Source organism: Abramis brama, assembly GCF_963993115.1.
Source record: "Abramis brama genome assembly, chromosome: 7".
Classification (NCBI taxonomy): domain Eukaryota; kingdom Metazoa; phylum Chordata; class Actinopteri; order Cypriniformes; family Leuciscidae; genus Abramis; species Abramis brama.
In genome coordinates this window covers 9,063,963-9,316,012 of record NC_139969.1, presented here as the reverse complement: position 1 = coordinate 9,316,012, position 252,050 = coordinate 9,063,963, and the positions used below count along the sequence as shown (strand labels likewise).

The window sequence follows — 252,050 nt, the reverse complement described above, 5'->3', positions numbered from 1 at the left end:
CATATTAGTAAAATAAACAATAAATCACTGTTATTCATCTGAGGTGAGTTCATTTCTATATGTTGTACATGTGTGGCTGTCACTTCAAGAAAAAGCAAATGATTTGGATAATAAAAAAAGAAACGCATGGTTCATGATCGACCCATCATAATTCACATGTTTAGGCATTTTTGTATGCACTCCGAATTATTGGTTTGATTCAAAACTAAATATTTGCATGTTTTGAAGTTTCAGTATAACTTAAATTTGTGAGTAGTTTCCCCTCAAAGGCCATTCACTCAGAATGAGTTTTCGCAGTTAAAAACTGTGATTTTTGTGTTTTGCAATGTTTACATCTTCACTTGTAGTGTTGTTGATTCACATTATTTCTAGACTATTGTGCAGAAATGCTTCATTGCCTAAAAAGGAACTTTCACAAAAGCCCAAATTTCACAGTTTTTTATCCCTGGCACAAAATGATCAGCTAACATAATTTCTCTAATCATTTCATCAGCACATGGGAAAGTGTGAACCAGTGAAATTACTCATTCTGACAGGATTAAAAGAGCAGACTGATTGGTATAAAAAGGAGGGAAGAAGTTCTTCCAATCACTGTGTTCTTGTGTTAGCAATAGTTACCTCCAAAAAAAGACTTAAATGAGCTCAAATGCAAGGAAATTCCTGCAAAGAATATTGCACCTGACAGAGCCATTATACCAGATCATCAAGAACTTCAAGGAGAGAGGTTCAACTGCAGTGATTGTGGCTTCGGGACATCCCAGAGTGTCCAGGAAGCGCCAGGACCATCTAATCCTGAGGATTCAGCTGCAGAATTGTGTCACCAGTGCCCAGCATGCTCAACATTGGCAGCAAGTTGGTCAAGTGAGGCCAAGACTTTGGACAACGGCCTCTGCAAAAGTTCCACGTTGTGTCTGCGTCCTTATTACCCTTGTTAATTTGCAATAAGGACCTGCTGACAGGACATATCCCTAACAGATCATTCAGTGTAGAGTATTTTTTACATGCTGGTCATTGTTTTAAAGTAAATTCCTCTTTCATAAAACAAGGATGTTTTATGAAAATGCTGACAACAGCTGTCCAGTTTGGACCTGTCACCCTGGAGGTCATGATCAGCCTCACTTATTGCAGCAATCTAACATCTGGGGAAAGAATAATGGCTAAAGATTCTGTTTCAAGGCCACAAGTTGTTGTCCATGTGCCCTTTTTGACATTAAAAACAAGAGACATAGACAACAGAAACACAGACTACTGCTGCTGAATGTTGGGATTTCACAATCCCCAGTGTTCAATAATAATGTAATAAAAAAGAGGAAATAAAATTGAAAGGTTATGGCTTTTAGCCTGTTTGCAAATATGAGGACTTTGGCAGTTCTCAATGCCCCAAGTTCAGGGAGAAGAGTTAATCATCAGTCCCAACTTCTGTATAGCCTACAAGCCTGTTTCAGAGGCCAATAAAACCAACAGGGGAATACAGTAGTACAAGTCTGTAGCTCTGAAACTTGTGCTCAGCTTTATTGTAAGACCAGACATTCAGTAAAGCTTTCTAGAATGGGTTTTTACAGTTCACAAGATGTCAAATATACTATGTTGGTCCGTTACAGCTTGTTCCAGCGCAAACCCTCTTTTGGCATTAAAAAAAAAAAGATTACTGTCAAGATTTACTAAAGATGCAAAGTGAAAAAAAAAGTAATGCACAGGCGTGGACACCTTATTGCATATGCATTATTTTTTGTGACTGACCTTATTGCATAGAGATGCATATGAGTTTCCCTTTTAGATGCAATGTATGGGAGGAGAGTTAAATAAATCATGCAACATTATTTATTAAATTAGGTTTGTTGTAGTCAATTTACTGTAAAAAGTTGAATTTACTTCTGATTCCCTCAAATTTCTCAAGTAAATTAGCTAATCGTTTTTGAGTTGATTGAACTAACTAGAACTTCGTATGGTAACTTGTGTATGTGTAAAGGTTACCAGAAAACTGAAGTGTTGGTAACTCAGTTTGAAACTCAAACAAAACAATTATCTTAACAAATCTGCTTGTTCACATTTTAAGAAAGATGTGTGGAAACTAATTGCCTCAAATTTCTCAAGTAAGTTGTACTTAAAACTTTAGTTGTGAATACAAAGACAGACAACAGATTGTTGGCACAACATTAGGACATTAATTTTTTCAATATAACAATGTTACTTCAAGTCATTATTTTTAAGGCATCCTATCAAATCAACAGTTTAACACAGTAAGAAAAATTGCACATACTGCACTCAGGTAATAAACACACAATTCAATGTCCCTTTTCTGACCTCTTGTAAATCTAGATTTGCTTGGCCACACAAAAAGAAACGGTACAAACAATTAAGCAAATAAGTAGTTATTTAGCAGGCTGGGGGGGGGGGGGGGGCATGTATGAATACATGTTAATATTATTCCTATTTAATAATACATTACAATTAAACATATGAAAAAATGTGAAGTTTAAACTAAAGTGGGTTTTATTTATTTTTTGTGTAAGTGTAAATCTAGTTTAAAATAATTGTCATTCATTAAATGTTATTTATGATGATCTTCTGCAAAATCATTGCTAATGCATTATATACTGATTTATATTTTGCACTATTCCTAGTAGCTAAAAGCTCATGGCTTGAATGTCATCTGAACATGAGTGTTAAATGAGCTGAAAGACTGTTACCTCCTGCACAGCATGGCCCAGAAGCTCTTCACTCTGCATTGCTTTCCTGAGGAGGTCGACAACATTAGTACTTCACCAAATCAGAGCCAAAGATTTACATCTCAATGTCAACCAGCAACACTTTCTTAACATAAAGAATTTCAACAGTGTTTCTCAGAAATCGCTTACTGCACCTTTAAGGGACATGGTTCTTGAAAAAATATGAGATGGGAAGAAAAAATAAATGTCAAAGCTTTTGCATTCTTGATGTGTTCAAGAAAAAGCATTGATTTTTCCACCAATCTAATATTTTTTTTCATTGCCATGTCTCTCTGTACTATAGAGTGTAGGCAGAGTGCTTACCGGTGTATCCTGCGTAGAAGAGTAAGCGTGAAGTGAGCGCTGAGATCCGGCTGGTAGGTGGAGGGAATTACGACATACTCGCCCGGGTGAAGATGGCAAAACACACTGACCTCCTGGGAGTGGGCATGAGGTACACAACTAACCACAGGACACATGGAACCAGGGGTTAACAGGGAGCCAGAACCGGCAGGTACCTGGACACCAAAGGCATACCAAAAAAAGGAATTACTATTAAATGTTAGACACCTACACCTTACTAATACTAAATTACTATATCATTACTAAAACAATTATGATTAGAACTGAACACTTTTAGCACAATAAACACACTTTCGTATCATAAATGCCTTAAAACTTATTAGAAATGAATAATATCTGACCTTATAAATATGAAAGCCGATGGCATGGAGAGCATTCTCTGGCCTGTTTTGGTGAAGAGTGACCCTTACGTTGTTACCTCCAGGGTCATAGGTCACAGTAAGGGGTATACGGGGGTTTTGTCCATGTGTGGCGAAGTTGTAAAGCAGTAAAACCAACAGTCCAAGAGCCATGAGAGCTGACGGTTTCCCACTCGCCCTCTGAACAGTGCTGAAGAGGAGGAGGAGTTGATTTCATCACACTGGAGAGAAAAACACAGACATTTTAAACCAATAAGATGGCTTTATTGCATCAAATCGCATATGTAGATGCAGTGTGAATATGACCACTAATAATTGGTGTAATTATACAGTATATTTACACAGTACTGTTCAAAAGTTTGGGGTCTGTAAGATTTTTTAAAAGAAATAAAACATTTTATTCAGCAAGGATGCATTAAATTGATCAAAAGAAACAGTAAAGACATTTATATTGTTACAAAATACTTCTATTTCAAATAAATGTTGTTCTTTAAAATAAATGCTGTTCATAAATGTTTCTTTAACACCAAATCAGAATATTAGAATGATTTCTGAAGGATCATGTGACACTGAAGACTGGAGTAATGATGATGAAAATTCAGCTTTGCATCGCAGGAATAAATCACATTCTATAATCTATTAAAATAGAAAACACAAAACAGTGATTTAAAATTGTAATAATACTTCATATTTTTTTTACAGCATTTCTGATGAAAAAAAAAAAAGCAACCTCGGTGACCATAAGAGACTTCTAAATAAAATAAATAAATAATAATAATAAATAAATAAATAAATAAATAAGAGACTTCAGATAAAAAAAAATCTTACTGACACCAAACTTTTGAACTGTACAAGGAGTTCAATCCAGTGTGTCTTTGAGCAGTGACCTGAGAGAGGTAGAGCAGGAAGAGTGAACTCTCAAGAGGAAGCGGCCCTCGGCTCCCTGCAGGAAGGTACTGGGCACCAGCAGGTAAAAACCAGGATTCAGGTGAGTGTCTACAACCACTTCCCGATCATACGCGTGTGTGTGTGACATAAGCGGAGGCTTGTTCAGTGTCCGCACCAGGTTAAAGTGTTTCTTCTCCACCTAAAACATATTATATATCACATATGACATAGTGTAATATGTTAAATCACTCAAAAAAAGATTGTTTTGTGATTCTCTAACCTTCCACACATGTATTGCAATGGCCTGGAGGTGTGGATGCTGCTGAGTGCCGCCCTCTGCTGGCGGTTCAGGACGTCCGTACTGAAGCAAAGACAGCAACACTTCTCCTCTCTCACACACTTTCAACCAGAACTTAGGGTTGCTGATGAAAGTGCTGTTGTTACGGCAACCGCCTGCAGAGTGACCTTTGACCCAGCGACCTCCAATCTGGTGGCTGTGGGTTAGAAAGCTTCCTACATGAACGGAAATATAGTACCACATTAATATAAATATTAAATAAATGTCTACCTTTATTCTTTTTAAACCTTCAAATGATTCACTAGATATATCATTTATAAGACAGCAATGGTCTGGTGATGTAAATGCTCTCAAGAACGTATAGCCAATACCTGTGTAGATGCTTTGGAGGTGTCCAGCAACACTGATGGGATAGCCCACCGTGACCTCATCAAATTCCTGCTGGAATTCTGTCACGTCCATCCAGAATTCCCCCTCTGCTGTGCGGCGCAGTAAAGCCTGAGCGCAGGAGGCCTCCAGAGAAGCCCATCCTGATCCGCTGTCGAGAGAGACCGACAGAACCCGTCAGACAGAAGCAGCCTTTCCAATATCGCCAACATATGTGTATGATCGTTCCAAACAAATGACCACCAATATGTTTGAAAAAAACATAGTAGGTTTTCTAGAGACAATCTAAGTAAATACTTTTTATAATTTAACAACTCTAAAATTATTTCAGACCCGATTATTCATTAACCACTAATTTCAAAGAAATAGTGTTTAAAAAAATAACATTTTAGTGGAAAAATATGGTTAATCCTCACTTTGTTCTTCAATAATATCATAGTTTTGATTAGGTCAGGTTGCATTCAGTCTAATCACAAAAGTTTAAATAGGTCAATGCATCCGAAGCTCAAATAGGCACAACATATGATCATTATTGCTCTCCATTGGACATCAATGACTTTCGGCCTGTCCCTGTCAATGACCCACACAGCACTGCAGTTACTAATAAAAGTAAAATAAATGCACATTTCGATGAAGAACTTTATCATCTTGTTAGTTAAGTATGTTAAATCAATCCACACAGATATGAGATATTTACAATTATAATAACAAATCTATTTATAACACATATAAGGTATTTAGCACACAAAATCAACGTAAAAATGGACTAGTATGTGATCATTCAGCATTTTTTCCCTCCACACCTCTTCCTCCACACCCCGGCCCAGCTCCTCCTCCCCCAGGGGTTTCTTATCCTGATCAGCTCCACTTGTTCGCCTGTAGTCGTTGTCACATTTGTCCACTCCACCACACTCATGGCGTGGAACTGGCCAAGCTCTGGGACACCTGCAGAGAGACAGAGAACACACCCATTACTAGAGCTAATTCTGTACATCATACCTGACTGAACTGGGCAAAAAGAGACTCATTACTACATTATACCTCCTTATAATACATCTTATAATGTACCTGGCTTGCAGATCATTTTTTCCATTGTTATTGCATAAATGAATACTGCAATATTTCTCACCTCTTTTCTCATTGAAAAACAGCAAGGCATGCTATCAAAAATACTTCTATGTGAAACTTCTATAAGGAAGAAACACCTTCCTCTAAATATTTCCTGCGGTATTTTGTGAAAGATTTTCTGCCAATTGTAAAATTGCCAGCAAAAAATTCAAGGTATGAATTAGGAACATTGTAAAATCTGTAAACTATTAACTATTGCTGCTATAGTCTACAATCACTCCCAAATAGTGCTGTTATCGGTAAGTAAAACCATTAAAAAACTTGTTTTGTTAATTGAAATAAAATAAACTATTTAAAAAAAAAGAATAAAATGTTGCCTTGGCAACTAACTGAAATAAAATAAGCTTAAGTTTAATTACTAAAATTTAAGATTTTTTTTAAAAGAATAAAAATGACAAAAACACAAAACAAAATTACTAAAACTTAAACCAACATTAAAATGAAAACTGAAAATATAAAAATACAAACTAATTCAAAATATTTATAATACTGTAATTACATATTACAGTAATAATACTAAAACAACACTGCCTGACTGTGTCAAACAACAGTTACTTGTTTGTCACGTTAAGTCACATTTATTTATATAGTGCATATCAAAGCACATAATATCATGTATATCAAAGCAGCTTCACGATAATAAACAGGAAAATTACAATGTTAATGTTGCAAAATTAATCAATTATATATATATATATAAAATCATTTATTAAATTAATTAAATTTCAGCTGCAAAGAATCTCTACAGAAGGCAATAGCATCATTATTCAGCTCAATTTAGTTCAATGTTGTTTCAGGTCAGTTCAATAACTGTCAGTTGCAAGTTAGTGTCAACATCCAGCTCAATTGAACCCTTCGCTAAGCCACGCCCAAAAACCGCCACAGGCCAATCGTGGCTTAGCAACCGTAACTAGGCGCGGGAGGTCTGGCAAGCTTTCGAACGAGAGGGAAACATGCCGCGTTGTGCGTATGGATTGTGCAAATCTGATACCCGGTATCCTAAAAGTTTGGACAGGGTGGTGGATTTTGTTCCCTTCCCGAAACCTAAAACCCAAGGGGAGAAATGCCGGGCGTCATCTTCATTTATATAGCGCTTTTAACATTGTAGATTGTTCCAAAGCAGGTTTACATTGATAATAGGAAATTAAAAGTAAAGTGTTTTGGCTTTATAGCAGCTCTAGAATAAAGTTATTGTCCAGCTCGTGGATCAAGCAGTGAGATTAAAGGCAAGACGGAGGCTCACTGACATAATTTAACGTTACTTAAAAATATATTTCAGCATTTTGTTAATCGACGGCCAAACTAGTAACGTTACCCCAATCCGATCGCGACTCTCACGGTGTTAGTTCTAGTAAAAGTAAAAGGTAGTTAGTAAAAGGAGGGAACATCAGGGGGCTTGCCGGAGATCTCCAAGGAAAAGTTTGGTATGCAAACTTAATCAGTTCATAACAGTAGTCACTATGTGACCCACGACGTGTGAGCAGTAACGTTAGCCTGGCGCACTACAAATATAAGCGGGAGAATGTTATCATTGCAAAGTGGTCAGGCTAATGTCTTGTGTTTATTCCACGATACATATGGATAAGCTGTTTGATTTATAAATATTAGAATATTTTCACATTTCATTTACCCTGCTGTGCATGCACAAAGCTGTTCCTCAATTTGTGTGTTTCCCATTTGAATGGTCAGCGTATGAGGCGGCTGCTGCTTGCGCTGGGACCTAAAGTTATAGACTTTAGCTTCAATTTTGATGAAATTATTCTCTAATCGTTTGCATATTATGTCGTGGATATAGCCCTCGAATGCATACTGCAGTCTTGCTCTCTCATATTTTCACCTGTCTGCCAAAAATGACTAATTATCTCCTTAGGAATGTCTGAAACCAGTGCATACATACTGTAATAGACGTGCCAGGCGCAAAAGCTTGACAGGCGTAGCAACAGTAACTAAGGAGGGCGGGGCTTAGCGAAGGGTCAATTAAATTCAGATTCAGTGGTTACTTTTCTGTCTCACCTGTGGAGGCGCTGTGAACACAGCAGCTGATGGCACATCGCTCCTTCAGCTCCAGTGAGAGTTGAGATAGACTCGTCCCGTTAGTGGTGTGTTGAATCTGGGTGTCGTTGGACTGTTGTGATGACTCGGCCCCTTTTAGACTCCATTGTACCACAATGGTTCCGCTCAGATCCACCACTGCCTCACATACTTGGCCTGCCCACAAACGCTCATATGAACCATGTAGCCTAGTATGAACAACAGTTGCCAACACTTATTATGATTTGGTCTAAGTTCAAACATCAAATCAAAATGATATTTTATACTTCACAGACATCTTTGTACCAGCACATACTTGGCATATGCTTTCTCCAAAAGTGCTACCCAGAATGCCCTAGGGCTCTGGCATCGTGAGAAGCAGAGAGTGTCATTGATACAGGGCAGCCGGTCATCCACTCGTACCTCTATCCAGTGCCCGTTCCGCCAGAACCGAAACTGGAACTCACCGTGATAAGCACAGTCACCCCACAAAGGCTGTTCCGGTGGAAATACCTGATAACAAACACAAACACACATAAAAATACACCTAGAGCACATTCAGTTGAAGTTTGTGGATGAAACTGTGAAAGAAACAACCCTCAGCAGTGTTGTCATAATGTTTTAGAATAAGTTTAATGTGTGAAATATGATGGAAGTTACATGCGATGTAACACACTGGCTTGGAATATTTAAACTTGGATTATTTGTTTGTGTTCTGTGGAGAAGACATGGATGAGTTGGTGTATATAAAATAACTGAATAATAGAGTGCAACAGTGCCCATCCACTTCTTTTAGCAGCCATGGTTTCGTAAGTATATTTTCCATTCATTTTTCTCATAAGGATTTAAATAAAAGTCTCAGTTAAAGAGTTAAAAGCCATGAACCAAACCAGCCAGCTAAGAGGTGAATCCCATGAAGCAAATGACATAATTGCATAAAAAATTATGGATAAATATAAAACTATCGATTTAAAGATGTTGATAATATAAAAAAAGCAATATATTTTATGTTTAATGCACAATATCCATATATATACACGTACAAGAATATTTAAGTAGTTTCAGAGGGAGACTCTTTTACTTAATTCACAGTGCTTCATGGGAGTGGGTGGATCTTTTGGTGTGATTTGCTTGGTGTGATTCTCTGATTGGAGAATCATGGCTAATCGTGCAAATACATTTGTTCCTCATGCCAGAAATAGCACGAGCACTTGAAGTACGTCAGAAATAAAACAGGGCATCAGATTACTGTCAAGAATTTGCCGACCCCTATTTGATTTTGTTGCGTCACTCGCGATTTATGTAGACGCGGTGTAATGTAGTTTTTCTTCAGGAATTCCACTGTTAAACACAATTATTTTAAAAAATAAGTTGAAATAATGCTGGCTGATTGCTTCAACAAAAGCATATACCATAATTTAACAACCTCATAGGTTGTATAACGTTTATAAGTTATCATTAAATATCAATTCCTCTATGGAGAAATCAGAGAAAATTAATGGGAATTTTAACTCTCCGACTCTTGCACTCTCTTATGTCTCACACATTAAACCTGACAGTGTTCACCTTGTTCAGAAGATGCTGGTTCTTGAGTAACATGGAGCAGGCACAGAGCAACCAGCAGTCTCCCAGAATGCCTTGCTTTGGGTGGGCCTGCACAGGGTCATCGGGGAAGAGTTGAGGCTGCTTGCAGATGTCCTGGGAAATATGCAAAGAAAGCCAGATTCTGACAGTTTGTATTGTTATAGACCCAGTGAATTCACTTAAGGAGTGCAGCATTTTTTCCATATGCAGTATTTCCTGCATATTTTCCAATAAAATGTTTGGGACATATCAAAGGGCTCATCTCCCTTCTTTATTCTTTATTAAATGCATGCAATCTGCTACAGTATATGCTAAATTGAATTGTGTCAATATTTAGGAGTACTATAGCACAGTACCCTTATGAAAAAGAAGTTTATTCAAGTGTGCTATTAGTTTACTTCTTTTAAACTAAAAATAAGAAATAATACTTTCAGTCTACTTTTTATGTACTTCTCAGAAATATACTTAAAATTGTACTTAAGTATATTTGATTTACTGACAGAAAGGTTTAAGTATATTTGGCCTTGTACTCAATCTTTTGATTGAGATATACTTATAAGTATAATTAAGTATTCTAAGTATACTTAGTATAAAAATGCTATTTTCTCAGCTTTATGTTTAAAATGTTTTTTTTAATCAAACGTACCCACATTCAAGTGTTGATAAAAAAAGAATGCATGAAGCGTTAAAGTACAGTTAAAGGTATATTTCAAGTATAAAAAATTTACAATGGGAACATAGTGGTATACTTAGAGTAAAAATAGAATTTATATAATTAGTAAACTATAAGTATGATGCTATGTTCACTTAAAGAAAACTTAAAAGAATACTTGCAGTATAAAACTACTAAACTACAGTTTAGCTACAAGTATTTGACTAGTAAACTATCAGTAATACATATAAGTTCTCTAGTAGTATAGTTGCAGTACAAAAGAAAAACTTCTTGTAAACTAGTTGTGTACTCAAGTTTACTAATGTTACACTTCTTAAAGTATACTTTTATATACAAAAAAGAACAATTTAGTCCCAAGTAGTATTGAAACAGTACACTAACAAGTATACTTCTAGTACATTGATATTAGTATACTATCTACATAAAGTATACTTTAAAATATACTTAAACTTTACTTAAGTATACTAAATAAAATAAACTTGAAGTATTGTTTGTAAGTCTTAAAGCTAACCCACTAAAAGCCACAAAACTTTCATTCTGATGTCAAGGAGTATTTAAAATTGAGATAGACACCAAACTAAATGAAAATCAGTTACTATATGTGTTCCTTCATGTGTGCTCATTTGAAATGCGTCTGTTTGCTATTATAATATCACGGGTGTGAAAGAGTGACTATAGAATGTTACCTGTGGGCGGAGCCATGTGACATCACCCAACAATTTGTAGAGAGGCGTGGTGTAATCACAGAAGACTGAGGAATCATCAGCTGGAAAGTCCGGGTCCACAAACATTGCATGGTGCTCAGTCTCTGTCTCCATGGCAACCAGAGCAGCTTCACTTCTGATAGACGAAAGGCCAGAAGTAACAATCACACCTGTGATAAATTTGAACATGATTTGAGTTTTAAGACTAAACGTCTTCTAAAAGACTCTGTCAGTAAGAACATTATCATAGCTTCATTGCCTTTGCTCGTTCCTGCACATATGTGTTAGTCAAAGCAATATATCAAAACAAGACATTAACCTGAAAACTAATTTGTCCTGGTGAATGTTTTCCAGTTTAAAGTTTAAGCTAACGTTATATACAGTGGCGTTAAAGGCGGCTTTTAATAGGAATTTTGGCTCTTCAACACCGTTTTAGTGACAAACATGTTCAGATATCAAGCATTGATCATATATCATCCAGAAGTACCGTCATGTCAGCTGAGGTGATAACCCGTTAGACATGCTGCTGGCGGTTTTGAATGAGGATGAGGATGACACGATAGAGGCAAAGAAAAGCATATAAAATTAAATTAAATCAACCTTGAAATCGCATGCCATCACACTGAGGTAGCTGAAACACACTCAATAGGTTCAAAGAAACAAAAACACCGCACCTGAACTGAACACCAAGGCGATTCATCCCATAACCGGAAGGACGCGCGTGCCGTGGACAGCGCTGTCATGATCCGGGGCGGAGGCGGGAGCTGGAGCAGGCGCGCCCCCAGCGGAGCTCCTCAGAACAGCTTTTACAGTTAAATCGCACTGGTGCTACAAATGACTTTGCTTTGATTTAGGTTTTTTTTTTTTTTTTTGTATTTTAGCATTCTTATACGACTTATATTTCGTGGTAAAAAACAACAACAACAACAACAAAACATATATTGACAGCCTATTAGGCTAATATGAGATAATAAACAAAACAGTAAAAGAAAACAATTATTTTTGATAATATATGATGAATCGAAGTAAGTATATGTAAAATGTATATAATGAATAGGAATTATCAATAGCGGAGTTTTCTCTTTTAAAGAAATACCCCTCAGCAAATGTGCAGCTGCGCCCCGGTTGTGTTACGTCCTACTACGATGTAATTGTTTTTTTATTTTATATTTTTGAATGTCATGTCATGTGTGTCAGTCCACTAGGTGGCAGTAGTGGTCGTTTTTCTGTCTCCAGCCTTGCACTCAGAAATTAAATGACCTGGCTCGAGACAGTAAAAGCATACAGCTTGTCTCCCTTTGGTTTAGCAAAAGGCTTACAACCACTAGCAACCGGCATGTCATTCTTGTTAACATGAGACAAAGTTTTAGACATGTCTCTTTCCCTAGTCTCTTCTCCAAAATACCTAGTTTTTCCTAGTCTGACGTGGTGAAGAAAACTTTTGTGTGTCAACACAAATTCATCAGAGATAACTGCCTGATCCAGCAGAAAAGTTCATACTGTATGTTCGGAGTACTGCAGATTTAACAATGTCATAGTCTAAAGACTGCTCAATGGGCAAAGCTGTGGAAACTTCCTGAGCCTTCCCAACTAAACTGCATTGCAGTCAGTGGCAGATTAAGACTCTTTGGTGCCCCTGGGCACTGACACCTAGAATGAAATGAAATTGAATTGAAATTAAATGTGCGTGCTCACGCAGTGTGAATCTGGTGGTAGATTGCGCGTCCACAAAACTATGATTGCAGTAACAAGCCATATAACTGTGGCCACTTCAGTTTAGCAGCCACTCATTCAAATGTAGTGAAATAGGAGTCAACTTCACTCTCACAGAATTTTGGGACTAACACAATGTGTTTACTCACATCAAAGCATAAGTGTGAATCTGACATTGAATGAGCAGGACTTTTAAGAGCTCTAAATCACGGCAATGGAACAGGCTTAACCTGCATTTGCTGAGCCTGCAAATCAATAACATCACGATCAGCTTACTTCTATAGCCTGAAGCCGGATTCTTTGAGCCTCACTCTTGTTGCCTGATTAATAGCTCTAATTCATTTAGTTTAAGTGCCATCATAGGATCATCACAAGATTCAAGACTTATGGAGTCAGGAAGAAGCTCCTGATTTACAGTTTTCCCAGCAACCTCTGGTACTTCTTCAGTCTCCTCCTTAGACTCATCTTATCTCAAATTCAAGGCACTGATGTTTGCCTACAAAACAACCACTGGCTCTGCAACCCTAAGTGCCATTCAGAAGCTTGCGTTCTGCAAGTAAACAGCGCCTTGTGGTACCATCCCAAAGAGGCACAAAATCACTTTCACACACCTTTACCTTGACTATTCCAAGCTGGTGGAATGACCTCTAACTCAACCCAAGTCTTTACCCATTTTCAAGAATCTACCAAAGACTCTTTCGCCAAACTTTGACTCAATAATACTAACACTTATAGACATATATAATTACTTTAAATCATTCTTCATGTAAAAGCAGCAGTACTTCTAATGCATATACTTTATTGGCAACAAGAACTTGTTTTTGCTATTTGCCTTTGCTTCCGTAGATCTCTGCATGGTCTACTGCGAGATGGGAGAGTTGTTCGACTTGACAGCTTTTTCACTTGTCCCCTTGACTGCAAGTATGTAGAGCATGCTAGCTTCTCTCTTCTACATTTAAGGAGAGGTGTTTGGTCTCAAGCCAGCCTGCTACCTAGTATTTACAGTGTACATTCAGTGTAGAAGATTTTTACATGCTCAATGAAAAAGGAACTTCCTCTTTCATAAAAATTAGGTATTATTTTAGATATTTTTTTTTAAAATGCTGACCACAGCTGCTACATTAACTTTGCTTGCAGATTCACCAGTGAAAAATAATAATAATGTAATAAAACAGAGGAAATAAAATAAGAGGTTAAAATATCAGCAAGTGGCTTTGAGGAAACCACGAACATTCCCGCTAGTATACTAAAATAATATGACTATATAGTCCTCATGGCAGTCCTTTGCAAAAAAACAATGACTTCAGCCTTTTCAGAGGCCTCTAATGTCAACAGTGAAATATAGTACAAGTCACTCTGAAGTCAATGTCAGTGTCAGTGCTTTGTCTCAAGATGCTCACCAGTAATCTTTTTATTTTATTTTTTTATTCTTAACCAACATCATGCGAATGTTCATTAAACATTAAACTGATCACAGAGTGTGGGGTATGAAGTGTTGGCACCCACTGACAGAAATATAAATCAGCGCCTATGGCAGGCCCGGGGTGGGTAATCGGGAGAATTCCCGGTGGGCCGCTTCACTTTTGGGCCGGTCGAGGAATTTTTTTTTTTACATTTGTCACGTTAGTTACATTAGGCTACACACGTTCCGCATTCTGACACCGCAGCGCGCAGCCTCTGCATGGGTTGTACCGGGTTGTACCATGAGAGGGAGTTCTCCCCTCCCTTCGCCTCCCATAGAGTTGGTTGGGTCCATAGCCCGTCTTTTCCAAAATGTTTTCTCAGATAGGCTACCGCGCGGCACCGCCGGCGCCTACCGATAGCTGGGCCGGCCCTACCGTAACAGTACGCGTCAGGGAGGATGGATGGGAGGAAGAGGCCAGGAGGGGCTGAAAAAGCCAGGTTGAAAAAAGAAAGGCATTGGAGGAGGATGCTGCCAAATGTGCCAAGCTTACAGATTTATTTTCAAGAGGACAAACACAAGTTGAAGTGGCAACAGGTAAAGAGAGATAGGTCTAGTAATGATTAGCATTAGCAACGTAATTATTCGGCTAATAGCCTACTGCTGTATCGTTGTCAACCTATTCACAAGCAAAATATAACATTTAATTAAAATATTAGCCTTTTTGTATCACCCAATACATGGCGATTCATAGATATATATACTTTGCAAATATTATGCATTTTAATATTGATGATAACAAAACGTCTCAGGTTACGACTGTAACCCTAGTTCCCTGAGAAGGGAACGAAACGATGCGTCAATGACGCTTTGGGAACGCTCCTGCGTGATTGCGTCTGAAGCACCTATGTCAACTAGTCCAATGGCGAGAGTGGGCGTCGCGGGCGGGTGACGTGACGACCAGGAAAGGATAAAGGACATCCGGTTTAGAACCGTGCTAGCTTCGAAAAGGGCCGAAGCAAGTCGATCACAGGGATGTAGGAAGTATGGCAAAGTGACGCATCGTCTCGTTCCCTTCTCAGGGAACTAGGGTTACAGTCGTAACCTGAGACGTTCCCATTCGAGGGAACTCGCGAAGCGTCAATGACGCTTTGGGAACGAGAATGCCCAACACGCCATACGAACCAGAACCTGTCTGTGTGAATACTGCACAACTAAGACAAGAGCACTTGAGAACCTGGGGAAGAGCCTAGGTCGAAGTTGCAAAACCTTACGAATGTGAGTGGAGAGGACCAGCCTGCCGCATACCACATCCTACATGGATATAAAATAAGGCTTCTAAGCCGCCATACTCCTGTCCTGGTCTAAAAGCACCACGGAGGAGACAACCAAAGGTGAAGGGTCACCCCTCCCACTTAAAACCGAAGGTCCCTCCTGACTGGAATCTCCAAGGGAGAGCCATCGATGAGAGACAACGGGTCTGAGAACCAGTCAGCCCGGCCAGTACGGTTCTACTAGTAGTAGACTTATTCCGTCCCGGCGGACCTTCTCCAGAACTCCTGGGAGCAGAGTAATCGGGGAAAGATGTACAGACGTAGCCTCGGCCATGTCCATACCACAACGTCCAACCCCAAGGGAGCTGGGTGTGTGAGGGAGAACCAAAGTGGACCGTGCGTCGTATCCTGAGATGTGAACAGATCCACTTGTGCCTGGCCATAAACCCCCCAAATGTGCTCCACCACCTCGGTGTGGAGCCTCCATTCCCCGGGCCTCAGCCCCTGCCTCAACAGGATGTTTACTCCTATATATTTATGTAAGAGACCACTGATGTGTTGTCTGTACGGACAAGCACATGATGGTCACTCAGGACTGGGAGGAATGTCTCAACGCATTGACGACTGCCATCATCTCCAGGCAATTTATGTGCCAAAAAGATGATGACTCCTCCACAGGCCCTGGGATGAGCGGCCTCCCATTACCGCTCCCCAGCCTGTGAGGGAAGCATCTGTCGAGATAGCAACTCGATGGCAAAGAGCTCCCAACACCGGAACCTGGGAAAGGAACCAGTATTTCCTCCATATAACCAAGGCGCGGAGACACCGCTGCGTGATCTTGATCGTATGAAGTGGGTTTCCCCTCGGGGAGAACCCTCTGGTTTTGAGCCACCACTGCAAGGGTCTCATGTACAGTAGGCCAAAGGGTAACACAATGGACCTGCTGCCATGAGGCCCAACAGTTTCTCGAACTGTTTCACAGTGCGTGACTGCTCATGTGGGATAGGAACCAGTATTTCCTCATATAACCAAGGCGCGGAGAAACTGCCGCGTGATCTTGATCATACTAAGTGGGTTTCCCCTCGGGGAGAACCCTCTGGTTCTGAGCCACCACTGCAAGAGTCTCATGTACAGTAGGCCAAAGGGTATCACATTGGACGCTGCTGCCATGAGGCCCAACAGTTTCTCGAACTGTTTCACAGTGCGTGGCTGGCCTAGCTTCAACTCTTTTGTGGCTGTGAGGATATCAGCTACACGAACGTGCAAAGTATGGCTCGCATCATGACTGAATCCCATACCACACCAAGGAAAGTGGTTCTCTGTAGTGGAGAAAGCACACTCTTCTTGGCATTGAGTCTCACCCCAATTTCTTCATCTGAGCGAGGACGACATCTCGATGCCGAACTGCTAACTGCTCTGATTCCGCCAGAATCAGTCAGTCATCGATGTAGTTCAGAATGCATAGCCCTGCAGCCTGCTGGGGCCAGAGCTGCATCTACGCACTTCGTGAACGTGCAGGGTGATAGAGTTAGACCGAATGGAAGCACCCGATAATGGTATCCTTTGCCCCCAAAAGAAAACCTCAGGAACTTCCTTTGTTGAGGGAGGATGGAAGTAAGCGCCTTTTAAATCTATTGTGACAATCCAGTCCTCGGATCTGATAAGAGTCACGATCTGTTTGAGTGTGAGCATATTGAACTTGAGTTTCATGACTGCACGATACAACAGACGAAGATCTAAAATGGGAACGCAAACCCCATCCTTTTTCGGAACAATAAAGTAGCAGCTGTAAAACCCTGATTCTCTGTCGGGCGAGTACACCTGCTCTATAGCTCCCTTCGCTAATAGAGACTTTACTTCTTGCTCCATTACCAGAGACTGCTCGGGATGTACTAACGCGAGTAGCACCCCGTTGTAACGAGGTGGAGGAGAACAAAACTGGATTCTGTAACCTCTCTCTATTATCTGCAGGACCCATGGAGATATATTCAGGAGATTCTTCCACTCTGTCAGAAAATCTACTAAGGGTACCAGTCTCTCGAGACTGGCCTCTGGTGTTATTGTAACAGCCACTTCGGTGACCTGAAGCATCCTGGCAGGAAACAACCGAACTGACTCTTTTTGAACCCCCCTCAGAGGGTGCGAGTTTGACACAGTGTCGTGGTGACACTGAGCCATGTGCTTGCTGGAGGCCGCTGCGCCCCGAGGCACCAAGGGTGGCGGGGTTGGCAGAATGGTCTCCTGAGGGCACCGAGGTGGGGCGGGCACCGTATACTGAGGTGTACACCGCTCCACCCCGGTCGGGGTTGCCCTCAGAGGTCTGACACCAGTGGCATCAGGACCTTGGCTGAAAACCTTTTTCACAGAAAAACAGTCCTCAGATCCATCTTCTGCTTTAAAGGCTTCTGTTGAGAATGCCATTCCGGTCCCCAATCTTTCTGAGGGGGAGCACAGGAAATTACACTCTGCCCGTACAATGAGTTTGTTAATGGCTAGGGCTGCTCCGCCCAGCAGTTACAAAGTTATAAACTCCAAACTCATTGTACACAGGAGATTGAGATGTAGAATCTTCAATTCCCTTAACTCGATGCTCAGCACATCCATCTCCTTGGAGGTGGACAGCTGTAGCACCAAATTATACCATTTAATTACTCAAAATTAAATGTAGTAAAAGATCAACCAGACAAGTTAACACAGTCTGGATGAATTACTGAACATATACATGAATCTAACTAATGAAAGTCAGATAAGCAAATTTTAAATGCAGCCCACTTATTTAATTCCTCAGAATCAAACAGCAAAAAATCAACCAGACAATTTAATATAGTCTGGATGAAAGGCTGAATATAAATTTATATATATAGGCTTATATATAAAAAATAGTTTCAACATGCAATAAAAGAATCATAAATTCATAGCTTGCAATACACTATGTATCTCTCTTAATAAATGCATTGCATTTGCATAACCACTGGATTCTTATTGCAGTCTTTTTTTAAATAAACAGTTGCATGGGGAAACTCCCGATAGTGCTACACACGTCGGTAATTTTCATGAATGAACGTAGCCCGTCCACTATTATTCTTAATGCAGACCACGTAATCTACGCGCTGCCTCAGCACACGCGAGATCCGAGCCAAAGAATCTTTATTGACTTTCTTCCCTTGAGAAGAAAGCCATCAGGAGCAGAGCTAAACTCTCGATAGTGCAAATGTTACACGTCGGGAATTTATGAAAGAACACTGTCAGCCCCCTTTTACTAGAGCTGACCGTGCATGCTCCACTCCCAAACAAACAACACATGAATCGCGTGTCCCCACTCGTAATGAAGCGAGTGCAGGGAGAAACACACGATCCAAAGCTGTTTGCTCCCCATACTCCTGTCTAGATATATGCTTGTGGTTGTGGACTGCATCGATGCTCAACACATCTACCTCCTCAGAGATAGACTGCTGAAACACCGGGCTCTCTAACCATTAAGTCTCTTGATTTCAAACCTGGTTTTAATCAAAGCATTCTGTCCACCATAAAGAAGGCAATGGAGACAGGAGATCCGATTGTGTTGCCGTCTCACGAAGAAGCATGTTTATCTCCCTCCTTTAACCGCCATGAGAGTAAAGTTAGCTACACAGGTCTTGAGTCACTCAGTTGCTGTAGGAATCAAGACACTGGCACAGATAAAGCAACTCAAAGGTCAACCACAGAGAAACTACATGGCCGCTGCCAAATTCTGCGAGAAATTTGATGGCCTCTTTGACTGCTTCAACTCCCAGCGCCTCAAGGATTCTCGCAAGCTTAAATCTGCCCTCTCTGTTGTATCCGCACATTTTCCATTCTTTGATCAATGTATGGAGTGGCTCCCCCGTCTGATGCTTATTGGTGCTCCCCCCGGAACCAAGCAGCTCCCATGTGTGGAAGGATGGCAACATAACATCTTGTGCCTCAAAATGCTCTGGAGGGATATCCGTGAACGTCATCAGGTGTCTTACCTGTTGACCAATCGGCTGAATCAAGACTGCCTTGAAAATGCGTACTCATCCATTAGAGGTAAATAACATCAATGTTGTACTCAATATATACTATATATCAGTGTATTGTATTCACCTTGCCTTGCACATTATTTACTTGTAATTAGGGATGTTCTAAAAAAACCCAAAAAAAACCAACAACACTTATTAAGATTTAAGTGTATTCAGTAAAATATATATATATATATAATGCTCTCAGTACCAAATTTAATTTACAATGTTGGTATTAGTTTAAATTGGGGCACACTTTTTTAAAAACACTTAGGAATTTTAAATTGTTGTAATTGTAATAAAAAGTTGTAATTGTAATTACTGTATTTAGCATGGTGGTGTGTATGTTTGTTTCAGCGGTAATCGTGACAATCCTGATTCTGTCCAGTTTGAATGTGAATATCGGGCCGTGGCCACAGGACTGATGTTCAACAACTCTGAGCAAGATCTTGACACCTTCCTACTGCAGTTCAGTGCATATGCCTCCCAGGAGAGTCCCCAGGTCATCAGTGACACAGAGATGGTTCTGAAAGAACATGACTACAGTAGAGTGGCTGCAGATAGTGGGGTGGCTGAGAGAGGCCCCCCTTCAATACACATGTGTTATCCCCACCAAACAAAACCATGCTATGGAGACCATGGTAAGTAATGTTTTTTTTTACTTTGTATATTAACATTGCTAATTAACTATTAATGTTTGCTTATATTTTATTATACATAAAGAAGATACGATGAATTACACTGAGGTCAGGGAGAGAGAGGTTCCCTTGATCAATGAATCAGAGAGGCCAGAGAGAATGCTCAACCAGGACAAGCCGTCTACCTCTAGTAATGCTCAGGATCTCAAAATTCAAGGAAAGGGCTCAGCCAGGACCAGCTATCTCCAAGAACATGAGGTCTTGGCAACTCAGAATCAGAACTGGTTTATGAAAAAAAATTCGCTTTGGTTAACAAAACTAGATGTAGGGGAAAACAACTTATGTAATATGCACACTTATATCAGTAGATTTGGCTAATATTGTTATCGTTTTTGTTCTTAGAGCAGCAATGCTGTCCTGGAGCTTGACGACCCTCCTGAAGATGTCCTGGACGTACTGAGCAACACACCAATGTCATCAGTGCCTGCCTTTCAACACAATGAAAATGTGCTGGTGTACATGGCTGGTTACATTGGCAGTAAGGTGGTGGGAAAATTTGGTGACTGTAATGAATGTCCACTTTTCACTACAGCTGTTTCCACTATCCCTGATTTGAGGTACACTTTTTTGAAAGAAAAACAATACACTGACCTCACTTTGGGGGAGAAAGGCCTAAAAGTGCCCAGCACTGAACTGGTAGATTTCATCATAGCCCTGGAGTCAAACTTTAGGAGAAAAATCAGGTCAGTCATCCACACAGTTGGTCTGGGAAGGAAGCTACAGTGAGGAAAATAAGTATTTGAACACCCTGCTATTTTGCAAGTTCTCCCACTTAGAAATCATGGAGGGGTCTGAAATTGTCATCGTAGGTGCATGTCCACTGTGAGAGACATAATCTAAAAAAAAAAATAGAAATATAAAAAAAAAAAAAAAATAGAAATCACAATGTATGATTTTTTAACTATTTATTTGTATGATACAGCTGCAAATAAGTATTTGAACACCTGAGAAAATCAATGTTAATATTTGGTACAGTAGCCTTTGTTTGCAATTACAGAGGTCAAACGTTTCCTGTAGCTTTTCACCAGGTTTGCACACACTGCAGGAGGGATTTTGGCCCACTCCTCCACACAGATCTTCTCTAGATCAGTCAGGTTTCTGGGCTGTCGCTGAGAAACACGGAGTTTGAGCTCCCTCCAAAGATTCTCTATTGGGTTTAGGTCTGGAGACTGGCTAGGCCACGCCAGAACCTTGATATGCTTCTTACAGAGCCACTCCTTGGTTATCCTGGCTGTGTGCTTCGGGTCATTGTCATGTTGGAAGACCCAGCCTCGACCCATCTTCAATGCTCTAACTGAGGGAAGGAGGTTGTTCCCCAAAATCTCGCAATACATGGCCCCGGTCATCCTCTCCTTAATACAGTGCAGTCGCCCTGTCCCATGTGCAGAAAAACACCCCCAAAGCATGATGCTACTGTAACGGGTCCCGGCCAGGGGTCCGCTAGCAGATGTATATTGATACTCCTGGTCGAAGTGCTCTGGAAATGTTGGAAATATAACAAAGTTATAAGAGACGCGGGACAACTGTTGCTCTCTTTCCATTCAACCGGAATATATCTCTTTTATTAACAACTTCATTTCAACTTTATATCTGCATTCAAGAATTATTACTGTTATCTTTTGTTGCTCTGTATTGAAACACAGGTAATATCCACAATTGGATAACATGAAGTCACATTCTCTTCAAAAGTACATTTCCACATAAATGTATCTTCACATATTTCCACAACATTCACTTATCACAGTTTTATCTTACCGTAAACACATTTTTTCTCTAACCATATTCTCTGGTATCTATCATTAACCAAGTATTTCTGTATTCATTATACCTTTTGTAAGTGTTCACTTAATGTAACAGACTAAATCCCATTTGCAGTTAAATTAAATTGTATTTACATTACATGAGTACAAACTTCAATATTAAACATATTTGTCTCATAACTTTTACACTTAATTCCTATGAACCGAAATAAAATGATAGTCTAATATTACCACGTGCGTTTAATACTACCACGTGCGTTTCACCCATAGCTACATCTGTAAACTGCTATTTATTTATCTGTAAACATCATTTATTACCAGTAATGCATAGTCTTCCACACACAGTTACTTTACACATACACAGTAATAAACTCAGAAATATCCCTGAGCAGTTAGGAACAGATAAAAGAAAACATTAGTGCGAGCGTCGGCCGCCATTTCCTCTCAACTTCACAACGTTATCATTGAACTTGACTATTTACACACTTAGTATAACTGTAGCTTATTAAACACACATCACTGGGGATTCATATTAGCTTATAACTCTTTGCAAGTCATATAAAAGATGTACAACAAACCTGGAAATGTTGGAAATATAACAAAGTTATAAGAGACGAGGGACAACTGTTGCTCTCTTTCCATTCAACCGGAATATGAGCTTCTCTTCCTCCGCGCCTCGCTAAAGGTCCCAGAGTGACGTGGCTGAAAGGTACTGCCACCTTGTGTCTGTTCTGTGAAACAGCATGTCATAGCGCGCTTCTGTGCATTCTCTCAACAGTATTTAATTTGTAATAAAATAAAAGAAAACAAAAAGATAATAATCTCAACAAAACCTAGTTTTGTGAGTGTCACATCCACCCCGACAAACAAAAATGGCTCCCGACATTTTCCCATGAAAACAAAACAAAAACTCATACTCTGTTTGGTTTCTAGTAAACTTGTGTAGTGACGGGCATGTAATATGTGTAAGGCATGTACATATGAGGTGTATAAGCAGTAGGTACAATGAACTGGCTATGCAGATGTGGCATGAAAGGTAGGGGGGGGTGAGGTAGACTGTGAGGAAATGGACTCTACATGGGTTTGTAAGGAAGGTTGGCCCAGTGACTCATAAGTGAATATTGGTTTAGGTCTTTTCTCTCTAACTGACCTCCTAACTTCTCCACGTGTCTCTCTTTCAGGCCAAGTCATAGTAGAGGGAGGACTCGGTCTTTCCACCTGTACTTGCTCATGTCCATTTGTCTCATCTTCTTCAAGCTGAGATAGGTAAGTATCTTCAAGATGTTTACTCGTCTGTGTTTCGTCCACTACTTCCACTTCCCTGTCCCCTGCATTCAGTTCATCCTCTTCAGGCTGCGGTGGGTAAGTATCATCAGATGGTTCGCTTGTCTGTGATTCTTTTCCCACGACTCCTATTCCTCTAGCCTCCGACTGTTGTTCTTCTACTTCGGGAAGGTGTACCTCTCGCCCCTCGGGTAAGTACGTGTCCATCGATACAGTTTTCCTCGTAGGTAATGTGCTTGAACAGTCTTTACGAATCATTGTCTGTTTCTTTGGAGTCTGATCAGGTGCTTTTGCAGGAGATAACTTTGACATTGGACTTTCCTCTCTCCTTGAGATCACTGATCTGTTATGTCCAGCTTGATCACTTTCCATCCTGACTACAGGTGTTCTCAGCCAATAACCTCCTGTCCACTCATCCTCATCATCAGTGTCTGATATTCCATCCTCGTCAGCAGAGTTCACCCTCTGTTGAGGCTGCTTTTGTCTCTGATGGGGGGTTACAACAGAGTCAGCTGGCTGTACTGGGTTCTCAACTGGCAAGTCATTCACTAACAGCAGCAAGTTTCTGTGCATGGTTCTGTTCTTTGTATTTGAGTCTCCCTCAGGATGAATGACATACACCGGATTGTCTGAGATTTGCTCCTTCACCACATAGATCCTCTTCTCCCAGTATGAGCGTAGCTTGCCGGGTCCACCTCGCTCACCCATGTTTCGAACCAGTACTCGATCTCCTGGTTTAAGGACCACGCCCCTCACCTTTTGATCATAGTAGGACTTGTTCTTTGCACTTGATGACAAGCTGGCTTTGTTTGCAATCTTATACGCTTCCGTCATCCTTTTTGACCATTTCTCTACATATCCTTTGTGTGTCACTGATTCGTTGTTTCCCAATAATCCAAACAAGAGATCCACGGGGAGACGGGGGTGTTGGCCATACAGCAGGTAATGAGGTGAGTATCCGGTGGACTCGTGGCGAGTACAGTTATATGCATGTATCATTTGTGGCAAATGTTCTTTCCACCTCTCCTTTTCTCTGTCTGTCAATGTCCGTAACATTTGCAGCAGTGTACGGTTGAACCTCTCAGCAGGGTTACACTGTGGGTGGTATGGAGATGTTCGTGAGTGTCCGACCCCTGACAGCCTTCCAAGAGTGCGAAACAGATTGTTCTCGAACTCACGTCCTTGATCATGGTGGAGACGATTTGGATAACCCAGACGAGGTATGTAGTCGTTGTATATCCGTTCAGCTGCAGTTTGTCCTGATTTATTTTTGGTGGGGTAAGCCTGAGCAAATCTGGTAAAATGGTCTATTACTACCAGAATGTACTCATAGCCTCCTTTGCTTTTCTCCAGGTGTAGGTAGTCTATGCAAACCAAATCAAGAGGGGAAGCAGAAGTCAGGCTACCCATTGGCGCACGCACATGTGTGGTGGGTTTCTTTTGCTTTATACAACTGCATTTCCTGGTGACATACTCCTCTATACACCTTTTCATGTGTGGCCAATAGAAACGTTCTCTGGCAAGATGGAGCACACGTTCAGTGCCAACGTGTCCCAGGTTGTCATGGAGATGCTTTAGGGCAACTGACCGGTACTTGGTGGGTAGGACTAACTGTTTTCTCTCTGGTGTTTGGCGGTACAAGACTCCATTCTCCAATTGTAGTTGACTCCACTCATGAAGGAGCTTGCGAGTGAGCCCACTCACTGACCTTCTGACCTCGTCAGTAAGAACCTTATTTGCCTCTTTCAGTCTCATTATTTCCCCTATTTCAGGGTCCTCTCGTTGGGCTTTTGCCAGCTCTTCGTGGCTTATTTCGGGCAAATGTGAATGAGGCTGTGGTATCACATCAGCAGAGGAGGTGTAAAGTGCAGCGATCCACGCTACATCTTTCTTCTGGGCTGCTCTACCCCCTTCCCAAGTCGCATGCAGCACCTCCTGAGACAGCTCCTCCGTGCATGTAGCTACATAGTTGTCAATATCGAGTGGGATGCGTGAGAGCGTGTCGGCATCTATATTGTTTTTCCCAGGTCTGTATTTAATATTGAAGTGGAACTCTGACAATTCTCCAACCCAGCGATGTCCAACTGCATTGAGTTTCGCAGTGCTCATGACATAAGTGAGTGGATTATTATCAGTGTAGATGGTGAAATGTGGAGCATAGAAGAGATAGTCTCTAAATTTCTCACACACTGCCCACTTCAGAGCAAGGAACTCGAGTTTTCCGCTGTGGAGCCGGTAATTCTTCTCCGCCGGTGTCAGAGTTCGTGACCCATATCCGATGACTCGCATCTTCCCATCTTGTCGTTGATAGAGGATTGCACCGAGTCCTTTCTCCGATGCATCCGTGTGTAAGACGAATGGTTCCTCGAAGTTAGGGTATGCAAGTACTGGAGGTTTGGTCAGGAACGATAGTAGGAACGATAGTAACTCAGGAAGCCGAGAACCCGTTGGAGGTCACCAACTGTTTGGGGTGTTTTGGTTTTTAAAGCCATCACTGCCTCGAGGTCTTTAGGGTCAATTCGAACTCCCTCAGCCGATATCAAGCGTCCAACATAGCGAACCTCCTTCTGGAACATTTCGCACTTCTCTGCTCGTAGCTTCACTCCATGATGCTGCAGCGCTCTGAGGACTTTGCGGATCACCTCCACATGGTCACTGAAAGATCTAGAGTAGCACAGAAGATCATCCAGGTACGGGATGCAGCACTCATCTCTCAGAGAGCCTAACATTTCCTCCATGCTCCTTTGAAACGCTGCAGGTGCGTTAGATAGTCCAAACGGAATCCTTACCCATTCGTAAAGACCCCAGGGGGTGATGAAGGCCGTGAGATGACGTGACCCTTCTGCCATGAACCCCTGGTGGTAAGCTTTACCTTGGTCCAGTATGCTGAACATGGAATATCCTCCTAGCGTGTCTATCAAATCCCGTATTCGTGGCAGCGGATGTCTGTCGGGTACGGTCTTTTGATTCAGAAGACGATAGTCTATGCAAAGACGAAGTGTGCCGTCTTTCTTCCGTACACACACCACTGGTGCAGAATAGGCAGACTTAGATTTCACTATCCAACCCTTCACAAGAAGATCTTGAATGTATTCTTTCACTTCTTTAAACAAAGGTTTGGGAATGGATGTGTATACTCTTTGCACCGGAATATCGTCGTTGAGATTGATCACCATCTGTAGGTTTGGGATACAACCAAGGTCATTTCCGTCTCTTGCAAAGGCGTTTGACTCCTCATGAAGCATCTTCCTAGCAGCCTCTTGCTGTTCTTCCTCCAGATGGTCAAGGCTTACAGGTGGGTCCCACAGTGGTGAGTCTGAGTTGCTGTCTTGAGTGGTGGTGACCTGACTGATAGTCGCTGCAGGCTGTGACCTGTCCAGGATATCTGCCTCCACCACATTTTCAACACGCTGCAGGATCCCTAAAGCTGTTTTACGTGGTATCATGATGTCATGATTGGTGTTATTACCAATTGGGATGGTGACATAGGGCTTTGTCGGGTTCTGGATTTCAAACAGACCTGGCCCTGTATCCCACTGTCCAGACGGTAGACTGTCTTCATCTGTCTCAAACAACACTTATCGGGTAGAGGCATCCATGTTTGACGGAACCCGACACCTCACCCACAACACTTGACCAGCAGGGAGAACTATCTCCTTGGCACCTGTTCTTAAGCGTCCTTGTCGTGTGACTGGCTTTGCTGTCTGAATAAAGTTGACAAGAGCTTCAGCTGTCTCTTTGGGAACAGATATGGCGTTGCTAAGCAAGTTAGCGAGTATTGGCACTAGTCTCTCTGGTTTGCCACAAATGAGTACTTCCAACACGTTAAAGCCAATCAATGGTTTATCCATGGGGTAGCTGCTAATGAGGAATGGAACACTGATGGACAGGTTGGGGTCCAAGTTCCCTGGCAAGTTTATTGTAATAGCTACCCATCCATCATATGGAATGATACTGCCATTTGCCGCAATAACTTTCAGCTCCTCCTCTCCCAAGATCTCAGAGACTGAGTGGATACTGAGGTCAGGTAGGTACTCTTCTTTCCAGGCACGACTGACTATACTGACTTGTGACCCAGAGTCGAGCAAAGAAGTGACTGCTAAACCATTTAGATAGCTCTGAACTAGGGCCTTTTTGCCAATCAGACCAGCAACTGCTCTAGCTTTAGCTATACGTGGTGACTGGGGAGGGACCTGACATACTTGGCTACACTGACTTAATGGACTTGTCGTTACTGGGGTTGAGGGTGAAGAACGGTGCGACTTGTCATTACCGACCTCACTTTCTGGTTGGGACTTGCTTCCCGACTCGGCCACTAGATGTCCCTCTCCAGTGCCCGATTGAAGTTTCCCTGCTTCCTTGGTCGTTTGAAACAGCCCGCTGCACGGTGTCCTTCTTCCCCACATGTGAAACAGTGTTTACAGTCTTGTTTGTCTTGTTCCACGCAGCTTGGACAACCATAAGGTTTCCCCCATTTTGTTTGTGCCCTATTCTGCTTATACTGACGCCCATGATGAGTCGATTGTTGTTGGTTTTGTTTTTGCATGGCTTCAACCAGCTTAGTGAGTTCCTCTACTTTGGTCGTGAGATCTTTCAGAGGATCTGGCTTTGTTTGATTTGGTTTGGACGCAGCACTCTCTGACTTTGTGCTAGTTGTCTTCACCACCTCCGACCCAAGCTGTGTACTGTGTACATTGGTTACGGTTTGTCGGCGTGAAGGACCCAGTCTTTTCATTCTCTCACTTTCCTCACTAGTGATTTTCATCACATGACGCAGAATCATATCGTCAGTGATCTCTCTGTTTGCCAACAACGGTTTGAGTTCTCTGCGTATGTCGGTGTGCTTGTGCCCAAAGCCTTGGTACACTGTATGTAGGAAAACATCTTGCACTGTAGCTGTAGTGTACTTGATGTCAGTATCAGCTAATCTTGATGTCAATAGAACACGTTGTTTTAGACCGATCACACGATAAAGGAACTGTTGTGGTGTCTCGTTCTCGTCTTGTTTCGTGCACATCAACTCTTGAAATAACTCTGTGCTGTTTTTTTCTCTTAAGTGAGTTTGAAGAAACCCCTTGAGTTCAGTCACTGTCATGTCATCTTTGTTTATCAACATTTCTTTGAATATGCCTAGTTTCATGATTCTCAGCACACCACGAACAATCTCTGAATCGGGGAATCCTTCTTTGATTCCATCATCAATTTGTCTACAGACATTATTGTAGCTGATGTCTGAAGATTGGTCACCGATCTGTCCGCCTTGCACTTTGAACTCTCTCCGAGGCAGGTAGCTGAGTTCCCTTAAGGACACCATCCCCTCACGCGCCGACTGAGAGGCAAGTTCACTCGGTGGTTTTCTGTCTGGCTGTTGAAGAGGGCCTGAGGATTGGGTTAAGTGTGCCTGTGGCGATACAGCATTTGTTAGTAAGCACTGCATGAGTTTCTTGCTAACCTCTTCATAGCTAGCTAGCACTTTAAGTAACTCAGTGTTAGCTGTGTCAGGTGTATTTAACATTGCTGGTGCTATTGGGCCTGAATCTAGTTCAGCAATATCACTAGGTGACGCAGCCCTAGCTACATTGAATGTGTGGTGGCTCTGTTTGTGAGTGTCTGTGGTGTTTTCAGGGGCTGTTTGGGTAATGACTGAACCTTCAATGAAATCAACACGGTCATCAAGCTTACCCCAACCCTGCTCAGTATGTAACTCAGAATCACCTTTTACATTTGACATCGACACATCATCATCACGACATTTCACCACATCGTCAATAGCGTCTTTCAATATCAACAACTGAACCATTCCCTCGTCCTCTGTGTCAAGTAACTGCTTACTGTACATGAACGAGTTGATGTAATCGTAACATCCTTCCTCGTCTCCCTCCACAAGCTCTGACTGGTCCTCGCTCGACACTGGCTCCACCGCTCTGGCGACCTGAAGAAGCTCTCCAGCTGACAGGGTGAGTAAGCTTTTCCTAATGTCCCACACTAGGCTCTTCCTCCCACCACTCGACATAATGGCTCCTTGTCTCCCTCACGGCTGGCAAAACACAATTCGGCGATGATGCAGTCAGCTCCGGATCGTAGACCTCCACTCGTTCGCAGTTCCACGGCTGGACAGGGTTAATCACTGGTTAGCGTTGTCATCATTCGGCTCCCGCTCCGCTAGGTGGCGCCGAAAAATCCCGGACGAGCCCCCAAGAATCTGTAACGGGTCCCGGCCAGGGGTCCGCTAGCAGATGTATATTGATACTCCTGGTCGAAGTGCTCTGGAAATGTTGGAAATATAACAAAGTTATAAGAGACGCGGGACAACTGTTGCTCTCTTTCCATTCAACCGGAATATATCTCTTTTATTAACAACTTCATTTCAACTTTATATCTGCATTCAAGAATTATTACTGTTATCTTTTGTTGCTCTGTATTGAAACACAGGTAATATCCACAATTGGATAACATGAAGTCACATTCTCTTCAAAAGTACATTTCCACATAAATGTATCTTCACATATTTCCACAACATTCACTTATCACAGTTTTATCTTACCGTAAACACATTTTTTCCCTAACCATATTCTCTGGTATCTATCATTAACCAAGTATTTCTGTATTCATTATACCTTTTGTAAGTGTTCACTTAATGTAACAGACTAAATCCCATTTGCAGTTAAATTAAATTGTATTTACATTACATGAGTACAAACTTCAATATTAAACATATTTGTCTCATAACTTTTACACTTAATTCCTATGAACCGAAATAAAATGATAGTCTAATATTACCACGTGCGTTTAATACTACCACGTGCGTTTCACCCATAGCTACATCTGTAAACTGCTATTTATTTATCTGTAAACATCATTTATTACCAGTAATGCATAGTCTTCCACACACAGTTACTTTACACATACACAGTAATAAACTCAGAAATATCCCTGAGCAGTTAGGAACAGATAAAAGAAAACATTAGTGCGAGCGTCGGCCGCCATTTCCTCTCAACTTCACAACGTTATCATTGAACTTGACTATTTACACACTTAGTATAACTGTAGCTTATTAAACACACATCACTGGGGATTCATATTAGCTTATAACTCTTTGCAAGTCATATAAAAGATGTACAACAAACCTGGAAATGTTGGAAATATAACAAAGTTATAAGAGACGCGGGACAACTGTTGCTCTCTTTCCATTCAACCGGAATATGAGCTTCTCTTCCTCCGCGCCTCGCTAAAGGTCCCAGAGTGACGTGGCTGAAAGGTACTGCCACCTTGTGTCTGTTCTGTGAAACAGCATGTCATAGCACGCTTCTGTGCATTCTCTCAACAGTATTTAATTTGTAATAAAATAAAAGAAAACAAAAAGATAATAATCTCAACAAAACCTAGTTTTGTGAGTGTCACACTACCACCCCCATGCTTCACAGTAGGGATTGGTGTTCTTGGGATGGTACTCATCATTCTTCTTCCTCCAAACACGTTTAGTGGAATTATGACCAAAAAGTTCTATTTTGGTCTCATCTGACCACATGACTTTCTCCCATGACTCCTCTGGATCATCCAAATGGTCATTGGCAAACTTAAGACGGGCCTTGACATGTGCTGGTTTAAGCAGGGGAACCTTCCGTGCCATGCATGATTTCAAACCATGACGTCTTAGTGTATTACCAACAGTAACCTTGGAAACGGTGGTCCCAGCTCTTTTCAGGTCATTGACCAGCTCCTCCCGTGGCTGATTTCTCACCTTTCTTAGGATCATTGAGACCCCACGAGGTGAGATCTTGCATGGAGCCCCAGTCCGAGGGAGATTGACAGTCATGTTTAGCTTCTTCCATTTTTAATGATTGCTCCAACAGTGGACCTTTTTTCATCAAGCTGCTTGGCAATTTCCCCGTAGCCCTTTCCAGCCTTGTGGAGGTGTACAATTTTGTCTCTAGTGTCTTTGGACAGCTCTTTGGTCTTGGCCATGTTAGTAGTTGGATTCTTACTGATTGTATGGGGTGGACAGGTGTCTTTATGCAGCTAACGACCTCAAACAGGTGCATCTAATTTAGGATAATAAATAAGTGGAGGTGGACATTTTAAAGGCAGACTAACAGGTCTTTGAGGGTCAGAATTCTAGCTGATAGGTGTTCAAATACTTATTTGCAGCTGTATCATACAAATAAATAGTTAAAAAATCATATATTGTGATTTCTGGATTTTTTTATTTAGATTATGTCTCTCACAGTGGACATGCACCTACGATGACAATTTCAGACCCCTCCATGATTTCCAAGTGGGAGAACTTGCAAAATAGCAGGGTGTTCAAATACTTATTTTCCTCACTGTATTTAATAGCGCCATGGAGGTGTACAACAGTGAGTGCAGGGAAGTTGTGTGTGACAAGGAAAAGTGCAAAAACACTCTTGCATACATGATGAAGCTATTTAATAGAGTCAGAATCCATCATATATTACGGACCCAAAATCGACAACTCTCACAGCCCAAACAGAAGTGCAACAGAAATTTTTTAAAGCTAAGTCATCTGTAAATCTGTACATTAACTCTCTCTTTCTGTATCAAATGTAACATGTGTTGTACAAAGTTTTTATCAGTCAAGATTAATTAAATTATAATAAAACTAAAGACTAAAACATATAGAATAGCTAATATACTTCCATTGTCATTCTATTTGTAGTAAATGTGTGCACTTTACTTGCACGATGTTTGATTTGTGTGTAATGCAGGCAGAAATGATGTGGTGATACTTACCATCACCAATTTTATTAGTTAATTTTGTGATGATCTTCTATTACTATTAAATATTCTCTCTTGACTAATGTGTTGTCCCTTTCACCTACTCACTGTTCATTGTGTTTTTGGCTTTTTTAAGGAATTTGTCAATCATTTCATGAGGAACATGGGTGTTGGTAAAATTGTGCTGTGTATGAAAATGGGAGTTATCCCCAAAAGTTATTGGGGTAAATAAGTAGCCCATTTGACAGCTTCATGCTCTATGACGAAATTGTTTAATTATAAACCGATCCGTAAGCATTATTTTGTTGTACATTATTCAACATGCCGTTTTAGTTTAGGCTATAGCAGACATCCCAACATGCAAAAGGTCATTTCATGGAGGTATCCCCCCCACCCTCTGTAAAGTAAAAGAATGTGTCTTTTACTTTCGTTTTAGTTTCGACACTCTACCTCTGCCATGGCGCTCCTGTTTCTAGATACAGTTAACTGATTAATTAGGTTGGGGAGAAGAGATAAAATCCCGCCCACAATGACAATTGATTGGTTGACTTACCGAAACAGGCCAATCAGGATGCTCTCTATCTTACATGCGCTTGTTGAGGCACACACGCACACTAGCACACACACTCAAGGTCTCTCGCTCCCTCAGCCTTTCTGCCGTGTGCTCTACACGGTTTGGAGCTCTAGATTCTGGGAAATTTTAGCTAATTTGCGGGCATCAGGGAGCCGCTATCAATATGCGGGAGACTCCCGGAACTTCCGGGAGACTTGGGATGTCTGCTATAGAGATATTAAAAACTAGAAACTACTATTTAATTCCCTCAACCGCTTTTGAATTGGAACCGGTATCATTCAATTCTATGACAGCTGTGTTGCGTTCAGTCCAAGATGGCGGAGCTGCAGCTCGCGCATGGGTGCGTTTGTTGCTATGGAACGTTCTATTGAGTTTCGCCTCTTGGTACTTCTATACTCTTTGCTTGCATTAGACTAGTCTATGAGCAAATTTTAGACTAGTCTAACACTATAGACCAGTCTAAAATAGCTTTGTGAAACCGGCCCCGTGTGTATCCCCACTCGTAAAGAAAGAGGGCAGGGAGAAACGCACGATCTAAGGTTGTTTGTTCGCCATAATGTTTGTGACTGATATAGTGACAGACAACAATAAATATGACCAAGGGTGTAACTTTGGTTTGAGAAGTGGGGGGGACACAAAATGGGGGAACATTTTTTCGATGTGTATTTTAAATAATTAAGTATATTTTAAATAATTGTTTAATAGCATTTATGAATGAAGGCCTGTACATTAATATAGCTACCGATGTCTCGATGAAAATTATTTTTTCCCCCAAATTTTAAACATTTATTAGGCTTCAAAAATATAGGCTAACAACTTAATTTAAGTCAACTTTAAACAATCCTCACTTAAACCCAAAATAAATGTGATATTTACCCAGGGCCGGATTAACAATTTCCTGTGCCCTGGGCATCAAGACTCAAGGCCCCCCATAGTTAGAAAATTTGGATTTCTTTGACCTACATATGTGTAATTTAGGACTTTTGAAGGCCAAAAAATTATAAGAAATAGGCTATTTAAAACCTTGTCATTAGATTATTTGTCAATACCTGCTCTCTCCTCATCTTCATATTTCTTATTCTCTCAGTATTCTTATCCTGGCCTATTTCTTCCCCTCCTAAAGCTGAACTTTGACTGATAGTCTTTTAATTTCCGTCTGTGTCAGTGACGAAAGTAAACATAGGCTCAACTGATATTTATACATTTTATGAATCATTTTCTTAGACAAGTTAATTTACTCAAGGCTACCTGTAGCCTAAGTCAGTATTGCCATTAGGAACCTTCTGCAAGCTTTGGAATTTGAAAACGTCTGTTTTTAAATGTTAAAAGTAATTTTAAATAATAGAAATTATAGGCTACGTTTAACGCAGTTGGTGGAATTGGCAGACGTTCCCTTAAGCATCGTGCGCTGTGGAAACGCGTCAAAGCATTCTCAGGTATAATTATGCAGCATTAGGCTAATGCACGAATGATTTTGAATTAATATTTTCATCATGTCGATATACAATGGTCACATAATGTTAAAACTAATCTTGCTATTGATATCTTTGTTAGACTACCGACCCTGTAGAACAAATGTCCTGCTAATATCGAACCTAAAACGAACTTTAGCCTACTGCACTCAACCAGCCGGAGTGCATTTCACGAATTAGTAATCGCTGGCGTTCAGCGGGGAGGGAGGAAAGACTTTGTCTGCGTGAACCTGTGTAGATGCACCTTATGCAGTGAAGACTGTAAAGTGTTTGATAACTTTATTAAATTTCTGTGTATTTCCTACCTGTCAGGGCCCCTTAGATGTCATGTGCCCCTGGGCAAGTGACCAGTTGCCCTAATGGTTAATGTATTTACCTGTGCCTTTCCTGTCTTAACAGGTACGAAATATACAGAAATTGAATAAGGTTATCAAATAGTCCGCACTGCATAAATTATAAATTACATATAGATTAATCCTTAATGATTTTCTCTGTTCCCTTTGTTCTTTGGTTAACTTTACTGACAGAGATAATTAGTGGCTGCTGTCCCTTTAAGATCTGCCGCTGACAGGATCTCACGCATTTAATTTTCTCATTTACTCTTTTTTATATAGATTTATAAAGATTTTATTTAACTCATTTAAGACTGTTCTTGTGAGGATAGCCTACTCGACAAAACGGGCATTTTGGCATAAATGTGTGTGTTATTGTTCGATTCTGGCGCGCTGTCTGTGCGTCGTGTGCGTGTGTGTGCGTCAGGAGCGCTCCCTGCTCATTAGAACTTTCATTGAGCTATTTTTAGAGTGTGGACGAGACGTTCCTGGACGCTGCAGCTCACATCGGCCCAGGCTTTCTTTGTCCTGCTCCTCCGTGGCGATGACGGTGTGCGAGAAAAAAAGAAAGAAAAAAAAAAATCATAACGAATTGGAAAGTGGGGGGGACACAAACGGGGTTTTGAAAAGTGGCAGGATCCCCTAGGAATTACGCCCGTGGACCTACATATGTGTAATTTAGGACTTTTGAAGGCCAAAAAATTATAAGAAATAGGCTATTTAAAACCTTGTCATTAGATTATTTGTCAATACCTGCTCTCTCCTCATCTTCATATTTCTTATTCTCTCAGTATTCTTATCCTGGCCTATTTCTTCCCCTCCTAAAGCTGAACTTTGACTGATAGTCTTTTCATTTCCATCTGTGTCAGTGACGAAAGTAAACATGCTCAACTGATATTTATACATTTTATGAATCATTTTCTTAGACAAGTTAATTTACTCAAGGCTACCTGTAGCCTAAGTCAGTATTGCCATTAGGAACCTTCTGCAAGCTTTGGAATTTGAAAACGTCTGTTTTTAAATGTTAAAAGTAATTTTAAATAATAGAAATTATAGGCTACGTTTAACGCAGTTGGTGGAATTGGCAGACGTTCCCTTAAGCATCGTGCGCTGTGGAAACGCGTCAAAGCATTCTCAGGTATAATTATGCAGCATTAATGCACGAATGATTTTGAATTAATATTTTCATCATGTCGATATACAATGGTCACATAATGTTAAAACTAATCTTGCTATTGATATCTTTGTTAGACTACCGACCCTGTAGAACAAATGTCCTGCTAATATCGAACCTAAAACGAACTTTAGCCTACTGCACTCAACCAGCCGGAGTGCATTTCACGAATTAGTAATCGCTGGCGTTCAGCGGGGAGGGAGGAAAGACTTTGTCTGCGTGAACCTGTGTAGATGCACCTTATGCAGTGAAGACTGTAAAGTGTTTGATAACTTTAGTAAATTTCTGTGTATTTCCTACCTGTCAGGGCCCCTTAGATGTCTTGTGCCCCTGGGCAAGTGACCAGTTGCCCTAATGGTTAATGTATTTACCTGTGCCTTTCCTGTCTTAACAGGTACGAAATATACAGAAATTGAATAAGGTTATCAAATAGTCATAACGAATTGGAAAGTGGGGGGGGACATGTCCCCCCTGTCCCCATAGGAAATTACGCCCGTGAATATGACACACAGTATAACACAGAGCGCTTGCTGAGGCACAGAAGCTGGCGTGGTTCTAAACCGGATGTGCTTTATCCTTTCCTGGTCGTCACGTCACCCGCCCGCGACGCCCACTCTCGCCATTGGACTAGTTGACATAGGTGCTTCAGACCAGGCGGGAAGGAAGTCGACCGGAAGTTGAAGTCAGCCGGGTGCCGACATCTTGTAGCAGAACTTCACTTGCGTTAGCATCCCATTGACTCCCATTCATTTTGGCGTCACTTTGACAGCGAATTACTTTACATCTGAGGCGTTTGAAGACTCCATTTGTCCATTATTTATTTCTAAAGAAACACGACAATGTATAAAATGCTCCATTACCTTGTAGCTTATGTTATGGCCCAGTAGAAGCAGTTTTTGTAAAAGTAGGCTAACGATTGCGTCATAACCACGCGACTCTCTGTCGCACACTAGAGAGATTACCGTATAGACGGGAGGAGAAGCTCGCGGGCAATCGGGGGGACGTGGAGGCAAAATGACAATATAATTAATCAGAATACCTAGCAAAAGTTTCTCCTGCTCCAAGCTTATGGACAGCTCCTACTCACACTCTCCGTCTCTGCAAGATTCGGAAGGGAATGATTCAGATTTCTCTTGGCACAGCTACTAGAAGACAGACGGGTTGCTCACGTGGTCCGTGTAACGCTTTGCTCGGTTTGAGTCTGCGCGTCAGGAAAGGAAGTGCTAAGAAATCGCTGAAAATGGGCTTCACTTGTCTCAATTGAGTTCCAATGGGGTCGCTGTGTCCATTTCTTTTACTGTCTATGCTTCAGACGCAATCACGCAGGAGCGTTCCCAATGCGTCATTTACGCATCGCGAGTTCCCTCGAAAGGGAACCCAAGCTATGAAAAAAATTGCACTGTTGATCACACTAGTCCACTTGAATTTTTCACCAGGAAATTTGTTTTGAAAAACTTTTATTTTGTACAAGATGGCACATAGTCACCTTTGTGGTGTTCCCGGTAAAAAATGACCAGCCTACAAAAAATAGCTTATAAATCTCTCATTATACTATATTATCACCCAATATTGGATTCAATCTTTTTGTCAACTTGTTTTCTTTCAATTAGGCCTAGTTTTATATTTCTATTTGCATCTGATTAATCATAGGCCTCATTAATCTGAGAGTAGGTATCACGTTTTTTAATTAAAAAAGCATTATTTTTGAATATTTTTGAATACAAATAGGCTAAATCTGTAAACATTAGTTCAATATGCCTCTTTGTGGAAGAGTGAGATACATTTCAAATGCTTTCTTTCTTTCTTTTTTTCTTTCTTTCTGCTTTTGTTAATTTATCAACCTATCCTTGTGGAATAGTGGAATATTTTTTGTTAACTTCTAAGCTTAAGTGAATTATTATTTAACCTTTACATTATTTGTTGAACCATGGTATTAATACAATAGTAAGAGCTGAACTGTTGCTTCATTTATCCAGTTTGGAAAAAGTGCTAATTTGGAATTCCACCATGGAAAAAGTGGGTCGGTCTTGGGCCTGAAACTCCCGGGCTGAAAAGTGGCCCCACTCCGGCCCTGGCCTATGGTGACGATGAGTACAACTGAGGGACACACCCCGTACTGTCTGTAAAGTACAGCCCCCTCTATATAAATAAACACCCGAGATGTGTAAGATGCAGAGGCTCTTCGACTGAGGACCTTCACTCTGAGGTAGGATGAGTTTAAATTGAAGTCTGTTGAATATAAATGTCTTCAAAGAGTTTAAATAGATTCATATTATAAAGTATAATATAAAATGCATTACATTATACATTGCATTATTACATTTAATATTTACATTTAAGTTATTAGACTTTATATTGCCAATGATAGGATCAGGATCAGGTGCTTTTAACATTTACAATGAACAAAGTTAAATGTTATGCGTGTAATTTCTTTGACAATAAAATATTTTCTCCTTTCCCATCTTAATGTGGATATAACTGTAAGCAGATTTCCCCAAAAAGTGTACACTAAGTGGCTCTGTGGCACTGTCAAAACATTACTGTATTTTTTGATGATTCTCCAAACTGTCGTTCCACAGAAACGCTACACCTCTAAGAACCTTCATAAAAACGTAATATTGTAATAAAGTTCTTTATTTTTAATATTGTTTAGTAAGCATTAAAATAGCAGAAAATCTTCCTGTTCAGTTTTTTTTTAAACGTTAATATTAAAATCTTAAATTCTATATAAAAATTGCCATTTTTATATAGAAAATCATTAAATTGCCTATGCTTATGTCACAATTGTATTTACAGCTTATATGTTTGATTTACAATGTTTTGTTTTTGATTAAGATTTTGCCATGGGTGCCATGAGACTCTGCTTCCTGCTCTTCTGCCTCTTCTTGGCGAGCGTCTCTTCTGTGAAAAAACTTAGCAATATCGATGACTTGAATAACATTGACTATGGCAAGTCTGCTCCACGTCATGGACTCCAATTATTGTTCTGGTTTGCTCAAAAAGTCCTGAATGTTGATCAGAACAACATTCTCATCCTTGAATCAAATTTTGATCCTCATAGAGGCGACTTTGGATTCCATCGGTATTTAAATAAAAAGTGCATTCTCCCCTCATTGAGCTCTTCGCAGAATTACTATACGGTTGGCAATTTAAAACCTCCTGGAGCCAAAGCATTGCCAGCCTATGTGGGGAAATATTACAGAAACACCAACGTGCCACAAAGAAACATGGACAGGCTCATTGTCTCTATGGAACAAAACAGGCCACAAAGGATACACGGAGTGTTTATTACATCACATAACCTTCACAAGAATGACTTTAATCCTTCTGACACTTATGAGATCGATCCTGCACTGATCTTGCAGATCGGAGACCCTCATAACTGCACTCTGGATCAGAACAATAATTATGGTATTTACACAATACCACGTAATACACAAGACAAAATATATGACAGACTTAATACGTTTTTGACAGAGACAGGATATAGCAGCACTGACTGTACACACAGTCATTCCAGCCGCAGAAAGAAACGCTCATCCTATTTGCAATGTAAGACATATGAGGGGATTAAACTAGAGATGAAGGCAACTACACAAGGTTACTCAAAACTCATTTGGGAGATCCCTGCTAAAATGAAAAATAATTCCAAACATGTACACATTGAAATTTGCCAAAACACTTATTCCAGTGATACTAATGACGTTGATACACATGTCAGGAAAAAGTTTAATATTTATGAATCATCTGGGGATTTAGATACTGATGTCTATTTGAAAGCTGGTCTCCAACCACGACTGCGACTGCGACTGCAACCTTTTGAGTTTCATTTTACTAATTCATACATTTGGTATGGACCAGAGTTTGATGGAGCTAATGGAGTGATCCCCACTAGAATAAAGGGATTTGATGCTAGTCTGCAGCTCTACGCTGGAGACGGCAAAGCCTGTGCTCGACTCTACATCAAAAAAACCTTCAGTAACTGGGAGGATGTTCTCGCCAACTCATGGGTGGGGTTCTACAAAAGCTCACAAGATAAAAATGATGACTATTACACATATCAGTATGCTGTGAAATTTTCAAAGACCAAAAAAAACGATATCACACACAATTATGACATTTACCAGTATGATTCCAGTTTGGCTATCGCTCCTGGAGTTCAAATCCGTTTTCTGCTGGATAAAAAATATAATAAGGTTTTAGCACAAACTGCACCCTGGGAGGGTGTTGAAGAAGTGACAATATTACCATCAGATTGTGGTAAACAGAATCCTGGTCTTCAGCCTGAACCCTCATCAAATGGTCCAGAATTCTTTTATGGACCAGAGTTTGACGAAGCTGGTCTGCAGCTCTTCACTATGGATGGTAAAGCTTGTGCTCGGCTTTACATCAAGAAGACCTTCACAGACTGGAAAGAAACGTTCTACAACTCATGGGTGGGGTTTTACACTAGTTCGAAAAATAAGAATGATGACTATTACACATATCACTATGTTGTGAAATTTGAAAAGATTGAGGATGATAATGAGAACTATGATATTTATCAGCACAAATCCAAATTAGACATTGCGCCTGGAGTACAGATCCGTTTCATGATAGACAAAAGTGCTGATGAAGCATCAGTGGAAACTGAGCCCTGGAAGAGTGGTTAATGAAGTATGAAAAGCTTTAAAGTATATGATAATTCAACGTGATCTCATGAGAATACGTGTGTATTTGGATAATTTCACATTAACAGTAAAAAAAAAAAATCATTTTTACTTTGACTTTAGTGAGACTGTATGTATTACATTTGTAATCTACTATAATTGCTGTACTACATGTCCTGATAAGAATGATAATTAACACATTGTTCTAACATAAAGCACTGTTAATCACAGATCTCGCTTATCTTAATTTGTTAACACATCTTGAAAAAAAATTTATGCAGTTGTTTTTTACAGCTTCTATTAAGATGCATCTTATGAAAATGAGTGAGTCTGTGTCCTTTTTTGATATTTCACTGGACAGAACAAGCAAATAACCAAAAGTGAAAAACCATATGCTATTTTCTCAGCAGTGGTTTGAAAAAATAAAGTTCAAATTTATATCTATTTATTTATTGTGAATTCTGTCTTTCAACATTTTGGGAAATGTTGTCACGTGCGTTTTATAACGGTGATAAATTACTAAAACATTTTAGGCAAATTGTGGAGCGAGCAGGGCACTTGCGTGCTATTAATTATGTAGCCGTTTGGAACGCACTTGGTGAAGGGAGCAATGAAAGACCGGCCTAATTTCCTCATTATCTTCACCTGGGATGTTCCCATGACCATAGATATCATATAATAAAGGCTAGATGTCTTACGGTGGAGTCACTTCCGGCATCACCAGCGGCCAACTTACCACAGGGAAGCTGTGAATTAAGGCAGTGGTTCTCATCTCCAGTCCTCGGGACCCGCTGCTCTGCACATTTTGCATGTCTCTCTTATCTGACACACTCAGTTCAGTTCATGGAGTCTCTCTTAACGAGCTGATGATCTGATTCAGGTGTGTTAAATAAGGGAGACATACAAAATGTGCAGAGCAGCGGGTCCCGAGGACTGGAGTTGAGAACCACTGAATTAAGGTGAGTGATCAGCACACACACAAATCCTCTTATCTCGCTGAAATCTTGACGGATTTACAAACGGTTTGGTTTCTTACAAACGTTATTAACATGGCTATAATTATTTCATATGGAAGTTCATTGTTATAATTATTCATATGTATGCAGTGCAATAACTACATCTCTGACGTTTATAACAAACCAAACCGTTTGAAAATCGGTTGAAAATTGAGCAAGTTATTTAAAAGTACATGCACCATGTTACGAGTGAGCGAGCACCCTGTGGTAAGATGGCCGCCGTGTGCGGACGTCGACCTCCATTGGCCAGCAGCGACCACGAGACATCTAGCCTTTATTATATGATATCTATGCCCATGACAACGCAGCATGTCCACCAGCTGATAGCTGTTCTTACACAGCAATTTCTTATTATTACCGTTAACATAACTTTTGCAAATAAATATACATTTAAAATAAAACGTTTTTTAAACATGGGTTACGTGTGTGTGCGAGTGTATTTCTCTGCTCTCAACTTTAAAACTTGCCATCTTGTCTTTTGGACACCGCATTACCTAACACATCTCTTACCTTATTTAAACAACATGACAAAAATTTGTGAAATATCATGAACAAAAAAAAACAAACTGTAATTGCTCTGTTTGTAAGTGAACTCGAACTCTCCGCCATCTAGCTTTAAAATGAATCATTACCAGGTCAAATAATTGTGAAATAATGATTATGTTAAAACACAACCAACACCATCAGATCACCTTTTCTATTTGTTCATCTGGCTGTTATAACTCGGGTACAGTAGACAAATAAAATCTAAAGTTAATGATTTAAGGGTCGAGAGCCCAACTAAAACAAACACTGATCACCATAATGGTGACTTTTAACGGTTTTCTCCTTCAGTGATTCTGCTTGTTAACATCAGGTGTCTTCAATGTTAGCAATACAAAATAAAGAGTTCTTAATTCATCTTTCACGTCTGTCTGTTATTCAGATATTTTTGTTTAAAACAATTTTGTTGTAAATTTTACTCATTTTAAATCGTTTACTTTTAAGGAATTAATTTGATTAATTATTACTCAATTGTAATTTGTTAAATTTAATTAATAATATTGCTTGTAATCTGTTGCCACAGTTTTATTGAGTAGATATAGCATTTTCATTTTTACAGTGTAATCACATTTGACTGGGGGGGAAGTCATGCCCTAATGGTTAGAGAGTCAGACTGGTAACCCATGAAAATGGCTGCCACAGCTCCGTATGTGTGTCCATGGTTTGCAGTGTGTGTGTGTGTGTGTGTGTGTGTGTGTTCACTACTTACTGCTCAATGTGTGTGCACTAACTTAGATGGGTTAAATGCAGAGGACAAATTCCAAGTATGGGTTACCATACTTGGCCTTCACATGTCCCTTTCACATTTCACATAATCATTTAATGGACTAGAGCCAAAAAAATTATTCTGACCAGAATACAGAGGTTTGATGCAAGTCTGCAGATTTAAACTATAGACAGGAAAGTAAAAAAAAACAAAAACAAAACAAAAAACAAAACAGTATCTACTAGTTGCTATACTTTTCATTGTAATAATTTGAATAATATATAATTTTAATGGTAACTGCATACTGTGATTTCAGAGTGAACATGATCAGGAAAAGACTGTTAGATAGCAGCATTTTACTGTAGAATCTCAATGATTGTCTGTTTACATTAATCACTTATATTTGCACAGATGAACTGTAAAAGTATAATAATGCCCACATTTCGATTCAGTACCAAATTATCACCCCCTTGTTGAAGTCTACTTGATTGCCTAATCCTAACCCCACACCTAATCTTTAACATAACCATGCTGGGGAACCATGTCATTTTTCGGCACCACACCAGCCCTGTGCCCACTGTGGCCTGAATGAATAATATGGTTGCTATGTGATGCGATAAGCTCATGACAAGAGAATTGCAAAACTCCCCCCTACTTAATGTAAAAGGAGGATGCATTGGATTAATTACTGCTAAAGTTAAAGACTTTACTGTCATTATAATGCTGTGCAAAACAACAACATTCTGTCCGTATAAAAAAGATACATAAGATAAAACAATTAGTACAGTAAAAAGTAGGGATGCAGGATATTTCTGCCACCATATCGGTATCGGCCGATATATGATCATTTTTAATGTTATCGTCATCGGACCGATACGAAAATTTGGCATATAGTTTAAAGCCTTTAGCTGAGACACTTCAGATGCGCACTGTTTGCCATGATGGTTTTGAATTGCTTGAAATATAATTGAAATCACTTCAAAAAAGGAAAATAGAGTTTAGTGCAACATGTGCAGCGCAAGTCTGTTATAGACTACATAAAATGACACTGAGAACATTATGATTGTGTGCTTGGGACATGGCTTTTAATAGTGAGACTTATGTTTTTGCAATCAGGCTCTCACAATGTACACTGTAATGAATTGCTGTAAAAATTACAGCATTATTTTACAGCAGCTGGCTGTTTTCTAATAATACAGCATATTGCTGTAAACTGCAATGCATTCTGGGGTCGCTAGGCGGTTTAATTAAAAATACAGAATATTGCTGTAAATTTCAAATCTTCAGAGGCTTTATATATATATATAAAAACTTATTTTTACTTAAATTTAGAGCTTTTAAATATAAAGAATTATCGGTATCGGCCAAATTTTCATATCAGTGCATCCCTAGTAAAAAGCAACAGGCTGTTTAATTTGCAGTGCAATTACAAATATAATTTATAGATGGGAAACCAGTCAGGAAGTTCAATAGTTGCTATTTTCGAGCAAAAAAAGCTATTTTTCAGTCTTGTACTACGAGAGTAATTGTCCTGTATCTCCTACCAGAAGGAGGGAGATTAAAGAGGTAGTGTGCAGGGTGAGTGGGATGATGATCTCAAATCAATTTGGAGGTTCTGCTCTGACATGAGTTACATTGGTAACTGTGTGCCAATGATATTTTGTGCCATTTTGGTAACTAGTTGCACAGCCCTCTGTACAACTACCGTACCAGGATGTGATGCAATATGTCAGTTCACTCTCCACTGCACATCGATAAAAGTTCTGAGGCAATCTTATTTTCTTTAATCTTCTCAGAAAATAAAGACGTTGTTGTGCTTTTCCAATGACAGTTGAGGTGTGTGTAGTCCAAGAAAAAATCCTCTGTGATGTTCAACCCCAATCATTTAAAACGGGGAACTCTCTCCACAGCCACTCCGTTTATTTCTCTCTCTCTTTTTTCTTGGTATTAAGAATGAGATTATTGTTGGAGCACCAGGCTGTCAGATTTTGTAGTTCGTGCCTATGCATACTCATCATTGTTCATTATAAAGCCAATATCATCTACAAATTTTGTTTGTTACATGGGCAGGTAGACCGTCATGAGTGAAGAGTGCACATAGCAGGGGACTCAACACACATCCACCAGTATTCAGGGTAAGACCTGAAGAAGTGAATTTTCCTAGTCATTCTGGGAACGGTTGGTTAAAAAGTCCAAAGTAATTACTACTAAGCTGGACATTGATGCTATTGCAAGCACCAAACAAATTTTCAATGATTCATTTTGGGCTGCTGGCAAGTGGACACATACTGCCACCTACTGTCTACTTTGTGTCCCTTCCAAACATTCACGTGTAACCCATAAAGTTTAAACATATTTCTATCTTGCCCAGGTGTACTGCTGTAAAGATTTATTTAGAGTGTTGAAATCCCAGAGCAACTTTGTGAGCATATTGTGAAAATACTTCAAACTAAGTCAACCTTATTATAAATATTGCAGATGAAACAATAGCAGACAAAACAAAAAGACACATTGTTGCTGTCAAAACAACTTATTTATTAATTAATTATAAAAATAAATTGTAATCAATGTGTTTCATGTTACTGATGATTTGTTCAATTTAAGGCAACTTTAGACCGATTTGATGGTGTCCACGTTATGCTGACTTCATTTTTTTCTCCCTGCGAGAAACAAAATAAAACTGTTAAGAGAGGCTTCTCAAGATTTAACTTCAGCTCATTTACCAGTACATCAAAAAAGACAAAAAAAAATAAATAAAAAAAAATAATTCATTTGCACATTACAAAACCTTGAACTGGGTCAGGACTACGTTTGCCAGTTTAGTCATATTCACAGCTAAGGTTACATTTTGTGCTCACTACCATTCAATAGATACACTGTTTTTAAGAAACATAAATGTAAGTGTGTGTAATGCTGAACTCACTGGATATGTGCGATTGCTTTCTGAACCCATAGATCATCAGGGTTAGCACAGATCAGTCTGTCCTTTACCGTAGTAAAACTGCAGGAAAGAGAATGTTCTAGATTAAGTATCACAGATTGTTCTTTCACATTGTTATGTAAGAACATTAATATCAGAGACATGTAATTTTAAGACAGAACCAGCATTGTTACTCACATGACAGCCTCTATGTTGCAGGTCGTGGTAACGCCCTGTCGAGTGAAGTCTTGCAGCCGGTGAACAGGTAAAGGATGCGGTGAATACTTGGTACAGCACCTCATCGGACCTTAACACAAGACACACTCTCAGTTCATGTGGTATCATGATACCTCACTAACTAACCTGTCCCACAGGTTTATTCAAAGATTCATTAATCCACATTAATCCACTTTCCTGGTAAACTTGGCATTGTATATTATGAATATTGTTGGCTCTGTGACATATTGCTTATGTTACCCTATTCAAAGTCACTTTGGGTAAAAACATCTGTTTAGGCAAGGTGAATAGGATAAAAAAAACTAATAGTTATCTAATTAAATATGCACTAATTTGCATACATTTCTAGAACAAAAATCTGAACGTTGGATTAAGTCAAAATTCTTGTTTCATTTTTTTTTTTATATATTAGAGTCAAAGGTTTTTACAGAGGGGATTTTGGATATCTCTATTTATCATCACTCCACAAATCAGAAAATGCCAACAGCCAATAAAATGTTGTATAAAATCAGGAAAATTATATATGAACAAACCCCTCAGTGAAAAAAACCTTTAGAATATAGATAAGAATAAAACGGCCTTTAAAGATATGTACTGTAATTGAAATCTACAGACGCAAATAGATAAAGTGCTCTAAAAGATACAGTTAGAAGTGTATTTTGGATATTTTCTTTCCACAAGTCTGAAAAAAAAACTTTATGAAAAGCCAAAAAAGCCAAAATCTCAAAATTGATGCATGCAGTGTCTCGTCTTAAACCCATAAATGTAAATTTTAAATGAACTATAAAATAATGCCTTTGAATCTGTATATGCACAGTAACATATTTGTGAAACCCATTTAACAATGCTAGAACCAATGGCATCTTGGAGTCATATGAAAAAGGCCAAAGATGATTATTTTGAGGAAAAGAATTCTTGTTAAGTATTCTTTAATATTTCTAATTTTTTGTTCCACAGGAAACCCCCCGGTGTAAATAACGACTGAATTTAATTTCTTAGGTCATGCAACTGCAAAAACAGAACCATATCAAGCCAGTGATGCTCTGATGAGTTAGAGATGTTAAATTGTTTTGCCTATTCAATTCACCACTGACTTAAGATGTAAATTCATCACAAATCAATTGCAATAGCCCTGATTGTCAAGCATGGCAGTGTCTCAGCTCTGGTAAAAGTGTTCGTCGTAAATGTGTAAAATATATATAAAAATGCATATGGCTACATTTCAAGAACAGCCTTGTGAATTCAAAGCCCTGAAAAAACACTTGAAATGGAAGAGAATGTCTGATAGAAGTCAGTTTTACTTACTGCTTTGACTCAAAGTGACCCAGAAACACAGCAGCAGCAGCAGCGTCGATGACGTCAGGACCAGTCTGCTCATCATGGGAGGGAAACAAGACGCTTATTGGTGAAAAATTAAATAAAAAGTGATCAAAAGTATTTGAAAGTGTTAGTTAGTGGATAGTAGCAGCAATGTTGAGGATGGTGATGATGAAGGGCACCCCCAAAATCAACATTATATAGCTGTTCATGAGGGGAATTTGAAGACCACATCATTGGGGGTGGAAGACGGGGAAAATTACGGTGTTAAATATTAGTAGGTCGGCTACATTTATATGCCATAAAGTGGGATCTTCCATCCCTCTAAATATATCAATTTGTGACATAATCACTGTCCTTTTTTTCTTTCTTTCTTTTTTAAAGTAATCTTTTCTTTCTATTCTAAAGTAATCATTGTGTCATCAACGAAATTGCCAATAGACACTAAACATGATTAGAGCTGGTATATAATCAATTGAATGTATATTGAAGTATAATCATCATAGTCACTCTGACTGCTACAAATATAAAAAAAAAAGGCAGTTGCCTCATTTTAATATTGAACATTTGAAATACTATTTTAAGAATAGACTTTCTTTATTATAATACTTTAAATAACTGGAAATTTAAAAAGTTAGATTAGTTAAAATAGGTAAACATGTAGATGGACTTTTCCCCCCAACATGTCGATTTTAGGTAAAAATTGTAAATGCTTACATTTTTTTAAACATCAAAAAGATCAAAGACCAATGATAAAACGTAATTATACAGTACAAAAATTTAACAGATGTACAGCTCATGATGTATATAAATGTTTATTTAGCGCAAAAAAAGTAACCAAATTAAAATTGTGCAAAAAACTAAATACATACGTTCAGTGGAAATTAGAGCAATATTTTTTTAATTCAATTCTGATTATTTTAAATCGTTTATACTTGGCCTGTAGAAAGACAGCACTTTAAAAATATATGATGTACTGTTTTTATTTGTAATGATATATATTTTTATATATACTAATAAAATAAACAAATATGGTAACACTTTATTTAACGTGTCCTTGTTATACATGTTACATTTTTATTACCATCTATAGTAATAACTATAAATTAGGCATAATCACATGCAACTTACCCTAAACCAACCCTTATTCCTAACTCGAACCCTATAAGGTAACACTTTATTTTACAGTGTCCTTGTTACATAATGTTACATGTTACCATAGTAATAAAAGTAAATTATGCATAATTACATGCAACTAACCCTCAGCCAAATCCTAATTCTACCATAACCATTAATTTTAAGGTGTAATTGTTACAGTGTAGTTATACATTTAATACAGAGTAATTTTAAGCAACTACATGTACTTACTATATCTCAGAAAAAAAGGTACAAAAGCTGTCTCTGGGACGGTACCCTTCAAAAGGGTTCTTATGTACCATTTAGGTACTAATATGTACACTTTTGGTACCAATATGTAGGCCTACCTTTGAGGGACTAATATGCACTCTTTAGGTACAAAGGTGTACCTTTTCAAAAAGGTACCGCCACAGTGACAGCTTTTGACCTTTTTTCTGAGAGCGTATAGTACATGTAGTTGCTTAAAGTTACTCAGTACTTAAATGTATAATTACACTGTAACAATTACACCTTAAAATTAAGTGTAACCGTACATAATTACTATTACTCAGTATTTAAATGTCTATGGGGATGTAATGGGGACACATTCAATTCCTTCCCAATATATTCTAAACAAAGTCATGCAAATGTTCATTAAACATTAAACGGGGAACACACCAAAGAATCATTAGCTCAGTTTTTCATGAATTATTCTCTATTTCAATTGAAACTTTTTGAGGAAGGAAACAGTCATTCTTTGATGGCAGCTGAGTTACTCGAGTTAAAATTTCCAAGATCAAATGAGACTTTCAAGATCAAATGAGGTCATGCTTTATATTAGGTGTCTTTAACTACTAAAATATGTACTTGCATAAAAAAAAAATGTTTGATGCTATTGAGGTGAGATAAGGGTAAGGTTAGGGCCAGGTTTCATGGTGTGGTTTAAGGGTGGGTTAAGGGGTTGGTGTATTGCAGGGTTATTATCTTTAACCAAAACTAAACCCACCTGATTAAACCAGAAATAAAATAAATATAAATATTAGTTAAATTTAACTAAATTTAGAAAATTAGAAATGTTGCCTTAGCAATAAACTGAAAGAAGTTTAAGTTGAAGCACTAAAATTATTAGCTGGAAATAAAAATAAAAAACTAAAACTGAAACTGAAATAAAAATAAATTAAACCTAAATAGCAATATTTAAAAATCAAAAACAACAAAAAATTACAAAAGCAATGAACAAAAGTACTCAAATTTAAACTAAAATTAACATGAGAGCTAAAAATAAAAAAATAAAAGCCATTTCAAAATATTAATAAAACTATAATAAAACTAAAATAAAAACTCAAATAACACTGGTGTAGGGTCAACAATGCAATTATTGATGTATAAAAAAAAAATACAGATGTAATTAATTATAATGCTTATAAAAATATAAGCACAATGTAAAAACATGGACCTATACAATAAGTGCGTTGGATCAATTGATTAATTTAAATCTTAGTATCTAAAGACACTTAATATATGTGTGAACCAAAACAATATAAATAACACATATAATTTAAACATTTAGACTAACATTGAGTGGTAACATTGAGTCCAGGAAATCTAACACTCATCACATTCTCTTATCGCAGCTTTAGATCGGTTCACAGCGAATGATGAGAAGAAACAGTAGGATCCAATGATCTAACTAATTTTTCAAACACTCCCGTTTTATAACATCAAAAGTGTCTTTCATAGAAATTAAAGTTGAAATGTCAAGCAGCATGACACTTCTCTAAACCTGGAGGTGTAAATAAAAGAATCTAAGAATGTTTTAGTAAAACCACTACGGAGAGCAATGCTTTTAAGTGACATTAAAATTGTTGTTTAAAGTCGTGCATCAAGATGTTTGCGGGTTTGAAGGGAAGTGATTCATTGCTAAAGGAGCACTGTAAGGCTTTTTTCTCACTCTTATGACCTATTTCACTTTCTGATTTTAGGACATGAGTTACATAAAACATTATGACCTAGAAAAAACATGAAAGTCAGCAACACCCGCAGAAACCACATGTTTAGCATGTGGAAATGAGGACGCCGCTCAATGTACGTAGTTCAGAACGATCCATATGTGTGTATGTGTGTGGTTTTATCTAGTTATATCATCATAAGACACAATACAATCATAAATCCATAATGCATTCACTCTATAAGCAAAAGGTTAAGGTTTGAGTCCCTGTCCTGGTGGACATTCCCAGCTGCTAAAAGGTTCTTTGTTTCAAAAGTCCCAGGTCAAAGGGACCGTGACACTCTTTAGCCAATCATTATCGCTCCATCTGAACTGGCGTTTCCAAGCGGTTTGACGGTATGTAAAATATTCCATGAGCTGCTGCGTCTTTGAGAACAAATACAAATGTTGGTCAATAACACTTTAAACAGTAAAAATGTTTTAATTCAGGGGACTTTTTACCACAAGTTACATAAATGCGTGGTAGCCAAGTTAAAAATTCGAATTTATCGACTTAATTAAAACTTTTAAATGGCAAACATTATTTATGTTGACATAATAAAGTTGATGATTACATTAACTTAACATTGTAAGTAATTTAAACTCAAAATTCTGCATTAATTGATGAAAAAACTAAACAAGTTGCAGTAGTCCTAACTTAATAAAACTTTAGAGTCTTGATAACTTTAGAAATTGGACAGTTCCCAGCAAAAAAGAAAGAAAAAAAAAGTGTAAATTCATTTGTTTTTTAGTGAAAAAGTGTGTGTGTGTGTGGGGTGGGGGGGGGGCTTCACTCGTAATATGCAGTATGAAGCAGTAGGGTTCTTGACTCAGTTTTAAAGAACTCTTTATGCCAAAAAGGATCTATATAAGTCTCAAATTATTGTATAATAGTTGTACTTTAATGTTCAGTGGCTATTTCAATTTTTTTTCTAGTGATAAAGTTTACAAGCTGTTAATTCATAAAACTAAAAAAAAAAAAAAAATTATAATTAAAACAAATTATTTATTTAAAACTAAATCCATGATGGGCACCCCTAAAAGGTTGTATGAAGCACCTGACAGAACCTTCTTCTATATACAACCTTTTCTTCTAAGAGTGTATAAATACCAGCTTCATTTCTAAATATTATTATGAATTTCATTAACTCTCATCGGGGCAAGAACAATTCAATAGCCCCACAAAGGGCATTCTTTAAAATGCACAACTTAGGGGCAACAACTGGAAATCAGATCGTAATGTGTGGTCATCAGTACAAAGAATAGTCCTAAGCCTTCCTAAAAATAAATAACTAAAAAATTATTTCCCCCACCACTTTTACAAGGTTACTTAATCAATAACAAGTGCCATAACTGTAAAAAGTGCTAACATGCTATTTAACTTGATTTAACCCATATAACTACTCATTTTGTAGGTATAAGTGAATGTATTTGGGTATAATATTGTAGTAGACTGAGTGCAATTCTATCCGGTCCAGTTGTTACTGCTAGGGGTGTATATGCTTGTGTTGTGTGGGAATTACCCGTTGCTATAGAATGTTCTGTCCCGTTGGATCGTCAGGTCATGCTGGTGTAGTCCTGTAAAAGCTGTCCGACCCTCCTGCATTACTCTCTCTTGTGTGTTTTTTTATATCAAGTTACCACAAATATATGAATACATATTTGCTTTACAGTATATTCATCAGACTGATGAATATGGAGAGCTGATTAAGAATACTATGGAAGTCAATGGGGTCCATCAACTGTTTGGTTACCGAAATTCTTCAAAATGTCTTTTGTGTTCAGCAGAAGAAAGAATGATGATGTAAATGATGACTTTTTTTTATTTTTGGTTGAACTATCCCTTTAATGCAAGTAAAAATGACAAAATTGTGATAGATTTCCAAAAGAAAACATCAAATTGTCACTGTAAATATTCAAGGGGTGGATATTGAAATTGTGGATTCTAAAAACTTTTGGAATCTACTTAAACAATAAGCTGGACTGTTGTGATCACATGATTTACTTATATAAAGAGGGTCAGAGCCATATGCATTTGCTGAGTCGACTGAGATCGTTTGGTGTGTGCCAGACTTTTAAAGACTTTTTATGAGACTGTGGTATCATCTGTTCTTTTTAACACTGTGTAGTATGTTGGGGTGGGGGGATTTCTGAGAGGGTACGGGAAAAAAAAAGACTTCACAAACTGATTAGGAGGGCTAGTTCAGTGCTGGGGTGCCCACTGCCTTCTGCAGATGAAACTGGGCAAAAAAGGATGGTAAGGAAGCTGTCCTCCATTATTTCATAATCCCCCCCCCCTCTATGAAACCGTGTGGGATATGTGTAGCCCGTTGCTCAAAAGTGAGATATAGTAAGTCTTTCCGTTCATCTGCTGTAAGACTGTTTAATTAAAGTGATTTGCTGTACCATAGTGTTTGATTGGTTTAAATGTGTGTTAAAAAAGTTGATTCAGCAATATTAAATAATATTAATATTGCAATATCAAAAAATAAATAAATAAATAAATAAAAATAATTGGTTGATTCAGCAATATTAAATAATATGTTTGACTTGAATAAAAGAACTTGTGGAATTTTTTTTACCACAATACAAAAGAAAGAAAAAATATATTCAATGAATTGTTGATAAAAGTCATTGTTAAGATTTAAGAAGTCATTTTGCATACCGCCAAAGCGCTAAATGCCACACACCCTTTAGGGTGTTTTCATTCATTTACTATTACATCAATCTATTTATGCAACAACACCCTAGACAAAAGTAGACATTCAGGTTTATTTTAGGCAGATATCTGGTCCTGGATTTTTGCCTTTGTTCCAGTGACCTTACATTTTTTAACTAAAGGCATCTCGGAGTTTCCACCATTATTAATTTACCAGGAGGAAACCATTCAAATATGTTGGTGGCTCACTCTCTCTTTCAGGAAGTAAACTAAAAAAACCTCTGTTATTTCCCACAGGCCATTTTTTCCTCTGTGTTCTTCCTTGTTGCACCTGTTTGACTGACAGGCCAGATAAGCTTGCATTGTGGTTACATTCTATTAGTTTTTTTGTTTGTATTTTTTCTACATCTGTATACGTAGGCACGGAAAACCCTGTCGGTAGTTTCCATGTCCGACCTATAAAGGCAGCACGCGCTCTTGCCCCATTTCACATCTGACTCTTGCTTTGAGGATCTCACACAAACACACACACACACAGACACAGAGACGATGACTCGGGTTTCAGCTAGCGTGCTCGTGCTGATGGTTGTGGCTCTCAGTGTGCTCTGTACAGATGCCTCACCTTTGTGTAAGTACATCTTTCTTTCCTTTTTTCCATTAGTGGATTCATAATCAAGCTATTTGCACAGTCATAGATACATTTTTTAATTTTTACTCCTTTACTGGAATAAGCCTTTTGTTTTTTATTGACAATGACGTGGTAAATGTTTAAAAATAATTTTTGTAATTTTTAAAAATGTTTTTGTAATTATTATTATTATTTAAAAACTCAGTAGGTGTTAACATGCTCGTATTGTTGTGTTTACAGCGTGTTGCAGAAAGTACACCAAAGGAATGATAAAAATGACATATATCAAAGGATATTCCATTCAGACCATCACAAGATACTGCCACATTGATGCTGTAATGTAAGTATAAAATGCATACTATTCATAGTGGATTATTCATTAAATGACTGATTCCTAAGGAAAAAAGAAAACTAAAAGATGCTTCCTCACCCCACAGATTCCACACAAACGGAGGCAGGAACATTTGCACAGACCCCTCCAAAGGCTGGGTGATGGAAATCATCCGTAAACTGAGGTAAACTTGCAGATTTGTGATTGCTGTGGATACATAAGCACAAATGAACACAAATTAATTGAACAACATTGAATTGAAGCTAATAATTCTGTCATTTATTTTCTGATTTTAGGGAAAAAGTGCAAGCAATCAACAAAAAACATTCAAGAGTCTAATTTGACCACATCTGAAGCTAAACGGATGTTACTACAAGAATAATTCTTCATGGAGGAGGATCTATTTTTCTTTATGAAATCTGCATACTCTGCATATTTGTATATGCATGTTATTTTATACTATTTGCTTGCTTGTTTAATTCAATGCATTAAAAATATTTTTTTAAGTAAATTGAAAACTTGTGTTTTGTATTTAATTGCGGTTCTTGACGCTCAAACTTAATACAATTTTACAAAAATGAATAATAATAATATTAATAATTTTAACTAGATAGCCTACATATATGAGTTTTAGAACAACATCAGTATAATAAAATGGCGGTTCTTGTAGCTAAACTTAAACAATTAAACTCTACAAAAAAATAATAACAATAATTTTAATAATTTTAACTAGATACATATATGAGTTTCAGGACAATAGCAGTCAAATAAATGCACATTAGAAGATGTAAGACATGGTGTTTTCAAACTTGAATTTGAATAGTTTACATATGACACAGACAAAGTGCACCCTATGAAAAAAGTATACTTTATTGTATTTGAAATATATTCCCTTTTTCAATAGTACATTGCAAATATTAAATAAGTATATTAGCATCATGCTTTTACCTATTTTAACAATACAACTTTTAACACACTTTAAAATAATTGTACTTTAGTATATTTTTTTCAAAAATATATTTTAGAAAAATATGCTTGAAGTAAAAATTAAAATTAAATCTACTTTACTTAAAAATATATTTTAGGGATGTTTTTTGAAAAATCTTTGTAACAATGCATTGAAAGTATACTTTCAAAATACATTAGTATACACTAGTTTATTGTACAAAGTATAGCTTTGTTTATCAATGTGCATTTGTTATTGAAGACAAAGTATGCAATTTGTAGTATTTGAATAAGTCAAAGGTATTACTGAGCAAATACTTTTTACTCAAATATAATACACTTATGGTATATTTCTTGTTTCGAAGACACTCATAAATTTGTAATGTACTTCTTAATAAAGCACACTTTAATATCACTAATCAAGCATGTAATTAGTCCCTACACAGGCATATAGGCCTACTTAAAGTATACTTGAAGTTGTTCCAATTTAGTACACTAAAGTACACTAAATACACTTAAAAGTTATGCTTTACTACAGTTTAATTACAACTAAAATATACTTAGTACAAAATGAGTTGTTCCAAAATAGCACCTTCAAGTTAAAGCCACACCGTGTAACTTTTCAACCTTCATAATATATTTCCATGACCCTTGTGATGGTACATCGACTTACAATAGGTTGAATGACACGTCTGCCATAGCCTGACGGGGTCTGTATCGCTTTTACTGGCACTATGTAACTTCGGGGTTCGGGTAGTAACCAGAGCACAAAAAGAACTACAAAATTCGACTGCTTTACGGCATACGTCACTTCCCCCACCACTTCCTCAAATTCGGACGTGAGCGTTTATATACTGTCTGACGTGAGATGCCAACCAGCGTTTGTTTTCGGCTTTCGTGCGTATGTTTTTGTCATGGGGGCTGTTGTGTTTAGACCTGACCACTTCATGCGTTTTCTCAGATCGGATAGCTCTCCGATCGTGAAAAAAACAGGTGTAAATGCCCTCCGAAACGCATTCAAGACGCTCAAACCACTTCAGGAGGAGGTCTGAGACGCATTCCAGACGAAACTGAACAAGTGTAAATGCATCTGGTTGTTTAAACCACATATGTAAATTGTACTCCTCCCAAAAATGCTAAAAAATAAATAATAAAAAAAACGTGTGAGAGCGTGTTATAGGCTATATGTTATTGCCAGATATGACGACGCGCTGGAACACGCATCACCGCAGATGAGAAGCTGAGCATCAGATCATCAAGCCAACGTGCAAACTATCGCAAATCAAAGTGAAAGTAAGTCGCAGATGCTTAACACACAATCATCATCATCATTAAAAGTAAAGAAACAAAATGATCTTACCAGGGCTGTTGCTGCTGCTCTCTCTTATTGCGGTCTTTGATTTTGAAATTTTAGCTGATGATCAATAAAATGCAGCTCATATCTGTTGCTTTCGGTGACGTGCACTCCATTAAATCTGCATATAGCGCGAGAATTGAAGATCGGATTTAAATCCGTTTCGCAAAAACGAATTGTATTCAAAAATGTATTCACGACAGTGCAAGACTCTAGGGGTCGCTGTTTGACAAAAACACAATTTCTCCACAGTGTCCCTTTAACTCATCATTAACACACTTGAAGCATACTGAATTAGTCTGGCTGCAATACTTAGAATTTTTTTTTTCTTTCACCAGGGCATATTGAAAGTGCAGATGAATTTATGAATTTATGGAATTAATTTGAATAATGTGCTGTGACTGGACAGAGAACGAGAGCATGAACGAGATTATAGAAAGTTGATTAAAGGCTTAGGTGAAAATTTCCACATACTGCACGTGCACATGCTTCAGCTCTGGGAAATAACCTTAATGATTGGCTATGATCATCAAGAGGAAGCGCTGGAATGCAGAACAACTTCTCTCGGGTTAAAACAAACAAACCTAGAACGATAATCTGTCAAGTGAATGCTTACAGTTACACGCATTGCATTGTTCTTCTCTTGCGTGACGAACTTTACACACAGGCATACAAAGAAAAAGAAATAATAATCAGACCGAAGATCCACATGGTGTCGCCCTACTCTATAAAATAAAACATTTTGATTTAAAATGGTCCTAAACCAGCGATTGTAGCCTCTCATCGTCAGATAATCAACAATAACAACAGATCTATTAATAAACTCAGTTGTTAATTCAATCTTCTATCAGACCTGCAGTGTTTATGAGGCATTTTCCTTTCTTTCTCATGTGACAGTATGAGAAACTAACAGATAGATACAAGGTGCTCATAATAAATGACAGTAAATGAGCGAATCGAATCTTTAAAAATATATATATTATAATCTTATTTATCTGATTATGAAGTGGAAGTTTAACAAATTTAGCCTTCTGTAAATATAAAATCCCAGTAAATGAGAACGAGGAAGAAAGACAGTTCGCTGCAAACTTCATTGTTGACCGGAGTGAGAGTAAATCAGGCTACAGTTTATCACATACTGATAAGATATAGGTCTATGTGAAGAAATACACGAGAAAACATAAACTAAAGAGACAGACTAAACTCAAAAATGAAAATTCTGTCATCATTTAGGCTACTCACCCTCGCGATGATCTAAACTCGTATGATTTAAAAGCAGATTAAGTAGGCCTATTTGAAGATTACACTGAATGGGTACGGAAATATAGCTTAATTTAAGATGCATATTCTATGAAAGGATATTTCCAACTTTACTAGATTAACACTTTGATGTTGAAGCTGAATATGGAAACCTCACACAGCCAAAACGTCACTGATTTTAACCGAATATCCTTCTGAATATCGGGGAAAAAACTATGAAAATCTTTTTATTTTCCACTTTTTCATGTGCAGTGTTGGGGTAAGCATTACAAGTAACGTGAGGTACGTAATCAGATTACTTTTTTTCAAGTAACAAGTGATGAATTACTTTTAAATTTACAACAAAATACCGGAGTTACTTTTTCAAATAAATTACTCAAGTTATTTTGTTTTCCCATTTATTGACTGACAGCTCTCTTGTCTCCATGTTGAGAGAAATCAGGAGTAAGTTCAGAGGTGTTGTGTGTAATGTGTGAACATGATGGATGATGGTTATTGTAGTTGTAGACTAAATGTGAACTTGCATTTACTCATTTCACATGCAGAAAAAGAGATTCAGTATTCCTCAAAATGAAACTCAATACGCAAACCTGCAATAATTAAATAACACAAATATAGCCTAGCCTACTTTATGTTTTTTTTTAATCTCACTTTATTAACCAATGTCTTTGCTAATTATATTCAATGATTCAGTTCAACCATACCAATAAGCAAAAATGACTTTAGTTAAACATCACAATTGTGTGTTTTATTTTATTTTTTATTTTATTATTTTTATTGCTGACATTCTTCTGCAATCCAGAATGGCTGCACAGCTGAAAGGTTTGTTTGAGCTGCGCCCTCTACTGTACAGACGTGAATTTACATTTTTCCTTAAGCCTGAGGCTTAATAATTTCACTTTTATATATAGGCTACAACAGTATATGTATGCTACATACATAACACTAAAATCTAAAATTCAACTTTTGCTATTAAAATTGAATAGCACTCTATTTACTCTTTTTATGGACCATTTTTCTATTTCAGAGCTATTTCTATTTCAATTAAAGGGAATTATTCATAATTGGCTGCTTCTAGAGAATTTTGCCCCCAAAAGTACATCACACACACACACACATTTCCTGCAGCTGAGTTGTTTAATTACCAGCGATGCTCTCATGACTGGCGATGACATCATTGCCTCGGTCCTCTCTGCACGGCTGCACACACAGAGGACTTCCTGCTGAATAATGGAGAAACACACACACATTCCAAAACACCCACACACACAAACAGGAACACGGCAACAAAACAGCTCCTCTGCCCAGCTCTAATCTTTCCTTTTATGCAACAGTGAACAGCAAACTTTCCCCGGCACATGAACTCATACACGTATGTAATTGCTGTCCATTAGCCAAAACTCTTTTAGAGCTAAGCATTCATATATGATTGACATTTCAGAGTTTCAGAGTTCACATCTTGGTTCATGCAATGTGAATAAAGCATATATGGGATAAGCCCATCGATATGTCAAACCCTCATCCTATTAAAATAAGAAATAAAGAAAACTGCACGCATCAAGCCATTTATTGGGGCCCTTAAAAATACACTACTGAGAATAACTCAGACAGACAATGTCATTCTGCATTACTTTTGATTATTACATTTACAGCTCCAGGCAAGGAGGTGAGATCCCGGCGCTGCGGATCTGTGTTCAAACAGAGCTGTGCAAGAAACGGACTCCTTTAGGGCTCGAAAACAACCATAAAACCGCAATTGCTGGGTTTATTGAACTCATGACAACAGTTATTTATTACAGTATAGGTTCCTATACATCTTTATCTTTATAGCATTGAAGATCATGCAATAACAACCAATTCTGAGAGTCAATTCACAGGGAATTACTTGGTTCACTCAGCTTACAAGGTTTAAGAATTTGCTCTTGAAAATTTATTCAAGTAGGGAAAATTGCTGGATCAACATCCTTTGCTGATCCTGAAAGGTAAATCAATCACGGAGTTTAAATTATAGGGGTAGAGCTCAGATTGTGGCCTGAAACAACATTAATTTCAACCAGTAGCCTATATACCATACAATACCATAGTACTCATGGTTTTGAATATTCATCATATTCACATGGTATATACATTGACATAACTCTTTGTTAAGCCATTGATTAAGGATCTTATTTTATATATAGTATATATAGGCCTGTAAGGAAAAATTGATGAAGGGCCATTAAATTATTATAAACAGAGTGGCTGTTACACCTCGGGTGTGCATTAGTTTTTAAAATAATTCAACGGCCAGGAGTCAAACAGAGAAAGGACCTTTGAAATAACTTAAATAATTTGGCACAGTGGAACTGTAATGTGGTTAAGGTTAGGAACTACTTTAGCTGTGCGTTTCCTGGAAAATAATTGCATTCAACAGCCCTGTGGTATACATAAACAATATATGTTAAGCTTATTGCAGTGCTTCATGACAGTGAGCAGTTCTTTTGGCACAATTTGCTTGTTTCGATTAATAGGTGGAGATTTCTTCAAAGAATCATGTACTTTTCACCAGGAATTCCACTGTTAAACAGGACTGTTTTAAACAGAAGTTCAAATAATGCAGGCTGATGGCTTCAACAAAAAGCATATTAACAACCTCGTAGCTCATAGTAGGTCTGTCTTTAAAGGTTTATAAGTTATTACTCAAAATCAGTTCCCCTATGGAGAAAATGAATGGATTTTGTCGCTCCCTGCTGTTAAAGCACCGGTTTTAAAAAGAGCATCTTCTCCATAACAACAAACACTCAAAACCAGGACAGAGACACAATGCACCACTGAGATTTTATTATGCAGACATTTTATTCAGATAATGTTCCGCTGAGAACATGGAGGAATGAAAGCTAGTCAAAGAAAGCAACAGAAAACAGACAGGATTAGACAATGACTGTGTTGTTGTGTTTCAGTATCTGGAGATTTTAAGATTAAAGCTGTTTTCCTTTGATGTCTGTGACAGAGTCGCGCAGTCTCACGCTACATATGTACATAGACTAAAAAGTTGCACAAACACAAACTCACACCTCACACACTTGCAAGTGCACACAAAACAGACACACATCTGACAGAGAGGACACAGTATTCAGCAGCAGGTGCCATTTTAGGCTCATTTCAGGCTGCAGTGAACACAGTATATAATTTGGGGACAAAACAGCCAAATGAGAAGAACATCTGAATGATTACACATTCATCCTCCATTTCCTTCTACCCGCTACACACACACACACACACATATATATACACAACCACCAATTACAGTAGATGCAGGAGGAAGCAGTCAGCGCGGCTGCTTCTATTTGCGTCTTCCTTGAAGAACTCCAGATCCGTGAGGATGAGAGCGGGAGAAGAAAGGAACAGAAAAGCTGATCTCCGCTGTACTGGCACAGAGTGTGATGTACGCTGGCATGACAGGCAGGAATCTGGGCCATAGTTACATTCATTGTTCAGAGAGCTGTTACAAAACTAAACCCACCGACAGCAATGAATGTTGATTATGACCTTTGAAGATTATGCATCTATAGAGGTGGGCGTGTCCAAGTGAGGTCAGTTGGGCTGAAGAGGGGCGTGGCCTCAGGGCACAGTCAACGGTCGATGGTTTTCCGTTGTCAAAAACTCACCGACAGCGTTGAATGTTCAACAAGACCAGCAAGAGTGTGAGAAAGACCAAAATATGTTACCCAAACCTTGTCACGTGGACTTCCGTGTCCTCCAGAACCTTCAAGAAGAACTTTCTCCACGCCGAGCCGAGCACCTGCTGGAAGACAAAATGAGAATATGAGTGAAGAATTCAAAATAAGAAAAACTATTAGCACAATTTGATTAGGAAGACAGAGACATTAAAAAAAAAGTCATGAATAATTGTTGCCACCTGGATGCATCGATTGGATTGGATTGGATTGAATTAACAATAAAATAAAGTTGTTATATATTTAGGGTCAGTAAGATTTTTTATTACAACTTCTATTTAGCAAGGATGCATTAAATTGATCAAAAGTGACAGTAGACATGTATAATGTTACAAATTATTTCAAAAGAATGGTGTTCTTTTGAACTTCCTATTCATCAAAGAATCCTGAAAAAAATGTATCATGGTTTCCACAAAAATATTAAGCAGCACAACTGTTTTTAACATTAAAAACAATTAGACATGTTACTTTAGCACCAAAGCAGCATATTAAAATGATTTCTGAAAAATCATGTGACTGAAGACTGGAGCAATGATGCTGAAAATTCAGCTTTGCATCTCAGAAAAAGTTATTTTAAATGGTAATAATATTTTACACTATTACAGTTATTACAGCTTGTTTATTTTTCTTTTTTTCTTTTGCAGCCTGTGTGAACAACCCTAATAAAAGCTGTGTCTAATAAAAGCTCAAAAGAAGAAAATGGAATAAATAAATAAAAAGAATAGAATACTAAACAGAACAAAATTCCATCATATTTGCATGGCACTAAAATCCTAATAAAACTCTGGATGAACTACTGTTGAAGAACCTTCCTACACATAACCAAAATCTATGGGGAAAATGCTCTGCAAGTCAAATCAAATCTCATCATAAAAGAATAAAAAGTGATGTCGCTGCAGATAGTATTTCTTATAATTTCAGTAATTTTGTAATTAAAAAAAAGAAAGAAATGCCCGTTGACCTCTCACACACACATTCTTTCTTCTCAGACAAAAGATCGAGATCTGATTTGTCCCAAAACCAAACTTTTCACCCGAATCGCTCTACCATTTCAAACACAATGCATGATGAATTCACCTCTTCAGATGACCATGGGGGGTGAAAGGGTTTCCTATGGCAACAGCAGTATGAGGGAGGGATGTGATAATCCAGGGGGATTGTGGGTGTACGGGGGTCTCCTGTGAATCCAGACACTCAGCATTACATTTTCACGAGACAGAACACAGACTTCACACACAGTACCCAAAATGAAATAGTATTAGGTAGTCCGGTTTATCCTGTGTCACCAAAACCATGTTCTGCTGGTGTTCTCATATCAGTTTGGAGGATTCTGTCACACTTCTGCAATCTTTGGATTTTATCAGATATATATCAGGAATTTTGTATGAACTACATATATGTGATCACTGTATAATCAGTTAAGTAAAACATATGCAACACCTGCCATTAAAGTAGGCTAGTCTATACATTTATCGCTCAGACTGTTAATTTCTCAGTCTCAGTCTTCAAAGCTGGAAATAACATGGTCAGTGTAAATGATTTGCATACATTTGATGTTCACGTAGGCGGAAAAAATGATAGAATTATAGTATATTTAGAATTTAACACTGAACCCATATTAATCATTGAGCACCAATAAGAGCAACTGATAATAACTGAGCAATAAATCAGCATATCAGAATAATTTCTGAAGGATCATGTGACACTGAAGAATTAATGATGCTAAAAATGCAGCTTTGCCATCGCAGGAATACATTACATTTTAAAATTGTAACATAGAAAGCAGTTATTTTAGATGTTTAGATATATTTTACAATATTACTATTTTTGTCTGTATTTCTGATCAAATAAATGCAGCCTTGGTGAACATTTTTTTTTAAAACATTACAAATCTTAATTATTTCCAATCTTTTGACCAGTAGTGTACTGTCCTTTAAAATACACACTCACTCCAAACTCACCCTTAGTCCCACAGCAGTCTGTCCTATAGCGTATATCAAGAACACCAGAGCCTGTGGTGTAGCTTTCATTCCTTATTTGTCCCAACAGTACTTAGGGTGGTCCGAAGTGGTCCAACTTCACAAACCGAGAGAGAGAAAGAGCGTGCCTTCCTATATATACACACGCATGTATCTAATATACACCCCGTAATGGCTTTCAGACATGGTGGTCTGATCTTAACGTGGACTGTGGATGTGGCCTTTTTCAGCGCGTCTCCTTGTGGTCTTCCACAGAATTTGGGGGGGAAGTGGGGGGTTGGGAGGGGGCCCCGTTTTAGCTCTTAAAATACCCTGGATCAAGCCGTGGTCGAGCAGCTCGTCTATCAGCGCTGATTACAAGTCGCTGGTGCTGCGGACAGGAGGCAATCAGGAACACGTTCACCCCTGATGTGTCTGCAAAACGCTTCCGTCCTCTGCAGCCACCTGTGGTTTCCACCGATGTGGACGTGTCTTTACCGTGAGAGAGGAAAGGTAGATGATGTCCAAGGATTTCCTTTTTGCTATACAAAATATGACTTCATGCCAGAGCTGAAGACTAACTATTTAAAGCAGCAATGCTAGGTGCTCAATGTTTAGTAGCGGGACATCAGTTCAACTGTTTTCAAAACACTTAAAGGAATAATTCACATCAAAATGAAAATTCTGTCATCATTTGCTCACCTTCAAGTTGTTTCAAACCTGTATGAATTTCTTTCTTCTGCTGAACACAAAAGAAGATATTTTGAAGAATGTCTGTAACCAAACAGTTGATATGTACCACAATGACTTCCATAGAAGAAGAAGAAAAAAAAAAAAAACTATGGAAGTAAATGGGGTACATATCAACTGTTTGGTTACCGACATTCTTTTACAATACCAATTTTTTTTAATAACGACCACTACTCTATATATTTACATTTTGCATCATTACTACAGCCTTCATTACACAAGATCCTTCAGAAATCATTCTAATATGCTGATTTTGGTGCTCAAGAAACATTTCATATTATTATTATTGTTGATAATTAATAATATAATATAATTGATAATTGATCATATAATATTGTTGATATTAAACATGTACAGTAGCCTATGTATTTTGATGAATGGAAAGTTCAGAACATCATTTGTTCCAAATAGAGATCCTTTGTAACATGATAAATGTCTTTCTTTGCTGTCACTTTTGATCAATGTGTATTAATATCTTTCAAAATATAATAATAATAATAATCTTACTGACCCCAATCTTTTGAATGGTATTGTACCTGACGGTTTAAGGGGGTTCCCGGAGCGTTTAACCACAAGTGTGTCAGGTAGACAGTAAATGTGTCACAGGCATTTAACCTTCAGGAAAACAGTTCAAGTGCTCAGGGCTAGTTCACCATCTCTGAAGCTTGTTTTAATTTGAGGCACAAAAAGGTAAACCCCAGTTTAACCTTTGACCTTAAACCTTTAGGAATGCAGCACCGAGTCGCTGGTTGCATTGTTCCAATAACCCCCCAAAGGAAAGAGTGTGTATGAACGCATTAGTGTGCACGTCTACAAGAGGCATTTAGAGTGCTGTCAGGCTTTGAGTGAGAGTTTGTCTCTGTTATCAGCCTGAAGGCTTTCTACGGGTTACCTGCTACAGACCTGAACTCAAAGACCGTCTGGAACTGTGACTCTCCCCCCAACACACACACACACACACCCAAACACTGATTTACACGCACGCACACAGATGTTTTCTACACTGCAGACAAAAGGATGTTTGTCAGACATGCCTATGCACAATGTTTCCTATTGTAAAAAACAGTAACTGGACAACCCATTCAATCTCTGGCAAATCACCACGCAGACACTCACTTCCCTGTTAATCACCACAGAGTTCATTCAAAACCTCACACAGCAACACAGAGAGATGAAAGAAAGACAGTGAGAGGAAGACATCACATGAGTTTTAAACTTGCTGTCAAACGATATATATCACCAAGGTCGATATATATATCGGTTGATATTTGGCATTTTTTAATTATCAGCCTTGACCGATAAGTTTTTCTATTTGGTAGCTGTGTCAGAAGCAGGACTTCTATTTTTTTTTAATAGTATGTAGGACTTTTATTTTGAAAGCACTGAGAATTCCAGAGCCTGAATGTCCGAGCTCCCATTTTCTGTCTTCATAAATTTACTGCCTTTGTTAAGCAAAAAAGTAAATGGTATACGAAAACTATTATAAGGTTATCTTTTTATTCATATTTTTAACTCTTTCTCTATTTGTGAAAAACACTATAAATGGATTACAGAATCGAAATGACAGAATCAAGAACTTTCAATCTAAAATATAAATGTTTTTTTAATTAATTTTTTATATTAATTTTCAAATTATTTATTTCAAATTGAGTAAATATTATGTAAAATAATGTATCAAATCACATCTATCGGCTTTATATTGACCATCGGCCACCCTGCTCTAAGATATTGTCATCTGCGATAAAAAAAATTGTTTGGGGACATAACTAAACTAAATTGAAGTATACTTTGGGCTTAAATCTCCACAATCAATCAAACTTCCCCATCTTAAAGCCAGCAACCAATCAAAAAACCAAAACCAATGGATCAAGGTTTGGCTGGTTAATATGGGCATGTTTGTCTCTGCTGGTAAATGCCAGAACTACATCATTCTGTTTTTTTCCATTCTGTTTTTTTCCATGAATGGGCTTTCAAAAGAAGCACTGTAATCTTCTATAATATTTAAATAAATATTTCAGTAAGTAATTGTAAAGGTTTAAATAGTGTAATATGAATTGGCCATGAGCAACAATGGCAGAATTCGAATCACATGCACTACAGTTCAAAGGTTGGTAGTATTTTTTATGTTTTTGAAGTGTCTTCTGCTCACCAATGCTGAATTTATTTAATCAAAATTACAGTAAAAACTGTAATATTGTAAAATAAAATAAAAATGTAATTTATTCCTGTGATTCAATTTTCAGCATTATTAGTCTTCAGTGTTGCATAATCCTTCAGAAATCATACTAATGCTGATTTGGTGCTGAAAAAGTAAACAGTTGTGCTGCTTAATATTGTGATGCATTTGTTCAGGATTCTTTAAAGAACTTGAAAGGTCAAAAGAACAGATTTAAAAAAAAAAACAGAAATCTTTTGTAAAATTATAAAATGTCTTTTTGTCACGTTTGATGGATTTAATGCATCCTTGCTGCATCCTTTGAAAAAATTAATCTTACTGACCCCAATCTTTTGAGCAGTAATGTACGCCAGTAGGGGTTACGCACCAGATGAGAAACTCCCATTAGGATGAATTCAAGTATCACACAGTAGCTCTTCTTGAATAAAACAACGAAACAAACAGCCCTACAACCACTCAAAACCTCAAACCAGCTCAACAATTCCACTATAAATCCAGCTACCAATCTGGAAGCACCAATTAAACAGCCCCACCTTAAAACATAAATCAATCAAACAGCTCAAACTGTTCTCCTTAAAACACATCCAAATGTTGCCCCTTCCTTTCACCCTGAATGCCCCTTTTTCTAAAGCCTGTAGGAGTGGCGAGATTCCAGAGTACAGTGAGACTGTTTACAGCAGACAGACATAAAGCTTTCACCCTGCCTCCCTCACATCGCGGCAACTACATTAAAAGGACATAAATCTGTGGGAGTGGACATGCAAGAATGTGCATGAGCGTATTAAAGAAAATAAACCTGATGTCAGTCAGAGAAACCAAAGCCCTGCAGATGTGATGATGTCTCTGTGTGTGTTGAAAGAACAACTTTTACCTTGCTTTTTTGGTCAAGAATGGTTTTCATCGTTCCCTCTTCTCTCATTTTTGATTCACGGTTTATTAGAGGCTGTTCCACAGACGTCACTTGCACATGGAAAGCCATTGTGCAGTCGTTTTTAAATAAATGCACGGATGTATGGAGCCCTTATATGCGACATAGCCTAATTTTTCTTGGAACGCACAAACTGCAATAAATCCCTTATATGAAGGGCTGGGAGCCAAAACCCAAACAATCATTTACATAAAATATATCTACAGCATGTCAGGTTTTGGAAAGTCCATCATTTTGCTGTTTTTCTTATTCAACACTGTAGTATTTTATCCTCACAGCTTACTTGGAGGTCCGATGAGGACAAGATGTGCGTGTGTTGTAGTTCTTGAAGGCCGACAGTTTATTTCTGTTCCTGCGTCGCGACGCATTTTTGCCAACTCAGCGAAAACCCTGCAGCTTCTTGGAGACAGAGCGTGGGTGAGAGGGAGCGCAAACCCACAGTCAAAACTTCAACAGCTCCTACCGTCCAACACAGCCTCTGAAAAACACAAAAAGTCACACACTTACATGATCACGCTCGAACTTCTTGGCCCCCGAGCAGCTGAAACAGTAAAAAGAATATCACATGGCTTCCCCGCCACACAATACGGTCATAAAAGAGAAAGTGCACAGCTATGGTTGGCTGAAACAAAAGGACGGGGACAGACCGTCGGGCACCAGAGCCACATCCACAAAAGATGAAAACCCTGGATTACAGAGTACTGCAGAAAACCATATGACTGATACAAAACAGCCTGGACTTATTCAGCAACCTCGTAAAACATACACTCATAATTAGGGCTGTGCATAATGCATCTTGATGTTTTTCAAATCTATATATAGATAAAAATATTATCAGTAAATTTATATATTTTGTTATTTATTAAACTAAAGGACGAAAAAAAGAAAGGCCCGTTTTTCACACAGCTGTTAACTAATTAGAAGCAATATACTTTATTGTTTTTATTTATATCTGGTTTATATTTTATCGTATTTATTGCATCATTTTCATACTATGAAATTTTATATATTTTATATATTCTATATTTTATTATGGTCTTATTATTTTTAATATAAACATTTTATGTTGCGAAGTTTCATTTTAATATTAGTTTAAGTTTTAGTAATTTTCTTTGTTCTTTTTATTATTATTATTTAGCTTTAAATAATTTTCTTTTAGTCATTTTAGGACTTTAACTTCAGTTTTATCAGGGAATTTAAAAAAAAATAAGTTTCAGTAAACAATAAAAAAACTGAAATATTTTTTACAAAAACAATTCAATATATGAAAAATGTGGGCACTTCTATGAAAATCTTTTATTCACTGATTAATTTGCAATTGCAATACACTATCACTGCATGCATTTGCATTAGTCACTGAAAAAGACAGTTTGAACTAATTCACAGAGATGAATCAAACTCTCCAACTCAATACCATGCTGTATTTGTTACTAAAGTTTAAACATAATTTATATAATTTTGATTTTATATCATCAGCAAAATCATTGTAAATATATTGTGTAGCCCTAATTATCTTACTCTAAGATGATGCTTATTTACACCATTTAATACACATAAAATTGCAAAAAAAGTATGAATATTAGAAAGATGTCTTAAAGCTTGAGAAACAAACGGGTTGTTCACATTACATGCATTCTAGTACTACAAACAGAGGGAACTGGAACTGAACAAAAAGCACATTAGGTTTGTAAGCTTATCCAGCAAATTAACTGATTTATAAGCATTACTTATATAGGAACTATATAATGACTGTCATCAATGGTATGCATTCACCATAAGTCTCTCTGTAAAACTTAAATATTTAATATTCAATATACAAATCTCATGACAGGACACAAGTGATCTTTCCAGAAGGTAAAGTGGAAGCAGGGCTGTTTCAAAAACATCACAAAGGTTGCGTCTCAATCAGCTCCCTTGTTTAGTATTCAGGGCACTGATCAGGGAGTCGGCCATTTTAAGGGCTGTCTCAATCATGTAAAATGAATGTCAGAAAATGATCAGTTCTGCTGTTATTCATAAATACCAGTAATGACAATAGCCTGGTTTCCATTACAGATTTGCACAAAACTTTTGTAATATTTTCTAAATGTCGATAAAAAACGATTGTGAAATGAAGCCGTTTCCATTAACCGATGTTATGCGACTAAACATAATTTTTTCCTCTCGTGATAAGCCATTCCAAAAATCATGGCAACAGATGTTGGTAGGTTTACGTATATCACAGCCACTGCGCTAGGCATTATTTTTAATGGAAGGAGACGTAGGCGTGTTATCCAAGCATTAATGGCAAGGAAAGTCCTTTACTTGGGAGTGGCCAGGAATGAGGTGTTTCTGGGTGTTTCTCCCTCATATCTGCTTTGTGGTCTTGATAAATTGTGGCATTTCTTTGAAGTGTAGAATGTATTCCCGTAATTCTTTTGTCTTTTACGAGTTTAATAAAGAACTCTGTCTCGTCTTCTGTCCAAACATACTGTGCTATCTCCAAAGAATGATCAACTTTTCCGTACATCAGGTGACCCTTAAATGCGATTTGTGCGAAATAGTCCTTTTTCAAATTGCCTGAAAAAAACACCCCACACACGAGCATAAAAACTTTTTCACAATATATGTGAGTTTCCATTGGGAAATGGAAACGCAGCTCTTGTTTAATGAGGACGTTGTCATGTCACCATCTGGGTCCCAATGTGTAGCAGGGACCGTACAGGGAATTTGAGTACACATACTGATTCACAACCTAGGGAACTAGGGAGCTGATTGAGACGCACCCTATGACAAATGGCAACCTCACACACTGGTCAAACAATCACATGTCTTGCTGACAGGAAGTGAAGAACTACAGGGATGTATGTGGCAACACAAAGAGCTTTAATCTTCCTTACAAAAGAAGGAAGCATGGTGTGTGATTTACAAGCCAACTCTATCGCACGAGGATTCAACGAATCACAGCAGAGATCCTTGAGTGTAACGAAGCCCGTTTAAGTTTAACAACACTACACTCTTTATTTCCTCTGCTTCTGTTCTTCTCCCACTTCACCTCTTTTCTCTCTTCTCAACGCCTCTGCAGGAAGTGCACACTCAAGTTTATTTTTGAATCGGACAAAAGGAATGCATGCCATTTCCTGTTCATGCCGTCTCCATATGGACATATGAAGAAATGCACAGGTCTAATAGAATGGTTTTTCCACGATTCAAGAGTCAGGCTGCCATTATAAGCTCCAATATTAGCTCATCAGACTCCAAACATAAAACAATAAGGGCTTCTTTTCCACTCTGGCAAACACTGACATTCAGACATCCAATATAAAACAGTCCAAAATAAAAAAGTATGAAGTTTTGGCCTTTTCAGATATGGGAGAATGCAAACTATAATAGTATCCATGAACAATGGCACACAAATTAATTGTCTTCTTTCAGCAAAACACTCAAAAACAGAAGCAAAATCATTTGTGAGCCAAGTACTAGTTCAAAAGTAACATTTTCTGTATTCTTTGACTACTGGCAATGATTCTGACCCAAACGGTCCCAAAATGGTCCTGTGCCACCCTAAGCTCGCCCTGTCCCAAATGCCACCTGGTCAAGAAGAACACTCTTAGAAGAAAAGGTTCTATATAGAACCTTCAAGGGTTCTGTCAGGCTCTTATACATATATACAAACTTTTAGGGGTTTCCATCATGGGACAATTTAATGGATTTAGTTTTAATCCATTTAGTATTAATTATTTTTTAATCCTGATCAAATTTTATGAATTAAGTAGCTTGTAAACATACTTTATCACTAGAACAAATTCAAATAACCCATTAAACATGAAAGTATTATAAAATCATGTAAGACATTTCTCTTTATATAGAACCTTTTCGGCATAAAGGGTTCTTTAAAATTGAGTTAAGAACCTTAGGGTATAGAATAAAATATAGAATATATTGAATCTATTTTTTATATATAATATATTGAATGACATGCCACACGACACGTATAGACTGTATAGACTGCATGTACACATCAAGTGCGAAATTTGGGTTCTATAAAAACCTCAGTATTCTGGCCTAACTGTAAACACAAGGCGATCAGATTGGACCATTTAAAGGACTGTTCACACCAAAAATTATAACTATAACAATAACTATATTATCATCCACATCAAGAGACAAAAAATGTCTATTCTAAGCACACTGCAGTTTTGTTGTCTGCCGCTTTAAATGCCCGAGCTTTTTAAAGTGAGGTGGATTCTGATTGGCTGTCAACGCTTTTATCATCAGCTGGAAATGCTAAAATAGATATTGAAAGAGATATGAAAGAGATATTAGGCAATGATACGAGCAACAACATCGTTTTTCTGTCATGATTGTTATAGCTGTGGTGTGGACTTCCCTATTCTCATAGAATGATATTGATTATTTAAAGTTATTGTTATCATTATAGTTATCGTCCTCCTTGGTGTGAATGGCCCTTTAGGCAGAGACTACGGAAATTCAAAAAATAATTAGTCATGTTAAGAGAATCAAACCATTTTTGCATCCTCACAAACCTACAGAAATGCACCCAAAAGTTTGGGCACACTCTAGTGACTCAAAATTTAAGTCATTATGTAGTTTTTCGTACTAAAAGCAGCATCTGCTTTGGCATCTGCTGAAACAAACCAAATTGGTGGCTTCCACTGTAGACAAATTGAGAAGTCTATAAAAAGAGCATGCTTTAATGAGGAAAAAATAAGAAATAATAAAAAGAAAATCCTCTGTATGCCAAAACCTCTGTTTGAACTGAGACCAATTCAGAACCGTATATCAGGTTTTATGTGGTCATGTGACATCAATCCTAACACTAACTCTATATGATACACTACAAGTGAAATGACATTCCCATCAGGGTTTTGCATTGGAACAGACTGGTTCTGTTTATGTGGAAAAATTGTTAAATATGTTTTCTCTTTACTACATTCTTTACTACAAAAAATAAGTAAAATATATATATATATTGGCAAACCATCACACCACCACAATCATTAACATAAAAAACCAATGTATCTAAATATTCAGTTCCGTCATTTCATCTCCAAGCTGATTAAATGAACAAAACAGCCTCTTTTTCTTTCTCCTTGACTTAATCAAAATGAATTAAACTCTCAAACAGTCCTCGCTCATTTTTCACACAGAGAGGGGTAACAAGTAAAAAAAAAAAGGGAGAGAAAGAAGAGGAAAATGAAATAAGAGAAATGAACGGCTCATTGCTTGTGCATCCTACAGCAGTGGGGTCCCACACTGCGCCCAGTGGGGTTTACAGCATTATGGGTAATGAAAGGGGAAAAAAACTAAATGATCTAATGGTTTAGACTAGCTGGGTGGTTGTCTTTTGGAAGTGAGAAAAAAAGAGGAATAGTCACTTTCTGTTTATGCCATAGACACTCAGTAGAACATAGTGTTCTTTCTTTAACTGTACTGTATGTGTGTGTGTGTTGGGTCTTCAAAAGGTTCCAACTTATTGAGTCTACAGATCGCAGATTACAGCCAACAATACAGAGGTTTCATGCAAACAGATAAAAACAGCAAAAATTGTGGTTTCATTTTTTGCCATTTGAATGTTTTTTTTATCTTGCATTTCTTTGGTGGCATTTATGTTTTTTCTTAATTTCTTAATCAGAGGTGTTCTCTTGGGAAACTGCTGTTTAAGATGTTTGTGGTTAAATCCTCAGTCATAAACACGTGGCACATTCTACAGTCAGCACCTTCAGAAAATTTTCTCAAGACAGCTTTTAGTTTCCAATGGAAATAGGAAGTTAAAATCCACTTCATATACTGTTCTTCAATTCAAATTGTAAGGAAAATGTAGTGTGTAAATGCAAAGTCCATATCAAAAATGGTCCCCTCAATTTCACATTATTTCATCACAATTATGACATAACTATCAAACGAGCTGTTTTCACCAGTCAAATGAATGTCTATATTTGAATGACTGATTTAGGTTGTTTTTGAGACAATTCTTTAGAGCTAATTTGTGAATGCTCACTTACAAACGCCTACAATTTCCAAACTATATAGAATATATAAAGTATCTCAGTATCTCCACATGATAAAGCAGAATGTCATTTGTCACTAGAAGTGCTGCTGAATTTTTAACACACCGGTTAAAAAAAACTGTGAATGGAAGCCAAAATGAGGACTTTAACAGCTGACAACCTTTAATATTCCCTAGAAATGCAGTAACTACACCAACACTGAATCTGAGCAGATTGGCTCAGTCTTTTTGATTAACTTTGATATCACTTTTCACGCTCAGATTTCTCTTAATTTTATCACTAGAAGTGTCACTGAATTTTCAACACTACATAACATCAAACATTAAAAAAAACTGACAACCTTTAAATTGCCCTAGAAAAAAAAAAAAAAAAAAAATGCAGTAACTACATCAACAAAACAGTGGAACTGAGCAGATTGGCTCATTTTTTGATTGACTTTGATTTGATATCAATTTTCAAAAATATTTCTCTAAGCATAGTCGAACCAAGCCCATCTGTTACAGTCAATCATAGTTTAAGAGACTTGTTTTCAGTCATAATTAAATTGGCAAAACGTGTAGTTAGTTTTTTTCCTTTGTAGGGCAGTAAAAATGCAGTGTTTTTCCATTCTCAAACTACTGTTATATTTAATTCAGACGCTAAAGCCCTAAACACACCCAGCTCTCTCTAAGTCACCAAAGGCTGCACGTTGGGTTAGGGTGCGTTCCACTCAAATTCCAAAATGACTACTTTAATGCCAATTGAAACCGCTGTATGTATTTCCTACGCCACTAGTGGCACTAAATGGAACGAGGGTTTCCATGCAGGACAGTTTCCCCTCATTTTCCATTGTTCGACCAAACAGATTGTCCCACCCCAAACTCGTGCCATTGGCTGAGCCAATGCTGCTACTCAAAAACAAAAGCACAAAGACACAAGCTATTTAGAGTTTTCGTGGAAATGTTTGCAAACAGCTTACTTGGTAATCTCTGCATATTAAGCAGGGATAAGATATGGTATTTTAACACTGAAAGAAGAAAATTACAGTTTTATCCTCAAACTCATTTAAAAGAAAAAATACATTAAGTATAAAATCACACACTATGACTGAGCAGCAGGTAGGCTAGTGGAAATTGTACATACAATCTCATATTTTAACTGTATGTAAATGTCACTACAGCCGAAACCATGCCGTTTCAGTGCAGTTTTTTCCCAACCAACCGCAGTCATGCTCCAGGGAGTCTGAGCTTGTGTTGTAAGTTTTCAGCGAAGAGTAGAAAGATCGTTAGAATAAATCATTCGCTACGTTGAGGGTTGTTGGTGATGCAGATGCACTTACGCTCTACATTGCCCCACACCACCCAAATGCTCCAGATGGGGACAAAGTTTATGCAGATTGGCTCATTAACCTCACTGTGCTGATCTCTCCACAGTAATGGCACACACAGCATGATGGGGCTTCAATAATCCATCTCAACATCCTCTCCACACAACAGATTACAGTGTGGATGCCACAAACCCTGGCCCTGGAAATAACGATGGTTCAAGATGGAGTCTACATATGCGAGCGCACATGCTCAAGCGCACCCAGAAAAAGTGTTAGAACAAAAAAAAAGAAAAAGAAGGAGTCTTAGCAGCTGGTGTCACATTCCCCCTGAGGTGTTTCCGTTAATTTTAGTTCCTCAGACAGAATGGATGAACATCTCTTTGAAGTGTGGCCCATTCTGGGATATTTCTTTCAAAGCACCACAACCACACATGGAGGTACATTGTCTGTATGTGTGTGTGTTTGCGGGTTTTGTTGAGACTTGGAATGGGCGTGGCTTCCCTCAAGACACCCCTAACATTCTCCGGATTTTAGAGCTGCCTTGACATCTGTACTGTACGTCTGAAAATGATTGTTGAATGGTGACTGCTTTTCACTGTTTGCAATGAATGCCCACATTTATGCCGCCGAACGACACACACCCTTTGAACAAAACCTCGTCTTTCAGTTTTCACTTGAAAAGCAGTCACTGTGCTTACCTTCTGCAAGGGTTCTTTGATTTCTGGGAGATTTATAAAAAAGCTCTGCTCAAACTATTGACTTTATAATATTGTTAGTAATAGTAATCTTTCAGATTTCAGATGGTAGTGTTGCAAGGCTGAATTTTCAACAACCATTACTCCTGTCTTTATGTCACAATCCTTCATTCTAATATGCTGATTTGGTGCTCAAGAAACATTTCTTATTTTAATCTTGAAAAGAATTCAGCAGCTTAATTTTTTTTGTGTGGAAACCGTGATACATTTTTTCTGGCTTCTTTGATTAATGGAAAGTTCAAAAGAAAAGGATTTATTTAAAATAAAAATCTTTTGTAACATTATAAGTGTCTTTACTGTCGTTTTTTATCCATTTTATACATCTTGCTGAAAAAACAACAATGTTCTGCACCCAAATTTTTGAATGGTGTTGTTTGTGTTTGAGATGTTTTATCATGTCTTGTTTGAGCTTCCAAATCTACTATTCCACAATTATGTAGCCAGTTTCAAAGAAAAATTAAGACATGTAGCTCAACACAAAGCATGTAGGAGCCACTTAACATAGAAATAACAGAAAAATATGCCACCCATATTTTCACTTGAGATGAAGAGAGCAAGAGATCGTAGCGACATTGGCAGACCTGGTATATGATGAAGTCTGAGGATGATATAATGCCAAATGAATTGAACATGTTTCATCAATCACATTATATAAATACTGAGAAGACATGAAATTCAGAGCAGATATGAAGAGTTCAGATGCAAAAGCCTCTAAGTGCCATCTGAAATTTTCTTCTAGAATGATCATTTTTATCAAGCTCGTTTATTTAAGTTCAGTTATTTCACTTAAATGCCAATTAATAGGTAATTTTCATTGCCATTTAAGTGAAATTACTGAACTTAAATATACGAGCTTCATAAAAATGATCATTCTAGAAGAAAATTTCAGATGGCACTTAGAGGCTTTTGCATCTGAACTCTTCATATCCAGGCCGTACATTATGTTAGGGTTTGTTAAAAACGAACAAACTCACAAATTCGAACAAATTACATCTAACAAGCTCTAAAAAAAATGTAAATGGTGTCTTATATTTTAAACACGTTTCTTTCAATGCATTTGACATAAAACATTAAACCAAATGGGTTTCTCTCAGAACTGCCTTTACTTTGCAGAAATATTTTTGCAGTTAAACAGAAAAAATAGCTTTGAAACAATTTTCACTCAGAAATCGAGTAAATTTAACAAAGAATTACAAAGAAACGGCAAGGATTAAAAATTTTGAAGTAAAAAATAATAATTTTCTTGTAAAACATGCTCCAATACTGTCGAAAAATCTTTTTTTACGATGTACTTTTAGCTTCTGAAATTCCAATGTGATTTTAAATAGTATATCTATTGTTTTCTTATTTGAAAAAAACTAATTGTGAAATGTTGTGTGTTTGAGCTGTGTTATTTAAAATTAATAAATTTAAACAGTTGCGCTTGACATTTTGTTGTCTAATGCAATGACATTCATACAATCATTAAATGTTCAAATATTTTCTTAGGCCCATGTATCTTACCCAGCAGATATACCTGGCATTAAAAATATCTGGATTTGAGTGTCTTATTTTGTGCGTGTGCCCTTTTAAAATTCTTTCTGTCTGTTTGGGCCTGCTTGCTTGTGAGTGAGAGAAAGAGAAAGAGAGAGACAGTGGAAGAGAGGAGGGGGTGTTCTCTCCAGACGCCGTTGCTGTTGATCATTATGTCTGTGTTCAGGTGTCTTTGAGGGTGGCAGTAGGTGGAGATAACCCGGGAGACAGACAAAGAAGGTAGAGTGTATATGTGTGTGTGTGTTGGGGGGGGTGGGGGGTTACTTTCCGGTACAGATATAATCACAGCCTGTAATATATTTAACAGTCGTCTCTCTCTCGGTCTGTTGCGGCTTTCCGTGACCTTACTTTATCTCACTGCAGACCAGAACGGCAACAAACAGATTTCATATATTGCAATTAGACACATCTGGATCCTGTCAGAAACACCAGACAGATTTCAGAGATCAGCTGTGTACTTCTATTTCCAGTGTACTTCTGTCTGAACTGGGCTTGTATACTTTTTCTTTTAAACAGTGACTTGTCTACACAAAATACATAAACTGCTGTAGTTAATAAGTACCATTTACTGTACTGCATAACAGAAAAAAGTGCAGAGAACAATGAAACTGAAACCCAGATTAAAGGTAATTATGCACATTTAACTTGTCACTAAGCCAAGTTTATCTTCAGCCCACATACACGCATCAGTTTACCAATTTAATCTAATGATGCAGCGGTGATAATGAGAGTTTGGACGCTGAGATAATAACTCACACCAGTCTGTGTACCGACAACGGAAAGCAGTCAAACACAAGAGGTGAAATCCAGGTGATCTGGATCAAGACGTTTAGAAAACTAGAAATATCATGTCTGAGCAGATGGGGAAGGTTGCAACACTTTCCAATTTACTTCTAGCTACAAAGATTGCACGAAATGTGGCAGTGCATTTGTTTCCCATTTTATTTGCAGTTTTCAGTCGAAATGCTTCCTATACACTTTTTCAATTCTTTATACAAGTCAGTTTCGTTGCCACAATAAATGAATGCACATAATTTAAAATATCATTCAATTGGTATTGCAGCCCACTCTGGTAGTGGTATAGACTGTAACAATAGCACTCTTTGTATATGACATTAATAGTTACACATATTGTAGATTTTGAAACTACTTTAATTTGTTTCAGACAGATTCAGGAATATTATATAAAAAAAATGAGATACATAGTGCAAAATATATATCAGCTTTAAACCCCCAGTGAACTGCATGGATTATTATTCACAAAAGAAAAAAAGAAAAAGAAAAATTTATTTTTACTTCAATACAAATCATCATTTATTTCCTATATTTTTTTAAATGAGATTATTGCAATAAAATGTAAATATTCCAGTAGTGTTGGTGCAAATAAATATATATAAAAAACAATAAAATATGAAGAGAATGATTAAATATAATGGGTAAGGGTCAAGAATAACCACCCATAGAGGTTAAAAGTGGCTTTTAATAAAGAAATTTGCATCTGTGTAGCTATATCTTGTTTCAGCATTATATAAACAGAAGCTTCTGATTTATATGTAACTTATATATAAATGTAGTAATTTATTCTGATAAATACCCTAAATCAAATACATAAAACATCTGAATAAATAGCAATATATTTTTTAAAAGTCTTGCAGAAATTGCTCAATCAAACTGCAGATAAAGCACTTTTATGAATAAGTTATTGGTGACACAGTTCCTATTTCATGCGCAGCTGCCACCTACAGCTTTTACCCTTAATTCATGACCAATATCTTCAACTTTTGCATTGTGAGAGCAAAGTGAAGGTTTACATACCTCCTTTAAAATCTTAAGAAGACGTGAAGGAAGACATTCCACGTAAGGAGCATTTGTATCGCTTCAGAAATGTCCTCGGATCCTCCAGCTGGTTGGATCTGCGCCGGTCAGTCACCGCTGAATCGCTGTAGTTCCACTCGCACTCTGAATGATTCCACAAATGGGGCGGGGCTTTGTGTCACATGACAGACTACAAAACATTTGATTGGCCACTGTGATGTAGGTTGACACAATGCTGTTGCTTGTGATTGGTTGAGTGTGAAGCTATTTGACGTTGAGCTCGATATGTGTTAAGAATTTGGTGAAGGGGGGCGAATAAGTGTGGGTGGGTGGGGTCCTTCAGAAAAAAAAAGAAAGAAGCAAGGCCCATATTTTCTGCGAGTCTGTCAGTGTCGAGATTTCCAGCTTAAAGATGCTTAAAACGTATACTGACCATGAAAGGAATGTATTCAAAGAAAAATGTGAGAGAAAAAGATTTTACAATATTTGAAATAAAATACAAATATATTTTTGTGAAAGAATATTCATATACATTTTTTTTATTGTATCTTATAAATGTTAGACAACTAGTTCCCGGATCAACATACTGAAGAATTGTAGAGCAATCACATTTTACACTTAATTTGATCTCTGAACGCTTTGCAATGTGTGTTTTTAGTGTGCTTACAATAGCTGTGTTACTTGATTTGCTCTTTTCTCTACCTGTAGACTTCCTGTTTACCCCACAAACCACAAATCTGAATGAATTTGCTTGGCTTACAGAAGAGAAAGAGTATTGCTGTTGGGACACTTTTAAACAGACACATTTGCATTCCTTTTGGTAAGGGCAAGCAGAAGGAATTCATTAAAGCATCCTTAAACAGTTCCATTGAGGTATGTTTTTGACCATCATCTGGAACAGATTCGATTTTAATTGACAATTAGTTCCCCGAGATCTATAAAACAACAAATGAGAAAAAAAAAAACATTAGTCTTACAGTGCTTCTTCTCTCCTCTGTGCTGTTTCTGCTGAACCACAGAGCTCTATGACACATTTCAGTGAATTATTTACAAAAGACAAACTCAAAATAGGATTCAGTCCTCCTTATTTGAGCAATGAGCATCACTCCTCAAAGCTATCGGGCCAAATAGATTGTAAAACAGCTGTAAAAATTGAAATCTGTAAAAATGACAGTCATCATCATTTACTCACCATCACGTTGTTTCCAACCATATGATTTTCTTCCTTCCGTGAAGACAAAAGGGAGTTAGAAGACTGGAGTCACTTTGAACACTTTTATGGGTAATTGCTTAGAGCATTTTTCAGAATATAACCTTTTGTGTTTCATAGTAGAAAGTCGTATAGGACCGGAATGACATGAGGGTGCGTAAATGATAATTTGGGTGTGTGTTTCAAACTAAGGGGCCATTATGACACCATTTTCAACTAAAAACAGAAAACTTACAGTATGTGTTTTGGCCGTTCAGTTACACGACAACCGCATTTTTGAAATAGATACCATTATCATCTCTGTATAAACAACAAAAATGCAAATTAGTGACAACGATGACATCATGCGTATGCGTATCACGTTGTCGTGTACCCTAATTCTTTAAAGGTAAACGTTTACAAGACAACTACTAAAAATGGAAAAGTTGTCAAAATGATCCCTGTTCACACGGATCCATGAAAACGATTAAAAACGCTGTATTATGCACCAGGCCAGTAGATGGCGATGTCATTTTGTAAAGAAAAACTGCACCAACTGAACACGTAATTTTCAGTATCGTTTTCAAAAACTTGCACTTTGAGTCTCGTTTTCAAAAGTTAATTTTTTCAGGCCTCCAAAACACCATTGTTGTGTAAATGAACGGCCAAACGCATAAAAATGTTTGAAAACACTGTGGTGTAAGCGGCCCCTTAATATAGGCTAAAAAGACAGTATTTGATTTGAACACAGGCTATATATTCATCTTTGAACAATCAGAAAGCAACAAATTTATGTTAATCATTTTGGAAGAAGAACTTTAATGAAAAAGATTCATTCTTAAATTTTAGCTCTTCTAACATTCTGTCCCCATATGCTCACAGTTTTGTATAATCGTTTCTGTTTATTATGTTGTCTGTTGAAACCGCAATTTATAAGGATGTGGTAGACAGTGTGAAGGAAAATTAATCTTTTTCCTTTTCGCACACACACACACATTCATGTGCTCAGTAGTTATTTGCAGGGTTGATAAATTCGCTCCTACTAAAGGATAATCCATAATGAAAGTGTTGCACGTTTGTGCAGCAGAGGCTAGTTTCTGTCGTCTCCATGGTGATTTGACATAGATGTTCACATGTGGGTAAAAACATTTCACTGGGATGGTATTCAGTGCTGGAATTTATTGCTAAATTTAGGCAGGACATTTTCACAGTTATCTGGCTGACACCGCAGTGTAGAGACCACATTATAAATTGTGTTTGGCAGAGTGTTATGAAGAAAAACTCACATCAAGTATATTTTTTATTATATCATTACAAGCAAATTTTTTGAAATTACTGTTGGATAAACCCTGACGCTGCTTTGCAAATCAATTTAAATTAGGATGACACGTAATTTTATAACCGAGGTCATACCAAAACACTGTTTGTGTGTGATCAGAATGATTGTTCCACCTTTTGTCACTGTCATCACGTGTGGAAATCTGATCTGCTATACTTGATTACCATGGCAACCTACCAAAGCCAGGGATTTAGGAATATCAGTGCCAAACACTAGGCAAATTTCAATGTGAGCTTTGACAAAAGCCTATCAATCAGCTTTAGCCAGAAGTGAATTATAAAGAAAATCAGTAAACATGTTCAAAAATGTAAAAAAAAAAAATATTTATCAAGTACATGCTTTATAGTTTACAAAAGAAGACAAGAGCTGCATCCAAAATTGTGTGTACTCTCTTGAGAAGGTACTTATTTTGAACCGCTAAAAAGTATGTTCTATATAGTATGAATGTGTGTATGTAATCCGGATGATAGAAGCTTACTTGGCATGCCAATTTTGCAAATGGAGCTTGAGGCAAGTAAGTTTTAGCGCCATGTCACGTTAATCAATACGTCATTTCATGTTGCATTTTTATTTGCTAGTCAGAAGTAGGTCATAGCAGTAGCAAACAGTGAGATGATCATGCAAAATTTCTGACACTTTCAGATAATTATCACAGGCTATCTTTGACTGTGTCAACGGCCATCTTTGAACCTCTCTCACCGTATGATGTATGACCACCATTTAGGAGCCATGACCACAGAAATCACCACGATTGGCCATCTTTCATCTGGGACAGCCCAAAGTTGTACAATGTGTACTGGGCATATGACTTTTCTGTGTGGATGAGGGGGCTGGAGGAGCTTCGTGTCAGATCTCAGAATGTCTGGTTGATTGCTGACATGCCTTGAGTGAGGGCAGATGTTTGTTAATTGGAGTGATTAGGTCTTAATGAGGGGAAAGGTCCTTAACTGGGCACCCACTGTTTTAGCCAATAACACGTTGCTCATGTCAGCTCAGCTGCTGGTAACGAGCACTACAGAACCCCTCAGCCGATAAACTAAAGAGATCAAAGCATCAGGATTCATTTTGGAATTCTAATTGCTCTCAATGTTCATATTTTTAAAACAGAAAACATTTGGTAGTGTATGAATTTGTATTTCAAATCAGTACACACAGACAACACACTTGTCTGTACATGTACTGAATTCTTTGCATGCTTTCTACGATAATTAAAAGCATGTGAGGCTCTCTGTAGTAATGCCCACAACTTGCTTCTTTCTTGATCTGAGGGACAAGAAAACATGACGATTTTCACTGGAACTGCTTATGAAACTCAACCGGGCTTAATATTTAACCCTAATTGTGAGTTTTTGTGGTCCTGTCTCCCTCTGAATGTCAGCTGATTTGGTGTCTTCATGACCTGGGCTGAACAGTGGTGTGTTGTGTGTCTGATACAGAGGGAGATGCTGAGTAACATGTCTGGGTTTCGGGGTGACTGGCGGTTACTTCTGAAGCCGTTATGCAACTGTGGCTGTTCACTTGGAGTGTAAATGGAGGAAGGACATTCTGATCCACCAAGAGGAAGTGGCTGTGAAACTACGTAAGGGCCCATTTTTTGAAAAACAATCCTTCTTCCTCTAATCCTGAATCAGATCTGTCTGGATTTTGTTTTACACATGTGTCCAGATAGAACCAGATTTAGCCACACAACTTCCATTTATAACATTCATTTCACTCTCACATGCTCTACTGCCAAGGATTATGGGTATACACTCTGGTCAGTTAGCAACAATAGTTGAGTCTGGTTGATTTTGATAATTTCGACCATATCACCTACCCATCCACCCATCCATCCATCCATCCATCCAAATTTGGGGTCATTGTTTTTTATATATATATATATATATTCATATTCATATTCTGCAAGGAAGCTTTACATTGATCAAAAGGGACAGTAATGAAATTTGTTATAAAAATATACCAAATAAATGCAGTTCCTTTGAAATGACTGTTCATTAAAGATTCCAAAAAATTACAGTTCTTACAATATTTATACATTACAATAACAGCACAACAGTTTTTAACATTGATAATAGTAAGACATGTTTTTTGAGCAGCAAATCAGCATTTTAGAATGATTTCTGAAGGATCATGTGACACTGAAGACTGAAGTATCTCCTTCAACACTTAATATGTACGGAGCCCCACACATGACATGCAGGAAAAAATAGGCTAAATCGTGCACACGATTTACTATTTGTTTCCTTGATTTGATATATCGTGCACACGATTTATAAATCGAGGTAACAAATTAGTAAATTGTCTGCACGATTTAGTAAATCGAGGGAATGAATTAGTAAATCATGCACACGATTTGTTTCTTGCATGTCATGTGCAGGGCACTGTAAATATTCAAGCAAATAATGTTTTTTATCATTGCATTTTGGTGGTGGCAAATGGATTTGAAATTAAATGAGAGTAAATAAATGATGGCAGAATTTTCTTTTTATGTGAACTATTCCTTTAACTAAACATTGGCACCTCACAAAGCACCAAAAGCCACTCACATCAGGCTGCTAAAAGTGCTATTGTAACTATTCTTATCTAACATTCACCTCCATAAATGCACATCTGTGAAAAGTGAGTTTGTTCTTCTACTTGTTCCAACAGCCTGTTTTAAATTCAAATTGAATTCACCACATTCTCAATAAACACCTTGTAATTAATTTCAATTCAAGCCTTACAGGCCCTTTCTTAAAGTCCATGCCACTTGGGATAGGTGCTGATGGCAGAATTAGGCAGTGAGCATTACGATGTTCCCTGGGGCGCCGGGCCTGTCGCACTGATGTGAAAGCGCGGCATGACGTGTGGACAAGATGCAGGCAGTTGGATGGCTGGAGGTCTGCTGTGGGGGTTATTCTGCATTGTTGTTGGCTTGGCCTACATGCTCAGCCAAGCATATTCTCTTACTGCAGACACACATCTAACATCACTGATGCATCTCTCAGTGCATCATCTTTCTTCTCCGTCTCTTTTCACTCTCGTTCGAATCAACGTCTCATGATTAAGGATGCTGCCAACAGGCATTATAATGACGATCACGCTCTGGCTAATGCCATGTTGTTGCTGCATAATTTAAGCCTATTTTAAAAATAAATGGCAGTATTGTGTCCATAGCGCTGCCCTGGTCTAAAACACGCATGTTAAGTTCGGCAAAATGGTTTTGTAACATTGGCACTGATGCATTTCTTTAGCCATCTGAAAAGTAAAAAAAAAAAAAAAAAATTAGCATCTTATTAATATTGGATGTATATCAGGACAGTCATCGTCTGCAACGTAATGTGGCCAAAAATATGACAATCACTTATTTGGCTGCATTTTACTCTGTCACTATTCCTCACCACTCCAGATGGACACACATGCAGGTTTCATGAATTGTTCATCATTGTTATGTACGCTGTACGAATTGTGCGTGGGTGTGTGTGTGTGTGTGTGTGTGTGTGTGTCACACTGTGGAAAAACACTGTATTTCAGTTGTTCAGTTGAACATATATATATATATATATATATATATATATATATATATATATATATATATATATATATATATATATATATATATTTATTTATTTATTTATTTATTTATTTTTAAATCCTCCACTTCAAAAACCTTCCTGTTTTGCATATATTTAAACATTTGTCAGTTTTAGAACTTCAGCTTTAATTTTTTAGGATGTGTAACTGTCATAAGCACTAAAAGCATTTCTAACATTGGTTTTCCTGGTACTGAGCCGAGAGGTACAAGCCGCTGAAATAAATTTAATCTTAAAGTTCAAAAGGTCATGAGCAGGTATTTAGAAAAGCACAACTCTAAAGCAGCTTTCAACGGGGTTTGGGCTTGACTGACAGGGTGTTAGCCAATCAGGATTGAGCAGAGTGACATTGATTGGATGTGTTACTAATAAGTCTTGACAGCAAGAAAGATGGTAAGTCTCTGCTGTTCTCAGACCTTCAATGATATTATAAATCTGTATAGAATCAGAAATAACCCGCTGATTTCAACTCGTTTTTTTTTTCTGCAACCATCTGCATTGATTATCTGCTTTCAAATGGCGACTTTTACAAATAAGGTAAGGACTTAGACCTTGTTCCACAAGACATAATTATAAAAAAAAAATGTTTAATCAAAATAGTTTCTTAATTTTTATCCAACATTTAAATCAAAAGCTGACACACAAATTACGTATCTATTCTCATCAGTGTGTTTTTTTTTTTTTTTTTAATGGTGGATGAATAGACGGAAATGCAAGATATGTTTGCAGATGTTACAACAATCAAAAATGTGTTGTGTGTAGAGTGGGAAGGTTTTGGGTTTGATTCCCAAGGAAAACACCACCCAATGAAATATATATATTTTGTATAAAAGTGTCTTCCAAATGCATGCATGTAATCAGAGTTGGAGAAAGTTATAAAAGTAATGCATTACAATATTGCGTTACTCCCTAAAAATGTAACTAATTGTGTTAGTTACGTTTTATGAAAAGTAATGCATCCCTTTACTTTTGTGTTACTTTTTCTCATCAGGGCTCTATTTTTTGGCAAATGTAATGGCTCTTTCACACCAAAAGTGAAATAAATAAGCCTCAGACTGAAGGAAATGCAAATTCATGCTAGTAGAGAGCAAAGCTCAAACAAACATTTGAGCTGCGCCGCCATTCTGGATCGCAGAAGAAAGTTCAACATTCTTACTTCAGCAAAACAAATGTGATGTTTATTGGATCAGCGAAGGTCAGCTGTAAAGATGCTTAATAAAGTGAGATTAAATACATAAAGTATAGTTGTGTAATTTAACATTTAATTATTGCAGGTTTGCGTAATATTCTTGAGTTTGCATTTTACTGTTGAATCTGTTTTTGTACAAGTGCGATGAGTAAATGCATGTTCACATTTAGTCCACAACTACAATGACCATCATGTTCACACAGCGCACACAACACCTCTGCACTTACTCCTGGGGCAAGTACCATGATGGTAGTTGAACAAACTCAGGGTAAAGTAATGTTACTTTACTAGTTACTTGAAAAAAGTCATCTGATTACGTAACTTACATTAACTTGTAATGCGTCACCCCCAGCACTGCATGTAATGTAAATAAATATTCTCTTATTGTGCACAATGTAGTTTGCTGTTGATTCTATTGATTTGTAAATCTATATGTACAATATTTCATAGTGAAATGTATTTAAACTTCTGTGTTACAGAGTTATAATAACAGAGTTTAGACATTACGAACAACAAGGAATGTGAATCACAGTTCGCCCGGGGCCTGTAAATCACATGGCCTTTTGGTCTCTGTGTTTATTCCACAGAATTATGGGATATGATGCACGTCAAAAGTCACAATGTCACAAAAACACTATATTTCCTGCCAAGTGTCCCTGTCATCAAAAGCTACTACAAAAGGACAGCTTGTCAAGTCAAAGTCTCAGAGTTTAAAAAGCCTTGGGCCTAATAAGCTTAAATAGAAATCAGTTCAAAACTAATTTTTGGCATATATTACTTTGCTGTCGGGCTTTAAAGTTTAGGTTTACAAATACCATGTAAAGACCTCATACAGATTCAGAGAAAGGATTATTTAATCAGATTTAAATGAGATTTAAATGAGATTTAGAGTATTGTTTTAAGTCAAATGTTTTGTTTCCTTTTTTCCTATCGTTCCTGGCAGATTTCCAGTGAAACAGCCTTCCAGATGTTACTTACACAACATATAAAGATGCAGATTGAAACATTTTTCATCAGGCGCTAGATTTACTCGATTGTAGGGAACTATTATTATTTTTATTTATTTTTTAACAAAAAGGCATAATGCAATTTAAATCCAATCCTAAATGCCAGGTGGCCTGTGCAGAACTCCCAGAATTCTCTCTTGCTGGCTTCTGTTAGGATACAAGCTGTGATACTTTGTGCAATATATAATTTGTGTTTTTGGTCACTTTTTAAAAAAAGTGTATTGCAGTACCAAAATAATGTTTGCCACATGTCTTTTAAACAGTATTTTAGTATTAATATAGCAATGACAATGAAAAGCATGAATGGAAAATATGTGGTAACATATCCCCTGACTTTTCAACTATGAAAACATTTTAAATGTTAAATAGCAAAAAACAAAACAAAAAAAAAAACACTATAATAGGCATAATTCAATAAAATTGTATTAAATAATATTGATATTATTATTCAAAGTTTTTGTAACTCTATTTGATCTGCAAATTATATATAGCGATAATTGATATATAAGCTAACATGCATTTTGAAAATACAAATAGCTGTGGAATAAAAGTACTTCCAGGGTCAAAGTTCAGACAAAGGAAGCAGGTGCTCAAATGTGCACTAATCAATCACGGAGAGTGTATGATGTCTCCGAGTTGTCCAGTGAGTTGATTTACATATTTCATTGGTTTCACTATTTAATGTTTGTGTGCAAGATTTTTTTTTATACAAGATGCCATGGATGCCATATTGGAAAATTAATCTTTTATGAGTAGTTGTCACTTGTTATGACCCTTGCTTCAGTTGTCCTTTATAATGGCAAGATGTTAATAAACACTGAAGCCAACTATTTCAAAACTTGAATCTGAATGCACACTTTAATTCAAACCAACATTACAGTCTGCCATAACCTAAATTCATCTGATTGTTGAACACATGATCACATTTATTAAATGCTCAGATGCTGGGAGATCAAAATGATTTCTCTAGTAATGAGATGACATCTGCAGCAATGCTGCATTGTGTGTGTGTGTGTGTGTGTGTGTGTGTGTGTGTGTGTGTGTTGTTTACTTCAGGAACTGTGAAGCCCATGGGGGAGGCTGAGAGGTGGGCAAACAGGAAGTGACACGATTGTGTGCGTGTTCTGTGCCTGTGTGGACTGACCCTAATCATAACGGACAGTTTTCGCTTATATAAGTGGCTCAAAACAGTCAGCAGGCCTGAAGACCATCCTGAAGCAACATATGTGACTTTATAAGTGAATATGTGCACATGCATGTATGCATCAATGTCCACTTTCTTTAATGTTGAAACACACAAGTGTCTCCCGCTCTGCTTATGCAAGCAACACTGTCTTTCCATACTGTTTTGATAAACACATTATCCACACCGTCTTAATTTCTTCTCATCTCTGTACATAAGAGCACCTCTCAAAGCATCTCGCAGTTAAAGTGCTGATCTAGAATCAGATTTTTCCCCTTTCCTGGCACAATCTCAGTGAAATAAACAGATTCTGGCTCAGCACTCCTACACATCTGACTATTCAAGGCAAAAAAACATATGAAGAATAATGCTGAGGATGAGAGGACGTAAGCACAACCGCCGGCTTTATCAGTGGTGAAAACGCACACACGCAAGCAGGAGGATGAGGATTTGCTGTGGTATTTACTGAATGCTCAGGTTAACTCTTTTCATTGGTGTATAAGTGAGTGTACTGTACTGTATGTATTGGTGGTTTGCTGCTGATGGTGGCTTTGCATTGAGAGCAGATCTGCGCGCTGGCTTCAGCGTTTTACACACGCCGTTTCATAGCGGACAAACTAAAGTCACACACCTGAACCCGGCATGAGGTGTCAACAATACAATCTCATAAACAAGCATCTTAACAGTATTGTTAAAGCTCTAATGCCTAAATAAAGTGAGGGCAATGTATATTTGGACTCTGTATTGTGTAGCAGTTGCTTTAGCAGGATGTTGTTTAAAGAATGATGTTCTCTTTAATATAATTTTTTTTCTGCAGTGATATCTACTGCTGTTCAAAAAGTCTGTTCAAAAAGTTTTTTAAAGAAATTAATCATTTTATTCCAATCAAAAGACAATAAATACATTTTAAAATGGTCCAAAGGATTTCTATTTAAAAAAAAATGCTGTTCTTTTCTTATTGTTAACTATATTCATAATAATAAGAAATGTTTCTTGAGCAGCAAATCAGCATATTACAATGATTTCTGAAGGATCATGAGACACTGAAGACTGGAGTAATGATGCTGAAAATTCAGCTTCGCCATCACACAAATAAATTGCTTTTTAAAAATATATTAAAATTGAAAACAGTTATTTTAAATTGTAATAATATTTCACAATATTACTGTATTTTTTATTTTATATAATGTAGCCCTGGTGGGCATAAGAGACTTTTTTTCAGAAGCATTAAAAAAATGTTACCGACCGACCCCACACTTTTAAGAGCAAATGGTGACATTTTAGATCTCTTGCTTTTCCCATTTTCCTTTTCTTTATATAATCTCACTGTGTCACTGTCCTTTGCCATTTATAAATATGATGACTCCTCTCTTCGTCTTGTGGCCACATATTTATTTTAGTATCATTTTATTTTGATGGTCCACTTTAGACATTCTACTAACTATGAGCCTAACCATAACCCTACATGTCAACTAACTCTCATTATAGTATTATCAGACTGCTAACTTGCTAAGTTACTTAGTAGACTAGTCTAAAGTGGACCATCAAAATAAAGTGTAACCTATATTAGTTATTCTATTTAATCATTCATTTTATATCGCTATACTTGTACAATACCTCCTGGTAAGCCTTATAGGTATACTTGTTTCTTTTTTTCTTTTCTTTTTATTAAAGTTGAAGCTGATATTTCAAAGAACTGAAAACTCCATGAAATGCAACCAGTGAGTAATAAGATTTTCCTTTGCCACTTCACTCAAAAGTTATAAAAACAGTGTGTCATCTTTGAGTTTCCCAATTTATTCTTTAGTCTGTACTATGAGTAAAAAATATGAGTAAGGGGAAAATGGGACAGGACTGATGTTGAGCGAATCTCTGTGATTGTCCAGGGTTATTGAAAGAGCTGATATTACATGTCAGTTAGTTCAGTTGTGGGTCTCTCGTATATGATCATTGTGGCTTTCTTAGATGTTGTCGCAATATAGTGCATTTCCAGCGCGAGGGTGAGAATTTACACAAAGCTGATCATCATTCTTCTTTAACAAGCTTTCTGCCATGCAGGCCTGAGACCAAACCCTACGTCCTGACTCAACCAATCTAACAACAAAATCAATGCATGTTTATGTGTGAGTAAACATTTTCATTAAACTCAAGTGCCACTTAAACGCACAGTAGACTCAGTCATTAGTAGACTCAGTCATTAGGAATGATAATGAATCTTTCCTAAACAAGTACAAAAAACTGAGGCCATACTCACTTCCTGTGTGCAGTTTAAATGGGAAGCATAAGGCGCTTTCACTGATGATTTACATGGTGTAAATAGGGTCATATCGTGTTTAAAAAATAAATAAAAAATCATTTTATTTTTTCCACCTCAGATCCATTTATGAAGTTAGTCAAGATTTCCTGCATCAAAAGTAACAATGCATAGTTATAAGTTGTGTCTGTCTGGTCCAATTTAGTTGGCAGTGCCCATGCTTCAATAACAAGCTCTCAAAGCCTGCATGACATTCATAAGGTACAGATTCATACAGCTAAAGGATCCTATGTCAGATTCTTGCTTCTAAAATAGTCAAGAGCAACACAATAAATGGTTGTTTTGCCATATCTTACTCTTATTGTTAAATACCAGCTGGGAAAAAAAGTATTGTCTTTTGTTTTTTTAGGGATAATAATGTTTACAATTCAACTTCCTATTTAATACCCGATACCAGATTATAGGCTACATTGCTGCTTGTCAAGTCTTTGCTGTTTAGTTTAAACTGGTGTTCATTTTATGGACGAAGTAAGTATCCTACATCAAACAGCTTAATCTTTCATGATATGATGATGCCTTTAACTTTAAAGCAATTTAGACACAATTGTTCAGTCAGTATTGATGCTGAGGAGCCGTCTGTATTGTCATTTGTTTCAGAAAATAGTCTATTCTTGTCTCAAGCTAGCTGTTGTTGCACTGATTTTTTTGAAAAAGAGCAAAGAGATATTCATGGAAAATGTAGGCCGCATAAAAATGTGTAAGCAGAACTGGAGCAGCACAAATGAAAATAAACACAACAGAACTTTTAATTAGCAAGTGAAAATACATTTACTGTTCACGCATTCAGAAAAAGGGTCGACAGAACTCCTTAGGGATGTTCTCTCTTTCTCTTGCAATACATTTCATTCTCTCTCGTTCTCTCTCACTCGGCATCCTTCTTCATAATCTATTTTTCTCTTTCTTTTAGAGCCTTTGTTTCAGGCCCTTTTTTATTAGGCTACTTTTTAATAAAATAAAATAAAGGCAATAGGCTTTTTTTGTTGTTATTGTTGCTGATTGTGGAAAAACGTAGACCTACCTGTGGCGACATTTATGCAAAATGATATGTTTGGACGTTTCGCTACACTTTCCTTTGGTTGTTGTCCGTATTGTGTTCAGACATTACGCTAAACCGAACCGATAGTGTAAAAAAAAAAAAAGCAAATGTGAGATAAAACACATTTGCTGAAGCAGCCATGTCATTTCAACTTGCTTCTACAAGAATCTGCTCTTTTATCGTGACTCGCGTTTCACTGAACTCGTACCCGAGCTCTACGCATCACAAGTAGGCTACAAAGCTACCAGGTTAGCTACTACTGAAAATAGTATTTTGCAAGGAACTGCGGTATTGTAAGTCTTAATTATTCGATAAACACAGCCCCTGTAATTATCATTTGTTTGAAAAGGAATAAAAGTTGTTGATGTTTTACTGCCACTAGTGTTCATTTCAGCTGGAAACTGCAGTGAATTGTATGGTTAAGTTTAAATTTGTAGGCAGAGGCACGTTTTTTCCCCCAGTGAACCTATATGCTGCAAATTCTATTGTCAATTTCTTGACTGAACTTAAAATATGAGGTTAATTATTAATTATTTTAAGAAGATTCTAAAATGGAAACTCCAGCAAAAAAAAAAAAAAAAAAAAAGTGTTTATCTGAATTTTAACCATATTTATTATAACCTCGGAAGAGGGTAAATGGGGTAGAACCACAAAAAGCCTATTTGAACTCTTCATTTTAAAGTAATGTAATAGAAAAGCTGGATTGAGTTGCATTACTTGTTTTCCTGCACGTTTTAAATTGCTAAAATTCAAGATGGTGGAGCTAAGAGATGACGGTGTGGAGTATGGTGGAATCTCTTTATTGTTTTGTAACAAAAAAACAAGCCAGATTCAGTGCGGTTTCTGCGTCACTACTGCGAAGTCACAGCGTTTAAGAGAAGATAAACTCAGGGCATACGGTCCAGACTCCCCTCTGGATTTTATTCAGATAAATACAGGTTTGTGCTGCCAGTGGGGGAAGCACAGGCCGACGTGACCCCACCCTCTAACTACAGCCTTGAGGTCTGTGTGTGTTAAAAATACCTCACAGTGACCCAAGCACAAGAGTGATCCCGTCCGCCATACTCACGCTTTCTCCTCCTTTTTATTCTCTTCTTCACTTTCTGCACATAATGCAATACATTGTTTGTCTACCATAGGATGTATATCTATTAAAATGTATAGCACTTTTTATTAAATGCAAATCAAAGAAGATGAAAAAAACAAAGAGACAAGAATAATATTTATGTTGAATAGCCTATTCATTTATTTTTAATTATGACATTATTTTTCATGACAAATAAACATCTTTCCCTCTAAATTGTCATTACTGTAATACATCTGGATAATTTTTTTTGTGTGTGAAATAATTCCCATTATGCTCAATGCTTAATTCTTATTCTAATAAAAATTACTACAGTACAGTGTGTGTAAATGGGGCGAATTCAGTTCGATTTGGACACTTTTTCCCAGTCATCTCAATGGAAAAATTGTCCCAATATATGGGGTCAGTAAAATATAATTTTTTAATTAATACTTTTATTCAGCAAGGATGCATTAAATTGATCAAAGTGGCAGTAAATATATTTATAATGTTACAAAAGATTTCTATTTTAAATAAATGCTTTTCAACTTTATGAATCCTGAATAAAATGATGGTATCATGAAAAAATATTAAGCAGCACAACTTTTTTTTTCAACATTGATAATAATAAGAAATGTTTCTTGAGCAGCAAATTTATAATGATTTCTGAAGGATCATGTGACACTGAAAATTCAGCTTTGCCAAAACAGGAATTACTATTTAAATAATATATTATTTTATATATTAATATACTTATATATTTATAATATACTTAATATATTTATATACTTATTTCATACTTTTAGTTTTGTGGCAAAATCTGGCCAGACAGAAATTCAAGGGTTTATGTCAATATATCAATGTATGGCCCAAAATAAGTAAAAGATAAGGTTATGACTTGTGCACTTCAATAACAGCCTCCCTCAAATGCTTCAAATGAAACAGTTCTCTCTTATGAATGTTAACAGGGCTTATAGAAATATACAGCTACATACTGTGGGCAAACAGAGGGAGTATCTGCGATAACAGGGCGTTGACGTCAGCTGGGTCGTATCTGGAAGCAGTTTGGCAGCTTAGAGCAAAAAGCACACACTGCACTGCATACACACACACATACAGACAGCAGCGACGGCCTGAACTGTCCTTTTGTGTGCTGCTTCATGAAGGATGGGGCTCATCTGTGTATGGGTGGGTGTAGGGCCTGTCGGGGTGGGGGTCAGTGAATGTATGCAGTGGGAAACACACAGCCTGTGTTGTGTTTTTGCGTGAAGGCATCTTTGTATGAAATATGCAGCACATTATGTGTGTGTGGTTTTGGGGGGTTGGATGAGGCTGGTAGCATTTAGCATGATAATGGCACACACTTTGAATTGAACGTCATGTGAATAATCAAAGGTTCTGATGTTCGCAATCATATCACATTCCTGAATGCTTATGAGGGACTGGTTGTCTTCAATTACTTGAAACACCATCATTTAAATACAAGAAGGAAAAAAGATTTTACGTCATTATATCTGGAAAAATAGCTTCAGTTCAACAGGTCAATTATTATTTCACCTTTTTCATGTTTTATATAATCAGATGTTTTTATTTCACCATGATCACTGTGTGTGTGTGTGTGTGTGCGTGTGTGCATATATAGCCTACACACACACACACACACACACACACACACACATACACACACACAGACATATAAACTAGACGGTGATAGATAGATAGATAGATAGATAGATAGATAGATAGATAGATAGATAGATAGATAGATAGATAGATAGATGGATGGATGGATGGATGGATGGAGGGATGGAGGGATGATAGGGCGTTCACTATATTTTATTTTGTAGTCAAACAATAAAGAAAAAAAAAACCTTTGTATGATTAGAATAAATGAATGCTGTCATCTAGTGGTAGAAATACAACAACGCAGCTCAACATACTACTGTTGATGTAATATAACGCGTCATAATGCGATATAAGTGTCAAGATAAGCGACTTATTAGTTTATTAGAATTTAAATCTAATGTTATAAATGTTTGTTATTTATTAGTTATTTCATTAGTTTTCGTTGTTCTTGTTTTTATAGCCTATAGGCTAGCATACCCTAAAAGGGTAGGCCACGAGGCAAAAACACTTACAGTAGCCTAGCTGTCCCTAAACAGATGTTTAGATAGCAGATAATTCAAGTAAAACTCATCGTCTTTTCCAGCTAATGTTTACGAGCTGTATAAATGCTGTACAAGCTTTTATCGATCCCAAACAAAAAGTAGTGCAGTGTGTGCCGGTATCCGATAGAGGGCGACATTACTCTGTGTGGACCCTGTGGTGTGGATAGTTGGCACAGATTTGGCATTGAAATGGAAAAACACAAACACGTGGTCATCATCAGTATAGTGAGAGTGAATATATTAATTATCAGTTAACTATTTTTAGTCAAGTCGTCTTTTAACAATTGAATTAGTGCACATGGGTGTGATATCATTCAAACAGGGTCAGGAGCTTTAACAATGAGTAGAAGCCAACTGCTAAAATTAGCAGGAGAGATTTCAGTCACATCTGGAACTCTCTCTCTCTCTCTCTCTCTCTCTCTCTCTCTCTCTCTCTCTCTCTCTCTCTCTCTCTCTCTCAATAATTGACTTCCATTCTTGCTTGAGAACTAGGAGCCTGGCTCCCTCACACATGAAAGGCTAGTGTGAGTGTGTGTTTGATGAAAGGGTTGTGTGTGTGTGTGTGTGTGTGGGTAGAGGGCAGTAATTACAGCTATTCTTCAGAGCTGATAGTCAGAAGCCGCCACAGTCACACCCCTTCCTGTCTGAGAGAGCCGATCCATGACTCCTGCTGCTAATACAAGACTTACATCTGCCTCAACATCACACAGTTTGGACTCTACTCTGTAAATGTCACAGTTAATAGGCTACTCCACCTTATCAGTCTCAAAGGATATTAATATAATTCTTTTTTTTCTTTTTTTATTGATTGAACATGCTAATACATTTAGAAAAACAACTTAAGGTTTTGTAAGGAGAATGTTTTACAAGAAAATACCATTTCAAATTTCATTTTTCATGATACTTGCCATTTTTTGTAATTATTAGTGAAGTTTATTAGCAATTTCTGAGTGAAAATGAGTTTCAAAGGAAATCTTTCTTCAATCCTAAATATACATTACACACACACACACACACACACACACACACACACACACACACACACACACACACACACACACACAAAATTCGGGTACATTGAGGCACTATTTATTAGTCTAAATGTATCTGAAATCTCCATTTTTAAAATTCACAGCAAGTTAAACCCAAACAATTGTAGCAACATAGCCTACAGTAAAAAACAAAAAAGTATCAGATTTTTTTTATTCAGCCTAGCCTACAAACATAGCTTATCAGTTTGATTATATTTACAGAACTAAAAGGATATATGCGTAAAATAGAAAATAGTGTAGATAAGTAATAAAACAGATGAGGTGTGTAAAAACGTTTTATTTAACAGCTGCATGAGTCTACCTCAGCCAGCACTGCTTGTCTGCGTCTGGGCGTTTCGCGCATGCGCACTCATCTTTCCCATTTTTTTTCCAGGCCAGTGCGGCAGGCGGACCGCAGGGAGAAGAAGAGATTTTAAGGACAGTTACAAAAGTTAAAGAAGAGGAGAAATCATGACACAAAACAGTGAACTCATCGACCGCCTCTCCTCGCCATTAAACGTGACATCCCTCATCATGGCGCATGTGTCACCTATGAAATATTGATTTTTGTCATCTAACGTTACACGAACTTGAGGATATAATGCCGGGAAACGGATGAGAACTACTGCAGACGCTTGGAATCGCTTGTTGGATATTGAATCCGGCGCTGGGGGATGCAGTTGGGATTGTTTTCGTGTATATCTAATCAATATATGAAAGGAGGATTATTGGACTGCACGAGCGTTTGGGCCGATCCGTTATATTTCTCATCATATTTGAGCATGGGAATGTCGTCCACCGCTGTGATCTCATAGTCCCGTGGGACGTGATGCAGCCACGCGTAGATGTCAAGATGGGTGATGCCGCAGAGATCAAGGAGAGCAAGAGGATGTTCATCGTGCCGACCATCAAATCTGTGGATCACTATGATTTCACAAGGGCCAAGATATCGTGCAGTTTGACGTGGCTCATCGCCAAAGCCTTTGGATCTGGTAGGTGGCGCTTGAAGGTTTGAAATTCAGTATTTTTAGTGCTGGAATAAGTTGTCACAATAAGGGCAATACATCTTAATTTCTTAGATACACTGGTTTTTAAATTGGGGGTCCCGGACCCCTAAGTGGGTTCCTGTAAATCTTTACAGGGGAAAAAAAGATAAAAATAATAAAATATTATATTTTATTTTATAGATTAAAGTAATTAACTATATCAATGTGTATAAAAGAAATAATTAAATGTGTAAATAAATACATTATTATAATGAGTATTATGTAAATACTAATTAAAATGAACTTAACATTTTCAAAATAATAGCCTATTTTAGATATTTATAGTATTAATTTTTCACAGTAGGCTATAAATACTTTATAGATGTCTTTTAAATTTTTAGGATGGGTCCCTTGCACCTAGCATTTAAAAGGTTGAAATCCCCATGTTTAATATACCCTTTCAGTAATTGTTTTGTCTTTCCTAACTATGTTATTGTTAACATTTATCTGAACGGCAGTTTCCACACTGTGACAACTTACCCCGCCCGTATAGAATGACAACATGCCTCGCTATTGCTTACCATGCATTCAGTCAACCGTCTTTTTTCATGCTTGGCAATAACAGCAGGCATGCCTTTTTTTTGGCAAATCTTTAAAGTATGTCTATATCGAAATAGACTTTAAAAATAAACCTACCTTGAGAAATGTTGACTGGAGTAAAGAAGTGACAACACACCCCGGTCTTCCTTATAATGTTTCTAATATAAAATTTTGCGACATGAGCGTTTATTGGAGCGATTTTGTTAATGGGTTACAAAATTTTGAGGAGAGAATTAATTAACAAATTTGCATAAACACTGTTGTTCTCTTAGGAGTCATAAACAAGATTAAAAGTTTAACCTCCTGTTTCACAGACAAGGCTTAGTTAGTCCCAGACTAAAATGCATGTTTAAACTGTTTTAACTGAAAGCAACTTGCACTGGCATAACTTAAACATGTCATTGTCATTGATTTGTCTTAAGATGCACACCAGTCATGTTTGTTTTTTTTCTAATGCATGTTTAAAAAAATACTTAAATGTCCTGATTGAACTAAGGCCTAATCCTGGCTTAATCTAAGCCCTGTCTGTGAAACCAGGCCAAAATCTGTAATTTTAAGGTATTTTGAGTGCAGTATACAGAGGTTAAAAATAGTGAATTTGACAAAAATCTACATGGTGGTAACTGTTTCCAAGTCTGCAGAAATCATTAGCCTAGATCCCTGCATAGACTCATGAAAGGCCACAGACTGGCTTATGGCTCTGTGTCCGTCCCCACAGTCCATAATAAATGCTCAAAGCAGATTCCCCGCTTCTGCACACTGTAATAGGATTGAATTTTCCAAAATAACTCCCTATGGAGGATTCTGGAATTAACATAAACACAGACAATCAACTGGACATAAAGTAATGTGGCTTTTATTGCTAGAGCGCCCACAACAGAGACGCCTGTGGAGTGCAGTGCAACAGGGCCAAGATGAAGACTGCCCCTCACAGGAGTGTGTGTGTGTGTGTGTAAAAAGCTTTTTTGCTTGTGTACATGAACTCTAATGTGGTTGATGAAGCATGGATTTACTCTGATCTCTATTGCAGATGTTTCTGAATCCCCTATATTAGTGCTGACAGTGACATTAACTAAAACTACTCTGGTACTATCATTGTTTTTGAACATAGCAGCCCTTGTGAAAAAGAAGTGTGCTTAATTGCATTGAATGTACACTTGTAGTGCACTTCAGATCTTAAAGGAACACTCCACCCATTTGCATTAAGCTTTGCATTGTTAGAAACCCAGTCATACTATTGAATGGTCGTGCAACACTCTCTCATTTTCCCCTGAGACGGGAGAAATCCGTATTTACCTCTTAACACTTCCTCCCACAATGACGCAAAAATCGTCATTTTGCGTCATTGTCGGAGGAAGTGTAAGAGGGGGGGATTTCTGTCTAAACTACAAGCACTAGTTCCCACCCTTTCAAACCCGCCCATAGGGGGTTGGACCTAATGCGCTAACAGACCTATCACAGATCAGTGCCAGTGCGTTTGATTTCCAATGCCATCCTCTTTTTCCCGGACATGTCCAGCCGTCGAGATCGTCCAAAATGTCCGGGATTCGGCTTTTGCTTTCTGCGGTCGCCATTCATTGTTTACATGCACACCTTTTGTTTCAATCTAGCTGAATTCATTCCGATTGGTGAATCTGAATGTAGTGTTTACATGAACGTTAAACAAGTGATCGGTTGATGTGCGTTTTAACATTGCTAAGAAAATTCCCGCTCCTCCGTGAGAGATGCGAGACCGGTGCGTCTCAGTAATGACGCCACCGGCCTCGCGCCGTTCTCCCGCGCCCCTCAGCCTCGTCCTGCTCGCCACAGTAAACATGATGAATGGCGACTGTAGAATGCAAAAGCCGAATCCCGGACATTTTGGGCGATCTCGAAATCCAGGGCAAACTCATCACGGAGACTGGCTAGTAGCTTAACTTTGTTGTTGTCAACTGCCCTCTCTTACCGGTAGGCGTGGCTTGGGAGTGGCCTCCTAGGGCAGCGAAGCAAGTGCATTCTGGGAGTTGTTGTCTTTCATCCACATAAGCCAAAAATACATTTTCTGGCTTTTCTTAGTCTAGAAAGCTCCAAATTCAAAAATAATTTCACATTTCTTCTACATAAATGACCTATTTTAAATACACATTCATCTTTCCAGAGGTAAAGTGTCCCTTTAAAGGGGTCGTATAATGCCATTTTCACAAAATGTAAAATAAGTCTCTGATGTCCCCAGAGTGTCTATGTGAAGTTTTAGCTCAAAATACACCACATATATTTTTATATAGCATGTTAAAATTGTCACTTTTTGAGGGTGAGCAAAAACGCACTGTTTTTGTGTCTGTCCCTTTAAATGCAAATGAGCTGCTGCTCCTGGCACAGGGGGCAGAGCTTCAAGAGCTCCTGTGTTAGCAGCTCCAATTACCTCACATAGACACACACTGAAAACTTTAAAAACTTTTAGTTTTTTACTTTTGAGTCGGACAAAGATGGCGAGACTCAAGAAACATTTCTGAATGTTTAGTTGATGAATTTATGCAGCTTATGTGTAGTTATCTTCTAGTCATTGATTAACATATTCTGTATTGATAATCTATAAATCGTGTTCCAGGGGCGGGGTTTATGTAAATTTTAGGGTTGGTGATGTCACAAACACGGGAGGAATGTTATGTAGTCCCTACCAGCCGTTTGTTGTAGTCCTTAAAAAGCAATTTCTTTAAAAGAAAATATCTCCCTTTGCTTTGAACCTTCAGCGTCGTAACTTTGCAGATGTTTATGCTCAAACAGCAGCTTTACACACTAACTAAAGTTAGAAAAGTGAAATCAACCACCCCTTTAAAAGGCCATCTCCCTCCTGAAAAGTTAAATGCCTCTCAGGACCAATCTTAGTGCAACACTCCCACAGTGTTCCAGCGTAACTCCCCCCCCCCCCCCCCCCCCCCCCCCCTTTTTGCTACATGGGATTAATCAATGCATGCTGATAGTTGTCTTAATCTGCATACCCTAGTTTTGCACTGATGTAAAAAGACTGACAGTGACACAAGACCTCATGTTGGCAAAATGTTTTAATCTTTTAACTATCAAATGAAAACCATAAAAAACTATAAAAAAACACCATGCATGTTTTTTAATGTTTGATTAAAAACAAATAAAATCAACCTGTGCGCACCTGTGCTCTCGTCATCAGTTGTGTCTGAGTCTGTATGCTGGCTTGTTGGCTCGTCCTTTCAACCAGCGTCCTCACCCTCCACACTTTGTTTTTTAAGGTAATCAGCTATTGACCTCTTCATTTTTAGACAACTTAATTCCTAAATTTCCCGAATTCCTTATTTGCGCGTTTCATCATCAGTGCGCCATGCGCGTGTACGTGACTGATATAGGTTAGCTACAATAGTCGGTGTTACAGTGTTCAGCCGCAACACATCACATGCCCACCGCGGCACCGCCCCCCACTATCGTTTAGATTTTTTATAGAAATAAAAAATAATTTAGTTGCTGAATCTCTACATTATATTTCTCAGCAAAGAGGGGTAACATTGATGTTTTTGAAGTCTTTGAAACTAGTATAAAAGATGCTGCACAGATGCAGGTAATTCACACATGCTTCTCTCTCTCTCTCTCTCTCTCTCTGATTCAATTAAATGCTATAATTCATTAATTCAAATAAATGTAATCTTACAGCACTACTTTATCTCTGTCTAAATTAAAGGTGGCAGAATTTTAGATCTAACGAGCCTTTACTGACGAAATAACCATCATTTTGATCCTTCCAGTCAAATATTGCACTGCAAACATCAATAACAGCTTTAACTTGTCAATGCTGGTAAATTACCATGGTATAAGCGGGATAATCCACGGCTAACAGTGCATTAAACGATTTCTGCTTCACGTTGGGTGTTTCTTTTTCCTGCATAAAATTGTTTTTTATTGCACAGCTAGCCATGGATAATCCCTCACATACAACGTATTACTGAAATAAGTAATATTAGGCTACTTATGTGTACTTACACTATCATGGCTATTTTTCTTAACACACTTAAGTACACTTTCAAAGAGTGCACTTTGTAATAATTAAAAATAAAAAGTTTTAATTTAAAGTACATTTATGATAATAATCATTTGTCATGCTTTAAAGAAGTACACTTATTAGTTTACTAGTTGACTAACATACTAAAGCACATGCACTTTATTATCATTTTAACTGTAGTAGTTTAACTGTAGTAGTAGTAGTACTGATTGTTACTCAGCATTACATTTAAATGTAATATACTTTAAATGTACTAAATTGCAAATTCATCATTTCAAATGTGTAATTACAAATATATTTAAACGCATGACATACACGTTTCAATAGAAATGACAAAGTATATTTTAGTTGCCAGGAATTTTTGTCAGTACATTCGACAGTAACCAGAAGACAATAGAAGTAATTATTACATACATAAATTTCCTTCTTAAGTGGGTCAAAAAAGCAGTAATTGCATTTAATATAAATTCCAATACATTTTTTCTGTAATAAGTTCATCTTTTTTAAAGTATGTCAAAGTGTACTATTTTTCACAAGGGAGGGATGTGAAAATAACGTTTACCTTGATAATCCTATTTTGGTATAAATGGTTGTGCCATGTAAATACCAAGAGTACCGTGGTACTGTTTTTGTAAGGGTGATAACATCTCCCCATCAGTCACTGCTCTTCACAGCAGAATGAAACTGCTGATCAGCATGAGAAACAAACACAGGAAAATGAGCCCCACCATTGCAAGGCATCCTTAGATTGAAAAGAGAGTCTGGTGGATGTCTGTTCATTCAGATACTTTGCTCAGAAATGAAAAATAAACAAGGTCACAAACAGATGTTTTGAGTGCCTGTAGGCCTTCACGGCTGCGTTGTTCATGCTGTCTTTACCCCCAGCCTTCATCTGTGGCATACTGCACATACCACGACAGAGAGCATTCGTTCCTGTTACATCACTGAAGCCTGAGGGGTGATGGGAGTGTGTGATGCTCACATGTGACTGTGTACTCTGTTATTCTCCCTGTAAACTCTTAACGCACTCTATTCTACACTCTATGTTACATATGAGAAATAAATAGTGCTGAATGTGCTTCTTAAGATGATAGTGTCGGCAGATTTTTAAATGAGACTGATTAAAATAATGTTTTCCTATGTTATGAGAAATGTATATATCGCAACTGGCGAGTCTGCCACTAGAAATATTTAAAAAAATGTTGTCATCATTTACTCACCAAGCTCTGAATGACTTATTTTCTTCCACAAAAGTCGACACTTTTGAATATTCAGGCTGTTTTTTTCTTCTTTCCTTTATTTTTTTAGTATAATAAAAGTAAATGGAGAGGAAGGCTGTGAGAAACATGCCCAAATTTATGCCCAGCTCTCCTTTCAGTGTTCAGGAGAGTTTATAAGAGAAGGGGCATTGCCTGATTTGTAAAGTGTTGTTTTGAATCAGATATGTTTAATAAATTATTATTCGACCCTGTTCAAGATATTGGTCTAATGATTCATTTACAAATTGAACCAGTTCTTCAGTTTAAACTAGTTGAGAACAACTGGAGGGGAAGATTATCAGTGAATTATTACTTTAATTTTGGTCTCTTTTATACAGTATATGAAAACATACAGTTAACTTATACTATAATGCACAAGTATTAGGGAGCATTTTTATGATTATTTTATAATGCTTTTAGTAAATCTTGACAGAATTTACTTTAAAATCCTACAGAATGTAGTATATTATCTGAAGTAAAAACCTTTTGAATTGACCTTAAGAGTTATGTTTTCTTACAGTAACATTTAAACAAAAGCACAGAGTTGGACGTTTGAAAGGCTTTTGTGGGTCGTGGTGACTTGCTGCCTCAGGCTTTTCTCTCTCTGACCCCTCACTTCCTCCCTGTGTTTGTCATGCCTTCGAGAGCCGCTTCCTGCCTCTGTCCGAGTTGGGATGAAACGCAGGGGAAAAACCTTTCCATAATCAGGCAGCTCTTTATGAGCATGTTCAGGAAAAACTGTGAGCTTTACAGAAGTAGTGTGTGTGTGTTTTATGTTTTTGGCTCTGAACTAGCGAAGACTGGCAGGGAAAGGGTTTCCATTGACGCAGCAGCTTTTCATAAAGGTTAGGGGGAATGATTTTAAGAGTTTTCTGATGCCTCTGTAAATATTGGAAGCACAATAACTGTTGCTAGCAGTTAATGCTAATGGAGGAAATAAGGGATGGATAATGATGGTCAGCTATTCATTCAACAACTAAATAGATCATTAGTGTGAAAGATTTCATTTTTTATTTAATTTTAATATTTTTAAAAATGCATCTTATGTAAACGTCCCATAAGAAACTTAAAATCAAAGCTATCCCAATTATACTAGACTTTTTTGAATCAGTTATTTTACATTTATTTTCATATACGCTATATGCTTTTACAGTGCTTTTAGTGCCTGGTTAAACTGGATGGCGGGTGCTTAAGATACAGTTCAAATGTAGTACAGCTGTTTAGGGAATTCACACCTGTAAAAATCACGAATGCCCGGTACTGATTTTGGGATGTCCCACTCGGACAAAAGATGACCAATAGTGGCATTTTCTCTGGATGTGGCTCCTGAACGGTGGTCCTACATTGTACAGTGAGGGAGGTTCAAAGACAGCCATTGTTACGGTCTTGCGACCAAAGATAGCCTGTGATAATTTTCTGACAGTGTCAGAAATTCAGCATGATCTTCTCACAGTGTGTTTGCTGCTACGACATACATCTACTGACTAGCCAATAAAAATGCAGCATGAAATGGCGTATTGATCAACGTGACATGGTGCTAAAACATAAAACCTCAAGCTCTGCTTACAAAATTGGCATGCCAAGTTAGCCTCTTTTTCCTAGCCATGACCGCATCCATATTCTCCTCTTTCGCTTACTCCTCTTCCTCCTCTTTTTTGCCAAAGTGTGATTCATCTTGCTCTATTTGTTTACCACTAGCACATGCTGATGACATTTTACTCTTCCATACTAACTTGCGTTGTAGCCTATGATTCAATAGGTGTCATCATCTTATGATGTACATACATGGCGTACCCAAGTTTATTAGATCCACGTCGTACAGTGTGATTTGTAGGATTATAGGTAATCCTATAGACTTACAGGATTGCTGAAATCACACAGTCTGTATCAGGCATTAAAAACAAATACAATAATGCATGTGTTTAAGATAATCTAACAGAAAGTGTACTGCACCTTTAAGACACATTTCCTGCTGCTGAAAAAGAAAAAGAACACGCATACACAAGACATACTGAAAGGAAATGACCCGGGAAGAGCAGGAATCTGCATTGCCTGTAGTCTGACTCACGCTGAAGCATTATGGGATGCCAGGAATTTCCTTGGCCTTCTAGACTCAGCTATTTGCAGTCGCACTTAAGCGTCAGAAACAGAGCCGAATTGTCAGTCTGTTTGCAGATGTTTTCATCCTGATGCTGATAATTTCTATTTACGTGCATCACAACCGTTTTTTTTGTGTGTGTGTGTGTTTGTGGGCAAGTGCTCGTGACTCGTTTTTGCTGGCCTGTACCTGGGCGTTTACATGACTGAATTCATGCATGCCTGTACATGTCTGTTTGTGTGTGTTTGGATCTATGGTGCTATTCTGAAGAGCTTCAGTAAATCAGATTAAATGAGAGCCATAATGGGATTAGTCTGAAAACAGTGTGTCTTTCTTTTCAGATTCCACTCATTGACCTCACATCAGTCTGTCCGACCAAGCATTGATCCTGAATCAGATTTAAAGGCACATTAAGTTCTTTTTTTTTTCCACCTGAAGAATTGAATAGAACTGGTTTTTGACAAATATGTTTTACCCACCTCACATGACTAGCTCAAGTAATCACTTTTTCTCATTACCCTCCAAATTCTTGGTTGTGTAATCAATCACAGTCTCTCTCTTTCTCTCTTTAGACTGTGTACCCGTGGAGTTGGACGATCCGTTTTACCGGGACCAGTATGATCAGGAGCATGTGAAGCCACCGGTTGTGTCTCTGCTGCTGTCCGCGGAGTTGTATTGCCGCGCGGGGAGTCTGATCCTCAGGAGTGACGCGGCTAAACCTCTGCTGGGTCATAACGCCATCATCCAGGCCCTCGCTCAGAAAGGCCTCTACGTCACTGACCAGGAGAGACTCGTGACTGAGAGAGACCTCTGCAAGACCCCCATACAGATGGCAAGTGATCTGGCACTACACCTTTATTTATTTCTGTTGCAGAACTGACATACTTTCAGATTTAGAGTGTAAGGGTTTCAGATGTGCGAGACTATTCGACTAGTCGATTAAATGATAATGCTGCTGCTAGTCGACTTGGAAATACTAGTCTTTTTTTTTACACAATGAATCTTTTGCTTTATATTTTTACAAATACAATGTTTAAATTGCTGTTATGTTAATGTTTGTATGTTAATGTAATATGTTAATTTTTTATATATAACTTAATGGCTTGAGGGTGAGTAAATTATGGGATAATTTTCATTTTTGAACTAACTCTTTAAGCTTGCTTATAGGTTTGTTATACAACCGGTTATAAGGGACAATACAGTATGACATTTTTATATCAAATTAAAGGAGAAACGGCATGAATGAAACTTACTTGACACTTGGAACAGAAGCTATATCAACATCCTAATGAAGAGAATACACTAAAATCATTTATAGTTGTCAGTACACGTTAGGCTTTCCTTGCGAGTTTGCTGGCTGTCATGTGTACAGATACTTTTCATACACGTGAAGCGGGTTCAAACCTGGACATGCAAGTGGTTGCCATGGTAACGGGCTAACTACTATCGGCCTAAAGGTATCAGTCAGAATTTTAATATCAGTGCATCCCTAACTGAAGCTAAATTATATTACATTTTAGGCTACATATTTAGAAGACGCTTTTGTCTAAAACTTACAAAAAAGGAACAAAGCAATTCGTCAAATATCAGTTATAATACAGGTTAGACAATAATGCTAAAGTGCTAAGATCATCACAAATAAACAAAAGATTTTGATGCACGTCATTCATATTAAATCGTATATTCCACCCCATACAATTGAGAATCACTTTAAACATGCAGACGCAGTTAAGACAACTTGATGTATTCCACTTAATACACAATAAAACAATATACAATAAGATTCGTTAACAACGTATCTCCTGGTGTTCTTCTAAAATGAGGGCGAGCCACAAATCCGTGAGTACAGTTTACAAACCCATGGGAACGGATTGATAAAGCGTGGGCACGGTTTATGAATTTGTGGGTACAGATTGCAAAAACTGAAGGCACAGTTTACAAATCTGAGAGCGCGGATTAGAAACTTGTGGGTACGGTTTATTAATCCGTGGGCACGATTTGTTAAACCGAGGGAACAGTTTGAGAATTCGTGAGTACGGTTTATAAACTGAGCAGACGGATTGCAAAACCGTCGCCACGGATTGTTTTTTTTACTCACACAGGTGACTTCCCGGGCTCCGTATCCTCCCTTAATGCTGACTTCTGTTGACTTGGGACAAGGAAACGACGCATTTTAAAGCTAATACTTGCACACACAATTACCGATATCAATAGAGCTGTATACAGTTTTTTTTCTTTGCGTGTTGCGCCTCCCCTGTGGCTCTTTGGCGCCCCCCAGGGGAGGCGCTCCTCACCTATTGAAAACCGCTGGTCTACACTATCATACTAAACTGCATATGAGTGTGTTGAAAGTTATAATGTTATTCTGTGTGTTAGTTTGTTGTCTGTATGAGACTAGCAGTAAGCTAGATCAACATTAGAATAACATACTGATCATATTCTAACATTTCATCACGTTTAGCTATATAACATTGATTCGTTTTATATACATTTGCTCACCTGTCTAATAAAGCACATGCAAGAGCGGCGTCCCTGTCAAGTCGAAGTTTGTCGTTAAGCTCTGTCAAGTCGAAGTTAGTCGCGGACGTGGAGCTCTCGGCATCTCGAAAACGCCGATATTGATCCTCGTTTTATTTCTCCTTTTGTCCCAAAGTCTGTTTGTCATGGTCCATAATGTTTGAACGAGACAACAACAGCGTGCCGCTAGACGTTACGCACTACACAGTTGACCACGTCTGTCGCCATGGTTACAATGGCAGTACGAGCGGAAGCCAGGGATAACACGGATATTACATCATTGACAGGCGACAAGTGAGCAGGGAGTTGTAGATTTTGTTGTATTTTGTATTATTAATTATTTTGACAAAATAGTAAATCATTTTAATATCAGCTAATAATTGGCCATAATAATTGCTTATTGGTATTGACCAACATTTTAATATCACTCCATCCTTAGTACCGACTAAAGCTTTCATCAGTCTGTCGTAATGCCTTCATTGTGAGTTTCATGGAACAAGCTTAATATGTGGAAATTATTTTGGAGTGCATTGTGTTCTTCAGGTTTCCCTGCTGTTACTATCATAAGTAAGGCAGTGATAACATGAATCTGCTGGTAGTGGACTGGTAATGCATACTGTGCTGCTTTTGGTCGCTATATGTAGGCTGCAGTGTGTACTTGATTTAAGGGTGTTGTAAGATGTAAACTGTAGGGTGGATGAGAACTGGACGCTGCCATATTAGGAACTACTGATGTCTGCATTGCAGTATTCCCTTTCTCTCCCTCACTCTCTCTGCAGTAACAGTCAGTATCCTTTCAGTATTCAATTTAGGTGCATTTACCTCTCCAAGAGCACTGCACCCAGTCTAGTCCATCTGTTTTAACACAGACACTACAGGCACATTAAGTCGCGAACACCGACACATCCACAATCTTGCAGAGTCTCCCTACGTACAGTAAGCTTCAAAATGAAAACACATCTCCACAAATTTGTCTTTGCATCAGCCACAGCGTGTGTGTTTATGATTGGTAGGGTTGTTCAGATAAGATGTGCACATATCAGAAGTGCATGTCTTATCTGACCTTCGTTTTGTCTCACATTGTGCAAATCTCTCCCACTGATACACAGATACACCTTACCATGTCCACAAACACAGGTCATTCTCCTGTCTCTGTAGGAGTTCACTGTAATATGTGCACATGGGTGGGTTTGCCTGTTGGCATGGCGATTAGCACTGCGGCAGTGTGTCGAGGTGTGTTTGACTCAATTGGGGAGGAGAGGTCTGCACTGCTGTGAAACTGCATTGATGATATTCCCTTTAATCAGCATATTTGGGAGCAAAAGTGTTGACTGCACATATGCTCTCACTTGACTATGTAGCAGGTTAAACACAGAAGGGACTGGTTTAAACTGTATATGTACATTGGAGACTGACGGTCTGAAACCACTGATGAGAATGCTTTGTTTTGTTCTGATTTTAAATAAACATGTTGCATTACCATCCAATTAATTCCCTATGGACAAAAGACCCTTAAGGTTTCATGACCCTTTAAGGTGCGGCCACATTAGTTAGTCACATTAGTCACATTAAATCTATACGAGTTTCTTTCTTCTGTTGAACCCAAAAGAAGATATTTTGAAGAATGTTGGTAACTTTACAGTTTTTGGTCACCATTGACTTCCATAGTATTTTTTTCACACTATGGAAGTCACTGGGGATTAGCAACTCATATAGGCTTAAAACAACTTGAGGGTGAGTAAATTATGACAGAAGTTTCATTTTTGAGTGAACTATCCCATTTAACTATTTGATATTTCACCTAGAACAGGTTTAAATTTTAAATAATAAAAATTCTTATATTTTCAAAGTGGCCTTAAGACTTTTTGGACCCCACTTAGGGCTGCACAATTAATCGCAATATCCATGTAATCGCACTTAAACCGATTTGACTTGTCGCGATTTTGAAATCGCAAAGGCTGCGATTTATTTTTTATGCGCAGCTTGTCAGTAACCTATGGCTCTGTGATCAGTAATAAATGCTGGTCCATCTGAAAGCACTACGAGTTTGAGTCACTTATAACATGCATTTGAAAAAGCAACACACGCCAAACATATTTCCAAACATGAGAAGCATTTGTGAACATCTTTTCCAACAAAAGACAACATTTAATAACATGCTTTTACTCCAAACTCACTTCATAACGACAGTTGAGCATCCTTCTGTGAGATGATGTGGCTTTTTACACAGAATAAGGCATTTGTGTGTTTATTAGTCATCATGTTTAATCAATCAAAGCGTTTCAATCTTCTGTTTATTCAGCTACAGATAGTATGATCAGGACTTGTCTGACATTAGGGAGATGAGAGGGTCTGTATCTCTTACCATTGGAGAAAGCGTAACGGCTAACTTGGATCACATGAGGCACCTCAGCCTATTGTGTAATGGCAGTGACGTCAGTGCACGCAGTTCAAACTTTTATGACAGTCAGTTACAGCTTACGTTAATCAGTTTCATGCGGATTTTTAACGCGTTGGTCTTGTGAATAAATGTTCTATATTTGGTGTTATATCACTAGTAAAGTTACCGTAGGACTGCTTTGTTTGTGGAATGTGCTTTACTGCAAATATCTCTATTAGCTGAAAATACTAGTCACTGCAGGGCGCAATAAATACACTTAAGATTAGACTAAAAACTTAATTGTAATTTAATAAATATTTCATTCATTAAAATTATATGTATTTTTTACCATCATTCATTAAAAAGTACCCTGGTAATCCAGAGTTCTCGCGAGAGCACAAGTTGAATTTGCTCAGCGAGTTACTCTGGTATCGAGTAATGATGCTCATTAAATATGCCCTTGTATCCGAGCTGCACCAATCACATCGGGTTATCTGATATAGGCGGGCCAGAGGCGAGCTAAACAGATGATGACAGCGCTGTGACGTCGAAGTCATTAGTAAACATTGCAAGATGGCTATGGATGAATACCAGTTGTTTGAAACGGCTTTGGCCGCTACAATGAATGAGTTAGACTTGGCTTTTTTATTTAAAATAGGAACAGAAGATGCCGCTTGAATCGTTCCTTTGCAAGAAGGACGTTTTTGCTGTTTTGCCAACCGGATACGGTAAGAGTCTAATCTACCAATTAGCTCTGCTGGTAGCTAAGCGTATGGGGTTTATTGTTGTGATTGGTCGTAGTGTTATCCAATTGCGTGCAGTGAGTTTTCAAATCATGCTTGGTGCCGCCCCTCGAGCTGGCCGATTTTCATTAGTCGACGCCAGACCATTAATCTTTTAGATTTAGGTCTGGATTTCCAGGCTAATTAAAAAGCATTATATCATCATCATTAGGCACACAGTAGTTGGCACATTCATAATTTATTTTAATTAAACAACATACAATATAACACAATATTTATAATTAAATTAATCATTTTAAAGTGCATAATATCAGCGTCATATATGCATACATGTAGTTATAATAGTCATTACAATTCAAGTCTTATCATAACTGGTAAAACCTGAAAGTGGTATTTTTGATATATATTTATATATAGTGCCCTGCAAAATGGATTTTAGGGATAGTTCACCCAGAAATTAAAAAACATAGCAGTGGAACACTAACCTAAAACATTACGAGTTGTGTGTGGCAGGCTGGCAGCACTTAGTTGGACATGCTGAATGTCGAACTGAGAGAAAGATTTTTGGATGCTTGAGATAAATGCTTAGTAAAATACTTAAGACATAAGACAGATTAAAGATTAAAAACTTAAAATGCTTGTCATCAGTTAGTATTTATGAGAGCTTTACATTTGCGAATTGATTTAGTTTTAACTAATCAAACTGTCTAAATGGCAAAATATGAGCACATGCTTGAAAGCACGTGCTTCTTCTGAAATGATTTATACAGCATGTTTGGATTTTAATCTAAATATTTTCTTCGTTATTTAGGGATGGTGAAAAGACTACGCTTGCTGATCTCAACAGATTAAACTGTCATTTTGTTCATTTTAGTTGCTTGAGGATTTGTTTGGTTACATGTTTGAGCAGTTATGTTTGATTTGGTTTACATGTCCTTTTTATAATTTTAATCAGAAAGTTACACTTTCAAAGAGATTTTATGCCAGTCAAAGCCTAAAGATACTCTTGTATCAAACTTAAATAAGTAACATAAAATAGAAACAACATAATTTTAAATGGCAAAGCACAATCAAATGTTGCCCAGTGTACAAATACACAAGTAATGGTTTACCACTGCTGCACTTTCCAAAGATAGGACTGCTAGCAGCTACAGTAATTAAGAGTTTTATATTGGTAAATGGGTTAAGGAGAGTACAATATGGAGTTTTGGTCTGGCATTTCTCCAGGACATCACTTCCACAAGAGGCCTGAGACCAGAACTTTATGCCCCATTCATAGCCATTCATAGTCCATTCATTTTATTTAATTAAAATATTTTATTTAAATGTATTTCCCCCTTTTCCTAATTTAGATAATAATGTGAAACACCTGCGTTTACATGGACACTTATAATCGGATTGACGGCTCAATCGGACTAAAAAGCCTTCATGTAAACACATTAATCGATCCGATTGAGCTCGATCCGAATGAAATTTCGATCGGATTGAAAGGGGTGGTTTATCCCTTTTGTAATCCGATCGAGAGAACATGTAAACACTTGATCGGATTGAAAACCGAAACTGAAAGGACTGCGCATGTGCAATGACGTTAAATAGCGTAATGACGTATGACGCGCGGAACGAGCTGTTCTTCCTGTTGAATAAAGTGTCATATTAATAAGTTTCCCGTCATTCTAAAATTCTCATTTCACTCGCGCGTCTGTGAAGTAAAGCAGGACAACATCCCACCAGTCCTTGTTTTGGATTATCATCCACAGACGACTGGTTTTAGCCGTGGGGAGGGGCATTTTTACTGCATGATCAATAAGCAGCACGGCAAAGCGGTTAATATGCTCTAAATTATGACCAGAGACGAATTAATATTACGTCTGCTGTTTAAAACAAAAGAGGAGAATATTTATGCGCGAAAAGCGGGAAACTCTGTATATTCGTGCAGTGTGCGCATGTCAAAACATCAGATCCGATTTGAAACTTGTGACATATAAACGTGCACATCAACCCGATTACTTTATTTATCATTCATGTAAACACCTTGTTCGGATTCATCAATCGTATTGATTTCATTCCGATTGTGTCCATGTAACCGTAGATATTGTGAAACAGTTTGGTATGTATAGTATTTAGCTGTAAATTATGTATGTTTCTGTCATATACTGTATGTCAAGGCCTGTCATTTACTGTAAACAATTGCATTTTTGTTATTGGAAAACATGTAATTTCTTTTTCAGAGTTCTCACCTTGTGATGATCGACACTTTAATGATGGCGTACACAGTAGAAATGGTCAGCGTGGAGAGAGTGCTGACCTGTATACAGAAATTTACTCCTTTCCTTCCTGAAGAGGATTTCCCTTATGATGCTGAAGAGGCAATAACCACTTGGATCAATAAGGTGAGAATCTTACTGCATTAATTATCCACTTATGTTGTGTTTCCCCTATTTTTACAATTTCCTTTAATGGCAGCAGTCAGAAAATTTGTACATTTTAAAGATAAATTCATTAATCTGGTGCATTTTGAGAGTTAAAAATTAAGAGCTCCAACTCATGTTCAGTGTGCAAATTGAACAAAAAAAAAGTCTGTGCATTGACTTGTACCTGACCTTTAAAGTGGACTGTAGGACTTGTGCACTAGAGATGTGCAGATCAGCTCTGTCACCTGAATCTACTGTTAAAAATAAATCATCCACCCGCCAACCGCTCAAACCTATGATATTCTCTGATTTAGATATCTGCACCTGATCGTCACATTACAATTATTCAAATTCTCGGTGTTAAGCATGATGATATGGCAACATATCACATTGAAGTAGGCTGCTTTTAAAGGTGCTCTAAGCGATGTTGGGTGAAGTCACTTCTTGTTGACGTTCGAAGTATTGTCAAACAAAATTGTCAAACCCTCCCTCCTCCTCATCCCGTCCCCTCCCCCTTCCTTCCGTGCTTCCTGAAACAGTCATGAACCATTTAGAAAAACCAAACTGGATTTACACACCTGTCCAGCAGGAGCCACCTGAATGTCGGATTGGAAGCCCTTCTGCCGGCGGAGTTCTCGCCACCTTTTGAATGATTTTCCGATGTAAATTCAGGACTTCGCGCGTTGCTTCTCCTTTTCCCTATTCTTTGTTATTTGTTTATCGGAACGTCGTCTCTTTGGTCATGTGTCAGCCTGACTTGGTCATATCAAAATTCTCAAGAATATAAATTTTTAACGTTAGTCGTTGTCTAGGACATCTCTCCTCTAGCTAACTTCCCTCTTCATGCTTCTCTTTCCTCCACTCCCCACACCCCCCTTCATGTGCACATGCACTAACCCCCCAACCCCCACCCCTAAATCATTCTTGTTGGTTATTGGCTGGAACACTATTTGTTATTGTTTTGTGGTCCAGGCTGGGCCAGTTTCTTTTTCTTGCCGTTTGTGGAGCCTGGGCTGTCTACAGAGACAGAGAGGCTAGGCATCATAACGCTAGGGACAGGCAGCTAGCGGATAGTGAGGAAATGTTTGCTGTATGTGACAAAAAAATGTTTGGCCTAAAAAACGTGTGACATCGCTTAGAGCACCTTTAAATGAACATTAATTTAAAATAAAAGTTCTTCTTTGTCAAAATTACATTTCTTTATAGCCTAAACACAGGCTTTACTCCCTTCAAACTTAAATTATCACTGTTTCATTGCATTGTTGGAAAACACTCTTATCAGAATATTTCTGTTAAAGCTACACTGTGTAGGATTTTCTCCCATCTAGCGGTGAAATTGTATATGACTACCAACTGAATATTACTTTCTAGTCCCTCCCATTCTGAGGGCGTTTTAACTCCTACGGTGGCCGTATTATTTATTTGAGCGGGGCACAACCTAACGCAGGGCTAGTTGTAACACCCTTGATTTAAAAACTTCCATACATGCTAGCATGACAAAACTTAGTGTATTTACTAGTTGCCATCTCAACACTTTATAGAGAAAAAATTGCGCCAAAATTCAGAAATCTTTGGAAGATATCACTGAACATTTATATAACCATAGCAAAAGTAAATTTCTTACTTATGTTAATTTTTCATCTCTATTTTTGGTGTTAATTTAAATCTGATATTATTTTAATCTCCAATCTGTTATTTAACAGTTGAGATAGTTTTTAATGTTGTATTTTATTGAGAAAATATTTTAGTTTGTCTTGTATATTTTTTTGATTAGATCAGACAGCATTTCTGATCCACAAAACCACATAATTGTACTAGACGTGTGGGAAATTAATGTGTGAAAATTAATGTGTGAACCCTTAATCCTCCCTTGTCTGGCTTATGCTACTCTGAGCAATGCCTGAACTTTGTATTTTGAGCACTTCTTTTTTTGCAAGACTATAAGTGTGTCCCATCGAGTAATCAAAAGTTCTACACACACTTGCAGTATTTATGCCTACTTGAACACTTGGGCCAAATAGAGGAAAGTTATAGTGTCAAGTTATGAAGCAATCTCATGTAGGGTTTTTCCTTTGTGTTTTATATAATGACCACTAGAAGGTGCTCTAGGCATGTTTCTCATTGTTGGTTTCTCAAGGTGCTCATTTTTATTGTATAAAAATACCGTCATGCAAGTAGTAGGGTTGGGTATCGGTCAAATTTTTTTGATACCGATACCATGACTTCAATACCGGTTCCTGAACAATAGCTTTTTCGATACCAATTTTATGAACAGATAATGTTATAGCAGAGGCTGTAACATTAATGTGAAGAGGGGAAAAAACAAGAAAGCTAAACTGTTAATGCAGCTAACCTTAAGGTTAAGCACACTTTACAAGATGCCTAGTTTAATGTGAGTTTTCACGTTAAAATTCTTCTGTATTTAAAATTGTAATTTTTCTGGATGGTTCAATTAAATTGTATTAATCAAAAAGCATGTGTAATTAATTTAAATCATGAAATGTGTTCAATTTAACAGCAATTTAACAGTTTAACAAAAATGACATTCTTAATGGTTTTTTCTTTCAAATTACGTTTTATTTTTACCCAGTTCTGTGCTTTCCATTTAATTTTGTCTATATTCCATTTTAATGGTTTAATCAAAAACATATCTCATTAATTGGTACTCAAATTAAGGCATAAAACATTAATTTATCTTTTATTAAAATGAAAATCAAGCAAGCTCTTTAATTTTTTGTCAAACAATTGCTACACAACAGAGGTTTACTGTTAAAATTTTAACATGGAAGAAAATTATAATTTTTATTATTATTATTATTATTATTATTAGTAGTAGTAGTAGTAGTAGTACATTAAGATGAACGTTAGTAAAGTCAAGTCACCTTCATTTATACAGCGCTTTTAACAATATACAGTAGGTTGATTCAAAGCAGCTTTACAGTGATAATAGGAAATTAACAGAGATTGTTTTGGCTTTACAGCAGCTCTAGAATAAAGTTATTGTCCAGCTTAAGTTAGTTTTGATTGATTCACTTGCAAAGATTATTAGTTATTAAAGCTGCAGTCCGCAGTTTTTCCTGTTTGTCGCCATCTCTGTTCGAAATCTGCAATTGCAGTTATTTGCGGATTTATCAACTTTACGTGGGTTGTACATCGGCATGAAACAGCGCGGATGAATCCAATGTTTTGAGGTGAGTGTGCGGCTGTCAATCACCGCGCCGGTGTGGATACTGGCAATCAGAATCACAGATTATACTTTTTGGAAGTATGACCAATATTATAATTTTCAATGGAAAATGACGTCTGAACAAGTAAGTAACATCCACTTTTGTTCTGATCAACTAAGGGAAAAAAAAAGCATTGCAGTAAATCGCGCTGATTAAATCTAACGATCGCTTATCATATCATGTCAAAAACTGCAAATCATAGAAGAGCAGTTATTTTGTACAAACAAATAACAATCATAGTGCTATGAAATAAAGAATGGAGAAAATGAAGTCAGCATCTCCATAAAGCTTGTCTGCTGAAGAAAGCATGAAGTGCTCTGAAAATGTCCTGGTAGACGGCTGCGTTGACTCTGGATTTAATAAAGCACAGTGGACCAAAGTCCTCTTTTCTGATGAGAGCAAATTTTGCATCTCATTTGGAAACCAAGGTCCCAGAGTCTGGAGGAAGAATGGAGAGGCACACAATCCAAGATGCTTGAAGTCCAGTGTGAAGTTTCCACAGTCTGTGTTGGTTTGGGGAGCCATGTCATCGGCTGGTGTTGGGCCACTGTGCTGTCCACTCAACGCAGCCGTCTACCAGGACATTTTCAGAGCACTTCATGCTTCCTTCATTTTCCAGCAGGATTTGCACCTGCCCACACTGCCAAAAGAACCAAAACCTGGTTCAATGTCCATGGTATCACTGTGTAATTACTGTGCGATTCCATGTAATATTCTAATTTTTTGAAATCCTGTTTTCGTGGGTTTTATGAGCTGGAAGCCCAAATTATGTACAAATAAACAACTAAATACTTGAAATCGTTTAAGTTGTGGGCCCTGAATCTATAATCTATGGAAGTTTAACGTTTTGAATGGAATTATGGAAATAAATAAACTTTTCCATGATATTAAAATTTTTTGGAAAGGGTCTGTATATTTCACTGTGGACTGTCTGGTTTTTTTTTGGCACTGTAAATAAATTACACCTTGCACGAGAGTGCTCTGCGAGTAAGCCATCATTTTGTTTACATCCTCACGGACCCAAGTTACCTTTATTCCTTCCCCGGAAGTGTCATGAACTGCTCCGAGACTCGAAGGTAGATCCAAATGCAGCTTTTATTAAAAGGCAATCCAGACACGTAATCCAATAAACAGGCAGTGGGTCAAAACACAGGTAGGCAGTCCAAACAAACAAACAAACAAAAACAAAACAAGACAGGCAGGGGTCAGAGACAAGAGAGTAATCCAAGGAACAGGCAAGAAATCCGAAAACCAAGAAACAAGAAAACCAGGAAAAACGCTCAGAGTTGCAGTGTGACACTAAACAAAACTTTGCAATGATTGAATGAATGAACAAGGAATAAATAGGCTGAAACTAACAAGGATGATGAGACACAGGTAAATGCAATTAGTGATGAGTCCGGGCAGTGAGTTATGGGAAATGTAGTTAGTGAGAGAGTGACAATAGTCGGGTGTGGAGTGCCCTCTGGTGGTTCTCAAGGGCACTCCAGCTGGTGACCGTTACAGGAAGCAAGCAGTGGCACTCGCTTCATCACAATTTCAAACACATTTTCATTATTAAAAATTCAATAATCCATATTCACCTTTCATATTTCACTTCCAAAATATTCAAACTGTTTAAAAATCAATTTTTCTAATTAAAAATGACTTTTCCTGTGTAGCCTTCATGCATCTTTCTCTACCGTGAACGAGATTAATGTTATTCCCCGATGCGGATGTACGGATCCAATGTTACATTTTTGAGGTTGACATATATTTCTCTTGGTTGTTTAGTTGCCTTAACTTTATATTGTGCTGCATGCAGGCTATTAGGGTTTCCCTCAATACTTAAGGATTCCCCTGCTGGACATATAAAACGCTTAATGTAGCTTAATGGACTAATTACAGTGATATAAAAGACCAAACTTGCAGGCAAACAGATTGACTCAGAATAACGCGCAAGCGTTTCCCAGACTGGCATAAAGTTGGCTTGACGTTGGACATTCGCACATTTAGGGACCATCTCTGAAGTGTATACGACATTGGTATACACGTTTCTAACTTCAATAGCATTTGAATAGAACGACTTGCAGTCATAAAAAACTTTTTAATAATGAAAATGTGTTTGAAATGTTTTTAATTGAAATATTCACAGCTTAAATATTCAACCATTTTGAATTTCAGCCCATAAAAATGTAAGCCCTAAAAATACAATGCATTAAAATGCAAGCGTGTTCACCGGTTCACCATTTACAGGTCCAAGCGATGTCAAATGCAAACAACAAAATGTGTTCTCTAATACTACCAAAAAATCATGATTCGTAACCTTCATCTCCATACTGAAATCTCAGATGGTCAGACAGTGATTCATCTTTTATTAATCATTAAAATATTGGTGCCAGAGACGCTGTTAGCCCCGAGACTAGTGTACTCTGTGACTTTTTATGTGTAGCTTGAATGAGTGATATGAATAAACAGTGCTCATATACGGCTGCAAAATAGAATTCCTTACGTCACGACTTAACAAGCAGATACTAAATAGAAAGACTTATTGGTTTTTCAATTTCCAATTCTGATGGAGGAGACCCAGACATCGGTGTGGTCACCAGCCAGTACAATGCCAGTGTATTGTAATAATGTGTACACTAGCAAATTAAATTTAAATCAATCTTTACAAAATATTTGAAAAGTGACAAAAAGGAAAGCTTAGAATTATGTTCATCTGCAAAGTACCGGTAATTGCAGTCATCATCTTATGCCAATAATGTCTAAATGTAAAATATTGATGTAAAACTTCACAATAAGGTTCAATTTGATAACATTAATTAATGCATTAGGTATTATGAACAAACAAATGAATAACCCTTTTCCAGTATTTATTGATCTCTATGTCAATGTTAATCTTTACATATATGCTAAAACATTTTTAATAAATCAACAAGTTGAATACATTTAAATGTATTATGAATATAAATGAACAATGAACAGAAGTATATTTTTATTTTAACATTAACCTAGAGGAAAAAAATCCTTGTTAGAGTTAATTGTTAACATTGAGTTTTAAAAGAAACATACTGTGACAACTCTCTACTCTTAATACATTATTGTATATTACTGGATTGTATATATTATCTTGATACACTTGCACATTAGGTCCACCTACTGCCAGCTAGAAATGGCTTCTGCTCCAACTTAAATGCTTATTTTATGCAGGGTGAAACAATAAATAATTCAAAATGATAATTGTGACAGGAAAAAACAAGAAAGAATGCAATTTACATCTAGTTCTTCAGTTCTATGCAGTATGTAAGGACCTCTTGTCACAACGAATCCTGAAAACTGAAAAGCATGAGGCTGCTAAATATTATTTATATACAAACATAAGGTTGACAAAAGTTACATCTGATTACATCTCATATCATCACATATAATAATTAAATAAGAATTAGTGTGTAAAGTGTAAAATAACTGATATCATTTAAGAATTGGCTTCTTGATTGAAAATTTAATTATAAAACCATTCCAATAAATAACAAGACAGCCTTGCAGAAAATCATAATGACCATGCACAATTCTTATTTTCTTCTCCAGACTCTGGTTAAGAAGATCCTCTCTGTCAGTATATTTAGATGAAGGACAGAAATGGACAGTTCATTTATCCATTCTCATGTCTGCATACTGAATGTCATAGGCAAGTGGACCATCAATAGCGAAGCCAATGTAGAAAGTCACCCTCTCTGTACTATGACCACTTCTTAGTCCTCCAAGGTAGGTGCGTCGCACAGGGATCTTTAGCTTTCCATAGTCGGCGTAAAGCTCACCAAGCTCCAACGTGCCGTTTACTCTGAAGAGCTTGTCTTTAATTGCCTGTTCTTTGAAAATGTCGGCATTTTGCCATAGGACATTACGGTCTCTTACTTTACTGAAGTCGCTATCAAGGTTTGCCTTGGAAACCAGTCTTTCTAATCCATCAGACTTCCCCAGATAGAAGTGGGCAATTGGATTTCTGACTCTAAAAATGTGTGAGAGTTGCTTTCTGGAGGATTTTTTTAGCATTTCCACATATGTTGTTATTCGTGGATCAGTGTTATTTTTTCCAGGCCAGAGCAACAATACAGCAAGGTAGTAAGGCTCTGGGTGTTGATGCTGTGTTCCAGCTTCTTGCAAGATTTCTTTCAAAAGATCAGCAAGTTCTCTTTGGGTTTTTGTAAATTGCGAACTTGGTTTATTCAGCTTAAGAATTATGTGGGCAAGCAAATGGTTTGTTTTGTCCTTGAGAGATTTGGTAACACAATTCTTGTAAATGAATGTATGTTTTTCAACAATTTGCTCGATCATGTTTTTTCTGAACTCCAGAAACTGAAGAATTCTTGGGAAATTGTTTGCTCTGATTTCCTCTAGGAACATTCGACATTCCTCAATTTCCATGTTCATGCTGAGCTTTGGTTTACGTTTTTTCTCATTTAGTGTTTCCTCTGATGAAGAGCAAAAGATGGAGATGTATTTTTTAAAGTGATCAGAGAGCTTTTCCCTATTCTTAAACTGCTTTTCTTTGTCAACAATGCCCTTTTCTCTTGTGTAAGTGAAGAAAACTTCAAGGAAATCAAAGGTTTTGTCTACTTGTGTCTTCAAAGAAAAAAGGAATGGTTCATACTCCTTAAGAATATCAACCCGTTTGTTGTTAGCATCATTCTCTAAAATGGGAAAGTTTGTTATGGACATTTTTCCTCTGAAAAACTGCTGAATGTAATCATCTTTCATGGAGTCCCCCTCCTCGAACAACGGCAGACCCCTCACAATGTCAAAGACTGTCATAGTAATGTCAATCTCGCTCATGTGTCCAGATATGTTGTAGGTGTTTGGTTTCCTATGAAGTGTCTCTTCCAGATCTGTCTCATCCAGATCTGTCTTTGACAATATTTGTGCCCTTTGGAAAGCTTTTATTGCTGCATCAGCTAGATCGAGATATTCTTTTAAATCATCAGGTGTGGATTTTTTGTTCTCTTGCTTTTTGCAATCAATTTTATGTTTTAGCTCACTTCTAGAGACCTGTCCAACTGTGTCAAGAGTATATGAATTCTCTTTGATGGTTTTAGCTTTGTTTGCCCAGTCCTTTGCTAATCCAAAGTTCTTTTCATTCAGATAGAAATGTCTTGCTAATGCTTGAGGAATTACAAAGTCCTTATCAAATCGTCTTGATGCCTCTGTAAAGATGTCCTGGATTTTTTTCAGTCCGTCATTCTGTTTATTGATGTCCTCTATCAAAGGTGAAAAGAGTGTGTCTTTCTCATCACCTTCTGTCTTGCGTTGTCGTGTGATTAGCATGCTTTTTACTGACTGCAAGAGGTTGTCTTTTCCTATTCCACTTTTAAAAAACAAGTCAAAATGCAGCAAATTTTGGACTATGTCAGATCTTGTGATTTTATGTGTCTCTTCTAACTCCTTGACACACTCTGTTGCAATACGTTGATGAACGAAACGGATTGCTTTGTACACTCCACACACCTCAACTTCAAACTCAATTAGCAAGCAGGACTGAGGTTCCATTTCATCCAAAACTGTTTGCTTCACCCATAAATTTCTTTTAATGCCAAGAAAATCCTCACACAGTGACACAGAAATTGCTGATTCATCCACATAGGAATTCAGTAATGCCAGAATTGAGAGAAGTTGTGCTTGTTTTCTTTCAATATCAAGATCTTTCAGAATATTACGAGTAACATTTGTAACATACTCTTGACTGAAGTTTGTTTTCATGATCATGAAACTATAGAAATTTTCTGGTTTTTCATGCGTTTTTTGCAGTTCCTGTAGTTTCATCTCAAAGGCATCCATTTCTTCTTTAGATAGTGTTGCTGTGATGTACTGACTCTCAATGACACTGTTTGAGAATCTCACTTTTGGAGTTTTTGAACGTAAACAATTTAAAACGACAACAAGTGCATTTGGAGAAATTTCCTCAAGAGTTTTTCGTATACAGTGCTGAAGTTCCACTGTATTTTCCGTCTCTTCGGAGTCATCAACTAATAAAAGTACTGGTGTTGTCTGTGAAGTCTCATTTTTTCCACATCTTACCAAGTAGGCAACTTCTTGTGCTACATCAAGTTTGGAAAAGGTGTTGTCTCTCAGAACTGCACAACGGAAATCTTTCCTCAGGTTCCACATTATATGCATGGCTAAAGTGGTGCCTCCACAACCAGGGTGATGAAAAAGATTTAGCATGACGCATGTGCTTGTTGGATTTTTTGTTTTAGATTCGATCATACGTTTAAGTTGATCATATTTGTCCCGTTTTATGAATGGTTTTGATGTATTTTTTTCTGAGAAATAGAAATTCCACCATTTCACTTCGTCACCTCTGTAGAAATCAGCTTCTGTTTTAATTTGTAATTCTTGGAATTCTGGACTATTCTCATCAAACACATTCTCACACTCATTTTCACAAAGGATCTGAAGAGAAGGCATAAGGTCCTCATCGTTCTGTTCAAGAATCACTGAACTTCCCTCAGCAGATGGAAGAAGTTTCTGAGCATTTTGCTTGTTCTGGGCCAGTTTCAGTATTGTCCCATTGATTTCACTGAGCTCCAGGTCATATACACTCCGGTGACTGATGTCATGTTCGCATCTGGCATGAATGAAATCTCTCCATTTTTGAAAGGAAGCATCTAAAGTACAAATACATAAAATGTTCTCTGTACCCCCAAGGTTTTTATAAAATGACATGAATGTGTCAAACATTGGATCTTTCATGGCTTCAACTGTGGAGAGGAGGAGGAATATGACTAAGAACCGTCCTCTTGGAAGAGTATCACGGTTGCAGAGGAATGAAATCATGTCTTGTACCTCTCCTGCTTTGTGTATTAACCATTCACTTGGTCGGAGTGGTCTGTCAGATTCAGTGTCGATGTCTTCTCTGCCATTACAAAATACCCAACTTGTTTGTTTGTACAAGTTGAGATTTTTCACAACTTTTCCTGGATCCGCATTGAACTGACTTGGCATGTGAAGGTTTGCAATTCGAACTTTTCTATAGTTGTTGCAGGACCCATTTACTACAGAGTTAGAATCATAGTCAAGTACACAGAACAATCTCAATATTGTCATGAACTGAAGATGCTGGAGTTGTTCAGAGTGGCTTTTGTTTGTAACAATGATGAAGTAATCATAATTATCCAGTTTGCCGCTTCCACATGTCATCAGATTCTTCAGCTTTTCCCCTTGGTTTGATGTTCCTTTGCTTTGAGGCCTCTTTTCTGCCTCTTTCCTCATGTCATCCAGAACATTTATTTGTTTATTTATTCTTCTCAGTTCATCTTGCATGTCTTTTGGATTACCAATTTTATAGATATCTCGTGTTCCCGCTCCCTCTCGGATGAAGAGTGATTTTCCTTTGATTTTCTTTTTCCATTGATTGTCCTCATCCAGAGTCTGGATATTAAACAGCTTACCCTGAACTATGCTGTGGGATGGAACAACATCCACCTCTATGACATATTTGCCTGATAGGGTGCCGTCAGGGCAGAGTACTTCTACAAAGCGTGGCTGCCTGATGCATGCCTTTGCTTCGTCTGTGTGCTCTTCAAAGTATGATTTAATGCCCTGATTAAAATGATCAATGATAGTGTCCTTCTTGTCAACACTGACCCCAATGATCTCAGCATGTGCATATTGAGAGTCTTTGGAGTCTGCTACACCAAAGTGGATGGTTCCATTTGTGCGGATGTTCATACAACCAGCAGTAAAACGAAACACCTCTTTATTGAATTTTTTCTTCATCACATTCATATCATCTGTTCTGCCCATAAACTTGTACTCATGAACTGGATCGATCAGATTGCCTGGTCCTGTCTCTGGTGGTAAAGTGTAATTTTGAATGTATCGGTGAGAAGCAGAATTCTGATCAAATGGATAGAGAGTACACAAGTGCTGTAAGGATCCAGACTTCCTCATATGCTTTTCTTTTTCAGCTACTTTATCAGCATTCATGTACAATGTTTCAGGGTCAGCTGACTCTGTTGGTTCGGTTTCTTTGAAAGATGTACAACTTGAAGTTCCTGAAAGTGGAATAGTTTTGTTTTGTGAAGGGGACGCCCTTACAGGTTCATTTGGTTGTGAGTATTCTATTGGAGTGCTTCTTTGAGAAATTTCATCCATTGAATCTTTTCCCATAGAATTAGTCCCTCTGAATTCAGTATTTTCTTTTTTGTGTGATTTTCTCTTTGATTTTTTACCATCTTTGAATATTTTTGTTTGATCTGTTGAAGCTCTGTCTTTGTTTTCCACTGTTGTGTCCGGTCTGGCCTCTATGTGTTGTGTGTGGGAATGGTCAGAAGAATATGATCCTTGTTCTTTCATTTTTAACTTCTCTAACCGGGTGATAATCTTAACAGCAGGACCATGCTTAATACCAAGATCCAGTAGATGTTTGAGCTGGTAACAGACTAGTTCTTCCCCTGATACTTCTCCCTCGTACAGCTTATCTGCATGTATTTTATTCACTTGAATCACCTCAGTCAGCCAGTAGTAAACTTGATCTCTCGTCCAGTCCTCCACTCGAAGAGGAAGTTCTGTCTGTTGACTCATTGTAGCCATACTATAACAAATAATACAAAAATAAATAAATAAAGTGTGATTTCTATGCAGTAAACAACAGTCAAATGCACAGACCAGTGTACAGTATAATAAGCAAGAGCATTTGCACTTTTACCATACTTGAGCTGTATGCATGTATGTACATTAATCAATGTTTTGTTTACATTTGAATGAAAGCTTACATTAAATATTTATCATATAAGATAATCATGTCTCTGCAGCAGACTTGGATTAAATGGCTTTATTCATATTAATCCCTTTTACAATGGAGGGACAAAAATCTCTTTCAATAAAAATATCTTAAATGTGTTTCAAAGAAGAACAAAAGTTGGAACTAGATGAGTGCAACATATTGTCTAGATAGCAATAGAGAGTGCATGCATACACTACGTGATGTAGTCTAGTATGTTAAAGTCCACATGAAATCAAAATTGACCATATTTACTTTGTTTGCCTAAATTGATCGTTTTGTGGTGAACAATTCATCCATGCAAGTCAATCCACACAAAAAAATGTTTTGGCTTCGTAATCTTTAATCAAAATCTGAAAATGCCCCTCCCCTCTGCATTGGAGGACCTTCCCTGATGACGTAGGTTTGACGGCTTGGTTTGGGAAACGCTTAACCACTCCCCTCAAACCGTTAGTCTGCTATGAGCGAGAGATGGAGAGGAGGAGCGCTAGAGTAAAACCCTGCCCTCTGTTCAATATTCCGTTTCACTGGGAAATACGTCACAACACTGGAGAAAAGTCGTTTGCAACTTCCGGTTCACGCGGACTTTAAAGACTAGTGCACAGGCTCATTTAGAGTGTACACTTTCACTGCCTGATTTAGTCTTATAAAATGCATTTAGAATGCCTCCAATATTCAAGATAAGGGGGCAAAAATACCTCTTTATGTCTTTTATATTTAAATCATTTAATATAGTTAATCAATATCACATGAAGAGGGCTGTTTTTTCACCAAATATCAGCATGATTACAAATGTGAATTTGATTATATACAACAGTTCAATAAACAAGAAGTTAATATTAAGACTTACATTTTAGACACAATAGCAATAGCCTGTTTTTGTTCTATTTTATCAATGAAAATAGTTCCAGACAAAGCCACAAGGCTGTTTTGCATCTCTGAGCAACACACTGTGGTGAATGAATGAATCGTTTGAGTGAATGATTCAGTGACTCACTCATTAAGACAGTCAAATGCTTAGTTCCTGAATGAATTGGTTGAAACTCAATGGGCCCTATTTTAAGGATCTAAGCGCATGTTCTAAAGGGCACGGCGCAAGTGCACTCAGGGCATGGCCCGAATCCACTTTTGCTAGCTCAACGACGGGAAAAATGGTCGGTGTGCCCAGCGCAATGTCTTAAAAGGCTTGTCCCTATTCTCTTAATGAGTAATGGGTGTGTTTTGGGCGTTACGTGCAATAAACCAATCAGAGTCTCATCTCCCATTCCCTTTAAAAGCCAGTTGTGCTCATGCCTTGGCGGATTTGCTATTTACATGGCGGAATTTTTTAGCGGAAAGACTGAACGCTTCCCCAGAGAGGAAACGGATCAGCTCGTGTGCAATGTTAAAGGAGAACTCCGGTCAATTTTAACATTGAGCTCCTTTTTTTGTAAATTTGGAGTGCTGTCAATACAGAGAACAATGACAAAAATCGGTGTTGCCTACACCGTGTTATCCTCTTTTTAAAATTTGCACCCTGTTGACTTCAATGGGGCAAGTTTTAAAGCTGCTTTTAGCCTCTTTTAGCCTCTTTTAGCCTCGCTCATACCTGTATTTACATCCTGTTTTCGGTGGAAGTCCATAGTAATCGATTGTCGAGTTCACGCGCGTGATCATAGGTAACTAAACCTATGCGCGTGAACTCGACAATCGACTACTGTGGACTTCGACCGAAAACAGGATGTAAATACAGGTATGAGCGCTGGCTTAAATAACATCATTTTTATTAATATCTTTCACATCTACTGCAGTCAGATTCACCCGTGATCACTCTGAAGGAATCACTCACATGACCTGTGCACTTGTAATGACACATCAAGGATGTTAAGAGGCTAAAAGCAGGTTTAAAACTTGCCCCATTGAAGTCAACAGGGTGCAAATTTTAAAAAGAGGATAACACGGTGTAGGCAACACCGATTTTTGTCGTTGTTCTCTGTACTGACAGCACTCCAAATTTACAAAAAAATGAGCTCAATGTTAAAATTGACCGGAGTTCTCCTTTAAAACGCACAAGCAGACCATCTACAGGACAAGCCAGATTCCACCATATCCTTATGTACACACAATATTAATCTTTTACATTGTAATCTTTTTATTTTTTAATATTTGCCATGTTTGTGTGCTGCTGCCCTGTGTGTGTAATAATCAGAATGTATGAGCGTTGTAGACCCGCCTATATTACTAACGCACTCTTTAAATAAACTTTTTTTTTCTTTAACAAAGATTAATTGTACCGTATTTAATTTACACAGACAGTGTTATTTTACATTTTATTATTCAATCTGAATACACCATAAAAACATACATTCATTTGTATCTTTGATCTATTGTATTTATCAATGATTGTACCGGTAATTTGTTTATTATTTTCTAAGCAGATTCACTCCCCTACAAAATTAACCCAATCATTCTAGAATGATTAATTCTTTCCAAAAAGAGCTTTTCAAGTCTTCTGGTGGAATTGTATTCATATTTAAACAAAATTGTTTTTCCAATACCGTGCAGCCCTACATGATTATGTTATACATAATACATAATGTATGTTATAGACTACACAATATACTTGATGTTCACCATAGACTGTAAAAAAAGTTCACACATATGTTCATGATGTATATATATTGGGGGTTGAAAGATTTCGTTCGACATTTATGTGATTAAAGTCGAGTTGACGTTGACTAGTCGCTGATGACGTCATCGATGAACATGAACCTCGAACTAAGGCACAAACGTAGGTTGCCTTGTATGCACAGCTATGGCTTATGACACGGCGCTGACAAGACTATTGAGCCTAATTTTATCTGTTCTTTTGTCTTTGGGTCATTATATTTCTCACAGATTTCTACACTCCTCTGACACGATCCACAGGTGTAGAGAATCTGCTCATAATAAGACACAAGTAATACACATTTCCAACCACTAGGGGGCAGACAAAACATTAAGAAAGAAAATAGTAACCAGTCAAACTACATGCAACATGTAACACATTAAAACACAGCATGCCACAGGAAAAGTGTTCAAAAGCATTGCATCCATTACAAATATTTATATTTATTAGAATATAAAAAATGTTGTAACTTCTCATTAATGAATTCATGTAATTTCAGTGCTTAACCCCATTAATGACAGTGGCATATTTAATCTAAATGTGTATATCAGATGTAAAACATAGTTTAAATCATTCTTTTATTTATTTAAACTGTTATTGTGAACATTGGTAACACTTTATAATAACTCACACTATGGATCTGTCAGGGTGTGTGCAGGCAGAAGATGAGGAAGGCAGAAGGCTCCAATACAAAGTGTTTACTTACAAATATAACTCAAGCGATACAAAATGGCAGGATACACACACAGGTTGTGACATTACATAGACGAGAACGGACCAAGACTGACTGAACAGAGGGAACTAAATACAGACACTGATGAACATAAACCAGGTGACACAGATGAAGGTGATTGACAAGACACAGGTGATGATGATGAACTAATGATGGTAGACATGGCAATGGATAAGTGGCGGGAAAACAAAAGACATATGACTAATAAGGCTGAACAGAAACACAACAGTTACAGAATTATTAGTTAAGCATTAGTAAATAGTTAATTCATAATTTATAAAGCATTGTCCCTAATAGATATTAGTAAGCAGTTTATCAATACAGCTGTCAATGCTTTATTCTTGCTTTATAATGCATATCTATAATAGTTGTCAGTGGTTCAGAAGATCATTTAGAAAGTGTAAAAGTAAATGATTAATAAACTATTTAAAAGTACATTTATACATCTTATTATTTAGACATATAGTAATGGTTACTCAGTGTGTTAATAAATGCTTTATTAACACATATTCCTACTGTATTTCATGATTAATTCAGGTAATTATAAAACATTTAGTAGTGGTCAGTTAACTATTTTTGTGAGCTCATCTAAAGTGAGGACTATTTATGCCTCGTAAAGCTTTTACATAGGAGTTTTAAAGGTTCAGTTATATTCTAAACAGAAAAATGAAACAAACAGAACAGAGAGTGATAACTATTTCAAATGTGAAAAGCCATAATTTGTGACTCAATGTTTGCAATGAATTTTCACTCTTCAACAACTGACAACTCCTAAATAACTTTATATAAAACTTAATAAATTTGTAAATAATGTAATACTTAATTTAAAAATGATAAATTAACCATTAATAAAGTATGAAAATACAATTATTAAACACATTATAGATATGCTTATAAATCAAGAACAAAGCATGTATAGCTGTATTTATAAACTGCTTACTAATGTCTATTAATGCTTTGTAAATGATGAATTGACTCTTTACTAATGCTTAACTAATGATCCATAGCGTACAGTTATTATAAAGTGTTACCTGAACATGCACAGTATTTATGAAAGATTTATGGTTTTCCTTCATCTGCAGTCAGATATGCAGACAGTCAGCTTCACTAAACGGCCCCAACGTGCTTGCTAGCGCGGACTTTAAGAAGGGATGTATGTTTGCTTCAAGTGATAGAGTGAAATTATATTTGTATCTTCCTGTTTATGTGTCCCTGGATCACAAAACCAGTCATAAGTCGCATGGGTATATTTGTGGCAATAGCCAACAATACATTGTATGGGTCAAAATTATCGAATTTTCATTTTTGCCAAAAATCATTAGGATATTAAAGGAACACTCCACCCATTTGCATTAAGCTTTGCATTGTTAGAAACCCAGTCATACTATTGAATGGTCGTGCAACACTCTCTCATTTTCCCCTGAGACGGGAGAAATCCGCCCCTCTTACACTTCCTCCCACAATGACGCAAAATTTGTCATTTTGCGTCATTGTCGGAGGAAGTGTAAGAGGGGCGGATTTCTGTTGAGACTACAAGCACTAGTTCCCACCCTTTCAAACCCGCCCATAGGGGGTTGGACCTAATGCGCTAACAGACCTATCACAGATCAGTGCCAGTGCGTTTGATTTCCAATGCCATCCTCTTTTTCCCGGACATGTCCAGCCGTTGAGATCGTCCAAAATGTCCGGGATTCGGCTTTTGCTTTCTGCGGTCGCCATTCATTGTTTACATGCACACCTTTTGTTTCAGTCTAGCTGAATTCATTCCGATTGATGAATCTGAATGTAGTGTTTACATGAACACTAAACAGGTGATCGGTTGATGTGCGTTTTAACATTGCTAAGAAAATACCCGCTCCTCCGTGAGAGATGCGAGACCGGTGCGTCTCAGTAATGACGCCGCCGGCCTCGCGCCGTTCTCCCGCGCCCCTCAGCCTCGTCATGCTCGCCACAGTAAAAATAATGAATGGCGACTGTAGAACGCAAAAGCCAAATCCCGGACATTTTGGGCGATCTCGAAATCAAGTAAGCAGGTGCTTTCATCCACATGAGCCAAAAATACATTTTCTGGCTTTTCTTAGTCTAGAAAGCTCCAAATTCAAAAATAATTTCACATTTCTTCTACATAAATGACCTATTTTAAATACACATTCATCTTTCCAGAGGTGGAGTATCCCTTTAAGTAAAGATCATGTTCCATGAAAATGTTTAGTAAATTTCCTACCGTAAACATATAAAACATTTATTTTTGTGAGTGAATGCAGCACAGTCGCGAAAATAAATTGACAACTTTAAAGGCGATTTTCTCAATGTGTCGATTTTTTTGCATCCTCAGATTCCAGATTTTCAAATAGTTGTATCTCGGACAAATATTGTCCTATCCGAACAAACCATACATATATGGAAAGCTTATTTATTCAGTTTTCAGACGATGTATACATCTCAATTTCAAAAAATTGACCCATGTGACTGGTTTTGTGGTCAGGGGTCACATGTGTAATTTTCTTTAAATTTTCTGTCTAAAAGGGATTTAACTCCAACTCATCATCGGTGTCGCCAAACTGCTCCGTCTCTAAAATGTTCGTACGCATGGGTCAGAGTTTGGGTGCAGGTGCGCAAATTTTCCCGTCAAGTTTGTTTTTATAAATCACAACATATGCATCAGAAGTGGCGTACGCCTCTTTCAGGGCCTGTAAATTTCAGGGTTATAAATGAGGCCCCAGGTCCGTAAGCATCACAGATTAACTGCGATCTGTTGCATAGTAAAAATATGGCCTTGTCAAAAAAGGTGCAGTGCTTTTTACAATTGGGTCGGGTCATGTTCACACCTTGAACTAACCGTACCAGAGTTTGTTTGGAACCGGACCAAGACCACCTCTTCAGCTGGGTCTCGGTATGGTTGTTTGGTCCGCACCCGAGTGCAATTGCTGTATTCACATCTGCCCAAAAGACCCGCACCAAGGTGGGGAAACAAACTTGAGTTCGATTCAGTCAAACCAAACAAGTCAGGTGTGAATACATCATTTATGTCTAAATGAGGAACGCAGCGGAGTATGTGTGAAACAGGCGTTACTCATTTAGACATTTACTGCCACCTTCTGGCAGTTTTAGTTTCCTATTTAGAGTATAATATTCTGGTCATCAGACTGTTTTGGTCTGTAAATATATCTAAATACCAATTCAGACCCAGTTTGTTTTTAAATATAGTAATATATTTCTATCTTTATATATTTCTCCTTCCCGCTGTCTGCCTGCCATGCTTCTCCAACCACTGTGTGGAATTTAAAAGAGCGTGTGACATCATGTCATAGCAATAAAAAAATGACATCAACCATAGCAATGAGGTCAACCCTGCCTTACTCTTATATTAAGAGATCCTTTGTAAAACTTAGCTAAAACTAGGAACTCTTTGGAGGACTCCTATTGGTAAGATAAAATTTTGTGAATACAACACCTATTTTTTCTTTGGTTTGGTCTTTATATTTTATATGCTGTTTGGTTTTTACAATTTTGTTTCTCTTTGTTTGACCATGTTCATTATGTCTTTTGCAACACTAAAATCTAAATGAGAGTTTACTTGATTTCCTCATGTATATTTAATGGTTTATTGTTAAAAAAGACTAAAATTATTCTATGAGTACACTAAAATATTACTTGAACTCTTAAAGTGATGTATTTTTGAATCAGGCACATTTTTTGACATTCAAACACATTTGTCCATTAGTTTGTCCATTCATTTTGTGATGACAGACAAAATTAAATGTGTGTTTATGGTGTTTAGCATCATGCTGTAAACTAAAATCTTAAAACTTTCCTTTTGTAGAAAGTAAAATATATCAAAATAGTATGTTCTGTTGTTTATCTTACCTCTTGTGGAGTATGAAACACTCTAAGCTCTGTCCATCCTTGTTTTTTTCTCACCTTGTGTTACCAAGCATGCCGCTGACAAGACAAATTAAGACAAAGATATATTTAAAGTTAAATCCACACACAGTAATTCACTGTTTCAGCAGGGGTCCATTACTCTACAGGATCATTCATAATTGCACAGAAATGCAAATATGAATGATCATGCATATTTGCATCTGTGCATTGTTTCCTTACATCAACTGTATACCTTGCCCAGGTGTCTTGAAATTTTTCTTGAAAGCCATTCAAGGTTTTAAAAAAACCTTTAATTTAGATCATAGACTTGATGTAAATACAAACATGAATGGGCAGTTTATTTCTAAAATGTGTGTAAATGAACCTGTTAGGAGAATGCACAGAAAAAATGTGTATGAATATGTGATTTTGTTCTGTGTTCCTATGTATGCTACATGCTTATTGTAAATGTGTTCATTTTCCATTGCAGGTAAATGAACATCTTAGAGACCTTTTGGCTCAAGAACAGAGAGTACGAGAAATAGGAGAACCCTGCACAGTTCAGAAGGTGAGGAAATGTTCAGAATATTTTGAGTCTGAAACAACTATTTTTTCTGTAAAGTCCCCATGCAGTCAATAATTGTATTCCTTAAACTTATCTTTGATAATCAAAATGACATATTTCATAAATGTTCCAGTGAAAATAGGTTAAAATAGGTTAAATGTAACTCTACACCATTGCTTTAGTATACGGATCCATGTATTTGCAAATTAGTCCCGCCTGTACTCAATCACACCATCTCGGACTACCTGATCCACTAGGCTGCGTTTACACTTGGCATTAACATGCGACCTGTATCCGGATGTTGTCCACATACACATTGAAAAGACAAGTGTAAACGCACTTCTGATCGGAATGTTATCCGATCGTGTCCAGGTCCAAAGGTAGTCGAGGACGCATTGTGATCGGATCTCATGTAAACGCAATCCAGCCATCGTATCTACATTCAGAGGGCGACGTCCTATAAATCCCCCCCCAGTCTTTCCACGTGGCTGTCAGAAAATAATGTCCAGATGCAGTTTAGACAAGAAATTAAATTTATTTGAACCTTACAATAAACGTCAATCTTTAAAACAGTTTATTTAGACTTACATGATACTGTGTGTGTCATTTTTCATTTTAATTGTGCAACATTATCTGAACGAGGAGATCGCCTATACAATTACTGTCAGTCATGAGATCTTAATGAAGAGCTGCACGCTGCTTTGCCAGAGGAATAATCGGAATACACATTTTATTTTTTAATGTTTTAAATGTTGATTGTTTTTATTGTTTTAGCATGTTTATTAATCTCCCATTTCTATCAATATAGTAATTACACTCTATAACCTTAAACCCCGATGATGTGACTTGTTTAACATTATCAAGCCAGTTATTTTTGTAAGATCAACTCTGGAAGTATTCCTTCGTTCAAAAAACTTAATTTGTTCTAAGACTGGAGATTACATAGGAAAGTAAAGTGTGTGAAAGCAATTCAAACACTGTTTAATTTGTATCATCTTTATGCTTAATCTGGTGTCGTGCCACAGACCTAATTTAAATATTATGCTGGAAACAGAAATCCGATCGGTTATCCAGATACAGAGCCATGTGAACAAATGTAAACGTGCCATATCCTGATTGGTTAATGCCAGATCGGATCACGGTGATCGCATGTTAATGCCAAGTGTAAACGCAGACAGTCAACTATATTTAACTCTACACAATGGCAAATGGAAATATTGGTTTAATTCAGCCAAATATATGTTTGAACCAAATATGTCTACTGATTCCGAAGAAGAAGAGGAAGAGCAAATTATACAGGGGTGCTAGCATGACTCATCCTCAAACGAAAGCAAGAGCACCCTCAGTTGATACTGTAATATAACAACGTATTACAGCTTGAGAAATCGTACAGCTTGAGAAATCAATTAAAATTTCACTGTAAATCTTTTTTTTTTTTTTTTTTTTTTTGAGTTAATGCAAGACTGGGTGCTGCTTTGCAGGCTGTTCTTACTAAAATACAGTCACAATGAAGGTAGCGTTGAAGAACACTTCCGTAAAAACATGCTCAGTGCCTATAAACTGCTTTCAAAAGCAGTTTTATTGTTTGCCTGCCTTTGTAACTTGACACACCTAAACCACAGCAAACTCAAACACACCCAACCCACAAACACACTTTGCAAAACAAAGCAGAAAAATGAAGTGAGCGCGCTGGATTTTATTTGGAACCATTTTACAGCTAGAGTTGCACCTTCATCATTCATGACTATAAGTTTGCGTGATCATTCGCAGACCTTTGTTTTGTGCAAATTTAAGTTGTAATATTGTGCCCTTGATTTTCATCACAGGGCGTCTTTAAATTTGGATTCTGTTGAAAACTGTTTATAGTGATACATTAATGGCATTAAATGGCATTAAGTGATAAACGATGATAAATGCCACTACCGAGTCTTTGTTTACTTTCATCTTACAGAAAGATTTTGATCTGTACATGAAAATCAAGTCAACTGAAACACTTTCTTAGAATTTCTACATGTAATTATCATGGCTACACTCTCAGAATAAAAGGTACAAAAGCTGTCACTGGGGGTGTTACTCTTTCAAAAGATACACCTTTGTATCTTATTTACTTTTAAAGGGTGCATAATAGTACCTTAAAGGTACATATTAGTACCTTTTGAAAAGGTACCGCCCCAGTGACAGCTTTTGTACCAGTGTACAGCTCACACAAACTATGCCATTCCTTTGAGGTTAGACATATCCTCATTGTCCAGCTTAATCATAAATCGCACTGCAGATTTTTGGGACAATCTAGTAAAGTCAATCCACAGAAAAGTCTACAGTCAAAAAGTCCATCAATAAAAAATAAGCTTTCACATGTACAGTAGTCAACATTTAAAGTGGATCAAAAAAGTTCATCAAAGCTGTCTTAGACGAACGGGTATTTTGTTCAAAATTCATGTATAATTTTGATTAAATGTTTTGATCCACTTCAAATTTTGACAACTGTGTGTGTATATATATATATATTTATAAAGAAATTAATGTGAAACCAAAAACATTTCAAAGCTCTTATACCAATGCAGCACTTAAGGCTTTTATTTGCATAGTTTCTCTGATATATTTACTTTTGACAAGTATTTCAATAATTAATAAATAGGCTAAATTTAAATAATATTTATAGAAAGTAGTTAAAAATATAACATAGCTGCTAAACAATTAGTATATCATTTTACAGCTTGAGAATCAATGAAAATTTCAGTTTACTTACCGTGGAAATCTTCTTTTTGAGTTAAGGCAAGACTAAGTGCTGCTTTGCAGGTTGTTCTAACTAAAATATGCATGCAAATACAGTCACAGTGAAGGTAGTATTGAGGAACACTTCCGTAGGCTATAAACATGTCCAGTGCCTATAAACTGCATTCAAAAGTCCAAAGACTAGTTTTATTGTTTGTCTGCCTTTGTAACTTGACACACCTAAACCACAGCAAATTCAAACACACCCAACCCACAAACACACTTTGCAAAACAAAGCAGAAAAATGAAGTGAGCGCGCTGGATTTTATTTGGAACCATTTTACAGCTAGAGTTGCACCTTCATCATTCATGACTATAAGTTTGCGTGATCATTTGCAGACCTTTGTTTTGTGCAAATTTAAGTTGTAATATTGTGTTTATTTTGTGAAGGCCTATCTATATCTGACTTATCTCATATAGTATGTATTTGGTTAGGAATTAACTTAGTAAAGCGTGCCGGAGATCAGCTTCAGTGCATGCAGCTCAAACAGCAATGGACAACTAATAATGACTATGATTGGGACTGTCATATATTGTAATGAACAATATTGTAATAAATCGTTGTGAATTATTGTGGTTTAGTTGCCGTTTTTAGCGCGCTGTTCCAGGAAGAGCGTGTCCACAACAGGAGCACACATTCTGACAAGCACGCATCTGAGACGGCGCTGTATTATTTAGACACGTTATATTTGCGCTATATAACTAGCACTTTATTTAGATTAAAAACCCTTCTCATTCATTTGGTGAGGAACATGGCGTTTTGAGCAGCATTTGCGCACACTGTCATATGTTACTGCAGTAGACACATATCGCAATATCATTAATTTAAACGACGATCGATAATGGAAATTTGTTTAAATTGACATCCCTAGTCGACACATTACGGTAATTGATATGATTAGCCTTTGGCTTGACTACGTTATCAAACAGCTAATAATGTGTTGCTAATGTTACACAAACCATGTTCCCGTTCACCATTTCAGAGTCAGACAGCTCCCTTCTAAAAATCAGTGTCCTTAGAAATAATGATAGGAAAAGCCCTGGCCACACATTGACAAGATTGGTTAAAAATTTGTGACAGTTGGAGAGAATACACTGGTACACTGCCGTTTTTAAGGAGAAAATACTGTGGTGTTAATAGCAATACCAAATAGCAATGGTGTTGACTGATGAATGCATACATGGTTTGGCGTATTAAAACACGACACAGACATATAAAAGCATTAAAAACTTGATTTTCACCACAGGGGGTCTTTAAATTTGGATTCTGTTGAAAACTGACTACAGTGATACATTAATCACATTAAATGGCATTAAGTGATAAATGATGATAAATGCCATCTATCGAGTCTTCATTTACTTTCATCTTACAGAAATATTTAATTTTCAAATGACAATTAAGTCTAGAAAGTAGTTAAAAATGTAACTGTAATGTCAGCGGGATGAAGAAGACGAAGGTCAAGTGAAGATACAAAAAACTCAATATTTATTTCCATAGGCAAAATCCAAACAAACTCGAAACAGAGTGCTAGTGCACAAACAATAACCAGCAGTGAACAGAGAAACAAGGGGAGCTTAAATACACAGAGATAATGACAAGACAACAGCTGAAGGAGATGATGATGAGTGAACACAGGTGCTGAGGATGGTGATGACAATGTGCAGGTGAAGAGGATGATGACGGAGGATTCTGGGAAGTGTAGTGCAGACACAGACGAAGACAGATGGTGAATGTGACAGTAACATAGCTACTAAACAATTAGTATATCATTCTACAGCTTGAGAATCAATGAAAATTTCAGCAGTACTTACCCTGGAAATATTCTTTTTGAGTTAATGCAAGACAGGGTACTGCTTTGCAGGTTGTTCTAACTGAAATTTGCATAGTCACAGTGAAGGAAGGGATGAGGAACACTTCCGTATAAACATGCGCAGTGCCTATAAACCGCATTCAATTGTCCAATGTCCAGTTTTGTTTACCTGCCTTTGTAACTTGACACACCTAAACACACACACAGCAAACTCAAACACACCCAGGGGCGTAGCAAGCTTTTCAAAAGTGCGGGGGATGGATGTAGTTTGTTTGTTAACAATAAAAACGATGAATACAATGACAGAAGGGTACAAAAGGTATAACATACAAGATATAAAAAGCTTCCCATTTAAATGAGTGATAACCTACTAGAAAAGTATAAAAACACACTCGGAACACATGGAAAATAAGTCAAAACTCTGTTGTGAAAATACACAACAGTAGACTTGCTAAAGAATAAGAATCAGAAATACTTTAATAATCCCAGGGGGAAATTATTTTTGTTACAAACTCCAGATATACAAACAACATATACTGTATTATACAAACAACATATACTGTATTATACAAACAACATATATTAAGAACAAAATATAAATATATATATATATATACACTACAGGTCAAAAGTTTTAGATCGGTAAGATTTTTTATGTTTTTAAAAGAAGTCTCTTCTGCTCATCAAGGCTACATTTATCTGATAAAAAACAATAAAAAAAATTAATATTGTGAAATATTATGACAATTTAAAATGACTGTTTTCTATTTTAATATATTTTAAAATGTAATTTATTCCTCAGATGAAAGCTGAATTTTCAACATCATTACTCCAGTCTTCAGTGTCACATGATCCTTCAGAAATCATTCTAATATGCTGATTTTATGCTCAAAAAATATTCATTATTATTTTCAGTGTTGAAAACAGTTGTGTACAATTTTTTTTCAAAATTCTTTGATGAATAGAAAGTTCAAAAGAACAGGAATATTATTATAAATAATTACAGAATTATTTAATTAAATTACTTGTGTTACATATAACATATAGATGTTATATGTAATACAAGTAATTAAATTAAATAATTTTGTGTCTGTTTCCCTTAACTGACTCATGTCTGATTATTATGCATTTTAACAATCTTGCTGTCATGGCAACCATTCTGTGTGTGTAATCCACAGGGGCGGCACAGGAAAGAAGACTCTAAAGCACGTCCGGCTCTTTGTTTCCCCCTGGTGGACAATCTCCTGAAGGACAACACAGACGGCTGCGCACTGGCTGCACTGCTGCACTTTTACTGTCCTGATGCTGTGCCACTGGAAGGTACTGCTGCTGAAACTCTTCTTTGTGATGTGAGAAATATCGATCTGTTTCTCCTAACAAGTTTCAACCTTTGTCTGTTAAGCAGCAAAAACTGTTTTCAACATTGATGATGATAATAATAATAATAATAATAATAATAATAAAGGTTTCTTGAGCAACAAAACAGAAAATTAGAATATCTGAAGGAATGTTTTTTAAAATAAATGCAGCCTTAGTGAGCATAAGAGACTATATAGGTACTGTATATATATATGTATATATATATATATATAGAGAGAGAGAGAGAGGAATAAGTTGCTTTATATTTATAGAGTGGCATTGATATGTAATGATGACATGTCAGGAAAGGGCCTTAGCTCATTGAGTGGTTCTGGGGCCGTGATCAGTTGGTTTTATTGTAGACTTTCTCTCTAAATTAAAGGTATAGCTCATCCAAAAAAAAAAAAAAAATCTGTCATTATTTATCCACCCTGATGTTAATTATTTTCTTCTGTAGAACACAAACGTTTCGGGGAAAAAAATTAAGTTGCTTTTTGCCGTGACCAGGGGCTGTCATTTTCTAAAAAGGACAAAAAAGTAGTCCATATAATGTATGCTCTGCATTTCAGGTCTTCTGAATTTATACAGTGGCTTTGCATGAGGAACAGACATCAATCTATATGGAGTTAATGATAACAGATTGTGCATTTTTTGGGCAAACATTTAATAAATTATTTATATTTTTATTTTATTTTATTTTATTTTTTGAGGAGAATGTCAGGATTGGGAAGTGCCATGAGTTGGACTCAAATTTGTGTCAGCCGCATGAGCACCAAAGCTTTTTGTGTCATAGAATGTGTTTTAACTGCGTGTCAGAGTATGTGTTATCTGTATTTGTGTTACTATGAGTTGGTTTTTTCATGTCATCTGTCTCCTTGGTTACTGATTGATTAGTGTGCTCCTGATGTTGTTTTGCTTGATTAGTTCACTCTATTTAAAGGCAGGGTAGGTAGGATTTTTCTAAAAAAAAACATTCCAAATTTGTTTAAACTGTCTTTATATACCAATACATAATTAAAATGTAAGTACTCTGAGAAAGAAAATATAAAAATCGAGTGACTGTAGACCTTTTAATCTGCAATAAACACAGCTCATTATTTCCATTCACTCCCACCCCCTCCCTTCTGAGCTCCTTCCAAAGCGACGCCCCCAAAACACATGAACGCGCGACGCCAAACGCTCAGGCTCAGCTGGAAGACGCATTTATTACCTGAGACGAGTGGAGAGGAAGGAGCGCAGTACATACAGTGACATCATGTCAGAATCACATGTAATAAAATACCTAACTTTATCACTATGAATATAAACAAATAAGATTTCTTTTAGTACTCACTATCAAGCTAGCATATCGATAATGGTAAAGTTTCATTCGGTAACGAGCTATATTTATAAGGCAAAGCTAAAAACAGGTTGCATTGATACACGTTTTTCCATTACCATCAGTTACACTGTGATGAAGGTGAATTTCGTGTAAGATTCATAACATATACGGTGTTTTGCATGTAAGAGTTTCCATGATGAAAACATTGTTGACTCTAATGAAGACTAATGTACACTCCGAGTCCGGAGACAAGTACCGCATCGTCGGTTCGAGGACAGGTCCGGGGTTGAGGGCGAAGCAGAGGAGGTCGTTCAAGAGTGCGGGCAGGGTCCGAGGAAGTAGTTTTTGCCTTGTTTGCCTTCGCTGACTGCATATGCAGGTGCTTTGAGCTGAATATTTCCGGGAACGGTGGCAGGGCAGCGCACGCAGTGGTGCTCGGGCACGAGACATGAAGGCATCTGATTGGTTCTTTACATTCGCACCGAATGGCAGTGATTGGTCAGAGTTTTTACTGTCCTACAGCTGCTACAGAGGTCAGATTTTTTTCATTCCTTTTTCTGAACACATAATGTATTGACTACTCTCAGAATGGAAGGACCATTTCACCCAGTATAAAAAAAAATGTTTCTGAACAGGATTACCTACCCTACCTTTAAGCCCTGTCTTTCCTTTCTTTGTCCGATCTCGTCTTATGAAGTTTGGTTGTTCTGTTCCCGTGTCTCTAGTCAAGAGTTCTCTGAGTATTTTGTCAACTTTGTTTTTAAACACTGGACTGCTGCACTTAAATCCTGTTTATTGGTATCTTTGCCTCAGCCATACATGACACTGCTAGACCACATCTCTGACATTAAACTGTACAATAAGGATTGATTTTCTAATCTTGTACTAAGACTACTAAAGTTTCTTGTGTAGTGTGTAGACTAGACTTTTCCTGGAAATTGGCCTATAAGAATATTTTAGTCAGAAAGAAGTGTGTCTTCATTTAGTTTCATTGAGAGGTGTTGTTTAGTACAAACCCTCCAACAGAGGCCTATACAGATAAACCCTCAACAAAATACTCTGCCCCTAATCTGGTCCTGTAGATAACAGACGTACACACACAAACAGCATCAGGAAAACTACATTATCCACTAAACTCTCTCTGAAGTCCCTCATGACAGGAGCATAACAACGATCAAATATTCAGGGTCAGCTGAAGGACACTGTCTCTGTCTTTTTTTTTTAAGTGACTTATGACTGACTTAATGGCAGAGTTCTTTTAAAATGTGTTTTAAACTCTGCTTAAAAGAAAATAAGTTGTACTACAAAAGACTCTCGATTACACTGTTTGGTGTAAGATTTTTAAGGTGTTTAAAAAAAGTCTCTTATTCTCACCAAGGTTGCATTTATTTGATCAGAAATATAGTAAAACTGTAATATTGTGATATTGTGAAAAATTATTACAATAAAAAATTCACATGATCCTTCAGAAATAATTTTAATATGTTGATTTGGTGCTCAAGAAATATTTCTTATTATTATCAGTCTTGAAAACAGTTGTGCTGATTATACTAAAGTGAAATATTTTAGTGAAAACCGTGATAGATTTTTTTCAGGATTCTTTGATGGATAAAAAGTTCAAATAGAAGGTGCCATTTATTTTAAGGTGCCATTATTACAGTGTAATTATATATTTAAGTGCTGAGTAATAATAAATAACTACATGTACTTACTATAGGGTTAGGGAAGGATTAGAGTTTGGTTGAGGGTTAGTTGCATGTAATTATGCATAATTTACTGTTATTACTATGGTAAGTACATGTAACATGTAACAAAGACGCTGTAAAACAAAGTGTTACCGTTTCTTGATATGAATGTGGGTACATGAGGGTGGAAGAAGAAATGAGTGAAAGGAATAAACAGCGAGTAGGAGTGCGTGAATGAAAGTTTGAGAGAGAACAGAGGAGCAGTTATTCAAACATAAACACATCCCCACCCCGTGACTCGGAGGATTCTGTTCATTACATCACGCATTCTGTTCCCGCCCTCAAAGACTTCATTGGCTTCTACTTGTGTTTTGTCTCCACCTCCTCAGATTAATTCATATCGTCATTGGCTGTTATGTGGTTTGTTCCCTCCCCATCCAGATATCTGTATCAAAGAAACAATGTCATTGGCTGACAGTCTGTACAATCTCCAGCTGATCCAGGAGTTCTGCAGGGAAAACCTCAGCAACTGCTGTCACTTCACCCTGGAGGATATGCTGTATGCCTCCAGCACCATCAAGGTAAAGCCTGACATCCACGTGCAGCACTTCTTCACTTCACTTCACTTCTCTTTACTGATACCATTTTACCGAAAGATTGATTGATAGATTTATTTAGATCGATAGATCATCTTGACATGTTTTGATGGAATGCTGTACTGATTTTTTCACATCTCTTGCATTTGTTTTTGCACATATTTAATGTTACATCACTATTACTGTTAACATACCAAGAGGTATGGATTTGAACAAACCCTTAACTCTAAATTTTAAACTCCTTGGCGTACACCGTTTATTCTACGGACATGAACCTCAAATTGTGTGGCTTATTGAGGAGATCTGTGCTTTCTTAAAGGGATAGTTCACTCAAAAATGTTGTCATCAATTACTTATCCTTATTTCATTCCAAACCTGTATGACTTTCTTTCTTCTGTGAAACAAAGATATTTTGAGAAATGTCTCAGTGTTGTTGTTGTTTTGTCCACTGGAAGTCAGTGGTCACCAAAACTTATTGGTTACCAACATTCTTCAAAATATCTTCTTTTGTATTCTACAAAAGAAAGAAAGTCATACAGGTTTGAAGCAACATGAGGATAAGTAAATGATGACAGTTTTAATTTTGGGTGACCATGATGGTGTGTTGCATGACAATTTAGTTTTGTGTGCTGATTTTATACCACCATATTACTGAAGACAATAGTATGTAAGCTGACTAACCAGTGGAAAATAGTATTGCTTGTTTTTCCTGGTATGATTTAGTATCTGAAGTTTCTCAGATGTTTCAACAATGAGTAGGATGCGTGTTTCCCATTTGGTTCAGTGTTGCAAACTTTGTATGGTTTCTAGGATACGGAATCTGGGCACTTTCTGTGGTGATTTTCCACTGAATATCCTTTTTTAGTTTGAGACCATGAATGAGTGATCACTGAAGTATTACAGGGAATTTCAGCAGGGCTGATGCAGGATGGGAAAAACGACCAGTGCGTGTTTTAAATCTGACCGTTTGGAATGACTGAGTCATAGTTTGTGAGTGGGAGAGCGCTGCCATGTGGATCGCCTCAGACAGTTATGTTAGTGAAGCAGTTTGTCTAGATAAACACACTCCATGTGTAGCCTTTACCTCACATAGCCACCATCATGACACCAGCCAGTTAAAAGTTTTGAGCAAAATGTGTTACATTTTCCAAACCGGCAGCCGTGGATTTGCCGTTATGTCAGATGAGTCTGTGGTCGGTTAAAATGCTTGTCGGCTGTTTTAGCCAATCACATACTCTCCAGTAAAACAAAGGTACATCTGATTTCTTTGGTCATTTAGGCCTTAAATGTTGTGATGACACTAAATGAGGCCTTTTTCCTGAGGCTAACAGCCCTTAACTGTGCAGAAATAAATGTGTCTGGACTGAATAAATCTGCAGAGAGTTCTGGGTCTGTTCTGTTCGTGTCAGGCTGCCCTGGTTGCTTTGTTCCTCTTGTTGTGCTGAAAAGAGACTTTTCTCATGGCTGCTGTGCTGTTTCTTTCAATAAATACACTATTTTAGGCTATACACTATTTAACGTGCATTTTGTTAAGTTATTATAGTATTTCAATAGCTTAAACTTGCATAATTCTGTTTCCTTCACAACAGAATGTGTTGATGTCAGATGATGAATACATCAACAGATGACCCTCTAAACTGATGCATCATTTACACAAACCTGGATTAAAGAAAGCTTTTTTTCTGAAATAATAGCTGGACGCCATTTGTTGAACTCAATATGCAATGTAAAAAAATCATGGGACAATGTTTTTACATTTTTGAAATAGAAAACAATATTGTATACCCATAGTAAGAAGTATGCTATAATTTCATTTTGAATACACTAGTCATGAAGTTAGTAAAGGTCTGTAAAGGCTCAATCTCTATCTAAAGGAGAACAGTGGCACCTTGTGGTTATAGAACATTATATGAGCAGCACTTCACACACACATCAGACCCTTCAATTCTTTCTTTTTGCAAGATTCAAGAGATTGTCCAAAATTCATCCATGTAGCTATCTTCAGTTCTCCTCTTTCTTTGAGCTGTATCTTTTTCTCCGTATTAATATGAACATCTGTTTATTTGTTTCAGAGTAACTACCTTGTGTTTATGGCAGAGCTATTCTGGTGGTGTGAAGTTGTGAAACCATCTTTTGTTCAGCCCCGCACAGTCAATACCAAAGGTAAGGTCCCTCTCATCGGGTGTTATGTTTGGAGCTCATGCTATGTATTTGGTTAACGCTAAGTTTCATATATTTTCTTTTTTAGCTTTTGACCCATCCCAGTCCAATAATCTGGCTCCCATAACCAAACAAAAACTGATCCAAAGACCAGGCAGTCCAGAGCAGTCTAGGTTTGTCTTTATTACAATGCAAGTTTGAGTTTTCATTTATCATGATTTTATGCAAGAATTTATATTTCAAACAATTTCGTCCTATAGGTCACAACCTGAAAATGACAATTCAGGTAAGACTTAAAAAAATTAGTCATTCCTTCATAAAACTAAAAAGAGATTTTGCTTCCCTCTTTAGTTGTATGTGTATACTGTAGCTCAACTGGTAAAACATGGCTCTAGCAATAGGTTCCATTCACAGCGATCACACACATACTGATACAATTTTTAGCTTGAATGCATGGAATAAATGTAGATTAAGCTTTTATTTAGATGCAAACATTTACATGCTGTTGCAGGAAAGTAAATGGGTATTTCTTTCTTTCCCAGCAGTTATCAGGCAGTCATCATCCATGTCATATGTGGAAGGATGTGTGGGGACATGGCCAAAAGAGAAACGGTCTGCGCCCTATACTAACTCTCTATCCCTTTCACTCTCTTACTCTGTCTTTACATGCTCCAGATATATAATCCTTTGTCTTCACCTCAGGTCTTCAGCTCATGGGATATCATTTGAGATTCCACTTGATGACAGCTCAAGTTCATCTTCAAGACGTGGACTGAACCGATCGGCAAGCACAGAAGGTTTATGTTTTAAAGTCCACCATGCCACCCGAGGAATGCGGAGGAACCTTTCGTTCCAGCCTGTTAACGGGAACGCCAACAGCAAAATACATGAGGAGGATGATGAGAAATCCAGCAGACATCGTCTGGGAAACTACACTGGGTACATCTTTCATTTTTATTTATTTGTTTGTTATTTTATCTTTTTTCTTTGCCCTTTATGTAGCATTTACTCACCCTGAGGTTGTTTCACCCTTATGACTTTTAATTCATGAACTCAAAAAGAGAGCTTTAGGTGAATGTAAAATAAATGTGAACAGGGATGGATGTTGGATGCTCATGTCTTCAGAAGACATGAAATATATTGTGTTTCATTTAACAATAGTCATCTGAACTACTTTTATGGTGCCTTTTTTGTCATTTTTGTCATCATGTGTTTTCTAAAAATTCTATTAAACTTCTACTTTTGTATTTCTTAGAAGAAAAAGTCATAAGGGAGAGAAATAATGACAGAACTTTCAATTAACCATCAACATTTTTACTTATTATTTACTTTTACTTATCTATTCCTTTAATGTTATTAATCTTTAAAAAAGATTGTAAAATTTTTATGGTCAACAATAAACATTAAAGAAATGTTAGTTTTATTATGTTCAATGTCAAGCTGTTTTATTTTGAAGTAAGTTATCTAAATCTTGAGAGTTCACCATTATTGAATGAATATCCCATGTTTCAGGTACTCAAATGGCGTGTCAGCAGATAACCTCAGCCCTTCGTATGACCCTCAGCCCAACACTCCTAGTATAGAAGAAGCCCTGAAGATCATCCATGACTCTGAACAACCCCACAGCAGCTTGCAGCCCCCATCTGGAGACAGCGCCTTTTTCCTGCACAACCCATCTTCCCACAACTCCGGCACTGACTCAAACGATTCCGAGGACTCGCTTTCCAAGGTCAGAGCAGACGACGCGGACCTAAATTCCACCTCTACTGACATGGACACTGGAATCCATGTCCGTACCGAGGACATCCAGGATGGACAGGATGAGGATTCGTCCCTGAAGGACTACTCGGACATGGACCAGGACCATGAAGCTCGTTCCTGTCCACTTCCGGAGACTGTCGGCAGCCCGTGCCCAAGCCTTTTAGGAATGCGTTCCCTGGCCACCAGCATGGCCTCCTCGTTGGGTTCTGCAGTTCGCATGACCAGCTTCGCCGAACAGAAATTTCGTAAACTGAACCACGGCGATGGCCGTAGCAGCAGTAGCGGCGGTAACACGCCTGAGAGTGGCGAGCTGAACGTCTCAACCCCAGGAGCGACAGGAACGGTTCGCTCCATTACTCCTGACGCACGCAGCCCTGCTCGCATCACCTCCCCTCGTGATCCCTCACAACTGTTGGCGTCGGAGATGGTGCAGTTGAAGATGAAACTGGAAGAGAAACGCAGAGCCATTGAGGCGCAGAAGAAGAAAGTCGAAGCGGCTTTCACACGTCACCGGCAGCGCATGGGCAGGACCGCCTTCCTCAACGTGGTCAGGCGTAAAGGAGTCGTGTCGCCACTAGGGGGTGACAGCAAAGGACCAGATGGTCAGGAAAAAGAGATCAGTGACTCTCAACCTCTGAAGACACCCTTGAATTTGAATGACTCCAATTCCAGACTGGAGAGATGTCGACCAGATGGTGCCCCGCCGAAATCACCCCTGGAGGAAGCAGCCGTGGAGGTGGACTTGGCAGAGTACAATCGATCCATCGAGCGCCTGAACACGTCTTTGAGCTTCCTACAGTCGGAGATGCAGCGTTTGGCACAGCAGCAGGAACGCATCATGCAGATGCGCGATCACCAAAGTTGGGTGATTTCGCCGCCGGACCCGGCGCCACGCAAACAGCTGCGTGAGTTGCGCAGCAGCAGTGTAGTGGGCCGAGGTTCGGTGGGGTCACTCTCCCCCATTTTGTCATCCACCGGCTCGCCACGCACATCACACCGTTCGCCCTCTTTGATCAAAAGGAAGTCCGCGTCTTTCCATGCAAGGACACCACGAACGCCAAGGCCCAATGACCTGAAGGTGACACCCTTCAGCCGCATGCTCAACACGCAGCAGTCGGTGGACAGCCTGCCTCGACTTAGACGTTTCTTGCCCAGCCAGATGCAGACCAGCTCATTTGCATACTTGGGACATGACGAGGGACCTTCAAGTGAGGATGCACAAAAAATTGCTGCAAATGCACAGACTGCTCAAGGTGACGCAAAGCAGGAAGAAGCAAAACATGATAGAAACATGAATGCGCCAACATCTGAGGTTCTGTCTCAGCCGACAATGGACCGTTCGACGGAAACGGCAAGTGGGAACATAAATGAAGAAGAGTCGCAAAAGAAGAAGGATCTGATTGAGGTTCCTCTCTCTATTCTAAAGCCTCTGGATGGGTATGACCTGGAGAGCAACAGAGAAACAGAGACTGGACCAGACCAGAAGATGTGCTGTGGCTTCTTCTACAAGGTGAGACTTAGATAAGAGTAATTCCGAGTAATTGAATATTGAGTATCTGCTGATACAGAGTCCTGATCCGATACTTGTGTTTTCCTAGTGCTTGGTGCCCACTTAAAGTACATTAAATTTATTAAAATCAATCCAATGTACACAGGGATGTGCAGAGTTTCTTAGGGGGTTAAATGTAAAAAAGGGGCATCCTTTTTATATTTTAATTCCAATATAACAATTATTACAGTAATATATATATATATATATATATATATATATATATATATATATATATATATATATATATATATATATATATATACTGCATAAGGACATTGGTAGATGTTAACATCTGATGTAAACAGACTGTGTGGTCACAATTCTAAATATGTTACTACTTATATAAACTTCTTGAATTTTATATATACAATAAGCAGAATAATTGCAACAAAAAGAAAAATAAGTGGATTTAAGGTTTAGAAAGCATGAAGTTTGCGATGTCAGAATGCCTGTCTGTCACTCAAGTCCGAAGCTGGACGCAACCCATAGCTTTAGAGTGATTTGTTACAAAAGTGCGCGTCAGATATGCTAAACACGGAAAGTCGAACATGCGCGTGTGACACGCTAGAACAGACATCATTGGTTCTCGAGCGTCAAGCACACACATTCTAACTTCTTTTTTGCCTTTAATGGCGGTTGGCAAACCCAATTGAAGGTGCATACCACCACCTACTGTGCATGACAGCTGACATAAAATGAAGGATCAGTACAAAAAACACTTAATCGGCCCCAATACCGATCCTTGAGATAGGCTTGGGACATCCCTAGTAAAAACCAATGTATGCTTTAGGCTTGAGACATGTCAAAGGAATGAGAATATACAGATGATTTATTTATTTATTTATTTCTATATTTATTTTTCTCTAAGGGTACTTTCATTTTGATTGACAAGCGTGACTGATGCAGTGTGAGCAGAGAGAATGTATATGGTATTGCTACTTTTTTAGAACATTTTCAGTACATTCGAGGTAGATAGATGCAAGTGCCGTGATGTGTTAACACTTTGAAAAAACAAAACAAAAACAAAAATATAAAAGTGAGGTGAGCAATGCAATGCATTTTGCTGCCTTCTCCTGCATCATCATTACCAAGCAACAGGGGTAAACAGCTGCAGCTTTGATGATGCAAATGCACCACCACGGTTCAGACCAAATAATAGACCCATTTCACATTTAAGGGGTTCGCAGAAGCGGAAGTCGTCATAGTTGGGTAAACTTCTATAATAGTGAATACAAGACGACGGCGAATATAATATTTGTATTCCCAATATCTCCAATAGCAGACTTTCCAAAAGAGAGGGAAAAATATAGGGTGACTGATTACATTGGTTAGAGGAGAGAAAGATGTCATATTTGCCGTCACTCCCTCAGCCGTTGTATTATAAACACCCTTGGCGCAGCATTAATACTTTTTTTGTCATTTACTGCCAAAGTAATATAGAACAAAGTACAGCATTATAAACTTGTGTTCGTTAAAAAATAATAATAATTAAATATAAAAATCTTAACTCGATTTGCGATGTTGATAACTCTTGTCATCACAGTCTGTGAAAAGGGTCCATATAATGTGTAGCCTATATATTGATATAAATGGTTGTGACAGCCTATGTTTCTCTGTTCAGGAGCTTCAACAAGTGTCTTTGTTATTCTTTTAATTCATCTCAAGTAAACACTCCATTGAACTGAACATTTTGTGTTTTAAAAATGTGTTGTTTTTTCTTCATGAAGCACATCACAATGTTCTGTGAGAGACATTGTCTCATCCAGCCAGCTGCACATGAGCTTCTGTGTCAGACTGGATAAATGTTTGTTTGTGTTGCTGTGACTCAGGACGACCTGAAGGGAGAGGAGGATGTTGCACAGAAGAAAGCAGCTCTGATGGAGAAAAGGCTGCGGAGGGAGAAAGAGATGCAGATGAAGAAACAGCAACAGGAGGCAGAGATAGAACAGAAGAAAGAAGCAGCACGGTACAAAAATCACCACGAACAACAACACAATAATAGAAAATGACATGATCACAGAAAACAAAGCCACACAATTAAAGACAGCACAACTAATTCAACATGTCATGTTCACAGAAATCCATATACACTAGAGTTATTTAAAATACAATATAAATTATAGTTGTAACTATTCAAAATATTATATATAACTCTATTTATTTGTGCTAAAATGGCACAAAAAGGTTTTTTTTTTAAAGTAGGGGAACTATTTGTTTCATTTACATGCAGCAGTATAACAATACATAGTAATATAATGTAATAATTACCTATATTTTTTACTAAAACTCCATGCAACATTTACCTGTTTTACTTTTACTACTTATTTAAATGAATCTTAAATGGTTTGTAAAAGTCATTATATTTGTAGACTTGCTCGAAATGCACGAAATCTCTGCTTCCTTGATCAGATTGAAAGCGGAAGAGGATCTTGTGAAGAAGGAAGAAGAGAAGGCAAGACGAGAGTTTATAAGAAATGAATATATGAGGAAGAAGCAGCTGAAACTGATGGATGACATGGACAGTGTCGTTAAGCCACGCCCCCCTGGTGTCAAGCAAAAGAAGCCACGCCCCAAATCTATGCACAGAGACATCATGGAGTCTCCGAAACCTCCAGCACGGACAGCCACAGGTACGATGGGAAATCAGTGTTGCTGTGACGGAGCCACGGCAGTTACACTTTATAGAGATATGAACCTACGTATGGCTTACTTTTTGTTTCAGCTTATTAAACTTCAATATATTAATTTAATCATTTAAAATAATTTTAATAATAATATTCTAATTATATTTATAATATTAAGAATATTAATAGTATATCTATATTTGAAATTTTGTATAAAAAATATATATTTAAAAAATATAAAAAAATTATTAATTCTAATTATTTTATATTATTAACAATTAATAATATATCTTTATTCTTAATTATTTATATATTAATAATATTAATAATTATTAAAATCTTTTTATTTTTTATGAAGTATTTATGTTTTAATAATATTATTATTTTAGTAATATTATTAAATGAATTCTATTTTTTTGTTATAATATTATTCATTAATAATATACCTATGTTTTTTTATTTTGTAATCAGATATATTTTTTTTTATAATATTCAAATTCCACATTTAATTTGCTGTTGTGATATCTAAAGAGCTTTTGAAACTGGCTTCTAAAAGAAAATGTATGCAAATGATGTGTATGCATATGCAAATATGTGTATTTGTGTGTCCAGGGTCACGGCCTCGTGGATATTCCGTGTCCAGCTTATCACTCGCCTCCCTTAACTTGGCAGACAATGAGAGCGTCCAATCAGATAAGAGGACATCTAGGTGAGACCATGTCCAATTCACTATTACCTTCCCTGTAAAAGTTCATTCAAAACCAGAGAAAATAATGAGTTATTGTCGTGATCACAAACGACACGCTCTTGTGTTAATCAACACTGACACACATCTCTATTGCTGTGAGACGGGTCGTGTTCATAACCTTCTGTCCTCCCTCTGTCTTTGGTATCTCTGTTTTTTCTCTGTGCTGGTTGCTCAGAGGCAGCAGACTGTCTCCTGGCAATCTGTGTTTCTTTCTGAGCTCCCCTAAAGGGAGAAAGGGAAGGTCAGTCTGCAGACAGCATCACAAACATGTCATTACCTCACAGTGCTGACGGTCATTTCAGCTGAACAAACTCATTCGCTTGGACAGATCAGTTCACTGGTTCATCAGCATATTAGTGGAACATAATAAACGGTTATATAATTATCATCTTTGAATCATATACTGTATGTTATAGAACAATCAATATTTTTAGTTTACTTGATTTTCTTGTGATTCTCATGTTTCTTTGCAATGGTGTTTATTTATCAGCTACTTTATCATTGCAGCAACAGAAAATGGCTCATCTTTTCAGCAATTGGTTATTAGACTCAGACCCTGTTTACGCCATGGTATTAAGATGCTGTTTGGTCGATCGGATCACAAGTAGTCGAGGGAGACTCATTCCCGTTTAACCTGGTATTTCTTTTGTACACTTTTAACCACTTCTCTCCTGATTTCTTCGAGGGGAGGGTCTATGGGCGGGTGTATATTTTTTTCAGATCTTTCAATCTAATGGACAAAATAAGCTCAAGCAATTTACACATGAACGCGAAAGGAGACTACGGAAAAACATACGGATTGCAGCAGCTTTCATTTCTGCTCTGACAGCCGCAAGTCCACTTTTGTGGCTGTTTGAATGCATCCATTCGACCACATGAGCGTTTTTTACACTACAAACGCAATCCGGTCGGAAGTGTTTTCGACTGCCTCTGGAAGTGGTTGAAAGTGAACAAGCTCAAAGCATTTAAGACCCCGTTTACGCTGTATTTACAGTAGTGTCGTCCACTTGTAATCCTACCAAAATGCATCTGAATACCAGATGTAAACAGGTCCTCAGTGTAGCATTGTGTATTAACCAGGTGCAATGTCATAAAGCAACAAGTGAGACTGTAAATTCTGTCTCCATGTTAGTTTCTATCCAATCCTGCCGCAATCGAAAAAATTACAAGCAACATGGATTTGTCTTTCCATTTGGTTGACATCTCAGTGCAACAGAAGCATGCTCAGCGTCACTGTATAAAAACATCACATATGTTCTGATTGGCTATGACTTCTATGACAAGTCGTGCAGCATTTTTGCTTTCACTTTGGGCTTTATTGGTCGTCAGAAACTTGCACCTAGTTAGAACATAGTGCAATGAGTAGCATATCTCTGCTGCATCCATGCTTCGCTTCTGTGATTTTCCAGCCTTCAATAAGGGCCCACCTGTTAAATTAGTACTCAGCCTTTACTAAAGAGATGCTTTTAGTGTGTATGTTTGTTTATTCTTAGGCCGGAGTCTGCAGAGGGCTTTTTGTCACCGTGTCCATCAGTAAGTGGAAACGGGGAGAACTGGGAGCTCGAATCAACATCATCTGCAGCGTCTAACACAGAATACACAGGTGGGCCGGTGACATGACAGTCCTGCAGTGTCACATTCTATATTCCAAAACTAATTCAACTTTTTTCATTATTATGCATGCATGCACTTTGTATGACTTGCTCATTCAGATGCTACACCACTGTTGAAAACTTTGCTGTCAGTAAGATTTTGTAATTTTTTTCAAATCATTTATTTGATAAAAAACTGTAATATTGTGAAATAATATTAATATTAAATATTATTACACTTTAAAATAACTTTTTTCTATTTTAATAAATTTTTAAATGTAATTTATTCCTGTAATGGGAAAGCCTTAGTTCAAGAAACATTTGGTGCTCAAGAAACATTTCTGCATTACTGACCCTAAAGTTTTGAACAGTAATATACAGTATATGTAGTGTTTGTACATTTTTTAATTAATTTGTTTTAACTTAATTTGTTTTTAATGAACTGCAAAAACAAATGATTTACCGATTTAAAATGTTTGAATAATAACATTTAAACAAACATTTTGATGCAGAAGAAAGAACAAGTTTACAGTATTTTATCAGCTACAAACAGATTTTATGCAGTAATATACCATTTACTCCAACATTAAACTGAATACACTGAACTTTGGCATTTAAAATGGATGGAATTACATATATAAATGTACTGACCCTTATAAATGGCATAAGTTTGACCCTCAACAGTGGTCTGCTCACAAATGTTGATCGCTTCCTCTAATTCTTATTTCTCTTCCTCTCTAGGGCCAAAGTTGTACAAGGAGCCCAGTGCTAAATCAAACAAATACATCATCCAGAACGCACTGGCTCACTGCTGCCTCGCGGGCCGCGTCAATGAAGGACAGAAGAACAAAATCCTGGAGGTGAGGGGAAAAATGTTACTTTTTTTTACATTGCTGTAGAAAACATTTATTTCTATCTGCGTTTTGATCTGCGTGCAGTTTAATGCTAATATAAAAAAATTAGTGATTTTTTTATTTATCATTCTTTACATGAAATTTAATTATATTTATTTAGTTATTTATTTCATTTTATTATAATATTTATTTATTTCATAGTTTTTCATGAATTTTTTTTTTAACCTGGAACTGTGGAATATATAGAAATCACATCAGTCCGTTTTAATTAATTCTTGATTTACTTGGTATAGAGGTCTAGATTATCATTTTAAACCTGAAGGGAGACAATAATCATTTCATATTTTTAAATATTTGTTTTATTTTTTCCCAGGAAATGGAGAAAACCGAAGCCAACAGCTTTCTAATTCTGTTCCGAGACTCTGGCTGCCAGTTTCGCTCTCTGTACTCGTATTATCCAGAAGCGGAGGAGATCAACAAGCTAGCTGGCATCGGGCCCAAGACCATCACGCCCAAAATGATCGAGAACCTTTACAAATACAGCTCGGATAAGAAACAGTTCAGCAAAATCCCCGCCAAGACCATGTCGGCTAGTGTGGATGCCATCACCATCTACAGCCACCTCTGGCAGAACAAGAAACAAATCACACCCAAAAAACTCCTCAAATAAGTTCACAGCTCACCGAGTGTTCCTGCCCATCGGACATTATAATGCACATCCTGAATGTAACGAAAACTCTTGCAGGCTTTGTTGGATGGTAATTCGTGGCGAATTTGAGACCCTCTGTTCTACAGTGTTTGCAGCACTGACGGATGCGCTTTTACCCAATTTTAATTTCAAACATGTTAAATTTTGTGGCCTTATGCTTGTCTTGTCGTGTCTTTTATGCAACGCTTAACGCACAGTGACTGAGTTTATGAGCAAGTCATTTCATCGTACACAATCTGCTTCTTTTGTGTTTGTGGAAATGCAGGTGTAAAAGAATATTAGGGACATACTACACTTGAAGCCTAACTTTTCAGAAGGTCATGCAGTTGAAGAAGCATTCAATGTACTGGAACCTCAGAAACTGACTTTTTTTTGCTTTATTTAATGTCTGTGTTTTTATATTTTGGGTAGGACTCGTAATTCTTGTTGCACATCTGCTACTCCAGAAGAACTTGTGTAAAATTAGCTACAGTAAGAGTTGTTCGCTCAAGACTCTTTCTACAAAATTACTCTATATCTGTCATGTAAAAGTAATGATGGGGTCTTTAACTGATGAAGTTGAGGACCAAAACTAAACATAGTAGCTTTAGAATTATATGTCCCTAGACATGTTGCTGTCACTCGTGTCACGGCCCAGAATATCTGTGTGCCATGTATGTTTAAAACATACATTTTAGAGAGACAGATCAGTTAACTGACTGAGTAGTGTAAAAATCCATATAAATAATACAGAGGAAAAACTGAAATATTGAATATCATATAATGAAGCTTTCAAAGAGAAGGTGAGTATTAATGCTACATGATGTTACTCATTTTTAATTATGAAGTGCATTTTAAAGAGCTGGGATATTTGGTCAGGCTGTTGTCTAGTAAGACATTTTGTCTTCTGGTGCAAAAGAATCGAAAGATATTTGTTATTTTTACTAAGTGAAGTAAATCATCGTTTGAATTTATTGATGCTGTACAGATATAGTTTTACATACTAAGCATATTTTTTAAGCCATTGAATATTACTGATATTTTTCATATGAAAAAGATGATGTTTAACAGGTGCAAGTATGGGTCAGTGATAAAAAGTTGTTCTGAGAGATGTTCATTTCCACACGCTGTCTAATCTTTTTTCAGGTCATGTCCGCTGTGTTTGTTCATCATATGCTTTGTCTGTTTGTATTTGAATGTTAACCTTAACATAAATACAGATTTACATCCAAAATATATACATGTCCGTCTGGAATTTATTTGAAAGCGTTTGACTTGTGTTTGATTCACTAAAAAGAACCAGCTAATAAGAATTATTTATTAGAGAGTCGGACTTCACCGGTCGCGCCTTGATTCACTAAAAAGAACCGGTTCATAAGAGTCATACGTTCAAGAGTCAGATTACAGTGACCGTGCTGAGTGCATTCAGATTTTCTAAAAAATAAAGACTCACAAGAATGATTCATTAGAGTCGGACTACTTTAGATTCACTACAAAAAAAGAAAGAAGTAAAACAATTATGGAACACAATTATACATAAAAATATATCAAACTATGGTTTTTGAATCGTCAGTTGAACTTGGAATTAATTGTATACAATTACCACATAAAAAATGACAATGTTTAAACCCATGAACAATGAATTTGGAATAAAATATCGGTATTTTATCTTGTGTTGTATTTTTGCGTGTTATTTCAGAGAATTGTTCGTAATCATTTAGAAGAACAAAATAATCCTGACATCATACAAAGCCCACACAGTCTCTAAAAACCGCTACTTTCTCGGCTTAGTATAGGTTTACACACATAGTATAATGCGTATATAATGCTGCTAATCACAAATCCGCATTAAGCCTCAGTTTGTTGAATAACACGCAGGCCGGTGCGGGCCGGGGCGGGTTTTGCGGGGGTTTGTGTGCGTGAGCGCGGATTGGTGGAGCGCGCAGAGGAAGCTTGTGCTTGACAACCAGCGAGCGCCAGAGACAACAAGAGCCTCTCTCCCCGAAACACGGAGGAAAAAACACCAGACAGCGCGTGTCGGCACACCCTCGGTGGACCCACATAGGATTTCTGCACTTCGCGTATATGTAGAGTTCATCAGGTGAGATTTAAATCGCTCTTCGCGACGCTTATCGCTGTTGTTTTGAGGATAGGCGAGGCCGGAGAGGCTGCTGCTCCAGCTCCAGCTCCGCCTGGATGACACACTCTCCCCCCGCAGCTTCAGAATAATGTAGATATGGGTGGATGTCCCCTCTCACTGGTGCTTGATAGGATGTAATGTGGCTTATCTAAGAAATAATTATGTAAGCGGTCTGATAAACACATTGCAATGATCTCATCCTGATACAGCGGTGGGAAAGCATGAGAAAGCAAATCTGCGTTTCCCATAGTGCAAGGTTGGGGCCCGGTGGTGTGGCTTAGTGGTTCAAACTAAAGGGTTTAAAGTTCCCCAAAAAAGGGCAATTCGTGAGCTACTACCATTGTGCTTGTTGCAGAACTGTATTTTTTTTCTTCACATTTTCCTCATGTTTCTTATGTGTGTATTAGAGCATCCTCAAATTAATAATATTGTTGTTTAATATTATTATTGATTAATATTAATATAGTTTACTCATTTTTATGGTTGTCATTCCTTTAGCGTCCAGCAAAAATTTGTCATTTTAAAGCATAAGTCTAAGTGGTGTTTTTATTACAGTTATTTGAAATGATTTAAAACTGGTTTGGATGTGAAAACATCTGCTGTGAAGAGAATAGTATTGAGGAACAGGCTGTTTTGTTTTGGGTGGAATGTCACTGTCACCTCCCATGCTTGTGTGTTTACATCTGCAATTTCTGGCATGATGACTCTTCTTTGTCACAGCATGGTTTGGTATTTTAATTAGAAGGTTGTTGTCACTTTTTCACTTGCAGTCTTCGAGCAATACAGTTGCTACATCAGAGGACTTTATATACTGAAATAATAAATAATTAGGCTATTGGTAACACTTTACAATATTTTTCAATTAGTCAGTGTTTGTTAATGCAATGACTAACATTAACTATCAATAAGCAATACATTTTTTACAGTATTTATTAATCTTTGTTAACATTAGGTAATACAAATAGTTGTTAGCTCAGGTCCATTAAATAATATTAACATATACAAGTTTTGATATTAATAATGCAGTTAATAAATGTTCAAATTAACATAAGATAAATAAATGCTTTAGAAGTATTTTTTTTATTGTTCATGTTACAACAATAAAAAACAAAATATAATATAATAATAAATAATTTAGTAATTAATTATTAATAATTTTTTTATTTCCTTGGTTTATTTAATCTGTTCATTTGCATGTTATATCTTATTATAAATGATTCATCCATGTGTTTAATGTTGTTGTTTTTTGGACCTTGTAATATTTAATCAAATCTTCTCCAATCATTTAACCCATTGAAACTCCGCCCCTTTTTTAACAATTAACCACAAGCGTGCATTCAGATCTGCCTCCATCCAATCAACAACTGATGGAAAGAACCAAGACCACACCCTACAACTCTGATGTTGACAATACTGTATGTCACAATAAAGTTACAGTACTACTTCTGTTACATTGCGATTGCCATAAAAAGTGCTTCACGTCCCTTAGTAGTGGGTCCTGGTTCAAGCCCTACGAGGCCTGAGCACCACTGGTCGCTTGAGCAAATGTGAACTATAACTGTTTTTGGATAAAACCATATTCTAAACGAAGTGTTCATTCTCTCATTCTTTCTGTGAAAGCTTGCCACCATGACGGCTGAGGAGATCATAAATGTAAAGGAAGTGGAGATCATCAAGGTGATGCTGGATTTCCTAAACTCACGCAAGCTGCACATTAGCATGTTGGCCCTGGAGAAGGAGAGCGGGATCATCAATGGCCTCTACTCAGATGACATGCTCTTCCTCAGGTATGATCTATACACAGAATTCAAATCAAAAAGACCACTGGCATATATGGGACACCTAATATGGCGTTAACATGAGTCAATAATATAATGCTTATATTTTTGCCAATTTACAGCAGTTTTACTCTGCATTGAAGCTAGAAAATCAAGCATTTGTTAGTTTGCTGTAGTGGTGACACATGTTTGTAGGCCAACCCAGAAGTTAGCATCACACTGGTTTCATCGACACAAACCCATTTGGATTTTTCCATTGGCTTTTGGATTATTGCAGAAAATAAGCTCTGTGACCAGCAAAAGTTTATGATACTTACATGTTTTGTTCATCATGATTATATTTGCAAATTAACAAAAACTTTGTGGATTTGGTCCGATCTTAATACCAGGTCTAAACAGGGCCACAATCTGACTGATAAGACAACTCCAGTATTTTACCACCAAGAATTTGCATGTCGTTTGTCTCTAGTGATTATCACTATTTGAGACAGTGTAAAACAACATCAATTCAGATGGTAAAACATTTAAATTTTCCTTTAAATATAGTCTAAACTTGTTTATGTTCTTAGTTTGAAACTGGTACTGTTATTGTGCTATTATGAGTCAAATGGTCTAGGCTAGACGCACTCTTTTTCTCTCTTTCTCATTCATTCTCCCCCTGCAGGCAGCTCATTCTGGATGGACAGTGGGATGAAGTGTTACAGTTTATTCAGCCTCTTGAGTGTCTGGATAAATTTGACAGGAAAAGGTGAGAGATCAGCTCAGAATCTTTCCAGAATTGCAACCCAGATAATAGGAGCTCACTTGCACTTAAATGCACTTAAAAGAAATTAATAAGGCATCTTTTACCCTTTAGAATTGTATTTTGTACATAAACACTGATTAGGGGTTCACTGAATATTACATTTAATGTAAATTATGTATATGAATATTTGAATCAAATCAGACACTGCTGGTTTAACTTCACATATATGTGCATTTTTCCATGGCCTCTCAGGTTCCGCTACATTGTTTTGAAACAGAAGTTTCTGGAAGCTTTGTGTGTGAACAACGCCATGTCTGCTGAGGATGAGCCACAGCATGTGAGTAACATCTATTCATCAAAGAATCCTGAAAAAAAAGTATCACAGTTTCCACTAAAATATGAAGCAGCACAACTGTTTTCATTATTGGTAATAAGAATAAATGGGTGAATAAAATAATAAAATAAGAATAATAAAAAAAAAAATTTGTGTGTGTGTGTGTGTGCACCAAATCAGCATATTAGAATGATTTCTGAAGGATCATGTGAACCTGAAAATTCAGCTTTACTATCACAGGAAGAAATTACATTTTAACATATATTCAAACAGAAGACAGTTATTTTAAATTGTAATAATATTTTACAATATTACTGTCTTTACAATATTTTTCATTAAAATAAATGCAGTTTAGGTGAGCATAAGAGAGTTTCAAAATATTTAAAAGCCTTACCGACCTTAAAGTTTTGAACTGTAGTTTATTCATAATAATAATTTGTATAATAATCAACTGTAATGTGAACCAAACAATATTATATTATATTATATTATATTATATTATATTATATTATATTATATTATATTATATTATATTATATAGAAGATAAATATATATCATATAATATATTATATAGAAGATAAAGGAACATGCATGTAAAGTAGTTTTAGTTTATTTTGTTTCTACTAAGCTTATTTTACTAGCATGTAAATCTTGAGAGATTATCATGTCTAAAAAACTATGGTAACACTACGTGAGAAACTGCTTAGGACTGCTTAGGGCTTGTTTTCAAATGGCTCTGAGCATTCTTAAGCTTCTCTCTCTCATTCTGTCTGTCGATGTTCAGTTGGAGCTAACCATGCAAGAGGCTGTGAAGTGTCTGCATGCTCTGGAAGAGTTTTGTCCAACTAAAGATGACTACAGCAAGCTTTGCCTTCTCCTGACGCTGCCCCGCCTCACCAACCATGCCGAGTTCAAGGACTGGAATCCGAGTACGGCACGCGTGCAGTGTTTTGAGGAGGCCTGTGTCATGGTGGCGGAGTTTATTCCCGCTGACCGAAAGCTGAGCGAGGCGGGGTTCCGCGCAAGCGCCAACCGTCTATTCCAGCTTCTGATTAAAGGCGTACTGTACGAATGCTGCGTGGAGTTCTGCCAGAGCAAAGCCACTGGAGAGGAGATCACAGAGAGTGAGGTTCTTCTGGGAATAGACATGCTGTGCGGGAACGGCTGCGATGATCTCGACCTGAGCTTGCTTTCTTGGCTCCAGAACCTGTCGCCCAACGTCTTCTCTTGCGCCTTTGAGCAGAAGATGCTCAATATCCACGTGGATCGGCTTGTTAAACCTGCCAAGGCCACTTACGCCGACCTCCTCACCCCGCTCATCAGCAAGCTCTCCCCGTATCCCGCTTCCCCTCTCCGGCGCCCGCAGTCTGCAGACACCTACATGACCCGCTCTCTGAACCCAGCACTGGACGGCCTGTCCTACGGTCTCTCTGGCCAAGAGAAGAGAGGTACGGGAACAGACGGAGGGAAAACCTCTCCCATGTCACACTCGTTTGCTAATTTTCAACACCTGAACCGCAGTGTGATGATGGAGAATTCAGGATGTCACAGCATCTTTGAGGAGTCACCAGAGAGGTAAACATCATCTGATACACACCTGTATATCTGCATTCAAGCTTGAGAAGCGTAACCCGTTTAAAACAAACTCCAGAACACTATAAACCATACATATTTACCATGTGGTGAGCACTATCACAGATTGAATTAGCTGATTATTAGCAAATTACCTGCAATTATTAAAATGACAATGACTTAAATAAATAAAGATAAACATTTCTGATACATTTTAAAATATATTATAATAGAAAAGAGTTATTTTAAATTGTAATCATATTTCACAACATTACTGGTTTTACTGTATTTTTGATCAAATAAACGCAGCCTTGGTGAGCATAAGAGACTTATTTCATAAGCATTATATAATCTATTGTTTAAAACACCCTGTGAAAAAAATGGCAATGTTTGTTGCATATTCAAGGCTTTTTCAATTCAGAGAAATTTCGATGGGTGTGGTAGAGAAGAATGACTTGAAAGCAGAATCTTTCCAGAACATAGTCATTACAAAGGTGTGTAAGGTGTGTGTCTGAAACAGTAATGTGGACTCTCTGGTCTTGCAGCTCCAGAACTGAAACTCCATCTGATAAAATGTTGAGCTCACCTGGTCCTCAAAACTCTCGCCCGGCCTCTGCCCCGGGTCAAGATGCTCCAGCACCTGGTTCTGCAGAGAAGAATGAGGTATTTTGTCAGTCAATATATCCATTGATATCTCCTGAAAATTAGATAAAATGATACTTGGCTACTTAACTAATAATTGGAAAAGCAACATGCCTAATAATTCAGTTATGTGAGTATAACTCCCACACACAAAAAATCTCATCTTCTCTTGCTTGCTTCCTAATCTAGTTTTCAAATAAACCTGGCATTGTATTTTACGAATATTGTTGGCTCCTTGACGAATTGCTTTGTTCATCTCCTTTAAGTCTCTTTGGATAAAGAATCTGCTAAATGCATTGATGTAAATGTTATAAAACTTTAATTTAGCATTCAAATTCAAGTTCATCTTTAGTGACTTTCTGATTTATTAGCTCCAGCTGTTGTTATTAACATGCCTTGTAATTGTCTGTGAGCAGTAGAAGTTTGCATGTGCACCCTCTTCTCTCTCATAAACAGCCTGTAGCTCTGTGCAGGCAAGCTCAGTTACCGCTTGCAATTTATCACTGCATAGTTGCAGAGGGCTTGGATTGTCTGTTTCCAAGCTACAGTGGCTAGGCATGTGTTTGTAAGGGGACTGTATGAGCAAAAATTCTAGAATGTTCTAGAATGTTGACCTTTATAGATCTCTCTTTTGTGAAGGGTTCTAGAATGTTGACTGTCAGAGGTTGTGATGAAAAGAGTTCTATATTGTTCACCATTAGTGGCTGTTGTCTGGAATGCTGATATTTAGTCTGCTGTACGAAGGGTTCTGAAAATAAAAAAGTTAACTGGAATGTCGTGCTAGAACAGTGTTGTTTTAGTATCATTAAGAGACTGTTACACCGTGTCTACACACGACCGTTGTCTCATCGCACCGTGCCGCAACAGCCAGGAGATTTATTATCTAAAATAGTGCCGAAATACTTCTACTGCTCAACACTCTGAACACCCATTCCATTTATAGTTGTTTGGTTATACTGAATCGATTGCTTCCGAGAGCTAAAGTCAATAATCATCTCTTTGGTTTAAAGAACATTAAGTTCTTTCAAAACAAAAAAGCATCCTGACACCAGGTAAAGAAATCATCAAACTCGGGTCCATGTGTTGTGTCCTCCTCACTGAATAAACTAAACAATTACAGAGTTGTCTGCTAATTTTATAATATGTCTATTTCTAAAATTCTTTACAATCATTTGTATACAAAATAAATAAAAAACGAGAGAGGACACATTCAGAAAGACAGCCATTTACTTTAACCTACTGTGTTCTCTGCACAAGGAAATCTAAAACAAGATCACAGCACATCTCCTCATGTCCTTCCAAGTTCGTTCTTTCAAGATAGCCTAGCAAGACTGGTCTTCAGGAGAACGCAAGTCCGTTCTTTGCATTCTTAGAATTGAGAAACAGCCAATGTATTGCTAGCTCTGATTGCAGAGGCTCTGAGCTCTGTGACAACAAACACAGTTTATTTCCTGTCTGGGTTTTTAATCTGTGCTAGTATTAAATCTGTTCACCAGACCAGAAAGTGTCTGTCTGCTCATAAGCTTTGAGGGTGAAATGGGAGTAACTTTTCAGCATTAGGCTTTAAAGTCAGAAATAGAAAATTGTGATAGTCTTTTCTTCCCTATTGTGATGTACTGTATATCTGAGTGAATGGGTTTCTAGAACAAGAAAAAATTTAGGGTGAGACATGATTGTCTCAAAAGACAAAATTGCTTTGCTATTGCTGAGATGTCATGTGAGTGACAGGTTTGTCCTGCCCTCGTGTCAGTAAACATGTCATCAGAGAAGAGATGTCGCTGCGAGAGGGAGAAGTTATTTTGGTTAAATATTACTATAGGGCATACAAATTAAACAAAAATAACGATGACGACGAATAAATCATTTATAATAAACACTGTTATATTCCATAAAAAATACGAATTGTCCATTTTGATTTCATGGTGACTTTAAGATTCTCTCAGTTACATCTCATCTCATCTTTGTCCCCACTGTTTCTATGTAGTTGTGGGACTCCACGGAGCAGTTTCAGGAGTACTACCGCCAGCGTATGCGTGTCCAGCAACATCTGGAACAGAAGCAGCAGCAGCGGGAACTCTACCAGCAGATGCTGCGAGAGGGCGGAGTCCAGCAGCACGAGGCTCCGCCCACCGCCAAGCACAACCTCACAGAAGCCTTCCTTACCAGGTCAGCCAAGCTCCACGTCACCGCTAACATCACAACCAAAGGTCAGCGTTTGTGTCGAGAGCTGCACTGATGTACAGCAAACCAGCTGAAGTGTACAAACACAAAGACGCAAGGTGAAATCTGATGCTGCTAGAACCAAGAGGTTGGGATGCAGAGAAAAAGGCATGGCAGGTTCAATATCAAATGAAAGACTAATGAGATGTAGATGAGAATGACCTCAGGGTTTTACAGATGGTGCAGCGAGCAGCCACAGAACTCGAAGTGGGTGGAGAATTCCCTAAGGAATACAAACACATATACACACACATGACCTGTTTTACATTTGTGTGCCTTCAACTCACATTTACATAGTGTTTTATTTAGTACTAGACAGGGTAGTAGCTTGTATTCATGGTTCCCAGGGCAATTTTAATGGGTGGCCCTGCTCCTCCAGTCTGACAAGTAGGCAATGCCATCCATGACCCAACCTTTTTTTTTTTATATACCTGAAATAGTCAATATCTTTAATATAATACAATAATTTTATTGTCAGCATAACAATTTGTATGAAAAATATAAAATATTTGAATTTTATATTTGGTTTGACTTCTTTTGCTTCATTGAAATTGTGACATTGAAGCTTGTTTTTTTTTCTTCTTCTTTTTTCCAAAATCTTTTCTAGTTCCAGCTTTAAAGTGTTAGTTCTCCCCCAAATTTTTAATTCTGTCATTAATTACTCACCTTCATGTCGTTCCAAACATCTTTGGAACACAAATGAAAATATTTTAATGAAAACTGAAAGTCTTTTCACCCAAAATGTTCATAAAGAGATTGTAAAAGAAATCCATAGGAATTGAGCAGTTTAATCCAACTTTTCAAGTGTTGTTGTTGTTGCACATCAAACAAGTACGGTTGAGCTTCCATTTACCATATTTGATGTGCTCTATGTATGTTCGCTGATCAATGTTTATATGTGAAAAAAGGCCATCATATAAAGCGATCGTGTCTCTTCAGAAGACTTGGATTAAACTGCGTGATTAATATGGCTTTATTTTACGATCTCTTTATAAACGGTTTGAAGCGTCAGATTTTTGGGTGAATATACTTTCAATGGAGGGACAGAAATCTCTCAGATTTTATTAAAAAGATCTTCATTTGTGTTTCAAAGATGAATGAAAGTCTTATGGGTTTGGAATGACATGAGGGTGAGTAAATGATGAAAGAATTTTCATTTATGGGTGAACTATCCCTTTAAGTTATATTAAGAATTTTTGAGTAATCCTCTCTCAGAGTCTATAAATATGTTGAAGGATTTTTTAGGAACTGTATTAATTATTTACTGATGTTGCATGAGTCACTCAAATTACAGACCCCTCAAGAAACCCTACAGGAAAACTAGTTAAATGTAACGATGCAATCAGAGAGGGATCTGAGAAACACTGAAGTCATTTTAGAACCCTGTTCTCTTGTTTGGCTTTGATACCTCTTCTAGTTCTGTTGCTGTGGTTACGGCACAATTGTAACACAGAAACATAACAAAGGGAGGTTTTGGAACCGTGCCGTACCGTTCCACTGGTGATGTCATCATTAAAGGCCACAACCATAAATAATGCAGTGTGTCAGAGGGGAGGGCAGGGCAAAAGAAACATTCATTGTTCTGTCTACAGAAGCCGTACTGGTCGTGAGTTATTAAAGAAATTTAGGATGTTAATTGGAATATATATAATACAAGTATAGCTATAGGTATACTAGCTATAACCATACTTTACGTATAGTATAGCTATATTAGGACGAATAAAAACCTATTCTGTTCACACTGGCCTCATGCCATCTGCTTCAGGGGATTTTGAGGGGGAAACCCCCCTTGACCACAGGGAAATGACCAACTGTGTTAATCTTGGTTTGTGTTTGGCAGAGATTAAGATGAATATCAAATGAAAGGCTAATGAGATGAACCTCAGGCTTCTACAGATGGTGGAACTTGAAGTGGGTGGAGAAATCCCCAAAGAAAACACTAATACATTTCATAAGCTATATGCACTTTGATGTGTGTGTTATTAAAAAAAGCAACTGTGATCATCAGTAATGTGAACTTAAAAATAAAATCTTGGGTCCACTTGCAACCAGGGTCCAGAGCATGTAAAAATAGTGCAAAATACGGTTTCATGGCTTGTAAGACATATTTATGCATGTCAAATGTTCTCAGTTTACTAGCTAATAATGGTATAAAGTTAATTTTATAATTCAGCTGAAAAAAATATTTTGTTAGTTACTGACTTCTACACTCCATAAAGCCAAATTGTATTTTTGATTTAAATAGGATCTTATGATTTTGAGAAAGCTCTTTTTTTTGTGCATTGCATGGTCAGTGAACAGTCTGTTGTCCACTAGAGTCCAAGTTGGCTCTAAAGCTTCATATTTTTGTATGTATGTGTGCAGGTCTATTCAAAGACTGGAGGAGCTGAATGTGGGAATGGATGATTTGGGAGAAGAGGTGCAGGCTCTCTCTCAGCAGTGTAATGGAGGCAGTAACAACAACAGCGAGGCGATAGATGCCTCAGCCACGCCACAGACACAGGAAGGGGTTGTAGGAGCCAGCGATTTGGTCACCAGCACTCCTCAGAGGTCAGCAGTTCAAGCAGCCTTCCCTCCACCCAGCCAGTCTCCTGTACTGCCCCAGAGGTGAGAAGAGACCAGTTCTTTAACTCTTTCAAGTCACACTTAATCGATTTATCAAAATCATTCAAAGAGTTTCAAAAATAAATGATCCTAGTGAATCCTGAACGTAGGATTGTTTTTCGAGAAAAATATGAGCTTTTTGTCATCGCAAACTCGTGAAATTTGCCTGGTAATGTTTTTAGTGATTTATCAATGTTTAGGGTTCTAAAAAGGTTTTGTTTTCACCTGCAGTGCCCAAACTGAAGACAAAACTGGACTGAATGACAGCAGTTTGACCCGTTCTAAAGGCCCAGAGGTACAGCGTCCCCTACAGCTCAACATAGTTAACCATATAAAGCCTACTGTGTCATATTTACACATTTATAACCTACCGGTACTTCAAAAATATCAACATGATCAAAACATTGCTGAAAAACCTGTTTACATACCTTCTCTCGTCTGATTGATAGTTCTTACTTTATAGCAAGTAAAAGGCCTTTTAATGTAATTCTAAAAATGTTCCCTTTCAGGTCGTGGTCCACGTTTGCTGTGAAAATTTATTTTTATAAAGTAAACTTAAATATTACTTTTATATTGTTAATAGTATTTCAAGAACACTTATTCGACTGATGCAACTTTTTAGAAAAATCATGTTAAAATGTGAGCATCAAATATGGCATGGGTTTTAAGGAACTTTTATTTGTACATTTTTCATTCATCATTGTATTGCATTATATGTTTTGCCTGAATAAAACATTCTCCCACTGAAGGCTTTAGTGTTGGTTTAATTACAGCTCTAAAACTTCTCAGATCAAAAACAGATTAGGGATTGTTCAGGGATTATTTGAGATTAAATGAACATAATCTTCGAATAACCCTTCTCACATGCAAAATGTGTGTTTATATGCATATATTGCAGAAAGAGACGTCTAAAGCCAAGTTTGTGATGGTCAACACCCTGGAGGATACGCAGGCGGTCCGCGCCGTGGCCTTCCACCCCACAGGAACATTATATGCGGTCGGGTCCAACTCTAAAACTCTGCGCGTGTGTGCCTACCCCGACACACTGGACACGAGGTCAGCCGCCCACACACTGCATTAAAACCTGCTTAAAAGATCTGAATCAGATGCATTATAGATGATGGGATTGAAGCAAGGGCCTGAAATCCTCATTTCAGCCACCCAACTTTAATTTAAAAAAACTAGAAAATGAAAAACACTATTAAGTGTCTGAGAAACGAGCAAGAGTGCTGTTTTTGCCAAATGATTGAACGATTCAATGATCCATTCATAAAGACAGTCACTTGCTTTGTCCCTGAATTAATAAGCTGTTTGAATGAATGACTCAGTGACTCAGTTACTTGCCTCCACCTAATGGCGGTTTTAGTTTCATGTGTAAAGTATTGCTTGTAAAGTATCAGAGTTGAATACTTAAAATATGTATGTTTTAAACATTAATGCATTATTAATGCAATCATAATTGCAGTGTAAATTTAATGCTGCTTTAGATGCAGCTTCTATGCCACTTCTGCAGTGCAAACATGGATTTTGTTGATACTGATTTCATTTGATTGGTAACCGCCTAAAGTGTCTTATTAATGCAACTAAATAATATCGTCTCGTTATCATCAAAACCCCAGAAAATAGAGACATTTTTTGTCAATATTGATCACCCAATCCAAGTCTTATTGTGAACGATTCATCAATGCATGCTATTCCAAAGAAAACAAAATTGTCCTTGTAATTTTTCATACAAATGTTACTTGTTCTGGCTGAATCAACAAAGTTAATTTTGTAGGGAACTAGAACCTTTATATAGTTGTATTGTTGATTCTCTCAGTGGCTCGGGCACGAATAAACCTCCTGCAATCCGCTTCAAGAGGAACAAGCATCACAAAGGCTCCATATATTGTGTGGCCTGGAGCCCCTGCGGACAGTTACTGGCCACCGGCTCCAACGACAAATACGTCAAAGTGCTGCCCTTCAACCCTGAAACCTGCAATGCTACAGGTGAGGGCAGAAAGACTGCAAACCAACATTCATGAATCTTCATAGAGTAATTTAATGTAGTTTGGTTGAATGACTTGTACTTTATATATTTAAATTCAGGTCCTGATCTGGAGTTCAGTATGCATGATGGGACTATCAGAGATCTGGCGTTTATGGAGGGTCCTGAGAGCGGAGGGGCCATTTTAATCAGTGCAGGAGCTGGAGACTGTAACATCTACACCACCGACTGCCAGAGAGGACAGGGACTGCATGCACTGAGCGGACACACAGGTACAACCCCCCCTTTATATTATATATACACGCAGATCCTCATAAATATTTTCGTTCTTATGTGATATGTGTGTTTTCTCTCCTCAGGTCATATTCTGTCTCTGTACACATGGGGGGGCTGGATGATCGCGTCTGGCTCTCAGGATAAGACCGTACGTTTTTGGGACCTGCGTGTTCCCAGCTGTGTGCGAGTGGTGGGGACGTCCTTTCAAGGCTCAGGTGGGCTTCACCTCCTTCACTGCCTTAAAAAAAATATTTTCTGGTGAAAGACATGCGTAAATGAGAAAGAAAGCCAAAATATTAAATGTCATGGATTGATATTTACTGAATAATCTAATATTTTTCTAGAGGGGGGAAAATGACAATTTTCACTTGAGTTCTGAATCTGCCAAATTACAGGAGGGTAAAGATTACTTCAGAAAGATGGCAGAATCATTATTTTATTTTTACACAGATATTGGTTGGTCTATTTAAGTTAAATCTGTTGACATAAGCAATCATTGTTGCATTATATGCCAATGTTGACTGTTCAAAACTGGGAAAAAGCACTTCTTGTGTTTTTTTCCTCTAAGTTTGCATGCCTGTGGTTTTCAACCATTAAAATTCAGTAAAATTCAACAATTTGAACACAATAGCGCCCCCTACCTTATAACAGTGAAAACACAGAAAGCCGGGAAATTCTGTCAATGGCGGGAAAAGAGATAATATTTTGGTTTTCATCACTATGTTGTCCTTCTTCAGAAAAAAATTGAACAAAATCACAAATTTAGGCCAGGGAAGTTTCCAAAATGTTGTTGATTTGACATGAAATGACCCAGTAGCAGTTTCTGATGGTCTTTGGTTTTACATGGTTTCTAGCTGGTCTATGCTGGTCATTAGCTACTTCAAACTGGTCTAGATGGTTCGTTAGATGCTGGTGGGGCTGAAATCTTCTTGGTAGACCATTTTGGTAAAGCTATTTAGAAATGGTAACAAAACAGCTACAGTATCACATAAAAAACAAAACACTTGAGCTGGTATGACCTGGTTTTTCCAGCACTGAAACTGTATATCTGACCTGATTCACTGGGAACATCGTGCCATATCACATACTAATGTGCTTTGCAATTTTGGATATTATGTTACAAGATTTAAGTCACTTTCAGACCAGTGTTATTTTAGCATCATTGAGATTATATAGTTTTTATTAATATTTTGAATCAGTTTTTATTTTTATAATTTCTGTTTTTATTTAAGTTGAAGTGTTGGTAATTTTGTTGTGTTTTTTTATTATTTTCTGAAATATGATTCTATAGGTTTTATTACTTTTTATTTCTGGTTTGGTTATTGTAGTACATGAGGTTAAATTAAATGAAAATGACAAAGTTGCCTCAGCCACTAGCTGAAATCAAAATGTTATTACAGTTAAAGTTTATTTTATTTTGAGTAATAAAGTTAGTTTTAGTTAACTATAAAAAGCCCTGTATAAAAACCCTGTTTCAAAATTGTGTGTTGGACAATTAAAGCATACTACAGTGAAAATAATTACAACAGTGTATGACATTATATTGCCTCTTTATGCCCCATTCAGAAATATTGTGAGAAGTTTTTGACTAAATAAAATTAATATAAATCTTGTCTCCACATTTACACTCTAGGTAATCAGTTTTAGTCAGTGTTGTTGAATTGTAATGTTAAGTTTGTGATTGTTGATGTGGTGTATATCTGGTGTGTGTGTCTCAGGCAGTCCCGTGGCGTCGGTGGCGGTGGACCCGAGCGGGCGTCTGCTGGCAACAGGGCAGGAGGACAGTTCCTGTATGCTGTATGACATCAGAGGCGGGCGCATGGTTCAGACGTACCAACCGCACTCCAGCGATGTCCGATCGGTGCGCTTCTCCCCCGGGGCTCATTACCTGCTCACGGGATCCTACGACACCAAGGTCATCGTCACTGACCTACAAGGTGAGATCGCAGATACCCCTCAGTTTAGTGTCATTGAACTGAATACATCAAACCAAACCAGTGTTATTTTAGTATCATTGACATACTGTTATTAATATTTAGAATTAGTTTTAATTTTATATATATATATTTATGTTTTAATTTTAATTTTATTTACAAGTTTTAGTACTGTTTTTATGTCTGTATAGATTTAGTTTGGTACAATTTTATTTTAGTACATCAAGTTAAATGAAATGAAAATGAGAAATTTAAAATAAAAAGTTTATATTTTATATAAAATAATATTTTATTTTATTTCAGTTAAAAGTTCATTTTATTTCAAGTAACACATTTTTTATGGTTTTAGATTTAGTTAACTATAATAACCCTGCATTAAACTTACTTTTATATTCATTTTTATTTATTTATTTTTATTTTACTACATTTTTACACATCCATAGACTGCAAGCCAGTTACCTACTACAGTATAGAAATTAATTTGAATTATTTAAATGATCAGTGTATTTAAATCCAGATTACATGTTGAGAGAGTGATTACTGTACAGTTGAGAGAGTGTTAAGAGTGCATAATGGAAAATAATTTAAATGGAAAAAACAATAAAAGTATTTAGTATTAATACTGTATTTTTTTCCCCACTTATTCTGTGTGCCAAAAGGATAACAAAAAAAAAAATGTTATCAGGGTTTCCAGTCAAAGAAAAAAATAAAAATAAAGTAAAAAAATTATTATAGTGAATATATATTTATATATATATATATATATATATATATATATATATATATATATATATATATATATATATATATATATATATATATATATATATATTTTTTTTTTTTTTTTTTTTTTTTTTTTGATATATATATTTTTTTAATCTGTAAAATATAAAATAAGTTCAATGGTCAAAAGGTGTTGGGAACCTGTTTTATAGGTTGTGGAAGTGTCAGCTACTCTCCGGATGATGCCGTGTAAATATGTATTTTAACATTTTTTAAACATTTAAAGCAATGAAGTGAGTTTTTGATCATTGTACTGTATGTGTGCAACAGGTGACCTGACGAAGCCGCTGCCGTTGACTGTAGCGGGAGAGCATGCGGATAAGGTGATCCAGTGCAGGTGGCACACACACCACCTCTCCTTCTTGTCCTCCTCCGCTGACCGCACTGTCACACTCTGGACACAGGCCACGTAGAGCCAGCTCTGGCCACTAGAGGGAAGACAACACATGCATTTATATATGTGTGGCGCTGTGCTGTCCCTTCTGTTTTATTGGTATGATTGTGTATTTATTTTGTTTCTGGACCTTGAGTTCTGATTCACAGTGTATGGCTGAGATAAATGCAAACCCTTTTTATGTACATAGTAACTGTTTGACTGCCGGTGCCATGTGTCTGTGTGTCTCATGATCCTGAGCCGTATTGGGAAGTGATGCTTTGCTGTAGTGTGCTTGGCTACATATGCGCTTCCATTCAGTAACCTTTATCAAACACTGAACTACACCACACATAATTGGAAAAACGTGTCATGTGATCTATTCTGTGGCCTTCCTGAGATTTTATAGCATCTCTGTGTGTCCGCTTTCCACAATCACAGTGCGTCTGTACTTGCCTGTTTGAATCTAGCCTCTGGAAATATATGCAGTTTTCTTTATTTAAGTCATTTCTAATGTATCATTGCAAACTGCTGAGTGAAAACTGTAAGAGTGGAACATGTTTGAGTGAGATGTACATGCAGTCCAATGCTTGGCTGAAATATGGATATTTTTATGGCCTGCTGCAAATACTGTATCGAAATTCAGCTGCTCGTGCAAATATCAAAACCAAGTCAATGTAAACTGCCTTTGTAAATGCTGTCAAGTATGTCCGTCATTTAAAGTGGTTAATGTTTGAATTTCACTGTTTTTGCTTGAACGAGTTTGCAGCCCTTTTGAGTGCCTCTGAATTGATGGCATGGATCAAAGTATTGAGTTTTTAAATGTAGATTTATGAAGGGAATCTAAACTTCAGTCTATATGTAGTGCTGAAAGAAACATTAGATGAAATGTTTTGGGCATTGGCACATAGGCTTGTTAAACTTCAATTAACAAGTGAAATAGTTTGATACTATGATCTTGCACTTTTTTTGTTTGGGTTGTTTATGTTGTATATTTTCTAATGATATAGATTTTATTATTTAATCTTATTAGATTTTTGTTATTAATGTTATCATTTTAAATCAAAGCCAAACTAACATTTTGACACGTTTATGCTAATAAGCAGCCCTCACTTGAAGTCATGTAGTGAAATATTGTGTTGTTCCTGTGTTCCTTTCTTAATTGATATTTGGACATCAGTGACTACATAAAGGCTCATGGGACAAGTCTGCTGCTGTTGTGTCTGAATAAATAACCCTATTCTCAGCTATGGCTCCGTTCATTTGCATTAAGCACTAGTGGGTCAAACACTTTTTCAGTTTCTTGAGCTTGATTGATTCACTTTAACAGTGAAAATATTAGATTGTTTTGTCACACAACTGAGATCATTCATTTTAGAACCATCATTGGTCAACTGACCATTTGGGAGCAGAAGTCATAATGAGAGAATGCAGTGACGTAAAGTAATGGAAGGAAAAACTGGTATATTGGTAACAAGAGGAGGAAGAAGACGGACGAAATGATTTTGGATGTCGGAATGCGAAAAAGATGGTCTTCATTTTTTATAGAATACCGTCATCGAAGACGCCCTTTGAAGCTAAACGCAGACTTGTATGGATGCAAGTTATTAAACAGACTGACTAGACGATTACCCTACTATTAAAGCATGAATTTGATGAAAACAGTTAGGTCTACATAATATTCACATATGCAGTTCATAGGGGACATAATGTATTAGCCCAACAGTTGCAACATAAAATAATATTTAAACCAGTAACATTTTACATTTGTAACAGAGGCAAGCTAGTAAGAGCTGTGGGTGTAAACCTCACTCCCATGCCCTCAAGAGGTAGCGACTTCACACTAGAGACTGCGGTCTTTTGCATTCTTATTAGCACCCGCCATCCATTCCGGAGACCCTGGTTCGAATCCCGCTCGGAGAGGGTCGAGTAGGGCAGCTGTTACACGTAGACTTATGGACGAGATTGACTGAAGCCACTTTTGTTCCAACAGAGGATGAAATGTGTCGTTACATGAGTGTTGAGTGACGCAATATCCCTTTCAAGTGGACGCGTGGAAAAGACGTGAGACTGAAAGCACATTCAAACATTTATGTGTAGGCCTACGCAGGGGCGCCGCTAAGGGGGGGAAAGTTAGGACGATTCTAAGGGCACAGGCACTTTTGGGGGCCCCAGAGATTGATTTTATTAACTGAATGGGTGCGGTAGGGGGCCCAACCTCATATTCTTTCATAGGGCCCAAAATTGATGGTGGCGCCCCTGGGCCTACGCGCATTCTGCTTCACAGGAATGAGTTTGGACTGTCAGGTTGGCAGTGACCAAACCATATCCGGAATAGTTTTGTTGCTTGATCTGCACTAGAACAATCAACAAGTTAAGTTATTACTAGGCTACTCGTGATTGACAACAATTATAGCCTACCGCGTCACCTACACGTATGATAGGCCTACGCTTTAATTATCTGCATCGGTCCAAAACTAACACTCTCCACGCCAAATGAGACTGTTTTTTAGTTAAATAATTCCTTATTGCCTGTAGAAACGAAATATAGCCTATGTTAATGAAAATGTAATTTAAGGGCTGTTGAGTAGCCTAATAGTTTTTTATGTATAAATGCAGACAGATGTTGCTACACAATACAGAAACTCCGCATAGACTATGGATGGAAATTATTAGTTTAAAAAGCGTTGTATTTAGACCAAACGCAAACCATCCAGTCTCTTCAGTGTAGGCTACTAATAAGGGTGATTGACGTAATGTATAGGCCACGCCCTCCCAGATGTTCACATTGAAGTGCTTTCGTTTTTAAACAGGAACAACCCTTTCTTTACATCAAACTAGTTCAGTTGAAATAGACTTCATTTAGCCAACGCGTGTATACGGCAGATTTAAAAAAGTTTTTCTTTTCTTTTTTATTTAAGAGTTATAACCTAAGTATAGCAGCCTACGTGGCTAATCGGCATATTTTAATTCGCGGATCAAGTTTGTTATTAAACACGATGAGCAGCTTTGGTAAGTGAGAGAAACGGCGCGATCTGATTAGTTGCCAAACTCAAAATAGTTTGAAACTAATCTAAATCTCTATTTTGTACAATTAGACGATTAACCGGTTTATTTTTTATAACAATGAGTTACGAAAACTTTGAAATAAGCCTCGTTTCAATGATAGCCTAATTCATTATTTTATCCACAGAGGCCCAGTTTGTGAATAGGAACCGTGCAGCTCTTATTCAAAGGGTTACATCAGTGATGCCAATAGCAGATGAACTAAAAAATAAAGGCATGATACATGATGAAAAATATGCAGAGATCGGAGCAGAAAAAATCAATCCAGAAAAAATGAGAAAGCTCTATGAAGCACTAGAAGCCGGAGGAGACAGAGTGAAACATGATTTTTATTATGCGCTGAAAAATCATGAACCATTCCTCTTCAAAGACCTGGGTAAGAGAATCTACAGTTGCTATTATCTGAGATCAACTCAAACTTGTAGGTAGTCTAATATGACCTGTCCTGTCCTGTGGTTGATGGTAACAGGTGGTGGACAACAGTGAGCAGAACCTGCCGGAGAGAATGCAGCTACAGTGAACTGAACAGTGAGTGTCAATTGCATGTTATGTACTGTATTAATATACATGTCAAACACTTATGCCTGAAATCAAACAATAATCACCTTTGTTAGGAATATTCTCACTGGATAGCAAACTTTTAATTTCATTTTTACAGATTGCTGATATTCTTGATGCTCAAGACAGTAGCCTATACTGTGCAAGGTTTTAAAAACCTAATATGGAAAAAAGAGAGAAGATGCAGTTACATGAACAAATGAAAGAATGGTGAAAATGAAAGGAACAGTTCAACTTTTTCAAGTAAAAATGTTGTTTGTTTTTTTTAAATCAAATTGTCTTCATTTAATATACCAGAATTTGTAGGCTGTGATCTACACATTTGAAATGTATGAAAATAGAGTTTGACTTTTTTTGGAACATTTGACCTTTGAGTTACATGGAAGAAAAGCTTTATTTTTTTAGATGAATATTTTAAAGCCATTAAGATTTTATGCTGCTCTTTTAATAAAGTCAACATTTTATACATCATCATCTATAGTTATTCGACTTGAATATATTCAAATTAAAGCCTTTATATTAATAAAATGTTTTTTTTAAAGAAATAAGCAATGATTTTACAGTGCTTGCAAAGTAAATGAATTTGAGATTATTTTTTGAAAATCCTCCATTGACTTACCTCAGTGATGATGTCACAATTTATTGTCATATACTCGCCTTCATGTCATTAGAGCTGCCTTTATGCCTTTGATTGCCCTTACTGTTCATTTCCTTTCACAACACATTGAAATAATTATTGTGCATCCGTTTTTACATTCCAGAAGGATTCTCTTCTCCTTGATAAAGTGATAACTTTGTGAAGTGGTTTACATTGTTCTTTTTATTTCTTCATTTTGTAAATGGCATTATTCTTACCTGACAAATAAATGACTAAATGTGATCATTCTAGACTCTGATTTATCTCTAGAAGGTTACAGCAGATCGATGCCCAAGGTAAGAACACCAAGGCCCATGATCTGAATGAAGCAGCGGGCTCTTGATCTACCTTTAGATTTCTGTCTTCTCCTCACTTGCATGAATGTGCACAACTAAGTAGAACGATCTTATGAGCGAGGTTTACCTCAAGCTATGTGTGTATCTGTGTCTGGATGGTTGTAATCTTTTGCAGACGTGAATAAAACAAAAATACTGATGGCTTTAATATTGCTTCCTCTAGCTGGGACATTTAGTGATTCTATATAGCTTATCAGATAAATGTTGAAGTAAAAGGGTATTATTTTATTATGAATTCTGACAAAATTTTTACTTCGAAATGTTTTTTTTTTTTTCAAAGAACTTATTGCTCAAATAACTATTTGCATTAACATTCATGTGTAAACTTTTTAGGTTAGATATGAGGCATAGATCATACACTCCCATTTTCCCCGGGAGTCTCCCGTATTTCACACCCATCTATAAAACAAAAATATAGACATAATTACAACATTTTTTAAAAAAATTGTCACCATTGTTGTGATTCATATCCAAAATCTTGATGTCTGTGTGTGACTATATGATACACTTGCTCAAAACATCATGTGCACATGCTTTTTATACACCTTCAAATAATTGATAATTTTAATGCTTTTGGCATCAATAATGCAGTTCCACAAGGTTGGTGGTTATTAATGCCAAATATAAACACAAAACTTTAAACACAATATTAAAGGCCCATTTTGTGATGATTATGTCATCATCAACATTGAGCTGATAACACCTCAAACTTTTTCTAGGCTTTCTCTGCCACAACAATTGTGTTACACAAACACACTGTTACAGCAGCCAAAGAAAAGTTAAAGTAAAAGGAACGGGGACCAAGAGCCCAACTAAAGCAAACACTGATCACCACAATGGTGACACTTCAAATTAAACAAATATCAACATCTAAACCTCTGTTAATTCTCACTAAGATCATCTGACAGCAATAGTCAAAGTAATTATGTCTAAATGAGACCATAAATGATGTTGAAATATGTCCACAATGGCCACATTTGAACTAGTTTTTAAACTTGTACGAAGGTTCGATGAACGTCTATATTGGACGTGCAGAACACGTCAAAAAAAAAAAGACGTCATAAAAACTTTCATTCTGGCTCCTCAGTGGACGTCATTTCAACGTCCGATTTTTGTAACAAAGACATTGAAAAGACGTCTTTCGGACATCATTTTGCTTAGTGGGTTACAACATTGGGTCTTAAGTGGCTTGGAAATGCCACAAAAAAACCTAAAACGTTTTTTTAAACCTAAAAGCGCCAGGTAAAATCCGAATGACACGACAGACAGCACTTTCCATCAAGTTCTCCGCATCTCCAATAGTGTAAAGGAAAGAGCCACTCGCAAATAATCTTAGGGCAATGCAAACAGTTTGTGCTAGTTAAAGCCCGACTCCGACAAGTCGAAAATAAATGTGCGTTTCCAACTATTTAATAATGTAAACGACAATCTCACGAGTCACAAGAAAAAATATATATCTCAGAAAGTGCACTATCGCGCTGCGCTGGACTTCCCGTATCTGCTCCGCTTATGAGGCCGGGATCTAATCCTGTTAATATGAAATAAGCCTGCTCCCGAGCAGGTTTAAGCTTGCGCACCTGTTGCTATGACAGCAAGTCCAGGATGAGCGTCGAAGAACCAAACAATCCAAGATCATGCCAAATCGCCAACAATCAAATCCAGCTAACTGAGTTAGCGACGTACGAAGAACGGGCCCCTGGACATAATGAGAAGCTATTGGTGGTTGGACCAGAGAAGAGGCCTGGACTATAAATTCCCCGGAATTCCGCTGGATGGAGCTCTCTGCCTCTTTGACTGCACTTATTGTTGTACTGTGTGTTAGCTGGTGAACATGTAGCACAATAGGTTGTGATTGTTGTGCTCCTTTGTATAACAGAGTGCTGTTAGCCACTTGTGATGTGATCTGTTCCTAAAAACATCAGTGCCTTAATGTTCCCACCTGTAAAAGTGTGCTTATTTTGAGAAGCAGAAGGGGGTGAGTGCCTTGTTTTTCTTTGTAGGCCAAAAGGCCGTTACTTTTTCTCCTGTTTATTTGGTTAGATAAGGAGATATGGTACGTTATTGTATGTTTGTTTCTTTTATTTTATGATTCATAGGGAAGTTCGGTTTTTTTGTGGGAAAGTTAGTTTCTGTTTTGTTTGTTTTGGCATTAGCTCACCCTTGAAGATTTTGCTTCGAATCTTTTCCTTGTTTGTTTGATTCTTTCTTTTCAAGAGATTGTTTTGTAAAATTTGAAGTACACCGCTCTAAAGACAAACAAGAGAGCAAGAAAAGACAATAAAAAAAGTCTGATCTAATAATGTTTATGGATGACTGAATACATCGATGCTTTTATCATGACTGTGATATGAAGCAGGTCGGGATTGCTAAGAGACAGCTATCAGCTCCACACGCGACGCGAGTCCCGCGGATATAAAAGGAATATGGACATTTCATTCTACCGAACTACACGCAAGTGCAGAATTACAACTCATAGTCAGTTTATTAGACAAATTAAACTTGTGAGGTAACACAGCGCTGTTTCACTTGGTCTAACATTACACTAGCACACTAAACTGCATTTAAATGTGTTGACATCTGTGTTAGTTTGTCTGTATGAGACTAGCAGTAAGCTAGATCAACATTAGAATAACATACAGATCATATTCTGACATTTTATCATTGTTGAACTATATAACATTGATTAGTTTTATGTAAATGTGCTCACCTGTTTAATAAAGTACATGTAGGAGCGGTCGAAGTCTCGGACGTGGAGCTCTCGTTTATATACTGTCTATGGGAGCTCTCGGCATCTCGAAAACACCGCGCTGATATTGATTCTCGTTTTAGTTCTCCTTTTTTATCCAAAGTCTGCTTGCCATGGTCCATAATGTTTGAACGAAACAACAACAGCGTGCAAATAGACATTGCGAACTACACATTTGTCCACGTCTGTCGCTTTGGTTACTATCAGAGGGCTCTGGTTCATAGCTCTGGTTGCCTATGGCAGCACGAGCGAAAACCAGGGACAACGCGGATATGACGCCATTGACGGCGACAAAACGGAAATAAAGAAACGGGACGTGTCCAAAGAGTATAGAAGTACAAGTGCTGCGTTCCAGTCTACTTTTAGACACGCACTTGCGAACTTCCCTAAGCACTTCCCCTCGGGGGAATCCCCACCGCCATTTTGAAGTGCGTTCCACTTCGTGAAGTGGACGAGGGAAGTTTATATGGACAGACCCTCGTTCCCTCGATTTTGACCGAGGGAGCGAGTCTACTTCATATGTACACTTCAGGCACCTATATGTCTCACAATGCAGTACGATTGTGACGTCACCACAAATCTCGTCTAATCACCACCACAACAAACAACTCTATGATATATTAATTATATATTTTTTACATTTAAAACAACCCACACAAACCTATATACATTTGGATGCTACATTAAACAAATTCTAAAAGGGAAAAAATGTAAATAACAAATCAACTCTTTAGCTGATTCCAAGTGATCAAGGGCTTAGGGCGTTCCAGTTCAGCCCATTGCAGTTTCCGCCAGTAGTGGGCACTCGTGCTTCGTAAGCAATGACGTACATCCGAGTGAACGAGACGGAGGGAAGTTAGCGAGTGAAGGGCATGACAATTTTGTACTGGAACAGCCCAAGAGGCGAAACTCAATAGAACGTTCCATTGTAACAAACGCACCCATGCCAGAGCCCGTCTACGGAGAGCCTTGGCACTTCCTATTAGCCCCATTGTATCGATCTTGGTTGCAGTTCCATTAGAATTCCACTGGAGGTGATCGCGGGCGAGTGCAGACTGAATGGGAGTCTATGGGGCTAGACGGCTAAATGTGTCTCTTTTACCCGATTGCCGTCGAGAAATCTCAGATTTTATTGTAGGTTTTGCAAGTTCAACATGGGTTATAGGTCGAAAGTTGAATGAACGAGTACTTATTTCTTTTCGATTTCTTACAGGTTGAGTTGTTGTTGCCCATAACACACTAGCATTCTGCTAATGACGTCAGCATTCTGACGTCATTGACATTTTAAAAGACTTTTTAAACCAAATAAGTGACTCTAAAAAAATCTAACACCCAGCAATGTGTAATTTCTTTGCATCTCCTTTCGAATACAACATTCAAATTACTAGACAAAAAATTATATCCTGAGAAAAGTGGATTTTGAGGGTTTTTCGCCATAGACCTCCATTCATTCTGCACTCGCCTGCGAGCGCCCCCGCATGGACAGAGACGTGTTACTGCAACCAGTCCAGAAACTCTGCCCATGCGCAGAGCTGCAGCTCCGCCATCTTGGACTGAACGCAACGCACAGCTGTCATAGAATTGAACGATACCGGTTCAAATTCAAAAGCGGTTAAATGAACTAAATAGTAGTTTCTAGTTTTTAATATCTCTATAGCAGACATCCCATGTCTCCCGGAAGTTCCGGGAGTCTCCCGCATATTGATAGCGGCTCCCTGATGCCCGCAAATTAGCTAAAATCTCCCAGAATCTAGAGCGAGCGAGCGAGCAAGAGCGCGCAGCTCCAAACCGTGTAACGTTAGAGCACACGGCAGAAAGGGTGAGGGAGCGAGATATTGATATCAACCTAAAATGTGCAACACAACTTGTTCAGATTTTTTGCTTTCATTTTCTTGCAGTTCTAGAGTAAAATATATTTTGTAATGTATATATTTTATATAAAAAATAAATAATTATATTTTTAAATTTGTACATTTTAATAAACTCAAACTTATATAACTTTTTTTCTGTTTCACTTTCATAATTTATTTCACTTCAACAATAATCTGACAAATGTCTTCTTTAAAACAAGACCAACCATAGGTCTATATTCCAAAGCATTCTTGAATTACAACCATTTAAGTTTGGATAGTGATTTTCATGTTTATGCGAAAAAAAGGTGACAGTTAACGGGTTAATTTAGTGATAACTGATAACAATGAATTAATAAAGCGGTCATTTGCCAGGTTAGGTGTTCATATATCTCTCTCTGAAAGTATGCGATTTAAAAAGCCCATTTCGAGTCTTGACAATTACATAACATTAGCAAACTGTTACTGCGGTTATGGGATAGGCTAGCTTACATTAACGTTACAGCACCTGTTATCGTTGACGTTAGCTCACTTTAAAGTTAATAAAAACCTTTTCTACTTTACCTCTCTGGATCTTTGGGGAATCTATGAAATGCTAGTTGATTGGTTGTACACTGGTAGTTGCAGTTGATGGCAGAACACTGTTTTCTTTGTTTCCAATTATTTCCAGACATAATGTTAATGCTGTAACTTATGGTAGTTGTGCTAACGGTAAAGCCGTTGGTTCAGTCCAAAATGGCGGCCGCGCTACCGAAGCGCCACCTAGTGGCTGTTATCAAAACTGCAACGGAGTTTCGCCTCTTGGTACTTATACTCTTTGACGTGTCTTCGAATTAAATTACAAATTTCTCCTGGTTTGAAAGTTGTTGGAAACAGTCGGGATAATGTAAGTACACAACTAAAATAATATATAACATAGTGATTTTTACGGTGGCCGAGAGAGCTCAACGCGCTGCAACTGAAGAAAACACATGCAGAAAAAACACCCGCAAATTAAGAAAACATCTTCATCAGTTTCACAACACATGTGTGCTCCAAATACTCACAACACAACCAAATACAGAAACGCGCTGCAAAAGTTCACAACACAAACAAATACAGAAACGCGCTGCAAAAGTTCACAACACAAACAAATACAGAAACGCGCTGCAAATAGGACAGAACACAACGGAAATGTTTCCGGGGAACCCAATAAGTGACGGACGGACGGCTGGGACGTGCTTATTGCTCGTGAGCTTTACCTATGCCCTACTCTCTTAAAAGGGCAGACGGCAGAGCCCTTGAATTGGGCACTTTGGAGGGAGCGGGGCACTTGTGTGCCATTGTGTTGATGAAGGGAGCAACGAAAGACAACGTAATTTCCTCATTATTTTCACCTGGGATGTTCCCATGACAACGCAGCGCGTGTCCATCAGCTGAATAGCTGTTCTTACCAACATTATGAAGCTGCAGACTCGGAGCCTGCATCTACAGTCCCGCACCCAGAGTCCCGCATTCTCAGACCCCTCGTTTTTCGAGACAGCGCCTCCTACTGTTTCGAAGATCGTATAACACCCTTAAATGCCATTGAAAACAATAGGATGCAATATTACTGTCTCGTTTTATTTAAAGTGATCCAAATAAATATTTGCGTTCCCTGCTTTAATGCATGTGCCAGAAAAACTCATTGTGTTCTCTGACTAACAAATTACCCAGTAGTTATTTTTTGAGCATGGGTGTAATTGAAAGAAAATTACTAATGGAAGGGATACAATTACAGATTGAACTATCTTCTGAAAAATATTGTGATATTATATTGCTACAATGTTTTTTTTATTCAAATTCCAATTTTCTTTCAGTTCAAATGGTCTAATTAACATTATACCATGCTAACATTACAAAACCTGTTTTTTGATATTTTAAATGCAAAGCAAAACTCAAATAAGAGTAGACAAAACACCAATAATAAACAATTCTGTACTTTATTTAACGATCACCTAAACATCATCTTGCTGTAAACAGGACAAAGCAAAAAAAAAAGGAAGAAAGAATTGTGTTAGTGACTTTACTTTTCATCTTCAATTGCATTAAAAAAAACTCCTCATTTATAAGTCGCTTTGGATAAAAGCGTCTGCTAAATGAATAAATGTAAAATGTAATGTAAATGCATAAGCTAAAATAATTACTTTCTGGTAGGCGAATGTTTCTTCTTTTTTCATTCTTTTTGCAATCGCTCTGTCAAATTCCTCGACTTCACTAAAATAAAAGATGAATGCCATTGTCAAAAATATTGTGTAATATATATATATATATATATATATATATATATATATATATATTTTTTTTTTTTTTTTTTTTTTTGCAAATGCAAATTACAAGCATACCAAGGGTGATAAGTAGGGCCACAGAGGAACACCTCCTCAGCCTCCTGCCAGAATAATGCCTGCATCTCACATAGGCCATGAATGATGGCCTGTCCATATAAATAAATAAATTAATATATAAAACATTTCAGTCAATACAAATTAAAAGAAGGAACCCAAACAAAAGGCCAAATGACACATTCTAGCTCACATGTTAATATAGACTGGTTAATATATAGTGAAGGCATAGTAAATTTGATTATTAGGCAATTGTATGAGTTGTAAATGGCTGGCAACAACTTCATATCACAGTTAAATTAATATTGATTAATTTTAATACTTACGTTTTATAAGAACTAATTTAAGTAGGCCTAGTCTACATAAATTATATAAAGTAAAATAATTACTCCGGCATTACTTAATTCAATTTATAGTTTTTGGAGAAAAGGTCCGGTAATTAAAAAAAGGTCAAAAGGTAAATCTGATTAAATAATTAATGATGACATTCTTTGATATTAACACACTTAATGTATTTAATTGGTCTACTTTAATGTAAACTAATTTTAATACAATTTTTACAATGGCTTGTCTACAAAAAGTCCAAGGTTAAAGGCTAACAGCTATCAAAATATTTTTTTATATTTTGATATTTTTTAAAAAAAGGCGAAAAAACATACATTAACGGCTCAAATTTTGTTACAAACTATCTTTACAAATATTAAATGGACTATTCATATGTTGGTGTATCGATGAGATATAAAGTAGTTTGATTAAAAAAGAAATCGAATGAGTATGATTCGCTAAATAAAATTGACGATAGGCCTACTCGCGTTTCGGCTTAAGTTCTTCAAATGTTTATCCGATTGATAGGAGGCGCTGTCTCGAAAAACGAGGGGTCTGAGAATGCGGGACTCTGGGTGCGGGACTGTAGATGCAGGCTCCGAGTCTGCAGCTTCATACTACTCGTTCTTACCAGAAATATAGTATTATTGCTGTTAACATAACTGTTGCAAATAAATATACATTTTATACAACAAATTAAGTTTTTCAAATATGCGTTATATCTGTGTGTGAGTGTCTCAACTTTAAAACTTTGCCGTCTCATATTTGGACCCTAGCTGCATTCTAACATTTCTTATGAAACTTATTTTAACATAACATGACAAAATGTGTACAATATAACTGATGTATAGATTAATGTCTTTCCCTCATGTTCTTTTTCTCTCTATTTATTTATTTATTTTAGTCTTCAGCTCATTGTTCTTTTTAGTATTCTTATGACATTGAACATATTGTAAATACATTTTGTATATTGTATACAAAGTTGTATGTCATAAACGTGTCATCTCTGTATGTTTTGCAAAAAATAAATAAATAAATAAATAAAAGTAGACAGCTGTAAGCACGTCCCAGCCGGGTCCGTCACTTATTGGGTTCCCCGGAAACATTTCCGTTGTGTTCTGTTCTATTTGCAGCGCATTTCTGTATTTGTTTGTGTTGTGAACTTTTGCAGCGCGTTTCTGTATTTGGTTGTGTTGTGAACTTTTGCAGCGCGTTTCTGTATTTGGTTGTGTTGTGAGTATTTTGAGCACACATGTGTTGTGAAACTGATGAAGATGTTTTCTTAATTTGCAGGTGGTTTTCTATTTGCATGTGTTTTCTTCAGTTGCAGCGCGTTGAGCTCTCTCGGCCACCGTAGATTTTTGCTATTTTTAAAGCAAAAAAGTTATATATTGTGCCTTTAAGAAGTATTGTTTTGTTGTTTATGTTACATCCCTGACCTAGACCAGGAACCGTAACAATAGAATGCAAAATGTATTAACAAAATAACTATACAGAAAAAAAAAAAAAAAAAAAAACCTAAGTACAATAGTAACAGTGAACAAATTCATAATCCGTGCACGCTTTCGCAATCGTTGTTTTGTAAATTGTTCTTTCGCAATAGTGGTTTGTAATATTCAGTTCCTGTGAAAAATTGTGAAATACTGTTCCAATAGGTGAAGTTACATTAATATGCTGATTGATTACATAACAATAGGCTATTTGGATGTAATATTCAGTTCCAGTGAAAATCTGTTCCAGTTAATGGAGTAGGCTATACACAGGTGATGAGTATTCAGTAGCCTACCGGTAAACTCCACCCGCTGGTGAATATTACACATCACCTGTTCAGTTTTGAAAACTGTAGCCTCACAGATTTGTGGCCTACCTTATTTTATAAATCTGTTTTTCTGTAGGCTATTAATTTGTTGTGTATTGTTAAGATGAATACAACTGTCTTAACTGAATTTTTCTAAGATTTGGCGATGGGGTGTGTAATGTATAGGCTAGATGACATGAAACCACATGTGGTTGAACTGACCCCCCCCCCAAGGATGAACGTAATTTCTTATATGCCCGGCCCATGTTATTTGCATTGAAAACCGCTTTCGTTTTTACACGTCCGGGACTCCTGGCTGCAAGTTGCAACTCTTTCTTTACGTCAAACTAGTTTTGTTGAAATATACTGTATTTTGCCAACGCGTGTAGCCTATACGTAAGATTAAAAAAGTAAATTCAAAGAGTTCAAGAGTTATAATTTATAGTAGGCTATTGGCAGACTACGTTGCGGATCGGCATATTCGCGGAAGGTTTTTTATTCCAACAGGATGAGCAGCTTTGGTAAGTGAGAGAAACGGCGCGAACAGATTAGTTCCCAAACTCAAATAGTTTGAAACAAATCTAAATCTCTATTTTGTACAATTAGACGTTTAACCTGTTTATTTATTTATTTTATAATAATGAGTTACGAAAACTTTGAAATATAGCCTTGTTTCTATGCCTAATTCATTTTTTTTATGCCCAGAGGCCCAGTTTGTGAAAAAGAACGAATCAGTTCTTATTCAAAGGGTTATATCAGTGATGCCAATAGCAGATGAGCTAAAAAATAAAGACATGATACATCCTGAAACATATGAAGATATCAAAGCAGAAATAACCAACCGGAAAAAAATGAGAAAGCTCTATGAAGCACTAGAGGCCGGAGGAGACAGAGTGAAACATGACTTTTATTATGCGCTGAAAAACCATGAACCATTCCTCTTCAAAGAGCTGGGTAAGAGAATCTACAGTTGCTATTATTTGAAATAAACTTAAACCTGTAGGTAGTCTAATATGACCTATCCTGTCCTGTGGTTGATGGTAACAGGTGGTGGAGCTGAAAACATATGTGAGGTGGACAGCAGTGAGCGGAACCTGCTGCAGGAGAGTATGCAGCTACAGTGAACTGAACAGTGAGTATATCAATTGCATGTTATGTACTGTATTAATATACATGTCAAACACTTATGCTCTGAAATCAAACAATAACCATCTTTGTTAGGAATATTCTCACTGGAGAGCAAAGCAAAATTTTAATTTTATTTTTTACAGATTGCTGATATTCTGTCCTTGATGCGACAACAGACAGCTGTGCAAGACTTTACAGACCTAATGTGAAAAAAAGAGAGAAGATGAAGCCACGTGAACATGAAATAATAAATGAAAGGAACAGTTCAACTTTGTCAAGTAAAAAAAAAAAAAAAAATCAAATTTTCTTCATGTAATATACCAGAATTTGTAGGCTGTGTTCTACACATTTGAAATGTATGAAAGTAAAGTTTGACTTTTTTGGAACATTTGACCTTGTGTTACATGGAAGAAAAGCTTTATTTTTTAGGTGAACATTTTAAAGCCATAAAGATTTTTTATGCTGCTCTTTTAATGCTATAAAGACAACATTTTATACATCATCATCTATAGTTATCCGACTTAAATATATTCAAATTAAAGCCTTTATATTAATAGTTATTTAAAACTTACTTTGCAAAGTAAAAGAATTTGAGATTATTTTTTGAAAATCCTCCACTGACTTACCTCAGTGATGATGTCACAATTTATTGTCATATACTCGCCTTCATGTCATTTAGAGCTGCCTTTATGCCTTTGATTGCCCTTACTGTTCATTTCCTTTCACAACACATTGAAATAATTATTGTGCATCCGTTTTTACATTCCAGTTGGAAGGATTCTCTTCTCCTTAATAAAGTGATAACTTTGTGAATTGGTTTACATTGTTCTTTTTATTTCTTAATTTTCTTACCTGACAAATAAATGACTAAATGTGATTATTCTAGACTCTGATTTATCTCTAGAAGGTTACAGCAGATCGATGCCCAAGGTAAGAACACCAAGGCCCATGATCTGAATAAAGCAGCAGGCTCTTGATCTGGTACCTTTAGATTTCTGTCTTCTCCTCACTTGCATGAATGTGCACAACTAAGTAGAACGATCTTATGAGCGAGGTTTACCTCAAGCTATGTGTGTAATTGTGTTTGAATGGTTGTAATCTTTTGCAGACGTGAATAAAACAAAAATACTGATGGCCTTGATATTGCTTCCTCTAGCTGGGACATTTAGTGATTCTATATTTCATATAGCTTATCAGAAAAATGTTAAAGTTAAAAATAGGGGGTATTATTTTATTATGAATTCTGACCAAATTTTTACTTTGAAATATATTTTTTGTACTTTTTAGTGACTTTTTTAATATTTGGATTTAAAGAATAGTAAATAGTTTTGTCCAGCAGCACATGAGTAGTAGCCTATATTTTACAGAATCCATCAGTTATCTCAATACAATGTGTACAATGTACAGTGTTTGGCAAGACCTAAAGACATAAGTCATAATGACTTATGGTTACACTTGAAATTATTACAGAATAGATGTCTGAAATTATGAAACATGTTCAGTTAATTGAACCCAGTCACAGAATGTTACCTGAGAGATGGAGGAGACAGGGAAATAAAAAGAAGGGATTTGGAACAGAAAAACAAATGTCTTTGTTGATTTTTAATTCTACGACATGCCAGTCACCATTAAAACTATAAATATTTTAGAGAAAAGAGGGAACGGTTTACAAAAAATTATTTAGACATTTTTTCCACAATGTTTTTACTAAATTAACTTAAGGAAGATTCTTTTTAGTGGAGACAGACAGCCTTCAGTGTTTCTCATTCAGTCTAATTCTTTTGCAGATAAATACTGATATTTGACTTTGCGTTTTATATATTTGATCCTTTATTCTGTTTTGCCAGTATTGAGGAAGACAGCAACCATCGTTTCTTCTCAACTCTTAGTGTATTAGTTTACGATGATAAAACGTACCGTACTTTATTTTGCCCTACACAGAATGAGCCAATGACATTCTAGATTTCCAGTTAAAAAAAAAAAACATACTCAAGCACTACACATCCAGTGTTTGGAATGCATTCTAAATGTTCTTCGAAAGAACTCATCACTCAAATAACTGTATTTGCATTAACATTCATGTTTAAACTTTGTTTTTTAGGTTAGATATGAGGCATAGACGGAAGACTGAATTTCTCTCGAAAATCTCTCTCCCTTGTCCACGCTCAGCGTCAAGCAGCTCTGACTGGAAAATCCATCATTTTACATCATTTTACATTGAACATGTACCCTTTACTTATTAATTTATTTCAGTTTAAAACTTTTGTTGAGTGGAAAATAATTACTTTATGCACTTTTAAGGCAAGTGTTAAATGCCTGGTTTGTAGTGTTTTGTTATATTAATGTTTTTCTCTTGCGGTTCTCCAGAGTGTAATGAGCAGACGAATGGTGTGTTTTCTTTCCTGCACTCTGTGTGTGGTTTGAAGAGTGTAGAGCTGATGATATTCAGTCTGAATCAGAGCTGGGCTCTCAGGATTCTCTCTCTCATCCAGACCTGCAGCAGTCTGCAAGAAATCCAGTAAGACCGACACGTCAAACAAACCAGTCAATGTTGGATCACTCAGATTTGAGTAATTGGCTTGCCAAACGTGTTTCATAATTTCTACTTAATGTTTTGACAGTCTGTCTTTGGACAACACACTTTGATAATATGCTATGGTCAGGGCCGGGCTGTGACATGATAGTCGCCACACAAAAGGATTTTTATTTCATATCTAATGTGCCACTAACCTCCCTCATTACTGACATGTTTAAGTTTCGCAGTGTTTATGTGTTATGCTGTGCATATACAGTGCCGGGAATGTTTCTTACAAGCAGCTCTCATAAAGTGCTTCAGATACACTATTCTGTTGCATCTCAAGAAAGTCTCTGTTGCACTGACACTTGTCTCTGATTTATTTTCTTTCTCGGTTTTGATCTTGAAACAAGTTTTGATTATCAATATGGTAAGTCTCTGAATTAAAGTTGAACTGTGACATTAACATTTTAGTCTTACATAGTACAATATTTTTGTAATATGTAATATAATGCATATATAGCCTACATTGTCAATATGAAAACAATATTACTGTCCCCCAATATTTTGCCCATCAAGCTCGGAGTGCTGTCACATTTATTTATTTTTTCATTTCAATTTAGTTCTGTACATTTACATTAAAATAAACTAAAGCTTGTATAACTTTTTTCACTTATATTGCTGCTTGCTTTTTGAAGTCCTGGCATGTGCAGTTTTAAACCATGTATCCTGAATTATTTATATATATATATATATATATATATATATATATATATATATATATATATATATATATATATATATATATATATATAAATATATGTTTTTTAATTTTTTATGTTTTTTATGAGCGTTCTATTGAAACACAGATGGCACAAACTTCACAATGTTGCACTTTAGTGTGCCGGCATTTACCCATAACTTATTGCACTTTTGCCTGTTGTATTTTTAGCTCTTGTGTACTTAAAGGGTTCATTTGGTTTAAACCCACAAGTGCAGATTGACATGATGCAGATCAAACTTGTCATGCAAGTTGGTTACCAGTGTATAAAACCATGCAAAATATGGATAGAGGTTAATCCTGGATTTTTAAATGAAGCATTTTTCAAGTCAGCTGGCAAACATTTGTATATTTAAAATAACAAAGATGAAACAAGTCTATTTTTTTTTTTTTTTTTTAGTATATGGGAAGATAGTTACAGAGTCTGTCATGTTTCTCAGTAGGTTACTGGTTAACCTGGGAGTTAGCAATAAATCGTGGTCCTACTTCCTCCTTTCTCTTCTCTAATTTGTCCAAAGCTCTGTACTCTTTCATCAAGATAGACACAAAAATATATAATGTATTCTTCTTTTAGATTTTGATGGAGGATGATCATAAGAAGAATGATGTCAGATAGCTGTAAGTGTTCATTTCAATTGTCCTTTATTGCTGAATATTAAAAACGGTCAAATTTGTGTTTAGTTTGTTCATGGTTTCCATTATATTTTGCCTTGTGGTTTAACATAAATGGCTGGACAGGTCAAATGTACCATATCAAAATAACCTAAAACCAAAGCAGAAAAAGGAACAGTTATATCAGCACAAAGTGCTTCTTCTCCCTGTGTGATTTAGATTTACAAAGCTCATTATGCCATATAGTCATATAGTCTGTTTCTATGATCTATATAATTAGAAAATAATATGATTGATAATAGTAATACAAAACTAGCTTTGCACAATGTGTTTGAATAACAGTACAACTTTCTTGGTTGCCTTTTTTGTTCATAACTTTTGATACTACAGACTATGTAGATTTTATGTCTTTGGTACAAGAAGTTTGTATGGAAGTGAGATTTTCTTACACTAACGTGGCAACAGCACCTACTTCCTTTTTTACAAAGACAACCAATTGAAACTACTCTAAAAAAACAGCCTAATGACCAGCACAATACTAAAACCCCACAGGCTTTTATGCCACAGGTTGTAGAGTTCCTATTTTCAGATTAATTGGTGGACCTTATTGAGTAAAAAATACACATCTGTCTGTCTATAGAATCGGGCATTTATATAGCGCTTTCATATGTACTACTGTACACCCAAAGCGCTTTACAATCATGTCAGGGGATCTCTCCTCAACCACCACCAGTGTGCAGCATCCACTTGGATGATGCGACGGCAGCCACAGTACAACGGCGCCAGTGCGCTCACCACACACCAGCTATAGTGGAGAGAGGAGAGAGAGTGATAGAGCCAATTCAATGTAAGGGGATTATTAGGAGGTCTATCTATGCCTGTACATTATCGATTATCTGTACATTATCGGTTATATGCCAGCTGTCTTGTCCATGTCAGTTAGGCTACCATCTATTTGAACTTTATTATTTAATATAAGTCAGTGACTGTTTTATGTTTCTTGTAGGTTTGAGCCCTGTGATTGTTCAGTATAAGGCGTCAATCACTGACAGATGCAAGTTTGTGACAGAGTATAACCCTCTATCTGATGAACGTGTGGAACTGGCCGCCCGTTACACTGAACCAGTGATCATTCAGAGGAGCAGAGAGCAGACTGAGAAATACTATCGTGGACGTGAAAGGTCTCCTCATGCTTCTGGAACAAAAACATCATCTCAACTGTTATCAAATGACAAGAATCACAGCGTTAGAATAGACCAGCTGTTCAGTCCCGACAGTGATGGAAACACACCGAAATCTGTGATTCTCTGTGGTGATTCTGGTAGAGGTAAATCCTTCACGTTACAGAAGATCATGTTGGACTGGGCTTCTGGAGAACTTTACTCTGAAAACTTTGATGTGGTTTTTCTGTTGAAGAGTGACGAGCTGAAGTGTATTTCTGAGGAGATGAGTTTGATTGAGCTCTTGAGCCGGAGTTGCAGTTTAACATCAGATCAGATCTCACAGATACTAGAGTTAACACCAGAGAAGGTCCTCTTCCTCATTGATGGATCGGATGAGTATGTATCTCATCCACCCATTCATTTCATGTTACTGCACACTAATCCATCCAAGAGAGCGCCACCTATGGTTATTCTTAGGAACCTGTTGAGGGGAGTCTTGCTGCCTGAATCATTCATGCTTGTAACTACGAGATCTATAGCTGATGATGCAGTGATGAATCTCCTCAAAGGACCCCAGCGTTTCACTGAGATTGTGGGCTTCTCTGAGAGAGGGGTGCAGGAGTACTTCCACAAGTTCTTTCAGGATGAGCAACTCTTCAAGAAAACAAATGAGAGTGTGAACGCCAATGAAGGCCTCCTGACTACTTGCTCTGTGCCTTTGCTGTGTTGGATGATCTGTTTTTGTCTGGAGAAGCACATCACAGATGGTGATCATGTGATGACAGAACTAAAGACAACCACCTCCATATATGTTCACTTTGTGTCTACTCTACTGGAGCATCATGGCCAGAGTCAGTCTGTCCTCACCATGCTGAGGAGTCTGGGTCAGCTGGCAGAGAGAGGAATACAAAATCAGCAAGTCTTTTTTGATGAAAAGAGTGTGGCCAAGACTGGCTTAGATGCCGCCACGTGTCTGTTCTTGTATGAAGGTAGTTTGAAAAGGAAAGACAAACAGGAGCCAGTGTTCAAGTTTATGCATTTCAGCTTTCAGGAGTTCTTCACTGCTCTTTATTATGTTTTACTGGATGAAGAAGAGCACTGGTTAAAAGTCACTGAGCTGTTTAATTTGATGGAATGGGAGGCTATAATTGACAGGCCATCTCCAGTTTTGAGAGAAAGAAGATCAAATCCCATCCCTCCAGTTATGCTTTTCATCTATGGTCTCTTAAATGAGGAGGTGAGCAGCCAACTCTTTACTAAGCACAAATGTACCATTCCTCACACCATAAAACTGAAGAAAAGAGAATTGAAGAAAACACTCAAGAGAGCTATTGTTTTGATGACCCGCCAGTATGGAATTGAGTTGTTTGCTCTCCATTGTCTGTATGAGCTCCAGGATGAGAAGTTTGTGAGGAAAGATCTGCATGCTTACAGGTCCATGGATCTGTCTTGTATTTCCCTGAGGAGCACAGACTGTTGGGCGCTGCTGTACTGTCTTCAGTTCTGTCCACACATCAGAGCAGGCCCGGTTCTAGAACCAAATCACTGAGGGTGCTTCTGAATATAGTGAGGGTGCTGCTTACATAATCGTAGGAAATAGCTCAAGACTGTCATCAGTCTGAAACATAGTATCTCAAAATTGGGGATGTTGTATACAACAATACTACTGTAATTGCTGTTATGTTAAAGGGGCTATATGCTTTTTTCTGAAATTTAAACTCGCGACTGACACCTGTGGCCAAAAAACGGAACTGCTCTTCCTTTCTGCTCGCTCTCGTACGTGCACACTTCACAAGTCATCCGCTGCAAAGAAGTCTACATTATGTTTACAGAGGTAAGAACAGTCAAATACATATATTGTTTGAGAAACTAAGTTTGTTTGCTGACTAGCGGTGGTGGCAGAGTGATCTGAAACGTTTAACATGAACGCGCTTGACGTCACATCCGCAGACAGCGCGCGAAAAATCCGACCCGACAGAAAATAGGAAAAATAGGATACAGGCTTATAGGTGCACCTACTGTGAGCTGACAAGGTGTCAGTATGCTCATCAGGAGATGTTTGAGTCATACATGGTCAAATAAAAAGGCTATTGTTACGTTTATTTTGGGGAAAAAGTTGCATATAGGCCCTTTAAACAATATACGATCTGGCAGTAAATTATAGAATAGCATGTAAACAAGCAGCCATCTTCACTTTGCAAAACATTAAAACATGCCACACATAGCCTACCTACACTGTGGTGATACCCTTGTTGTAACCGGCTTCAACTTCAATTGAACACTTCTAGAATGGCCAAAAAAAGTCACTGCCTTACACACGTCTCTCTCCATGACGGTGAGAGACACATTTTTACATAACAAGGCAGAAAATGTACCATGAACATCCAACCTAACTTGAACATAAACACACGTAACTTTACTAACACAAACCCCAACCATATTGCTGTAATAACGCATAAATCAACTCCCAACAAACAATTACCCATAATGCACTAGCGCTGAATGCCGGGTCTGTACAATATGACAACCATGACAACACATCAACACCCAATCAGTCATTCATTGTTAGCGTTATGCATAAACATATTGATAAAGCACTGCAGCAGTAACGTTATTACACCAAGGTATTGCTGCTATATTCTTTATGACAACTCCAATAACAACGACAAGCAGTTCAAAACAATTGACAGCAAAAGACCAAGAAGCTGCGCTAGCTTAACGTTACACAACACACATAACGTTACACAAAATACTTATTGAGCATGCTACAATTATTAATAATAATGCTTACAGGTTGTGATTCGGAGGAGGAGGAAGAAGCTAATCCAAATATATTCAGTACTGTAACCTTCCTTCAAACCAGGGCCGTGCACAGGGGGGTGGCCCGGTGGCTAGAGCCACTGCCCCTATGCCCTCATCGACTGAGGTGCCCCTCTTCCCCATCCCCACCGCTCCGCTCAAAGCATTCCGCTGATTCCGCTAATCCGCTCCAGGTTTTCCCGCTCGCTCCGCAGCATCACTCACAGTATACGACAGTTCACGAAAGCTGTCGCATTAACAGGTAGGCTATGCAAGACAGTGGTTGAATCTGCGAAATTAGTCATTTGTTTTTGTTGTATTTATGTCGGTAATGTTTTGCTCTTGGTCTTCTGGCTTCTGGCTCTTTCTTTGATTTATATCAACCAGGGCTGGACTGGCCATCGGGCATACCGCGCACTTTCCCGGTGGGCTGACGTGCTTTTTGGGCCAATACATCTCATACTCATGGGCCGATACATCTCATACTCATACTCATAAAAATTATTAGGCTTATTATTTTTTCTTTTTCTTTTTAACGGCCTATAAAATTTGTACATCGGCGGCCCATTCATTTTGTTTTGTTTTGTTTTGCTTAATTGGCGGTGCCGGGTTTGTGCCAGTGTAATGCATTGGTCAGAAAAAGTCAGCGTTAGGTTTTTTTTCTTTTTTTTTTCTGACAGACCAGCCCATGAAACACGTAGATCAGCGGCCCATTGGTTATTTTCTTGATTGACACTGGGCTGGGCCAATCACATCTTTAAACGAGTGAGCGAGAGTGCAGCAGTGTCAGTGTGTATCTGTCAAAATAGTCAGCGAGATGGAGAAGAAACGCAAGGAATGTGCAGAAAAACAGCTTGAAAAAATGGAAACAGGCCCTTGAAGCAGACACTGTAAAATGTGTCAAAATAGACACTACCGTTCAAAAGTTTGGGGTCAGTAAGATTTTTTAATGTTTTTAAAAGAAGTAGCCTATCTTCTGCTCACCAAGGCTGCATTATTTGATAAAAAACAAACAGTAATATTGTGAAATATTATGACAATTTAAAATGACTGTTTTCTATTTTAATATATTTTAAATTGTAATTTATTCCTGTGATCAAAGCTGAATGTTCAGCATCATTACTCCAGTCTTCAGTGTCACATGATCCTTCAGAAATCACTCTAATATGATGATTTGATGCTCAAGAAAAAATCATTATTATTATCAATGTTGAAAACAGTTGTGTACATTTTTTTTTTCAAAATTCTTTGATAAATAGAAAGTTCAAAAGAACAGCATTACTGTATATTCACATAGAAAACAGCTGTTTTAAATTGGAATAATATTTCAGAATATTACTGTTTTTGTTTGCATTTTAATCAAATAAATGCAGCCTTGGTGAGCAGAAGATACTTCTTTTAAAAACATTAAAAATCTTACTGACCCCAAACTTTTGAATGGTAGTGTATATTTTCTGACCTTCATCAGCTCCAGTGGCAGATGATGATAGTGAGGAGGATCAGGAGAGAGACGAGAGAGTGTAGAGCCTGCGGTATTAAAGCAGAACTACTTTCAAAACACTTTGGCTATGTCATGAGTGTAGGAACCCATAACCCAGTTACAGATTATTTAGCACATCTGCATAGTTGACGATTACCGCAATTCACTAGAAATCTAATGAGAGGCGTTTGTAAACCATGTTTTCCGCCAAAATAAAAGCTTGAAGCAGTTTGCGTCAAAATAAAATATCATGTGCTTATCTCTTTCAAGTATAGAAATTGGTACAAAACTAATTATGAAAGTTTCCTTTATTGTTTTACAAAATATGGCTATTACTGTCATTGGATTAATATTATAACTATTATTATGTAGTAGGTGTAATGTAAATAGACACTGTAACTAAAATAGGTTTGAATTTTTCTTTGTTTAATTTGCACACTGAATATGGGTTGGAACTCTCAAAGTGCACCAGATTGATGAATTTAACATTAAAATGCACAAAATTTTCTTACAGGGGGGGGCATGCCCCCAACCCCCCCTAGAAGGACAGAGGTCCCACCACAGTTTTACCAAAAATCCTGTGAGAAACACTGGTATTGCTATGCCAGTGCAGCTTATAGCTTGTTTTAGGATTCATCACTAGTATTAATAAATGTCAAATTTTTACTTATTTCATCTGTTAACTCTCACTTGTTCATATACTCACTCATTACATGGCATTAGTGGTTTTAAGGAATTGGAGTTGGTATGCATATATTTAAGGGCGTGCAAAGATGGGTGCTGTTTATGATCATATAGTGGGCCAGTCTGGGCCAAAATGCCAGGGCCGATTTTTTTATTTTTTTTGCCCCAGTCCAGCCCTGTGTACAACATATCCACGTTCTTAGAATTAGCTGCTTGTCTAATCAAATTATTGTACTCTTGATCAGATCTAATACAAGTAACTAAATTTTGGCACACTAGTGTGCCACCCCCCCCCAAAAAACAAAATAGTGCCCCTTTTTTGGTTTAGGCCACTGCCCCTTAAAATGTCTGTGCACGGCCCTGCTTCAAACGGCTTGCTTGAGCCATTTTCTTATGTCCATGATGATTAAAAATGGACACTTATTTTTACGTTACCTAAAGCCCCGTCTCAGAAAGTCAGCTAACAAAATTTCTGAGCGGGAAGCACGCACGCAAGCAAAGTGGGCAATTAAAGAGACAGCTTCACCTTTTGCGTATCGCGATCACGAAAGGACAACTACAATGCATTAAACATGAAAGCATAACGAAATAATTTATTTAATATATATATATTTGTTTAATTTTATTAATTTATTTATTTTGTGTAGGCTATCCTATTATAGGCAAGAGTGTGAAATCCGTCTGTGTTTTATTTTCGGCAAAATCTCGTTTATGTGTGCTATTAATAATTTTTCATCTGAGGGTGCTTTCACTTTTATTTGAGGGTGCTTAGCACCCTCAAGCACCCCCGTAGAACCGGGCCTGCATCAGAGAACTGAACCTCATGTACTGTGATTTAACAGCTGATAAACTCAAGATTCTTCAGCCAGCACTGTGTATGTGTGAGACTCTGAGGTCAGTGTGTTTGGGTTGAGAAATCCAAAGCACAAAACTTAACTTGATTTAAGCTCTTCTCAAAATACAATTATTAATTAAATATTGTATATATAACTACATACATATATATATGTAAGAATACTCTCTGTTGTGATGAATATGTTTAAAAAAAAAAAGTTGTGTTGTGGGGGGTTCTGGTACTAACTACCATCCTCATAATAAAGAAAAAAAGCCATAAAAAATAAATTATGTTTTAGAAAAGAAACCTTTATTGAGTAGTTTGACATAATCCTCAATTCTTTACATTAAAAATATTACAGTATACAGTATATTTAAATATGCTGTAGATACATTTATGTAGCGGACCCCGCCCGAATGATGGCCAAAACTTTACTGATGTTAATGAAGTTTATTGAGTCCGTTTTTCACTCCATAAATCACCGTAAGACTCCAAAAATCACCGTAAGAGCTAAACAAACAAAGTACAAGAAGCGCAAATTACCGACTAGTTCAAAACTCAATCATTAACATTAACATACAGCGAGTTACACAAAACAGTCATTACAACAAACAGTTACCAAATATATACAGACCTTATGCCTTTTCGAGGGGTGCTTAAAGTTGGAAACGTTATAGCTGCAAAACAACTCTGATCAGCTTGAACTGCGTGCTCTCCCTTTCCTTCCCCGTAGACTACAATACCCGTCAAAATAAAAGTCCCTCCTTAGTAAGACAGATAATGCATTTCTTAAACCCATTTAAACTCACAGAAATATAAAAAATGTGTTCAAAAACTAATAATATTTATCAAAGCAAAGTCTGTTACACTCCCACCAAATTATAAATGTTATTTCAACATGCATAATTTTCAAACATAAGTAATTTTAACTTATAATAACCATTGTGTGTGTATGTGTGTAAAGCAAAGTCCTTTTGAAGATTTGTTCACTCCGCTTCTAATAATAAGACCAACTTCTGAGCTGGTCTCTCTACAATTGAGACCTTGTTTAACCGTTCTCCTTTCTTGTTTAGTTTTTTGTCACTAAGTGCTATTGTGACCTTCCTTACTAGTCCATCTTGGCTAGTTACAGTGTCTACGACCCGTCCTAGTCTCCACTCATTTCTTGGAAGGTTCTCATCTGTATCCATGACCACATCACCAATTTGAAAATTCCTTTTTGGAGCATGCCAGCATTGTCTAGCCGTAATGTTGTGGAGATACTCTTTTTTCCATCTACTCCAAAACTGTTCAGTAAGGTACTGCACCCGTCTCCATCTCTTTCTCCCGTAGATGTCTTCTCTTATGAACTTTCCTGGTGGTGGTAGGACTGTGGTGGCTTTCATGGTAATCAGATGGTTAGGTGTGAGCGGTTCTAAGCTCTTGGGGTCATTCAGGTTATCCACTGTAAGTGGGCGACTGTTGACTATTGCCATGGCTTCATAAAATAAAGTGCGCAGTGAAGCATCGTTGAGCCTGCCTGATGAGAGGGAAACTGTAGCATTAAGAACACTCCGTACAGTTTTGATTTGACGCTCCCATACACCACCTGCATGACTGGAATGAGGGGGATTCATTACAAAATCACACTGTTTATCTGCAAGGAAAGCAGTGAGCCTTTCTGGGTCAAGTTGCTGTAATGCCGAGTACAGTTCGTTTTTTGCGCCAACGAAATTGGTACCTTGGTCACATCTGATCTGTCGTACTGTGCCTCGAATTGCAATAAAGCATCGTAAACTGTTGATGAAAGCATCTGTGGACATATCTTCTAACATTTCTATATGAATGGCTCTTGAACAAAAGCAAGTTAGAAGCAGACCATACCTTTTGTGCTGTTTTCTTCCTTCTTTAGTCATGAATGGACCAAAGCAATCCATACCACAATACACAAATGGTGGGGAAGGCTCTACACGTTCTGTGGGAAGATCACTCATCCGCTGGCCTTCCACAGGTTTTCTCAACCTTCTACAAGGTACACAATTGTGAATGTAAGATGTGACTGCTCTGTTTATTCCAGGTATCCAATAGCCGGAAGATCTGATTGCATTAATTGTGAATCCCTTTCCTTGATGCTTTACACTTTCATGATAGTGTGCAATAATCAACTTTGTAACATGATGATCTTTAGGAAGGATCATTGGGTGCTTAAATGAGTGAGTGCATGATGAGTGGCTAAGTCTTCCTCCCACCTTGATCATACCATCTGTATCTATGAAGGCGTCCAGGTGATGAAGTTTATTATAACCTGGAAGTTGTTTTCCTTGACTCAGGACATCCATTTCTTTCTGATATACTTGTTTTTGAACTCCTTTTAAAATCAAGTCCTTTGCATGTTCCTGTTCACCTACCGAAGCTGGTGAATTAGTTTTATCCTTCTTAATCCGTCTCACAAGGCGTGCAATGGCTTTGACAGCATTAGACCAAGATGTGAACTTAGACAAATGGTCTACAAGATATTTACTTTCTGTGGTTTCTGTTTGAAACGTCTGAATCTTTTTAACTTCTGGATCTCCTATTGGAAGCTCCGGTACAACATTTGAGGTCTCTATTTCTTTCTTCCACAGGAATGAAGGACCCGAGAACCAGTTGGACGAGAGTAATTCATTTATTGTTCTTCCTCTAGAAGCATTGTCTGCTGGGTTATCATCTGTTGGGACGTACAGCCATTGTTTGGGTGCTGTGCTTTGGCGTATTTTTTGGACTCTGTTGGATACAAACGTATGAAAACGACGGGCGTCGTTATTGATGTAACCCAAGACCACCTTTGAGTCAGTCCAAAAGAATTCATTGACATTGGTGAGGTCAAGCTCTTCTCTGAGCATATTGCTCATTTTGACTGATACCACTGCTGCCGTCAACTCTAACCTTGGAATTGTAGTAATCTTAACAGGAGTAACCCGGGCTTTGCCAATGAGGAAAGTGCAATGAACCTCATCCTTCTCATTGATTACTCTCAGATAAGAACACTGACCATAACCACAGGTACTTGCATCAGAGAAATGATGTATTTCCGTTTTTACAATTTTACCGAAACCAGCAGGCACATAGCATCGTGGTATGTCTACCTTTTCCAGATTGACAAAGTCATTCTGCCATTTCTCCCACCATGGGCTAAGAGCAAGGGAAAGTGGATCATCCCAGCCTGTACCCTGGCGACACATTTCTTGTAGGATCCTCTTACCATTGAGAACATAGGGAGCTACAAAGCCCAAAGGATCATATATAGAGGCAACCGTTGACAATATGCCACGACGTGTTGTAGGTTGACCTTTTAGTGGGATATGGAATTGGAAGCTATCACTCTGTATGTTCCAATGAATTCCCAGCGCTCTTTCAAGTGGCATGTCATTGAAGGTAAGATCCTTTGTTTCAAAGTTTACAGCACGTTCTGATGCTGGTATGCTCTGCAGAACAGTGTTGTCATTTGACACAAACTTGTGAAGTCGAAGACCTCCCTTTGTGCACAACTCCCGTGCTTCCTTTGCCAGCTGAATGGCCTTTTCCACCGTCTCTACACTTGTGACTCCATCATCAACATAGAAGTCTCTTAAGATGAACTGAGCGGCTAATGAGTGTGATTGACTATGCTCACTGGCTAGATATCTTAGTCCATAGTTTGCGCAGCCAGGCGAAGAAACCGCACCGAAAAGATGGACTTTCATCCGATAATCTTGAAGCAATGAATTTGTTTCTCCGTTTTTCCACCATAAGAAGCGCAGGTAATCTCGGTCATTTTCCTGGACATGAAACTGGTGAAACATTTTTTCGATGTCACATATTATAGCTATAGGATGCCTTCTGAACCTAACAAGGACTCCGGTGAGATTGTTTATCATGTCTGGTCCTGGTAACAAATGTTCATTGAGACTTGTGCCTTTGAATTTTGCGGAACAATCAAAAACTACACGTAGCTTGTCTGGCTTTTTTGGATGGTAGATGCCATGATGAGGTATGTACCACTTTTCACCATCAGTTCCATCATCATTCACTGTTTCTACATCACCTCTTTCAATGATGTCATTCATGTAAGTAATGTAGTCTGTCTTATATTTCTCGTTTCTACAGAATTTCTTGTTCAAATGATTGAGTCTGACCTTGGCAAGCTCTCTGTTATCAGGTAAGTATGGTCGTTGTTTGAACGGAAGAGGCATTTCATAATGTCCTTGAGCATTTTTCTTTATACCTTCTTTGAGTTTGTCTAGGAACACAATATCATCCTGAGAAATTGTCTTTTCATCTGCTGTGACATCCTTAAAGTCCGACTCGAGTACACGGATGGCATCCATAGGTGTCAAAACTGGAATCTCCTTTGTGGCTATTCTGTGACAAAGACTGACTGATGTTGATCCGTTGATACCTGGTGTGGAGCAGCCCACAACACTCCATCCTAAGTCAGTTAGAATAGCATAAGGTTCATCATCTTTACCTAGTATGACTTGCCTGGGAGCTAACACTCTGTGGCAGTTGTAGCCAATAAGTAAACCTACATCACAGCTGAGAAGAGGTGACATTTCGTCTGTGATTACCTTCAAGTGACTCCAGTTCTTTGCCGTTTCCTGCGTTGGTATGTGATCACGATTGACAGGAATACACTCCTTGGTGTATACTGGAGGCAGATTGATATGTACTGATGAATTGTACCCTCTCACACGAAGATCAGACACTCTTTTACTTTTAATTACCATATTGTCTCCCATCATGGTGGTAAGTTTGAGTTTTATTGGATGAGTATCCACTTGCAGTGCATTACTCACTTCTTCATCAATGAAAGTGGTGTCACTCTGAGTGTCTAACAAAGCATAGACAAGCTGTTCATTGGATGGATTTTTGATGGACGACACCCATACAGGTACAATCATGGATGTAATGACTGAACGACCTTCTCTTGTGATATTAAGCGACATGGCATCTGGAATCTCACTCTCATGTGCACGCTCATTGCTTACCGTTGGTTGCTTTCTGTTTCTGTTATTCTCATAGTTGTAATCATGAAGACATGAGGGATGTCGCAGTTTGCATACATCACATGTGTGGCGACGCCGACAATCCTTAGCACAGTGACCTGGTTTCATACACCCAAAACAGAGTTTGTTGTCTTTGACATAGGACCTTCTGTCTTTCAGAGACTTTACCATGAATTCTGGGCACTTACAGAGTTGATGGCCATCATCTTGACACAACATGCATGGTGTTTTTAACTGTCCTTTAGCCATTGTCTGTTTGTCACTGTTTACTGTTGTTTGTGTTTTGAAGACAATTGCCTTGTTTCTTTTGGTTTCATTTGAGATTCTTCTCTCATGAGGTGACTCACGTGAATGAAGAGCATGTAGAGAAGTGATAGGATTACACACTATTTCTGCTTCAGTTGACATGAATTTTACAAAGTCTTGAAAGCTTGGAAATTCCTTGCCGTCCATAAGTGATGTTGTGACTTGGCGGTTCCACCTGGAGGCTGCCCAGTCAGGAAGTTTCTGTACCAGCTTTTGATTCTCTTCACAGTCGTTTAATATTTCCAGGCCTTTAACATGAGGTATGGCTTGCAGGCAGGCATTTAAGAAGTCTGAAAATGTTCTCAGGCCTTCTGCATCTGCTCGCTTGCTTGATGTACAAGAAGATCTAGAATGGTTGCTGACTGTTTGCGAAGCACTGGAACCATATATGGAACGAGCATAACTATGAGCTAAAAGTTCATGTAGACGGCCCTTTTCCTGTTCAGCATCAAACTCGCCATCTACTGTTGTCAACCTTTCCAGCACAATTTTGACAATGTCATTGGTCACGGCTTCACATGCATCAATTTTACGTCTTAAATCAGCAGCGGGTGTGATATGTTCCCTTATTTCACTGAAGATTTTTATGATACAGTTCTTTTTATCATCAAGAGAGTCAGCAATGTCAGCAAGTTGCTTATCAGAAATGTCTGATTTTAAGTCATGTCTTGCTTTACGAGCATCTAATTTCCATTGGTCATACAAAGCCGTTAACCTTCTTTCTTTCTTACAGCACTCATCTTTCTGGTAAGCAAGCATTCTCTCAGTAGGAATATGTGGACGTTCTGAACGTCGAGGGAGTTCTGCACTGTCTTGTACATGACACTGAAGTTCAGATGCATTTTTATCTTTACATTTAACTGCTTTTCCATCCTTTTCCTTTTTACCTTCTGATTCCATCTGCAGCAGGCTTTCAGATTCTGGATCGTCAGTATCAATTTCCATAGTCAACTCACTTTTATGGCGTTCCAGCTCTTTAGACCATCACGCTGATTCCATCGTGTTGCAATCCGTTAACGATCGTCACGTTGCTCCCATGAACAAGCACGTGCAGCGGGGATGTAAACCAGCGAAGGTGAAGCTCTTACTGTAGCGGACCCCGCCCGAATGATGGCCAAAACTTTACTGATGTTAATGAAGTTTATTGAGTCCGTTTTTCACTCCATAAATCACCGTAAGACTCCAAAAATCACCGTAAGAGCTAAACAAACAAAGTACAAGAAGCGCAAATTACCGACTAGTTCAAAACTCAATCATTAACATTAACATACAGCGAGTTACACAAAACAGTCATTACAACAAACAGTTACCAAATATATACAGACCTTATGCCTTTTCGAGGGGTGCTTAAAGTTGGAAACGTTATAGCTGCAAAACAACTCTGATCAGCTTGAACTGCGTGCTCTCCCTTTCCTTCCCCGTAGACTACAATACCCGTCAAAATAAAAGTCCCTCCTTAGTAAGACAGATAATGCATTTCTTAAACCCATTTAAACTCACAGAAATATAAAAAATGTGTTCAAAAACTAATAAGAATATTTATCAAAGCAAAGTCTGTTACAATTTATATATATTTAAAAACTTTTTTGACATTTTAAGGTGTACTAAAATAAATGTTTTCTTGTTCTTGTTCCACCTGGCGCTTGTTATTGAACTGTTTTTCAAACCATATGAAACCATAACGAATACAAATACATCAAAAATGTGCACATGCACTATTTTTCCTTTATCCTGGACACTTTTATTTGTCAGTGAACTATAATTCATGTTTGTGTCATGATTTACTTTTAAAAAATCAGTATTTGCATATTTTTGTTTTTGTCAACAGGTTGACAGTGGACTACCTGTATGATGTTGGAGATTTGATCCAGATTCTTCATGAATCAAAAGTCTTGAGAAAACTGAAGTAATTTTAACAGACAACATTTTCCAATATAGATTCATAAGAAATGACAGTCATTTACATTCTGAATGTAGTGTTTCAACATTTGTTTGTATATTTTACCATAAATGTCACAATGTAATAATTTGATTTCTCGGACTACTCAGTATTTTGTGTCTTTGTTCCTATTGGTAGAGTTCAAGAGGATGAATACAGTGCTGAGAGTCTCAGATGGACGCTTGACCTGTCAGTCACTCGTGGAGATGTCTTGTAAGAAACTATTGCACATGCACTGTTATTTTCTTAAGTTATGTTTCAGCAGATATCCTTCATAGTGAGTGTATGATGCTGTTATCAAATGTTCCTCTGTGTCTCTGTCTGTTTCAGGTTGTCTTTGAGTTCCTCAGAGAAGAATCCATCATTTCCAGCAGTCTTCAACATCAGTCTTACATGTTCACACTCAGAGATATCCAGCACTGACTGGACACTCTTCTTACAGACACTCAGCAAAGCAGGAAAATTGGTACAAGCGTAAGAAAAATATTCCTTTTGCCATTACTCTATATCTCATCAGTAGCTTTACTGTTATTCAAACATGTTGTGGAAAAATATATTTTTGCAGCTCTTCAGCTCTTGAGGATCATGTCAGTTTGCTTCTGTCTTCATTTCACTCTGTGGGTTTGAAGAAGCTGGATATGAAGGTGTTCAGTCTGAATGAGAGCTGGGCTTCTGGGATCATTTCCCTCGTCCAGGCCTGCACCAGTCTACAGGAGCTCAGGTATGAACATTTTCTTTTATTCATAATTGATTTCTGTCATGTCCTCTGATACAAGGGACAGCGGCACTGGGGAAGTCAAATACTGTATACAGGGGCCCTGTATGAAATTTTGACACTTAAGTCACACTTAAAAATCTGAATTTCATTGCATTCGATGCAAAATATCAATCCATGTGACATCTGCTTGCCAGTGTTGAGGAAGAAATGTACAGTGCTGAGAGTCTCTTCTCATCTGTCAGTGTTTTGGTTTGTGATAAAGACATCAGGTATGTCACAAACACACATTTTAATTGAATACATTATGTATTATTTACATGGAATACATTACCAAAGATATTTGTAAATAATGAATTGCTTAATTGTATAATTAATAGGCTTAATAGGCTATAATATGTTCACATGCAACCTGTATGTTTTATAGGCTGGACGTGAGGCAAAGACAGATGTTTAAGTCTCTCTCACATATCACTCTCACTTGTCCTCACTCAGCGTTAAGCAGCTCTGACTGGAAAATCTTCTTCCAGAGATTCCACAAACAGACTAGATACAACCCAGAGTAATTAAGAATTACCAACATGAAACTATAGCATTTAATATGCAGTTTATTCTTTTTGGCCTTTTTACCATTGTTTTATTGTACTTCTTGCAGATCTCCAGAGTGTAATGAGCACACGAATGGCCTGCTTTCTTTCCTGCACTCTGTGTGTGGTTTGAAGAGTGTGGAGCTGATGATATTCAGTCTGAATCAGAGCTGGGCTCTCAGGATTCTCTCTCTCATCCAGACCTGCAGCAGTCTGCAAGAAGTCTGGTAAGACTGATGTGAAACTCACTGTAGCGTTAATTGATGAACCAGACTATGTTGTGATTTTTAAATCACTCTATGATCAGTTTAAAATAATAGTTTCCTCAGAAATGAAAGTTCTGGTCATCTTTTTATTCACCTTCTAAATTCATAGGAACAGTTTATTCGGAACACAAAACATTTCGGTCTATTCCTCATTCAAAACTATTATGGCTTTAGAAGACTTTAAATGCAGTCCAACGTTATATGGATCGCTTTTAGGATGTTTGTGAGTACTTTTTGATATCTGAAATCTCCCTATTCATTCTGATTACTTAATTGAAAAAATAAAATATTATTCTCCAAAACAAATGAAATAAGAAAAAAAAAAAAAATCATACTGGTTTGCAATGAAATGAGAGCGAGTAAATAATGAGAGAATTTAACCCTAACCATTCCTTTAAGTCAACATACATCACTAGGATGCTCATTCTTACTGTTAACCCTCTGGGCTTCTTCGCCCGAAAACGGGCGAAATTGTTAAATTTTTTTGCTTCATCGGATGGGGGTGAAACTTGGTGACTTTTCTTTTATTACCTATATGAACACACAAAAAAATCAAGGAGATGATTCTGATATGTTAAAGGGTCGTAAAAAAAAAAGTCACACTTAGCTTCCTCCCGCCCGAAAACGGGCGACATAGGAAATGAATGGGAAATACGAAAAAATAGGAAAACTCAGAGAAACTTTTGGTGGTACAAGCTACAGATCAGCCACTGTGCTGAAAAAAAGTGTACAGCAATGAAGGGGTGACACTCTAAAACATCAAGAGTGCAAAAAAGACACCCTCCCCCCCACACACACACACCCACACACACAAACACACACACACACAGAGAGAAATGAACTGGTAAGACTGAAACAGCAAATTTTGCCCCAAACTATATAAAAATTGTATAATCATAACAACTCCAAAACTATAGCAAGGAGAGTCAAAAGGTAGGTATCGTTTGAAAGAACTCTTTTTAAATTTTTTGAAAATATAAATTACATTACATTTGGACATTGTCCTGCCAAGAAACGGCGGATAAAAGACAATATATATATATAATTTTTATTATGATTTTGCATATCTTTCTTATTTGTCATGGAATAACTCAGGAAGGAAATAAGGTAGGAGGAAAATTCTTTTTTAGTGAAGTCCCCCTACATGTTAGCTGCATCTGGATAAAAAAATAATAATTTTTGGATAAAGGAATCAAAAATTACAGCATTTTGAAAAGAGACTGCCTTTTTGTACAGTCTTTGACACCCCCTCATGGGCAATTTTTTCTCCATGAAGAATATCTTGTCATAAAAGCAATAGATTATCTTAATTTTGGGCTCATTTTAATTGTAATAATATGCTGTAAAAAATGAAGTGCCATTTTCAATTATCTGAGAATGTTTCATGAGCTGTATGATGTTTTTGACACATTGCAGTACATTATTTTATAGATTATGAAAAAAAAGAAATTCTATTTATCAGCAAATAACTCAGCAATACTTAAGAGTTTTTCAAAGTGGATACATTCACTGTAAAGTTCAGACTCTAAGCTTTCAAATGACATCAACTTTGTGTTAATCAAGGCAAGATTTTTGAAAAATATGGTAATGAATATTTTCGCAGCTAGGTGGCGCCTGCTGGCGGTACACTTGGTTTTAGAGGGATTACTCAGCACTCGTTAGGAATTAATAAATGTAATTAGATTCATTAAAAAGCTGAGATCCTAAGCTTTAAAATGATATATAATTTGTGCTGTTCCATTCAGTGGTTGATTAGTAATAAATTGTTTTCTTTCCGAATGGGAATAAATCAAATAAATAAATAAAAAAGCTATAGGCCGCCTATAGGCCTATTTTTTTTAGGCCTGCACTCTAATTTGATGTGAAATGTTGCATTTATTGAAAAATAAAATAAAATAAATAAAATAAAAATATATATATTAATTCTAATGGAAAAAATAGCTCATAAAAATTATATAATTAATGCAAAGTATCATAAAAAATTCTAAAAATTCTAAATAATAATCAGAAAACATTATAGAACAAAAATATATTTGATTGGTTATCCTGGGAAAAAGTAAAGTAACATTTTAAGGCTTCGCCCGTTTTCGGGCGGGAGGAAGCTAAGTGTGATTTTACGAAGAAGCCCATTGTTGTTGTTGTTGTTGTTGTTGTTTTGCATCACAAGTAGCCTAATAGTTAATATACATTAAAACAAAATAATAAAGATGCCATTCAAAATGAATTTGTGCTTAATGTTTTGTCATTACAACAGTGTCCCTGTACAAAAGACTAAAAATGATAAACTGTTGTATTATAGTGTCAGTGTCACTGGATTGCTGTTGGAGGAGGGACTCGAGTTACTGCACGAATCACTGATGAATCCACACTGCACTGTGATCATTGAAGGGTGTGTGTGCTCAGTGTACATTTGACTTTTTTAATTTAAAGATAAATACAGTCTTAGGACCACAAATCTACAAAAAAACAAATGAGTTACATTTACATTGTTGACAGGATGCATGGCACATATCTAAAAAAAATCTATCTAAAGTGTTCATCAAACAAGTTTTTATTTTTTAGCTCATTGTCTTTTTAAAATTTGTTGTAAAATAAACCATAAATCTCCCTCAAGTCCCATTTTAGTCTCCAATAATTGATTTTGAAATACTATCAATACAAGTGAAATACAGTTTCCTTTTCTTATCATTATTTCATATCTCTTGTACCTTTATTTATTTTGTTTCATCCATCTTTTAAAGGAGAAAGTGCAGTAAACTCACTGACCAGTGCACAGAAGAGGACTGGAGTCACAGCTGTAATGAGAAAGTGAAGATTCACTTCAAACCAAAGGTTTTGGAAGAGCTGGAAGAGTGAGATCATTTAATACTAAAATTTTTCTCTTTTATACATCTTTCATCTCATTTATCATTATCATCTCTGTTCTCTAGGCTGAACATCTCTGCGCCTGAACCTTCTGAAATGAATCTTCACTGTCAGTCTTGTATTCACATGTCGACTATGATCAGTGGGTTCAGGTGGAGCCGTCAGTCTGTACAGATGAAGGAGGGTCAAAGTTCAGGATCAGCACTCAGGCGGGTCGATTCGAGTGCAGCAGGACCAGAATGCGATGGGTCTGTGCTGGTGATGTCACTCTCCAGTATCGTGCAGTGGATGGACGTTTCCTCAGTGAAGAGCTGGAGAGGCTTCAGTGTGAGCGAATTGGTCCAGTGATCGATGTGACTGTGATCTCAGGGAAACTGGAGGAGGCCCATCTGCCTCATTACGCCTGTTTAGCAGAGTCTGACCCCTCTCTCAAAGATGCTGTGAAGCTCCTCAGCAGAAGAGATGAAGGAATATCTTTACAATCTGTAGAGTTGATCCGTTATCATGCCAAAATACTCCAACCATCCTTCTCTCTTACAGCTCTAATTATAAGCTGGTTCACACAGTGGGAAGAACACTGTAAACTTCTTATCTACATGTGCTGTAAAGATCCTCTCATTCTTCACATCTACTTTTTTCCAGCAAATGACACTTGTTCAAAAGAGAAAGTTGAGCAGAATGAAAAATCAAGTCATCCGATCAGCCATCCCAGACCTAACAGACCATTTCAGATGAAAACGCCGCACCTTCTTGAGGTTCCTGGTGCTTCTGTTCATCCTGTAGAGGGGATTTCATTTAGAACAGATATCGATCCAAACTTCTTTGAGATCATGCAACATCAGCATGGTGACGTACAGATGAATCTTGTCAGAGAAGAGGACAACAAATCTGTGTGGACTGCCACAATATGGAAAGCCAAACTTGCACAGTTAAATCAAAGGCAAGTCCAAGATGAGCCGAAACTGAATTCTGAGATTGAGAAAGCTCAGTTTTTTGATAAACACAGATCGGCTCTCATTCAAAGGGTTAAAAACGTGAAGAGCATTGCAGATAAACTGCGTGAGCAGAGAATAATTCATGAGGAACTATATTCTGAAATCACACATACTAATTTAACCAGTCAGGATAGTGTGAGAAAGATCTGTTACACAGTGCATTCAAGTGGTGTGATTGCAAAAGTTAAATTCGTTGAGATTATTCAGAAACAGGAGCCTTACCTCTTTAAAGAACTGTTGCGTGCTGATTCTTAATGATTCTCTTACTGAATATATTGCTTTAGAACAACACCTGCATATATGGACAGCGAAATAACTAAGTTATAAAATCATTAAAATGTTTAATGCTAGAATGCAAGATTAAGCAAATGCAAATGCTTTACACAAAAAAGTTAACACCATTGCTGAGTATTTTCTCCTTAAAACTGTGGTTTGAAATCGCCAGTGTTTCTTACGTCACAAATGTAAAAACTGATTTTCCTGCTAAGACAAATGCTGAGATAAAACTCATCCTGCAATAAATAAAATGTACCCTGGACAGAAGATCGCAAAGAAAGAGCATAGGACATTGTCTTGCCCAAACTTATCTCTTTGTTTATATATGCATCCCCCCTCTCCCTTCCTTTCCCCCTGATTCAAGTGTTCACTAAAAGTTCACTAAGAATGTCTATATATCACATATGATGTATCTTGTGAATGTTTGGTATCATTTTAAATGTCTCAGTGTGATTGGTAAAATGGTCTTAACTTCATTGCAGTCATTGGTATTATGAGAAAGTTTGAAAACTTAGGATTATTTATCTTATCTTATAATGTTCTCTTTGGGTGATGTCTCTTCAAGATATCTCCCCTCTCCTCGGAAACCAGGTGCTACCCCCTGGGGTACATGAATTCACCCAAAACAACTCTAAAAAATATTGGTATAACCCTTTGTTCTGGTCTGGGTATTTAAGGGTAAGTGGCAGAGCAGTCTTTGGGAACCTGTAACCAGGAAGAAAAAAAAACATACAGTGCTGTGTCAGTGTTTTCCCATTGGAAAACACTCACACACCACTGTGTGTCTCTGTCAGGAATGCATTACGCTTGGAGTCATATTTGAGCAAGTGATGTCATGTATTTATATTTTCTGTCTTTTTTTATCATTTACTTGTGTAATTGGCATGATAAAATTTTACCTGACAAAATAAAATGTTATATTTGATTTATTTTGAATTATTCTGAAATGATTATTTTAGTAGATTATAAGGAGGCTGATGCTACTGCTAAAGCCGCATGTATGAACGGAACAGTAGGCATGTCATCTGAAGACCTTTTGATTTCTGTCTATCACTGATTTATCAAGTTGTATGGAAGTGGCTAAAATAAACTACACTTTTTTGTACGAGTGAGCAGTAGGAAACCGACTTAAGAGGTAGGCCTATTAGCAAACCCTGCACTCTGGACGGGTGGTCTCGGCTGTACGAAACTCTGGACAGGTGGTCTTGGCGGGACGAGACTGGACGGGTGGTCTCGGCGGGACGAGACTCTGGACGGGTGGTCTCGGTGGGACGAGACTCTCGAAGGGTGCTGGCGAGATCCTCTTCTCCTAGGCAGACAATGAAGGGAGAGTTACAGCTCTCCAGCACCCACTCCACAAAGGCAGCGAAGTTATCCCGCGGACCTTCCTGGGCAACTGTTCTCTGCATGAGCCGTTCATGAGCTCACCTCGTAGAACGTGCAGAGGCAGTAGTCCGGGTAGTGCGTCAAATATGCAGTCTCGAGGAAGGCGACAGCGGGGATATCCATATTAAAAAACTAACACAATAAATGAAACCAAAAGGCCGGGGACAACCTAACTTCTTGAGGTCGGTGAGTCTGTCACGGTGCTGCGTGGGGCAAATTCAAAGGAGTTCACAAAGACAAAGAGATCCAAACAATAGTGGTTTATTCCAGATGAAGGTACACAAGGTAACACATACCGACAGTGCACTGAACAGAACCAGGAGACTTTATAAGGGAACTAATGAGGGAGAACGTAATCAGGGAGAACAGAAACAGGTGTGAATGGTTAACTAATCAAGATACACATTGAGGGCAAATGAACTGAACCAGACATGACAGAAACTGAGAAAAGACATAAAATTTCATAACCGTTACAATGTGTTAGAAAAAGTACATTCATCACAAACAGTATGAATATATCTACTAATGGCTGCATTTACAGGATAACATAAATAATTTTGTAAATTATTACACAAACCATGTTCCCATTCACCATCTCAGAGTCAGACAGCTGCCTTCTAAAAATCAGCATCCTTAGAAACACTTTAAACAACTTAGAACGTCAGTGGAGAAAAGTATAGTTCATCATAACATCGTAATATACATCATATACACAATTCACCCGCTAAATTGCTAAAAGTACCTGATTTTTCATATCAACGGAAAAATATACTGGGATAACCTGGTTTCTCTTGAGACTCCCTTGCTTCGCAGTTTCTTATTAGAAAATATTCATAAATATTGATTATGACTTAATTTCAATCTTTGATTATTCTGAGTATCCATACTTTCAATTATTAATTCATTATGGACCCAATGCCGCAAGTCATCTGAAGACCTTTTGATTTCTGTCTATCACTGATTTATCAAGTTGTATGGAAGTGGCTAAAATAAACTACACTTTTTTGTACGAGTGAGCAGTAGGAAACCGACTTAAGAGGTAGGCCTATTAGCAAACCCTGCATCCACTGACTAAAGTCATAACTGACAAGTTTGTGTCCGTGAGAAACACGATCTGGCCGACTTGCGGCATTGGGTCCATAATGAATTAATAATTGAAAGTATGGATACTCAGAATAATCAAAGATTGAAATTAAGTCATAATCAATATTTATGAATATTTTCTAATAAGAAACTGCGAAGCAAGGGAGTCTCAAGAGAAACCAGGTTATCCCAGTATATTTTTCCGTTGATATGAAAAATCAGGTACTTTTAGCAATTTAGCGGGTGAATTGTGTATATGATGTATATTACGATGTTATGATGAACTATACTTTTCTCCACTGACGTTCTAAGTTGTTTAAAGTGTTTCTAAGGATGCTGATTTTTAGAAGGCAGCTGTCTGACTCTGAGATGGTGAATGGGAACATGGTTTGTGTAATAATTTACAAAATTATTTATGTTATCCTGTAAATGCAGCCATTAGTAGATATATTCATACTGTTTGTGATGAATGTACTTTTTCTAACACATTGTAACGGTTATGAAATTTTATGTCTTTTCTCAGTTTCTGTCATGTCTGGTTCAGTTCATTTGCCCTCAATGTGTATCTTGATTAGTTAACCATTCACACCTGTTTCTGTTCTCCCTGATTACGTTCTCCCTCATTAGTTCCCTTATAAAGTCTCCTGGTTCTGTTCAGTGCACTGTCGGTATGTGTTACCTTGTGTACCTTCATCTGGAATAAACCACTATTGTTTGGATCTCTTTGTCTTTGTGAACTCCTTTGAATTTGCCCCACGCAGCACCGTGACAGACTCACCGACCTCAAGAAGTTAGGTTGTCCCCGGCCTTTTGGTTTCATTTATTGTGTTAGTTTTTTAATATGGATATCCCCGCTGTCGCCTTCCTCGAGACTGCATATTTGACGCACTACCCGGACTACTGCCTCTGCACGTTCTACGAGGTGAGCTCATGAACGGCTCATGCAGAGAACAGTTGCCCAGGAAGGTCCGCGGGATAACTTCGCTGCCTTTGTGGAGTGGGTGCTGGAGAGCTGTAACTCTCCCTTCATTGTCTGCCTAGGAGAAGAGGATCTCGCCAGCACCCTTCGAGAGTCTCGTCCCACCGAGACCACCTGTCCAGAGTCTCGTCCCGCCGAGACCACCCGTCCAGTCTCGTCCCGCCAAGACCACCTGTCCAGAGTTTCGTACAGCCGAGACCACCCGTCCAGAGTCTCGTCCCGCTGAGACCACCCTTCCGGAGCTTCCTCACGTCATGGCTGACCAGCCTGAGCCTGTTCTTCACGTCATAACCGCCACGCCTGAGCCCTTGTCTCTGGCCAAGATGGCCGCCTTACCACCCAAGCACTTGGTGAAGATGGCCTTCGCCTCACCGCTTGAGCCCTCAGCTAACATGGTCGCTGCCATGCCTGCTGAGCCAGAGACTGTTCAAGTCATGCTTGCCGAGCCAGAGACTGTTCACATCATGCCTGCCGAGCCAGAGACTGTACACGTCATGCCTGCCGAGCCTGAGCTTCACGTCAGTCCTGCTGAGCCTGAGTCTTCTGTCCCCAAGCATGAGTCTTCTGTCCGCTCATGCTTGGGGATGAGCGGACATCCCCAAGTCATGCCTGCCGAGCCAGAGACTGTTCACGTCATGCCTGCCGAGCCAGAGAGTGTTCACGTCAGTCCTGCCGAGCCTGAGCTTCACGTCAGTCCTGCTGAGCCTGAGTCTTCTGTCCCCAAGCATGAGTCTTCTGTCCTTCTCTCCCAGGCATGACGGACATCCCCAAACTCTGGACAGCCTGAGTCTGTCTCCGAACCTGAGTCTGTCCCCGAGCCAGAATCGGTGTCTGAATTCCCACCCAGCCTCCCTCTCCCACCTTCTCCCATCTGCCTCCTCTCAACCCTTCTTCCACCATTACCTGTCAGCCCCTCAGCTCCTCTAACCGCCTTTGGGGAGGTGGAGTCGCAATGGGTCTGTCAGCCTACAGCTCCAGCCTGGTCGCAGAGGATCTGGCGGGACATAGTGAAGCCGCTGGCTCTGGCAACTGAGGTGCAGGCGGGGATACAGAAGGGTGCGGTGGAGACAGAGGGAGTGAGGATGACGAAAGCCGAGGAATGACCAAGGTGGATCCGGAGGGATGAGGGAGCCTGGGGGAACTGATGACCTGATGGGCCACGGTGCACTTGGTGAAGGCGGTCCGCCGCTATCAGGCGCTCGGAGCAGCTTTTTTAGCGGCGGTCTCTGTCTCCGACCTCCTCGACCAGAACTCCGCCTCAGCCCGATGGTCCATTAACGTCACCTTGGCTCCTACCTCCCTTAGCTCCACCGTGGCCCATCAGGTCATGGCTCCTCCCTCCGTCGTCTCCGCCCTGGCCGCTTGCACAGCCTGCTCCACCCTGGTCCCTCATGCTTTCTGTCTGCCCTTCACCTGCTCTTCATCCTCATCCTGAACCCTCTCCCTCCCCCCGCAGTTGGTTATTCTAATTATTTTGTATATGTTGTATATTCATAAGAAAAAAGAAACCCTCATAAATTAATTTTGTAATCCCACATAGCCTATACTTTGAAACCCTTTCAAACATGAGATCACAAAACAAAAAGCTTATTAAAACAATAAAAAATGTTAAGCTTTTCAAAATTATGTAACTGCCATAATATTATATAGCACTTATTTACCCTATGCTATTTTTTTCTTTTAGTTGCTGTTATTCTCTTTCACATAGTACAGAACTGTACTTTTTGCACTGTAACCTACTTGTGATTCTTTTTTAAATAATAATAATAATAATGTAAAATATGTGAAAAATAATGTGTTTTTTTTAAACAATCAATAATGAAATACTATTCTAGTGCACTCCAAAAACAAAATCATGACTTTATAAAAGGGCATTATAGGACCCCTTTAAAGAGACAACTGCACTAGTAAACAGACGAGCGGAGTGCGCTTTACATGTGGCGTAATTTTAAATAATATTTAGGCTATATTATAATGATAAATCTTGTATTTTTGTAGGCTACAACTCTCACTGTTGCTATTCTTTATTATTGTAAGTCAATAATTGCCTAATAGTTAATGCTAGATTGTGAGTGGAAGTTAGGCTGCTTAGAACAACAGGTATCAAATTCACACAAATATTTTTTCCGGGAATCTCCCTCTCGATTTGAGCAAATAAGGTAAAGAGGTTAAAAAACACCTATCCCCGTTTGAAAACGGCCCCTTTTTTGTTCCGCAGAGACCTCATCATACTCCCGCGGTTCAGTTACGTGGACCAATCATATTGTCTTTTGCCTTGAACACATTACTTTCGTTTTATTCGACTAAACCCCACTTCATTTCCGTGCCGTTGAAAAACGAAACTTTGAAACGGTCTCGACAGGTTTACAAATTGAAATATTTCAATAGCCCAGCCCTAGATTATCATCTGAATTCGTGTTTTTGGGGTTATCCACAAAAATGAGCGAGAGCAACCTTGAAGGAGAGCAGCGGGAGAGATGCAATGGTATCTATCTATTTAGAGAAACTAAATTTGTATGTAAATTAACAAATGGTTTGTTTGTTTGTTTTTTAACGAAATTTGACAACAAACAAATAAAAACTATTGGCTAATGGAAGTGCTTATCAATTATGCTCTAGGATTGCTGAAGAAAACAAGGTATTTTTATTTGTTATGGGGAAGAATATTTGGAGACATCAACATGGCTGATGTAGACACCAGTCTCAGATGCTGGATGTTCCTCCAATTTACTAAAATAATTATGTGTCACTAAACATAAGATACTTCCCTTTAATGCTTAGTTCTATTAGTCCTGAGGTGGCTGATCTGAACAAAAGAGTATTTGCATAAAAGAGATTTAAATAGAAGAGCCAGTGTGGGAGAGGGCAGCTGCTGTCCTGTACATGTCCTGGGTATTTTTGTGATCTGTCATATTTTATAGATTATTCACTGTATGTTTAGAATTCTATATGTATACAGTAACACAGGGTTTTACATTTTATTATTAATATTAACTTTAACCTTTACTGTAATTTTCATTAAACACGTAAAAACAATGTCAGCAAAGTGTAATGCATTTTATTCATTTGTCCCCAGAGGCCAAGTCTGTGGATGATAACTCTGCAGCGCTCATTCAACGGGTTACTTCAGTGATGCCAATAGCAGATGAGTTAATAAAGGAGGGTATATTACATGGAGAAAAATATGATAAGATCAAAGCTGAAGAAAACAGCCAGGATGAAATGAGAAAGCTGATTGAATCAATAAAATCTGAAAAAATCAACAATCGTCTGAAAAAGCATCAACCACAACTCTTCGAAGACCTGGGTAAGAGAACAATTGTCATTTATGAAAGAGATTCATGAGCTCAACATTCAGCTACAGGTGTAATCTATGACCTGTACTGTGGTTGATTTTAACAGGAAAACGCAATCTTTCTGATCCTGAATCACCAGTACCATGTAAAAGTGAGTTTACCTTTTTATTGGTAGAGACATTTTCTTCCTCCACTTTTATTTTTGAATAAATTGTTAAATTGTGCCAGTTTTGATTACTGATACAGGATGTCTTTTTGCTAGCATGATGAGAAAATATGTGATAATATATACAGTCCCATGTTGACTGTACTGGTAGTGGAACCAATTATATCTACAGTGTACCACAATTGTGAAAATGATTAAGAGTATAAAGTTTAAAAAAATAAAATAAACTGATTAATATGCATACTTTAAAAATATTTGAAAACAATCAGTGTAAAATGTTTCTGGAGGTAGGCCTAATATCTTATTTAGAGGTTCAGTTACGTGGACCAATCATATTGTCTTTTGCCTTGAACACATTACTTTCGTTTTATTCGACTAAACCCCACTTCATTTCCGTGCCGTTGAACAACGAAACTTTGAAACGTTTGAAACGTCTCGACAGGTTTACAAATTGAAATATTTCAATAGCCCAGCCCTAGATTATCATCTGAATTCGTGTTTTTGGGATTATCCACAAAAATGAGCGAGAGCAACCTTGATGGAGAGCAGCGGGAGAGATGCAAAGGTAGCTCTATCTATTTAGAGAAACTAGATTTGTATGTAAATTAACAAATGGTTTGTTTGTTTGTTTTTTAAAGAAATTTTACAACAAACAAACATAAACTATTGGCTAATGGAAGTGCTTATCAATAATGCTTTAGGATTGCTGAAGAAAACGTACTCTGTTACTTATGTAACCTCGGTTCTCTCTAGAAGAGGGAACGAGTATTTCATAAGTTAGCTTATGCTACGGGTAAAGTCATCTTTTCTTGAGATATGAAGCCAAAAATTATCCTTAATTTTTTATTGATTGTCAACGCAGTGCAGCAGCTAGCAGACCTAGAGCAGGCTATCTAGCGAACTCATTGGCTGCTCCGCGGCAACTGCAGCAGCCTACCATTGAGCCTGGCGTGACGTCATGCCCCGCGCGCCCTCACGCGTCACAGCCCGCCAGAATGGGAGTGGCTTAGCGTATATAAGGAAGGAAGGGCTCGGGGGCTGCTAACCTGGTTTTCGTCGACTGAAGCGAAATGAGCTCATGGCGCGAGCACGGCGGGTTACGCAATACTCGTTCCCTCTTCTAGAGAGAACCGAGGTTACATAAGTAACCGAGTACGTTCTCTTACGAGAGGTTCTCTCGTATTGTGTAAGTTAGCTTACGTTACGGGAACCCCTTGTCAACGCCGTGCGTGCCTAGCATCCACTGCATGAGTCACAGGGGAAACCCGGGGAACACAGAAAAGTGGGAATCAGGCGGCCAACAGAGTGGGCCAGCACATGTTCATAAGCACACAGTCGGGGGTGTAGAGCGGCTCGGCCGGTCTATACTGGACTTAACACAACCCTTTATAGTGCAGCTCAACCAGGAGAGCTAAATCGAGTAAAGTAGCCCGCGCACAATGAATCTGGGCAGGGCACACACACGACTTAGACTGATAGAAGTTTAGCCTGCAAGACGGGAACTTCCAGGTTGTAAAACCTAACAAATGTAGAGGGGGAGGCCCAGCCTGCCGCCGTACAAATGTCATGAATGGAAATCCCGCTGGACCAAGCCCATGATGAGGCCATGCCTCTGGTAGAATGAGCCCTGATGCCCAAAGGGCACTGCAGGTCTTTAGACGCATAAGCTGCCGCAATAACGTCCACTATCCATCTGGACAGGCTGTGTTTCGAGGCGGTGATACCCTTGGTGTGCCCTCTAAACTAAATGAAAAGCTGCTCCGAGCGCCTGATAGCGGCGGAGCACGTGATGTAATTTCTCAGTGCCCTGACAGGGCAGAGGAGGTTACTATCGACCTTGCTGCCGGATGCCGGCAGGGCTAAGAGAGAAATGACCTGCACTCTGAAAGGAGTGCCCATCACTTTGGGGACATAACCATGTCTCGGTTTGAGAATGACTTGAGAGTCATTAAGTCTGAACTCGAGACACGAGGCGTTAACTGATAACGCGTGTAAGTCACCCACGCGTTTGACTGATGACAGGGCTATCAGAAGAACGGTTTTGGCATCTGATGACACTGATGGCATCTTCGTCCACTTCATCCCCTAAGGCGACGGCAGTGTGGGTGGGAGCCGGCCGCTGCGCGTCGGGAAAGGGGGGTGGAGAAGGAGAGAGCGAGGCTCGCGGGAGGGGTTCTGGCGAGCACATGGCTGGCACATCGGGCTCCGGTGGTCTCTGTGAGCGGCGTTTCTTTTTGCGCGGCCCAGCAGAGACAGGCGGAGTGGCAGCTTCAGCGTCGAACAAGGCGAGTCGAGCCTGCAGGGTCGACATCGGCAGTTTTTTGCAGAGCGCACAGCCTCCCGAAGACAGGGCGATGGCTGCATGGTCTCGTCCCAGGCAGAGAGCGCAGATCACGTGGCAGTCTCTGTCGCTGAGCGGGGCTCGGCAAGAGCCACAGGAAATGCGAGGCATTTTGCAACAAACGCCTCGCGCTCTTTTAGGAAAAGTGTGTTGCGGCGGCGAGCACACAGCAGAAGCACAGCAAAAAAGTATACTGTCGCTGGATAGCTAAGCAGGCACGGATGGCTGAAGGCGGCGAAGACGACCGGCTTCCTCAGACGCTTTCCTCGGCTTGCTTGTCGCTTGCTTCGACGGCGGCTTCTCTCGGAGTCCAGCGATGCGAAGAGCTTCGCTGAAGAGACGAAAATCAGGTTAGCAGCCCCCGAGCCCTTCCTTATATATGCTAAGCCACTCCCATTTTGGCGGGCTATGCTCAGTGGTAGGCTGCTGCAGTTGCCGCGGAGCAGCCAATGAGTGCGCTAGATAGCCTGCTTTAGGTCTGCTAACTGCTGCACTGCGTTGACAATCAATAAAAAATTAAGGATAATTTTTGGCTTCATATCTCGAGAAAAGATTACTTTACCCGTAGCGTAAGCTAACTTACGCAATACGAGAGAACCTCTCGTAAGAGAACAAGGTATTTTTATTTGTTATGGGGAAGAATATTTGGAGACATCAACATGGCTGATGTAGACACCAGTCTCAGATGCTGGATGTTCCTCCAATTTACTAAAATAATTATGTGTCACTAAACATAAGATACTTCCCTCTAATGCTTAGTTCTATTAGTCCTGAGGTGGCTGATCTGAACAAAAGAGTATTTGCATAAAAGAGATTTAAATAGAAGAGCCAGTGTGGGAGAGGGCAGCTGTCCTGTACATGTCCTGGGTATTTTTGTGATCTGTCATATTTTATAGATTATCCACTGTATGTTTAGAATTCTGTATGTATACAGTAACACAGTGTTTTACATTTTATTATTAATATTAACATTAACCTTTACTGTAATTTTCATTAAACACGTAAAAACAATTTCAGCAAAGGTTGCAGTGTAATACATTTTATTCATTTGTCCCCAGAGGCCAAGTTTGTGGATGATAACTCTGCAGCAGATGAGTTAATAAAGGAGGGTTTGTTATATGGAGAAAAATATGATAAGATCAAAGCTGAAGAAAACAGCCGGGATGAAATTAGAAAGCTGATTAAATCAATAAAATCTGAAGTCGACAAAATTAATAATTGGCTGAAAAAGCTCATCGAAGACCTGGGTAAGAGAACAATTGTCATTTATGAAAGAGATTCATGAGCTCAACATTCAGCTACAGGTGTAATCTATGACCTGTACTGTGGTTGATTTTAACAGGAAAACGCAATCTTTCTGATCCTGAATCACCAGTACCATGTAAAAGTGAGTTTAACTTTTTATTGGTAGAGACATTTTCTTCCTCCACTTTTATTTTTGAATAAATTGTTAAATTGTGCCAGTTGTAATTACTGATACAGGATGTCTTTTTGCTTGCATGATGAGAAAACATGTGATAATGTATACAGTCCCATGTTGACTGTACTGGTAGTGGAACCAATTATATCTACAGTGTACCACAATTGTGAAAATGATTAAGAGTATAAAGTAAAAAAAAAAAAAAAAAACTAAACTGATAAATATGCATACTTTAAAAATATTTGAAAACAATCAGTGTAAAATGTTTCTGGAGGTAGGCCTAATATCTTATTTAGCACATTAAAAATGAGTATTACCTGTCTTGGGCTAGTGTTACATGGGAACAACATTTTTATTAGTGGACAAATAAACGCATCTCATCAGGGAAAATAATCGTATGTAGGATTTAGTACAGCAAAAAGCAAAAGATGTTACAGCTGTACTCTTTCTTCTCTATCAACTTTCAGTGCTTACACATGTAAATCAATTACCTTTGGTAACAATATTCAAACATCTGAATTTTTTGAAAGGCTAGAGAACAAGGCAAACATTATTAGACTTCATTTATGGTTCTGTCTTAAGCTATATATTTGTTGACATTTTTTTTTACTTGACAGTTATCACATTGTATAAGTCCAACAGTATTCATATTTGCATTCATAATACCTTAATATGTACAACATGAATGCTTGCTTTTATAGTTATAGTAATCAGTTTATTTATCCCTGCAGGGAAAGTAAGTTTGCAGCATATAGACATGTAAAAAACAATCACAGTTGGCATATGCTGTATAAACAATACTTTTATACAAATAAATCTAATTTAAATAACCAGACCAGCGGACCATCAGTTAACACCAGAAGAAGAACTTAAAAATGTAATTGCTTGGGGGATAAAAGATAGTTTGGACTATGCTTGGTAACGTAATACCCAACGTAATTTATGAACTGTACATAAGCTTATATAATGTATAGTGTAATGTATAAACAGTATTTTGTTTAGTACATTAATTTTGTTGTCATAATTTATCTTGATAAAAAAAATCTATTGTTATTTCATTTTATAAATACAATGTGTATGTATTTGTGTGGACCCCACTTAAATATAATTTGTGTGCTTACATGAACAATATTGCCATCATGAACAAAAAAGTGAAGACCCCAGCACCCAAGAAAGGGAAGACCCGAGGACCCAAGTAAGTGAAGACCCCAGTACCCAAGAAAGTGAAGCAACAAATTATTATCTGTTTGATAACAGTCAAGTCAAAGGCTAATCATATCAATTAGCGTTGTGTCCGACGTTGTAGAGAGCGATATATAAAACACATTACCATTCTGATACATCGAGTGGATCTCTGAGCTGGTGTGAGTGAGTGGAGGCAGGAACAATTGGCAAATGGATCTGCGTATACTAAATGAACCAAGGGTGTAGATACATTTAAGCTATTTTAAGGCATGAAGAAATTATTTTCACAGGGATTTTTTTTTTAAATGTCATTTTGGTGAACAAAGATATAAGCTTTAAGGGATAAAATTATTGACTACAAGGGACTTTAATTAATAATAAAAAAAAAAACAATAAAAACCCATAGAATAAAAAAAAATATTTATTTTAAATTTGTTGTAAAATAAACCATAATCTCCCTCAAGTCCCATTTTAGTCTCCAATAATTGATTTTGAAATACTATCAATACAAGTAAAAAACAGTTTCCTTTTCTTATCATTATTTCATATTATTTGACCCGAAGCAAAAATGACCCGAAGCGTTTAATTAAAAAAATGTTAAAAATCATAGCTTCATCGGAATGGTCCGAAACTTGGTGACTTTATATTGGTACTTGGTATATGAACACTCAAAAAAATTGGGGACAGGATTTGAAAAGTCTAAGTGGTCGTAAAAAAAATAGTCACACTCAGGACCTTCGGGTCAAAAATGACGCCCATAGGAAATGAATGGGAAATTGGCAAAAATATGAAAATACAGAGTTTTTTTGTGCGTACAATCTACAAATCAGCCATCGGTAACACAAAATAGGTACCATTTTAAAGCTTAGAATCTCAATTTTTTTAATGCATCTAATCACTTTAATCAACTCCTAAAGAGTGTTGAGTTATCACTCTAAAACGGAGTGTACCCCCCGCAGGCGCCACCTAGCTGCGAAATAAATCATAATATTTTTCAAAAATATTACATTGATCAACTTAAAATAGGTGTCATTTGAAAGCTTAGAGTCTGAAATTTATAATGAATGTAGCCAATTTGATAAACTCCTATGTAGTGCTGAGTTATTTGCTGATAAATAGAAAAAAAAGTTTTCATAATTTATTATATGAATGAATATTTAACTACTTTTTTGTACTACATACAGCAATATGTCAAATACATCATACAGCTCAGATAGTCCTGTGTCATATGTCATTTGAAAGGTCTCAATGAGTAGAATACAACAAGCATAATTGTTTCAGGCTTTTTACTAAACTTAAGCAAGGTTTTTGTAAAAGACGCCCCTCAAGAGACCCATATATGGATACTGAATTTCAGGCACATTTCCGCTAGTAACAGTGCCGGCCCGAGCCTTTTGGGGGCCCTAAGCAGAATTTGATTTGGGGGCCCCCTCCCACCATTCGGAGTCACCTGTGCTTGACGATTATTGACACAATGTCACTCTATAATGTTACATTATAAATTAATACAATGAGGTTATGTATTAATACAAAATAAATAAAAATGTTTTAACTTTTTCTTTACTCTTTTACTTACTCTTTGAAACTTCTGAAAACAAATTGTCACAAAACATATTTAAAAAAAATTATTTGCAAAATATCCTCCAACGTTTTGCAACACTTGGCAGTTTGAATGATGTCTTATATGAACATGACGGAGTTTGTTTTTATGTTTCCACTGTTCGATCGCGCCCGCGCCTCACACACACACACACCATATTCCAGACATCGCAGCCTGTTCGTTATAGCAGTAATAAAATATAATAATAAAATAGTCAACCTAACATATAAAAATTACACTGCTCTGTTTAAATAGTCAGTAGTAGCCTACAATTCGTACCATTCAGCGCTGCGTAGCCTAAGCACCGCTCCACTGTGATGTTTCCAAGCACATTTTTGCGCATGTGAAGAGAATGATTTTTTCCCTCAATATTGGATTTCAAGCACATTTTTGCGCATGTGAAGAGAATGATTTTTTTCCCTCGATATTGGAACGTGAGTGAAGTACAAAGGCTATAATAAAGAATAGTTTACCATCCAAATCCATCGCGAATGTTGAAACATTTTGATTCTAATGAGAGAGATACGTGAGCCCAACGCCGCTTTCACTTTCGCTTTAAATTATTTCGTTTTGGCTTGTTTATAGTTCTTTTTTTTAATTCTTGTTCTGTTCTGAATATCATTAAATTTAAAGGATAAATCATTGATCGAATAAAATTTTTGTGACATGGCTTAACATTACCGTGACTTTGCGCACGAATTGTCTATGCACGCGAGGTTATGCGCATGACTCAAACACTGGCAGACACAGCAGCAGTTGTAGGCAGGTATATTGATCATGAAATCAGAATTTTCTTGTTTTGAATTATTAATCCATTCATTCATTTATGTCACTTGTTTAATTTAATTAATATGTAAAAAAATAAAATAAAATAAAAAACTCGCTTGGGGGCCCCCTGGTGGCGAGGGGGCCCCAAGCAGCCGCTTAGTTCGCTTATGCCTCGGGCCGGCCCTGGCTAGTAACTTCACGAAACATGCTCCGATTGTGGAAAATGACACATCATTATTTACAGCAGATGCTTACAATTAAAATGAGTCCAAACTCAACATAATCCATCACTCAGAACTAAAGATATTCCTCATGGAGTTCTAACACACAAAAAATCCACAGAAGCACGTAGCCAAGCAAGGTAGCTATAGACTTGGCCTTTTTACTCATATCTTCATGAAACATACATCGATCATGAAAAATTACATATCGTTATTTACAGCAGGAGCTCACGATTAAAAAGATATATAAACATATATATATATATATAATCAATATATTCCATCAATCAGATCTAAAGATATTCATCATGGCGTTCTAACACAAAAAATACCTCAGACGCACCTATCCTAGTATATACTCATGAAGCACTCGCGTTTGGTTTTCACTTATAACTTCACAAAGCATGCACAGATCGTAGAAAAATGCACATCATTATTTTCAGCAGACTCACACGATTAAAAAGAGCCCAAACATACCATAATCCATCACTCAGATCTAAAGATATTCCTCATGGCGTTCTAACACAAAAAAATACCACAGACGCACCAAGGAAGTAGCAATAGCAGTGATGCTATTTTGTTTTGATGTGACGTCTCAGCTCATAACTCAATGAAACATGCATGGATTGTGAAAATCTTTATTTACAGCAGATTCTCACGATTACAAAGAGCCCAAACACAACATAATCTATTGCTTTGATCACGAGATATTCCTCACGAAGTTATGCATACTTGGCTAAAAAACAAGTCTCTCATCTTTCATATTTTTCAAAAATATTGCCTCGATTAACACAAAATTGGTGTCATTTGAAAGCTTAGAGTCTGATCTTTACAGTGAATTTAGCCAAACTCCCAAGTATTGCTGAGTTATTTGCTGATAAATAGAATTTTTTTTTCATAATCTATAAAATACTTTTTTGTACTATGTACTGCAATGTGTCAAAAACATCATACATCTCATGAAACATTCAAAAATCGTTGAAAATGGCACTTCATTTTTTACAGCATATTAATACAATTAAAATGAGCCCAAAATGAACTTAATCTATTGCTTTTATGACAAGATATTCTTCATGGTGAAACAATATAAAAAATGCCCATGAGGGGGCGTCAAAGACTGAACAATTTGGTTCCAAATGTTGTATCTTTTGATTCCTTTATCCAATCACCACAACATTTTATCCAGATGCAGCTCATATGTAGAGGGACTTCCCCAAAAGAGAATTTTCCTCCTACCTTATTTCCTTCCTGAGTTATTTCATGTCAAATAAGAAAGATATAAATTATCATTATAAAAATTATATATATTTCCTGTCTTTTATCAGCAGTTTCTCGGCAGGAGAATATCCAAATGTAATGTAATTTATATTTTCAAAAAAATTGAAAAGTGTTCTTTCAAAAGATACCTACCTTTTGACTCTCCTTGCTACAGTTTTGAAGTTATGAGTCTTTAGTTTTGTGTATGTCACTCAGACAAAACTCTAAAAATGCCTTAGTTTTTTGTTCGTAATTGCTGTTGCCAATTTTGAATAAAAGTTACTGTTCATTGAATTGTACAAAAAATAATTTTTATGAAAATGTTTATTATAAAAGGTTAATAAAAAATGTTATGACTGAAAGAATTGCATTTTTATTAAGTTAGAATTAAAACAATGGGAAACAAAATGCTTTCCATTTGTTCTCTTTCTAATGCAATGTTCAGGTTTGACTGTATTATAAAGTAAAACTGGCACTTCAAATTACCATTTAAACCAACCAACCAACCAAAAAACTTGACAAAAATAGTCTTTGAGAATCTCTTATTATATATTAAAATCCACAACCTGAAAAAAATAGGCAAATATGTGCAAAAACAACTAGAATTCACAAGCCTTTCTACAGAGAGCTGTAAATCCATCTAGTGGTTAACATATGATATTGCACAATAATTATGCTCACTACGTCCACCAGATGACACCAATCTGACTTCAAAAATTGTTTTCTATCTATAGGCCTAGTCTCTACTTTAACCTGAAATACAGCATTAATTAAAAAATTAAAAAGAAATAAAAAAATAAAAATTTCTATTATATTCAATGGGAAAAAATGGATCATAATTATTGCATGAATATTAATTATTATCATAAAATTCTCTCAAAACACCACAGAAAAAAAAGAAAAAATATTATTGAACAAAAATACATTTCATTGATTTTACTGAAAAAAAAAAAAATATCTGAATCCCGCCCTCCGGGTCATTTTTGACCCGAAAGTCCTGAGTGTGAGTCATAAATGAAGTACCCTAGAGGGTTAAAGGAGAAAGTGCAGTAAAATCCCTGACCAGTGCACAGAAGAGGACTGGAGTCACAGCTGTAATGAGAAAGTGAAGATTCACTTCAAACCAAAGGTTTTGGAAGAGCTGGAAGAGTAAGATCATTTAATACTAAAATTTCTCTTTCATACATCTTTCATCTCATTTATCATTATCATCTCTGTTCTCTAGGCTGAACATCTCTGCGCCTGAACCTTCTGAAATGAATCTTCACTGTCAGTCTTGTGTTCACATTGTCGACTGTGATCAGTGGGTTCAGGTGGAGCCGTCAGTCTGTACAGATGAAGGAGGGTCAAAGTTCAGGATCAGCACTCAGGCGGGTCGATTCGAGTGCAGCAGGACCAGAATGCGATGGGTCTGTGCTGGTGACGTCACTCTCCAGTATCGTGCAGTGGATGGACGTTTCCTCAGTGAAGAGCTGGAGAGGCTTCAGTGTGAGCGAATTGGTCCAGTGATCGACGTGACCGTGATCTCAGGGAAACTGGAGGAGGCCCATCTGCCTCATTACGCCTGTTTAGCAGAGTCTGACCCCTCTCTCAAAGATGCTGTGAAGCTCCTCAGCAAAAGAGATGAAGGAATATCTTTACAATCTGTAGAGTTGACCCGTTATCATGCCAAAATACTCCAACCATCCTTCTCTCTTACAACTCTAATTATAAGTTGGTTCACACAGTGGGAAGAACACTGTAACCTTCTTCTCTACATGACCTGCAAAGATCCTCTCATTCTTCACATCTACTTTATTCCAGCGAATGACACTTGTTCAAAAGAGAAAGTTGAGCAGAATGAAAAATCAAGTCATCCAATCAGCCATCCCAGACCTAACAGACCTTTTCAGATGAAAACGCCGCACCTTCTTGAGGTTCCTGGTGCTTCTGTTCATCCTGTAGAGGGGATTTCATTTAGAACAGATATCGATCCAAACTTCTTTGAGATCATGCAACATCAGCATGGTGACGTACAGATGAATCTTGTCAGAGAAAAGGACAAGAAATCTGTGTGGACTGCCACAATATGGAAAGCCAAACTTGCACAGTTAAATCAAAGGCAAGTCCAAGATGAGCCGCAACTGAATTCTGAGATTGAGAAAGCTCAGTTTTTTGATAAACACAGATCGGCTCTCATTCAAAGGGTTAAAAACGTGAAGAGCATTGCAGATAAACTGCGTGAGCAGGGAATAATTCATGGGGAACTATATTCTAAAATCACAGATACTAATTTAACCAGTCAGGATAGTGTGAGAAAGATCTGTGACACAGTGCATTCAAGTGGTGTGATTGCAAAAGTTAAATTCGTTGAGATTCTTCAGGAAGAAGAGCCTTACCTCTTTAAAGAACTGGTGCTTTCCGATTCTTAATGATTCTCTTAGTGACTATATTGCTTTAGAACAACACCTGCATATGGACAGCCAGAGTTTCGTACAGCTTTGTGATTCTTATTGATCTCTATATATTATAGTTTAGTTTGGCACATGCATAAATGGACAGCTGGGATCTACTAAATTATAACATCATGTAACTGTTTAATGCTAGAATCTAAGATAAATTGATTTCTGCACTGCATAGAAAAACTGATTAACTGAAAAGTACATGATCAAATTAAATGCAGATTACTAATTGAGTAATAGTATATTTGCAAAGACAACACTCACGATGGTTCACTTAACTATAAAAACGCACAAAGCATCTAGACTGCTGAAATTTATTTTGTTGTCTGATAAGTTTATTGAATAAGTTGAATGAATATTTTTGTACTTTACAGGTTTTATTTCTATACGTTCTTGTTCTAAATTAATTTTGCTGTATCAAAATGCAAATAACCAATAATCACTTCTTTTGTAAACTGAATTTTGACATTGCAAATAAATACATAAATAATAATATCTCTATTACTATATTATATATATATATATAATATAAAATAGTAGTAATAATAATAATAACAAAGATATTTTTTATTTACACGTCTCAAATTATGCTATCAAGGCTGCAACAAACAGAAAATGACCAGACATTAAAACAGCACATATAATAGGCTATTTAGCTGAACCTCTTGAGGCTGACTGTAAATTTACAGACAGTGTGTTGAAAAAATGAATTGCACCATGTTTATGGAAACTTCTAATACTATAGATTATCATTGTGATATTTAATCCTTGATAAAACACACAGCCTAAATGAACATGGCTGTTCTGTCCTTTATCCCTTACAAAAAGTAAGTATCCTTCAAGTTCATTTTATTAAAGCTCCAATCTGTAACAATTTTGTAATAAAATTTCCGAAAATAACTTGCACAGTGTGATATATTTCCTTCAGTTGTGTACTTACAATATCTCAAAAGTCTCCAAAGATTTTTTATTTCAGAGAAATTCCGATTTTAAATAACTGTCCATCCCGGAAAAGAAATGTCGCCTCACAGTGACGCAATGTCCGCACTATCCTTTTTTTCCGGTGTGGACCATGTGATATTCCACCACACCGGAACATCACATGGTCAAATGCGGAAGTGGTGGTTATAGCGTTATTGCCATAGACGGTATGGTTATAGCTGTTATGGATCACGATTACTCTTTGGCGAGTATTGAAGTGCCAACAAAACGAAAGCGTCCATATTCGGATACACGCAGACTGTGTGACAAACGGAGGAATAAAACCCGGATAAATATCGGCCAGGCGTTTTCGAGATGGAGAGAGCTGCGCGACAATCTTGGACTTGACAGAGGGCACGTTCAAGTTCAAAACGGTGCGCAACATTTTGCTACGGTTTCCGGGTTGAACGTCATGTTTCCTGGAAACGGCGTGCACCGGTGTGCAACGGGGTTTGAGATACGTTTTCTCTTGGTTGGTGGGTGTGTCAGAACTGCAGTCCAATCAGCAGCAACATGTATATAAAGCACGCGGTATTAAAGTGAACTCGCACAATGGGTTCAAGGAAAGTAATTTACAAATGTGTTCGATGCAGCTCGGTATACGCAACAACTGAGGATATTAGAAGACATGTTTGTCGTAAGTTTTATTGTAAAAATATAGGATAGGCTATCAACATAATGATGTAGTTGTTTATATTTTTAGCTTCATTGCAAGTGTATGACATTTGGTATAGAAATAAACAATGGTAATTAAGTGCTTTTCCTAAAAAGGAGAAAGAAAATACAGGGTATTAAAACAGTATGAACTACAAATAAAGTCAGTATGTGAGGCTAAATAGATGTGTTTTAGTCTGAATTAGGTAAGATGTGTGCTTCCATTTAAGTTTCAGCAATCCCTTCACTCGATTGGGATGTTCTCTTTTGTTCTGGGCGGCAAGTGCAGTAACTGTAACATCGGGCATATTTTGTAGTATTAAACACATATTTATACCGACTTCATCAGGCTCCGAAAATTCTTCACAAAGAACACAAAGAATGGCCTTCTCAGCTGCCATAGTTGCAACTCTTGCGTCATCAGAACAGTGTGTTCAACGCATCACCGTTTCTGTTTAAAAAACGTTGTGCAACGTTTTGTCGGGGCTGAACCTTACAGTCTATGGGCTGAACGCAGCCAGAGACTCTGCTCTCGCGAGTGTATTGATAGACAGGTAAGCAATCAATTTTTTTTTTATTGTACAAGTAACGTAATAGTTACAGTAAAGATGATTTTAATAGATATGAATTAATGACAAATAGACAAAAAGTTGTAACGGGATAATATAGCATAACATTTCACGTTCCTTGCAGTTCATTAATTATGATGACATAAAATAATACGATCAGACATACAGGTAATACAAAAACGAATAAATTACCTCATCCGTGATCATGATTCATTAATTCCATTTAGATACATCGCTAGATGGTGAAAACGCATTAAAAACGACATCTCCCATCGTCACCTCCTTCATAGCGTCATCAAGCTTCGCCTTTATTATTGTTGGAAACTGCGCCCTCTTGTGGTCAAAAAATTTTACATAGTGGAGCTTTAAGTATACTTTATACTGAAGTTCAAGTATATTTTTAAGTACAGTATACTTAGAATACTAATATGTACTAGTTGGTAAGTGTAATATTTCAATACTTCTTAAAATACTTCGTATTAAATTAGCACTTTTAGTGTATCAAAATATACTTTAAAGTAAACTTTAAGTGTAACAGTAGTAAATACAACTAGTTGACAACTATGTTTTCATTTTTACTGTAACTATATAAAAAGTACACTTTTAGTGGTTTTATACTACAAATATACTTGTAAGATTTCTTTATGTGAATTTAACATCAAACATAGTTTACCATTTATATAGTATTTTTGCACTAAGTATAGGCCTACTATGTTCCTATTTAGGTGGGTATTCATTTTTATACTAAAATATACCTTTGAACTATTTCCTGGAAAATTGCTGGAAAATTCCAATAATTCTGTCAGTGGCTGGGAAAGAGATAAGTAGATTTGAAGTAAATTGTACCAGTGGACTACACAAAAATTCACATACTCAGAATTAGGAAAATGTTTTCTTTATAAATCAATATTTTCAAACTTATAAGACAATATGTAAAACTGTAAAAAAAAAATTAATAGGCTACTCAAAACAGTTACACAACTACAAGCCAACTTTGAATACTTAATTATACTTTTTAAGTATATCGCTAAAGATTTTGTCAATATCCTGTATGTCAAGTATACTTGCAGTTTTAAGTATATTTCTGAGAATTACATGAAGCAGGGGAGAACAGGGCACCTAACACTTTTTGACTTTCTCAGTTTGTGTATATTCATTTGAGGTTCAGAGTATTTTTTTTTTTTTTCACATTAATTTCACACATGTCTAGTACAATCCAGACTCTTGTGAAGATTCAGATGCCCCAACACCTGTGAAGAGAGGACTCCAACTCCTGCAAGGACTTTAGAAGAAGCAAACTCTGAATCAACATGCACCAATGCTACATTTTCTATCCTAATCATTTTGTTAACAACATGTATTCATTACTTCAATGAGCTCATTGTTTCTGCCTTAAATTAATAAATTGTTTAAGGTGAGACAATACAGGCAAAAAAAATGTTCATGCACCTGTCGATTTATGAGATTTTGCACTTTTTGGATTTTCATAAAGTGTTTTTTCGGACTGGTGGAAAGAAAACATCCAAAATACACTTTTAAGTGTATCTTTTCTTGCACTTTATATATTTGCGTCTGTAGATTTGAATTACAGTAGGCTACATATTTTTAATGGCTACGGAAGCCCTGAACCGCAACGTACAAAACAAACGAAAAACACGACGCCTATAAGGTGCTGGGTGAATTTGCTGGTGTCATAAATGAAGTTGGAAAGGAAGAGACTATGTGAATAAAAGCAATTTTAACCGTTAGAATTTTGACTATTAGTAATCATCACTAATGAATATTTTTTTAGGAAGAAACAGTGCACATTTTTTGCAGAAAGCTGCAGGGCAAAGGCAAAACAGACCAGAGACTTCTCAGAGAAGTGAGAAGATCACAGTGTGATCTGTGGTCTTATTTATTTTTTACTTTTTTATCCTCATATACTGTTGAAGCTTTACAGCAAATATCTTCCGGATTAAAATACAGTAGGCCTAAATGTATTTCTCAAGTAGCCTATTAACTGCACCCATGTACATTCTGTTTGAAGGGAAGTTACTGTAAGTCACGATGTTTAAAAAATAGTGTTTAGAAAATAGTTTCAGTAATTTTTGTTCATTTTAAATGCCCATAGTCGCCAGATGTTGTCCTGGGAGAAATGTTCCTTCTTGTGGTCCTTGAGGTGGGTGATCCTGCTTTTGTAAACTTGGGTCTTGTATGTTCGCATTTAGAAACTCTGGTGGGAACAGACCCTTGGACATGCCTTTTTTGCACACTTCTCTCAAATACAGAACCAGGAAGCTATTTCAGTTTCTCAGCAGAGAGAGAAACCGAAACCTGTGTTTTGTATGTGTATATCAGTTTTTGAGGCAGGTATGTCTTGAGATCCAGTCTGATACAATGGCTGGAAATATCCAGTGACCACTTCCAGAGGACACACTTTTTATGTGAAGTGTCTTACTAGGAGCTTCACTTTATCTAAAAATGCTGTTGGATGGATTGGTCGACTGTTACACTGAATTTATGTTGGAGATGTGTATGATTTAGGCTGTTCTGCTGTGTGTATTTGCGTTTGCAGGAAAATGGCAGAAGCCAGTATTTCTGTGGCTGAGGATCAGGCCTGTCCAATCTGTCTGGATCTACTGAAGGAACCAGTGACCATTCCCTGTGGACACAGTTACTGTATGCGCTGTATTACAGAATCAGTTGCGTTCTGATTCTGATTCTCTTACTGAATATATTGCTTTAGAACAACACCTGCATATGGACAGCAAAATAACGAACTAAATTATAAAATCATTTAACTGTTTAATGCTAGAATGCAAGATAAAGTGATTTGTACTAAATCTGCGCATTGAATAAGTTAGTGCTTTACATTTGGTGTCATTTAAAATTAACTTTATTATTGTAGTTTTTATAGGCTATCAACAACACGACATTAAGAGAAGCACAAGACTGCCTCATCTAAAGAGTATTTGTACATCATGAGATTTCTATTACTGACAAGCTATTTAACTGACTTTATACAAGCATTAATATGAAGAAAATGTGTTAGACCAATGCTATCTGAGGTCGCACCAATTGGTAAGATTTGTAAACCGCGATAGGTAGGTTCAGGGGAGGGGGTAGGTTTACGAATTAGCCACCTCGTAAAATACGTACAAATTACTATAAAAATTATAACAAAATGTCTTAATCACTTTCTTGTTGTCAAAATTTGTGAAACATGTTCATGTTTAGCCTGTCAACTTTGATAAAGTTAGATTTTTTGATAGAAATTGGTGTGGTTTAAAATTGGTAAAACTTTAAGAATGTGAACGCCATTGCAGACAAACTGCTTCAGAAGCAAATTATTAATGAAGAAATATTATTCTGAAATCACACATCTGACTTCAACCAAAGAGAAAGATCTGCAGCGTCGTGCATGAAGGCAGTGTTGCTGCGAAAAACCTCTTAATCTCTATTCTTCACGAAGAGGAGCCCAATCTTTTAAATGATTTGCATGTATCCAACTCTTAGCTTTAATCTCTAAATGTGATTTAAACCCACAAGTGCAGAGAGAAATGCATTTTTTTATATATATATATAGAAGTTGATGTATATTGTAAGAATGTTTGGAGAGTGGGATACAATGTACGTCTCACACACACACATATATGTATTCAAAATCATCAATTGTCAATAGAGAAACAATGGAGTTACGGCATCTACCAGAGACAATCTTCTGAAATTAACATGCCAAACCTTCAGTCATTGGACACACCTATTTTGCCCAGGTCTTAAGAAATCCATTTCTGGAAACACCCAGTGACTGAACACGTTTTGCAGGGAGTGTCTCACTGGAACTTTTACTTTATTTAAGAATAAAGCGTCGTGTTACCTGGAATGGTTGACTGTTGGTGCACTGTTTAGGCTGTTGTTGTTCTGTTGTGTGCATTTGTATTTGCAGGAAAATGGCAGAAGCCAGTTTTTCTGTGGCTGAGGATCAGGTCATCTGTCCAATCTGTCTGGATCTACTGAAGGAACCAGTGACCATTCCCTGTGGACACAGTTACTGTATGCGCTGTATTACAGACTACTGGAATAAAGAAGATCAGACGGGAGTCTACAGCTGCCCTCAGTGCAGACAGACCTTCACTCCAAGACGTTTAGGTAAAAACACCAAGGTGGCTAAAGTGCTGGAGAAACTCAAGATGACAAAACTACAAGCTACTCGTACTGTTTGGTGTGAGTGTGACGTCTGTACTGGGGACAAAAACAAAGCCATCAAGTCTTGTCTGGAGTGTCGGATATCTTTTTGCCAAAATCACCTCAAAGAACATAACCAGTTATTTCAAGATAGACACTTTATGACAGATGTCACAGGACGACTGCAGGAGATGATCTGCTCTCAACATAATAAACTGCTGGAATATTTCTGTCAGACTGACCAGCTGTATATCTGTTACCTGTGTATGATGGACAAGCAAAAAAACCATGAGATTGGATCAGCTGAAGCAGAGAGGAGTGTGAAACTGGTATGTGGATATGACCTGAACACCTGAACATGATGTTTGACATTATTTTTGATGACTTTTATTATATTAAAACTATGATCTTCTATCATATTTCTAGAAAGTAAAAACCAACTGTAATCTGTGGCTGAATTCTTTTGCTCACTGTCCATAAATTTGGGCAATTTTGTCATAGCTGATTAAAACCTACATTGTTCCACACAGAGACAATTCCATAAGGGATTCAAGGACAAAAGGAGTGTGGAGGAGTGTGTTCAAGGAGCTCGTTCTGACCTGGTGAGTTTTGAAAAGAGCTGAAAGAACAGTTGCAGAACTACTTCAGTCAGTCAGAGGTACTGGAAAGATCTAAGTGAAATTATAATAATAATAAAAAAAAATTATGTTTAATATATGATATTCCAAAATAATGATATGTATTAATGTATCTCTGAAGCAGATTGTCACTGTGAATTATTTTGTCTTCATGTAGGGTGTCCAGCCTCTCTTTTTCCCTTTTGGACCTGACTCACCAAGCATCACTGCCAGTTATCCCCTCTCTTTTGATGCACAAAGATCTGCCTCTCAGCTGAAAGAGAAACTAGATAAATGGCAAAAAGAGAAGATTTGTGGAAAGGGTAAAGTTGTTATTGTTTATTTACATTTAGAAAGGAGTTTTGAATTGTACAATACTATGTTAAAACATGCACACAATAAGGCTTCACAGTTAACAAATAACTCAGCATAACTACAAAAATAACTATGAAAGTGTCAGTTACAGCGTTTATTTTTTATTTTTGTTGCATCAGATTTTTCTATTTACAAAGTATGTTTAGGATTGTTGCATGGAAAGGGATTGTGCTACATATGCACTCAACAACTTCCTTGTTCTACTTATTACGCCTCAGGGGTAACAGTGTTCAGCACACCTATTTTCCCTGTTGTATTTTTTTCATGTAGATTGGAGCAGCATGAATCTTCGGTACAGGACAACAGTCACTGACAGATGCAAGTTTGTGACAGAGTATAACCCTCTATATGATGAACGTGTGGAACTGGCCGCCCGTTACACTGAGCCAGTGATCATTCAGAGGAACAAAGAGCAGACTGAGAAATACTGTCAATATGCAGGGTCTTCTCACACTTCTGGAATAAAAACATCATCTCAACTGTTATCAAATGACAAGCATCACAGCGTTAGAATAGACCAGCTGTTCAGTCCCGACAGTGACGGAAACACACCGAAAACTGTGATTCTCTGTGGTGATTCTGGAAGAGGTAAATCCTTCACGTTACAGAAGATCATGTTGGACTGGGCATCTGGAGAACTTTACTCTGAAAACTTTGATATGGTTTTTCTGTTGAAGAGTGACGAGCTGAAGTGTATTTCTGAGGAGATGAGCTTGATTGAGCTCTTGAGCTGGAGTTGCAGTTTAACATCAGGTGAAATTTCACACATACTAGAGTTAACAGAGAAAGTCCTCTTCCTCATTGATGGATCGGATGAGTATGTATCTCATCCTCCCATTCATTTCATGTTACTGCACACTAATCCATCGAAGAAAGCGCCACCTATGGTTATTCTTAGGAACCTGTTGAGGGGAGTCTTGCTGCCTGAATCATTCATGCTTGTAACTATGAGATCTATAGCTGATGATGCAGTGATGAATCTCCTCAAAGGACCTCAGCGTTTCACTGAGATTGTGGGCTTCTCTGAGAGAGGGGTGCAGGAGTACTTCCACAAGTTCTTTCAGGATGAGCAACTCTTCAAGAAAACATATGAGAGTGTGAAAGCAAATGAAACCCTCTTGACTACTTGCTCTGTGCCTTTGCTGTGTTGGATGGTCTGTTTTTGTCTAAAGAAACACTCAACCGATGGTGAGGTTATGTTGAAAAAACTAAAGACAACCACCTCCATATATGTTCACTTTGTGTCCACTCTTCTGGAGCATCATGGCCAGAGTCAGTCTGTCCTCACCATGCTGAGGAGTCTGGGTCAGCTGGCAGAGAGAGGAATACAAAATCAGCAAGTCTTTTTTGATGAAAAGAGTGTGGCCGAGACTGGCTTAGATGCCGCCACGTGTCTGTTCTTGTATAAAGATGATCTTAATGGAAAACAGAAACGGCAACCAGTGTTCAAGTTCATCCACTTCAGCCTTCAATGGTTCTTTGCTGCTCTTTATTGCATCTTGCTTGGTGAAGAAGAGTCCTTGTGGAAAGTCAGTGATCTGTTGGAGTTGACTATAGCAGCTATAGATGAATGGCTATCTCTCGAAAGAAGATCAAATCCCATCCCATCATTTCTGCTGTTCTTCTATGGTCTCTTAAATGAGGAGGTGATCAGCTCACTCTTTAAAAAAATCAAATTAACTGTTGCTCACATCATAAAACTGAGGAAAAGAAAACTGAAGAAAACACTGAAGCAAAGAATTCTTACAATGGCAACATGGCATGGATGTGAGCTATATGTTTTCCACTGTCTGTTTGAGCTCCAGGATGAGGAGTTTGTCAGGAAAGCGCTGGAAACTCACAGCTTCATGGATCTGTCTAACATTTCCCTGAGGAGCACAGACTGTTGGGCGCTGCTGTACTGTCTTCAGTTCTGTCCACACATCAGAGACCTGAACCTCATGTACTGTGATTTAACAGCTGATAAACTCAAGATTCTTCAGCCAGCACTGTGTATGTGTGAGACTCTGAGGTCAGGGTCATGCATGATAGTTTTTGTTGTTTTTGTTAATTTGGATAAATTGTTTAATTTTAGCATTTTCAAGTAATGATTAGGATTCAAGTGTACACACACTTGTATTCAAGAAAATTTTATTTTTTACTTGACATTTTTAAGGATAATTAATTAATTCAGACAAATTGATGAAAAAACATAGGAAATAAACATGAATAGAGTGATGACATTTCTATGCACATGCATTTTAAACTAGATTTTATAAAACATTTTTACGGAGCCCTGCACATGACATGCAAGAATAAATGTGCAGGGCTCCGTAATTTTTCTCCGTAATTTCTTCATGGACACTTTTAATTATCATATATTCGCCATACTTTTATGTGGCCCATATATCACGAATATGTCATGGCTTACTTTAATAAAACATTCAGTAACACATTTAACATTATAAATGATTTTTTTTTTGACTTAAGGTTTTCAGTGGAGCATTTGTCAGAAGTTGGAGATTTGATCCAGATTCTCGGGGAATCAAAAATCTTGAGAGAACTGAAGTAAATTACTTTCATAATCATTGCCATTTTAAATTACTAGTTGTTTAAACAAGTTATCTGTTCTTCTGACTTGGTAGAGTTCAAGAGGATGAATACAGTGCTGAGAGTCTCAGATGGACACTTGATCTGTCAGTCACTCGTGGAGATGTCTTGTAAGAATCTATTGCACATACTGTAATCTTTCTTATCAAGATGGCATAATTTATATTTCAGAGTATATTCATGGTGAGTGTATGATGCCGTTATCAAATGTTCCTCTGTGTCTCTGTTTCAGGTTGTCTTTGAGTTCCTCAGAGAAGAATCCATCATTTCCAGCAGTCTTCAACATCAGTCTTACATGTTCACACTCAGAGATATCCAGCACTGACTGGACACTCTTCCTACAGACACTCAGCAAGGCAGGAAAATTGGCACAAGAGTAAGAAAAATATTCCTTTTGCCATTATATATATATCTCATCAGTAGCTTTACTGTTATTCAAACATGTTGTGGAAAAATATATTTTTGCAGCTCTTCAGCTCTTGAGGATCATGTCAGTTTGCTTCTGTCTTCATTTCACTCTGTGGGGGGTTTGAAGACATTGGATCTGAAGTTGTTCAGTCTGAATGAGAGCTGGGCTTCTGGGATCATTTCCCTCGTCCAGACCTGCACCAGTCTACAGGAGCTCAGGTATGAGGAGGATTTGCATAAGCAAATGATAACTGACAGAACAGAATGTTAATTATTTGACAAACTCTAAATCTATGTAGCCATTATAGATTTGTTCATCATAAATAATACTTTAAACTCTCCTGCATAAATAATACTTTAATAAGTCACTAACTAAATTATAGCATGTATTATGAAGAATTTTTGCTTATTACTGTTTGTGTTACTGCAATATTGCAGTGTCAGTGTCACTGGATTGCTGTTGGAGGACGGACTCGTATTACTGAAGAAATCACTGATGGATCCACACTGCACTGTGACCATTGAAGGGTTTGTGCATTTGACTTTATCCAATGATGAATAAGGAAGCTCACTTTATTTCATTTTAGAAAAAAGGTGAATTGTTTATACAAAGTAGATCGATTAATAATTATTGAATATAAAATCTACAAAACTTCCATTACTGAGAATATCTGATATCTAATTTTTTAAATGTTATTCCATTTATGTGCCTAATTAAATAGTACAATATTACAGTATTTCATATTTGTAATTTATTTAGCATCTTTTTATTTATTCTGGTTTCCTCAATGTTTGTCAAGGAGAAAGTGCAGTAAACTCACTGACCAGTGCACAGAAGAGGACTGGAGTCACAGCTGTAATGAGAAAGTGAAGATTCACTTCAAACCAAGGGTTTTGGAAGAGCTGAAAGAGTGAGATCATTATTATTTTATACAAAAAAAAAATTTTGTATGTCGATCTTTCATACATTGGTCAATTCATTTATCATTATCATCTCTGTTCTCTAGACTGAACATCTCTGTGCCTGAACCTTCTGAAATGAATCTTCACTGTCAGTCTTGTGTTCACATTGTCGACTGTGATCAATGGGTTCAGGTGGAGCCGTCAGTCTGTACAGATGAAGGAGGGTCAAAGTTCAGGATCAGCACTCAGGCGGGTCGATTCGAGTGCAGCAGGACCAGAATGCGATGGGTCTGCGCTGGTGACGTCACTCTCCAGTATCGTGCAGTGGATGGACGTTTCCTCAGTGAAGAGCTGGAGAGGCTTCAGTGTGAGCGAATTGGTCCAGTGATCGATGTGACCGTGATCTCAGGGAAACTGGAGGAGGCCCATCTGCCTCATTACGCCTGTTTAGCAGAGTCTGACCCCTCTCTCAAAGATGCTGTGAAGCTCCTCAGCAAAAGAGATGAAGGAATATCTTTCCAATCTGTAGAGTTGACCCGTTATAATGCCAAAATACTCCAACCATCCTTCTCTCTTACAACTCTAATTATAAGCTGGTTCACACAGTGGGAAGAACACTGTAACCTTCTTCTCTTTATGCGCTGTAAAGATCCTCTCATTCTTCACATCTACTTTTTTCCAGTGAATGACACTTGTTCAAAAGAGAAAGTTGAGCAGAATGAAAAATCAAGTCATCCGATCAGCCATCCCAGACCTAACAGACCATTTCAGATGAAAACGCCGCACCTTCTTGAGGTTCCTGGTGCTTCTGTTCATCCTGTAGAGGGGATTTCATTTAGAACAGATATCGATCCAAACTTCTTTGAGATCATGCAACATCAGGATGGTGACGTACAGATGAATCTTGTCAGAGAAGAGGACAAGAAATCTGTGTGGACTGCCACAATATGGAAAGCCAAACTTGCACAGTTAAATCAAAGGCAAGTCCAAGATGAGCCGCAACTGAATTCTGAGATTGATAAAGCTCAGTTTTTTGATAAACACAGATCGGCTCTCATTCAAAGGGTTAAAAACGTGAAGAGCATTGCAGATAAACTGCGTGAGCAGAGAATAATTCATGAGGAACTATATTCTGAAATCACACATACTAATTTAACCAGTCAGGATAGTGTGAGAAAGATCTGTGACACAGTGCATTCAAGTGGTGTGATTGCAAAAGTTAAATTCGTTGAGATTCTTCAGGAACAGGAGCCTTACCTCTTTGAAGAACTGTTGCGTTCTGATTCTTAATGATTCTCTTAGAGAATTTATTGCTTTAGAACAACACCTGCATATGGACAGCAAAATAACTAACTAAATTATAAAATAATGTAACTGTTTAATGCTAGAATGCAAGATAAACTGATTTGTAAACTGAAAAGAAATATTCAAGACCCCCTCAAAATCAAGTTTTTAATGTTGTTTTATGTGTATGGTGTTTTTAATATGCTTTAAGACAAAGCATGTGCAACCAATCACCAATCATGTCAACTTGTGGGCGGGCTTTAACACATCATTAACTGCAAAGCAGGGGAGTCTCAAGAGAAGCAAAGTTATCCCGGTATATTTTTCTGGTGATATGAAAAATCAGGTAGCCTACATTTAGCAATATAGCCGGTGAATTATGTTTATGATGTATATTATGATGTTATGATGAACTAGCCTATATGCTTCTCCGCTGACATTCTAAGTTGTTCAAAGTGTTTCTAAGGTTGCTGACATTAGAGAGCAGCTGTCTGACTCTGAGATGGTGAACGGGAACATGGTTTGTGTAATAATTTACAAAATTATTCATATATTAATGTTATAAATGCAGCCAGATATATTCATACTGTTTGTGATAAATGTACTTTTTGTAACACATCATTTGAAGATACTGAACAGTTATTTTTATGACACTTTCCTATTTTTTTTGGATTGATTTTAAAATAGACATGGCAAAAAAATTAAACAAAACTCTTAATTTAGAACCTTATGACATTTTACATTGTTTTCAAAAAACATATTTTTCAGAAAATGTTCATTATTAATCTTTTAATTATTTTGGTAAGTTGACAAAAAAAAAAAAAAAAAAAAAACTCAAAAGAAACCCTCATAAATTAATTTTGTAATCCCACATATACTTTGAAACCCTTTCAAACATAAGATCACAGAACAAAAAGCTTATAAAACAATACAAAATGTAAAGCTTTTCAAAATGATGTAACTGCCCTAATATTATATAGCACGTTTGTATCCCTATGTTAATTTTTCTTTTAGTTGCTGTTATTCTCTGTTCAGTACAGAACGTAGGCCTACCTACTTTTTGCATTGTACTTTTTGCCTACTTGTCTGTGATTCTTTAAAAAAAAAAAAAAAAAAGTTAAAAAATAATCAGTTTTATTGAACAATCAAGAATGAAAACCTATTTTAGTACACTCCAAAAACAAAATCATGACTTCATAAAAGTGCATTATAGTATAGGACCCCTTTAAAGAGACAACTGCACTAGTAAACAGACGAGCGGAGCGCGCTGAATAATAGGCTACATAGTGCTTTACATGTGGTGTAATTTAAAATTAACTTTATTATTGTAAGTCGCTAATGGCCTAATAGTTAACGCTAGATTGTGAGTGGAAGTAGGCTAAGTTAGATTGGATCTTTTTACAACGGGGAGCTAGCAAATTCACACAAATGAAACGTTAAACAACTGATAATTTACAACAATCCGTTTACATTCATATGCCTGCGATCTCTCTCATTGTTTTTCCGGGAATCTCACTCTCGATTTGAGCAAGCTAAAGAGGTTGAAAAACACCTATCCCTGTTTTAAAACGCCCCAAAATTGTGAAACGCCCTTTTTATTCCACAGCCTCCGCGGCGGGAGTACGTGGACCAATCATATTGTCTTTTACCTTAAAACACTTTAAAACACTTTCGTTTTATTCGACTTTACCCCACTTCATTTCCGTGGAACAACGAAACTTTGAAACGCTCTCGACAGGTTTACAAATTAGCCTAGCCTTAGATTATCATCTGAATTCGTGTTTTTGGGGTTATCCACAAAAATGAGCGAGAGCAACCTTGAAGGAGAGCAGCAGGAGCGATGCAAAGGTAGCTCTATCTATTAAGATAAACTAAAGATAAACAAAAATGTAAATTGACAAAAAAAAACTATTGGTTAATGGAAGTGTTTATCAATAATGCTTTAAGACTGCTGAAGAAAACAAGGTATTTTTATTTTTTGATATGGGGAAGAAAATTTGGAGACATCAACATGTAGACATGCACCAGCCTCAGATACTGCATTTTCCAATTTACTAGAATTAACACAGGCTACTTCACTCTGATGCTCAGTCCTAGCCCTGAGGTGGCTGATCTGAACAAAAGAGTATTTGCATAAAAGAGAAATAGAAGAGTCGAGTGTGTGTGGGAGAGGACAGCTGTCCTGTAGTAGGCTACATGTCCTGGCCATTTTTGTGATCTCAGTTATATTTTATAGATTATCCACTGTATGTTTGGAATTCTATATGTATACAGTTAGACAGTGTTTTACATTTTATCATTAATTGTAACATTAACTTTTACTATCATTTTCATTAAACACGTAAAAACAACAACAAAGAACTGCACATGTCAGGAAAGGTTGCAGTGTAATACATTTTATTCATTTGTCCCCAGAGGCCAAGTTTGTGGATGACAACTTTGCAGTGCTTATTCAAAGGGTTACTTCCGTCATGGCAATAGCAGATGAGTTAATAAAGGATCATATGTTACATGGAGAAGATTATTCTAAGATCAATAATGAAAAATATACCGACGAGGAAAAAATGAGATTTTTGTTGAAGTCATTTAAATCTGGAGGCGACAAAGTCAAAAAGGCCTTTTATTATTTACTGGAAAAGCATCAACCAGACCTCTTCGAAGAGCTGGGTAAGAGAACAATTGTCATTTATGAAAGAGATTTATGAGCTCAACCTTCAGCTACAGGTGTAATCTATGACCTGTACTGTGGTTGATTTTAACAGGTGGTGTCAGCAGGAAACGCAAGCTTTCTGATCCTGAATCACAAGTACCACGTAAAAGTGAGTTTACCTTGTTATTGGTAGAGACATTTTCTTCCTCCACTTTTATTTTTGAATAAATTGTTAAATTGTGCCAGTTGTAATTACTGATACAGGATGTCTTTTTGCTAGCATGATGAGAAAACATGTGATAATATATACAGTCCCATGTTGACTGTACTGGTAGTGGAACCAATTATATCTGCCACTATTGTGAAAATGATTAAGAGTATAAATTATAAAGTAAAAAAAACCCCAAAAAACTAAACTAATAAATATGCATACTTTAAAAATATTGTAAAACAGGAGGTGTTTCAGGAGGTAGGCCTAATATCTTATTTAGCACATTAAAAATGAGTGTTACCCGTCTTGGGCTAGTGTTACATGGGGATGGGAACAACATTTTTATTAGTGGACAGATAAACGCATCTCATCAGGGAAAATAATCGTATGTAGGATTTGTATAGTAGTACAGCAAAAAGCAAAAGATGTTACAGCTGTACTCTTTCTTCTCTATCAACTTTCATTGCTTACAGATGGAAATCAATTACCTTTGGGAACAATATTCAAACATCTGAATTTTTTTGAAAGGCTAGAGAACAAGGCAAACATTATTAGACTCCATTTATGGTTCTGTCTTAAGCTATATATTTGTTGACCGTTTTTTTTTACTTCACAGTTATCACATTGAGTCCAAAAGTATTCATATTTACATGCATAATACCTTAATATGTACTACATGAATGCTTGCTTTTATAGTTATAGCAATCAGTTTATTTATTCAGGGAAAGTAAGTTTGCAGCATACTCACATAGACATGTAAAAAACAATCACAGGTGGCATACTGTATAAACAATACTTTAATACAAATAAATCTAAATTAAATAACCAGACCAGCTGACCATCAATTAACACCAGAAGAAGAATTTAAAATGTAATTGCTTGGGGGATAAAAGATAGTTTGGACCTGTTTTTCATGCATCGGGAATACTGTCGGCCAGATGGCAACAATTGAAAGGCGTAGGATGTTAGCTTTATTCAGCACTCTCTCTTTATTTATACTCTCTATACTTGGTAACATAATCCCCAACGTAATTTATGAACTGTGCATAAGCTTATATAATGTATAGTGTAATGTATAAACAGTATTTTGGCAAGGATGCCATGATCAATAACTGTTCATATGTCTTTGTCACAGGACTCAATACTGAGAGTAATGAACAGAATAACCATCATTTTAACAGTGCTAGTACTTCAGCACCAAGACCAGCACCAATAAACTTTGTGACCAACATAGTTAATGGTAAGTTGGGATTTTGCATCATCTGCATGTACTTTATTTTGTTTAGTACATTAATTTTGTTGTCATAATTTATCTTGATAAATGAGAAAAATAATAATAATCTAATGTAATTTACATTTTACATTTAGTAGACGCTTTTGTTCAAAGCGACTTATAAATTAGGACTAAATCAAGCGAGTCATTGTGAAGAGGCAAAAAACAACGTAAGAAGTGCTCAAAATATGAAGTTCAGGCATTGTTCAGAGTAGCAAGCGAGGATATAAAGGAAAAGGAACGTTTTTTTTATTATTAGTTTTTTTATGAGGTTAAGTGCTCACGGAAGAGAAGGGTTTTCAGTTGTCTTTTGAATGTTGCCAGGGATTCTGCATTCTGGATGAGGGTGGGGAGAGCGTTCCACCAGCATGGAACCGTGAATGAGAATGTTCTGGAAAGGGATTTTGTGGCTCTCTGTGATGGAACCACGAGACGTCGCTCGTTGACCGATCGTAGGCTTCTGGTAGGGATGTAGACTTGTAGGAGTGAGTGAAAGTAGGAGGGAGCTGAGCCTGTGATAGATCTGTAAGCAAGCGTCAATGCCTTGAACTTGATGCGAGCAGCGAGAGGTAGCCAGTGCAGAGAGATGAACAGAGGAGTGACGTGGGCCCTTTTGGGCTCGTTGAAGACAAGACGAGCTGCAGCATACTGTAGAGGTTTAGTTGCACATGATGGAAGTCCAGCCAGAAGAGCATTGCAGTAGTCAAGCCTAGAGATGACCAGGGCCTGGACGAGAAGTTGTGTTGCATGCTCAGTTAGGAAAAGCCTGATCTTCCTGATGTTGTGCAGTGCAAACCTGCATGATCGAGCTGTCTTTGAAATGTGATCTGTGAAGGTCAGCTGGTCATCCAGTATCACTCCAAGATTTCTGACCGACCTTGATGGGGTGATTGATGATGAATCTAGCTGGATAGTGAAGTCGTGCTGTAGAGACGGATTGGCAGGGAGGACGAGAAGCTCAGTCTTTGCCAGGTTGAGCTGCAGGTGATGTTCCTTCATCCATGTCGAGATGTCCGCCAGACAGCTTGAGATCCGTGCAACTACTGTGGGATCATCTGGTTGAAATGAGAGGAAAAGCTGTGTGTCATCAGCATAGCTGTGGTAGGAGAAACTATGTGCCTGTATGATGTGTCCCAGTGATGTGGTGTAGATGGAGAAGAACAAGGGTCCAAGAACTGAACCCTGGGGAACCCCTGTGGTCAGCTGATGTGCTTTGGATATCTTGCCTCTCCATGCGACCCTGAAGGACCTACCTGTGAGATAGGACTCAAACCAGTGGAGGGAAGTTCCTGTGATGCCCAGTGATGAGAGGGTGGACATAAGGATCTAATGATTCACAGTGCCGAAGGCAGCAGACAGAGAATGAGAACTGAGGACTTGGAAGCAGCTTTTGTGATCCGCAGGGCTTCTGTGACCGACAGTAATGCAGTCTCAGTTGAATGCCCTTTCTTGAAGCCAGATTGGTTGACATCCAGCTGGTTGTTCAGAGACAAGAAGGATGTTACTTGGTTGAAAACAGCTCTTTCAAGTGTTTTCACAATGAATGGTAGGAGAGAGATAGGTCTGTAATTCTCTACAGATGATGTGTGTAGTGTTGGTTTTTTAAGCAGTGGAGTTACCCGAGCCTGCTTGAATGCAATAGGGAAAGTGCCAGTATGGAGGGATGAGTTGATGATGTGTGTGAGTGCTGGTAGAAGTGTGGGAGAGATGGCTTGTAGAAGGTGTGAGGGGATAGGGTCTAGAGGGCAGGTGGTAGGATGACTGGAGAGGAGAAGTTTAGATACTTCTTCATCGGTTAGCGGAGAGAAGGAGGAGAGAGGGTTATTGGCTATGGAAGGGGTCGTCTGGGTTCCTGTGTGTGTGGAGCTGAGAACTGACTGCTGATAGATGTTGTTTTGTTGGTGAAGAAGTTAGCAAAATCGTCAGCAGTTAAAGAGGAGGCGGGTGGAGGTGGACAGAGGAGAGAGTTGAATGTCTTGAAGAGTGATTGTGTGTTGGAGGAGCTGTTGATCTTGTTGTGGAAGTAGGAAGATTTTGCAGCAAGAACATCTACAGAAAAGGAAGAGAGGAGAGATTTATACATTCTCAGGTCAGATGTGTCTTTTGATTTGTGCCCTTTCCTCTCCGCTGCCCTGAGTCCGGTCCGGTGTTCATGAAGAAACTCAGATAACCAGGGGTTAGAGGGAGTAGCGCGTGCAGGCCTGGAGGAGAGAGGGCAGATATTGTCTAGAGAAGAAGTTAGAGTGGAGCATAAGGTATCTGTTGCGGCATTCACATCCAGAGATGAGAATTGCGAGAGTGAGGGAAGAGAGCATGACACGGCAGAGGAAAGGTGGGAGGGAGAAAGTGAGCGCAGGTTTCGTCTGAAAATGACTGGTGGGGAAGTTGTAGACTGAAAGTAATGAGGAAATGATCTGAAACATGGAGAGGTCTCACCAGAATGTTGTCTGTGATGCAGTTGCGTGTGTAAACCAGGTCCAGTTGGTTGCCTGATTTGTGAGTACCTGTAGTGATGAGTCGTTTGAGATTGAAGGAGGCTAGGAGAGAGATGAAGTCTGTTGCATACGGCTTTTCGAGATGAATGTTGAAGTCACCAAAGACTACAAGTGGGGTACCGTCCTCAGGGAAGGAGGACAGCAGCACATCCAGCTAATCTACAAAGTTTCCCAGCTGACCTGGGGGGCGATAAATGACTACAATATGGATCTTATTGGGAGTTGTAAGTGTAATAGCATGATATTCAAACGAGTTGTTGTTGCATAGAGAAGAGAGTGCTGAGTATTTCCAATTGTTAGAAATGAGAAGTCCTGTACCCCCACCCCTCCCAAACTGGTGAGGGGAGTGAGAGACGGAGAAATTGCTAGAGAGAGCAGTGGAGGTTGCTGAGTCTTCTGGACAAATCCAGGTCTCAGTCAAGCCCAAGATACTAAGAGTAGAATGAGATGCAAAGGCTAAAATAAAGTCAGCTTTATTGACTGCTGACTGACAATTCCATAGACCCATGGAAAGAGAGAGAGGTGTGTGTGACGATGAGAGAATGGGACGCAGATTAGCAGTATTGCGTTGCCTTTTGCGCGTGATGAAAGGGCGTTGCCGAGAGATAACAGGAATGTATTGAAAGCACATGTTGAGTAAGGTGAAAATAAGATAAAAGTGGGAAAGGAAAGGGGAGATAGTTAAGAAGATACTTAAGGGCCTTCCTGGTGTCCTTGCTTGTTGGAGTCGTGCAGGTAGAGTCAATGGTAATTTATATGCAATTTTATATTCACAATGTGTATGTATTTGTGGGCACCACTTACTGTAAATATAATTTGTGTGCTTTATGTTGCTGATGATAGAAAGCAGACCTTCTGTTAACATGAACAAAATTGACATCATGAACAAAATGGAATGGAAGACCCCAGCACCCAAGAAAGTGAACAAGACCCCAGCACCCAAGAAAGTGAACAAGACCCCAGCACCCAAGAAAGTGAACAAGACCCCAGCACCCAAGAAAGTGAACAAGACCCCAGCACCCAATAATGTGAAGACCCCAGCAGCCAAGAAAGTGAAGACCCCAGCAGCCAAGAAAGTGAAGACCCTAGCAGCCAAGAAAGTGAACAAGACCCCAGCACCCAAGAAAGTGAACAAGACCCCAGCACCCAAGAAAGTGAACAAGACCCCAGCACCCAATAATGTGAAGACCCCAGCAGCCAAAAAAGTGAAGACCCCAGCAGCCAAGAAAGTGAAGACCCCAGCAGCCAAGAAGATGAAGACCCTAGCAGCCAAGAAAGTGAAGAAGACCCCAGCAGCCAAGAAAGTGAAGAAGACCCCAGCAGCCAAGAAAGTGAAAAAGGCAGCTGCTCGAAAATGAGGGAATACTAAAGATGATGAGAAAAAATGAGTTAAGCAATTTTTATTTTATTTATATTTTTTGTTTAAAGTCCCCCTTTGGTGAAAATCAAGTTTTTAATGTTGTTTATATGTCTATGTGGTGTTTTTAATATGCTTTAAGAAATGCATAAGTCATCACCATTGCAGAGTATTTTCTCCTTAAAACTGCCGTGAACTAGCCTGGTTAAAACCAGACCATTCTCAGTAGTAACTGAGTTATGGTCTGGCAAAGCTTCATTAATAACTCATTTCCAAAGGGGCGTCACCAACGGACGTCGCTCAAATGCCTCTGGGCGCAATTGGATAGACCTAAAACCAATCAGAGCGATCGTCATCGTGTAAAGCCATATGCTGCGTCCCAATTCGCCTAAGTTACACTACGCCATAAAAGTATGTACTCTTTTTGTGAAGAAAAGGTATTTACTTTTGAATGTGTAGCAAAAAAGTAGGCAAGCTTTGGGACATACTACTTCGTCATCTTTATCGGACGGATCTGTCGCGTGCATCCTGTCACGTAAACTGCCCTGCCAATCATCTTGTCACAGTTAAAATCCTCTATTAAATCTAATTTAATTTCCTACCGCACGTTCATCTGCCAGTGGGTCTTTCATGGAGACTGTCCTCATGTGTTTGCAATTTGAATATAATGATGCATTTAAAAGTTGGTGCGCTTCACCAATGAACGTCGCTCAAATGCCTCTGGGCGCAATTGGATAGACCTAAAACCAGTCAGAGTGATCGTCATCGTGTAAAGCCCGCCTCATCGTTTCTGATTGGTGCCTCGATTTGGATTAGAAATCGGCTTGAATGGGCTCTTTGCCAGACTACTTGCAGAAGTTTGTCTGGGTTTTCCCAGGCTAGCCGTGAACCAAAGACAGTCTCAAAAACGCTGATAGAAGTCGCCCCTGTTCTCTACGTCACAAATATCCAACGTGCGGATGGGCTTTCGCATATCATTAACTATGCTGTAAAGCTAGAGGGTCTCAAAAGAAGCCAGGTTATCCCAGTATATTTTTCTGTTGATATGAAAAATCAGGTACATTTAGCAATATAGCGGGTGAATTATGTATATTACGATGTTATGATGAACTAGCCTATGCTTTATCCACTGACATTCTAAGTTGTTCAGAGTGTTTCTAAGGTTGCAGATTTTTAGAGAGCAGCTGTCTGACTCTGAGATGGTGAACAGGAACATAGTTTGTGTAACATTAGCAACAAATTATTATCTGTTTGATAACAGTCAAGTCAAAGGCTAATCATATCAATTGGCGTTATGTGTTCGACGTTGTAGAGAGCGATATACAAAACACATTACCATTCTGATACATCGAGTGGATCTCTGAGCTGGTGTGAGTGAGTGGAGGCAGGAACAATTTGCATATGGATCTGCGTATACTAAATGAACCAAGGGAAATATGTCATTTTGGTGATCAAAGATATAAGCTTTAAGGGATAAAATTATTGACTACGGGGGACTTTAATTAGTAAAACAACTAAAACAATAAAAACCCATAGAATAAGCAAAAAATATTTTAAAGTGTGTTTTAAAAGCTCAGATACAACATTATCATGAATGCAAAGAATTCTGTGTGTTATATGTTGCTATGCTTCGAATAGTCATGCTGTTCTTACTGAACTTTAACTCTTGTTAGTTTTACTAAATGCTTTCTGTCCATGTTACTCAACAATTTAAACTTCTTTAAATGAAAAAAAGAATAGCCATTATTGATGATATCCAGCGATGGGCAGGACAAAACTATGTCAAATGTGCATTAAGCAATGCGAATTCAGCTGAAAAGAGTAATTTTCTCTATCAAAATATTTTTTCAATGCTTTTGCAATTATTTGCAATAATTATACATTTTGTATTTTTCAACTCTCACTGTTACTATTCTTGTTATAGTTGTGCCACGAAACTTGATCAGGCAGGAATTGAGTATTGTTTTGTGATTCTTTTTTCTTTATTTTTTTTTATTTTTTTATGTAAAGCACATTGAATTACCATTGTGTATGAAATGTTATAAATAAATAAACTTTACTTGCCTTGTTTAACCATTGCTTACACATTACATCTGCACCCACCTCACTAATTTAAGAAGCACACTTGATCATTTGATTCTGTTGGCTCGGTAAGTTTCGTTTGTATCCCCAGCCAACATTTTTTGTTTTCCAAACGTTCACTTTTGGTTATGGAAATGTTAAAAAGTTTTCTTGGTGTTAGTGGATTTTTTTTTTTTTTAAGGTTAGTATGATGTTTCTGAAACATTCTTAAAACTTAATTTTTACTTGGAACGTTGATTTGTAACATTCCAACAACATTAACATGAACATCATTTGAAGGCTAGTGTCACAAACTGCTCTAGACACGAAGGTTGAAAAGGGAAAATCCAAGGACAGGCAGAGATCAAAACCAAGAAACGGGAATATCCAAATGTGTGTTTTTTTACCAGTCATTTTTTATTAATTTAGCACGCAATTCAGTGCGTAAAATAAGCCTCTAAGTGGAAAAATAAGCGAATGTTAGCGGATAATTGTGTAGGATATAACTTTTTCTCCTAGTCATCTGGATACAAGACGAAACCAATCAATCACAGAGAGCGTTCGATGCTGGTGCTTCGCTGAGCTCACAGGCCCAGTGCGCTTGGGAAACGAAGCCTTGCTTAGATGACAGAGAAACAATCGGGAGTTATTTCGCAATAAACAAACCAAAAGTGTACATAACGGTTCAAAATGTTGACGTCAGTAAGATTTTTTTAATGAAATGAATATTTTTATTCAACAAGGATCGATGCATTAAATTGATCAAAAGTGACAGTCAAGGGTTTTACACTGTTAAAAAAAAAATCTACTTCATATAAATGCTGTTCTTTCAACTTTGTTCATTAAATCAGCATATTACAGTGAAATATCATCATGACTGGAGTAATGATGCTGAAAATTCAGCTTTGATCACATGAATAAATTACAGTTTACTATGACATTGCCTATGTTAAATTGTAATATTTTAGTTTTTACTGTATTTTTGATCAAATAAATGCAGAAGAGAATTAAAAATCTTACAGACCCCAAACCTTTGAACAGTAGGCTGTACTAGTAGGCTAGTACTATAATTAGGGTAGTTTTGTAAAAGTCACTGACTAATTACAGGCGAGTTGAGAGCACAAATCACAAAATATTTAGGCCTAGTAGTCATGAAAACGTATTCAGATTTAGCATATTAATGATGCATTCACCTCATAAATCATGACACACTGCTCTAGCACAGGAAAGTGCATACAAGTTCAAGTGCATGCTTTTAAAATGAAAAAGTATCGGTATCGATATCGGCGATACTGGCCCTGTATTTACTTGGTATCGGATTGATACCGAAATTTGCAGTATCGCCCATCACTAGTGGATGTGATCATGGCTGATTAGTCTGGGCAAAGGATTATGGGGAATGGAGTCAGTGAGGGAATGATAATAGTCTGATGTGGAGTGCCCTCTGCTGGCTCTCACAGGCACTCCAGCTGGTGACTGTAACAGTTAGTATGATTTTCCTGAAACATTTGAACACCAGCTGTTAAAAAGCAGAATCACTGAAGGAAAGAGAAACGGCAAGAACGGAAATAACGTACTTCCAGTCACAGCCTTGATGATGAAATCAACTGAAGATAAAAGAAAACATTAAACATCTCAAGGTCTCAGCAGAGGATGATTAAACATCTCCACAAATAGTTTTACCAGTTTCAC

At 37.6% G+C, this 252,050-nt stretch overlaps 11 protein-coding genes and 1 long non-coding RNA gene across 17 annotated transcripts; 9 read left to right on the top strand and 3 right to left on the bottom strand.

The window, feature by feature from the left end:
- Window positions 1–2,506: 2,506 nt before the first annotated feature.
- LOC311086145 (calpain-10-like) lies at window positions 2,507–11,889 on the bottom strand. Its single transcript, XM_084118874.1, is given in 13 exon segments — window positions 2,507–2,736; window positions 3,033–3,226; window positions 3,413–3,554; window positions 3,556–3,651; window positions 4,318–4,517; window positions 4,599–4,831; window positions 4,988–5,154; window positions 5,807–5,948; window positions 8,145–8,371; window positions 8,479–8,675; window positions 9,729–9,860; window positions 11,106–11,259; window positions 11,798–11,889. Coding segments are annotated over 13 exon segments (1,980 nt in total). The 5' UTR covers window positions 11,824–11,889; the 3' UTR covers window positions 2,507–2,666.
- Window positions 11,890–37,650: 25,761 nt separating this feature from the next.
- On the top strand, window positions 37,651–40,654 carry LOC311087565 (uncharacterized protein). The gene is made up of 2 exons (XM_084120890.1): window positions 37,651–37,767; window positions 38,397–40,654. Exon 2 carries the CDS (start codon window positions 38,405–38,407, stop codon window positions 40,211–40,213), a length of 1,809 nt encoding a protein of 602 aa, XP_083977016.1. The 5' UTR covers window positions 37,651–37,767; window positions 38,397–38,404; the 3' UTR covers window positions 40,214–40,654.
- A 4,335-nt stretch (window positions 40,655–44,989) lies between these two features.
- On the bottom strand, window positions 44,990–78,301 carry ccl20a.4 (chemokine (C-C motif) ligand 20a, duplicate 4). Its single transcript, XM_084118975.1, has 7 exons — window positions 78,178–78,301; window positions 67,034–67,235; window positions 53,770–53,877; window positions 46,938–47,002; window positions 45,594–45,702; window positions 45,399–45,476; window positions 44,990–45,135 (listed from the first exon to the last, which is right to left on the bottom strand). The coding sequence occupies exons 2-7, from the start codon at window positions 67,123–67,125 to the stop codon at window positions 45,111–45,113; spliced, it is 477 nt and encodes a 158-aa protein (XP_083975101.1). The 5' UTR covers window positions 67,126–67,235; window positions 78,178–78,301; the 3' UTR covers window positions 44,990–45,110.
- A 17,364-nt stretch (window positions 78,302–95,665) lies between these two features.
- On the top strand, window positions 95,666–154,824 carry camsap2b (calmodulin regulated spectrin-associated protein family, member 2b). 4 transcript variants are annotated; one of them, XM_084119623.1, is made up of 19 exons: window positions 95,666–96,260; window positions 104,787–105,046; window positions 112,083–112,244; window positions 131,988–132,065; window positions 137,827–137,968; window positions 141,455–141,594; window positions 143,682–143,772; window positions 143,858–143,942; window positions 144,030–144,055; window positions 144,315–144,381; window positions 144,472–144,708; window positions 145,282–147,040; window positions 148,912–149,048; window positions 149,492–149,712; window positions 150,319–150,415; window positions 150,630–150,695; window positions 151,948–152,057; window positions 152,788–152,906; window positions 153,274–154,824. In XM_084119623.1, exons 1-19 carry the CDS (start codon window positions 96,098–96,100, stop codon window positions 153,568–153,570), a joined length of 4,257 nt encoding a protein of 1,418 aa, XP_083975749.1. In that variant the 5' UTR covers window positions 95,666–96,097; the 3' UTR covers window positions 153,571–154,824. The 4 variants fall into 4 exon arrangements, with proteins under 4 accessions (XP_083975749.1, XP_083975748.1, XP_083975751.1 ...); XM_084119622.1 differs by having other exon boundaries at window positions 144,312–144,381; XM_084119625.1 differs by lacking the exon at window positions 150,630–150,695.
- Window positions 118,975–135,024, bottom strand: LOC311086644 (sterile alpha motif domain-containing protein 9-like). Its single transcript, XM_084119621.1, has 3 exons — window positions 134,812–135,024; window positions 131,501–131,575; window positions 118,975–124,064 (listed from the first exon to the last, which is right to left on the bottom strand). Exon 3 carries the CDS (start codon window positions 124,061–124,063, stop codon window positions 119,123–119,125), a length of 4,941 nt encoding a protein of 1,646 aa, XP_083975747.1. The 5' UTR covers window position 124,064; window positions 131,501–131,575; window positions 134,812–135,024; the 3' UTR covers window positions 118,975–119,122.
- A 719-nt stretch (window positions 154,825–155,543) lies between the features above and the next one.
- On the top strand, window positions 155,544–172,223 carry wdr47a (WD repeat domain 47a). Its single transcript, XM_084119367.1, has 15 exons — window positions 155,544–155,689; window positions 157,349–157,515; window positions 158,171–158,254; window positions 158,504–158,588; window positions 159,371–160,161; window positions 160,704–160,821; window positions 162,785–162,966; window positions 165,385–165,627; window positions 165,856–165,919; window positions 166,523–166,680; window positions 167,444–167,613; window positions 167,713–167,883; window positions 167,971–168,102; window positions 169,606–169,824; window positions 170,875–172,223. Exons 2-15 carry the CDS (start codon window positions 157,358–157,360, stop codon window positions 171,015–171,017), a joined length of 2,718 nt encoding a protein of 905 aa, XP_083975493.1. The 5' UTR covers window positions 155,544–155,689; window positions 157,349–157,357; the 3' UTR covers window positions 171,018–172,223.
- Window positions 172,224–173,744: 1,521 nt separating this feature from the next.
- On the top strand, window positions 173,745–175,481 carry LOC311087429. The gene is made up of 4 exons (XR_014607276.1): window positions 173,745–173,989; window positions 174,171–174,419; window positions 174,513–174,571; window positions 174,702–175,481. It is a non-coding gene; the product is annotated as an uncharacterized lncRNA (long non-coding RNA).
- An 8,500-nt stretch (window positions 175,482–183,981) lies between these two features.
- On the top strand, window positions 183,982–186,913 carry LOC311086901 (NACHT, LRR and PYD domains-containing protein 1a allele 5-like). Its single transcript, XM_084120092.1, has 4 exons — window positions 183,982–185,193; window positions 185,378–185,626; window positions 185,720–185,804; window positions 185,944–186,913. Exons 1-3 carry the CDS (start codon window positions 185,181–185,183, stop codon window positions 185,794–185,796), a joined length of 339 nt encoding a protein of 112 aa, XP_083976218.1. The 5' UTR covers window positions 183,982–185,180; the 3' UTR covers window positions 185,797–185,804; window positions 185,944–186,913.
- A 2,710-nt stretch (window positions 186,914–189,623) lies between these two features.
- LOC311086900 (NACHT, LRR and PYD domains-containing protein 1 homolog) lies at window positions 189,624–228,257 on the top strand. Its single transcript, XM_084120091.1, has 13 exons — window positions 189,624–189,714; window positions 190,715–192,389; window positions 196,645–196,728; window positions 203,807–203,884; window positions 204,056–204,130; window positions 204,248–204,391; window positions 204,483–204,638; window positions 204,830–204,904; window positions 205,060–205,194; window positions 205,288–205,446; window positions 207,785–207,874; window positions 208,227–208,337; window positions 226,549–228,257. The coding sequence occupies exons 1-13, from the start codon at window positions 189,684–189,686 to the stop codon at window positions 227,732–227,734; spliced, it is 3,999 nt and encodes a 1,332-aa protein (XP_083976217.1). The 5' UTR covers window positions 189,624–189,683; the 3' UTR covers window positions 227,735–228,257.
- On the top strand, window positions 215,357–220,207 carry LOC311086899 (uncharacterized protein). Its single transcript, XM_084120090.1, has 4 exons — window positions 215,357–215,554; window positions 216,146–216,376; window positions 216,472–216,516; window positions 219,931–220,207. Exons 1-4 carry the CDS (start codon window positions 215,509–215,511, stop codon window positions 220,155–220,157), a joined length of 549 nt encoding a protein of 182 aa, XP_083976216.1. The 5' UTR covers window positions 215,357–215,508; the 3' UTR covers window positions 220,158–220,207.
- Window positions 228,258–232,697: 4,440 nt separating the features above from the next.
- On the top strand, window positions 232,698–241,528 carry LOC311086897 (NACHT, LRR and PYD domains-containing protein 1 homolog). Of its 3 annotated transcripts, none has more exons than XM_084120087.1 (11): window positions 232,698–234,464; window positions 234,666–234,737; window positions 234,931–235,075; window positions 235,398–237,138; window positions 237,597–237,674; window positions 237,752–237,826; window positions 237,949–238,092; window positions 238,185–238,343; window positions 238,563–238,652; window positions 238,928–239,035; window positions 239,132–241,528. In XM_084120087.1, the coding sequence occupies exons 1-11, from the start codon at window positions 233,901–233,903 to the stop codon at window positions 240,315–240,317; spliced, it is 4,362 nt and encodes a 1,453-aa protein (XP_083976213.1). In that variant the 5' UTR covers window positions 232,698–233,900; the 3' UTR covers window positions 240,318–241,528. The 3 variants fall into 3 exon arrangements, with proteins under 3 accessions (XP_083976213.1, XP_083976212.1, XP_083976214.1); XM_084120086.1 differs by having other exon boundaries at window positions 232,699–234,464; window positions 238,925–239,035; XM_084120088.1 differs by having other exon boundaries at window positions 232,703–234,464; window positions 234,666–234,793; window positions 238,925–239,035.
- Window positions 241,529–241,695: 167 nt separating this feature from the next.
- On the top strand, window positions 241,696–250,364 carry LOC311086898 (uncharacterized protein). The gene is made up of 5 exons (XM_084120089.1): window positions 241,696–242,159; window positions 242,727–242,978; window positions 243,074–243,130; window positions 244,308–244,412; window positions 247,784–250,364. The coding sequence occupies exons 1-5, from the start codon at window positions 242,114–242,116 to the stop codon at window positions 248,296–248,298; spliced, it is 975 nt and encodes a 324-aa protein (XP_083976215.1). The 5' UTR covers window positions 241,696–242,113; the 3' UTR covers window positions 248,299–250,364.
- Window positions 250,365–252,050: the final 1,686 nt, after the last annotated feature.

Excerpts from the sequence above, each read along its gene's own strand:
- camsap2b (XM_084119622.1), top strand. The coding sequence starts at position 96,098 with ATGCAGCCACGCGTAGATGTCAAGATGGGTGATGCCGCAGAGATCAAG. Across the intron at positions 132,066-137,826 it reads AACCCTGCACAGTTCAGAAG|GGGCGGCACAGGAAAGAAGA; the intron begins GTGAGGAAATGT and ends TGTAATCCACAG. Across the intron at positions 144,382-144,471 it reads ACATGGCCAAAAGAGAAACG|GTCTTCAGCTCATGGGATAT; the intron begins GTCTGCGCCCTA and ends TCTTCACCTCAG.
- LOC311086898 (XM_084120089.1), top strand. The coding sequence starts at position 242,114 with ATGAGCGAGAGCAACCTTGAAGGAGAGCAGCAGGAGCGATGCAAAG. Across the intron at positions 243,131-244,307 it reads ATCACAAGTACCACGTAAAA|GACTCAATACTGAGAGTAAT; the intron begins GTGAGTTTACCT and ends TCTTTGTCACAG. Across the intron at positions 244,413-247,783 it reads TGTGACCAACATAGTTAATG|AAAGCAGACCTTCTGTTAAC; the intron begins GTAAGTTGGGAT and ends TGCTGATGATAG.
- ccl20a.4 (XM_084118975.1), bottom strand. The coding sequence starts at position 67,125 with ATGCGTCGCGACGCAGGAACAGAAATAAACTGTCGGCCTTCAAGAACT. Across the intron at positions 53,878-67,033 it reads ATCGGACCTCCAAGTAAGCT|CAATCACAAATCTGCAAGTT; the intron begins GTGAGGATAAAA and ends ATGTATCCACAG. Across the intron at positions 45,136-45,398 it reads AAAGCAATCGCACATATCCA|GGAGAAAAAAATGAAGTCAG; the intron begins GTGAGTTCAGCA and ends TGTTTCTCGCAG.
- wdr47a (XM_084119367.1), top strand. The coding sequence starts at position 157,358 with ATGACGGCTGAGGAGATCATAAATGTAAAGGAAGTGGAGATCATCAAG. Across the intron at positions 166,681-167,443 it reads CCCGACACACTGGACACGAG|TGGCTCGGGCACGAATAAAC; the intron begins GTCAGCCGCCCA and ends TGATTCTCTCAG. Across the intron at positions 168,103-169,605 it reads GACGTCCTTTCAAGGCTCAG|GCAGTCCCGTGGCGTCGGTG; the intron begins GTGGGCTTCACC and ends TGTGTGTCTCAG.
- LOC311086899 (XM_084120090.1), top strand. The coding sequence starts at position 215,509 with ATGAGCGAGAGCAACCTTGAAGGAGAGCAGCGGGAGAGATGCAATG. Across the intron at positions 216,377-216,471 it reads ACAACTCTTCGAAGACCTGG|GAAAACGCAATCTTTCTGAT; the intron begins GTAAGAGAACAA and ends TGATTTTAACAG. Across the intron at positions 216,517-219,930 it reads ATCACCAGTACCATGTAAAA|AGGCCAAGTTTGTGGATGAT; the intron begins GTGAGTTTACCT and ends ATTTGTCCCCAG.
- LOC311086897 (XM_084120086.1), top strand. The coding sequence starts at position 233,901 with ATGGCAGAAGCCAGTTTTTCTGTGGCTGAGGATCAGGTCATCTGTCCA. Across the intron at positions 235,076-235,397 it reads AGAGAAGATTTGTGGAAAGG|ATTGGAGCAGCATGAATCTT; the intron begins GTAAAGTTGTTA and ends TTTTTCATGTAG. Across the intron at positions 239,036-239,131 it reads GTTTTGGAAGAGCTGAAAGA|ACTGAACATCTCTGTGCCTG; the intron begins GTGAGATCATTA and ends TCTGTTCTCTAG.
- LOC311086900 (XM_084120091.1), top strand. The coding sequence starts at position 189,684 with ATGATCATAAGAAGAATGATGTCAGATAGCT. Across the intron at positions 205,195-205,287 it reads CAGACTAGATACAACCCAGA|ATCTCCAGAGTGTAATGAGC; the intron begins GTAATTAAGAAT and ends TACTTCTTGCAG. Across the intron at positions 208,338-226,548 it reads GTTTTGGAAGAGCTGGAAGA|GCTGAACATCTCTGCGCCTG; the intron begins GTGAGATCATTT and ends TCTGTTCTCTAG.
- LOC311087565 (XM_084120890.1), top strand. The coding sequence starts at position 38,405 with ATGGGTGCCATGAGACTCTGCTTCCTGCTCTTCTGCCTCTTCTTGGCG.
- LOC311086901 (XM_084120092.1), top strand. Across the intron at positions 185,627-185,719 it reads ATTCCTCTTCAAAGAGCTGG|GTGGTGGAGCTGAAAACATA; the intron begins GTAAGAGAATCT and ends TGATGGTAACAG.
- LOC311086644 (XM_084119621.1), bottom strand. The coding sequence starts at position 124,063 with ATGGCTACAATGAGTCAACAGACAGAACTTCCTCTTCGAGTGGAGGAC.